This window comes from Pagrus major, chromosome 7 (genome assembly GCF_040436345.1).
Source record: "Pagrus major chromosome 7, Pma_NU_1.0".
NCBI lineage: Eukaryota > Metazoa > Chordata > Actinopteri > Spariformes > Sparidae > Pagrus > Pagrus major.
In genome coordinates, this window is record NC_133221.1 from 10,402,221 (window position 1) to 10,690,578 (window position 288,358).

Here is a 288,358-nt window from a genome sequence, read left to right on the forward strand (position 1 = left end):
AAAGAATATTATGATTTTAAGAAGTAATAATTATGGCGTAAGAAGTCAGAATTATGACACAAAAATCATCATCAATCATGATAATAAATTTAAAAAGTCAAAATCATTACATAAAATCAAAATTATAACATAAAAAGTCATAATTATGAATTAAAAAGTCGATATCATAACATAAAAAGTCATAATTATGAGTTCAAAAGAAGAAATTATAACATTAAAACTCATAATAATGGGACACCGCGTCAAAATTATGTGGGGAAAAAGATAATTATTATTTCAGAAAGTAAGAATTATGAGATAAAAGTCATAATTATTAGATAATAGATCATACATATGATTTAAAAAGTCGAAATAATTTTAAAAAATTGAATAATGAGTTGAAAAAGTTGAAATTATAAAGCAAAAGTCATAATTGTGAGTAAAAAGTTATACTTATGAATTAAAATGAAGACATTTGGGGATAAAAAGTCAAATTTATAAGACAAATGTTTAATTTCATATCCCATAATCATGACTTACCATAGGAATATTTGTAAAGCCATAACTGGATTTCAGCAATTCTATTATGCTGTTTGTTTAAAATTTTAGGAATCACATACTGCTATACTTTAGTTTCTTAATTTGTAGTTAATGTTGGCGTAACACTTTTGTAACATGTAACTTTTCCCTAGGTGGGGAATCTATGCTAATGAGCCTGGCTATAACCTCTAAAATATCCTGTCTATTTCTTCATATCCAGGATCTTAGAGTTCAGACCTTGTAGACCTTGAGCCTCCAAAACACACAGCCACTTACAAATTTACCAGCTCGAATATACCACGGGAATAAAGTTGGATGCACAACCAAAGAAAGAAAATACTCCTGGTAGTCTTTGCTTCTGCCTACTTTGAATCTCTTCATTTCCTTTAAAGGCATAGTATGCAGGAATGTCTTTGAAAAACTATGTATAGTTTTAACACATGACGTAATCCCTCTCAATCATAACTCTCATGCCTGTATCTGCAGAGACTCTGTCCTCTCACTGTATTTTCTTATTTTCTTCCTATTTCGCTGTTTACATTTGTTTTGGTTTAATTTTTTGTTTTGTTTTGTTTTTTTTGGTGTCATCATTTGGGCTATGGGTTTGTGCCCCCCAGCCAATAACAGCAGGAGGTCAGGACAATAAAAATGTAGCTGACCAGGACACGTTGTTTTCTTCATCTTTCTCCTTTGCTCTGTCTGTGTGAGCAGCAGGACATGATGAAGCTCAGCTGTGGCTGAGTCCACAAATCCAGCACTGTGGCACCTTCCTGCAGGCTTGTACCTGAATGTGCCACATGAGTGTGATATTTGTCACCTGACTTGAGGATTACTGGTTGCACTTATCTTTAAGCCACCATGACACATACGATGTACTTCTTATTGTTTTGATATGATCTTTGAAACAGAACCACATAAGTTCAGTTATGTTGTTATGTTGGCAAATGCAAAGTTGGTGTGCAAATCAGAAAACTGGCCCTGGCACTAAGATATGACCTGAGATGACAAGAGCGTCAAGGTGGATGTTGTTGTCATTACCTAACCCTGAGGCTCAGGGTGAGTTGAGAGGCCTTGTGTCAAAATCTAGTTCAAAGATGTTCAGTTATTTCAGGCTCAGTTAATAGATTTTAAACTCTATGTATAATTTAAAGGACCTATTTGTAAGAAAAGTTCATATTTGAGTCTCACGCCCAACTCGCTTTGGGATGGTGGTCGACCCGTCCTACAATCCCAAAGCTTCATTATATGATGGGTTGGGAATGAGACTCAAAAATCAACTTTTCTTACAAATAGGACCTTTAAGCCTCACATAGCATGTGTGACGTGTACAGTGTACTTGCTGATGTCAACTGGGAGGAGGAGGATTTAGAGGTCAGAAGGGGCCAGAAACTCATTTGCAGGTTAGTCAGTCAGGGGCAAATTGGGCCGTCTCATTCTGGGTGTCAGGATCATCAATATGAGATGTCACGTTGAATACATGAAAAATATACCTGCTTGTAATATTATGTTTACTGTGAAATTATTTATTTTTAATTTTCTCTCATTTTTGCTCTTGCTTTGTGAAATCTTGGATGTTTTTCTTTGCCTCTTCAAAAATGTCTCAAAACTTACATCCCCACTACAGACATCATCTGTGAGGAGGTCACATGTAGACTTCTAAGGGTTCACAAACCAACCCGAAGCCACAAAAGATTCATCTAAATCATATCTGTTGTGTTTTGCCTTCTCTCTGAGATAGTCTATGCATGAAAACTTCATCTGAAATTGTCCCTGCATGTGTGTGAGATAATGCGCATTTTCTCTTCTCAGTCCACTGGACCCTGAGCCTCACTGCTGGAGCTGAAAGTTGTGTTTCATGTTTCAGCAATGAATAATTTGCATATTGATCAGGCCAGTGGACAGCAGCTCCCAAGGCACCGTTGGAATGAGCCCAATTAAATTGAGAATAGGATACCTGACTCACTCAGCCTGAGAGGCTATTGAAGTGCACTTATCCTTCCAGATGATACACACTAATTAGACCTGTAGTTGGGTTGAATAAACAGTTTAATAGACTTTAATAGTGACTTAAACAAACCATACACTTTTACCAATGCGTTTTATTGTCCAACAAAAACATTGGTGGTTGACTTTAAGGCAAGGGTAGCTTTTAGTTTACAACATCAGGTTAAATAAACTCAATCCATGCAAAGATGAGTAGAAAAATAATCAATGACACATCTTATTTGCTGTGGTATTAATTATATTTTACACATGTAGCAAAAATAAAAACACAAAATCAATCAATGGATGGATTTCCTACACGTGACCGTGAACGTGAGCCACTTTGATTTATCATATTTCAAGCATGTACTGACGAGCGTGTTTCCTCACAGAGGCAACATCGCAGAGGCCAATAGACTAATGCTTTCATTCTCGGACTTGAGCACAAGTAGCCAGATTAACGGAATCAATAATGATGGTATTAATTATGATAAATAAAGTTCAACATAGGCACGCACTCTTATGAGAAACTTATTTACAGCGACACAGTCTGGAGGACAATTACGCACAAGCTCTCCAAAGAAACAAACAGCAGTTAAATGTTTTTTGCACTGGTGATACTAGAACTGGTTAAATGAAAGATTAAATGATGTAAATTATTTTTTCATTTTTAATAATTCATCATGGTCACTTAATTTACACATGTACGTGTTTACAATACAGCAGTAAGCGCACACCAGACTTCAGTTGAACCTACTCTCCTTCCACTGACTCCTCCTCGGGCGCAAACCTTTTACCCGGGTGTTGTCTCTTCTCCTCGGCGTGACTCTTGTTTATGTTGTCTAAAAAGTCGAGCAGCAGACTGGTCTTGCTGCAGCTCGTAGGGTCCAATACATCACACGGACTGTTTGTGCCCAAATCCGGACTGGAGTTATCCCAAAAGCGTTTCCCTGGGTGCTGACGCTTTTCCAACTCAGCGAGGTCTTCGTCTCCATCTGCATCCGCATCCCAGTCCCCATCGCCGTCCTCGTCCTCCAGATAGCGCTTACCTGGGTGCTGGCGTTTGCTGTGCAGCACCAGGTAGCGCTTGCCCGGGTGCTGTCGTTTTGAAAGTTCACTCAGGAGCATTACGGGGTTTTCAGAAACGTGTCCCATCGTGGTGCGCTTCCCCGGGTGCTGCCTTTTCTGGAGCTCCATGAACGAGTGCATTTCATCATCGCGTTTGCCCGGGTGCTGTCTCCTTTGAACATCCAAGTACTGCTCATCCTCGTCCTCATCTCTCCTGCCCGGATGCTGCCGCTTCTCCAGATCTTCGCTGTACCTCTTACCGGGATGCTGTCGTTTTGTCACCCATTCTGTCTGAGAGGAAAATCCATCTGGAGAGAGGAAAACATTGTTTAGATTATACAAAGTTGCCACAACTGCATCCCTTTACTGTAGAAATGGGTTTCCCCAGCTTGGGTACGCCTTGCGTAAATTGCGCACAAACGAGCGCGGCTGATGGTCCACAGTCCTTGCATCATATTGAATTGGACGCTGCCATTTTCATGTTTTCAAACACAATTTCAAACATTATTCTTTTCAAAATCATTCATAATTATACAACTGGAAAACATCAAAATCTAGGCATGACGCGTACAACTTTTTGGAACGTATTGCCACTCCCAACACACACCCAACATCAGTATCACAGTAGCGCAAAAAATGATTTAATGACAGTTTACTTACAACTGAAAATGAAGCATTTTTAAGTATTGCATCAAATGGTTCGTTCCTGGCTTGCCTGTAAAATTCATCCAAGACGCGCATTTTACGCACCGTTTCTGCCGTCTTCATCCTGCAGCTTTTGCAGAATTGATCGTAACAGGAGACTCTCTGCTCTCTGTAATATGATGTCGTCTATGGTCCTTCGGTCCGTGTCGTCCTCAGCGGGGATGCCCTGTCCTCCACACACTGTCAAGTTGCAGACCACGAAAGAAGCCAAGATGAACAGGCATGTCGACTTCATGGTAATTTAGTTGGTCGTCTGTTGAAGAAAAAGATTATCACAGATTAAATTAATGAGGGTGCAGTAAACAAGCTTCACTTCTCAAGTCTTATTTTTCTGAAAAGAGGTGCAAATCAATTCTCCAGAGCAAATTTCAGCTTGTTTCAAACCTGATAGCTATCCTTTAAATCTGGAACAAAAATCCTGGAACAAGTCAACCTGCTTTGAAAACAAAATGAGTCAAATCAGCGCAGCAGCATTTAAACTGTGAAACAAGTTTAAATTCTCCTGCGCTGATTTGACTCATTTTGGAAGAAAAGATGTAAAAACTGAAGCTTTTATAACACAAAAACAGGCATATTTACTCCAATTAATCCAGAGTTTGTTTCCCCTGAAATGCACCAGACTCACCTGGGAAGTATCCAAATTCTCCTGTCTCTGTTGGAGCGCACCGCCGGCGGTTATGATGGTCGCTCTCACTCTCAGCCTCTCGCAGCGGTTGGTGACCCGTAAAGGCCAAGTCTGGAGGTATGAGCGGATAACTTTCCTGCCCTGCATTTATACTAACTGCTCACTGTCGTCACACCAACGCTGGAGTCATTTTTCAGGATCCCTCGTCCCCACTGATGTCACCAAGTCGTGCGCAACTGGATGTGGTGAATGATCGCCTTATAGGGGCCTCTGCCCGAGTTGTCATTGAAAAAAAACAAATAAACGTTTGAATGATGACTGGATAAGACAAAAATAATTCGTTAAAGGTGAATTTTAGACATTACATAAACAGTTTTCAATCAATTCTCTTTTAAAGTTGAACAATCTTTGATTTGGCGTGGATGAATATTGTTTAATTTAATTTAATTTAACATTGTTCATATTGAGTATCCTTACAACACGCTTCTATCTTGTTTTTTTTTATTGCTGTTTGCCACTCAGACATTAATGGTTTTTAAAAAAATCTGACAGCCTTCCATGGGGCGCCAGTGAGGACCGCAGAGAGATGCATTTATATATTTTTCATAAATACCCTGAGGTCACAGGACTCAGGGGGGAGAGCTGAATCCATCTGCTTCTTCTGAGTACATAACTCACTATCTGGTCACGATGCAACACAGCTGAACGTAGCAGGAGGAGGATCTAACAAGTTTTACATGCAGTGGGAGCAGGCAGGGGATTTTTACTTGTTCTGAAGCAACCAGGAGAACAAAATATGGTGGTTTCTGAAGCCTGTTTATTTATGTTATTTGTCTTATTTGGTGGTGAAAGGTATGAGTACATTTATTTAAGTACTGAAACTTGACATGGGCTACTTGTACTTTCTTGGAGTATTTCCATTTTCTTCTTTTCTTTCATCTACTCCACTACAGCATTGCACTTTTTAGGCCACAGCATTTATCTGACAGCCGGAGTAAGTAATAATACTTATAATAATACTAATCAAATGCTTTATCAACCATTTATTAAACAATTTATAAACATTAGTTTCAACTTCATAATGGCCATCCAAATAATATGTATGAAAAACTACACAGTATTTGATCAACATTACAAAATCTTACTAACATAGTTGCAACTTAACAATAAACAATTGCTTAATTATAGTTTCATTTAAGCATTTTATTGTGTATTATCAGAGAACTAACTATATATTTACCATTTATTAATGATGGTGAAGTGTCAGCCTGATTACTTTGCAGATAAAGAAGAAACAATAAAAACTAAATTTCATTGTAAAAGATGAAACTATCCAACTGCTTATACAAGTAAAACTTGATTGATCAATTAGTTAATTATCAGTAACATTAATCATCAGCTGCTTAGATGAATCATATCTAATATTTCATAGTTTCCACTTCCCCACATCTAAGAATTTGCTGTTTTTCTTGTCCCTTCCTTCCTTCCATTTTACTAGATTCACAAGTATTGATCAAGAGAATCAGCAGATTAATCCACGATGAAAATGATCATTAGTTGATCTGTAAGCATTAGTTAAAACTAGCTCATCCTCATTAAAGGGTAAGGTGAGCAAAAAATGAAAATGCAGTCTTTATCTACTCACCCCCATACTGATGGAAAGTAGGTTGAAGTTTCGTAGTCAACAAAACATTTCTGGAGCTTCACAGCAAAATGGCGTTGCAGAATTCTCCTAAACAACTAAAGTAGATGGGGACTTGTTGTAAAACGTTAAAAAAAAAACCTGATCTGGTGTAATCAAAGTCCCCGGAAGCCCCAAGATCCAAATTTGATTTGACAAGACGTTATTTTCATCCTTTTATAAAGCGGAAATCTTCACTGTAGCTACGAATCTAAAAGAGTTAACACACATCCTGTCTAAAGTGGACAAGCGCATCAAGGGTGTAAATATTATTTTTTCAAATCAATTTGGGACCTTGGGGCTTGTGGAGACTAGGATCAAGCCAGATGAGCTGTATGGAAGTCTTTTCCCCCCCTCCATTTACTTCAGTTGTTTAGGAGAATGCTGCAACACTGGTTTGCTGTGAAGCTCCAGAAATCGTTTGTGGACTGAGGAAGTTCACCTGACTTTCCATCTGCATGGGGTTGAGTAGATAAAGACTACATTTTCTTGGGGGAAGTCAGTTAAAGTAGAGGTTAAACAGGAGTTAACAAAACAACACAGGACAACCTGTTCCTCACCTTTTTTCTACACAGTGTTCAGAGCTCTGATATGATATACTGAGATTTAAACGTGCAGATGCTTCTGAGAAAGATCCAAGAGGTCTGCTCCTGTCTACTTCTGTTCAGATGGAATTGTGTCAGCATCAGTGGATGTTCATCTCAGCTGGTTGTCCGGTCAGTGGTGGTCGGTGTGTTCACTTGATCGTTGCCGAGCTGGTCCTGAGTACATGAGCAGACAGTCGGCAATTTACTTCTCAATTAAATAGTTGACATCAATAACTGTATGAAACTCTCTGGATTCCTCCTCAGAAAATAAGCATTTTTGAAGCGCTGCCGTCACAAAGTATAAAACTATCTGCAGATCTTTTCCGTTTTTCAGAGCCAAATCAATCCACCATCTGGATCAACTCCTTTATAGTCACACTCAGTCAGTGGTGAGAGACTAAATGAAATGAATTGACCGTATAATGCCAATAATTACCTGCTTTCAACATGCTGTCATGTCCAATACTTCAAAACAGGTTGATACTTATGACGAGCCTGCAGTTAGAAACATCAATATAATGGTGGAAATCATTAGGTTTACTTCATGACTGATTTTTATTGAGTAGCGTCATAAATCATTAGCTCATCTTCAGCTGTAATATGATGATTTTAGTGAGGGGAAATGATCGCTATCTCTGCAATTTATCTATTTATCTGTGGAGAGAGACAAATAACTTTTTGATCCAGTTTGAATCGTGCCATGAACTGCACATATGATGTTTGTGAATATAAAAGATAATCATTCCACTTGAGAAAGTCGCAGCTTGTCATAAAACTGTTTAAAGATCATATTGATAACATTTTTATGTAGACAAATCATTTTTAAAAATTGTAAATCAATCATTTTAAAATGTTTTTCAGGTCCAAAATGATGATTGTTTATCTCTGTAAGAAATTCTGACAGGTGGTTCCAGCTTCTACCAAGGTTTGTCAGCAAATGGTATAACTCTACTGGCATACTTGCCAACCCTCCTAATTTTCCTGGGAGACTTCTGTTTTTCATCTCCCTCTCCCAGTTTCCCAATGGGGTCTCAATTATCCTCAATTATTTCACTCTTCATTTCACATTAGTTCCCCTTTTAGTTTTGTTTCTGGCACTGTACAGCGAGTATTCTGCTGTACTGTTGCGCCTCGTCCTCCTCATTGAGTGAGAGACAGACAGAGAAATCAAGAGGAGAGAGCTTATGTAGGTTATGTAGACAGCTTGGAGGGAAGATTTCCAGTTTCTTTTCTAAAGTCTTAAAGGAATGGGGCTGTGAAATCTGCCATGTTAATGTTTCTGTCGATCATGGGGGTTGCACAGCGTTAACCTCATTGAGATGCTGACAAACAGGGTAGTGGCATGCACAGACTCTCTAAAAGGCAGGGTCAAAAACATGAATGAATGAAAAGTGACTTTATGCCAGAGAAGGGTGGAGATGGAGTGCCACATTTAGTGGTTACATGTTATCAATAACACCTTTAAGTATAAGACTTTGAAAATGTGATGTTAAAAAGACTACAGAGCCAAGAGTTGTGTAAATGACGTTATCTCCTTTAACAATCACCAATTTCCATGACTGACACTTTGTAGAGCTGGATCCATACATAAGCTAGCTCACAGAACTGACCAACTTTCCTTTTGCAGCCGTCAGTATGGCCAGACTTGTGATTTTCACCAGATTTTAAGCTTTTTCTTTGCCAACCATATATCATTCGAGACGATGTAGTTGTACTGCAACTTTCTGGACTTGCAAAATGATATTTTAAACATCAAATGTGTAATTCAAACTGGATCACAATATGATGTCTCTCACCATTAACCACCATACTGAAATAAGTTCCCATGAGGGAAACCTGAAGGGTTTTCGACTCTCTATTAACCTTTTTGTCAGCACTTAAACATGAAACTAAAATACGTCTAAAACAAGAGTTAAAGTGAGTGTTTTGTTAAACCCCACAAGACGGGTTCAATGTCTCCCCCAGTTAGACTCAGTTACAGTGTTACGGTCCAAGAATAATTCCCTGCCAGACTCTCTGTGTGGTAGCGATTTCTTTCTACTGCCTCAGACAAACACAGAGACTGACGGTGGCACAATTAAGACGTGCCTGATCTGTATGGGAATCCACCGCCTTCCATCTGTCATGTCTTTCCCCTCCCTCCTATTAGGCCATGTATGTAACGACGTGCCCAAAGGAACCAATTAATTGCCCAAGAGGATCTTTAACAGTTTCAAAGACATGTGAAAGTCTTGTGAATGTGCAGAAAATCTGTTCAGTGAATGTGTTAGCCTGACGCTGAAAATATGGAACAATTAAAGCAGATGGAGTGATTGCTGCAGGTCTAGCGGCATTCAACTTTTTTTTCTCCATTATCACTGTAAGGCTTTGATTAAAAATACGCACTCCTTCTTCTGAATTCACTCTCACTCATCCTGCACGAATACAGCTTGCTATCAGAGTCTTTCAGAGCTTGGAAATCATGACAATTAGTATTCCGGTCAGCATTATGTACCTAGTGTACTGCGGAAGAGGACAGGTTAAATATACGCCCTGTGCGTTGGGAGAAAATAATAAGACTCATTAGCCTCTGTACTCTGTTTACTCCTGCTGCTGTTAATTATATATATTTTAAAGTGAACTTCTTCAGTGTAAAGGAGGTTTCTACGCAGCGTGGCTGCATTGTATGTGAACCATGATTAATGCTGCAAAGATCACGACCCTGTACCACAAAGTGATACCAGAGGATTACCAGCTATCTTTGGATTTAAAAGGAACACTTCACCCAAAAATGAAGAATGTAAATTCATTATCTACTCATCCAGCCCAGTTGTCAGGTTACAATGTTAGCAGTTTCTGCAAATCACAGATACATTCGAGGTTGACATTTGTACCAAACGTGGCATATCACGTTCACATTATGTCCTTATTAGCCTGCATTCACATCTGGAAGTGGAGGGGGTGGTGGTGGCTGGTGAGTTACAGCAGTGGATATTTTTAAGGACACCTGGAGACATTACCAGATGATTTTGTGGCAACACAAACAGGTATTTTAAGCCAAACCAAAATGTTTTTCCAACCCTAGTCAAGTGGTTTTTGTGCGTACGCCTAATCAAAGCATAAGCATGGCGTTGTCCCAAGGAGAAATAGAAAATTCAACCTATTGTGATTGTGGCGATTGCGTTAACTCGGCCCATGCAGATGAAAAGCCAGGTGAATTGCCATGCACAAAAGGTTTCTGGAGCTTCACAGCAAAACAGCGTTGGCAAGTTTTGATAGGGAGGAAGAAGAATGTGTGGAAAAAGATGATATCTCTGCATCTTTGGCATCAATTTATATCCTTTTTTAACTGTCCAGTTTGGCAATGCTCTTCTAAGAAAGCGTATACCCTCTGTTCCTTTGCAGCTTCTTGTTCTATTCTAGCCGTATGGTTATGCTGTGCACTATGTTTAACCTCAGTGACAAAAACGTTTTGCTTCTGCAAAGACCATATTCCCCACAAACATCAACACGCTCACGGCTGGATCAGAAAATCAAAAGTTTAAAGGGCAGATAACCAGCTTAATCATAGCGTTTATCCAGGATCGGCAATTTTCTGCTCAGTGAAGCCTAGTAACACAAACAGAGCCAGGTTAAGTTGAACTTGCTTTGTGATGCAGACCCCAGATCACGTTGCCTGTCTCTTCAACGTGAAGCTCATGAGACTGGAACATTTGCCTCTAACTTAGTGCCTAATGATCCCTGCAGCCTTCAGTGCAATCCTCGCTCTTTCAATACCGGAATGTCAAAAGCACCTGTGGTGAAGAAATATCACCAAAAAAAAAACAACAGCACGGTATAAAACCACCATGAACATCACGACTGACCACTGACTATGCCTAGACATTTTATTATAGATGTATAGATGAAACCTAAACGATCCCAAAGATGAAACTGGTTCTATGCAGTGACAAAGATAAGGTCAAATTTGACATTATTGCATCGAAATTAAACTTAAACTGCTTCATGTGCTATCTCCTGAGAAACTCTGACATATATCTCTGTCCTCATCTCCAGTGACATCATTCACATTTATTCTCAATAATGGACTGTAACTTAGTTTGGATTGACACAAATTTCAGTCAGCAGGTGTTTCATCAAGTGTCAGGTTGACCGGGTTGTCGTCGAGCAGGATGTGATCTAAAATTGGTTCACGATACGTGCTTTCTGTGAGAGACTGAACAGACATATATGATCTTTCATCTATTTCATTTTTAGGTCAGACATCATCATTTGGATCAGCCAAGCTGAAACTGTTGAGGGGTGTTTTTTATATATTTGAAGCTGCAATAACAGATATTTTTTTTGGTCTCTTTGGTGCAATGCCAAGAGTCGTGTTTCAGGGTCAGCATCATATGTGTTGACATTTCTACTAAATGTGTCATATCACGTTCACGTTACATCTTTACGACCTCACTTTCTAATCTAATTCTATAGAAATGCAAGTCTGTTTCCATTTAAATGAACAATTAGGCAGTCAGAGGTAGGCCTGAAACAATATGGTCAAAAATGTCATTTTACGATTATTTTTGACATTGCAAAATGATTAACGATTAGTGGGAATAATCATTTTTGCGTCCCAATTTTCATTTTCACTGAGACAAACTCATGATGACGGGACGGGGTCTGTACCAAACAAGTTTTGGTACGGACCCCGGAGGATGTTTTCTAGAACAAGATTTCTAGGCCAGGGTGTCTCTGCAGCACTGCAACACTTTATATTAATCCTGTTTGCCACACATTTATCGAAACTTGTGCTACTTGCAGTTTGAATATGCACTTGGCAATATTGTGAATTAAATAATGTTTCAATTAATTGTCTAGTCCAAGTCAGGGGGTGGCAGGAGGGTTCAGCAGCCATGGAGTTTACAGTATACTCTCGAGAGCCATACTGCAGTCAGCCATAAGCCACAATGCCTCTTTGCAGCTCTAAAATGACACTGAGGCACAGCCTCCCATGACTTACTGCTTAATAATTCTCTAGTTTTCTTTCAAGGCTTAGAATGAAAGATGTTTTGGTTGCACAAAAACAGATGAATTCAGGAAAGGAAAGTCAATAAAAAAGTCTTCACAAAGTTTCCTGAAACTCACTGAAAGTAGTTCTGTAGACAGGTGAAATCCAACACCTGGGTGTTCATCGACATCTCAGAGCAAAGCAGTCGGAGGTGGCAAGTGAAAAGACAAGACATCTGACTGTGACCACAGGGGCGTGTGAGAGGCATAGAGTCGAAGACGGACAGGATGAAGGCAGACACCAGAGAACGAAGCGACAAAAACAAATAAATAAACAAATGGAAACGAGAGCGTGTATGGATGGCGTGATAACCCCGTCCCCTTACAGTGACACAGGCCTGACAGGGGTCACTGCGGCGGGGAATGACTGACAGCTTACAGGGTGCACTGGTGGAGACGGCTGGCTGGAAGTTCGTGTACGTGTGTGTGTGTGTGTGTGTGTGTGTGTGTGTGTGTGTGTGTGTGTGTGTGTGTGACAGGTCAGGAAGGCATACGCTTTACTGGCCAGCTCGTTGTCTTTGTCTTGCATGTTGATATCACATAGAAATCCAAAGGAAAGTTCTCAGTGCTAATTCTTTCCAGTTGAGATCATTCAAGTTTGTGCTTGTTCATGATTTGTTTGTTTCTTACGACTGTTTCTCTTTAATAGAAGTGTTTTGGGGATATTTACAAGACAAACTGTATAGTAGATTTGATTTAAACCACCGTAATATCTCCAAGTTGTGTCTGCTGGCGAATAAACTGCAAACTGCAGTGCCTAGCGGTTGTCCAGATTTACATCCAAAGACAGGAGCGGATGAGGGACAGGAGCAGTTTGCATCAGAGGCTGTACAATCTCCTCAAAGTAAAGATCAGAACAGGTTCTTAAAGGGCTCACTCAGTGGGTGATTTTACAGCAGCCCCCTGCAGCTGTTCATGAAATAACAGCACCGTCACTAGACCATGATCCATCACAGCGATGACAATCAGTGAAATGGCTGTATCACTCAACTCACCCTGGCATCTATGACATGGTGTCAACAATGTGAGAAATCTAAATAAAATAATTTGAACATTTGGACAAAAATGAAGCACAGCTCCTCCCACAGTAAGATAGTCACATTTTCCTATTTAGCCTTCATATGCATATTTACACAGGTTTTATTATTTTCTCACAAGTGCCAAATCCAGAAGTAGCAGCCAAACATCCAGATTCAAATTAAAATGTAATAGAAGATGAAAATACGTAAAACATGAAGAAAGGTCTGCACGTTGTTGCTCCCTCAAGTGCAGTTTATTAGCATTAGCATTTTTTGTTGGCATTATACATTTCTGGAAACCATGGCTATATTAAATGTGTAGATTTTATACATATATCAACAATTCTATAAAAAGTGGCATACTACGATTAGATTACATGCAGGCTATGAGACGGTGGCGTGAAAACCAGGCTGCGAAAACCTGGTTTAAGCAAAGGAATCTGTTTGGAAACTAACAGTTTCCTTTGCTGTAAGGAAACCCTGAAGAACGCCTGGGTCAGCTCATTTTGAACATGCATCATCAATATTTTTAAGAACTTCAGTATGAAATAGCCACCTAAATAAAAGCTTTCTAATCTTTTTGCCAGAAGAGCGCCTTGGATGTTTCTTCTTCTTTGACCTTCAGTGTTCCCTACCAAAGAGCACCTTCATCACAGTTTGTTTGAACTTCCAGAGCACTCTCGTCCTTTTCTTTCTAATTTTAGCAAAGGGGGCTGCAAAATTTCCAGGTCACTTTGCAGCCACGTCCTTGGCAACAAAACCAGGTATTTTTAGCCAAAGCATGATCTTTACCGAACCAGACCAAGTGTTTTTTGTGCCTAAACCGTACCAAACCTAAGCAGAATGTTGTCACAACCTAAGATAAAAAAAAGATTGAATGTAAAGTTGATACAAGAAACATACTGTATAGCCATGGGTTGAAGAAAAATACAATGCCAACATTTAAAATTATCATTATTTAGCTCATGAGGTAGAAACTCGTCAACATTTGATTCATTTAAATTCTTTTTCTAAGTCTATTTCAAGATGATACATCTTTTAAAAATAACAGCAGCTTACAAAACGTATGACACGTCAAAAATGCTTGTTTCATCTGACTCAAACAAGATATTTTCAAGACTCTTTCACTTCATAAGATATTCAAGATTCACTGTCTAAAGGACAAAGACATTCATTTTCTAAAAGAAAATTCATCTAGAAAAATATACATGGATGGATTTGGAGTTTTTGCACTGTAGTTCCTCTGTTGTGATTGTATGCCATTTTGTGCCAAGGAATCTAAAACCAGTCTTCAAACTCTGAAAGCTGGGGCTGTTTCTGTTCCCATATTGACTAATGCCTTATTTCCTCATTACTCATCACACAAAACCGTTAGGTGGAGTCACATTATGCACACCCATAGACAGACCTACGCACAAGCACACACAGCAGAAGAGAAAGAGGATTTTGCATTATTTATTTTCAAATTTCATCTCTGTCTTTAGCTGTGTCTGTTGCCCCCAGAATCCCATTATCTCCCAATAACCTGTGAGGCGACTGTGTGTTCCCTCAGCCGGAGACCATGATTAGTGCACTACTACCACATGCTACAGCTCAGTTATCATCGCACTCCCTCTCTTTCCCTCCGTGTCTGTCCTCCCTCGTCTCTGTGCCCCTCCATCACAGTCAGGTAGTGTCTGGGACGAGCCGTAATCGTGGTAGATTGAGCTGATCTTTCAGTCTCACGCCTGGCTGAAATGGTAGATGTGAGGTTTTAAATATTTCATTCTTCAGGAGTGATGAAGGAACAATATTTCACTGGGAGGAAAATAAGTTTCATAAAGAGTCTCTAATCAGAGGGCTGTAGAAAAAAAATCACCATCTCATCAAAGCATTTTGTCTGTAATTGAGTCCGAAAACACATTGATGAATAAAAAAAATGCCACTTTGGTGAGATTATTTCAACCTGTCAACCTGATATCAGATTGACTTGTCACTTCATATCACCTGATCATTCATTAGAAATACTATTTGAATTGCTGAAAATGATTCAGAGCTGTGGAGCCAGACTGTCAAGCTGTTTCCAATTCTATTAAAGAATATTTGAACATCAAGTGTCAGTTTTCTTGATAACAGTTCATTGATCGGCTTTATATTTCTTGTTCTAAGATAGTGACTCTCTTTTTTTCAGAAATTCTATATGAGTGCAAAACAAGCTGAAACAATCCGACAACCCTGCAGAGATTGTCACTTGTTTTAAGAAACTACGGCTTTTAAGAATCAACAACAGAAAAATTGGCTTAAGATGAGTTCAGTGAGTGGAAAAGTTTCAGAAAAAGCAGCGGTACAGTTTGGTTTGGCATGATAGCCCAAGATTTTTGTAATATATATATATATATATATATATAACAAAAATCTTATATCTTATATATATATACTTATATTTTACTGTTAATTGCCACTTATTTAAACACATCTTATAAATGTTTTTACAGTTTTAAACTTCAATGTAACAGTTTCACACGCCATGTTAGCAATCACGTTTTATCGTCTATTTTACTCTAAATTGGACCATAATTTATTAAGTGAACATAATGCTGTAATAAAGAAGACTTCTAACTAGTGATTGAGACCATAAACTCATTAGGAAACTGTTTACTGAGGTGATAAATCAAGTGAGAAGTATGGTCATTTTCTCATAGGATTATTTGGACTTCTTATTGAAACCAGCGTAGTTGCCCCCTGCTGGCCATACAAAATAATGCACATTTAAGGCACCTCTGCATTGGCTTCGCTTTGCGACCAAGAGGCTCCGTCTACAAGGCTTTTATATTCTCGTCCATGATCACATTTCAGTTTGTCAGTCAGCAGATTTCTGATGTTTCTTTGCCTTCAGTCTATTATTATCATACAATATATAACTTCAGATTATACTCTCAAACCTCAAAGCACTACAGTACTAAACGATCCATCACGAGGCTATGCTTCACTCACAATATTTTACATGCATCTCAGAGAGATCTGGTGCTTGAGATAAACTCACCCAGTTGTATTTTCAGCCTTTTGTGGTCCTCGGGGGCTGTGTGGGAATGTGTGAGGAGGTAACAGGATAGAGATGTGCTGCTACCAGTGTATCACTATCAGCACATATTGCTGAGAGGTGTTTAGGCATCATATGCAAACCATCCATCTTGTGAAGGTAACCAGTGGGGAGCGCAAACACACACATGAGTCCTTCTCTAGTATCCCACCCTGAACATCCTTCAGCTTAGTTGATCTAATTTGGGGAAATGGTAGGCAGCTGCAAAGCATATTAAATGTATATTTATCACCTAATGTAAATGCCACAACATGCAAATGCTGTTATCTTCCTCACTGTTATATTCCCCTGCACAGGATGGAGAAGTTATGTCATATTCATCACACACACGCCAAGGAAAATTTTCTACTGCGATTCCAGGAAAGCAGTATCAGAAATGCAATGAGCCTTTTAAATATTTCTGTTTAAGGGAAATGTAAGAAAGGATAACTGTCTGGGAAACACAAACGTTGATACCACCAACTGTTTTCAGTCTGCAGGATGAGCAGGAGGTTGAGGTGAAATGGGCCAATAAAATCTTGTTGAAAACATCCATTTTTAACCACAAATAAATTCACAACCACTTAAAATGTCTGACTACTTCTACTAGTCAAGGAAATTGCTTTTATACATCCCAAAATCATAAATTACATTCCCTCAGTGGACTTTACAACTCGCTCTGTGTTTAGACCCTCGATTTAAGTAAGGAAAAACTCCCTGACTACTAGTTTCTGCTTTGATTTCCATGTTTATTCAGGTCTGGTTGCCATGGGAATAGGCTATGCAAGGCGCCCCAGCTGTCCCTCCGCCCAGCCACGTCCTCCAGCTCTCCCTGGGAAATCCCCGGGTGTTCCTGGGTCAGCTGGGGTACATAATCCCTCCAGCTCCTGGAGTTTATCCCACATTCTCCTCCTGGTAATGTGCTACTACAAAGGGTGGCGTTGTAATCAGATACCTGAATCAAATTTTGCTTGCATAACCACAAGTGTAGTGTTCATAATTACGCTTCATGACACTCAACAACTGCTCAGGACCCAAACCAACCCAAAATGTTGGTATTTGACATTCTGTGGATGAGACTCAACAATCAACTATCCTTCTGGTGCATTTACAAACAGCTCAGACAAATCCGACTGATTCTACCTTTAAATTTAATAGTCTTTGAATTTAATTAATATAATGTGAGGTTCAGTTAGTATTGCACAGAAATGGCCGGTAGAAATCTCCTTCAGAGGGATACTTTTTACTTTTATACTTTGAGTACATTTCAGAGCCTGTACTTTCTCACTTTTACTTATAAGAAGTTGAATCAGTCAAGTATCTGTTCTTCAACTTGAATAAAACATGTGAGTGCGTTTGCCACCTCTGCTTGTATAACTGTTACTTCTAATAGTCATGTCAATTGTATTGATATAGCCCACAAATCCCATAGCCTCTGTGGGCTTTACAATCTGGACACTGAATGACACCCTCTGTCCTTCAACCCTCAATTCGAGTAAGGAAAAACCCTCCCCAAGAACTCCAGGCAAGATCGTTTCCCATCTTTAATATGTTGGCTGACCTAACTTGGATTTTTGTTGACTCGCTTGAGATCTGATTTGGACTTGACACAAAACTTGAAGTAGACGAAAAACTCCAAGCAGGAAAAGAAGCAAATCGTTATGAGAAGTAATCAAACGTCTTCTCCGTGATGTTGTTCTCTTTTTGTCTCTGGCTGTCATCTTCTCATATTAGCATACAGACTGGGGCAAAAGTGATGTGTTTATCTGTGCTGTACATCACAGCAGGCATTCAGCAGGAAGTTTATTTCAGCAAGAAGTTGATCCGTGTTTTTCTGCTCCTTCTTTTTCCACCATCGTATCTTTCAAACAAGCAAGCAAACACATACACAAGCACACATCCTCACACCTTTTGTATCTGTTTTTGAGGCTTTTTTGAGCTCGCAATCAGAGGGTGGACTTTAGGGAGGCGATGCCGAGGACTGCTGCTTGATTGTGTCCTTGCAGAGCAGAGTGTGAGCATCTATTTATGTCTGCCGCAGCAATCGATGCTAGAGGCTTGATGAGCAACACATAGATCCAAGAACTGATGTCAGATCAACAATAGCCTTTTCCAGCCGTTCATCTTTACAGAAATATAGGTAAAAGATATGCCCTCAATGAACTTCATCCGTGAAGGAAAGAGATGGCTGAGGCCATTTTGAGACAGAGATTGACAGAAACAATCAGACACATGGATGTCTGGGCCTGCCACAAATGAAAGCAATTCAAAAAGAGAAAATGGACCCTCACACCACGAGAGCAACAGGTCCTATTCTTTCTCATAAGTCCTGAAATCTGATTAAAATGGACCAATTCAGGGAATAATTACTGTCAGCTTCTCTAAAGTTGTACTTTTTCAGCATATAGAAGAGAATTTGCATTATCCTACGGCCTTGTTCAGGGTGTCTCATGTATGGAGAGACCACCTGGGGAGTCAGTCGAACCCCCTTAGATATGCGACTGCAGCAGCAGGTGGTGATTTTCCCCATTGACCTATTCCTGTGAGACAGCAAAGGAAAAGGTCCTGTCTGCTCTCTCAGTTCTAGCAGGAAAACAATACCCCACATCTTCATTTGCTGTCACTACTGAGAGAGATGCACCTGTATCAGTACTAATAACGTTGTTTTCATTGCGTTAGGGTCAAGTGAAAGCACCACCCATTAGGTCACAGCTATTGTTCTCCAGTTTTATCTTTGCTAATAAGGTTGTGTTCAGTTGAGGCTCACTGCTATTGTCATTCCATCTGAATTTTGGCCGTATTGTATCGTTCTCACATGAGACAAGCCTTTGGTCTCCTGGGATGACAGCACAGCCGTTGTTTACTGTAAAGAGCATCACTGACAGGGTCGTCTGTTTCGCCAACCTAATTGACCGCAAGTGTGGATGAAGATGTCTGTCTGCGACGTTTGCAGAGGTTGTAAAGGTCAGACTGTAAAGAGTTGATCTAAGGGCTAGACAATCATGCTTTGTTGTGACTGAACTCTTGTCACAGCTCCGTGAGATGCCGACTGAGTTGTACAGCCAGGGAGGGACGTATTCATCTCAAGAGCCACCGCTGCTTGAACTGAAGCCATTCACTTTGGAGTGAAGTATGGTATTTCAAATTTAAAGATGTTGTGTGTCGTTTTCCTGCCAAACAGCTTCACAGGGAGTGTGGTGGAGAAAAACGGTATTACTAAAAAATGTATTTACTCTCAGTTTTTCTTGTCATTAGCATTAGACAAATGGAATAACATAATGGCTGTTAAATTATTTCATTTGTCTCATAGTGATGGATGCTTGAGTCATGAAATGTTGGTAATCATGGTAGCCCTTATTGTACTCCAAGTTCTACAGCGTTAAATAATAAGGTGTGGTGTTATTGCTATCTTTCTTACGGTCAAAAACTCCCATGAAAACACCAAAACCAGCAGTGCATTAGTCCAACTTTCGATACCTTTATATTCTCTAACCTGTCGGTGGCATTAACATTGGTGACAGATATCCATGATGAGCATGGGATGAACCCGTACCACCAGACTTCAGAGAAGCTTCTTTCCTCAGGCTGTGAGACTCCTCAATTCCTCCTCTGCACTCCATTTTGCTTTTTTTCTATTATGTGGCAAAAACTGAATAAACTCTTTTTCGTTCTACAGCCCTGGTGTTGCAAAATGACTATTAAATGAATCTTTAATCTTTATTATACCTGCTAAACATCAGCACACGTCATTGTGTGAGCATGTTAGCATGCTGACTTTAGCATTTAGCTCAAATCATCCTTGTGCCTTATAGTACAGCCTCTTATCTGTCTTTTAAATATGCTCCTGTCTCAACTTGTTTGAAACTTGTTGCTTGAATCAAAAAAAAAAAAAAAAAGCATGACTGGCCTTATTTTTTTAGAATACGCTGGTTACGGTTTCCTGCTATTTGAATTTTAACTAAACATAACAATAGAAAACCAATCACCGGCATATTCAGGACATTAGATAGCACTAGTGTCTGAAACAACAGTATTCAAAGACTACTGCTCACAATAAAGACTGATTAATTCAGAGTCTTTGTGTAGTTGAATGAGACATATGTTTTCGTTCCGGACAGGAACTTAAGAGGGGGAAGACTGACAAAGGTGGGACAGATGGGAGCTCATCACATGTGAGTCAGCTGAAGCACAAAATCACTTCACTTAGGCCTTTTGTCGATCCTGAAACACTATTGAGCTGAACAGAAAGTAAGCTGATTTCAGTAAATAAGGCCACTGAAGAAAACATAATGTCATGGTGATTGTGGTGTATAGGTGGCTTCCTTATTGTCCATTATCGGAGCAACGCACACACGGTTTGGTTTTCCACAGCCTTGCCCACTCACACAATGTTTCATAAGATTGATGCTATGAACTGATGCCCAAAATGAATTATGTCTGTAATGTCTTGTTTTCTTGTGGTTGACCTTTTAGCCTGTCTATGCATGATGCAGTTATTCCCATGTGGAAAAAAGTTCAAATGTCACATTAAAAATATATCCTGATTCTGTCAAAAAAGACCTTTAGTATTCCTGCCATGCTTTGCCTCCTTCGTCACTTTCCCCCCCAGCCTCCAAACTGTCATTAAGATCAGTTTGTTTGAGGTGAATTATGACTTTGGTAGTAAAGTTAAGGACATACAGGGCAGGAAAGTTGATTCTCTGCAGTGTTTGTGACTTAGCTTTAAAAGATAATAGCTTTGTGATCAGGTCCAGTGCTCAAAGTAAAGAGACTTCCAGTCTTTCACCAAGGCCACGCTGCGCACACACCCACCCCGGATTGATTTTCTCTCTGCTGTCAAAACTCTGATGGACTTTGTTAAGAGACACTGGAAAGTTGAGATGATAGTTTTCAAAAACGCACTTAGGTTTGTTTCACTGTAATTGGTTTCAGTGAATGAGTGAAATAGAGAAATCACGAAAAGAGAAATTGAGCAATTCGATTCTATACTTTAAGAGCAATCTGACTTACAGCATGACTGTTTTAGAAAATGTGTTTGAACAATTCTGTCTTATCCTGTCATGCCCTTGACATATGATACACGCAGCATCCTGTGTTGTTTACTGGTCTAACAGAGAGGAAAGGTCTACATTTCTTGCTCTTTTGAGCCCCCTGCACCATCCTCTGCCCCCACTGGTCACGTGTCTGTGCTTCCTGTCAGACACCCCTGTCACTGTCCTGCTGCCCTGCCACCCTGCCAACCGGACGCCTGCCTGCTGCCACACTGATGGAGCTGAGAATCAGCGAGGCTGACAGTCGGGGTGACTCACCGGCCCCAAATGGGTTCTCTAAAGATATCCTCAACCTCCGAAGGAACAGTGTGTATTCGATCTACATCCCTTGTTTTGCCTCAGCAGATAGGAACAATAACAGATTTGGAGACTAATGTGTGAGAAAGTTTGTGTTTTATCCGGATGTATTTTCCAAATACAGATGGACCCAAGCTGAAGTGATGGGGCAATTTTAGATATTGGGGGACATAAAAAAAGATTTTTTTCTAAATAAACTCCTGACCAAATACGTGGACTTCAAAAGGTTATATTACAAACAATTACAAAACAATTGGCTGAAAAACACTAAAACAGTAGAGCTGAGGGAAGTAGTCGAGTTGAGTAATTCTCTCTGAGTTCACCAATTCAGGCAACCCCTTTCACATTACATGTGTCGATGAATTTTCGTTTATCTGATCAACCCAGGTGAGAAAGGAGATTCAGGAGATTCAGGAGTATCTAATGAAGCATGATCGAGGAGAGCATCACTCAACAGTACATGTAATAACACAGTGTAACGCCTTGTCAGTTCTGAAAGGACACTTCCCGTTTTGTGTCTATTCAACCCGCTATGAAACGTGCTTACCTAAGTCATGTCGTGATTGATGGGAGAATATGGAGTTTGGTCTATCATGGAGCCAGTGCGTCTCTCGTATGAGATATAGTGACGTTTAGATGCTGGAAGAACAGGAATGTGACCTCGGTTTTCTGGGAGACAGCCCACCTAATCGCCCCAGCTGCTCAATACAACCGTTCCTCCTGAGTAGAGGAACCTCTGCGCACACGGAAGCCTGTGACCCCGAGCATGACCTGAGGGTATACTTAGGGCTTCATACGACTATGAAATCGTGAGACTTTTAGAAATACCGTACAACATGTAGCTATGTGACCCATTGTCAATACATCGATTATAGATGCTGTAATTGTTTTCTGACACACAACATTTCCTCTAGTTCATTCTGTTGCCAACTGAACATAAATCAAAAGTTTGTGTTAGACTTCAAAGTTTACATGAGAGAAGGCGTCAGGGACATTTTACATGATCAAGCACACACAGGCAGATCTGTCCGTGGATCTGACAGCTCACCATGACAAGCAATAGGCAGAATTAAAGAGATATTGATCATGTCCCTCCCTGCCGTCTGCTGAAATATCTCAGATTTCCTCAATACATATTTGAAAGAGTTATCTTGTATTTTAATCTTGAGTCTTTTGAGTTTAGTTCGTGCACTTAAAGTCCGGTTTAGTTGTCAACTATAAAGATGTGTATGTAAATGTGAGTCACACAGCCAGGGAATCAAAGAAATCCCAAGACATTTACATCCAATTATGATATAGGGTATACAAATGATTTATGAATTTTCCATGCATTTAAATGTGTGTGTTGCCGCTCCTGTATGCGGTCTTTACTTTGAATGGAAATGTGCCTTTTAATTAGCTTTATTCTATTCGGTCTTACACGGGTTATAGGAGGGAGTCGTGTTTTGAAGCAGAGATGTAACATTCCGCACACACACACACACACACACACACACGCATAACACACAGCATCACAGATAAATCTATGATGATGACTGTCAGCTATAGCAGACAGTATAGCTGTTCAGAATTCGTCTTTAGATTAGATTCTGCAACAGTGTTTGAAGAAAGTTTCCCTTTATAAAACACGAGCAGTAATTTGGGGTCTTCACTCTAAGCATAAGGTAGACTTACATGTAGCAGGCTGCAGTAATGTGTAATAATTAACAGGATCTCCTGACAGCCGTCGCCTCCCACGTATGGCTTTACATTAACTACAGAAGGAAAGAGAAAGGCCGGGCAGGATCTCGTATTGTGTATGTGACATCTGCAGGAGTGAATTAAAGAGATAAAGATCTACTAGAAAGAAACTAGGGGTTGTTGTTCTCTCTCTCCCTCCCTCTCTCTCTCTCCCCCTCTCTCTCTCCCTGTGTGTGTGTGTGTGTGTGTGTGTGTGTGTGTGTGTGTGTGTGTGTGTGTGTGTGTGTGTGCGTGTGTGTGATGGCCGCAGTGCTGTGGGCTGTAATAGAGAGGAGAGAGCATTAGGCACACTCAACACTGAGGCAGCAGGAACTTGCAGCACAACTCCACAGAGTCCTCTCCATCTGTAATCAGCCGAGTGAGAGGGGAGTCACACCTTCTTTTTCTTCCACACAAACAATCCCGCCTGCCCTCTCCCTCGCACACCGCTTGAAGAGGCAATTTTTCATGCAGCGCAGCTTATTACAATGTGCTTTACATTAAAGCACATACAGCAACATATAACATGTGCAGAAGAATATGAGAAAAATGCAAAAATAACGTGCAGGAAATTCTTTATTGAAGGCAGAAGACACAGCTCCAGAAATATAAATTGAAACCCTGTTTCAAGCAAGTTAGAAATGGCTGCTCTTGACTCTCCAGATGCACACATCTGTCTGCTGTGATATCATTCAAAAATGACTCATGTGAGCGTTATCTCGCTCCAACACGACGCCTCCCAAACTGTATACTTCACATTTAACAATAAGCTACTTTAAACTTAAAACTCCTCTCCGCGCCTCCTATCTCACCTCTTCTTCTCATCAACTCTTCCCCACTTGCTGAGTCTTATATAACCCGAAATGGCCCTCAGTAATATTACCTGTTGTCCTCCTTGTCTCCCCTGTCTCTCTGTCCGTCCCCCGGTCTCAGCAGGTTTTTGGTATTACAGCATTCATCTCTGTGCCGATGGTCGTCCCCCAGCCCCCTTAAGGAGCCAATTCATGAATAAATGAATAGAACGGGCAAATGATAATAAGATTGCTCATTTTGTTGCTCAGCATCGTGTGTGTGCATCTGTGTGTGAGGGAGAGAAAGAGAGAGACTCCAATTACCAGAACTGTATTTACTTGTTTACTGCAAAACATGCTATCACAATTGTCAGTTGTGTCAAAGGATCACCTCTCACCTGCACTTTAATGAACTGATAAAACTGCTGATTTGCAAATAAGATGAGATGTGTATATCCTCAATTAATTGTTAACTTGTGAGAATTTTCTTTCCCCTTTCAATGTCTGATGCTCAAATGGTCCTACTGGCCTTCCTCACTCCACTATATCATGTACCTACAGCTAACTCAGTCTCTATGGATGCACTAGGTGGAAGTTTATATTTATCCATCCATTTATCATCAACACGCACCATCTTCATTAAAAACTTTTTGCATCTATTATTTCACTAAAAAGTACACAGTTGAAGGGGCACTATGTAGTTTTGGAGAAGAAATAAAATGTCTTCCCCAAAACCACATAGAACACAGTTAACAGAAAATGAGAAGCGAGAAAGATGTGGATGAAACAGACGAGGGCTCCTTATGAATCTTTGTTGTCGTGAAGTTTGTACGAATGCCTGATGAGAATAAACAACAGATGTGCAACAACAAGAACAAAAAAGCAGATTATATAAAATGAATTCATTACAAAACGTATAGTCTACAGCAGCTCTGTGATCCTGTACTTAAAGACAGCTGTGCTTTGAGTTTATTGTCAGCATGCTAAATGTTTAGCAAGTAAAATTCACCATTTTAGTTTTGTGTGTTAGCATGCTAAAAAACACAAATGATGGCTGTATCTGATGGGAATGTCCAACTCATACTCATACCTCGATGACTGAATAGGTTGATTGCCGATCACTCCCAAAATGACGTATAACCGCTCCCAAAACAACATGACCATTGCAGTATTTCAGCAAAAGTTGCACCAGACCTTTGTCGTACGCTTGCTGTTTGGTTAGGTTTAGGAAAACATCGTGTTTGGATATAAAATAGCTAAGTTGCTTATGCTGCTTCAGTCACCATGTAGTTGCATTATGAGACGAAACTGGTGAGTTAAAATAACCTTTTATTTTTGGTTGGACATGAAGAGCGGTCTTCATGGTGAAAAGCAGTAGCCAAAATATTGGACAAATAAAAATGGTGCAAGATATAAAGTTAAGGTATGACCAACTTTATAGCAAATCATCATGAATGGGACATGAACGACAATCAAATTTCAGGGCAATCCATCAAATAGTTTTTGAGACTTTTCACTGAAAACTACAAATGTTAATCTGCCAGAGGAAAAGTCAGGGGATCACCAGTCATACTTCATGATCCTCGTCATCTAAGGATCATGAGTGACTGTACAAAATTTCACAGCAATCCGTTCCATAGTTGTTTTAGTCTGAACCCCAGAGGTAGACCGACACTGGTACTAGTACTGATACTAGTAATGACTCTGTGTATGTTATGCCAAACACATACAGTCAACATATTTCCATGCATCCTAATGAGGTTTACCTTCATCATGAATGATGGAGCAGCATAAGATGGCTGAGGTGAAGGTAGCTGGAGGAAGCAACTCTTTAATTCAACATCCATCCATCCACATTTCAAAGATGCGACCAAGCCAAGAGAGGAAGAGAGATGGGGCCCTATAGGCAGAACGCCAACTCCGCACTGCAGTGATGGATTGAGACTCCCGGAGTCATCTCACAAGGTGCACCATCAGCTCTGACTTTGAGCTTCATTCTCACTTTTCAGATTAGGAACATATACGTATTTTGAATGTACTATTTGGAAAAGGTGGTGAATGTGCTGCCCAGGGGTTGTAAAAGTTTCACCTGACTGGATTCTTCATGCAAACCTCTGTGATCTGAATCCTGGGATGACAGGAGTGAACCACTGACATCAGACGGCTCAGCCCGGACTGCCCCTGTGGTCTCTGTGTAGCTCGATGGCACAGAAAGTGTACGACTTTGCTGAATTTGCCTCTTGGGACTGTCGGAGTGCTGCTAATCAGCCAATTTTACAACTAAACCCAAGACTGCGAGACTCATGGATCTGCATGTTATTATCTGTACAAGCACACACACTGAAACATACAAAGCACACACAAGCAAGCACACACCAGCTGATTGGTGGAACTGCCCACTCCGTTTCCTTTTGATTGACCACTTTATAAAAGGCACTGAATGGAGCAGGTGCTCAGTTGCTGTCATTGGGAAGGTCAGAGCTGTCATGTGTGCGTAAGCAATCGTTTGTGTTGTGCGTCCACCAACATACATGTAATTGTTGAGCCGTGTTTCGGCTCTGAATGAATAAGAACAAATAAGATTCTTAGAGAAGATATCTTCATCATCATAATAGCGTAATCATCTGTTTATAATCAGTGTCCTTTTTATATTCTATAATACGTATTTGCAACATATTGTCTTCCATGATTTCAGGCTGAAGTAGAAGCAGTAGCTGTGGTAGTATAAGTACTAGCAGTGGTAGTACTAGTGTTGTCGTGGTGAATATTAGAATAAAGGTGTTTAGACACGTTTATGTCCTCAGTAAGGCCTTCCCCTCCAACAGACTAGGAATGTGGCTCTTAATTGCCCTCACCATTATGTCCTAAAAGGGATTGCAAAGACTTCAGCTGAGAGTTTTATCTTTAATAAGACAGAATATGGCTGAAACCCAAAGTGGCATGTCCTATTAGTGGGACGTAAAGAGAGCGGGAAATCTCAGTGTGTCAGTGGCACAGACTGAAGCACATTAGGTAAGTCAGCCTGTTGCCTGTGCGATCACCAGACAGTTTGAAGGGCACCCAGAGCAAGTATTATCCTCCTTCCTGGCCATTTCCTCTGTGTTTGACTGATGTATTTACACTTCATTTCATCAGAGTATGATTTAAATAAGCTTACGAACAAGTTCACACTAGCTTAGCCTTAGTTAGTGAAAATGTTCACCTGCTGTTTAGTTTGTGGGAAATGAAACTAGAACAATGAAAAAAAAAAGCTGAACTCAAAGAGGTAAATGAAAACATTTTATCTACGAAGCGTGTGCATTTTTAAAGGTTTGTGATGGTTTGTCTGGTTTCTGATGAGAGGATCGTTACGTTATATTTATGTCTAAATATGTTGCTGCAGCTCGGCAAGAGTTATCTTAGACTTGCATTAAGAGTGGAAACAAGGGGCTTGGCTCTATTCCGTCTGACTAGAATTGCACTCTACTGAGTGCACACATCCGCCAAGGCCCAACATTACCCTTTAATTCAAATCATTCTAATCCAATATTCAATAAAGTTAACGAATGAACAATCTTGCAATGTTAAAGAAAGTGAGAAAATAATATTCTATTCTATTCTGGGCTGAGACCAATCCTCCATCCAAGTTACCTGGAAATCTGTACAGTATTTTAGGGGATTTTTAACCTTTGGCCATTCTTTGTGCTAAGCTCAGCTAACTATCGCTTTGCTGTAGCTTTATATTTAAAGCTACAGAATATGTCTGTATACAACTGGATAGGCCGACAACCAACCAACTAAATTACAGTTCAACAAATCACTAAAATATGTTTCTGAAACATTTGAGATGTGAAACTGGCAATCTGGTAACAGTCAATCTTGATTCATATTTGATCAGTACTGCCTCGTTTGACGGTTTGATCTGAGCCTGGTGCACTGCTGGGCAGACCTGCAGACTGGATGCAATTGGATAGACCTACAACCAAATCTGTCTGAACAGGAGGGTGGCGAGACGCGTGTACCAGAGAAAAAGAAACATAAGCTTGCAGATTCATCTTTGTCCTGAGATAACATTGTTATGCAACTAAGTGGAATTTAGCAATGCTAGTTTTTAGTTGTTAATGCATTTCTATGTCTCTGTAAAGCACTTTGAATTACCTGGTGTATGAATGCATTGCCTGTTAAACACAGCTTTTCCACAAACTTATACCAATTTGGATCCTAGAAATCACTATTTAGCTCCTTAATCCTTGCAGGCTTTCTTGCTTAACCCTTGCTGGCTAATCTGTGGTTTGATATCGGGTAATGAGGAGCTCAAACTGTGCTTGTTTGTTTTCTGACATGGCAAGACCAAAAGAGTGAAGAGTGAAGGAGTGCTGATCCCTAATTAATCTGTTATTTTTATCCCATCTTTCTCAGTCGAATACTGTCTGCAACGTGACTTTGATCGAGATAACCAGATTCTTTTCTCTGTGCCTATACACTATTTCATTAAGTGAGAAGACGGATAACACACCAACATATCAATGTATGTCCTGTTGATTTTTTTCTTTCCATTTCTTTAGATCTCTCCATGGATTAAATAATCTATACAAGTAGAATTTGGCACTTAATTCGATGTAGTGGCAACACCTTGTCAACAAATAGGATTTGCCTCATCTTGGAATCGTACATTTGCATCGACATACAAGTTCATTATATTGGTCTGATGCCATATGGATCACTTCTGTTCTCCCACAATGTCTCTCATTACATTATCTCAGATCAATAAGGCATGCTGCTGCTCATTGTGATCCACACTATGGCTTTTAAAGGAAACCATTTAATCTTGTACAGTAGCTTCCATATTGTGTTGAGGGAACACAAAGTTTTGAATAATTTTTCTTGTCTATCTCATGTGGGCAAAGACTCCCAAGGTAATATAAGGGTCTCATTAATGGAACTCCCTTTTGTCTAACTTGAGGTATGATATAATTCATACCATGACTCACCCCGTATCCTGAAGCATTTGTATCACAGCCCACCACTATTCCCTGATGATCAGGACACCCATAAGAGCCCTTGGCTGTAAATCAGGTTCAAAGAAAAGCAATTAGGCCACATCTTCACAGCATTTCTCAAAATATCTCACCAGCCTCTTCCCTCCCATTCAGTGACTATCAATGACTTCTACGCTAAGAATATTTGGCTTTAGTAAGTGTGCAATTAGGAAGAAATTGATCATTTAAAACACTCGTCGGATAATTTATTTTCTAATTAAGTTGTCTTTGTTTATATCAATTAAATTCTAAATTTGTCTTGAATACTTACAAAGACTTCCAAAGCTCAAACACAAGCAGCAATTTCCATAAATGAAGACATAGTATATAGAGATGGTCAAAGCAAGCAGAGAGATACTGCATCTCTTTTGCAATGGGCTACAGCATGTGAGGCCAGAGGCCTCGTTAGATCTATTATCAACTGTCATTTTAATTTGCATTTACAAGCAGACAATTTTTTTTTTTCCACAGTGACCGCAGAGGGCACTAAAACACGGTGCCAACTGTGCCTTAGCAGGCAAATATGAACAATGTAGTTTTACAGAATTAGAGCTCAAAACCTTTCTCTTCATCCGCATCGGTTTAAAATGGGTGCATGCTTGAGCAAAATCAAGCGCATCAAGGAAAACAGAGGAGTTCGTCATTAGGTTTTGCGTCTTCACAATCGGACAGATGATCTCATGGTTGACAGTCAGTTACTAACACACTAATAGGATATCACCCTCAGCGTTATAATCTGTCAAAATGACCGACAGTCCTTAGATTTTTCCGGCATTGTTAAAAAAAGTCAGTCAATAAAAGAAATAAGTTAATGCGACATCTGTGTAAGGTTGTGCGGCGTAGTGCTGGGGGCTACAGGCTAACATGCTCACAGTTACAATGCTAGTGTGTTGAGGTTTCGCAGGCAATGTTCGCTATAGTTGCCATCTTAGTTTAGTGTGTTAGCATGCTCACATTTGCTTACTAGCACTGAACACGGAGTACAACTGAGGCTGATGGGAAAGTTATTTGTTTTGCAGGGATGGTGTGATTATCATAGTTTGAACCACAGTGGTGAACCAACTGATCGACTGACAGATCGATATTGTCAACCATAGATACACGCCACTAGTAATAATTACTATTACTATTAATAAAAAAGGGCATGTTGCTGGTACCAACTGAACAATATGTGGATTCAGGCATCAAAGAAATACAGCTTTAACTTAGGAACAGTGGTCAGAGTGCTGAATCCACAGAGGTCCTGTCAAACCTTGTCACTGTTTAAAAGAGATCCGAAATCAGTCTGAATAGTCTCATAATTGCCATGCTGACAACTGTTTCTGCAGGTAAATTTGACAGAACCTAACCTAAAAATTAAGAATGTCTTCTTTGGTGTTAGCGTTGGCCATAAAAGCTGTCAGCCATCCTGGCTACCCCTTTCCTCTGAATGCTAATCCAAAACTAGAAATGGCAATTAGCCCTTTTAGCATGCTCGTCACCGTGCATATGCAGAAACACTGAGGGGGAGGCAGGAAGTCCTGACCTTATCAAAGACTGAGCGGCAGTGGGCCTGCTCAGAATATAGAGTGACTGTGTAGGAGTAAGTCTTTATTTCTTTTTATAAAAAAGTGATAATTGTGTTTAGAAATGCTGTAATTTGGAGGGGTTTAGACGTCCCTGCAAAAATAGAATTCACAATGGATGCATTAAAAGGATATGTTAGTTGAACTTTATATTATTATAAACGAATCCCATTAAAACCATACCAAAAATTAGCTGTCTCATCAAAAACTATTACAAGACATACAACAACATTCTATAGATGGATAGATACACACACACACACACACGCACACACACACACACACAGTACATATATTTAAATTTTTATTTTACTATGAACATGGGCACTGTAAGTTTATTACAGTGAAAATGGAGTTACAGAGTTGTTAAAAACAGTTGCCTTATTCATTTTAATAAAGGAAAATAACACCCAAGGCAACAGGCTTTTTAATGTGTTTGTGGATATTGGAGAGTCATTGCCATAAGCAAAACAGTCTCATTCTAGCACTGCGGCTATACAGACGATGCTTGTTAGGATGAATTTATTGCTTGTCTACAGCCATGCTAACAACTCTTGCGCTTTGAGCTAAATACTAATATCAGTATGCTAACACTCTCATAGTGACAATTTTAACATGCTGATGCTTGGAGGGCTTAATGTCTATTAATCAGGATCACCGTCTTGTTTTAGCGCGTCAGCTGGCAAACATTTGCTGTAGCACTACACACATAGTACAGCTGAGGCTGATGGGAAGTTTGGTCATAGGTCACGTAATGATGTTGCTAGATATAAAGTTAAGGTATCACCAGGATTATGACAAATGATCCTCAGGAGATCATGCATGTCTGTATCAAATGTCATGGCAATCCACCCAGTAGTTGTATAGTTGGTGCTAGAGAAAAATTCAGGTGATCCCCAGAATCATAGGAATTTATCCTCTGGGAACCATGGATGTTTTGTGCCAATTCATGTGATAGAGGTTAAGATACAGTAATTTACTGAATGCCAGTGGGACAAGAGGAAGTCCGTCATAGTCGTTAGAATTCACCCTCAGGGAACAAGGAATATCAAATTTCATGGCAAGAGATATTTCACTCAGAACCAAAAATATAAATCTTGTTAAGGCCTTCGAGGAAAAGTCAGGGAATCACCAAAATCAGCAGGCTACATCCTCTAAAAAGATAAAACAACACCAGCTTTATCCTTCAAGTGGGTCCCCAGATACTACAGTGTCTAATATAAACAGAACATACTTAAAACTGAACGATATGGACAACCTGTCATTCATAGAATACAGTTCATTAAATTTACAGCTCCCACAGTGGAGGAACAATTACTGCTCTGGCAGAATTATTATACAAAACACGAGGCTTGAAAAACTCCCCGAAGCTTAGTTTGATGTTACAAAGACGAAGGCTCAAGAGAGTTATGAGACACCAGCATGCACTTTCCTGATGTACATCAATAGTTAAGAGAGGAAACAATATTTAAAATGAGAAACAGAGTAAGTTTAATGATGTTAAAAGGTCAAACAGGGGGAACGCAGACGCGGATAAAGCCACTTCTCCCTGAGGGCGACCTACGGAAGAAGATGTCGTCCCTCAGTCCCCAGGCTTTCCCATGCCGGGCCCCCAGCTGTGCCCTCACCAGGCTGGGGATCGATCCTTGCCTACCCGCCTCCAGTCCCATGCTCCGGCCTCTTCATTAGGTCTGGCCTGCTGAAGTGGATGCTCTAATTGGCGAGGGCCACTGAGAGCCAGCATCCTCGCCTGCCGCACTCCCAGAGAAAGGGTCGCCAGGCATCAGCCGCTCACACTAATCTCCCCCATTATCCTCTGCTCTACTGTGGGAGAAGGATAACAGCCAGCCCGTGGTTTTGTGTGCTTTTGAGTGTGTATGTCAGATATGAGCTCGTTTCTGTTTGTGTGAGTCCTTTTTCTAATGGGGGAACAGGTCTGATCACGTGAAAAACAGATTGCATTGAACCCATCTCTGACACTTGTTGGCAGCTTACTTACTTCCTCTATTTTTCTGTTCTGTGGGATGTTTTTCATCCAAACTTTGCTTTGCTGCTCATCACTGCACTTCCTGTTGTGTGAACAACTACTCGGACACAATCATCAAGAGCTTTTTACAGCAGCACATAAACACTTCAAACTCTACCTATCTGCCGTTTCTGTTCCTTCATTGAACCGTCACCGATGAGAGTGGACTGATTTCATTTTCACTCACAGTTCCTCTGGTGGTCCATACGTCTCATAGGTCTAATTTCATTCCTTAATCATATTGATTGAACATTTTAATTTAGAGATTAAAGCAATTTACAGCAAGGCAATGATGATTTGCAAGGTCAGTTAGAATCTCTGATGGCCTAATGAGAAATTAGATTAAACTATTTCTACTTGCTTCCGCCGACAGTCGCGTGAAGATGAGTTCCGGCACAACAAACATGAAAGGGATGCTGGGATGGAGGCTTATATATCTAATATAAACTTTAGAGGGGACCATTATTAAATGTTCTCAAGAGCAATTCCTGAGGGGTGCACCAAAAGTAGTGCTGTAACTCTGCTAACGAACAGTCTGTCAGAAGCAAACATAAAGAATGACCTCTAATTCAGTGCAGAGAAAAACACCTATTTGTGTGTTTTTCTTGTAGTCAGTGAGAGAAGAAAAGAAATGTCAAATATATCCTTCATTTAAACTACTTACTGGTCGGCCATCGACGACAGACTCAGATTCCTTTACACTTACTATGCCTGCATCATCAGCCACTGCTGAGGGCTACGGGGGAACAAGTGTTTTCAATACGTATTAATATTACATAACTGTGTTTACGGTAATTTATTCAAGGAGACAAATCATATTATTCCCAGGATTGATGTGGGGTGGGGGCCCTATTGTTATTTATGTCTATGGCGAGGCTATAAAGCAGTGTAAATGTATATTTTCTTTTGGATTTTATTGTCTTAAGTGGTGAACCCAATATTTTTTCATGTTTTGCAAATTTGACAGTGTGAAACAAAATCGCAACTGCCCAACTGCACCCCATAACCTTATCTTTCCTCTATGCAGTTGAACTAAATGTGTTATCCTTTATTATCAGAATTTTGGTTTTGGTAGTCTGCGCTCAGAAACATAGATTAGGTGTTTACATGCATCAATTTCTTTCCACATAATACAGCTTACATGTCCAAAACCATGTCGGGATTCTGTACCTACACAACTTCATATATGCAAACACATGGGACACTCCAACGACACTACAAGAGTCTACGTTCAAGCTAGCAGCTCTATGATAACATGTACACACAATGACAATGCAAACATTTTCTAATAGAAACTAAACACAATGTACAGCTGAGTGTGGTGAGAGTGTACTGCAAGTATTTGTCCTGAGTCAAAGTATTTGAAACAGCGTATATTTTACCTGTTGGTGGCAGCTGATGGTGATGAATCACAGATCCATGAATTTCTATACCAAATTTCAAGGCAAACCATCTGATTGCACAGGTGATAATGATGATGCCTTGTCTGGGTTAACGACTGCAGCTGCACTGTGCATGTGTTGTATAATGACTCCAATGATTACTTTGTCTCATTTTCTACAGTTCTTCCCCAACTGATCTTTCCACATTGATTTCTCCTTTGTGACTTGAACAGTCAGTGACTCTCACTTTTTTATAAAATCTAAGGATGACCATAAGAATGTAATCAATCAGTGAACATTGTATAAAGTCCACACTCTTCTAAACCCCATCAGGAGCCCAGTGTCTCTCCAGGAAAGCTGCCAAACAGAATTTATGGAGTAGATACAAGTAGGTTGTATCATCACCTGCAGCCATTCATAAGTCAAGACTAACAGTTGAACTTCAGAGTTATCAAAGTGATGTCCATATCAGACAACGTCACTGTCAAGTGAAGTAAATGTTGTCTGAAGGAGCTGAAGGAAATAGGAAATCTAAATCAGACCACCAACAGGACACACACCTGCTCTTACCTGCATGTCTGTGTCAATGCTGACATCTAGTGGATAAGAAACAAAGCACAACTAATACCATCTAATACAGGTGTCGTGCCAATGTAGGTATCCCCGACAGAAACTGTTTCCCCTGGCCGCGGGAGCGCGCATTCATTCAGCGAAGGCGGGAACAGCGCTGCGCTTGCTTTCACCCAAGTAAATTAAAACTAACAACAATTGCATTGTTTAATTCAATGTTCTGGTGTTGTAACTACGACGTTTTGCAACATGGCCCACCCATCAAAATAAATGCTTTTATTCTCTTGTACGTCGTAACGTCGTACTACGTACTGAACGGAAAAACCAAGGCAATAATTTCCTCATGTGATTGACATATATAACACGCTGTAATTCAAGTCCGGGTATGGAATTTGTCGAACTAAATAAACGTCGATATCCAAAATCAAGATCACTGTGATTGTTTTCTGGCTTCAGTTACGTCTATTAAATCTACTTCACTTGAAATGTACAGATGAAGCCTGACCTTTGAATGATTTATTTTATGTGTACTTCAGATACTACTCTATAACCTCTGTGATTATGAACAAGTTTCTTCTCTTCTAGCCAAAGATATGGGGGGATACAAATTCTGGCAGACAGGTTAACAGTCTGAAATAATATGTTTCCCCCCTCAAAATGGACAGATGAAGCCTGACCATCAAGTGATTTATTTTATGTGTACCTCAGATACTACTCTATAACCTCTGTGATTATGAACAAGTTTCTTCTCTTCTAGCCAAAGATATGGGGGGGGGGGGGGGACATATTATTTCAGACTAACAACCTGTCTGCCAGAATTTGTATGACATGAGGTGTGACAGGAGGGCGGTCTTTCAAGCGATTTCATTTTATGAATGTAATATTTTTGCTAAACTAATAATTAATTTAATTATATACATTTCATCTGGGGAGAAGCTGGACTTGTTAAGGCTGAGTAAAATATGAATCTTAGTTAGAGTGACGAGTGGGTCTTCTTATCACAACACCATCTCTGGTGTCTTCCGTTTAGTTTACGTCCTACGTCATGACGTCAATCTGTGGGCGGGACGACGGCGGACCGTGGGGCGGACGGACGAACTGGCACTCGGAGGAGGGCTGCCGCCGCTGCTCGCTGAACCCGTGTGTCAGCCCAACAGTTTGCTATCACCCCTCGTAAGTGTGAACTATATTTTGAGTTTGGTCGTTTTGGGTTGTTTTACCGTCAGTTTTAGTCGTGTGTGTCAGGTGTGCTTGCGTGTCTGTGCCGCGAAGAAAAGCTGTTAGAGAGTGTCGAGGTAGATATCTCATCGTATAAGCAGCTCTGTGCAGTGACACACTAACGGGACTGTCAACCTGAGTCCGTTAACACACACTGCTGCTGCTCACTGACAACACTGGACCAACATTTCACACACTTTTAGCAGTATTTATATTTATATATATATGGCTTAATGTACTTTCACAACATACACGAAGTGCTTTTAAGTTGCGTAAAGTAGGTTAGGGGAAAATATTTCGCAACGGTCGATATAAGGTTATTTCATCTCCTGTGCGGACGTTTTGCTGCAGCACATCAATAACAAAGTAATTAAAAGATGTAGAACATTGTAGTTGTGTACAGCAGGTTTGTTTCATTGCCTATATGATAGCAAACAAACAGCAAAAACACACTTAAAATTCGTCGCATCTGGAAATATAATCACCTCATCTGCTCCCACACTTTACTCTAGTTTTAAGACTTTGCAAGCTTGTTATGGAGCAGAGTCAGACGTGTGAGTATTTTAACTTCCAGTTAATTCATTAAACTTATTTACTAGATATAAAGTGAAAATGATAACTATATATTTTAGAGATTATATTGCATGAAAAAATGCTTGGGATGATCTATAATTCTTACTGAAATTTACTGTGTCAATGCATTAATGTCATTTTAGACAGTAAATGTTAAGGGCTGCACGATATGGTCAAAAAGTGATATTGTAATTATTTTTTGACAGATTGTGATGTAATTCGTGATTCATATGAATGATAACATTTTACATCGCAGTGTTCATTGTCATTGAAAAACTAGTAAAATCATGATGATGTGGCATTTCTGCCGGTCTCTGCCAAACAAACAGGTTTTATTACATCTGGAGAACAAGCTTTGTAGACCAGAGCATCTCTGCAGAACTACAAAAGTTTTATTGAAACACTGTTTTGTGACACATTTTACCTTTATTTAATAACTGCAGTTCTTGCGATTTGGATATTGCACTTAGACACATTGCGATTTTAATTATTTTGCGAATAATTGGGCAGCAGACAGTTGTTATGTTACTACATATGTTTGTCACAAGTGTTTGATAACCACAATTGAGGGATCTTTGCAAAAAATGTGTGTTTCTTAGCCATCATATAGATATCTGCATTTTTTACTCGCTAATATCAGTATCATGTTGATGAAGATTCTCAGTCATCCAGGTCATGGTAATGCTAAGTGCTATATCGTAGGCAGCTGGACTTGTTTCAGTTTCTTGAAGATGTTTCACCCCTCATCCAAGAGGCTTCTTCAGTTCTAACTTACTTCTCTCCACTTAGTTAGTCCAGTTGCCTACGATTTAGCACTTAGTAATATTGTTGTCGGTATCATCCCCGAAAATGAAGTATCTGTCGGGCTCTACTCATATTGATGTGCTTCTATGGCTCATGATATTAGCCATGGCCCCCTGCCAGTTGCTTGCAACCTGCACAAGTTTTAATAAACCCTCTGATGCGCTAAAGACATGTCATGGAAATGGATAGACATCTGCAGCCTTATTTAATCTGATCCCTTGTATTCTTCACAGAGGAGCATTTTTTTTCCCCGCAACCAATAATTATCAGTGTCTGGGAGACAGACAGACATACGCACTCTCACACACAGGCATGCAGGTAGACGCAGAGAGTACAACGTGCCAAGGAAGCATTTAGAGGATTACTGTTGCCATCTCACTTTCTCTTTTCTCTGTTGAAGACCTGTGGGCCTGATGTAGCAGGTTGTCATCTCCTCTGCAATGAAGGAAATCCACTCCAGCGACGTGATTATGGACTGAAGGTTTGTTTTCATCCACTTACTCTACTCATCCATTCTGATTGCTGTTTGCATCTCTCTTGCTCCTTCTCTGATGGTTGTCACTGCATTGCACGTACATTAGATACACATGTAGAGGGTTGGAAGGACCTGGTATGACATGATGTATCTCACTATCTGTTCAGCATACTCTGCTAAGTGGCTGAGAGCTTGGCTGCCCCTTCAGGGCACTGCTAACGCAGCCATTCATGTCTCACTCTGACGGTCAGACCACCACGATGACGCTACCCTCCTCCTCCTCCTCCTCCTCCTCCTCCTCCTCCTCCTCTTCCCACTGCACTCACATTGTGCCTGAGCTTAGAATTCTTTGTACGAGTGTGTTTGTGTAAATGTATGTGTGTTTGCATGCACGATGCTTACAAAACAGAAGTCTGTGGTGGTTGCTAAAGATGGAGTTGCCTCCTCCTCTGACTTGCGCTCAGCCTCATGTAACACTTCGGCGTCCGCTGAAGATGTGCTTATCCAGGATCAGATCACAAGATTAACTGTATTCTCGCCTTGCTGTCACAGGGGCTGATTAATTGGCCGTGTGTACAGGAAGCCTGCATTTCTCACAACAACGCTGCAGAGATGAGGTGCATCGTAGTTAAAGGTATAAATATGATGGTTTTATAGTGTTTATTTATCATATGTGTAGAGACTTCTGTTGTAAAGACTTCAGATGTTTTGTGTATGTACAATTTAGAGTTTGGTTGGAAACACTGAAATAACTCGTAAATTATCATTCTGCGTGCCAGTAATATGATCATAAACACTGCTGTTTCATTTGTTCTTATGATCAGTGGCAAACCCTTGCATAAACAAATTGCTCAGATTCCCCCCATAGTTCAAAGACAAACAGGATTGGTAAATCGGCCTCTAAACTGCCCTAAGCGTAAATATGAATATGTGTTTGTCTCTTTATTTGGATGTGTTTGACTGTGCTGTGCCAAGGATGTACTTCTTGCCCGAAGTAGGCCGTGCAAAAGCTTCAGCCCCATGTATCCCTGAATAGGATAAGTGGTATGGAAAAATGGGTGATTGTTGTTACAGAACATTTTGTCATAATATTAGTTCATTCATATAAGAAGATATTAAAGGATAAGTTCCTAAGTTCACCCAAAAATAAAAATTCAGTCATTATTTACTCATGCCTTTGAAAAGTTTAATTTTAGTCAACAAAACTTTTGTGTAGCTTCACAGCAAAACAGTGTTGCAGCATTCTCCTAAACAACTGAAGTAGATTGGGACTTGTTTTAAAATGAAAAAAAAAAAAAACAGCAACTGAAAAAAGCAAACATAAAATGGGTCCATCCAGTTCATTTGCCGCAATTCAAGTCTGTGGAAGCACAGAGATTCCAGATTTCTTTTAAAAGACGTTACTTACACCCTTGATGGGCGGTCGATTTGGGATTTAAACAAGGATGTACTGTAAATGACATCTTTTAAAATCAATCTGGGATCTCAAGGTTTCCGGAGACTTGGATTACATTGGATGAGCTGCTGGAGTTGATGGAACCATTTTATGCTTTTCATTTTTTAATGTTTTTAAAACAAATCCACATGTACTTCAGGTGTTTAGGAGAATGTTTCAACGCTGTTTGGTCGTGAAGCGCCAGAAAAGTTTTTCGGGGACTACAAAACTTTACCCAAGTTTGCATCGGCATGGGGGTGAGTAGACACATTTCATGACAAATTTTCATTTTTGGGTGAACTAATCCTTTGTTTCTTTTGTTTAGTGCCTAATGCATGGCTGCTCAGATGAAAACATTGTGTTTTTTGTACTGTGGAGACAATACTGCCAAGATCTGTGTTCAGTTCTTGGCACTGGTACAGTACCTCAGGCAGTGTTTGCGAGTGGGAAGCTGGTGAGGGATCATATCATTGTTGCTGCACTAGAGTCCTTCTGGTTAACACTTATGAGCACAAATCATGTAAAAGTCTCGTTAAGATGCTCAGTACTGAGAATGTTCTTTGGGTTCATTATATCTTGGTTAATGTTATTCTTACTGCAAATAAACAATACTGAGATGAACAACCACATCATGACACAGGATACCTCGTCATCATTTGTGAAGTTGTGTTTTAATGTAGCCGAGTTGTGATTAAGTTATAACAAGTTATGGTCGCAAATTTAATTTTTTTGTCCTTTCCTTTCAAACAAATGATGCAAAATGTGCAGTAAGGGATTCAAAAGGATTGAGATTATCTGTCTTTGCCCTTTGGAGTCTAAATCTCAGCGTCGTTCGGGCAGTAATTCAGCTTTGCAAGGCCAGCCGAGGCTAAAGAGGAAATGCTGTATCTGTGAGAGGAAACACACTTTCCTTTCCTCTCTATCTCACACACATGCTCTCTCACCTTCCTACTCTTCCAGCAGGCCAAGGGTAGCAGAGTTGTCATGGCGCAGCTTATTTTAGATGCATGAGACTGAAATCATTTTTCATCAGTGTTTTTCCCATCAAGAAACATGTACAAGTTAAAAGCTTGGCTTCACCATCCTGCTTATGCCCTAACTGTGGACAGACTGGGTTTATTCTCTCCAGTACGACTGACTCCCACACTTCTAGATTGAAGGTGAAATTCCTTTATAAAAGCTGTGGTTTCTAGTGGCAACGAGTTGCCTGCTTCCCTCAGATCCCTTCCTGTTTGAAGACAGAAAAGAGGCAGGGGTCACACAGCGTCGCAAGACTTGCACTTTAAAACAGAGCTTCAAAACCTTCAGTATCTTCTTCCAAAGTTAGTCATTTTGGTATAAAATTCCTTCTTTGTGTTTCCCTGTTGAGCACCAAGAACAAGAAGAACAAGAAACAACAAGAAAAGGACAAAACTAGAAGATTTTCACTTGACTTGTCAGATGATAAACTTTTCAAAACATTTTTGCACTGAAGGACAACAGCAGATTTTGATCTGGACCAAGATAATGTCATATAGACTTTTCCTTCTGCACAATATTGACCACCCTCGTTTCAGTTTGTTTACATCTTCTCGTCTTCAGATGACTGACTTTAGAAGAGGGCATGTTAAGGTTTGGAGGTCATGAGCAATATCTCCTTTCAGCGTAAATCCTCTCCCAGAATCTAGACTTGATATTGTTGACCCTCAGCCTACGTGTTGAGCCCAATATTACACTCACAGTAAAAGCTTCAAGACCAGAGCTTGGATGTGCTGATCCTTTCTAACCCCCCTAGTGGGCTGTAGGGGGTGTCTGGTTACCTGAGCTCCAAGATCTGACTGAGGAGTTATTTAAATAGGTGACGATTCGGATGATTCATATCTGACTGCGTAAAGCTTTTCTCACCTGCTGACACCACAGAGAGCCAGATGCCCCCCGACCTGAAAACCTGGCAGGTTTATTTTCCTCAGTCGCACAAAGTGTTTGTTGACCCTGACACACATTGCCTTATCCATTCCTTACGTCTGTGCGCCTTTAACACAATCTCCGGTATGAGATTTCAGCTGGTGTGTAGGTGGTTTCCAGCATGTTGACAGTTAATGATGCACTGCCAGACCTGGTGGAATATGAGATATGTTGGCCAAGTTGGAGGCTTGGGCCACTGTTAAACACCTATCAGGTTAGAGAGTGAGAATCAGTTTGGAGGGCTTTAGATGTATCTCATACTAATTTTTCCTCTCATCCATGGGAAACATTTTGAGAAAATCTGTAAATGAGGACCTTAGTCTCGCCATCAGGTTAGACATGTTAGGTCTGCGCTGAGTGGGGTTGCAGTTGTTGTCAACATGGAGCAGTGTCGGTTCCATCAACAATGCTGAATTATTCATTAGAACACTTCCTGTGTTGTTGAGCACAGTTGCGGAGGTGTGCCTTAAATAAGGCTTCCCCACTACAAATGTAGAGCCTCATCCTACATAATGTTTAACATGCAGCCTGACGACTCACAGCCAGTCTTCAGTTATGTTTGACTTCACCGCCGTGCTATCTAGATTTGTTCACTGTCTCTACACCTCCAGAGATATTTAAAGCCGTGTATAACTATAAAAGATGAATAGCTCCTCTGTCGAGATGAAATTTAAATAAGCAAAGTCTGTGTTACTTTGTCTTTGCATCCTCCCACCTCACAGACTCTTATTAGTTCATCTCAGATGACTCAGTCTTTCTTCACACCCAATTTACCACCTGTTGTTCCCTTTGTTTTAGTGTGTGTCTTGTGTGTATGTGTGTGTTTGTATATTTTGTATGACAATATGGCCGTTGGTAGTAATGAATGAGGCATGTAGAAAACTGGCAAATGGTGGCTCAATTATGCTGTTGATCAGATAAATTAAAGAAATGTTAGGCAAGGCAGACTTCCACATCCACACATGAAGGTCATGCCTTAGTTAAGCTCAAAGGATAAGTTTATCCAAAAATGAAAATTCAGTCATTATCTGCTCACCCCCATGCCCATTAAAGGTCGGGTCAAATAGTCCCTATCTAATTAAGTAGATCATGTTTTAAAACATAAATAAACGACTGAAATAAATCGTAAAATGGCTCCATACAGCTCGTCCAGCGTAATCCCAAAATGATTTGAAAACCCTTTTAAAAGTGGAAATCTTCAGTTGTAGTTGTTACGCTAAAAGTGTTAGCATGCACCCTGTCAGAAGTGGGTGGCCTCGGAAGCATCTTTTAAAATCAAGTGTGGATCTCTGGGCTTCTGGAGACTTGGATTACGCCGGATGAGCCTCATGGAGCCATTTTATGTCTTTATTATGTTTTAAAACAAGTCCCCATCTACTTCAGTTGTTTAGGGAAATACTGCAAAGCTGTTTTGCTGTGAAGCTCCAGAAATGTTTTGTGGGATATCAAACTTCCCTAACTTTCTATTGGCGTAGGGGGTGAGTGGATTATGACAGAATTTTTATTTTGGTTGATATTTTCCGTTCATTATCAAAAATGTTTAGGAAAAAGCGTATCCAGGTCAGTTTAAGATAGATACCAGCTGTGGATCCGCGTCATCCTTCAACTTTGAAATACAAGTCTGTGGTGTCATTAAGCAAACAACAATGTGTTTGTTTTTATGTCTGCATGTGTGACTAAATGATTGTGTGTCTTCTGGTTTGACTCGTTCCTGGAAAGCTGAGCACAACTTTGGCAGCAAGGCCTCCCCGTGGGTTCCATCTTGCACAATGGGGCGTTGTGCATGCCTCTGTCAGGGAACTACCTGCCATTCACCTCCTCATTCAGACACACTCTCTGCTGAGCACCCGAGCTGAACCTGACACGGCCAGGCGAAACACGCCTCGTACGGATGCCTTTGATCCAGTCTGGCCTCTTTCACTCCCTCTGTAACCCTCTGTCTCTCTTCTCTCACTTACTCCCCATCTGATACAAAGAGTTGTGTCTCTTATCACACTGTTTGCAGTATGCTGAAGTCATCTCCTGCACTGTCAGAAGTGACACAACTCTGCCATTCGCTGCCTCCCTGCCACACACACACACGCACAGATAAATACAATAACGATTGTTCCTGTTTCCTGCCTATGCTGTCATTATGCAGCTGCTGAATGAGATATGGTCCATTTTCCATTTGTCAAAGACAACACACAACCACAAACATATGTACACATATGCACATTTCCACACAATATAATTCCTGGTATCTCTCTGTTTTTCTTTCCTTTTTTTGTCTTTGTCTGATAAAAACACACATTCGTGCACACACTCACACACAAACGTCGCTGCCAGAACTCTCTGGCCTAATTCCCCTCTTATTGATGTGTGTCTGTCAGTGAAAGAGGCGCAGCACAAAGAGCAGCGATGGGCCTGTGTGTGGCTCAGAGGGAACAAAGAGTGGTCTATTCCACGCCAGCTCTCAGACTCTTCTGGAAACACTGCATGGGCTTGTTTAAGCTATGGCCATATTTTGAGTTCAGTAACTGTATGTTCAACAATGAACAACAACATGGCTGCTTCACTGTCAAAGAGCATGGGACAGATTGACCTCCACTTGTGTTGGTCATGCCCTGTTTGCAACTTGTTTTACAAGTCAAGAGTGAAATTAAAAGGGCTATATGTAAGAATTCTACGAATGATTATTATTATGTTAATAAGCAGTTTTGACACAATGATTTTTAAGTATTATGTTGCAGAGATATCTAATGAAGTCAGCATGCTAACCAGCTCGCCCCAGTCCAAAGCTCCTCAGCTAGTGGTGTTAACATTGACTCTCCCTTGCTCCCAAGCTCCCAGTCCAAACTGCTACCTGCACGGCTAACTGAGCTAACTAGCCATAGGCAGCTACAGTTAACAGCTGTTAGCAGTGACTCTGGTGATATGTCGCCCCCTATTTTTTTGGAGAATGAATTTGACAATTCTTACTTATTGCACCATTTGAGTATAACAGTGAAGAAGAAACAGTGATCAGGTTATTTTGAGGATATTTGTTTTGGGACTACTGTAAATATGAAAAAAAAACTGCATGGAACGACTGTACTACAGTACTGATTAATAATTTTAATGTTTTTAGAGATGGCAGATTGTATACTAAATCACTTAAATAATCAAGTTGTCACGCCACCATTGCAATTCTGGAGCTTAACATCCTTTTCAAATAATCATCTTTGATTGCCTTCTTTGTTTAATTATGATAATGGATGTTATTTTTGAACACTTCAGTGCCACATTTTCATCAGTATAATCTTTCTGCCTGGATGAGGATTCAGCTATCAATACAAAGAGCTAAAGTAAACATTTACAGCAAGTTGTGATATTATGATTTGTTGTTAAATACTGGCAGCTTTTTTAAATGAAGCTAAGCAATCAGGAAGTTAAAGATATACGATGATTATTGTGAAGAATTAATCACATTACCTCTTCATTTTATTACATTTGAGTTAATACTGTCAAAATGACCAATTGCCAATGAGAGTGGTTCTCTTTCCCAGTCGTTCACCATCTCTCTAGTTAAGCTGGTCAAAGACAATGACTGCAGGGCCAGACGACTGGCAGCTCAGCTGAATGGAATGAGCTACAGAGCTAAGGACAAGGATGTGTGTGTGTGTGTGCGTGCGTGTGTGTATTTATACAAGGGTATGAGCGAGGGTGACGCGGTTCCAGAGAGGCCATTGTCCATGTGGCCGTTTGTAATTCCCCTCTGACAGCATTGTCAAATTTCTGAGAAACATGCTGACTCACTGCCGAGGCTACTGACCCCAGCTGTCACTGACACCTGTTAATCACTGATCTGTTTCTATGGTGGACACGGCCTAAATACAGCGAAATACATCCATCCATGTTTCTGAGGTTGATCTGAGTAGCGAATAGAGAGAGAAAGTGCAGTTGCGCATTTCTGTTAAAATTATCTGAAGGGTATAAAAAATAAAATGGGTAGTGAACGTGAGATTTCTTGCTCTTTTGCATTATTATTTTTCTTAATTAGCTAAGCTATTAACAATATTTTTTCAGATTTTCAGAAAAAAAACAAAATACAGAATGCTAACTTGTTTATGTTTAAATGTGCAGTATCATCTTGGTGTTCTGTCACTAGTTTAATAAAGTGATCTGATGTCATTTGGGTCAGAATTGGATTGGTCGTCATTCAAAAATCCGTCTGGTGTTTGTTCTTTTGCGTCATCACCTCATCAAGATGCCTGCTTGCTTAAATGAAACACAGATGCAGGACCCCTCACACATACACATTCATACACACCAAGTCTGATAATAAAGCTTTGTCCTCTAAAGGCTTCTGAAAGAGGATTTAGTTTGAATATAAAACCGTAGGCAATCAAGAAAACATCCAATCCAGTGTTGGGATCATCCTGGGGATGAAGGAGGGGATTTACAGACACAGAGGGAGGGAGGGACAGGGCTTCAGGTTCAGCTTCAGCTTCGGGACAGGATTAACTTAGGTTTACCCCTCCACTCCCCAGCTCTCAAACAACAGAAACACAGTGCTTCATCATAATCAATTATACTTCACTGTGGCTGCCAGAAAATACCACTTCCTGTGTGAGGGTGAAGGCATGCATGCAGAATCAAGTATGCATGTACACTTGATTATGTTACACTCGTTTGCATGTGTGGTTCACCTTCTATGGTCTTACAGGAAGTTCATAGAAAGTTGAAGAAAGAAAGAAAGGAAGGAAGGAAGGAAGGATGAAAGAAAGCCAACAACTTTAATCAGATTAAATAATCTAGAAACAGGTGCTCAATTGTATAAAAAAAAAAAAAAAAAAGTGCTCATTGCATTGAGCTACCTGGTAATATTAAAGTGACAGTTTTGCTGCGTTTTTTGGAGGGTAGCACCACGAGCCATCTTGCTCCATTATATTGGGGAAAAGATGGACATCGCAGTGGCTGGTATCTCATAAACTCAGCAACTCACACCAAAACAATCTAGATGGATAAATAAGACTACAGGTATGAAGAAAATTATCCCTTTAATTGTCCCTTTAAGCTATATGTTTGAATATTCACATTCCTTATTAGTCTCAGGTAATACGAGCAGGTTTATTTGCAACATAATTGTGCTTTATGATAACCATTGTTTCCTCATAATGAACTGGATTTTTACTGGAAAAAAACCCTGATGATATAGAATCATGGCTCAGGTGTAATCAGTAAACCATAGCAAGTTGAAGCTGTGTTATTATTCGTATGAGGGGCACTGCTTAATGGTTGACAGCACAATATTTTAAGAGCTCCAGGCAGCAGCCAGCTAGCAGGTGACTAAAGAGAACCTGTTTAACACCTGCTCCCTCTCTCTTTCTCTTTCCCTCTCTCTCACTCTGTATTTGGCAGGCTACAGTCGCATGTAACTGATTGGCATCGACATCCTCTGAATTGTGCACATTAGTATCTGCCGGTCTGAATCTGCCTATCACGATCAGCTCGTGGAGAAAGTAAAAGCTGCTGTGTGAATGTGTTTATGTGCATGAATGCGCCTATTCTTGGCAGTGACAGTGTGGGCATTGTGAAGAGCAGTGCACTACCTGCAAGCAGCTTCTTGCTCGTTCTTCTTCTGTCTCTGGACGGAGTGCGAAACTGAACAGCTGATTGTCTCCACAGCGATGTGAAGCGAGCCTGTCACAGCTTCATTTGCATAGATTGCATTCTCACACAAGGCTGTGCAATACGGCTGAAATCTCATATCCTATGGTCATTTCATACACAGACAATGGTATATATCAAAATATAGCTCATTTTCTGTAAATTAAATGAATAGTTTATATAAAATAACCACATAAAAAGACATATTTCTTATATTTTGTATTACATACTCGTCAAATTAAAGGTGCACACTCATATTTGATTATTTTTCTGTCTTTATTTTGAGCCTTTGTGCAAATTTTTTGTTAATCGTGTCATAAAACATTAAAATAAATTCTTTAAAAAAATGGTAGATAGCAGGTTAGCTGCATGCGGCTTGTTGTTAATGATGTAGTCGATGATAAAATTGAAACCAGATTTTATAAAACAACTGCAAGAGAAGTTGTGCCACAATTACTGTAGGGCTGCGATTCAGTTGTAATAAGTTGTTCTTTAAAATGTCAGAAAATAGTGAACAATGTCAATCAGTGTTTCCCAAAGCCCAAGATGACATGCTCAAATGTCTTGTTTTGTCCACAACCCAAAGGTATTCAATTTGATGAGTAAATAAACCAGAAAATATTCACATTTAAGATGCTGGAATCAGAGATTTTCTTTCTTAAAAAAAAAATCATTTAAACTATTTAATAAATTATCAAAATAGTTGGCAGTTAATTGAATAGATGACAACTGATTATATAATTGTTGCAGCTCAAAATTATAGTCATTAAAGGGTTAACATCGCTGACAGCTGCTACCCACAATATTGCTTTAAAGAGCTACAAAATAAAAAATTGAGCATAATCTGGAAGGATAGGTGTTTTTCTATCGTCAAATGATATTTAATGTCATATCCCAAAGCCCTTTTCATGCACTTATAGGTGCATAAGTGCGCCTGTCTGTCCAACTTTGTGTTATTCTTCATGACCTGACAGTGCAGCTGAAGGAATATAGTTTGAGTATGTAAGCGTCCCTCCCCAGGGCTCTGAATGTTCCTGCCTCGCTTGTTTTGTTTCCCTCAGTGGGAGCAGCTATTGATGCTGCAGGGAGGCTCGGGCAGACTGCCTGTCTGTACGTGGGTCTATCTCTGAGGTGATCACTGCTCCACCAATAAGGTCCCTTCGTGAGAGAGACGGCTTGTGTGTTATCAGGTGTCCACTCTGTTGGGTTTGTTGCTGACTTCACTGAGGCTGCGTGCGAGGCAGCGTGCGAGGCAGCGTGCAAGGCAGCGTGCAAGGCAGCGTGCGAGGCAGCGTGCGAGGCTGTAGGAGGCGATCATGCACTGTGTTCTGTGTTCGTGACACGGCTCTGTGTGTTGTTTCTTGTGCGGAAACCCTTGTCTCTTGATACCGCCACGGAATAAGGAAGGGATGTCTTTTGGGATACTAAATGAGGTCCTGAAGGAATACACCCAGGGTTGTGCCACACATGTTCTGTGTTCAATACACCAAGCATTCTCACAGCTCATGGTGTAAATAATTATTGATTGCAAACAGAATCACATGCTTGAAGCTAAAAATGATTCTCTGCTTTTCTGTCTGTGGTCTCCCTCCCTCCATCCTCCTCTCTATCAGGTAAACCACAGGACTGAGTCACACGCGGCTGACAGTTGGGCTGATGGTAGGTGGGTTCTTCCTCTCCTGATGTGCGTCGTTATCTCTTTCCCTCTCACACGCCTCTACTCTTCTCTTCATCCTTTCTTTCATTCTGCCAGCCTCTTGTGCTTGTCTGACACCATCCTCCTCCAGGCTGTTGTTTGTATTCTTGGCGTGATTAATTAATTAATTTGTGCTTCATTTTGTGAACTTTGTGTCATGCTAGCTAACCTGGATCCAGTTTGTTTTCCTTTTACTACATGTATTTGCTCACGAAAGATTGGCCTGTCTCAGTGTAGGATGATTCAGAGGCCTGGCATGGCTGTCACTGATGCAGCCTGTCTGATACCATATTGAACTGATGATGCAGCATTTATCCTATTTATTTTTTAACCTAAAAACACTCAAGTTGAGTATTAATGTTGGTGTTTCAATGCAGATGAATGCCGACCAGCCTGCACACACTGTAAACGAAATTTCGAAGATGCAAATGGTCATGAGTTTAAGTGAAAATAAGTGAATGCATGTCACTGGATCTAGGCCACATTCCAGCCTCTCATACTCCATCTCTCTCTCTGTGCTAGACCAGCATGGCTACTTGTTCCTGAATCAAAGATGCACGCTCCCTTTGGATTCATCCCTCTGACTGCCACTGAGCCAATCCAACCCTCCATCAGACAGTTCCATCTCCACTTACACTGTTCCCTTTTGTACAGTAGTCTACTATTTTCTAGTCTTTTCGCCTTCAGTCTTTGTCCTGGTGTGACCCTCTGCATGTAGAGAGGTGTTAGCAGACTGTTTAATAGGGCAGTTTCTCCCTGCTATTCATGAGAGGTCAGCAGGGACATATGCAGCAGGGGGATGATAGTCAGATGGAGCAGGAGGGGGTGGGTTCTAGTTCAGGTCCTGGAGCTAGAAGAGAGGCAGTGGGGTCACAAGGCCCGGGGTTGAAGAGGGCCTCATCCCAGTCAGAGCACCCCTCCTTCAGTAAGATGAGCCAAAACGCCAGGGAGAGCATGGGGATTCTTGGCCAGGGACTGAAGCAGCTGTTCCAGCAGCAGCGTAAACGCCTCTCCCTCTCTCGTTCCACCATCCCCTCCTCGTCCTCCTCCTCGTCTTCCTCTGTAGTGTCAGCAGGTGGCACCTCCCCCTCTGCCCCCCAGGACGCCTCGGGGCCCTGCTCTCCTGAATCTGACCACCTCTCTGCTCATGTGGTTCCCTCTGCAGCTGGGCAGGGCTCAGCCGCTGTGGGCATGATGAGGCGTGGGACCAGCCTCCAGAGCCGGCGCAGTAAGGGATCCGGGTCAGGATCCGGGAGCGGAGACCGCGATCCTCTCCTGAGAGGCAGCCCCCAGGCCCCACACCGCCGCTACACCCACGATCCACAGCACCATACCAGCCGTCCACGTTCCTCTTCCACAACTGACACCACACCCAGCAGCCCCACCCCTGGGTACGTTGGCGGCGATGTGGTGCTTTCGTCAGGGTACCAGTCAACAGAAGAGACTGATAGGGTAAGTGACAGCAGCTATGAATCATATTATTACGACACAGGCTGATAGATGTGTCTCTTTACCCTTTTACTGGTGTCAGACCTTGTTTGTCAGTGAACTGTCAATCAAAAGCTGAGGTTCACCTTGCTGCTGATGTAACACTCCCTGCTGTATTAGCTGTGAATGCAGAGAAACAGGTCTATACTGCTGTCTACTGACTATTGATTGAGTGCAAAGATGGTTTTTATGAGCAAAACATTATCATTAATCCAAGCCAAGGCCAGACACGATGCAGCTTACTAACAAATGAAACACAAAAACAAATGCATGCGCACACTTATATAGATACACACTAACAGTGTAGCCAGTGGTTAAAGGATAGGTTCACAATTTTTCATGCAAGTCTCAATACAATAGTGCTGTCCATATGAACATTGAATACACAATCCTTATCCTGTGCAAAAACAGTTTATGTGACTCTAATATGAGGCTTCAGCAGTCAGAGTAATCCTACAAAGTTACAGTCATTTTAGTACCAGATTCCCTCTTTGAGTCACCATCCCTCACCATCCCTCCACAGCTTGGGACACAAACGCCATCTGTAGAGAAACAGAAATGTTGTGTAACTTTGGGAGATATTTCCTTGACTGACAAACTCTGCTACTCTGTTGACTGCTGAAACATTTCATAATATATTCAGATAAAGTTCGAAATGTATTTTTTGCGTGAAACAAACTCCATGAATTTTTCCCCAAGTCACATCAAGAGGGGATCTGGTCAGAATGAGCATGAAAAATACAAACGTTCCTTTAAAACCGTATTTCACTTTTAACGGTTTTGTTCCAGGTTTACAGTAAGTTCTGTAATATACTGCACATCACTGTGGTTTCAGAATCTTTCCTTAAGTATTCTGCTTGGATAATTAATCTATTAATGAAGTACTTACAATATGTAGTCTATTTGAAATACATTTGATAAATCAAACAATTTAATGTACCGTACAGGATAAGATACAGCAAAAGTTAAAACATAAACATTTCAAAAGAGCAAAAGTACAGGCAAACAATACAAGAGACACATTTAAAATTCAACCAGTTCGTTTTAATATTTTTCTATTTTAATAATAGAAAAATAAAAATGAAATAAAGGCAGTTTAACAGCTATTCTAAGAGGATTCGTTTTAGCTATTTCTGGTTAGAGAAGGCAGTGCAAAAAGTTTTGAGCTATGATTTAAAAGTGGTCAGAGTCAGGGCTTGTCTAATATGAACAGGTAACTTATTCTAAGACTGGGTTGCATGGTATTTGTTTGTTAAAATGTCACAGCTCCATGCAATCTAATATTATACCCCAAGTTTGGATTTGTATCCAGGCTCAGTATTGGGTATCCCAGACTAAACCAGACATTTTTTTCTCTCCGCCACCAGAGGTCACTGTCAGATCAGCTAACCTGCTGTGAGCAGCACTGGGCTTGGTTCATGTGGAGGTTGTGTTTGCATTATGAGCTCATGTTTGGTGTAGACTAGACTGATCTTTGGGTTAATGAAATAAGCTGTGCTAAGGACTCAGTTTCAGTTCGTCACAGATAGAGTGATGGCTGGTTTCCTATCAGTCCAGCAGTGAACAGTAAGTCTGGACCAGTGTTTTTTGATATCCATGTTAACTGACAATCTGTAAGCTGAATTTAATATCCCCCTTCCCCCTTACTTCATCTGCAAATCAAGTATCCTTGGGTCCTGTGCGAATGACCTCACCTGGGGTGACGGAGCAAGGCTGAAAGCCAGACATCTGTGCTTCATTAGTCCTGCTGCTGTGATGGACGACCATCAACCATTCTGTGGTCTGTCGCTCGCCCTTGACAGAGACGAGATAACCTGTCTCGCCCATCTTGAGCTAACATCACAGCCCCGTCTCCACATGGCAACGCAGCAATGTCATGTCTTGCCTAGAACTACACCCTGCTTGGGTTGCCATAGTAACAGTGTGGTCGACCTTGGAGGTGTGTGACATCCTGCTGTTTGTAGGGGTCGAGGGGTGCACAGCTCGTCAAAATTTGATTATCAGGAACGAGGAATCTTTTTCTTTTCTTTTCTTTTCTTTTCTTTTCTTTTCTTTTCTTTTCTTTTCTTTTCTTTTCATCATGTGTCCCCTTCTCCTCTTCCTCTTTTCTCTCTCTCTTTCCCTACCCTGTCCCCCTCCCTCTGTCCCTGGAGAGAGTTAGTATAGACAGTCAGCTGCTCCCGCCTCCTCTCCAATCTCCCCCTCCGCCTCTACCACCACCTCCTCCTCCTCCTCCTCCTCCTCCTCACCCCACCCTTCGGCTCACTGACAGGAAGCAGGAGGCAACCTTGCCTTGTCCTAGATGAGTGAGAGCTGAGCACCGGTTGTGTGAATGTGTTATCAGTGCTGTGTTCAGAAGAGGATGTGGAAGGGGTGTGTACACGTGTGACTGTAAGACTGCTCAGTGTGTGCGCAAGTATGTATACTACCAATCATTTGTGCATTGGCAGCCATGTGGTGTGAGCATCTTGTGTGAGAGAGAGAGGGACAGAGCTCAGGGGATCACTGTGAATATGGGTAGAGGGCAACACAGCTGAGCTGTCTTTATCTTTGCTTGCTCTCCCTCCCCTTTTTTGTTCATCTCCCCCTCTCTCTCTCTCTCTCTCTCTCTCTCTCTCTCTCTCTCTCTCTCTCTCTATCCTTTTCTCTCTCTCTCTCTATCCTCACTTGTGTTTGCATAGTAGAGGAAAGCGGTAACTAGAAATGTGTGTGCACATGGATGTTTGGAGAGGAGGGTTAGCTTGTGTACCTTCAGTGTGTGTGTGTGTGTGTGTGTGTGTGTGAATGTACAGTGCACTATGTGAGGCAGTGTGTACTTTGGAGGGATATCAGTGGAGAGGAGTAGAGCACAGGTTCCAGCTGTGGGTACGTCAGGATGGTGCAGCGCTTCAGTCTTCGTAGACAGTACTCCAAGGTAAGCTTAAAACACACAAGCTTGTTTAGAGGTTAAAGTCATGTCTGTGTCTTCCCATCTCCACACTGCAGCTACGTTCATTGCTAAAGGCACAGTTGTCTTTGATTTTTGCTCCTGGCAAACCCTTGTGTGATGGTTTTGCAAATCTTTTCCCACCTCTCTGTCTATCTTTCTCTCTCTCCATCTTCCAGCTATTTGGTATTGTATCAAGAGTTGTTTTGTGGCTATTTGGCCCGTGCTTTGTTCAGGACTGCAGTCACAATGGTAAAAATTTACTCTATTATCAGTTGCAGAACAATACACTTGTGTATCAGCCAGTTGACAACTGTGGAAAAAGCATTGCTTGCATATCTTGTGCTAAAGAGAGATTTTCCTCTGAGTTTACTTTCATTTTAAGGAGTTCGATCCATACAGTAACCAAGCGGTCTGTCTTTGCACTTTATCTCAACTCTTGTTAAACAGTAACTCATCGTACAGCAGTGAGAGAAGTAGCCTGTGAGGTGAATTAGAGCCATCACCAAGGGGATGTACATGTAACTATTGGAAAATGTTATGTTTGATTATTGCTGATTAGGGAGCATTTATGACTCATTTGCAATAACAGGCTACTTTACTATACAACTGCCCATGAGTTTGATGTATGTTTCCCCTGACGGTGGTGTTAAAGCTCAGCATTAGGTCTGTTATGAGCTCACTCTTCTGCAGCTGGTGCTCAGCCTGCGGGATTGATTACAATTAGCTACTTATTAATTGATTGACTGAATAAACCCTCCCTATTCATCTTTTGCTTTGTGCAATAGTGCTGGTGGATGATCATAATATGCCTGGAAGCATCAACATGCACAGATGTACACATGGGCAGACAGCTCAAGGCACAGTCTCACTTTCAGACTGGAAGGCCTGATCTCAGACTGGCAGGGACTGATCTTGTCTGGTCTATCCTAACTTCTCAGAGGGATAAAACAGTAGTAAAAACAAACAGAGGAAATGAAGGGCCGCAAGGTGCAGAATGTTTAGTGTCAGGCGGATGGAAGAGTTGTTTAAGACAGGAGGTTGGACAGAACCAGGGAGTAGGCTGTAGTGGGATATGAGCTACCGAGTTGAGATGAAACAGAAGCCAAGCCTTGGGGCTACTCCTCTCACACCATAGGATTTTTGTGCGTGAGAAAGACTGAAGCGGCGTTTGTCTTTGGAGAACATAACATCCTCCAGGGCCTGTCTGCAAATGTTCACTAACCTTGTCTCCCTTGGGTAGATGACCCCATCACTTTACCCCAGGCCACATATCCACATGTCCACCTGTCTTCCTGCTCATCCTCCTTTTGTCTATCCCTGAAATTTGGTTTCCATGTCGGAGAAAACATTCTGCGTGTTCTCCTGCAGTGATCACTAACCAGCTCAATACAAACATGCCTCAGAGGAACACCAGCCAAACTGTGTGTACTACTAAAACTTGAAATACTCTCAGCAAGGACTACTCTCAGAGGATCAGTATCTTATACAGTGCAAGGCAATTCACATTTTAAATAGATAGTTTGAGTTTTTGTGGTGTTGTATGAGTGACTTATCCACAGTCAGACGGCGGTAGGAACGCCTTCAGTTTGGAGAAGCTGTAGGAGCAAAAGTGTAGGAAGCTAATCAACATTCTGCTGTTAGCCACCTCAAAACAGCCAAACAAGTCCAAGTGTACACTATATTTAGAAAATGTTCAATGCTTTACCTTGCTGTCAGAAAGCCCTTTACCAACAGGGAACCAAAGCTGTTATATTGCTTCCTCCAAAGCCACCAGACTCCTTTGATTTTGAGTCTATTTTGTTTGTGTTGTTGTGTAACTTCTGTGAATCACAACTAACCTTTTAAACAACAAATTTACACAATAACGCAAACACACTAAGCGATCGAGGCAGCGGTAGACCAGTAACTTCCATGTTCCGTGAGGTAAAATTACTGTTTTTAACAAAGGAGTCTGGTGGCTTTTGAAGAGAAAATAGATGGATAAAATGGCTCCAGTCCTCCGTCAGAAAAGGCTGTCTAACAGCAAGGTAAAGTGATGGAAATATTCTAAATATAGTGTAGACTTAAACTGATTTTTTAGCTTTTACGATCCAAAAATACATTTTGCTGCCACTCCTGCTCACAGCAGTACATAGCGTAGCTTCCTACATGGTCTAACAAACTATCATTTTAAATTTCAATTACATGAAGGCAGCTAAAAACAGGATAAGGAAAAATTAAGACTTCTTAAAATTGACTAATAACTAAAAAAAAAGGGTTAGTTTTGCACATAATGTGTACAAGAAAAATACTGAATGACATGGAAGAAGGTCTAAAAATGTGTTTCCTGAAGTGCCCCAAGTTAATGTTATTGTGTGAATTTTATAATGTACATGGACTGAAATACATATAGACAAATATCTTATTGTTTGTCTCCTCATTGATCAGGCTGGACCTTAAAGAATGAAAGAGTCCAAATATGCCAGTGTTTAAAAACTGGGTCAATTTATGAATCAGAACAACATCATATTAGATAATGTTATTAAAAAATATATATATTGATATTTAATCTGTTTAGCTAACTCGATTATGTTTATGTTGGTCTTTGGATTGAACACACAAAATGATAAGATTTAGATGAAAGAAATGCAGTGTGGCTCAATAATGATGTTTTTAAGGGAGAAGGAAAAAGAAAGAAAATGCATGAAGGTTTGCTGAAGACATGGCCAAAATAAATTGTTTAGAAGACTCAAACTCTATATAAATTTGCGTTATTTGAGCTTGAGCTGTTTGTTTTGTGCCGTCAAATTTCAACCATGTATTTATAGTACATTTAGTGGCTTTCACTAATAGGATTCTTAAAAAAACAATCAATCTGCATTTTTTGACAATACAGACCTACTTATGAAGGATTTGGTCCTCTTTTGTAACCTCACCAGTGCTGTCCCGTTAGAGAGTGGAAAGGAGAAGTGTCAGTGGGAGGTGCTGAACATCACCTGGTCTCCTGGGGCTTGTTCCGTCCCTGTTAGTTTAACATCCTCATCACTGCGCTCTCATCATCGCTCACCTCCCGAGGCTCCTGGCTGTGTGTTGACGAAAGAGTTTGTGCCCTTTACATCAGGACACCGTGGCTCGTCCTGGAACTATTTTAGGAAGATTGAGTTATTTGAAAAGACAAACTCAGGTTATTGCTAGCTTACATTTACTTTAATACAAGCAGATGCTTATTGAAACTATCAAGTCTTATCAAACCACTTGCACCGCAGTCATAGTCATAGGGAAGACAGTCACAGAAACAGGCAGTCAAACCCTTTGTCTAATCAAACAACTGAGTTTCAGTGGACTTTTAGCAGAGGGAGGGAGACAGCCATGGGGATGATGAAGCATGTGCTCTTAGTCTACACTGGAGGTGATGTCATCCCACTGCTGTGTTTGCCAACTATCAGCCCATGGCAAATTGTTTTTCAGGCACTCTGCATGTGTGTGAGAGTGCTTCAGTTGTCAGTGTACCATCACGACTCTCTGTGGTTAACAGTTATTGACATTAGCTCTGAGACTCTATGCAGTGTTAGAGTCATGAGGAAGTAGCGTGAAGCCGCTAAATGGGTTTGGCTCATCTGTGACTTGTGGCTTGTACTAACTTTCAGAAAGGAACAAGAGCATTTTGCAACTTTTCTTCTTCGTGCTGTAATCTCTCTCCCCCCCCCCCCCCCCCCCCTTGTCCTTTTTACCTACCCTTCACTATCTATCCTTGCCTTCACTCACTTGTCCGTGAGCCATTTGTCTTTTTCATAACATGTAAAAAATATCGAAAATATCGCCTTGCCATTTTCTCCTACAGTCTTTCAGTCCACACAATCAGCAGTGGTATGTTTGACAGTCGGCACCCTGCATAAAAAATCAATAAAAAGAATTTGAAAAGAAAGACAGTCGGCAGGTGTGTGGCAGTCAATATTCTACAGTGTGTGTATATGTGTGTTGGTGTGTGTGTGGCAGGGAGACAGTCATTGATCAGAAGAACAAACACCAGTATTGACTGTGAATTAAACGCAATGGATCTCCTGTTCTGGCCCTTAATCCTGTCCTGTTCTCTGCTCTCTCCTTAATTACATCACTTGTTTCCAGTAAGTTGTGTGTGTACTTTATGTGTTTGTATTCAGATGTCAAATTAATTGGTGTTGGGCCGCCATAAGGCGCCAGAACAGCTTTATTGCTCCTTGGTCTGCACAAATCCGGGAAGTACCAGAAGTAGTCAAGTCACCATTTCTGCGGTGGCAGCTCCCTACAATATCCGCTTGTTTGAATGCAAGAGCTGTCCTAGAAAGTAAAGGTTTTCTATTTTTAACTTTACTTTCTGTGAAACATTAGTTATGACAAGATGCCGAGGAAACTGGGAAGAACATGTGCAGTTCTCAGCTGCTTAAACAGTAGTGGCAAACTACAACTTTGAAAACAAACTGAATGCAAAATACACAAGCCTTTACTTCATGAACAGTGCCCCTGTCTAAGACTATACACTTTACATAGCTGACTTTGGTCTTCATAGCTCAAAATCGACTATCGAGGACATTTCTCACAATGCAATCTAGGACCACCTCCTTGAATTGACAACAAAAGATTTGTGTCTGACAACGTTATGAAAACAATTCCTATGGAGATAAGCCTTTTTGTTAAATAATACGATCCATTTTGTAACCAGAAAACACAAATCTCGCTCAAGAAGAAATCTCACTCTGAAATCTCGCGAGAGGTGAGTTGTTGCAGGAAGACGATCCTGGAAAGGTGAGCCAGAGTTGGAGAGAGGAGTTTGGAGTCTAGAATTATTATTATTTCCAAAGTCATGGCTGGCTATATAACTGATTTTGACAGTCTAGATGAAGCAACAACTGTAACAACTTACCTCGTGGGATTTCAGAGCGAGACTTCTCCTTGAACAAGACTTTCTGGTTACAAAGAATCCTAGCATTCCCCTTTAACACGACTGTCCAAAATCTCTGATAGATTTTCAAATGGACTGAAGATTATACCTTATGAGTCACAAAATGTTTATACTCCACTCTACTACTACACATATATAATATTCTGTATGAATCAGGTGTTTTTGTTCGGCTCTGTTTATCCTTGTTCTTTGTGAGAGAGCACATCCAGGATCTGTAATCAGCCAGGAGGTCTGTCTCTGTCCACCACATGTTTTTTTATTCCTGTTCTTCACCTCTTCAACTATCTTTCTTCCTTCTCTCTTTCTGTCTCTCCACCCTTTACCCTCTCACTGTTTGTCTCACTTCATGTCTTAGAAACTGCTTTTCTTTAGCTCTCACTCCCTCTTCATCTCCCTCCCTCTCATCTGTGTCCAGTGCTCAGACGGTGGAGCCGGCTGCCCATCTCCATGGTAACAGGGTGATGTTCAAAGAGGGCCATAGCGGCTTTACCCAGCTGAACGCTCACAGGTTCACCGACTGATCTTTCAGCCACCTCACCAGCGTAGTCTGGTGAAATAACAACCTCTCAGGGCGGAGGGGGGAAAAGTGTTTGCTAAAATTAGACCCCTGTTCAAATTCGTCGATTCATTTGTTCTCAACCTTGTAATTAAGCTTTCTCTTTCGTCAAGTATTTCAAATGGCAGAGCTACTCGGGAGACGTGTTGGAATGGCACCCTGTCGCTCAGATCTAAAGCGACAGCGCTGTTTCCTGTTCCTGTTCTGGCGCATATTTAAATTGAGTCCTCTGAATAACGTACAAAGACAGATGTGAATTGTGTAGCTGTGTTGATAAAGAAAAGTTCGACAGTTAACAGACCTCAAAGGGGCTCCTGTCTTCCACTTCAAAGAGAATGAACAAAACAAATTAAATAGATGCCATGTTAATGTTTTGTTGAACTATTTAAAATATGGAGAATAGCCTTGAATCAATCAGATGCTCATCTTTTGTGTGTGTGTGTGTGTGTGTGTTTGTGTGTGCGCTTGAACTCTCCACCCAACTGTTTGCGCTCCCTTTGAAGCGTAGCCCCAGCCTGTTTAATTAGGCTGTTGAATATTCATATGTGATTATACATATAGGCCAACGCCCTTATCCAGTGCTGGTTGCTATTAGCATTCACAACAGCGGGGAACACGTCGGGCTACTCCACACACACTTACGGCTGATGCATAACAAGCAATTATGTGCGCGTGAAACCATCCAGGCGGATGTGATGGTGTGAAAAGAAAGGACTGAGAGAAGGGCTCAAAGGAGAGATGGGGCGGAGGAATGTTTCTTAGATAAATGTGTGTGTGTGTGTAAGAGAAAGGGGGGTGTGGATCAGCAGGATGGATGGAGTCGTGGGGAGAGAGAGAGGAAGATGGAGCTGCGAATTTGAAGCCGTTCTTCCCTCTCAGTCAGTTTTATAGGTTCTAATCTGGGCTTCAATGAGGAAGGAGTCTGCTGTGGCTCTCTGGCTGTTTCTCTGCTGCTATTAATAGACAGACATCTGAACCAGAGCTGGTCAAGTTCACGCTTCAAGGTCATTGAAATATATAAATATATAACCCGAGAAAAGAAAGTTTTTTCAATTTGACTAATATTCAACCCCTTGAGAAGTAGATTCTCCACATCTTTTTCTCTCTGCATGGATCATTCATGCAGTCAATAACTTTATATGTTATACTCACACTGGTGATCAAAATACTTAGCAGGGGGGCGTACTTGTAGCCTGATGGGATATGTTTAAGTTTCTTGTTCATGTCTGTGCAAGGGGTCATGTGCATTTATGTGCACATGTCCACAGTGAGTCACTATGGGTCATCCTTTGTGTATTTATTTTTGGCCTGCAGCTGGTCCTTCCTCTTTGGACTAGTCTGTGCGTATGTGTGAGAGAGAAAGAGAGAAGAAATTAGCGTGGGTATGCACGTGTGTCTATGCTGTTTTCTCAGCCGTTGCAGGATTGCCACATACTCGGTCAGTCAGTCACTGAGGATGTTCTGGTCAACCATGACCCACATACATGTCAGCTCCTCAGACACTGTCCTCCTGCTGGCTTAATCGTCAGGGCTTTGACTGAGGAAACTGTCAGTTTTAAGTGTGAGAACCACTTCATTCCAAATATGCATCTTATTGAAACATAATCTGTTTGGTTTTCTTCTCTTTGCTCAGGGTGGTGGTTGTTTTCAAAAGGAAATTACTCATTCTGAGAGAGGCAGAGCAGAGAAAACAAGACAGACAGACTGAGAGAGGGCATGCTCTGCATCCCTGCCACTCCCTGCTCTGTCTATATCATTTGTGTGACTCTGATGAATTATGGATGAGGCTATAGATCGCTGAGCTCAGCTCTGCTCCACTGACCCACTTAGAACACACATGCACACACATTTCAAATCTGATCAGAACCTCTAGGGAAATATGGTCATATTTTCTCTTCCCTAATAACCAGAGCCATTCCTCTCTCATTCTCATGTGTGTCAGCCAGTAGGAATCCAAAGAATCTGTCATTTTTTTTACTGTTTTCATCCCACCAGAAAGGCTCATTTCCCACTGGGAAATTACCTCTTGACTACTGAAACAAGGCTGTGTATTTGTTTTTATTCAGGCAAATAATGCAGTTGGTTGAAAATGACACAGCACCACAAATAGGCTTTTTCTGCTCGCTGACACACTTTTTTCATCATCCGACATTATGTGCCTTCAACTCCCACTTCTTTTTTTTCTCTTCTCATGATCTCCTGACTTGAAATATTGCATAAACACAAAGGTTACACAGTTTACCGCCCGCACTCTCGCCATTTCTGCTGTTTATCTCCTTGACATATCCTCCCTTCCTCCCTGCTGTCAGTATCAGCCCATAAGGCACCTGTGTGTGCCTGGATGTGACTGCCACATCAGGTCTGAATTATGTCAGATAAAGAGCTGAATGTCAGCGGGAGGAGTGATAACGAAAGAATGCAAAAGAACTTTTATTGACAGGAAATGGTTGCAGTCAAAGGACAGACCAGTAACAGAGGCAATTGTCCATACAGAAGATGACACACTCTGTGTAGAATATTTTGTGCTCTAGCTCCCCCTTGTGGATTGAGGCTGTAGTTGCTTGTGATATTAATTTATTGAAATACTGTCTTGTGATCTATTTACCTTATATGGTGCATCCCACATGGAACAGAATGGGGAAAGAACTCAACTTTCACACAGAGTAGAGCAGAGTTTGATCCGGACCCAGATGTGATCTTGACTAGGGTCATACTTCAGGGTGAACCGTAATAATTACCGTGTGTTTCCCAAGTCATGAAAATGACAGTATGTTTGTGAGCTCGGCTTTGAAAGTTAGCTTCAGTACATGACACAGTCTCCATTAGATAATCTGAATGTCCTCTCAGATTGTCATTAGATAATAGCTGTCAAGTGCTGACGAACGCTATTAGCCAAATGCCAATCCTCGTTATCTGTCCTCCTGTTATGAAAACTTCTGCTTCCTTGTGGCCTAATTCACACAGTGTTGTCTCGCTAAAACTTCCCAAACAGTACCCAAGCCCCAGACCATCCAATAAGTCTGTTTCAAAGTGGGCAGTGAGGTCAACATGGGGGAACAATGCGTGGTATGGGGTTTGGGTGGAGAGAACAAGAAAACTGAGAAGGGGCCAGACCAAATAATCTTTCAGGGCCAAAAAGCTGGGACTGTTTGTTCTAGATTCTCCATCTTCCTGCTTATGAATAGGCTGGCGGTCTGTTTGGGCCTGCATACTGCCCCATGGTACTCTGGGTATTGTACAGCATCCAGCCAGACCAACTCTGCATTTTGGGCCAGTGCCCTGTCTGTTTCCATGTTGCATAACCAGGATGGGTTTAGTATAAACTGAAGCAGTTCCAACAAATACCATTCAGCACCAATGGACAAATGTTTCCCCCCACGTACCCACTCTGTTTCCCTTCATGTAGACACATTTAGTTGCTGTGCATACATACTTTGTCTCATCCCATTTATCCACACTGTTACTTACATATCACACCATCAACTGCACATTTATGCTCCTTCGTGCTATCTGATAATATATATATATATATATATATATATATATATATATATATATATATATATATATATATATATATAAGCAAATAACAAACAAACTTTCCCTCAGTTTTTTTCTTCAGCTAACTGTGACCACAGTATGTTTTGAGCAGGGCGTACTTTTACCTGAACCTAATTTAAGCTCACCAGATCTAGGATCAGCATCAAATTATACTCACTCATAGATACCAGCTGCCTCAATATGGCAGAATCCATGCATTATTCCCTGAGAAATTATCTAAAATGTCAAAAAGTACTCTATCTCTCAATGTAAGAAAGAAAGTGAGAAAAAAAAAATCTTGGATCCATCCCTTTACCCAGATCTGCTCCAAAAGTTAATGGAGTCTATATTGGGCAGGAACCCATTCTCCTTCCAAGTAATGTGGAAATCTATTCAGTAGTTTTTGTGTAATCCTGCTGACAAACCAACCAACCAACACACAAACAAACAGACACAGGCGAAAACACAATCTCCTTGGCTGAGGTAATAACTTGGTATCAGCTTACATATTGGCCCACCGGTTTATTGGTCTAACTCCACTTGAGGTAAATTGGCATGTCATATACTTGTATTTTCCAGTGACTTCGTCCTACACTTGAAAATGCACAGGCAATAAAAGATAACAGATGTGCTACGTTCAATTACAAAGGTTCAGACATTAAACAGTAACTTAGCAAACCCTCATGTACACGTGCTGTATTTTCATGCTTTTAACCAGCTGGGTATTTATCATAGATCAGCTGCAGGGTTTTTATAACATTTCTTTAGTAGAAAATATTTCCAATGAAAACAGCAATACAGATCTGAAAGTATGTGGCTTGTCCAGAGTTAACAGGAATACTTACTTCCAGAAAAACATGTTGGTGTTGTTCGCATGTCATTTCTAGATGCTTTGAGTATGGAAGCAGATGCTAATGCTCGGATGAGAAGTCTCAAAATACCCACACAATGCAGTGAAGTTTACACATGACAGGAGGCTTCTAAATACATGCAAATATTTTTAAATACATATATTTCTGGATTATGTTACATTTATTTATGTTATTTATAAGAAGTATGCATGAGAAATACAATTATAAACCTATTTTATGCATTGGTTGTTGTTGGTTTTTTTAAACTTTTATATGCAACCATTAATATTTTTGTGCGCATTGTGTAAAATATAGTCATTTATACATAAATCATGAAATACATTTATGAATATCGAGACCTATCTGAATCCATATTTGAGCACAATTCCATGATATCTCAAAATTTGGATGATTTATCTGCATAACTAAATACAACATTGAGGAAATGTACTACTCACTTGTCTGACGGAGAACTGATGTTATTCATCGTTATCTGCGTCCAGACAGGAGATGGGACTGAGAACACTTAATTGTTTGGGTTGTTGTTGTTGTTATCGTTTGTTTGTTTTCCTTCCTGCCTGGCTCTTGTAGATGCCAGTATTGGAGTTGGCTACTAAGATTTTTCACGCTCTCTGACCCTGCCAGTCATAATGGCCTCTGTGTATAAAGTGCCCAGTGGTTTATGTAACTGCTAATAGGGCCATTGATTATGCTGGAGCTTGGACAGGGGGCTTCTTTTTATTAGGAAGGTATTGTTCACCAAGGCCTGAGCCCCGAGTCATGGTTGTCTCCCCTCTCAGGCTTGAATTAGCCCCAGTCCGTGCACACAAAGCTCTCGCTCTTCTGCCTTTATGTAACCTCTCGCACCCCCAAACCAATGCCACGGCATAACTCATCGCAATTTACGATCACATGGAGGGGACTGTGGTGGTCGCACCACCAATTCAATTCAAGTTTAACGTGTTATTCCTACTCTCTACATGGCACTCTGTTTAACATGTTTACTCAATTCACTCTTTCTCCAGTTACATCAGAGCTGCTCTCTTCCCTTTCTCTTCTGGACTCTTCCACAACCGTTTTGGCTGTGTAGAACCCGCCTGGCCTCAGTTCAGCATCAGGCTCTGTCCCTCGAATGACAATGAGTATTATGTATTATTGAGGATCTTGGTGCCTCTGTCTTCACGTGTGAGCTCATCATTCCGAGCATTGTTAATTCAAAATGTACACTGCCTCTATTTTTAAACCAGAAACCAGAGAAAATTTTGTGTGTGAAAGATCGGATTTTTGATACATTTTACTGTGTTGGTTGGGTTGGAATCAGCCATAAGTCTCAAATGGCTCATTAGCATCCTAATCGAGTGCCAAGCATTCTCTAAATAATTCCTGCATCATATTAAAGCTGCCTGTGTCCTCAAAATACTTCCTTGTCAACAGTAATACAAGTATATTTTTTGGAAGCCCATACGTGATATAGAAAGGCATAGAAATTATTACAAACACGCTTGTTTTAGATCTGTCAATCTTAATCCCAAAAATTAAAATTCAGTCATTATCTACTCACCCCCATGTAGATTGAAAGTTTCAATTTCCACAAAACATTTCTGGAGCTTCACAGCAAAACAGCAGTGCAGCATTCTCCTAAACAAACGAAGTAGATGGGGACTTCGTTAAAAAAACAACTGTTAAAAAAAATGTTTAAAAAACACATACAATGGCTCCAAGTCAAGATGCAAGTCAAGTCCTCAGAAGCCCAGAGTTCCCAAATGGATTTGAAAAGATCCCTGTTTAAGCTCTTGTACCCACTTCAAAGCATGCTAATGCTAACCCTACGCTTAGCAGCTATAGTGAAGTTTTCTGCTTTCCAAAAGGGGGTAAATAATTTCTTTCCAAATTACTTTTGGATCTGGGGACTTCCAGAGATTTGGATTATGCTGGACGAGCTGTATGGTGATTTTTTAAAACAAGTCTCTGCTTCAGGAGGATGCTGCAACGCTGTTTTGCTGTGAAGCTCCAGAAATTATTTGCGGGCAACAAAACTTCACTCGACCTTCCATCAGCATGGTAGTGAGTAAATAAAGACTGAATTTTCATTTTTGGTGACGTTATCCTTTAAAAATAAAGATGAAGCTGTATACATTGCCGCATAATACCCATCTACTCAGGTCCATTATTGGTTCATCTCAGTTGTTCATCAAATGTAGCATAATAACACAACATTTTTTATTCCTAAATGTTCAAAGCAAAATGCAAATAAGGCCTTAGAACTACAGTGTATTAAGAGAGTCTGTGTGGGTGTTTTAAGCCATTTATCATAACATTCATGGACTTGCTCGAGCCTTTGTACTTTATGTATTAAAGATGTATTTAAATGCAGACTGAAATATTTCCAATAAATAGTCATCAGCCTCCAAAGTTTAATGTGTCTGCATAACATCTTTGGAATGCGACACTGTCAAAATGTTTTAGACAGTTGCATGAATACCATACATAATCTGTTTTCCTATTCATTTCAATAGGAATGGCTAAACTATAGATAACATGATACTGCAGTAGCCTAAAGTCCTACTGCTGGGTGTGTCAAACTGTATAACTAGATAAGCATGCCTGCTCGGGATTGGCCACATACATCACCAGTTCAGCAGGTTGTGTCCCCTTAACACATGCATAAAATGCATGTGTGTGTGTGTGTGTGTGTGAGAGAGAGAGAGAGAGAGAGAGAGAGAGAGAGAGAGAGATATTCTGTAATGTGATGGATTCATCAAATTGGGTAATTGTTTTGTCTGCAAGGCACATCTGCGTCAAACCCATTAAATGTGACACCAGAAAAGGATCAGAGGAACAGAGTTTTTTTTTTCTATTTTTAATCCCAGAAATGAACTTTATTGCCGGTGCAATGCATCTCAGATTATCATGTTTTAAGACAGCGACACAGCTAAGATCCCAGATTTAACTCTATTCTTAAATTAAAAATACAACAGAAAATGTGACAGCTAATTTATGAAATGCGCAGTGTTTGGGCCGTTACTAACAAGATGTATAATCACTCCAAGTTTGGACCAAATTGGGGTGTCTGAGAGTTCATGTATAAGTTGAAAATTTAATATCTAATGTAATTATAATAATGCACACAAGACTTATTTTGACATCTTATTTAAGATGTAGCCAACATGAATCCTGCTAATCTAAATAACACCTTAGACAGGCCACAGCTGTTCATTCTGTCTCCTGAACAGCAAATGTGGCACTAATATGGTTTAAAAAAAAAAAAACCCTTGAGGCCAACATCTCAATTTTCTTTGTAGCTTTCAAACATCAATCACTTGTCCAGGCATGAGAATACCCCCCTCTGTGAATTTGTCATTGCGGAGCCACTCTGCTATTTTAGGTATGTTATTAAAGCATGCTGCCAGAGAGTTTGTATGGATGTCCTCCTGAGTCACCCTGAAAGCTTGAGTATTCCTGGACTGACAGGAGCTGCTGGGGGCCACAAAGCATCCAAAGAAGAGTTGGACCTCAGGCTGAAGTGACACTAAGAGCAGGGTGAAGAATGAGTGTCTGAAAGGAATCAGTGTGGGATTCCCCTAAGTGACTAATGATGGACAGGAAGGTTGCAACAGTTGGCGGTTGTCATACCATGTGCACCTGTTTATCTATGGTATTGAATTCGATCGTATTAGTGTTATTTAAAAAAGTATAGGAGAGAATATTTTGTGAAATTGTACTAAAGCGAGTCCGCAAAGCTTGTTTTTAATGAATGGTTAAAGTTGTTGGTGGACATTGCCTTTTTCGAATCTTTAATCACAAGGCATGAAAAGATTCCTACTGTTTTAAAGGTACAGTATGTAAGAATTGGCCATGTGTCTAATTCATACTCAAACAAATAGGGGGATACATTTCAGTGGAGTAACTGCTAATCTGCTAATTGCTGCTAACTATAGCTGCCACTAGCTAGTTAGCCTAACTATTAGCTGACTCTCCTCTGACTGGGAGCTCGGAGCTCTGGGGGAGCAGACATCTCTGCAACACAATACATAGATGACTTTGGTACATGGTTAAAACTGTTAATGCTTCACATTCTATTGATAACTTTAGTTGGGTTTTTTTGGAATGATTTAAACTAGAATTCTTACATTTTGCACCTTTAGTGAAAATGTGCTTCTTTGTTTATCCTGTAGGTCATATTTCAGTTTATTTACACATTGTTTCCTGTTCCCACCTTTTTTTCTGTTGAAGTACTTTGTACCCTTTTCTTCCGCGTTCTCTTTTGATTGACTGGTGACCAGATCTGTTCTGTTTGGTTTGGCAATTGTTCTTCAGTCACTTACTGTAATGTGTGCAATTACATTGCATTTTACTGTTTAGAAAGTGGAACAATGAATTAAAAACAACTTTGACACTTCATTTAAATTCTTTTCACTAATGTTTTAAACTGTGAAGACTTTTAATTACAAATTTCACAAAAACACAAGGTAGATTCTCCATATTACACAGAATATTATACTAATAACATTAGACAAAGCTAGATGACTATATAATGTTTTTTAAAGAATCTCTTCATAGATTTTTACCCTGACTGAGGCAAAAATACTGTACATTACATGTAATCAACGCCTACTCCCATCCCACCCTCTCCTTTCTCAAAAGAAAAAGAAAAAAAAAAACGTACCATTTAAAAAGAAGAAAGAAATGAAGAAAACAACCATAAGGTTGTCTCAAGCATGACATATTTTGAAGAATCAATATAAACAATACAGCTTTATAGTAGAAAGGATAACACACCAGGTCTCAAAGAGATTAAATGAGAACAGAAAGGTTCCCAAATTTTAGCAAACTCTTCCATGTTATTCCTTTTGGTGTATCTAATGTTCTCAAGGTGCAAAAAGCTTATCAGGTCTCTCATCCATTGATGAAGGTGGTGGGATCTGTTGTTTGTAGCTCTGAAGAATGAGAGGCCTAACCAGCAGTGTTGAAAAGGCAAGAGCAATGTAGTTTGGGGGATATAAATGACCAAATAGTGTTTGGTGGGTGAACATTAATGAAATATTTCTTTCATGAGTTCTACTTACTGAAATACACAAGTCATACCTACATTTACAAAGGATTGGCTCTTGAGTTGAATGTATTGTTCGCCTCCTAAAGCCATTGATTGTGTGTTTATGTGTGTGTGTTACAAGTGAAAAGAAAAAAAAAATTTAGATTTAGTGATGTGTAGCTTTGGAATCGCTAAAGCTTTCTGGACTTTCCTTTTGCAATGTTATGACTGGACTCGGACTTTAAACCACTCCTGCTGCCATGTGTCCCTTTGATTCAATACTGGGGTCAAACCAACATGTCACACACTTCCACTTCCATCTGAGCAAGTTGTTATTATATAAGCAGCCTTTTCCCTAAATCCTACCCTCTCTCTCTCTCTCCTGGTCCCCTAACTCCTCCCGCTCTCTCATTAAAGCCTGTATTCATGCTCCCCTCTTCCCCTCCCTCCTGTCGGCTTCTGCACAGGAGTCTTTAGTAGCCCTTGTCCTGCCTTACCCCCTACGCTCCCTGCTTTGCTTTTTCTCCCTAATTGGTTTGTACAATTTTGGAAGTGATGGCTCACAAACCCTCTGACTTTATCGTGGAGAACAATGGGCCGCAGCTCATAAAATGGTGTTTGCGGGTGTATTTGAATATGAATTTGCATGTGTTTTAAGGTAGTGAAGGTGACCGTCTGACTGTTAACCACTGGACTTTGATAGTACCCTCAGAATGAAACTGGAATTGAAAATGTAATGGATCGTTTCTATTTCCACTTGACTAATAAACCAGAATCTACCACTACATTTGATAGCAACAAACTGTTTTCTCTAAACGTACTTGTCTTATTTATTTAGCAACTAGTAAAAGTGATCACCAGGCTATTCACACACTTCTTTCATCAGTGGATAAGTAACTAATGACGTACTCTTAGATTGTAGTCATGTGTCCGCACATATGCACAGTTTTGAATAGCAGCTTTGTAATCGTCATATGACTGTGTAATCTTGTGTTTTTTCCCCTTGGGTTCAAGTTTTTTTCTACCTTAAATCTAAACTGTCCACTGCTCTGCATGTGTTAACTTTATGTTATACAACCTTGGTAAAAAAAACAACAACAAAAAAAAAAAACATGCCACTTTAAGTACAGTTAAGTACAGTTCAGGCAGTTCAGTGTGTGTTATTGGTCAGCAGCAACACGGGCAAGCAGAAGGTGATTCATTACAGCATGATCGCTCAGGAAACTGATTGGCTGCGACAATCAAACTGTGAGATAATTGAAAGGCGGGAGAGCAAGATTCTTCTCCCTTTCTTTCTGCCTGAGCTCGCCACTGTTTTGGAGCTGAGCTGGCCTAGAAACTCCAACAGAAGAAAAGCCCCCCCTCCCCTCGCTTCACAAAGCTTTCTCACAACCCCTCACTCCTTTGCTCCCTCTCGCTCCGTCTCCCTCTCACTGACAGCTCCTGGTGGGCTCTTTTTTTCCTGTCTGCTCCCTCGCTCCCCTCACATCCGTCCTCCGGGTCTCTGCCTCTCTTTCTCTCCCTTCTGAGGATTTTATCCCCGACGGATTCTTTGAACACTTAACTTCACAGTAAACTCTTCCTGCCTCCATCCAACCCGGCGAGCCTTCATCCGATTAACCGCCTCGGCTCCGTCACCCCAAACCCGCTTCAGACGGACCCTTTGCTCCAGAGGAGTCCTCGCTCTCCCACTGATGCACGTGGGAGTCGTGCTTAGCGAACCGCGTACGTGTTCCATAGGCTCTCTGCTGGTTGCTGTGCACTGTGGAGCGTGTGTTAGCACTGAAGCGTGGCCATGGGCTTTGAGGAGCATCTGCTCTGTGAACCAGCAGCACAACTCTCCCTAGACTCTGCGGCTATCAATAGTCATGGCACATTGCTGGAGGGACAGAGCACTCTATGGATTCTGGATATTCAATTAAGCCACCAGTAATTCCCAAGAGTCCTAAGTGGAGTCTTTGTCCAGTGGACTTTGAGTCAAGTGGACTTTGTTTGGGAGAAGTGTCCTGAGTGATGAGGGTTCCTCCAGGGCCAGGGTCGTCCCCTCATCTCTCCCGGCTATGGTTGTCTCCCAAGGGACATGCAAACAGATAGACAGAGCCAACAAAGTTCCAGTCAAAGCCGTGCGCATGCGTCTCCCCGCTATGGAGGTCATCCTCAACCTAGTAACTGCTGACACCTCTCCACATCTCGCCACCACCGTGAGTCTCCGCCTGTATTTAGTGTGTGTGGTCATCATTTTAATCATTTCTGTTTTGGGGTTTCAGACACTTCCCCTTACTGATTAATGAATCCAGTGCAAGTGCTTACATTGATGTGGTGTTTACAGTATATGGCTACTCACCTGTTAAAAAAAGGATATGTTACGTGTCTTGTGTGTTGTAACTAAATACAGTACCGTGTTGAGCCCATAAAAGGCGTTTCAGAGACTCAGACGTCACAAAATCTGGTAGGAGACCAGTCTTTGGTGTGAAAAGGATTTTGTCTTGAAATCACAGGGATGAAAGTCTTTGTTGCGATAATGGGGCCCTAGAAAAGCCTTTGTTTTTGTTTTGTTTTTCTCTCCCTCTCTCTCTTTTTCCCCAGACCTGCACCCTCAGCTGCTGATGTGTGTTTCTTTCTTTTAGATGTGAACACGAAGGGCTTTTCTCACACCCTCTGAATTCCTTAGGAAATGCACTGGCAGGCATTGGCTGTATGTGTGTGTGTTGTGCATGATTATGTGTGCAGCTAATTCATAAGTGCATGTGTTGAGTAAACTGCCTCTCGTCAAGCATGACGTTATGTAATTTTCCATATCCAGTGAATGGGGGGCATTGTTGCCACATTGGGTCCCCTTAAAGGACACAAAAAGCGGATTTCCATTAAAAACGTCTCTTTTGTGTCATTTTCAGCAGTGCTTAATTTGGCATGGCTGAGTGGGAACTGAAACCATGAGGACATGAAAAGAGGATGGCGAAAAAAACAAAAAGTTTGGGGTTAAGATATGCCACAGATTTGTCTCGTGCACTGAAATAACTATGAATAACGAACAAGCTCTTCACTGTCTGCTTATGTCATCTTTGTTCCACTGCCCCAACCACACACCTTCAGATGCAAGCTGAATTTTTATCCGTTTGATAATGTGGATCACTAAGTACTGTCATGTTGTTGCTGTGACAACCACTTTCTGATCCCCAGACTGCAAGGTTAAAGATCAAACCAACTAATCAGGACTGTGAAGTTCAGTCAGTCAGAGATGATTGGCCTCCCTGATGATGAGGTCAGAGAGATACAGGTGGCATAAATGGAGAGAAGACAGCCTCAAATGCAAAATGATAGTTTACAGGTGGATGGATCACAGAAATCACTTAGACACAGCACTAAGCTGACACCTAAAGACCCTGCTTCTTATGTCCATCATGGATCCAAAGTCCCGTCCCTCATGAATATTGGACTCTGTAGATAAGCGGGGTCAGAGAGACTGCTCACCCAGCCTTCAGCTGCTAAAACTTCGATATGCCCTGACATATCAGCGCTACACCTTTTCAACAATTCAGTTGTAATAGGAGAGGTGTTGAGCAGAACGGATTTCCCAGAGAGAAGTTAAAGTATCGTGGTAGTATCACTCTTGCATCTCGGCACGTGAAGCCGCTGCTTCACAAGAAACTTGATCTGACATCACAGGAAGCACACAGTCACTCTGCAGGAATGCGAGGCATAACAACCAACAAGGTACTGTACTTTTGTACTCAAAAACTTGACCTTGACCATCAAGAACATAACTTTTTTTTTTGTAAAAAAAAATAGAAAGCAGGTAAGATAACAGGCATTGCAGACCACAATGTTTATATCCAAAACAATCACAGCGCAGCTCAATGCTTCGGTTTATGACTGCCATGTTTACGCTAAATACTGCGTTAAACACCATTATGTAAGCTATAAGTCTAGAACATAACAAGTATTTTGGTGATCTTGTTTCATTCTCAAACACATGGTATAAAAACCCATGCATCTTTAAACAAAGATGAACTGTGTTTCAAATTCCATTCAACCTGACCTGGTTGGGGTAAAGATATCAATCATTGTGTGACAAGAAGCTTAAGACTGTGTCTGTTTCCACTCTTTGACTATCAGAACATCTTGACTTCAACTAAACAGGATCTCACCTGAGTGATCTGACAAAACAGCAAACCCATTAAACAGGAAACCGAAGTAAACGTGATCTCATGTCTGAAGCACAAAGGAAAGGAGAACTGAGAAATCATCCAAAATTTATAGGAAATGGTGTTATGACAGCATCAGGCCATTTTCTGCTCTATGACCTACATTGAGCAGGCAGGAATTTGGGGCATATGTGTGTCCTGTGTGGCTGAGAAAGAGATTGGGCAGTACAAGATGTTCTTGTTGCCTCGATCTAATTATGTGTGATGCATATCTAACAACATTAGCCCGGTAATTCTTTCCAAATGCCTTTTTGTGTGAGACATACATATGGCCATAGGATAAGCTTGCCCTGGTAGACGGTCTTCCTGGTATTACGAGGTGGTTGGACATACACCGGTTGTATATCTTGCCCACCACCCCCATCATTGTTTAAAAAATCTATACTTGGTCGGAGGACAGATGCAACAGTTACAAACTGCAGCAGCAGCTGAGTCAAAGCAGAGTAGCAGAATTCACGTTTCACTTGTAACGTATGTGACAACAGTTGACTGACAAGACGATGGCGGAGACTTGCTGTGCAAACGAAAAGCAAAAGCAGATTTAAAAGGTGCAATAAGTACAAATTTTGATTTTAAACGTTAAAAAATTACCTGAAATTATAAACCAAATGGGAAGAAAAAACAGCTTTAATGTTATGTCATCTATGTTGCAGAGGTATCCACTGAAGTTAGCATGCTAACCACCTAGCCTTGTAATACTACTCCGAGCTCCCAGCCTGGACCCCTATCTGCATGGCTAACTGAGCTAACTAGCTAACGGCAGCTACAGTTAGCAGTATTTAGCAGTTAGTCTGCTGATATGCCATACAAAATATAACAAGTGTGCAACCTTTTGCTTGTGGCTCTTCATCTAACAGCTCCTTCTTCATTTACTCCCACAGAATGAATAAAACTAGTTGCTAACGTTTTGCCCAGCAGACACATTTTTTGATGAAGGTAGCGGTGCTAAACTCAGTGAACATATTGCATTTCCTGTGGCTAACCTACTTCAAAATAAAAGTCAAGTTTCACCAGTTGAATGCTTTTAATGGGAAGGTGCAGCTGAAGGAAATGTTCGATTTGCATTATCACTAATTTAACACAGCACTCTAAAGATAGTGAGCACCCCGGTGTACTGGGTATTACCACTGTTGTCACAAGCTTAGTAGTCGGTGGGAAAATTCCGTCACCGCAGCAACCCTACTGTAGGTCTGAGTGTGTAGGTTCGGCTGGGCATTTCCCAGGCCTCTGATGGATCTAAAGTAAGTCAGGGTTGCCCTTTCACGGCTATAACCAGTTTTACGTGGATAAGAGGCACATTGCACAACCGGGCCCACCAGCAGGCAGACCCAGTTTGGGACATGGGTGGAGTGAGAGCAGACTCTCAAGAAGCCATAGGGCAGTGGACAGGTCCATGCAGACCCCTTTGTCTTTCTTACTGATAATCAGAGTGGGATCAGACAGCCCTCCCCCCATTACAAACACATTCTCAGCCTCCCCCGTGAGGCTGCACAAGCTTCAGTGATGCAGTGCCTGTCGCTTCTTGCTCCAGTGGCTCAGCACATCAACATGTTTGGCTGTGTTAACCCAGGGAAATTAGCCTAATCCTTCAGCTCACCATCTTTAATTACATGCATGATTAGTCCCAGAAAAACTCGACCATTTGGGGGATGACACTGATCCTACAGACAATTTGTTCGCTAACTGGAACTTTTTATCTGCATCGGGGATGAAGCATTGCTTTGCTATGTGTGGCAGCATAACAGCATGAGTCTGTATGAAAATGAGATCATAACTGTGCAGTGACGAGTCATAGAGTAGTAAATGAGATGTCTGTAGAGCTGTAAAAGAAGGTAAACCACCTGGCAAGATCAGCTATGTGGTTCCTTCGTTTACGTAACTGAGAAAATCTGCTTACAATGAATTTATTGATCAGTGACAGGGCGTTGATTTGGTGCCAGTGTGTACTGGTCACTAGGTCCTCTTATCACAATATCTAAACCCCCTATCTACTCTGTATTGCAGGTAACTCCAGTTCAGGGTTCAGCAGATGCGTCCTTTGCCCTCTTTATCTATATCTTCACTCAGAGGGCACACATTTGGTTATTCATATAATTTAATCATCTGTAAGACGAGTGCAAATTGGGACATGTTCACATATCTTCACATGGGTGCTCATATAGATGAAACGGGCCCTTCATTCATGCCCGCCATCATAAAGCTATTAATACTGTTTTGTTTATAGCCGAGAACAGGCCAGGTGCTGCTCTCAAACGTCACCTCTCAGTTCTCGGCAGAGGCCCAGCAGGCTGTTCCAGTCCTCTGATTCATTTGATCAGCTTGGCTGACCATCAAGAGGATTTAACAATGATTACTGTACCCAGCATTTGTTACAGTATGTAGAACGACTCATGGATATGAGCCTTCTTGTACAGTAATCAACTTCTTTTTTAAGCCAGATAACCTAAATAGTTTGATGGTTTGCCAAATCTGTAGTGTTTCCCAGTGCACAGAGGAATGTGCCCTCCTTGGCTAAGTGTAATGTGTGTACTGGTAAGAGATGTCAGACTGGTTTTTCTTGCCCTCTGGTGCTCCTCTCTGTATGCTAGCACAGGCACAGACACAAAGACTGGGAGCCGATATAGTTTCAGATCTGGGCTCAGACTCCCAGTCTTCCCTGTGGCCTTTTATTCAACTTGATTAGAGGATTTTTACTTTACACATTGACTGCCTGGTTGCACTTCTGTTCTATGACCTTGCCTTACAGTTTAAAATGCTAACCTGTATTTAGACAATTTGTTGTCCAGCTCTTGCTTGTATGTAATAGTTTTATGTTTAAGTTGTTAATGCCTGTTTCTGCACTGTCCTGTTATATGGTGCACTGGAAGAAGGATCCACTTCACTAAAAGTGGCAATACTACAATATAAAAACAGTCCATAACATATAGAAGTCCTATGGCAGACTCTATTTCTAAACCAAAGTTAGCTACTGTGCTCTCTGTTGGTGCTGGTGGAGCGAAGAGAAGCACTGAGACGAGGCAACCGAGAACGTGCATAAAGTGGACTGTCACATTATCATCATCATCACATTAATCAAAACATGCAGATTGCCACAAATTATAGAGCTATTATGAGCGAAATACACAGCAAGTATTAAAAGTATAAATTGAACTATTATTTTTTGCATGTATGTGAAAGTAGTATTTTACTACTATAGTACTCAAGTATTAAATACTCAATTTGCCCTTAGCAGAGTACCTGAGTTCATGTGGGCGTCTTAGTTTCATTCAACCGCTGCTACAGAACTTGAGTCAACATGCTTTGCCAGTAAAGTTAATTATTGGAGAAGTGTGACATAGAGGTAACAGTTGTAGTCTTGTTGGTCTGCTAGTGTCTGTTATTTGGAGTTGTGGTGATATTCTTGTATGTTTTGCTCTTTGTGAAGTCAAATGAAAAAGTCCCTGACTGTGGAGCTATTTCTGCTCTGGGGGTGATTGACGGCTGCCTGCCGTGCAGCTCAGAGGGTGATGTCATCCCTCAGCTGGGAGGGGAGGGGAGGGAGGGGGCGGGGCTTCCCAGCTGACAGAGTTCCAGGTGCGCTTCAACTTTCACAACAAGCCCGGCGAGTTGGAGCGGCAGGAGGACCCGACGAAACTTGAGGAAAGCGGCGCGGAGATTTTATTTGATCTGCTTGATTTAGCTGTTTAACTTCACTGAGCAGATGAAAATACAAGGCTCGCTTTTATTTCTGAGACAATGCACTGGGAACAGTTTCTCCGCTTGACTAACGGAAAGGTGAGCCGCTTGTTACGCACGCCGTGGTCGCTTTTGTGACAGAAGAAGATTTATGAAAGAGAGAGACAGAGGGGGTCAGTTTGGTTTTATTTCTCTGAGGAGGAAAGGAACTGTAATCTGAACTTGTGGTTTCTGCCGGGTGCGTTGTGGTGTGTGTTGTTGACTGTGGTGTCCGTCATCAGTTAGTCATGCTGTTGCGCATGCAGGTGAGCCTCCGGTGCTCCTCGTTATGACCTGTTATGGAGAGGTGATACCGGTATGAGTGATGGATGCCAAGCTTCTTCTGCTCTCACTCTTACCCCTGGTCCTCAGCTTTTCTGGGTCGCTTCAGTGGTCCTGTGGTGCGCTGTCGGCTCCAGCTGCTTATTCTGTGTGCATGTTAAAACGACAAGACGAATATTTTTGATCACAACCCCCCTCCTGAAACACGATCAGCCCCAGCAGTATCGCAATGTTCTGCCTGTTGTTCCCCTGAGGTGTGTGAGGAAATGAGTCACATCAGCTGCCTGTGATTGAAGGTGCTAGGTTCATCTTCTTCTCAGGTGGAGTTTATCTAGTTGTGGGAAAAATACAGGAAAAACCCAATTTAGATTCGTTTTACACAGATGTTTTGTGGCTTATAGACAAAATCTGGTCAGTATCTGAGAATGCATCACACAGAAATATTCTTAATCTGTGAAACTGTTGTAAACAAAAATCTAATATCCTGCAAGTCTTGTCTCATATCTGTGTTCTCTTAAACAAACCAAAATAGACTTGGCTGCTACTGTTTCATTCTGTTATTGCCTGTTTAACAAAAGAAAAGAGACTTGCAGTTGGCAAATAGCTCTGAACTCACACCTTGAAGAAGACGGAATAATAATAATAATAATAATAATAATAATAATAATTTTAGACAGACTTTCATACAAGAAATACAGGTCAGTGTAAGTGCTTTACATCAAAGAAAATACCATAATTAAGTGCCATAATTAATGTAAAGTAGGGTGGAGAATGAAACCCACATTGATGATAATAGTTAAAATAAGATGAAAGCAAGAATGGAATAGAATACATAAAATGCACGACAAAAGATGGAAAATAATACTAACAAAGATCAAATTAAAAATGGAGAACATAGAATGTTTTTCAAAAAAGTAAAATGCATCATTTCAAAGCAAAGCGCAAACAAAAGCTTCAGTCCTGTCTCAGTAAAGTCAGAACTCATTAAAGTCTAAAGTGAGGAGATGCATTCTTAGCTTTCTTTTTGAAATATTTAAATGTTTACAGTAAAACTATGTTTAAAAATAAGAATTGAGTCGTGTATGGATAAGCTGGAAACCATAACTTATTTTTTGTCTTCTACTTTCTTTTCTTTGTGAAAACCATGCATGAAACAGTAATATTTTGCATCTTCCTCTTCGGGGAAACTGACCGCGAGTGGCCTTTTTAACTGTCTCAAAATGCCCTCCGCCCAGGCGACTGGCTGCAGAAATGCAGAAGCCTCTGTTTTTATCGTGTGTCAGCAAAATGACTAAGAAGCCGCAATATGCAGCTCACGCTTTTTCTTCCCTCTCCCACCTCTTTTGTTTTCCTCTTTCATCCCCAATTTCCTCTTTTGACCCTTTACCTACTCCAATCTCCCTCTCTATCTTCTTCAGATCGACCGGCTGGAGGTGAGCGGGCTGGGCCAAACACCCCTGGCAGTTTCATGTGGGGCAGACGGTTCGTTCCCAGGAGGTGAGGATGGCACCCCAGATCCTCAGCGCACTAAGCAGGCAATCGCCCAGCTGCAACAGAAAATCCTCAAGCTCACGGAGCAGATTAAGATCGAGCAGACAGCCAGGGATGACAACGTTGCTGAGTACCTCAAACTGGCCAACAATGCTGACAAACAGCAAAGCACAAGGATCAAACAGGTAAATGAGGAGCTGCTGCACTTTATGAAACTGTTTATGTTTATTGAGGAGATGAATTGTCTTCTGTTTCTAGGCTGGTAATTTCATGTGGCAGTCAGTGCAATAACGCTAAAACCTGTTTGTCCAGTTTGTTTGTCCCCACAGGTAGAGAAGAAACACCTTAAAGAGTATCATTAATTCAGTGTAATGGTTATTCCCCTCACTAATGAAAACCTGTTCTGTGGCTTTCAGGTTTTTGAGAAAAAGAACCAGAAGTCGGCACAGACCATCCAGCAGCTGCAGAGGAAACTGGAGCACTACCATCGGAAGCTGCGGGAAGTGGAGCACAACGGTATCCCACGCCAGCCCAAGGATGTTCTGCGGGACATGCAGCAGGGCCTGAAGGATGTCGGAGCCAAAGTCACGGGCTTCAGTGAAGGCGTGGTCGACAGCGTGAAGGGAGGCCTCTCCAGCTTCTCCCAGGCCACCCACTCTGCCGCCGGAGCCGTCGTCTCCAAACCGCGAGAGATCGCCTCGCTGATTCGCAACAAATTCGGCAGCGCTGACAACATCCCCTCGCTCAAAGACTCTCTGGACGACCCCTCAGTGGAAGAAGGTGTGACGGGGGCTGGCGGGCGTTCACTGGGCAGCGCTGGGCATCACCTCCAACCCAGTCCCAAGTACGGCAGTGAGGACGACTGCTCTAGTGCTACGTCAGGCTCAGCAGGGGCCAACAGCACCACAGGGGCCCCTGGAGGTCCCCCCAGTTCCAAGGGCAACACACTGGAGAGGAGTCAGAGCTCGAGCCTTGACATGCTGCTGCAGGAGCTGCAGGAGCTGAGGGACGGCCAGGCGAGGCTAGAGGAGAGCCTTGATGGTTTGAAGAGCCACTATCAGAGAGACTACACGGTTGTTATGCAAGCACTGCAGGAAGAACGCTTCAGGTAAAAGAGAAACAGGATGTGTGTTTCATACATTCTTGAATCATGTCCAGTGAAGCTCAAGAAAACCCCTAATGGTCCACCAGTGTGTAATCAGGAGTTATTTTTGGAAACTCTTCTTATCAGCACAAAACCTTGACTTGGACCTCCTCTTCAAAAAAATTTAGACTTGCAGAGAGGTGCTGCTCTTATACTCACTTATGTGCCAGTGTCCCATGCATCATGCATATTTTGAGTGGCAGTCTTATTATTCTCCCTTAAACAGTATTACTATACTAATAACTAAATCTTTCCCCACAGCATTTAGACTGAACTGTTAAAATGTAACTTCCCTCAGCGCTGCATACAAGAAAAGACAGCATTTAATTAAATTGAGCACTTCACAAAAATGACAGACACACCTGCTCAGTATAGGTGTGCTCTAAGTTAGAAGATCTTTGGCGTTATTTCAGCCCTTGTCCCATGTCTCACACGTCTCTGTGCAGCCTTTTGTGTTGGTCTGTCTCTGGGCAGCTGACCTTAAAAAAACAGCCCTCTCATTCCTCCCGAATGCTCTGACAGGAGGGCACAAAGATAAAGACGACAGAACAGGGGCAAGGAGGGGAGATATAGCGAGTTGCTCACATAGCAAAAGAAATATGAGCATTTTTCTCCCTAAAATGTCCATCCAAGACCAGACCGGTCTGTGTTTGTCCTCCAGGACCAAAATAATAGCCAACAGAGCAGAGTGACCACTTCTCAGCCTGCCTGCTGGGAATAATAAATCATAAAGCAATCGTGTTTCTAAATAGCTCCGCACAGACTGAATCCATCCTTTGCAGAAATAAGAAATGCTTCAAATTTCTTTTAGTAAAGCTTCAAATAATGTCTTTGTTTCTGAATGTAAAGCTGAAACAGTTTACCAATCAACTGAAAACTGATTAGCAACAATTTTGATAAGCAAGGGATTTTTTTTTTTAAGCAAAAATGCAGAAATTCACTTCCATCCTCTAAAATACTTCTTCTGTAATAGTAAACTAAATATATTTCCATTTTGAAGACATTGCCTTTGGCTCTGGGATAACACAATTACCTCCACTCTCTATTTTCTGACATGGTACAGACTAGAGCTGCAACAACAGGTCAATTAATCGATTGAAAAACAATTGAACGATTTTATTATTATTTTTATTTTTCAAGCAGAAATGTCAATCATATGCTGGTTCCAGCTTTAAAATGTAAAGATTTGCTGCTTTTCTTTGGAGTTTCTGATAATATGAAAAAAAAAATGTAAATATCATTAAAAAGCAAACAAACTGAGGCAAACATATACAGGGGCTCTTTCCCTATCTATTCTTGCCCAATGTGGTCCATCCTATTGCATGTACCTGCCAAAATAAACAGCAGTATAGAGCCCTCTCCTCCTGCTGACCCCCTCCAATTGGCCAGTCTCATCCTGCTGTTTCTCTCTGATTGGCCAGCTGGATCAGCAGATGAGTAAGCATGTCCTAATCTTGTCAGGGCAAGTCATCAGTTCAGTCAGGTGCCTTGTGGTCAGATGCCTTCAGGGTCTGTTTCTACTAATTCCAGCATGTGTTTCTTTTGTTTAAGCCAATTATGTCGCAGACTCTCACGTGCGTGTTTTCCTCCGTCTGTGTTCAGGTGTGAACGTCTGGAGGAGCAGCTCAACGACCTGACAGAACTTCACCAGAACGAAATCCTCAACCTCAAACAGGAGCTGGCCAGCATGGAGGAGAAGATCGCCTACCAGTCGTACGAGAGAGCCAGAGACATTCAGGTCTGTCCGTCCGTCAGGCTGACATCCGCAAGCACACAGCTCATGTCAGAAATACATTAACCGCTATTAAAATCAGCTTAGCCGGAATGACATTTTCTTGTTCTCTCATTGTGTTTAAAATTGGACGTTCCAAAGCCGGCTGTCAGCCACACAAATGACTTGTCAGAAAGGGGTGATAAGAAATTTTAGAGGTTAAAGCAAAGTGTTCAAATTAACGGCCACTTCTTGTCCTCACTTCTGACTGGCTGTGACATATAAAACCATTACAAAACACACACAAGAAAGTTTTGAGTTTCTTTAATTTATATAGCACCTTAAAGGCGAACGCATTTGGGCCAAAGTGCTTCACAAAGACAGACATATAGTATGTAAGTAATAGTAAGGCAAGATTAAAATAGAAGCAGGCAAGGACAAAACATGTATGTGCATAGCAAATGTTAAGGTAATACAGCAATATAAAAACAAAGCAATTTAAACCATTATTTAAAAGATCAAGATCAATACAATTAAGAGCTAGGAGAATAAAAGTGGGTCTTCAGGTGCATCAACAGACTCAGCCTGTGTAATGGTCTCTAGATTACATTCTGTATCTTCTTCCTACCTTTTCCGAAGAAATAAGCAACTTAACTTAGAATTTAATTGATTTTTTTTTTTTTACTTTTTATATAATCAAATAAAGTTAAATTAAATAATTTAGTATTTAATTAAAACTCAAATCAATATCATCAGATGTCATTTTGTCCTTGTCAGAAGTCTACTTTTGAAGTGATGCTATCGTCGTCACTTAATGGCATTACTAATCCGTGCTCCCTGACCTGACAGCCAACAAGATGAACCCAATCTCTTCATACGCTCAGCAGCCGCTAATTAATATAGAGGAGCTTCTGTTAGCTTGAGCAGCAGAAATGCTAAGATAATTCTGAACTATTGTCAAAATAACATAAATGACAGTTAACAATGGTACATTTTTGAGTTTTTACCATTTACATTTTGTTGTAAATTGCATTATATATATTCTTTTTATTCTATTTTCTCATTTAGAGAAAAAATAAAACTGCTACACTGAACTCAGCATCTCTATTTTCTTATTTATTTAGTATTAAGCTAATGTAGGCTGCTCAGACTAAATTGTCACAGTGTCGGTCTTGAGTGAAGTGAAAGTGGTTGCGACTGTAGCTCAGGAGGTAGAGCGGCTCATCCAGCAATCGAATCCCCGACTCCCCCAGCTGCACGTCGATGCATCCTTAAGCAAGATACTGAACCCCAAATTGCTCCAGACGATCAGCACCTTGCATGGCAGCCCCAGTGTACGAATGTGTGTGTGAATGGCTGAAAATGACAAGTGTTGTAAAGCGCTTTGAACGGTCAGTAGACTGGAAAAGCACCAAAGAAATGCAAGTCCATCTACCATTTACCAAAGTCTGAAGTAGTCACACGCCCTCCCAACGGTCAAAGGCATTATCTCATTGTTCTTGTTGACAGTGTAAACAGGAAGATGAGACGGAGAATCCAGCCAGTCCATCTGCTTTTATGTTTGTTCACAACAGAAGCATTTCCTTGTCACTGACACACATCACTTCTGTCCTTTCCTGTTGTCTATGAGGGCTCAAATGTGTGTGTGTGTGTGTGTGTGTGTGTGTTCACGTGTGTCTTAAGTGCCCCTTGACTGCGTTTCTTTAACCCAACAGCAGGGGGTGGTAGAGGATGAGACATGAGGAGAGAGGAGTCGAGGCAACAGGCATTAAACAAATAAGACATCCGTGCCTCAGGGCTGTATTTTAAAGTGATGTCAACTAACTGTATGATGTCATCTTAAATAACTTATACAGCTGATGGATACAAAAGGAAGTCACAGATGGTCACGGATGCACCTTTGCACCCTCACTCATTGCTTGTACAGCTGCCTTCTCTCTCCACGCTCCTCTCGCCTCAAGGAGCATTTTAGGGAATTGAGACATCCTTCAATATGGCGCGCGAATATCGATTTTCAGGTCACAGGCAGGAGGATGGAGGAGAGAGTAGACAGGGAGGCAAAATGTAGAGAAATGAGATGGGTCCCATGTGTCTTCTTTGTCTTGTATTATTATTTCCTCTTCTGTTTTTGTTTTTTAATGGCAGTTGGAGTACAGCTTTTAGGCAAATTAACTCCACTTACTGAATCAGAATGGTTACGCTCTCGCCCGCTGACATATGCTCTCGTCATAGTGTGAATGCCAGACACTGCACGCACCGAACCATGACATCCGTACTGTGATGGTTCGAGACAGAAGCGTGTTCCGTTACACCCCTTAAAATTAAAATGAGTGAAGAGAGAATTTGAATGTTTTCGTCCCTAAACAGCCTGTAATTCTACCGCTGCTAAATTAGTAATGTCCAGTTTTGATCGACACAGGTATTATTTTAATTGTGTCTAGACATGCTTGGAGAAGGTGACTTTGCTGACTCATTATTATTTTTATTTTCTGTGTCCTCTGCAGGAGGCGTTGGAGGCGTGTCAGACCAGGATCTCTAAGATGGAGCTCCAGCAGCAGCAACAGCAGGTCGTCCAGTTGGAGGGGCTGGAAAATGCCACGGCCCGGACCCTCCTGGGAAAACTTATCAATGTGCTGCTGGCCCTTATGGCTGTCCTTCTGGTCTTTGTCTCAACTGTGGCCAACTGCGTGGTCCCCCTGATGAAGACACGCTCTCGCTCGCTCTCCACCCTCCTCCTCATCCTCCTGCTGGCCTTTTTGTGGAGAAACTGGGACGCTCTCTCGGGGTACACGCACCGCGCTCTGCAGCCACCGGGATGACCACATTGAAGCCAGCACCTGTTGCTTTGATGACACCAGGCGATGTTACTGTAGCTGCCGTCGTGCAGGGTTTGAAAAACGTGATTGCCGTTAGGATGGCTGCGTGGCCGGGCTCTGAAAATTGGGCTGAAGACATTCGGACACGGCCTGGAATCATGAAGAGGAAGAGTAGAGTTGAAAACACTCATGATTGTCATTTAGGAAGGACGAGACTGTTTACATTTCTTGAACATGAACTGTTGTGTTGCTACCCCTCACAGAACGCAACACTGTACTGTTTTTATCCTTAGAGTTTAATCAATTATAATGTATTATTTCTAATAATATTATTTTTATTTTCAATGTTATTTTATTCAGTACCATGTAGCATTTATGCTCCTCTCGCTCTACATGGAGGGGAGTTTAGTCAGGAAACTGGGTTGGCTGTTCGCCCTCAAGGCCCAGTCTAATTGTAGAGACATGCAAATGTGATAACGTGGTTGATTGCCTTTAGGAAGAGAACTCTTACCTAGCTGTGATTGGTAGATTTGAACCACGGCTGAAAACCTTCCTGGGAGTTGCTCCTGTTTTGTTGCTGTGATGAAATGGAACATTTTTTGAAGGACTGACCAGACAAGAGACTTTTTGTGCTTCCTCACCATTTCTAATAGAAACGATCACATGCTTTTACTTATTCCCTTATTTTTTTTTTTTTTTTATAGTAAAACAAGAGAAACTGTTCAACAGGCGAGGTTATGAATGAAACACAAAGACGGACTGGGCCAGCATCAGCAGCAGCACAGGAACACAGAGAGAACATCTGGTTATTGTTAAGCATCTGCAGTGTGTGCAACATGCAAACAATGGTGCATGTTTTCATTAAGAAAAATGACATATGACCCAACTTTGCTTTTAAAAATCAATGACTAAAGGCCACTGGCCAAGTAAAACCAATTTGCCAGGATAATTGCCTCCCCACCGCCATATTTGATGTGATCAAGTTAGGAAAGAGACTCACTGGTGCTTATCCAGCTCCATCTCAGTTGGAACAGGAATGCTGCTGCTTCATATCTACAGTGCAAGTCGTCTCCACTGCCATGACAGTCAAATGCACACTGCCTGTATGTGATACTGCTCATCAGACTTTGTCCCCGCGTATTCTCTCTGTAGCCGTCCTTCTTTTTCTACAAGTGCACCGCTATCTTATGGTGTGATCACTTAGTGCCAAACCTTAGTCTACCCGGGGATGCCTGAGCGCCCAAAGGGTCCAATCTGAGAGGAAGGAGTCTTGCTTTTATTCTCATATGTCATGAATGTCTTGCTTGGATGTCAAGGTTGTATCTTTTTGGGAGACTTAACCTTTGCAAGGGAAAAAAATCTATTAGAGAATTCACAATCTTGACTCCAGATCTTCGGTCCTTGACTCGGCGTCAACACTTTTTTAAACTCTTTCTCATCCAGTCAAGGACGCAACAAGATGACCTTGCACATTTTTAATAGTTCACCCCGCATTTCAAGCTGAGACGCTGATTTCCTAACCGATAGCGAGATCGTTCTAACTGTACAGCTGCACTTTAGCACACGCGTAGATAACATGTAGGTCAGGCTGAGGCTCGAGAGAGACCTTTGATAGAGGCTTCAAAGGTTGTCACTCTTAAGACGGCAGGCCTCTGTGGGATAAGAAGAGTTGACTCAGGTCAGGATCACTGTCATCCTCCTCTCAAGATGAAACACAGAGAGAGGATTTTAGTTCATTTCTCGTTAAAATGTCAATAAAATTGATTTCCTCTGAAGCCGAACATGCGATTTAAAATGGCAGTAAGTAGGTTTAGAGATGTATTTCATTTCTGCCGTCAAAGGTGCAGCAGACAAGTTGGGAGTGAGCTGACCTTTGACCTTAGCTTGACCTTGCAGTAACAACTGATGTAGGGTTGTGTGCTAAACCACTCCAGTGCCTTCTGATGTCCTTTTCTAAGTGTGGAATAAATAAAGTGCATTCCTGACTTACCCATGAGCCATTGCTGTTTCTTAACACTGACTTGCTTGATTTAATATAAATGTGTGTTGTTATTTTTTTTTTTTTTTTGGGGGGGGGGTAATACTCATTTTGTTGTCTGAAGTCACCTCCTGCAGGTTCGCCGTGTGTCCACTAGAGGGAGATCTGTTGCCTTGTATGTTCTCGGATGTTCTCTTTCCACCCATGGCTTTGCAAGGCTGTGTAACGTTTGTGTGAATGGTCTGCTGTGAGGGAGGCGGGGGGTCTGAACGCAAGGAGGTGTCATTTCTTATCACGGAGGAAACAGGTTGGGTGGAAGGCCCCTTTAACCGCAGACTTACTGCCAAGGAGTGAGCCAGCAGGGACAATATTTTCATTATAAACACAGGAGAGACCACGTCTACAACACTTTATTCTACTATTCTCTCTCACACAGTCTCTCACACACACAGAGAGAGAGAGACTAATTCCGTTGAATGTTTGATTGAGCAGCACATAACCGCAGCACGCAGTCACACCTCGCCGGTGATATCTGATGCTGACAGCTCTGACCCACACTGAGCCTTATCCCTGCAGGACCTCACTACTGAGACTGCTGGTGGCTCAGTCATTGTGTGATGCAGTCGGGGGGTCATTATGTTGCACTTTATCAGAGCGCTTTCCTCCTTTTCTCCACTGCCAGATTTGATGCGCATGGCTGTGCGCCAAGGTAAACACGGGGCGCACTTATCTGCCCTAGTGAAAGCTGCAAGTGGTGACGGAGAGAGAGAGAGAGAGAGAGAGAGAGAGAGAGAGAGTTTGTCCCCAGAGGAGTCCACGGTAAATAGGCACAGGCGATTGCGCACGATTTAGCATCAACTTTAATTATTGCATGTATTCAGAGATAACACTTCTTGGGCTCGCCTGCAAACTGATTTATGCAGTGTCTGACACACTAGTTGTCGTCTCCCTTACTGGGGGATCATTCATTTCTATTCAGAGTTGTGAGCATATGCACACACACCATCCAGAGACAAAAAATGCTAACCATATTCGTGCATTTTTGAGTGGGGGCGCATGTGTTGCGCTTGAATATTTATGAGGCGGAGCGCGCAAGAAAGCTATGTTGGATGGATGTGAATGTCAAAAACCGGAAAGGTGCGCTGATGTGCCCATCTGGTAGCACTTTCACGGTGCTTACCGTGCCGTATGTGCCCAAAACGGAACCCTCCGGATCTGCAGAACTAATCTGAGAGCTGTGGGGCTGGGGGGAGCACAGGAGGTGGGACGGTGACCCGTCATTAACCCCGAGATGAGCGGAACCACGCAGGGGCGGAGATTCATCAAGTGATGGTCATTAAAACTTCATGTGGCAGAACGAGCTCACATTAAAGAAGTTTGGTCATTTAGTTGGATCAGAACACATTTCACAAGTTTCAAATGTAGCTGGGGAAAAAATGACACTGGGACAGATCAGTTCTAATAATTCAGTGAGTCACATCTGATCACTGTTCAGCGATCAATCACAGCAGAGTGGCCTGACAGCGCGCTTTGATGAGAGGAGGTGTCACACGGAGGCTCTTCAGGGTTAATGAGTTGACGCCCCTGTTCTCTGTAAAGTCCACAGTCCACATAAATATGCACTTTATCAATGCTTTATTTGTGAATCAATTGTTGAACAAGCCCGACTAACACCAGACTCCAAACAAGTTTGATCTCCTCTCTGTGGGCTTCACATCGTCCAGAAATTGCGCATCACCAAATCAACTTTACCTATTTGTCTCTAATAGGATGTTGGCTGAAGATCACACAGACGTCAACGAGTATTGTGGCTCAGTGTGCCTCAGGAGAGAGGCTGCTGAGCTGCACAGTGGGCAGAGAGGGACAGAGGAGGCAGCCTGTAAAGGAAGCACGACTCGCTTATCGCGTCATTCTGGGTTCAGGCGTTGAGCAGGAAACAGCCTTTCCTCTCGGATTGTCGCAGTAGGAACAAACACTCAATTTTGTCTTTGCTCAATGCACCCCTCGGCACAGAACACGCGGAAGCCGGTCAGAAGGAAAAATGCCTCCTTCGATAGAGATAGCTGTTCTGCTCCTCGGCGTCCTGGCTTTGGAGACGCGCCGGAGCGCCAGCGCGCTGCACATCCAACAGGCATTCGCGTCTCCAAATCACACCAATAACTTCGTGGTGGACCCGGTGTCCAGAAAGGTCTACCTGGCCACCGTCAACAGCATCTACCAGCTGAACGGGACCTTGAACCTCGAGGTGGAGAAGAGGACCGGGCCGGTGGAGGACAACCTGTTGTGCCATGCGCCACAGCTGCCCCAGGCTCCGTGCGAGCATCCCAAATCCCTCACTGACAACCACAACAAGCTCCTGGAGCTGGACCGAGAGCAGGGGGTCGTGGTGGTGTGTGGATCCGTGTATCAAGGCTTTTGCGAGCTCCGGAAAATGGAGAACATTTCGGAGATAGCGGTGGAGTTCCCACCTCAGGGTGAGAAGACTGTTTTCCCCAGCATGCTCAACATCGCCGCCAATCACCCGAACGCGTCCACCGTCGGGCTCATCTTCAAGAGCCACGGGGGAAACACCCGGCTCCTCGTCGGGGCCACTTACACAGGGGCGGGTACCCAGTTTTTCCCCAAGAACCACAGCAAGGAGGACCTGCGCTTCGAAAACACCCCGGAGATCGCCATCCGCTCCTTGAACATCAAGGATTTATCCCGACTGTTCACCTATGACATTAACCCCTCGGAGGATAATGTATTCAAGATCAAACAAGAGGTCAAAACCAAAAACAAGCTCAACTTCGTGCTCGCTTTCCTCCAGAAGACTTACTCCTACATCGCCTTTAATAATGACGCCAAAATGGGCCACAAGGAGAGCCAGCCCAACAGCATCCTCGCCAGGATCTGTCTGGACACCGAGAACCCGCGGAAACCCTCCGGGCCGGAGAGCAGGAAGCTCACCGAGTCCTACATCCAGATGCCTCTCCAGTGCGGATTTAACGGGAACATTTACAACCGGCTGCTGTCCGTTTACCCCGCGGAGATCCAGGCAGACGACGGGGGGAGCTCCGAGCCCTACCTGTTCGGAGTGTTCTCCAAGGGGGACAGAAAGTCCGCTCTGTGCGCCTTCAAGTTTGGAGACATCGAGGAGGAGATCCGACAAGGCCGCAGGAACTGCTCCAACTCTCCCAGCAGCGACGTGCAGGTGCTGGACAGCGTTATCCAGGGCTCCGGGGCGGCGTGTATACAGAAGGGAAACCTGGTGGTAAGGACTTAAAGATCTCCTTTTATTGGCTGACATAGAATATTACATTTGGAATGAGTTTAGTTTAGTTTGGTTTGAGTTTATGTGGGCATGTGGTGCAAAAATGTACATTTTATTAAAGGACATTGATCTAAAAGTGTCATTTAACAGAAAAAAAAATACCCTGAATTTTCTATAAGCAAGTTGTTGTGACCTGTTAAGCTCAATGGGACTTCCTGGTAAAATAAAGCTGAAATTAAAAAAACAAAAAAACAACTCACAACAAGGGAAAAAAACAGACAAATCATTAACTTCACTAACAGGTTTTTCCGCTTCAATCAAAGCCAAAATGCTTTATTATTTTATTATTTTATTTATGTTTTGATTTTTTGTTTAAGCATTAATTTACTGCAACAGACATATTCTCATTGGACTAAGCCTTGAGATGATGAAAGTTCAGTTGAAATATAACTTCTTTTTTTAAAGGGGCATTATGTAGTTTTGGGGAAGACATTTTAATCAGAGGAGAAAGATCTTCACTGACAGATTTATTTTCAAATGCCGAAACAAACTAAATAAACACACTTTTTGTTTTGAATAAACAAACTGACCTTAAAGGACAACACAATTTCATCCTGTTTTACTTTGTTTATATTTGGCGGACCCTGCCACCTTTCTAGCTTCAAACGGTGTTCTGGAGACGTATGTTCCTCTTCGAACAGCTTGTTTATTCAGTTATGGAAAAAATAAATATTTCTGAATTTGTATTATTACCTCATTAATATTGTAAACATTGAAATTCTGAGTTTGAATTTCTTCTCCAAAACTACACAGTGCTCCTTTAATGGTCTCCACCGCTACTAACCAGAGTTTTCCCATGTATGCTTAAACATACTTAAACGTCTGACTATGATTTACGAAAGCTGTCTGCCCGCACAGTTGTCCTGACCCGACCAAATAAGACAAATTCAACTGTATCGTTGACAGTTTCCCATTTTTGCTTACAACAGTTATCCTCTTTAGCCCCGCGGCTCATGACTTGGAGACGGGATCTCCCATGTCACGGGTATGGAGGTCATGATAGCTGGAAAGACGCTCCAGAGCCACGCTGTGGGGTTATGGGAAGGGTGAGATTCCTCTCACATCCAGCAGCTCCCTGTCTGCTCAAATATGAAGAGAGGAGGGGGTCGATGATTTCAGTCAAACCTCAGACATGCTCTTTTTTTATTATTGGCTGTGTGTTGCTAACTATAACTCCGCCACAAATTCAACGCAGCGTTAGTGAATAAACACGGGCTTTGTCACAAACACATGGTCAGATATTATCTTGTGTTTTAAAACTTTCCACTCACATACCTAGCCAAATATTTGCCCCTAAGGAGGCATTGCATACTGTATTTGTCTCCAATGTTTTCCCTCTTTGCTAATAGCGCCTGATAGTGAAAGCAAAGAAAGCTTTGCACAGTTTCATAGGAATGCATTGTGGTGGCTTTGACTGACAGAGTCGAGGTCACAGGAGGCTGTCCCGTGACCGCTGTGCTGTCAGGTCAGAAAGTTGCCCTCCTTGCTGGCACTGTCTTGTTGGCTGTGGCCCCAGGGCCACTCCTCCCGTGACCAGTTTTCTGAGTACTATCTCAATTGGCCTGCAGGCCTTCCTGAGATTGACAACTGCTAAGTTCAAAGTAATTTCGTGTGGGTTTCTTTGTTCTTTTGCTGTAATACAACCTCACAGAATAAAAGTTTCTGAAGTCCTACATTTGTGTTGCCATGGTCGCTGAAATGTGATCTTTTTTGTAGTCGACCATCTGAAGGCCAGCACTGAGGGAAAGCCAGACACAATTTATGATAAGAGAGACGAGGCCGCGAGCAGAAGGGCCCGTGGGAAACGACTCTACAAATATCCACTGTGCTTAATTCTTGTTCTTTTTTTTTTCTTTTTCTTTTTTTTGCCTCTGCGTGCTCTAAAATATTCAGAGAATTCCCAGTAGATCCTGGTGCTCATCCAAGCGTGGCACTAATGTTTTATCATTGCCCGCTGAGGATTTGACAAAAGCAGAGTCTTATGAGTGTTGAAGACCCTTGTAAGCCCTTTTCAAGTATTCACTGAGATGTCTAAAGAGTGATTTAGCAGAATGAGCTGCACCGATGTGATAGCTACTATCAGCTCTTGTTTTCCACTTCACTTTCATCATACAGCGCTTCTCTTTTTGTCTCAGCTCTCTCCCGTTTTCTAATCTGTATGGCGTGCTTCCATATGAGAGCTGATGAGCATTGATCTTTCTCTCACTTTCTCTCTCCCTCTCTCATTTTGTCTGTTCTAGTTGCAGCAAGAGCAGCTGGACTGCGGTGCGGCCCACCTACAGCATCCTCTGGCCCTACGGAGGCCCCTGAAGGCCATTCCTCTTGTTGAATACGCAGGTCTCAGTTCAGTCTCTGTGGACTTGGTGCACAACCACACTGTGGTTTTTCTGGGATCTAGTAATGGACGCCTTCGTAAGGTGAGACACATGTAACCACCAGCATACACACACTCACACACACATTAAACGAGACATTGAAAGCTAATTTTCAGGTTCACATTTTTATTTTGGATTACTACTAGAATATTTTTTCATGCTTTAATTGCTCATAAAACACATCTGTTTTCTCATACTGTATTCCCCCTCTGTCTGAAACACTCTGTTTTAGCTCCAAGATCTTTCACATGTACAAGAACATATAACACTCTGAAGGAAAAGGAATAAAACAAAAATGCATAATAGGTCTCTCTTAAGGATTCTAAGTTAACATAACCTCAGGTCAGAACACAGTTGTAGCAGTGACTGTATGGATTTAATAGGTAATGTGAGGGAGCCCTCAAGCTTGGAAAAACTACAACGGTAACGATTACGCAGTGCTGCTCTGATGTGGCCGCTGAGTCTGTCAATAAACCAAAGTTAGGTGTGTGATGAAACACTCGAGCAGGAATGTCTGCTTTCATCTCGTAGGTTCTCAGCACTGTCACCCCCTCAACCCCCTCGCTCCATTCATACACGACCCATTAAGCAGTCCCAATCATGAGCTTTAATGTCCCTCAGACCTGGTTGTTGTCTCAGAGATCACCAGAAGGCCGTTTAACAACATCGGCTGACGGCGTATGACTCAGCCCTGTTGGTCTACGGACCTCAGCTCCAGAACATCTGCAGAGGGTCCAGCTTGTGAAAACCTTTTCCCAACTAATTAACAGCATTCCTTAATTCTGTCTCAGCCACATTCCTAGTCACCCCTGACTGAGCTAGCTAGGCAGCAGAGTGCCTGCAAGCGCCACAAGCTGCTCCTCAGCTGTGTGCGGAAACAACATAAACTGACTCTGAGAGCTTTCTGACCCTATTGTTTTGCATTAGGCTGGTACCTTTTTACAACATTAAAATCATTGTGCTCGAGGGGTGTTTCATTCCGGGCCCACTAAAAGAGCTCCTTGTTTTCCTCCCCAGATGAAGGCACTGTTTTAGCTCCGGCTGAGCATGCTGTAATTGGTTTCTCGATGGTTTATACCGGATGCACAACATTGGTCGGGATGGTGTGAGCAGCTCTGTATATGAGTGTGTTTGTGGATGTCTGTTTGCTTGATTGCAGGTTTGACGTTGTTTTTAGGTGTTTGACTTTGTCTTTGGGCCAGTGCAAGTGGTTGAGTGAGTTCATGTGTTTACTCGGATGAATACATACCCTGTGATTATGTTGCTATATGTGTGTTCACTCTCAACCTTGTTATATAGTGAGCATCTGTGACCTTGGGCGACGACTTGCTCTGTGCTTTTTAGCTTTTACTCGTCTTTTATTGTTTGCGTATGTATCCGTGTGTGTGGCAGTCTGTCTGCGTGTGTGTGAGTGTGTGTGTGTGTGTGTGTGCCCTGAGGATAGAGCTGTTACAGAGGTTAATGGTGCTGTTAGCGTGTGTAATGTGATTCTGACTGTGAGTTTGGCTCCGACTAAACACAGGGGAACAGTGGTTGAGATTAAGTTAGGCCTCTTTTACTGTCTTTGAGAGAGCCCTCAGTGAAGTAATTTGTAATTACATGCATTTTTTAATGAAGTCTCTCCCCTCCCATTACAGCTGACTTCCATTTTCTGCCTCTCGCAGTGTCCGCCCTTTATCTCGCTCACTCCTGTCCAATTTTGCTCCCTCACTCAGTCCGCCCCTCCAATTCTCAGTTCATCGCTTCATTGTCTCCTGTCTCTGTTCCTCTCGTACTCCATCTCAAATATAAAAGGCCCTTTGATTCATTTTGCAAACAAACAGACTTTATCTCCTTCCCTCTCTTGTTCCCTCTCTCCTGCCCCACCTCCGTCTGCCTTTATTCTCTCTCCTTTACACCCAGGTACACACACATATTCGCACACACACACACACGCATAGAGAATGAGCGCACAGCAGCTGAGCACTCCTTGGTTGAATAGGGGCTTTCATCTGCAGGCAGATAGACAGAGAATAGAGTCAGAGCGACCTGCCAGTACAGCAGGTGTTTTTGTTGCCTGACCTGGTGGCACACTGTGCCACAGCTCTCCTCATTTTCTCCTCCTCCCTGCTCCTATTCTGCTCCCTGTCCAGGTGTGTGGGCTGCTGTTTACTCGCTCCTCACTGTGTCACTCTGCGTATGTGTTTGTAGACGCTGGGGTGTGGGGTGAAGACATAGCACAGCTGCTTACTATCTCCAAGCAGAAGAGTGTGTTAGTGTGTGTGTCGACAGGTGGGTGGTGTTATAAAAAACGACAGTGATATTTGGAGGGTGAGATAATGCCGCTCGTCACAGGTTAAGCCAATGGTTTACTAAGCTTCTGTCTGCTCCGGTTTAACATTAACCAGCTCGTCTCTGTGGGTGGTGAGGTTTTTGTGTGTCTGTGTGTGTGTGTGTGGATACTTGAGGGGGTGTTCAAGCGGATGGAGAAGTGGCACAACCCGTGCTTGTCACCAGACGCCGGTCAGTTTGCCAGTTCCTCAGGACGGCAGGATGTCTCCATTGAAGGGAGACCCGACAAATCTCAGAAATAAGAGCTTTCACTGTCTGCGTGACAGGAAGTCTCACTCAGCACAGTTTGTTTTTCTATGCAGCTCGGTGTGTGTGTGTGTCTGTGTGTGCGTATGTTTGTGCGTACGTGAGAACATGTCACCCGTTTTATTATCTTGAGCTGCAGGAAGGCCAGTATGTAGATAAATCACTGCTCAGCTAAACAAGATTAGGCACACTGCTCGACAAAGGACCTCCTAAAATACACATAAAAAAATATTTGGAAATAAGAGATAGGAACATTTTTTGATTAACTTACTGTGGCAACAATTGTTTATAGATAATACATACATCCAGTTCATAAAAAGTGAGAGTTTTGGTGGCTGTCTTGTGTATGAAGGTTCAGAGGAGCTAAAGTTTACCTATAAATGAATATATTTATCTTGGAAAAACACCTTAGTGCAGGTAGCTGTCGCCTCAAAGTGAGACGTGTGGTCATGATGTGTGGGTGGTGGAAGTGGTAAAAAAGCTGCTTCTTTCGAGGTGTTGCTGAGAAAACTGGCCTTGAATTTTGCATGAAATGAGCTGCTCGATTCTCCGTGTTTGAGAAGTTCTTATTGCTCAGCTGGCTTTTCCTTGTAGAGTTAACCTTGAGAACATTTTAATTGCACCTGTCTGCACCTGCGATCCAACCTGTGTCCTCTGTTCTCATCTCTTCCTCACAGCTGACCCTCTTGCCGAACATGACCTTGGCCAATCAGTGGACACTGAAGCTGCCAGCCAGCGAAGCGGTCCACCACATCATGACCTTCGACCCCAACGACAGCAACTACCTTTATCTCATGACCTCTCACCATGTAAGAATCTGCCTCTGGCCTCCAGATGTCTGTTGATTCTCCTCACCTCTGTCACTGATTTATTCCTGTCAGCATGGAGCGACAATCAAACCTCACGCCACATCCAGTGAATGCTCCCCGCCTCAGTTTAGCTGAACACACGCATATTTGTGGCCGCGTGCACAGACCTTCAATAGGTTTAGGTGCTGCATTTCCAAACCGATGTTTTTCATAACAGACGTGCTTATGACAGGATGTGGCTGCACCTCCAGCACTTCTGTCACACAGTGCAAATGCAGCTGATTGTCTGATTGTTTTTGTGTTTTACTCATCAGCTATAACTGCTTCTGTGAGTGCCCATAAGTGGAACATGGTGTATAAACAGATAATATAGGACAATTTAAAATGCATTAAGTCTTCATAGAGGAAGTTATAATTGTTGATAAATACTGCACTTTGATAAACACTTGGATATATGATTGTCCTTCTATCTGCTCATAACAACAGCGGCATGTGCCATAAGCCTTTTTCTTAAATGTTAATTGGGATGAGTGAGTACACCATTATCTGTATCTGTTTTAACCAACTAAGTTATTTGTATCTGTACCAGGAATGAGTGAAAATGGAAGGAGTTATGTAGAACTTGTCTACTTAAGCCTGAAATAGAGAGAGGCAGGAATGACGTATTTTTGTAGGCTAACCCTAAAGTTAACATCGCCCTGGTTCCCTCGACAAAAAGCCTACAGGAATTTTCAACTGGATTTTGGATTATGGCAGAAAATAAGCTCTGTGGCGAACACAAGTTTATGATACTTACAAGTTTTGTTTACAAGATAATCTAGACAAATGAGCACCACTTTTATAGGATTTTTGAAGCTTAAATGTAGTAAAAAGCTGACGTTAGACTATAAACAAACTACATCACGGTCACATGACTCCTACTACACTATACTGTAAACACTTACCTATAAATTGATCAATCTACAAGATGTAAAATTAGAGTTAGAATAGTGTGCAACTAAAATCCTGTAAAGATGGACTAGTGAGTAGATGACTCTCCATGTTTGGCTTAATTTAGTTAAATGTCAAACTCTGTAGTCTCATTTAGCCACTTAGTAATCTTTGTAAATGCTTTGTAATTTGCATGGTGGGTATTTCCAGAGGTATTTTATGTTGTAGAACAAAACATGAAAACAACAACATTATGTAACTTTTTTACATTAAAATAACAGCTTAAGAATATTTTTGATGGTACAGTGTCTTGTAACAAGGTGAATGGTGTCTCTGTCTCAGCCACTCCGCCCCCCTATCACTTGTTTCTGCGCCATGTATCTACAGGATCACAGCATTAGATACATGGTTATTTTTAGATACAAGTTTCTGGCACCAATTACATTACGTCTGACAAATTGTTACAAACCTGAGATTTGTATTTACGACAGTGATGTTCCATTCAAAAAACCCACCGACCTCTACGAGGATACCGAAAGTGCAAAAATGCTAATTTATTTCTGGGTTGTAGGACTCTTTCCTGCGGCTCTCTATTGATATGGGTTGATCAGAAGTTGCTATAAATTATTTAACAGAAAACTAATTACAGAGCAGCCTCAGAATTGAGCTTATGATAAATGTTTTTGAATACAAGAGTAAGAGACTAGTTTTTATAAACTTGAATGAATAAATTCTCAGTTTATCCGAGTAGGATTTTCCTTCACAAGTATCACAAAAGTACATTATCTGTGCTGAAGACTTGTTTCATATGCACACTCACTCAACCCTAGTTTCTGTACTGCTTATAAATGTGAGGTCTGAATGAGAAAGTAGGACTGAAACATATTTGTTTCCCACATTGACGTGTATGAAATGTCAGAAAATGGTGAGTGTCTTTAAATAGCTTGTTTTGTCAGCCTAACAGTCCCAAACCCCGACTTATTAAATTAACAATCAGACAAAACAGGGAAAAGCGGCATTTAAGAAATAAACTAAGGAATGTTTGGTATTTCTGCTTAACAAAATGAGTAGTCGATTATCGAAATTGTTGTTGAGTCATCCCCTTTAAACGCATCAGCACGAGTTCTGTGTTAAAAGCCTGCACGAATCTTAAAAAATCTGTTGCTATTACCTGACATACTAACAATATTGTTCATATATGTTTGTGCGCGTGTGTGTGTGTGCTGTAATGTGCAGATGCTCAGGGTGAAAGTGGCAGATTGTGACCAGTGGAGGAGCTGCAGCGACTGTTTGGGAGCGGGCGACGCCCACTGTGGCTGGTGTACTCTGGAGAATCGGTAAGAAACACACACAGTTTGCTTTTGTTTCTCTGTCTATCAGTTCCCCATCTATCAAGTTAATTATCCCTTGTTCACTTCTGCTGCCAATAAAACATATAATTCAATCAAATTGTCATGCTGTGTATTCACGCACAAGCCACATGCTTTTTTTCAGATCTTCTGTCCCTCCTGCCTTTATTTAAGCAGAGATCCAGCTGCAACTGTTTAGATAAGTGATTGATTTAAGTTTATGCTCAGTTTAAGGGCAATAAAAGATCAGATTGATGTCATGATAAAATAATTTGAGCTTGTAGTTTTGATGCTTTTAAGGTCTTAATACTTTAAAGCACTGAGACTTGTTTGCTGGCTTTCATCATCTTCTCTCTCGATTTCAAAATGTCGCCCGGATGAATGAGTCTTGGCAGTAACAGAGTGAGTTTTTGGGCTTGAGGGCTGTTTTTGGATCGAGCAGAATTGATTTGCTTTTCATTAGGCCTCAGACTTGGGAGCAACATCATTGTTCAGAGCGGTCCCCTGGTTCGTTGGTAGTTTTGGGAGGGGATGACAGGCTCGGAGCGGCCAGCGAGGAGTGACTTGGCTGAAGTGTTGCTGTAAGCGAGCGGGTGTACCCTGTGATTAATGTGGCTCTGTCAGGACCGGCTCTCTGGCTCTGCGTTCATTTGCTTCTCGGGGAGAATATGTGTGGTGTTGAGCTGTGTTTGTTTGTATTTGTATGTATGTGTGTGTGAGTCGGTTGGTTGCTTGGTGATTAAGGCAGATCAGACAAGATAGTGAATTTTGTGATGAGTTGTGCTGCAGCTCTGGAGGCTCTGGCATTGCCAGGGGCCATTCAGAGCTGGAAGAGTGGAACTGATGAGAGTTGTGTGTTTGTGTGTCTGATTGTGTGTGTGTGTGTGGTCAGACTGTCTCCCTGTCATCTCCCTGTCTCCTCTACTTATTTATCTATCTGTCGTCTCTTTATCCCAGTCCCTTTCTCGCTTCACTGCATTTTTTTTACCCTCGTGATTCTCTCTCTGTCTTCGGCTTCCTTTTTTTTCCCTTCCTTGCCCCTTCTCTTTTCTAGTAGCTTTGAGAATTTAGCCATCCCTCTCTCAACCTTCCTCTCTGTCTTCCTCTTCCTCGTCTCCTCGTCTCCTCCTCCCCCAGTGCCCTTGTCCTCCTCTCTATCCTTCTACAAAGGAGCGTTGATTGTGATGATGGTGGTGGGAGGGAGAGTGCACACTGGTTCTTTTGACAAGGAAATGTCAAAGTGTGTAAGCCTGTGTGTAAGTGTCAGCGTGTGTGTGTGTGTGTGAGTGTGTCGCTGTCTGGCTCTCGGAGGCCAGGGAGCTGATGTCATGCGTGTGTGTGTGTGTGTGTGTTTGATGCACTGTTTGGCCAGTCATGCCAGCCGCTGGGCAGGCGCTGTGGCCTCGGAGCCCGGGGGATCAGGGGGTTGAAGTGTGGGGGTGGATGGTCGCCTCCATCACCTCACTGTCTGACACAACTACACACACTGAGTGGGGGGGGGGGGAGATGAGGACCACTAGAGAACTATCTTACAATCTGTGAAGCCACCACTGTGTTTGTGGGCGTCTGTTTGATTTTATGCATGGCTCTGACGTCTCTCAGCACGTCTGCATGGAAAGCGAGCATGAAAACATGTCTGTTCACTCGTTGGAGTCAGCATTGTTGGAGAAAGAGAGAGCTAGTTTTTCCCCGCCAGAGATAAAGCTTAGTCCTTGATCACTCTTTTCATGCTGGCGCTGGTTTAATCTGCCACATGTCACAAGAAAGCACTTAAATATCTTTGTTTGAATCAAATTATGCGTCATGTGCCATCTTTTGCTATTCACAAATTATCATGCTTATCTGTATGTGCGTGCCTCACGCTGACTTTGTGCGTCTGTGTGTTTCTGTGTCTGTGTGTGCCGTTAGAAACTCATGTGTTCTCCTGCTGTTTAACAGTCTCACTTGTTTCCCACCTTATCTGAGACTTAGGAGGCAGCCAGTTTTCTCAGGTCATATTTTAGCTCCACAAGGTATGTTGGCTGTTTATTTTTAGGAGCTGTTTGAAAAGCTTTTAAAGTCAGCACGCTGTCGTGAGGCAGGTGCTGAGTAAATGGAGTGTGTGTGTGTGTGTATGTGTGTGTGTGTCTTATATATGTTTATTGTATGTATATTAGCTGTTGTAGCCTTTCAGTGAAAAGAGAAGTGCTTTGAATTTATTTCTCCTCGCTGCTGCACTTGATCAGATTGTTCTTTGATTTGGCAGGGATGTCATGAATCCATTTTAAACAAGAATAGAGAAAGGAAAATATATCATGATGTGAGTGACTTCAGTTTGATAGCCAGTCTTACTAGCAATCACTTGCTGTTTGTTGATGTTCATCGGAGACTGAATGTCTTTTTCTTTCGAGATTGTCAGATGATAAAAGTTTCCGGGATGCCAGCTTCAGTTTATACCAAGTGTCATCTATGAGGTATTCAGCACTTTAAGATAAAATCTGGAGTTTACTTGGCAATCTAAATATATACTTCTAGATGGGAAACAAGGAGGGCACTTTTGACCCATTGTAACCCAAGAGGATGTTGCATTGAACAATTATGATTTCAACATCCAAGGGTAGTCGCCACAAATGTTTTTCATTATAATCTGGGCAACGGCGGATATTTCATTTCACTGTTGCGGGTGGCCATAAACAGGAACATTTCTTGAGCAATTCCTAAGGTGCTGCCAAAAGTACTGTTGTATTACATTTATAAAAAAAACCCCAACACACTGATGACTACTATTAAATACTTGATAAGTGAAGGTAAATTAAAGGAGACATATTATGCTGATTTTTAGGTTCATACTTTTATTTTGGGTTACTACTGAAATAGGTTTGCATGCTTTAGTGCTCAAAAAACACATCCGTTTTCTCATACTGTCCAGTGTATTCCCCCCTCTGTCTGAAACACTGTTTTAGCTCCTGTCTCTTAAAGGCCCCACCTCCTGAATACACAGTTTGCTCTGATTGGTCGGTTCACACATGCCTGACTCGGCACAGCTAACAACAGAGCAGCTGTGCTAAATCAATTTGATGTGCCAAACAGGCCTCTTAGCATAAATTATGCGAATGTGTGACATGGTAATATAGTGTGATGTCACAGAATTAGAGGTGCGACTTCTGCCGAGTTGTAATATATCCAGTGCTAAGGTTATACTTGCTTTTAACAACGTGTTTGTGTAGGCATGAGGGCTGGATCGTGTATCCTACCTCAGTTTGGAGTGTCGGTTGTGCACATCCTCAGAAATTTAAGATAGCATGTGCAAGATGCAATATGAACATGGATGGTTGCAGCAGGATGAGGCCAATATGTCAGTAAACATGTAAGCAGCAACGGGGACAACCTACTCCTCCTGTTTCTTTTAATTTAAGTGCCCTTAACTGTTAAATCAGCTGCTGTAGTTGCTTGTGACTCTCCATTCAAACACTCGTTTGCAGCGAGCGTCCATGTTTTTCCGAGCAAATGCTCTGGATGCACTTTTAGATTGGAATCGGAAATTCCGATTTACGACTTGCAATGGAACGCACCATTCGTACACGAAGAAGCCAGTTATGTCGCGGTTCAAACCACTGTGAGGCATATAACAGGGGTGCGTAATATATAAAAACTTAAAATCACATTGTGTCGCGTCTACGGTTAGCACACGTTTTCAATGCACACTATCGTGTTATTTTTATTTATATGTTTACAAAGATATAGGCTATTTAGGGGGACAACTCTGTTTTTCGCCGTGCCCCCCGCCCCCGCGTAATTTCTGCGTATGAATTGTCTGTAGCATCGCGTGTCAAAAACAGTCCCAGAAGTTAGCATCAAGCCGAGTTAAGTCATGACTTTGCTAATTTTATACTATTGTATTTCAGCAAAATTAATGTACGAAAAGTTTGGCATGTTTTTGTTAAATGAACAAAAAATGGAGCGAGAGTAAAGAGCCGTCAGCCACCTCCGCAGCTCGGTGAAGTTGTACTCAGGCACAGCTAAATGTTAACATCAGCATGCTAGCTTTCTCACAATGACTGCTTACAAGCTGACGTTTGGCAGGTAATTAATGTTTGTCCGTCAAAATAAAAACATGTCGCTTTGGAGCTCACACTGCACCACACTTCACTGTAGGTTATCATGTTCACCACCTGAGGCTGGGGGAACAAATTACACTTTTTTTTATTAACTGATGGTGGTGTGAGATGTTAAGAGATTGTAAAAGTTATCAGCATTCATCCTCTGGGGTAACGAAAGTGCAACATTTTCAAAGTACGGATTGAAAGAAAGGATTGTTTTGGAATCTATACAGCCAGCAGTGTAAAAAACAAACAAACAAGAAAGAAACTTTAAAAATAAAGTTAAATCAATAGCAAGAAAGTCCAGTGTATTACCTGTAAATCCACTTTAGTGTGACTGTTGAGTTTGCTGAGTGTGTTCAGAGTTTATGAGGTTTGTTTGTGTCTAGGGGATTTTTGTGTGGCTCACTTCTATTTTTAGTCTAGCAGCTGACCTCACGGCCCCTCTCAGTCCCCTTAGTGCCAATGGGACTGAAAATCTGGACATTCGCTTTCCGGACGCTCACACGTACAACCGTGTGGACACACAGACGCACACTTTATTTTCAAACAACGACAGAAGCGTGAGAGGGAAGTGGGATGAGCCAAACTCATTATGTGGCATGTTAGGACGTTGCTAAATGGGGCCCATTTGGTTTCTCGTTACTGTGAGGTCACTTTGTCCTTTTCAGCGTGCACTGCAGATGAACTGAGCTCTGTGCCAACGGCCAGTGAAGTTCATTAGTGAAGCAGAAGTCAGAGTGTGTGAGGCCACCTTGCATGTTGAATGCCCTCTTACAATTCTTCTGTCCTAGACATTCATTATATTCACAGATGGGCTCATGCACAGTGTATGCTCTATGCATGTCCACACAAACACACACGTTCATGGATGCACCGTTGGTCCGCACAGATTAAGAATCAGTAGTGTTTTTTATTCAACTATGGGTAACTGGCCCCTGATCTGAGTGCCTGCAGGATGGGTTGCCATAGAAATATGTGTGACCTAGAGTCAAGTAGTCTCTTGTTGAGCCAGACAAACTGACAGCCAAGGACTGAATGTGGCTTTAGGAGACTAGAGGACCTCATAAATCTGTGGGAAGCGGACCATGAACCCCAGCGGTGAGAATTTGTCAAGTCCTGGAATGAAATGGAAAACACAAAAGTTTTTCTTCTCCCCACAAAGGATAAAATGCTGACCTTAAAGCTCTGCGTTCACACACCAGTGTGGTAATCCAGTGACTTACTGACTCTCAGCTGAAGCCTTGAAAAGCAATTACTATATATGAGATAGTCATATCCTGATAGAAGATCTTATCCCAAAATGTTACGCCTAATTTTCCATGACATATTCAGTACAGAAAATCAAATATCCCCGTCTCTTTGTGCCATCCTCTAATCTAAATGTGATATGATAATTATGATTGCTGTCTGTCACTCTGTCCAGATGTACCCTCCAGAAGGAGTGTGCCCAGGGGCTGTTGGCACGGTCCTGGATTAGCATGGGTGAAGGCCCCCAGCAGTGTCCGTCCATGACCCTGACACCCCCAGAGATCAGCATCTCTGCAGACATCAAGGTAATATCAACTCCCTCCATTTTAATGTCTTCCATCATTCATGTTACGAGTGTTGTCCTCCATCGAGTTATGTTTGTAATGGGGTCAGTGTATTTAAAGCTGATGAAACAGGGTGTCTCATGACCACCTTCATAACTTGAAACTGCTCACTATTATTAAACACACTGTTGTTATCACTCTGCTGTTAGACTCTTTACAGTATGTGCTTATTTTTCTATTCATATGGGTGACTTTCAATTATACCAAAATAATATTTTAACATGATATATTTACTTTTCCTTATAGGACTTGTGGGTACTTTTTACATCACTGCCTATTTGGTTAATTGAGAGAGACAGTCAGACACCTTGTTTTTTTATTTATTTATTTAAATCAAATTAATTATAACATTCAGACCCCTTCTCCAATAATTCTCATAATGTCCCTTAGTCAATAGCAACAGTAAAATGAACATAAATTAATACAAAACCTCAATAAACCGCCACCTTAACTTAGTTAAGCATTAGCATGCCAGATTAGTATGTCATCCTTAGTGTGCAATTAGTGCATTAGCACTAACACCTGTTTGTGTGATTATTATGGGGGTGTTGATGCTCTCAGCAGAATTGTTTGTGCGCAGATTCTGTGAGTGCTCAAAGAGCAGAGCCTTCTCAGCCAAATGTAACTGTGTAACCACTGGCTTCAAATGGTTTGTTGATGTACAGTGTCTGTTGCTGTATCTCAAATCAATTCCACATAGTTATTCGATTTGGGTTTTGAAAATGTCTGAAAAAGTGACAAAAGTATGTGCAAAATGTCACTATGCATACCAAATTTGTGAGATTTTTTGGGGTGCTGTTGATGAACACCATTGTTGCTAAATGAAAATGCAAGAAAATGGAGGAGCTACTCACACCTGAAAAAACAGCAAATCTGAGACAGTGGCAAGACAGCTCAGAAGAGTTGGTGTGAAATTAAGAAGAAAACAATTTTCTTTGTCTTTTTTAGATGTTAGATTTAATTAGCAATAGTTTTCCAGTGGCTTTCCAAAATGACTTCAGTCATAGAAAGACGTTAAATTACTATACTATGTATGCTAGTTTAGTAAGATTAGTATATAGTACATACTGTATTGTCCTCTCATTTGCATTGGAAAACACATTTTTATAATTCTTTACACTTATAGTAAGAAAACAAGTACTATTATCAAGAACTAAATCATAAACGAAAATCATTCCATTCCTCTTCACATGAGTTTCTATTGTGCAAATGAAAAAATGCAAGTGAAACTTTGTCCGAGCTACCAGTTTTCAGACAAACAACAAGACACAAAGGGTTTCCTGCTGCACTGAAAATGTTTCAATGAATGTTAAAGTAGAAATTGACTTTGATGATGAGTACTACCTTCCAAATCTGTCATCTTATACTCTTAAAAACGTCTTGTATGAAGGTAGGACACAGAGAAACTGTTGAATATTGAGTGCTTCTTCACACCCCTTATCTGATTTTAATCAATCCTGGCTGGATGTTATATTCTGACCGGCATCATGCTTGGGGTGTGACATGCAAACCGTTGTTTTCAGTGATTTCTTCCCTTCAGTACATCATGAAACAGAAGCCAAACAACAATATGATAATTAGCTCACAGAGTTTTGACACTGGGAATGTATTTGACCTTTAATTACAGCTCATAATTAGACGAGGCTGAGAGACGACAGGTCATTAATTGGTTCATTAATCGCAGATATTTGCTTGTTATGTAGGTCAGTTTGGCTGGGCTGTAATAGATCCACCAGCTGCCCGATTCACAGGCATCCTTTAGAGCCACAGGAAGCTCGGCTCAAGGTTGTCTTTGCAAACAGGAAGCAGCAGGCAGGAAGTAGGACCGTAGCCAGGAAATGATCAATTCTAACAAACAATGGGGCGAATTTTTAAGCTACGTTTGCACATGCTTCTGGCCACTTCTGCTCGTATCTGCTGAATATGTCATCTTGCTCTTCCTCTCTGCTTAACGATCTTTGCCTGCCCCCCGCACCCGCCTCTGATTTTTTTTTTTCTCACATTGAAATCATTTAACTGTAATTCAGTCATGTCAGAGAGGTGTAATGTTTCTCATTATACGTCTATCTGTCACACAGTCAGATTTAGAAATAGATGTAGCGCTGTGCCATCTGTTTCTTCATTGCACATTAGTTCTTCCATTTCTCTGCCTGAACTCTTGAACAAATCTGAAGTAATGCAAGCACTATTTGCCCAGGAATGATTAACTGTACAGTAAATCCTACTGGATTTGAATACATGTGTGTGGTAATTAAGATTAAGATGAGTAGTTATTTATATTTATGCTTCTATATCTGTTTCTGTCGTAGGATGTTGGCATTCTGATAAATGGCAGTGTTCCTGATCTGGACGGCTCCCGGGTGGAGTGTGAATATGGGCCGGGTGTTTCTACAGCTGCCACAGTGCACCTGGACTATGGTCCCGCTCAGATTCAAACCTGTCCTCTGCTCTCTCGAGAAAACTACCAACCAATCCTCCCTGGAACAGGTGAGACTGAGCACAGGCATCCATTTGGCAGTGTGCCCACCTTATCTCCCTACACAATACAAGTACAGTTACAGAATGTGATTTTTTATTTTTTTATTTACAAGATGTTGAGCCGTATTAGAACAAATGTAATTTCCCGTTTCAGCTTTCAAAATGCAGCAAAGTCAGTGGAGCATGAGGACGTATCTCTGTCAAGTTATGACATCGATACTATCTCGAATGCTTGACACATGCGGCTCTGTTTACATGCCTTTGTTTCTCCAGATCATCTGACTGTTTCTGTGGCGATAAAGGTGAATGGCACATCTGTGGTATCAGGAAGCTTCATCATCTATGACTGCGAGAGGACTGGAGCAATACATCCCAAGACATCGTGAGTCACACTTCAATTGTCACTTGTTTATCTCAAATTCTGAATTTATTCTGGGTCGATGATGTTTGGTCAACTAACAGCATTGTTATGGTCTCTTCGGTCCAAAAGCATTCACTCAAGTATTTTACTGAAGTACAATTTTGAGGTATTTATACTTTACTTGAGCACATTGTATACTCTTTCTATTTTCTACTTTTTTCACCATTATATTTATCTGACAGCTACAGTTTTGAGTTATGTAGTGGAAATTCTCCTTGTGAGGTTGAGAGTTGCTAAATCTCAGAAGAATTGTAGACTCAGCGTGATGAATCAGATCTCTGCCTTAAATACAGTGGTTGCATACTTTACGACAGTCATGAATTACTTCTTCCCAAAGCAATGACCCCCTGGTGTTTGTTTTGATCATGTCTTTCCCAGGGCAGTGACCATTTGCTGTTTCATTGAAATGTTAATGTCATCTTATCATCTTTCCTGTAACCACCTCAGGCAGAGAGAATTGCCCTTCACGTGACTTTATGACCCTTACACCTAAGGAGGATTATCCCCTCCTCCTCTCACATCCTGATATGGTCTTTACAGTACATTGATTACTGAATGGAAAACTATTTAATTTTTTTCTCACAACTTCAACTGGCAGCCTGTAGGCTGAAGGGTTAGTAGGCTAATTAAACCATTGATTAGTTAAGTCTGTCGCTAAGCACAAAAATACTCATATTTCATTAAAACGTTTTAACCCAAGGAGAGGGAATTTACAAGATTCAGTCTGACTAAGGTTAAAAATTTGCATTGTTTTTTTTCCCTGCACTTTAAATATAAAGTGTGTTAACAAATATACATTACACATACAGACATTATTTTATTGGTACTCTGTTGTAAGTATAGCATCTGAGTACTTCTTTCAACACTACTCAGACCTTCATCCAATTTCTGCTTGAATAACAAGCGATCCCTCCAAACAAACCTTATGAAATGAGACCTAAATACTAATAAGCTGTCCCCAAACAGAGGGCTCTACAAAGCTGTAGCATTGCTCAAATGTCAGCTTGAGTCTCTGTGGCATTGCAGATGTGCACATGTAGCTGATGGCTGAAAGAACAGCGACGCTTTTCTATTTTGCCTCGAAGGCCTTTCTTCTTGGTCCATAACCTCTTCCTCTCGTGGTTTTTTTTTCTTCTGCTTTTTATTTAGGCCTTGGTGAGTAAATATTGCCGACACGTCCTCTTACAGGGCTTATTGTGTATTTGGCTTACTCAAGGTTTCTCAGTGCAGGATCAAATGTGGGATTAATATGCTGTAAACGTTAAGCCAAGGGAAATTGGATATGTATGTCTGGCTGGTCATGTTGACGTTTGTTTTTGTGAAGGACCGCGACTGGTCACAAAGAGGGTTTTCTCATATCTGGAGGCAATCCAGCTGGCTTCCTCTCGCATGTTGGACCATGTCAAAGGATCCACTTTATCTGATGGGCAGATCTTAGGCTTAGAGGGGGCATCAGTGTGTGTGTTTGTGTGTGTGTGTGTGTGTGTGTGTGTTTGACTGATTCCCTGAGATTGAAATCATTTGGGTGTGTCCCTTTTGTTCACTTTTTGAAAACAGCCTGTAGGTGTGAACGCAGCAGTTGCAGGTACATGTGTGCAAGACTGCACCCAATATGTGCACATGGCCTCTGTGCTCGGCGAGGTCCAGGAGTGTGAAATTAGACGGTGGTTTGTTGAAGGTGATAATGAGCAAAGTGCCATTCTCACAGGATGAGTATCGGGCTGCAAACTGCGGCGCTGCTATACTCTGTCTGATTTTAATCACTTCAAGCTGTTTTTTTTTTAATAATCCCTAAACAGAGTCTTATGAGCCTCTTCTCCCCAGTGAAACGAGTTAGTGGTGTCTCTTTGTTTTGTGCTTTATGAAAAAATAGCCATCACTTAGTTTTTTTCATATGTTAAAGTTGGGTTGAAGTCATCAGTCGCACATTTGAGTGTTACTAATCATTGATGCTTATAATATAACAAACCATCAATGTCACATAGGAAGTGTTTATTTTTAAAGTATGCTACTGCAAAATTATTGTTGGACTGGAAAATCTGTCATCTGATGCTTCTTCAGCGTGTGCTTTAATTACCTGAGCAAAAACTACTTAGGTGTTAACATCACACACCACAACGTGAGATGTTGTCAGCCACATTTCCTTTTGGCGATCTGCCAAAGAGCTAGACAATAAACCCAATTTTTGGGCTGCATCAACTGATAATGATTGTTGTCGATCAATGTACCACAATCATCAATTAATCATTTGGTCTATGAATTTTCAGAGAATAATCAAACAGGCCAAGATATTGTTTGTTTTGTCCAACCAACCATCTAAAACCCAATTTACTGTCACATAAGACAAAGAAAAGCAGCAAATCCTGACTGCTGAGGAGTTGAAACTTGGTAATGTTCAGAAGCTTGAGAAATGACAAACAGTTTATCGATTATCAAAGTAGTTGCCTTTTTTTTTTTCTTGATCAGCTATCTCTCAATCTGAATCTCTTTTCCAGGCTAGATGTACTCATTTTGCCATTTTCAGTTAATAAATGAATTGTCTGAGGTCCACGTTATTAAATGGAGAATTGCTACCACAACCAATGACAGCCAACAGAAGTTCAAACAACTAATCAGAACACAGTTTATTCCAGAAGCCCTGATATTTTCTAAAGGGGCATGCCACTGATTTAACGCATGAATATATTTTTTTCTTGCCACAGACTTAATAACTGTGAAAACTGTTGTCTCTGTCTGTCTGACTCTGATGTCATAGCGATGTCATCAGGGTTATCTCAAACTGAGCTTGAGAATTAAAATTTAGTCTTTAGAAAGATACTATAACATTGCATTATGGGAAATGTTGGATCCAGTGGTTTAGGAGCTTGACATATTAAATTTGAGTCAATTGTGGCTGATATTTTTTATTTTTATACTTAGTTGTGAGTCCACCAAGTTAAAAAACGTGTGATGCTAAATCACTGGAGTATCCATTTCACCATTTCAACTGTAATAAATAAGGATAAACAAATTTGGGGTTGCAGTAATAATAAATCAAGCTAAACCGTTGTATGAAAATTGAAGGTCATTATACCGTACAGCATACATTTGCTTATTTTCAGTGATGAATTCTACCAAAATTAGTGTTATTAAGAATATATATATTATACATTTAAATTAAATTTAATGTTTGTCAGGACGTAACATTTTGAGAAATTGTTACTGATAATAGTAACAATTGTGTAATATTGTGATACCATGAAATCGTGACATATTCTGAGATGGTAATCATACCGTGAAAATCTCATACTAGTGCAACCCTAAACAAAATAGTAATAAGCCAACATAAGGGAGGAAACATTATCCACTGATGTATCATTATTAAGGTAAATGTGCTTAAATGTCCCAATTATTTTTGGTTGAAGTTTGAAAAAATACCCCAACAATGAAGTGTAAAGTTACGGGTTCCAGCTTTAAGTGGACCCTATTCATGAAATGATATTTGTTTGTTTTTTAAAGACTCTGTGTTTGTGTGTTTGTGTATGTATGTGTGTGTGTGTGTGTGAGAGAGAGTGTTTAGACAGTTCTCCCATGACCCATTGAGAATGGTTACTAGGCAGAGTGTTAATGACAACCAGACGACAGCATTCCAGTCTCACCAAACAGCCCAGTAGGACAACCACCTAACCTGCCCTCTTACTCTATTTCTCCCACTCTCTTTATGTCTCTCAGCCACACATATACACACGCACGCACGCACGCACACACACACACACACACACACACACTCTTTCTTGTTGTTGTATTTGCTTTTTATGTTCCTCCTAGTGTCTCAAGTTTTTTCTAGCACTTCTCCTTTCTGTTCCCTTCGTCCATCTCTGTTCCTCTCTCGGTCTCTCCGCCTCAAACTGGTCTTTTCTTGTGGACGTATTTCTCTTTGACAGAAACGTGATTGAGGATGTGTGTTTAACCGCTGTGTCCACCGAGAGGCCCTGAGAGTGCGAGCCCCAACTGTGTATTTAGTGTGTGTGTGTGTGTGTGTGTGTGTGTGTGTGTGTGCATGGTCATTATGACTCAGGGTGGGCAGTGTCAGAGGGTATTTACTGTCAGTGTTAGGTCAAGCAGAGAGAGAGAGAGTGTACGAACAATCTTTGTGTGTGTGTGGTAGTGTATAGGTGTTTTAGTAGGACAGAAAGGGAGTCAGAGAAAACAGAAAAGCTGAAGCTGATAAGAGCCTTGAGGGGGCCGTCTGCTTCCAATCACAACACACACACAGACACACACACACACACACATTTCGATTACGTTTCTGCATCCCCTTACACCCATCCCGCTCCACTCCTCCCCCAATCTAAAGACCCCCTCAGAGTGCTGCTATCACTGGAGGCACTATCACTCCTAGTGTGGGACATCTGTCTCTTCCCGGAGGCGATACAGTGACACACACTCGACTCACACACATACATTGGAGGTGTTCCACTTAAGGCAGTTTATCTGTAAGACACACACACACACACACACACACACTTGCACTCCATTCACAGGAAGGATCAATACAGTACAATCATTATCACCAAACACAGCCCTTATTCTTCACAACGACATGTCTAAACTTAACTCATAGCCTCGTTTTAGAGGGGCAATTTGTAAAATATGGCCCGTTTTAGTTTATAACGTCAAAAATATGAACCAACATTATCAACAGAGTGTGAAGAAGCTACAGTATTGGCGTAACATCAAAGATGTCTATGTACTGAGTTGTCTACCGAAGTTAACATGTTAACGAGCTAGCCCCGGCCAGTCCTGGAGTGAATTCAGTATTTTTTATTCATTTTGTTATGTTTAGATATTTTTCTACTCTGATTAATATTTTAATTAGATATCACCTCTGTGCCTGTTACTGTGCCTATGACTCATCGCTACACACACAATCATAAGAAGCATGAAAATGAGTTAAATGAGTGAAATGATGTGAAATATGGCTGCTAAAAAAAAATATGTAGAAAAATAGTGTTAACTGTATTAAATTCAGAAAGGCTGTTTTATTATTGCGTCTGAATGAAACTTTTCAATTATAAAAAAATAATAAAGATTAAAGGTGCAATATGTAAGAATTTTAGTTGAAAACATAAAAAAGTAATCATTTATCAATGGAATGTAATAAAAAACAAAACAGTTTTGACTTCATGACGTATATGTAGTGTGTTTCAGAGGTATCTCCTGAAGTTTGAATGCTAACCAGCTAGCCCAGCCCTGTCCAAGTCCAAAGCTCCTGTGCTAGTGATGTAAACACCAAAACTCCCCTAGTGCACCGAGCTCCATGTCACGACTGCTAGCTGCACGGCCAATTGACCTAACTAGCTAACGGCAGCTACAATTATTAGCCGTTACTCTGGTGTTATACTGCCGCCTAATTGTTTTGAGTGTGAATTCAATAGGTGGCCAATTCGTATGTATTGGATTAAGAAGAGCAAGTTATTTCTTCTTTCAAAAGTAGCATATTGTTGGTTTAAAGGATAAGGCTGGAGATATTTTTTTTATTTTTGTACCTGTCAACAAATCACATAAAAAGACTTAAACTAACAATCTGTTAGTCCGTCCCTATGCTGTCTGTAATTCTCTGCCAATTCGTTCCTACTGAAAGTAAATCTTTTAAATCTGGTCACGTATGTGGTTTCATTTTTGTTTGAAAAGGCTGAGTAATTTCCTTTTAACAGCTCTGTAACAAACGTTATTCAAAGAGGAGTAAAGATTGCATTTACTGGGGGTTATTTTCATCTGCAGATTTGGTGAACTATAAGTGAATAATAAAATAATCAATGGCAGCAGGACAGTGTACGTTTGATTGCTTTATTCAAAGTAGACTACAGAGCTCAATGAAGCAACATGTAACCCAGTGTAACGGTGTGGCTCATTTATGTGTTTTTAATAGGTTTTAAACACCAGTTGAGCTCAGTTGCAGAGGAATCAGATATATCTAGCTTTGGATACACAGAAAATACTTCTGGTCATTGTTGGTTTGGTCTTTTCATTGGATTTGATAAAAAAGTACAGAATTATAGAATATCACCAGACTTATTCTTTAACAATAGGAGCATGTTCTAGCCATCAAACATCCCCCTGAGGAACTAATTACTCGCCAGAGAGTCGTCACTTTACAAACTGTCAGACATGTCAGTCAGTCCCAATGACAATGACATGTCTTTAAACTGTATAGACTGTTAGTGCTGAGGTCATGATTATGTCACAGGGTTAGCTTGAGGCAAAACAAAGAAAAAACTGAAGGGAGATGGAAGTCATCCCAGAGTGGTATGCTAGATAACAGACCAAAAATGTCATCTTGTTGTGTGGCTGGATGCCAGAAGCACTAATGACTCAAAACTGAAATTGGGTTGACAACCACTTTTAAATATGATATCTAGGTTAGCCAAGATCACTGTCAAGATGTTGCTCTTTGTTCTATTTACAATCACCCGAGCCTGATACGTGGTTGTCCTCTGTCCCTGCTGCTAGCTAGACAGAACACGACACAAAACTCATCTGTTAAATCTTTTGTATTTCAAGTCTTGTAAATGACTATTAAGGACATAGTCATAGGCATCTAAAGATTTACACACCCTTATTTAGGTTATCAGATTGTCCATCCATTGAGTGAGTGTGTGTGGGTCGGTTGGCCAATCTGGTCCCATTGATGAACTTTTCCAAGTAATATTCACGGTCCCATAGAGTGAGTGCCTGTATATATTCAGAGAGACTTGTATTTTCTTCAGCCATTGTGAAAAACAAGGAAACAAATCTCGCTAGCTAGTGCTCACTTACTTGTTCAGGGAATTGTTTTGCCTCCGCCCACAAAAACAAAGTCATGTTTACTACCAAAAAAGCGGTCTGTGTGTGGGCGTATGAAGCTGCTGATGAACTCTACTTACCAATATGTTAGTTGGTGTAAAACTCAAAATGGCACTCACAAAGATAGAGGCAACATGAGACAACACTCTCGCACACTGAGTGTTTATAGAGAAGGCTTTTGTGTTTAATTTTCAGCAGATTTGGCCCAGTTTGACCTCCTGACTGTGGAATAAATGTGTCTGCTACTGTGACTAATCATTACTTCCTTTTATTAGAGCTAAACTTTGATGCCTGTAATCATTTCGGCCTCTCGGTTCATATTACACTGACTCAATGATTCAGAGTGTTTCACATACTCCATTTTTGAAAAGAATGTTTTTACAGCATGTCAACAGATCAGAGGGAGAAAACACACCAGATTTGAATAAACATGATCCTCGTTTCTGAACACTTTCCGTGTATGTGTGTCCATCTATAACAGATGTGTGAGCTGCCTGAGCACCAGGTGGAAGTGTTACTGGGATGAAGAGAACCACCTATGTGTCTCCAATAAAGATGAATCAAAGCACAACCTGCTAGAGGTGAGTAATTCTCCTTTTTTTTAATCCATCGACGCCTGGAGGATCTCATAACATTAAGATCCTACTAGTCAGAGCCTCAGACATAATCCAGACTCTTCTGTCCAACAACTCCTGTGTTCTGTAATGGTCTGAGTCCAGACAGGGTTAGGCAAGAGCAATCATGTGGTAATTCAGTGTGACATTTCAAGTGTCTCAACTACAGTGTGTAGAAATGTTGAAACCTGCTGTAAAATCTCAGGAGGTTCTGGTTTACTGGCTCCTTACAGGGTAATGTACCATTTTAAAGCTCCTCAGACCTCCTCTAAGGCTCTCTTTTTTGGCAGTGGAGTTTTGATATCCCAGCATGTGGAAGAGTAGATTCACTGTCCCTATTTTTATAGGAAATCAGTACTTGCTTGTTGCCAGCAAAGAGATGAACCTACACGTACATTTTCAGCTATCTGGCGTTATTTTAAGTAGGTGACTGTACAAATGGATTATGTAGATGTAGGTATGTTTGGCAATGTAAAAACCCCATGAGGGTGTAGACATCGCTAAAAAGCAAACAAACTGAATAGAAGTCTTGGCATGACTGTGTCTAAAAACTGTGAAACTGGGAAAATTATCCAAAACTAAAGTAGCCTCATTGAAACCATTTACAGCTCTCCCGACACTACCGTCCTTTGTGCGCATTCCTGACAACATCACGACTAATTTTAGCCATCATATTACTCCTGTCCCCTCTGGAGTTTTATTGCTACGCCAGGTCCCATGACCTGTGTGGGGAGGCATCCTGCCAGCAGACTTTGGCCCTGAGGGTGCAGAGGGTCTGACCGCTCACAGTACTGGTCCCAGTCAGAGTGGAGAGGATGTGACTCACAGCCCTCTGGTCTATAGTCAAAGTGTGTAATTTTGTGTTTAATGTGCGCCTTTATATCACAAGACCCCCTGAAAAGGGAAAAGGCTGTTTGTGTTAAACAACTGTAGTAATAAAGACATCATTGCTTTTCTCTAAGCATAGCCATAAATCGTAGTCAGGCATTCTGCGCTCAGATCCCAAGATACGCAAATATAAACATATTAAGGCACAAGAGGCTTGTTCTTTTTTAGTCACTTTTGGTTATTTAAATTTAAATTCTTGTTAAAATGTTGTAATGTAGGTCATACGGAGATGAGGAGGTGGGTTTGTTTCCTGTTCTGCTGAGTCCATCACAATGTCCGGTGGGTCTGTTTTTCTAATCCCTCATCGTCTCTCTATTTGAAGCTATTGTTGTTTCCCTCAGAGCGAGACTTTACCCTCTCATTTCCTCCTCCTCCAGATAAACAGGACAGGTATTTTGGGTTTTGCGGATGTGTGCAGGGGAGCCATTGTTTTCTCTAACTCTAACTTATATATGTCACTTCCTGCCCCTACACCCGTCCTCGACACAGAATGCAGCTTCCTGTCCCAGTCTGGTTGCCTCAGAGGTTCCTCCATCACCATCAGGAATGGCTCAGGACTTCACCTTATCCCTCAGCAACATCCAGGAGGTATGGCAGACATCCTCCAGCCATGGAGCTGGACTTGGACTTGGTCCAAAATGCATGTTGTGAAAATGATTGGAATAAAACAGAAGCATATGGTGTGTTTGCTTCAAGCTGAGTTAAACACAGATGGATATTTTGTGTGCTGTGATTTGGGTCAATGAATGAGCAAAACCTGAGTTTGGGTGATCTCGGATATGAAAATGAAGAACGAGCGGGTATCTTTGTGCTTATGTTGCTCGCAGCTCAGCTGTCTGGGCCCGCCGTGCATCTGGTATCTAACTGTGACTAGCTGAGTTGTGCCTTCGTCAGCACAGGGTACAATGTGCAGTCGGTCTGAGGCAGCACACGCGGCAGGAGCTTTATTTACACTCATGTTCATTTTAAATTCGGCCGGTCCTTCCAGATCAGTTTTTTTAAACTCCTATTCTCATCCTTAATCCACACGGAGCGAGTCAGACGCTGATCCTGCATCACTGATAAGGACACGACCGGGATCTTCTCAAAATTCCAGTGCTTACTAGTTGCCAGGCGTGGTCAGTCACACGCCTAACCCTGGCTGGCCTTTTGAGCACTCTCATGGTGTGTTGCCATGGTGACAGACATTGAGTCACACACACACACACACAGACACACAAACTTCCTCAGGGAAGCCTGGAGGTGGTTGGCTTTTTATACTAGTCATCATTACAAAAAGTTTACTCAAACGGAAGTTGTTTGAATAACGTCTCCATCTTGTCAGCAAGTCAATACAACAGGAAATGTGGTGTCACTCATGTTCGCGAGTCGCTAGCTCAGACCCCTCTGGAACTTGTGGTGATTTTTGGTTCCCACACTTCTTTTCTGGCAAACCAAAAATAGATTGTTTAGACATAACTGTGATAAACTGTCGAACCAAAACAAGTTTGTCCTCCAGTATCTAATAGTTTTCAGACTGAACATGTCCAGGGAGATTTTTCTGGGAAAAATAAGCTGCCAAATATCAAGAAATCAAGCTTCTCTGGTGTCAAGAAGCACAGAGAAATAGCCCAGAAATAGTCCAATTTAAGCTGGCTATATTCACAGACAAATGATATCTTCCACTTTAAGCACTTATCCTTTCCTGTTCTTAGCCATCTTAGCTTCTTTATGGACTTACCTTCCCATTTCTTGGCTCATTTAAACTCAGGGCTCAGATTGTATGAAGAATGAATTCATATTCATTACTCTGGCTCCCAGATGACTTGCAGAGGTGTGGGAGACCAGATGTTTATGAATATGAATTTTGAATGGATTGCATCTTTTCCTGGCAGGGACAATTATTGTGGCTTTTTTCAGTTTCTTGGTTCTCTCTCAGAGTTGTCAATTGTTACCAGACATGTTTGAGAGAGCACTCTTTAGAAGAAACTTTCCCCAATTTTCTCATTTTGGGTACTAAAGTGGTGATTATCTCATACCGAGAACAACATAATATCACAGTTTGCTTGCTTGTTATTGTTGAAGTACCACATATTGTTTTGAAATAAGTGCTTTCCGCAACAGGGGGAGGAGCTGGAGTGTGACTTCGGGACAGAGCAGCGATATGATGCCGCATGGCTGAACAGCTCGACTGTTAAGTGCAGTGGAGTAACAGTAAGTACAGACAATGACATACCAGAAATAACTTGTAAGTCTGTTTCCAAAAAAATAAAGATAAGTTAAGTTCTTCTGCAGTTACTCTGCATTTACTGGTTCAGAGAGCTCATTATTGTTGGGTTTAAGCCTAGTTTGTAAGTTGTTTTTATTGCAATTATTTTAAACCCTTGTTTATAACTTGACCAAGAACCTATTATTATCTTGAGCAAGCAGGAGCTTATGCTCAACTTGTTTTATTGTTCTCCCCTGTGTCCATGTAGCTGTCCACTAACCAGAGGAGTCAGATTTACCACCTCAACCTGAGGAGGAGAGGACACTTAAGCAGACACGGGGGCGATATTTTTGTCGACAGCCCTGAGCCCATGAGAGGTAAGACTCTGCTGTATTTACAGTGTAATTAGACACTCAGAAAAACAAGAAGAAATCTTACTTAGTTGGCACCTTTGCTCCCAGAATGCATATCATCTGTGCAAGAATGTTTTCTGATGATGATGAACCTGAAGAGAAAAATAAAGAAACGTTTCAGGGACAAACAGTGTCGGACCGCCTTTCACTTGCAATAATAGTAGTTCCTGTATTACAACACATAATTTACCAACAACTAGTAATTTAAAATAATATTACATTCTGCTACTGTCTAATTACATATAATGATGATAGAACATAGAGAGCTGCAATTTTAAGGTGTTGTCAATGCCTCTCACAAGCCATGTCCGCATGTATTGTAGCAAATACAATTTGAGCTCCATGACAACAGTGAGATGATGAGAAGTGGCGTGCATGTTGTTGAACTTGGCATGTCATCTATAGTGCTGCTACAAGCCAATCCTTGCCTATCCCGGTACCAGATGTGCTGTTTGCAGTCCATGTGTCTACCATCTGAACAACAGCCCTGGGCCGCCGCCAACCACTCTGCACTGTTAACGGACATGATGGTCGCCTCACAACACGCCGAGTCATCAAACTTTAAAAATACGCACACTTTATCACACATGTGAAGGCGCGCACACACTGTAATATGCACACAAATGCATGCACAGATGCACATGCAGTGATACAAATGGGACTTCTCACTGGGTGGCACATTGGAACATGAACAGAATCATCTGTTCCTCCGCTGGCTTTGTTCTCCTGCACTTCACTAGCTCTCTTTTTTCCTGATTTATTTTTATAGCCGTGAATGTATCATCCTGCATATGCTTTAGCTGTTTATTTAAAGCATGCGGCCCATATGGTTCACATGAGCTATAAAAGAAATTTAAGAGCCTAGAGTACCTTAAGTTAACCAGACAAGGCAAACACAGTTCAGTTATGCTGTGTTACAATAATAATTGCCTCTCTGTCTGTCTCTCTAGTGGAGGTGTACAACTGTAAAGTGGGTAGTTTGGACTGTTCCCAGTGCTGGGGCCGAGAGGATCAGGGCCATCTCTGTGGCTGGTGTGAAAACAGCTGCAAACCGAGGGACGACTGCCAGCCAATCATTGATCAATGTCCAGCTCCTGAGATTCACAAGGTAAGATCACAGGTTAAACATGCATGAATTCAGGCTACAAATGATTTGCAGTCATCCTCCTACACTCTCCGCAGCCTCCAGGCTCTATTTTCAGGCCATAAAATGGTGAATCATGGGGTCACTCACATGGTGCAGTGGCCCCATGCCCTGTCTGTCCAGAGTCAGCTGCTGGGGGAGCGTTTGAATAGAGTCTCATTAAAGCAGTACACTCAGTAATAACACTAACACTTACTTAGCCACAGCCCTCAGGGGACACAGCGGAGTCGATCTGCAATCACTCAGGAGGGCATGGGAACACCTTCTGCCCTGTGTAACTACAGTATGTGTGTCAGCTGTGTGGATGGATATATGTGTGGGGCTCTTTGTGAAGAAAACCACAGGAACTCAAAGAAAGCAAACAAGAACCATAAGGGATTTTAGACCATAATATGAGCAAGACCACAAAAGAATTAAGGAGTGTTTATCTTACACAGGATCTGAATGTGGTCACGTCAAAACGGTCATCATGGTTACCGGCAGGGCCTTTATGGAGCTCATTTGCATGATCATATTCATTTGTTTGTCCAACTGGAATGGGAGTGTGTTTAGAGCCATCTTCCAGGCTTTTTCTGCCCCTGCCGAACGTTATATCAGCGTGGCCACGGTAGGCGGTCATGGGAAGCACGGCTCACATGAGACCCAGTCGGCCTGAACTTCCTGTAGATAAAACCTGGTCTGCCCAGGAGAATAAGCAAGCAGAACAAAGCAGACTGACACACACACACACACTCACTCCCTCTCTCACGTACACACAGTGTGAGTGTTGCCCGCAGTATGTCACACAAATAGGCCATATTGAAGCATTCACGATTATTCCTCATTCTTTGTAGCTGTCAGCATACTGTGACTAACAGGATGCTCTGTGAGAGTCTAACTTGTGTGGACTTCTTACGTGACTGAAGTTAGTTGGGCTGAGATGCCGTATGCGTGGGTAGACCATTGTTGCAGTTCTCTCTCTCTTTCTCACACACATACACACTCCCACTGGCTTTCTCAGGAGAGGAGCGGGTTGCAGAAAGGATACATGGGGCTGTGGCTCTGTGGGGTGGGTGATGCAATGCTTTGGCAGCCATGTTTTCCCAGAGAATCCACAGGGGTTTTGAGCCCGAGTACTCCGGCTTATACGGAGGAAAAGATCAGCTCTCCCTAAACATTCACACACGCAGCAGCAGCTCTTTGTTATATAGTCGTATGGTGAGTGTGTGTACAGCTAAGATAATGAAATGTGTTTTTTCTCGCTCTGCTTTGTCACATGCAATCTCTCTCACAATATACTAGCGCCGCAATATCAATAATATGAAGGAGGATTTCATTAGTCTCTAAACTTTGCCACGCAACAACTAATTGTGAAAAATGCTCTCAATTCAATGCAGTCACGGAAAGACAATAGAGACATTTATTATCTCTACAGGTCCTTTATTCTCATGTTATGTGTGGGCTAGTCCGCTGTTTAAAAAAAAAAGCATTGATTAGAAGTACTTTGGCGTCCAAAACAGGAACTGCCAAACATAGTTTATCCACGACATGAAAAGAGAAAGAGAACAGAAGGATCTGGGTGAGACATAAATGCTTCGGGTAGAGAGGATGGAGAGCTATTTGGACAGAGAGAGGGTGGAGAAGGGTACAGTATAGTGAGGAGCCTTTTCCTGTTTTTGTCCTCACGTCCTCCCTGATTAGCGTGATGCAGAAGAACTGGAGTGAGGAGAGGAAGATGAAAGCTCCGGCCTCGAAGCGATCTATTCAGAACAAGAACATAACAAAAACGGACATATGGATTTTATAAGTCAGGTAGTTGAGCTGGTGCAGGTTGCTTATGTTCATGTGCAATAATAAGCGTGGAATATTTTTGATTTGAATACAAGCGTGTGGAATAATTTAGTCCTCAAATGTGTTTAATAGCTCCAAGATTCCTTGTGGAGGGTTTTTTTTTTTTTGCAGACACACATTCACTCCGCGTGATCTCCCTGGAGGCCTGGCAGAGTTTGTGCTGTAAATCAAGACTCACAGACTTGTAAGAGGTGTAAATGAACAGCATGCCAGCTGATGTTGATGTCAATGCTCAATGGCACCACAGAGACATACTTGGTGCCATAAGACTCATAGTGATAATAAATAACTCTGCTTACTGCTCGGCTCAGCAGAGAGGGTGTGTACCTGCTCATTTATGCGGTGTTTGTGCGTTACATGTGTATGAAAGAATCTGGATTTGTCAGGAGGAAGTATATATAGATGTATGTGTTGTAAAGTGGTCACACTGAATATGTAAATGCTCAATATAACCACAGAAACATTAGGATCATTTCCTGTGGTGTAGATCCCACAGAAATACTGTAAGGTTGGTTTGTTTTCACACGATATTAAAAGTAATACACTCTTTCTTTACTTAACAGCCTCTCCCCGTTTTTAGCTGGGAAATATATGGTTTATTTTTCTGTGCTGTCACTCTTGCGGGTTTCAAATTATCCGAATACAGAGCCAAACCTCGCCCTCTCACCTAGACCAAACAGAAGTGCTGTTTTCATTCTTAAGCTCAGTCTCTGATAGAGCCGGAGCCAGGCTAATAACACAGCAGAAGGGTCACACTGACCTCGGCTCAGCCGGGGGGGTCATTCAGAAAAGCATGCTGCGCGCTGCCAGGCTAGCTATGCTACAGTGGCGAGATGATGGTAGATTGCTTCTGTCTGGCTGTCGGAGACACTATCTGTAAAGCACGTGTGTTTCCGTGGTGATTGGAGAGGTGACTGTCCTCTTCTTTCTTTGCTTGTGAGTGGAAAGTTTAGAGACCAAAGGAAAGAGCTGAAATGATGCATGTGAGCCTCTGAACAACAGCAGAAATGGGACTGAGGAATTTGACAGAGCAGACGCAGGAAAAACAGATGAAAGGGAATGTGCGCTGTGCATTAATTCCCCTGTTGAGGCTTTGCTCTCTCACCACCACCATCAGCATTCACTCTCCTCTCGACACTCAGTTCCCTAAATTGCCTCCCCACTCATCCACCTTTCTGCTGCGCTCTCCAGCCTCTCTTTCTCTCTCTCACTCTGTCTGTCTCTTGTGGGATGTGAAGGGGGCTCTTAGCCTGCTCTTTATTTGCATGTGCTGTAGAGGATTAGGGGCTGAAGAGTCTCAGACTGGCACAGTTAAGAGTCTGCTTTGTGTGTGTGTGTATACCTAAACCGTGTGTCTATTCTATTAGACCTCAGTCTTCAGCAGAAGAACACTTACACAGGCCCACTTGTCCTTATCTCTCCGTGTGCCACACTCCATGTCAACATCACACGAAGCATCTCCATTCTCTTAATTCGTTGTCATGTTCATTATCATCTGTCATTAGTGGAACATTTTTAGGGAGGTAATCTACTTATGTGCTCTAATTTATTGTGCTTATTACGGGGTTTTCAAAGGCTTTTGTTTCTCTCTGTTCATTACTTCCCTCTGTCTTTGTCAGATCTTCCCTCTGAGGGGTCCAGTGGAGGGAGGCACCCTGCTGACAGTTCAGGGCAAGAACCTGGGCCGGAGGGCTGCAGCAGTGAAGGTCTCTATTGGAGATGTGCCATGCACTCTCCTGCATGAGCACTACACCGTCTCTGAAGAGTAAGTACTTTAACATATGGCTGGATTATTATGAGTCACAAAAGTGTTTGTATAGCTGCATGCAGGGACTTTTTTTTTTATTTCCATCGCTTTGTACTTCTTTAATTGCATTTTACATCATCTGCATTGTGAAAATGACAAGACGGAGGAAATAACATCATGTCCTATACATCATTCATATTCAAAACCCTGCTAAAATATGCAGTTACGCCGCATACGCTTGGACTGGTGAGATGATAGCTAACAATTACCCATTGTCATGGTAACCTGACATGCTTTCAGGCAGGTGATTGCTCAGGTTTTTTAACAGACAGAAATAGAGACAATTTGAACAAGTGATTGAGAGATTTGTCACAGTTATAAAGAAAACCTGACATGTACATTTCAGCCAGACAGTTTGAGACCAGACCCCGAACCTGTGAAAATGAAACTCAGACAGTACATTGAGAGAGCTGCTCGATTTATTATATTTAATGAATGGAAGACGCTAGCTGTCACTCCCCTTATCTGCAGCGAAAAGTATGAGAAATTAAGTGGTGCAATTCATTAGAAAATGGCAAAAATCTTGAATACCTGTAATACAGGTGTCTTAATATATTTAAAAGGGAAACACCACTGACTTCACACATCAAAGTCTGTTTACAAGTTTTGTTTCCTTAAGTGATGTTGCTTGAGGCAGTGACGGTTGCTTGAAAAAGAAATACAATCCGGTGGCATGGAGTTAGAAAGAAGTGAATTTACCAGACCTATGTAGCCTGCTTCTCTTCTCAGCTTGGAGCTAGCAGCTTGATACGGCTACATTAGCCGTGACTAGCATAACACAACTGATGTGCCAAAGGAACTGTCAGCAGTTCAGTTACATGAATTGTACATCGGTGGAGTCCTCTTCTAACTCTGAGAATATGAAATTGTGAGCGTTGTTCTATTACAATTATGGCAACAAAGATTTTGAAAATGTATGTTACTGATCCCAGACCAGTTACTTACAGTCAGTGGTAGCTAAGTATATTTAGTCAAGTAAGAATTTGAGGTACTTGTAGTTTACTTGAGTATTTCCATTTACAAATTCAAATTCAAAGGGGGCTTTATTGGCATGAAAGTTTAACAACAATTTTGCCAAAGCATCTGTCACATCACAGGTTAAACACATCTCTACACTTACTATGCAACTTTATACTTGTACTCCACAACATTTCAAAAACAAATACTCTGTGACTCAACCACATTTATCTGACAGCTTTGGTTATAATGGCTACAATAGCTACAGTGGAAAATGTATTGTCACAAAGCTGAAAACAGAGCTCATGAAAAGCTGACTTTCTAGAGATACTGTACATGACTCTCACTAGACAGTGACACTACAATTTGATTTTATATAATATGCTGCATTGCTGTACCATTCTTGGTAATTTATGTAAGATTATCCCAAACGCCAATCCCAGTCCCAGTCCCAGTTTAAAGTAAATTCAAAGCTGCTGTTGTTGAACCATTTGGAGTACAGGCATGGTTTTGGCTCTTTTGAAAGGTTACAGTCTGAATTTTTCTATCTCTGGAAGTGCTTCTGGCATTGATCTATAGGAGTTTGAACACACTGAAATATTTATTATCTTTTCTTGCCTGAAGTTTTGTAATGCAAAAAATAGTCAGCAGATTACCTGTAACTGCCCCCTATTAGCTGGAAAACACAATGGGTCCACATCGTAAAGTCTTACACGGTCCAAGTTCAAAATTAATAACAGTATCACTTAAAATGGACACAATTTTGTGACCTAAAAATTCCCCTGCTTGAGAGTTACAGGAACATTGAACTCATGCTAATGAGGATAAACTACCGAACAATATATAAAGTAGTTAAAGTGAGCTCAACCTTAAACATCTAAACCAGTAAAATGCAACATACACATTAATACAGCCATAATATTAATGCAAAAACATTATATATAATAGTCAACACTGACTATTTTACTGCAGGATGAGTAGATACTTTTACTTTTGTTGCAAAAAGTACATTTTGCCAATATAGTTTCTTCCAAACTTTTACTTCAGTAAGGTTGTGAATGCAGTTTGTGAAAAAAGTGTTTTTTACGCTGTGAAATTGGTTCTTTTATCAAAGAAAAGGAACTGAATATTGCATGCACAACTATTAGAAAGGAGAAGGAAGTAAAAGAGGACATTAAAAGCAGCTCATGTGAGCTGGTGATACTTTAGTTTATCAATGGAGAACTTTTGAGTAAAGAAAACTACAAATGAGTAGAGTAGTAATCAGTAGAATCTGCCTCATACATGCCCACCAGACTTGAAATTAGAGAGTCAACCATCCTTGCATGGTTTAGTTTTCATGTATTCATGAGGCTAATTTTCACAAATATTATTATGCAGCACACTTCTCATTTTAAATGACTCCAACGCCATGCATGCGTAGCTCAGGGACCATCACACTGTCACCATGGAGACAGCAGGACCCCGCTTTGACACAGGCATAACAGAGCTCAGTGGAAGTCAGTAACTCTACGCTTACATCCAAACTTCCATTCAGTATCTGTAATGTTCCCTGAATGGTACTGTTTATCTGGTCTTGCTCCACTGAAGCCAATCATTGTGTTAAGACCAGTTCGAGGGTGACCTGCGGGTCTTACCTGTCACTCCAGCTGCCTGACACATACCCCGTAAAACCGCACGTCGAAAACATCGAATCGCATTTCACTCCTGGGGTGTTCTCATCTCGTGTCGTCATTCCTCATTGGTTCCCCAGGCTGGTTGTTATGACAGCAAAGCATAGCCTCGTTGCTGGAAGTGGCACTGACAAATCATAACACGTCAGAGCATCTGACAGTGTCAGCACATTTGACTTGCACACACAAACACATGCACAAACACATATACATCTTTATATTTCAATCCTTATCTTACTCACCTTCCCAATGTAAACCTTTAACATTCAACCTAAACATTTAATCTGACTTTGTAATAAACTTTCTTTTGAAAAACAAAATCTGAACCTATTCATACCACCACCGTAAAGCTGCTTGAGGATGTGTTCAAAATAATTCACACAAATCTGTCTGTCTCTTGGAGAAAATGCCATACGCACACACTCATCAGCACACACACACCTGCACATGTGACCTCATTTACCAGGGCTGTTGAGACAGGTGTCTGCTCGTGTGCCGGGAGGTGAAAGTTCACATCTGCGTGCCAAAAGGAAAATATGCAGCACTAGAGAGAGACTCCAATCCACTCACTCGGTGTCAACATTTTAATTAATGGCACAGTCAGTCCAGGCACACCTCATTTACTGGAGCACTTCTCTGGCTTTTGGCTCAGGCCCTCCATTCTGCCCTCTCTGTCATTTTAATACGAGCCTTGAGAGGCCTCCGCCCCGGCTATTTAGCCGAACACGCGCGGACTTGATTGTTGATGATCCTCATCATCCACTCAAGGGAAATGAACAGAGACATCTTCAGAAGTAGCCAAAATATCACCCTCTGAAACCCATAATAACTCCGCAGTGGGGAGGTGCTGGAATGTGGAGTAGAGGGTCAGTCCATGCTCTGTCTGCTCTATGTCCTTTGACTGGGATCAGACTGCATCAACATCACACTCAGTTCACACACACATACCAGGGGATCTGCAGAGGTCTTCAGAAGCATTGAATTAAGTTTCCTTAAAAAAAAAAAAAAGAGAAAAAGCCTTATAATGTTTTAAAAGTCTTACATTTTATTTCCAAAAGTGTTATTATTTGTCACCTCTAAACTGAAAGTCTGATTGTTGCCACACTGGACTGACCCTGAGTGTCAAAACACAATATGTCAGAAAACACATAATTTCTTGTTTTCTGAAATGTCATTGTGTTTTCTGAAATTTATTTGTGTTTTCTATCTTCAGGGCCACTGTAGAAACCAAAACAAACCAAAAAAGCCCAAGAGTTTGTCTGTAGCAAATAACCAGGAGGGTTACAATACTACTGATGCTCTTCATCAGCATCAACTTAAATCAGTCTGCTCATGTAGGTGGTCCTTGGCATAACGTTTTATTTTGATCTATTTGATAATTTATTGTGTATGTTTGTTTTAGCAAAAAATATTTGTCTGGTTCTAGTTTCTCCAATGTGAGCATTATCTGCCTTTCTCTATTTTATATTTTTTGGATATCTTTTGCTTTTGGAGCAATACAAGACCTCTTAAGACATTACTTTAGACCTTGGTCAGTATTTTGAGACATTTTATAGATACAGTAAATGAATCTGGAAAATAGTTGTCTCAGGCCATATTGCAACCCAAACGCCAGAATAAACATTGGCACTTTACATTTCTACAAACCACAGATATGTTCAGTTTTTAATTTTATGTGTATGACAATGTTGCACTTATGTTCCAGTAATGTTTGGGCACAAAAAACACTTGGTTAGGGTTAGTGAAAAATCATGTATTGGCATAAAATGTCTGGTTTTGTCGCCACAAACACAGCTGGAAATTGTCCCACGGTCTCCATAAAAATATCCAGTGGTGTCACACAAATGTAGAAATGCCTTCTCACTGAACTCCACAACCATGTGAACGTGATATCACATGTATCGTAGACATGTCAATATGTTACGTAGCCTATGACACGTACAAATGTGCTCACATCAGTGTTTTTTGTGGGAATGTTGTCTGCCAGCATTTTATTCTGGCAACTGGGCTGCATTTGTCCCTACTGTGTTTCCATCATACTCTCATATTTTAGGCGGTATGATCATGAGCAGGTATTGAATTGCACTCTATGAGGTATTAAAAAGAAACTGAACCCTGCAGAAACCTTTTCCTTCAGTATATGTGTACTATTTAAAATGCTAAAGGCTGCATTCTTGGGTTTGTCTGCACTCCTCAGGAAGCATTCATTTTACGTTTGTAAAATATAATCCTCAACATTATGGTTCAGTAGCAGATCTCATACGACGCTGTGTATCATTGTGATAACATTTTGATTCTCAGCCTGAATCCACTAAAGCCTGAAGCAACCCCACAGGTTCAGACTGATTCAGGCTCGAGTTCCTCTTATTTCCCTCTGGCTGCAAACTGTGAATAGTCATGTTTCATTTTATTTGTTCTCTTTATTTTTTCTTTCTTCCCTAAACAAGAGCATGTGAGATGATGCTTTTTTCTTCAAACAGGTCTGCTCTGCCCTCATGGCACTTAAATGACAGGCGTGTAATTTGAGTGTAGTGGCATTCTTTACCTGATGCTCCTGTAATTAATGAGCAGAAATATAGAGCCTGCTTTCAACAGATGGCCGGTCCTGCAGGTTATTTTGGAATATTCTTAATAGCTACTCAAGCATATAAAAGAAAATCTGGCAGTGTTTCAGACTTGGATACTTTGTTCGAGTTGTATTAAAACACACTCAGATACAGCTTTTCTCTCTGGTCAGCTTGACCCCAGACGGGCCCAAATCTCTCCAGCCCAGCCTCATCTTAGTGAGTGTCCTGCCAGGTCCTCCCACATAAAACACAGCTCTTCCACTTATGTAAATTTCCCACAACTCCCCTGTCAATCAACTGATCAACGGCTGAGAATTTATAACCACTGTAGCACCAGGCACCTGACTAAATAAACCGACAGGGTGTCAAGCTGGAGGGGGGGATCATGTGAGGTGATAAAGGTTGCTCCCCCCCTCCAGTACATTCATCCCAGCGAGGCCCCCCGAACAGTAGATCCCTGTGCCTTGCTACACCACCGTGTCATTAATATGAGACGTCCCTGTAGAGGGTGCACTGATGACACAGGGCTTAATCACAGCCAGGAGGCGAGCGAACAAGCCTCAGCAGCCCCTTAATCTCCTCTGTGGTAAGACACATCTGGTCTGAGGAGCTTTGAACTTTACATCTCCTGATATCTGATATCTCGAGGCTTTATTGGATTCCATATGTAAATGCATTAGGGTTTGATGAATTAGTTCATAACCACCATTCTCCAACATTAATTACATGCCTTTGTTTAGTAGCAATGATCAAGATCTCATTCTTCGTCTTCATATTGGTTCTCTCTCTTTTAAAATTAGTTGATTAAATTAAAATTATAAGATGTATTATTGTGTTCTTATCTATTATCCTTGTAATTTATTAACTGATCTGTGATTATGGTCTTTTGACAATCAAACAAGCAGGTCACTCTCTTTTTTTTTTAAATTCCCCAGGCTGGTGTGTATCACTGGACAGTCTGCACATGACAGGACAGATATTGTTCAAGTGGACGTGGATCAGAGTGGGATGGGGACGTCAAAGGAGAGCTTCTCATATTTAGTGAGTATCCACCAGACATCTACCCTTTCCCTGATCTTTGCTTTCAGTCCAACCCGTCTCTCCCTCCTGCATTCTTCTTCTTCTACGCTCTCTTGTTCCTCGTTTCCCACTGGGAAAGCCTTCCCAAGTGTGTCAGTTGAGTGTTAACAGATGCGTTTTATGATTCCGAGGAATGCAAGTGTGTGGGAATCTTCAAACGTTCATCTGAGCTGCAACCAAGCACCATTGTCATACTGCACTCGCTGCCAGCAAAAACAAATATGGCAATTGTTGGAATGTCCCTTTGCTCTGAATTCATCACTGGTCGGGTCGAGCTAGCCAGCATTGTGTTAATGGACCTCGACCCACACAGTCTCCCATTGGATTTAGAGCATTCAGCCTGTGGAAATACCCATGTTAAGCCCTTTGTTTGTCTTTGTTTGTGGACAAAGAGTTGTTCATAATTCAATGCTGGAACGGTCTATCATTTAAGCGGCTCCAAAGAGCAGCTCTGCCTGTGAGTCATCCCACAGCAAAAATCACCCTGATCTGGAAGCCTTTCTTGATACTTGAGGATGAAGGAAATCCAGAACAACAAACATTACGCCGTGCTGTTGTGGGAACTCCTCTCGGGCTTCCTTATCCAACTTCAGAGATGCTCAGTGTGAGTGAGAGGGGTTTTTTTACTACAGGGTGTTGAGGGTAAGAAAGGGAAAACAGTTTTGGAGACAGGATATGTGCCTCTACTGCATCTCCTTCCTCGGACCTTTAGACGGAAACATCTGCCTCCTTACACCCACTCTGACACACAAACGCACAATAGGTCTCCTCCATCCATGCACACTGAGGAAGTGAATCCTGTCAGTGAGGATAAGAGGTTTCCCTGGAGGCGAGGTTCATGGCGGGGATAGAAAGTTCGGAAAGAGCAGGAATGCTGATAGCTGCAGAGCTGGACAGGGATATTCATCTTCGCCTGAGGATCCTTTGTGTGCGTGCGTGCGTGCGTGCGTGTGTGTGTGTGTGTTTGTATGTGCATATATGACTGTGTATGCATGCAGTTTTTCATGTGTATGCATTAACATGTGTATGCCTTTCACCCGCAGTATAGCTGCCCTGCAAGTTTGGGGCCCAAAGGCCTGTTGGCTTCAGCAGCACTTTAACATACTGCAGCATGGGCTGTCTTCACAGTTTTCTCCACTAATTTAATGTTAGAGTCAGCAGCTGTCTCAGCCAATCTGTAAAGACAAGATATTGGAACCTCAAAGGATGGTGAAAGATTTTATTTGGTGTCAAAGAGTACAACACACAGTTTGGGTAAGCCTGTCTTTTCCAGTGACAGAGGCTGTCAGATGTCTGGTGATAAATTTGTTGTCTTCTTAGTCATGTGTTCAATCTCTCCTCTGTATTCAGATCCCAAAGCTGCTGTCCATGGAGCCGAGGAAAGGCTCTCGTGCTGGAGGAACTAGAGTTTCCATTGGGGGGGAGCACCTGGACATTGGCTCTGAGGTCAGAGTCATGGTCAACAACACACTGGAGTGTATCATCACAGAGTGAGTGCTTATTATTATTACCACCAAGGTGGTTATGAAGGTTTTCACCCATGTCTGTTTGTTGGTTGGTTTGTCAGCAGGATTACACAAAAACTAATTAACGGATTTCCATGAAACTTGGGTGGAGGGTTGTTCTCAGCCCAGAATAGACCTCTTTAACTTTTGGTGTTAAAGGGATGGATTTCCAATTGTTTCCTTGGCTTAACTCCAGGCCAAGTCTCAAGTCTGTCACAGCAGTTCATAAGTGACCAGTCTCCATGAGAAAATTGCAGTCATGATGCAAGACTTCATGTCTCTTAATGTTAACAGTTAAATCACACAGCAGTGGAAAGTGCTTTTCTTGGTTATGTTTTACATAGCTGACACTAAGTATTGTAAATAGATTGACCTACTGATTAAATTGTCAAGCTGTGTGGCTATGCAAGGCCTGCATGGTTGCTGATTAGGGTTGCAGCAATATACCAATTTCAAGGTATATTGTGGTATGAAAATTGATGGTTATTGTAACGAGTACATTTGCTTGTCCATGGCTCTGAATTCTACCTTTTTAGTGTTACTATGAATATATATATTGCAAATTTATATCAAGTTTCATGTCTGTCAGGACATAACATTTCTGGAAATCATAATAACGCATTTGTTCAACCGAAAAAAACCTATAATTTTTGTTTCTTGAAAGGTCCTTAAGAGTAACTGAAAATAATTATTGTGTTATACTGTATACTGTGAAACTGTCTCATACTGTTGCAACCTTATTGCTGATTGCTTTCAGATTCCAGGTAAATAAAGTCTAACCTTAGTTAAGGCCAAATCAATTCTCAAGATTTTATTTTTGTAAGTCTGACTTGAATTTAAGTGTTGAGGTTTGAGTCAGCAGCTTTGCGTGTAGCTATAATCTTACAGTATAGTTTATTTCAAAGGAGTGCTTGTATGACACAACTTTGAATCTAAGTGGAAAATATTCTGGGTTTGAGCACTTGTAGACATCACGAGATGCGTGGTTACAATGTTTACTTCACTTTTTTTTTTTCAGGAAAACAGACGAAACAATTGACTGCACCATGCCTCCAGCCCTACTTCCACACACTGAGTCGGTGACAGTATGTGTAGAGTTTGAAAACCTACCCTGTCAAAGTGCAGAGCTCAGCACAACATACACCTACGAGAAGAACCCCACCATCAGTTACATCCACCCCAAAAAGAGCTACCTCAGGTACGTAGACTGCTACACACATACCACAAGCAGTAAAACCAAAACAACATCAACATCTCAAGCTTGATGACTCTGCGGTTCCCTTCACTGAGTCCCTGACATAATTCATTACAGTAATGTCGTCCTGATGTGCAGCATTTTCTCCCTATTGTGTTCTAAATAGCTCCGCATGTGTGTGACAGAGCAGCGGCATCTCTTTGATGACATGAGTGCGGATTTTCACTGCAGTCAAACTGTTTTGCATTATTATCTGGTCCCCTGTTTCTCTCTCGTTTTGGAACTGTGTCCCTGAGTATTTGCATACCCGTATGAATTTGACACATTTATGTCATCGCTGAGATGTGACACTCCGTGTCTGTGTGTGTCACAGTGGTGGCAGGACCATCACAGTGACAGGCCAGGGTTTTGATCTGGTGCAGAGCGTCACCATGCAGGTGCCGGGAATTGGACAAACGGTGAGTAACCAGCTGAATTCTTTCCTTTTTCTACTTCATAAAACTCTTTCAACCTTATAATTAGACTTGTGGGAATGAATAATTAAGTAAAGCACCATAAAAATATGTTCTTTTAGCGTGTCAAGGTCATCACACACACACACAAAAAAAAACAAGACATACATTTTGGGAAATAGGCTTTAATCTCTTTCTTGCAGAGAATTAGAAGAGAAGCATGATACCACTCTTACATTTGTAGGTTAAATTTGAAGCTACAACCAGTAGCTGGTTCGCTTAGCTTAGCATAAAGAATGGAAATGGGGGGAAACAGTTAACTCTGCTGTATCCAAAGGAAGCAAAAATAAACAAAGGAAGAAAAATTTCAGGAAGCCAATGAACCCAGATAAGCTCCAGAAATAACCCTAATAAAACTACAAATTGCACATTCTACTCACCTTTGTTTTCAAAGGTAAAATAAATTACATAAAATGGCTCCATACAGCTTGTCAGGCGTAATCCAAGTCTCCATAAACCAGAAGATTTGATTTTGATTTGATTTGAAGTATTTCCAACCTATATTAAGCCAAAATCTTCACCACAGCTGCTAAACTGAAAGCGTGCGCCCCGTCTGGGTGGCTGCATGAGCTCGACCACCCATCGATGGTATAAATTACTTAAATCAATTTGGGATCTCAGGGCTTGGATTATGACTGGTGAGCTGTTTGGAGCCATTTTATGCTTTTTCTTTTACATTTCAAAACAAGTCCCCATCTACTTCAGTATAAAATGCTGCAACTCTGATTTGCCTTGAAGCTCCAGAAATGCTTTAACAATTGAGATGTAACATGTTAAGAGTTGATAGCGAGGTTTAGAGGTGCTGGTAGTCATATGTTTTTACCTCCGGTATCAATCTTCTTGTCAAACTCAAGTGAATAGACAGTGTATTTCTCAAAATGTCAAGCTATTCCTTTAAGAAAGATGCATGCATTCACAGTTTTAAGTGAATTCTGTTCCTGGTAGATCATGTCATTGACCATCTCATCTGTGAATTCCAAATGCAACTTGTCTATCTCTGGTCCTTCTTCAGAGCTGCAGTGTGGTGTCCACCTCCATGATCACTTGTCCATCTCACGCGTCCAGCCAATCCCAGCAGACCTCGGTCCAGTTCTTCCTGAACGGCGTGCCCTACACGGGTGACAGCCCCTCGTCCACTGACAGCGAGGCAGAGGAAGAGGAAGAGGAAGAAGGGACTCATAAAGGTCACTTCCTTTTGGAATACGTGGAGGACCCTCAGTTCTTCACTGCCAACAAGGAGAAACTGATTAAACACCACCCAGGAGAGCCACTGACACTCATCATCAATGTGAGTGACGCTGCTGAGACAGGAAGTTCAGATCGGTGCTTCACTGTGGTGTTTTCTGATTAATCAAGGAAAATACCTTGTTTATTAGAGAATGTTTTCAAGTCAGTGCTGATTGATTACATATATTAGCTTTTGTATGATTGGTAAAAGTAGTAGTTATGATAGGAAGCCTTTAAACCGTGTTTTTACACAATATTTCTGATCAGATTCAACACAATTGTGCAGCATTAGTTATATAGCACTATTGTTGTGTCAAACATGAATCAAAAATTTGATCTGCATCTCAAATCTGTCTAGGTAAATAATTATAATGATAAATAAATATATTTTTTACACTGTGCTTTGCTAATTAAAATGGGAGGAGATAAAGGATTCAGGAGATTTGACACTGAACATAATGAACCCAAATTGGAGTGTAAGCTGACCCGATTTTAAGTAACAGACATAAAAAAATGGGAAATGAATGAATATTTAGCAAATCAAATACAAAATTAATAGTCTTGATTTCAAATTTTTTCAGACAGATTACATAATTAGCGTCTAGTTAAATGATAAAATTATATTTTGTACGTTGTGCTTTGCTAATTAAAAAGGAAGGAGATAAAGGATTCAAGTAGAGATTTGACACTGAACATAATGAACCAAAAATGGAGCATAACCCGACCCAGAAGCACAAATTAACACCTCTAACTTTCTCTCTGAAAAACAAGACTAAAAGTCTGCAGACACAAAAGAGGACCAACCAGCCAACCAACTGACACTGCCATCTCCAGAGCCAAGACACTAATGTGGCTAGAAATATGACAGCAACACTGACTCACACAGACAGTCAAACTTAAAGACACTATCTGCATAAAACAATGCCTATTGACATTAATCTTGGCTCTCAAAAAAACAATATTTAAATTATGCATAAACAAGTGGTATTTTATAAAGGTTGCTTGTTCCTTGCCTCCAAAAGCACCCCTGCTGTAAATTGACTGCACCCAACTGTGAACAGCAGACAAGGCTGAACGTTACTTTATTCATATTCACATAAACCAGAGGCACATAAAACACATCAAAGGCCCCGTCTGCTGAAACGTGTTGATTTCTGTCGGGGGTCCGTTGTGGGGGAAGGGCGCAGTGGCAGTTCAGTGGGAGGTCCGATGTTCCTGTGGCCCGGCTGATCTTAGCACCTGTCGGCATGGATTCATCATCCTTAAAGGGCTAAAGGACACGCACATGCTTAAAGCACAGACAGGGAAGTTTGGACATGATGCAGTTTCCTCTTCGTGTGTTTGTGTGTCAGGATGCGGCGCCTGCAGGAATCGCTGCCTCAGCCCAGCCTGTCTACACAGGCGACTTGTCTGTTGTTTCCTGTTTTCTTGAGGAAGGTGGATTCCACTTGTGGTGGACCTGAAGGGGGGAGAGAGGCTGGAGAGAGAATGTGTGTTTGTTTAATAGTCAGCCAGATCCTATATTAAGGAGCAGAGCTGGAATGTGGGTGGGCTTTGTTTGCTTTCATCCTGTTTTGGCCTTAAGAATCCATTGTTTTGGTCCAATGAGTTTAAGTGTGAAAATGTTGTGTTGTGTATATGAAGCCTATGCAGTATATTTCAATATGCGCAAACATATTTTGTTGTGTTGGTGTATGTGTGAATTATGAATGTGTATATGTTTGTGCGTGTGTTGTGTCTGTGTTAGGAAGCATTTGTTGACAGAGACCCAGGGGGTGGCATCCTGCAGTAGGGACAGGACAGGGCCCTAAGGGTGTAATCAAAGCAAGGAAGCACACTGGGGATAAACACACATGCACGCTCGTGCTTACACACACACACACACACACACACACACACACACACACACACACACACACACACACACTTCCTCATTTGTCATGCTTGCATTAAAGGGAAATTGCAGTTTCATCCAAATTGGATCTTATTTTCGTCGTTGCCATCATTCCTCATCATTAATAATAACATGGTACATACCGAGTTAATTGCAGAGGAATGCTGCTAAAAGTCTGACAGGGCACGAAACAAGAGCAGTCAGAGGATCATGCATTTTTAAAATAATACACTGGGTTAGCCAAACTTATGTAGAAGAGAAAACAAAGGCTAATGGTTGAATTATATAGTCAAATTGTCTGTTTTAAACATCCTGAAGTTTACAGGCTGACTTCCTGGTGTAGTTTTACCTCCAGATATCGTGCTTTAGATATGGAGCTAAACTGCTGACTTGCTTACAACATGTCTGATGTTCGGGCAACTGGAATGCCCCTTGAAGTCAGATTTACGATTCGTTACAGTGATATTGCCACGTTCCCTGATCAGGTTCTGGAGTGCAAAGTGATGACCAAAACTTTAAAAATAAGAGCCAAGTTGCAAACTGAAATTTGCCTCTATGCCAATCTTTATTAGAGCGTCCTGTGAAATAAATATTTTGTCAATATACACGCATGGACAAGCATCTTTAGTTAAACCCTCCCTTCCTGGTAAACCTCTTTCAAGGATGCCCCACAGGCTTTCTGCTATAAATCTGTAGTTTCTAAACCAACCAACCTGATGACATCACTGTGATATCAGGGCTATTTTTTCAGACTTTAGAAAGCTCTCTCTAGAGCCTCGGAAGACAACTGTTTTGTTGTTTTGACATAAACTGAACTTGAAGTGTAAAATCGGTGTAATGCCCCTCTACTTTGCATTAAAAGGCGGCCCTTGGATTGACACCAACAGAGAGTTGGACTGATTTAATAAAAGAGCTGTGCAGCTTATTCCAACGGGCTCCTGTAAAGGCCCTGAGAATGTTATTTTGGGCAGAGGCGGGGATGACTGTCAGCGGGTTTGTTTGTAGAAACTATCCTGGCCATGTGAGAGAGGCAGCGGGAATGTTTGCTGCTTTAAGCTGAACTCTAGCCCAGAATGGATGAGTTCTGTGCTGGCTTCCTCTGTGTGACAGCTGCGTGACAGGCCTGCCGCAGTTTGGTTTCTGTGTGCGAGTGTGTGTGGATAGGAGAATGAATATGTGTCTGCACGTATATGTGGGTTAAAGCTGCTGTGGTCTTTATGAATGTTATCTGTGCCTGCTAAAACCAGGCCCCTCCAGTCTCTTACCACTGACCGGCTGACGGCTGTTTTTGTTCGTTTCTGGCGCAGAAAGGGCCGAGCGATCTAGAGCTGGTGCCTGAGGAATACTCGGTGATGATTGGCTCCTATCCCTGTAACATCAGCTTTCACAACGACCAGCTGTTCCACTGCACCATCGACGGACTGCTGAGCTCCAGTGAGGGAGAGCTGCCTGTCACTGTAAGTATGCAAGCATGTAAAACACCATAATGAAATACAAAAACTCACACAGACCCGTGTTGAAAATATCGCTGGATAGACCCTGATAATTTAAGGATATCACCCATCTGTCACACTCTACTCAACCAAAACATTCAGTCAGAGTCCACACCATCTGTGCTGTTCATTCAGATAGATTTGATCTGCACAGTCAGTGTTGTGTGTGTTTCTCTCATGCATTATGAATGGTTTGTAGACTCTGAGCATGCAGCCATGAATCAGCAGTTAGTGGGGGTGGTGCCACAATGCCACAGTGGAACGGTGAACAGTTTACCCCGTCATCTCTTTAATCCTTTATCAGTCCGTCTATCATCACACCAGTCACACAGACATTATCTGTGCTCACAGCAAGACCCTCTGAGTCAGTGGTGATTCCAGCAGTTGTCTTTGTTTTTGTTTTGTCTCCGGGTTCACTCTGCCAAATTTAAAGTCTTAATCAAGACGTGGTCGAGCCCTGCGCACACAATCTCTTTACCTACGTTTCCCATCTGTTGTTGTCCGTTTTGGTCGACTTGATAGGGCTTTATTAAATGGGGAAAGCACTCATCTATATTTAAATATGAGCCAGGCTGTGAGTGGTGTTCTGAAATAGCTTAGAAACATATGTTAGAGTGTCTCTGTCTGTCAGTTCAGTTGTACTGTAAAAAACGTTTGACACAGAAATAGAAGGAAGGCTCTTATATTCTCCACTCTCTCTCTCTCACCACCTTACTCTGTCTCTCTCTGTGTACCTGTGGCTCATCTCGTACCAGCCCCCTCCCCCTGTGTGTCTCTCAGGATGTCTGAGACTGAACATGACCAATTAGCGAAGACAAAAAGGCAGTGCAAGGGTCAAATGAGATGTCATAACACAAATGGGTGGTCTGCGAGGATGATTAGTGTGCATAAGCAGAGCTCATGTGCATTCCCCTTTGTGTCGGCACATTTGTGTACATGCATGCACGTTGAGGTGTGTGTATAGCTTATGGCCATTTGCGTTTCTTCGCTTACTTACGGTGGCAGATCTATTTTTATATGCCGGTGTTTTGCTTGGCTCTGAAGTAGAGCTGAGCTGCAGAAGTGGATGTCGGGAAGCAGTGTTTTTGTACCCCGAGAGAAACAGGAACACGGAACAATGGCATTTTCCCCTCCATTACACCAGGCCCTGGCTGTTGCAGTCTCTGGAAGAGGGCCTTCTCTCGCTGATGGTCTGGGTAAATAAACGCAGAGACCAGAAAGAGAAAACGAGGGAATGAGAGCAGAAGGAGTGAGCTCGGTGAGCCAGTCCCCCCCCCCCCCTCCTCAGAGTTAGACCGGTGTAAGAGGGATTTGGTGTGAGGATTGGAGGCTTTTTATCAGAGGCTCTTTTTTATGAAGTATGTTCGGATTGGGGAAGGAGAGGGAGAGAGATGTGAGGAGGGACCACAGAGCCCTGCTGACTAATCAGAAGGCAGAAGTGAAAGTCCATTTCTCGTCACATCTAGGTTACTCTGAACTGGGTGACTCCTCCAGCTCGTTGCAGTGAGAGACCATTTTTCAAAATCTACCGTGTGTTGCTTTGTTTCTCTGCATGCACCTGTGTCCATGAGAAAAATGATGTGTCTGTAGATTTGTGCACATGTGCAGACACTTGTGTTCCCATTAGAAACCTCCTGTGTTACAGTGCATTTCTAGACTATATATACAAAGAAAATACTTAATGCACCTGCTGTCTCTGCTCATTACTGCGCCGTCTTTCTCTGCCATTGTTTTTCCTTTTTTCCTTCTCAGTCAAATTGCTCTATTGGCTCATCATAATTAAGTATTGTCACATCAGATGAACCGGGTTTACTATAGTATAATGCAGAACTTTTTATACAAAATAAAACAAAGGACTATATTAAGCTCCAGCCTTTCACTTGACAACCAAGTGCCCAGGGAGGTTATTAACAGTTTCACATCTTGAGAAAGAAGTTCGTGCCTTTATTTCCTCTCACTTGGACTACTTTCTTCCTCTTCACTGCCACTATAAGTCGATTGCTCGCCTCCAGCTTAAAGGCTTTTAAAAGTGCTATATTTGACATTCAGCAACATTTTTAGAACCAATTCATAATATAAGTAACAGCGAGTCAGCTATTAAGCCTGCTCTAGCTGGTCGCTAATCAAAACAGACATGTAGCTTTTCGTACCCATCAAGTTACCTACTACGCACTGAGGAGAAGAGAAGCCTGCTCTGAGTCAAGTTGGAAGCCTTTAGCAACTCGTAAGGCAATTCACAACTGCTGCATTTTAGTACTTATCAAATAGTAGTCGAATAGTAAATTAATTGCTGGACCTTTTATTTATGTCATGGCAACCGCGGCACATGCAGATGCAGCGGCTATTTTTCTTTTTTTGGCTTTGTTGTTGAAACACGTATTGCCTATGGCAGAAATAAATACATCCTCATTTCAGAAGAAAGGGAAGGTTTTGGATTAAGAGCAGTGGACCATGAGACAGCCACTGCCCACGGCATCTTTGGATCATCCAGCCTGGTTTAACAAATGGGTCAAACAATGGGAAATCAGAGACAGTTGTGGCCAAATCTTTACAGAAACATGTCTTCACCACAACATCCTGGATCAAGCTGTTGCACTCAACAGGCAGACCTTGTTCCAAGCCAACAGAGTGCAGGATGTGGAGAAGTGGACTCTGTGTTTATACCATTGATGCTTGATGCTCACGGGAAGTCAAAGGTTGATTGGCAGTGTTTACCTGATGTTGAAATTTTGAAGAAACTTTTTTTTTTTGTCATCACCATCTTGTTGCTGCTGTTTACATTCACTTCAACACAAATGTATGAAATGCAGTGCAGAATGATCTCCTTTGTTTAAACTTTGTTTATGTAGATATGTTTATGGCATAAATAACTGTATATATGTTCTAAGTTTGTGTAGCATGAAGGAGTTTCAAACTTTCATTCCATTATGCAACCCTCTGTGTTGTATACACATAACTTGAACGTTGATTAGTTTTTTCACTCAACAACAATGATCAATTCTTGTACGCTGGACCAACCTGGAGGTAGGTGAGATAGGAGAGACCTTAATTGACTCTGAGAGGCTATTTAGGAATGAGCCGCAATCTGATTGGACTAAGTCCCCAGCAAGGTTGTCTGAGCTGTAGATACTGTTTGACTGCAGTAACAACACGGCTGCTATCTTGCAGAGATAGCAGGAGTCTTTCTACTTCCAAGCACCTCAAATTTTGTTTATGTAACATGGCATAACGTAGAAAATAATTGTTCAGAACAAATATATGCACTGCATGTTCAACAGCAACTAAAGTTATGTCCACCTTCATCCCAAAAGCTCAGAGTAGCCTACTGATGCATTATGATGTCACTTATTACTGCACCATGCTAAAATGTCAGATGAACGATTAGACTACAAAATGCACAGTATCACCAAGTGGTTTTGAGAGTCGACTAGTAAGAAAGAAAAAGTCAGATTACAACACACTCCGGAGAAGTGTGACTTCATTATCTCCTCAGGATGCCATTACTCCACTATATCTTTACATAGCAAATAGTTGTTTGATGCCATTAATGCCCAAAATCTCAAACATAGAACCTATAAAAAAAACTTTGTGAAAACAGGTCACATCACTCTCATTCTTGCATCCTTGCACAGCTTTGAAGTTAGGGTGATATCTGGCTTACTAGGAAGATCTTATAACTGGGTAATTGCTTTATGTTTTATGACAAATTCTTTTTTTTCACAGGTCAAAGTGCCCGGTAATATTCATAAAAGACAAATGTGTTTGGAGTGATGGTCTGTTGTTTCTTATGTATAAGTAGGGTAGGTTTAATGGTCTCCCTGAAGAAGATAAGCTTTATTTGTTTTGTGATTTAGGAGATTTGTATTGCTCTTTATACTGTATGATGATTAAAGAGCTATATTAAAATGCATTTCATCTCTTACGACTTCTTCTAGTCAGATGATTATAAAAGACTCGAGTGATGATTCATGTAGGGAGGCTTTTGTAGTAGGTTTTATTTATAGTGCTTACTGTAGGAGATGAGACAAAGGTTTTGTTTACAATATAAGGTTTTATGTGAGATTATTTTTCTGACAGGTTTCACCAATGCAACGGTATATTTGCTGTCCACGTGGGCTGCACACAAGCACACAACTATTACTACTACGATAAAAGAAAAACAAATAATTGAAAAAATACTGTAAGAAAAACAAAGGATGATGACAGATACTTCAGCATTTGAAGGTGATGGTGAGAAGCGTACAAGAATAAAAGAAAACAAAAGCAGAGGCAGGTTTTGAAGGAGCTCAGTCCAGTTTTAATGTGTTGCTCTGTATTCTTTCTAGGTTCAAGTGGGAAACTTTCGTCACACCATCGCCAAAGTGCAGCTTGGCGGCAGTGAGCTGGCCATCGTGGTATCCATTGTGGTGTGTTGCGTGATGCTACTGGTGTGCACTGTGGGTAGGTTGTGTACACATGCTCACCAGCGGTTGAGGAATGTGTGCCTGCTGTAGCGATTGACGCTCCAGATGTGGAACAGATAAAAGGAATTCGGGGGTCGTAGTTTCACGCACTTGCTTCATCCTTCCTCTGCATTTGAAGCACAAAGACCCTGCTGTTCCTCTCACTGTCTACTCTGCTTGCTTATGTGTCTGTGTGTGTGTGTTCTTGTTCTGTAATCTTTGTGTTAGTGTGTACAGAGCAGGTGTAGGGGGTGAAAATTGGGACTTGTGGGGATTTTCTCACTGTTTCCTGCCTTAAATCTGTTGTCACATATTCGCCAAAGCCTTTTTTCTCGTTAGACTTTGTGTGTGACATAACCTTTGAAATTATATGTTCACAAAATTCTTATTTTAACATTAAAAATCAAAAACTTTTCCTTTACAAGCTCTCACACTTTTGCTAACATTTTTCTCACAGGCTCAATCTCAAATCTTGGTTAGCACACATATTAGAATAATTCTGGCTCTTTGAGTAAATATAAAGCACTATTCCCTTATCTGCATGACCATAGTCAACAACTACTAGGCCATTAAGAGTTTTCCCTCAATAACCTCCTAATTAGTGTTTATTGATAAGTATGGTTCCTGACTAGTTCCTTCACTAGTACGTTGACGCTTATTAACCAACAATAGGTTCTACTAGTGAATTAGAGATGAGAGAGACCTCGCTTTAGAATGGAGAACATATTGAAACTTAATGTATTTAAAGTTATTTGGAGTCACACACTATAAACACCTCTAGTTTTGTGTTTTATCACACAAGATTAGACCACATTTTTTAAGTGTTATTAAGGTAGAATGACAATTCTTGTGGCACTACCATCTTGTAATTCATGTGCAACAACGTCCCTGCCCACCATCAATAAGCAGTAATTAGGACGTTAATGAGGGAAAGGTTTTAGTTAAAGCAACCCCCCACCATATGAGTGCAACACAGTTGTCGTAACTACAAATCCAACAAATGTAACAATTTGTTAGATGTAATATAACACCACGTGCTTACTACATACAAAACTCACAACAATGTCATGTCTTGAAAACTTGAGGCAGTGAAGGTTTGCACAAGCTTTGCATACAACTCAAATCAGTAACAGCATGCCGAGCTAACATAACCTGATCCAGAGACAATTACACGGACTGTTAGCAAAGTCCAGCTTGGTATCTGTCGCCAGTTTGGCGAAGCTGTCACCAACAACCAAAATCCAGCCTTAGATTTACTCCTGTCTTTTGCCTTTTGGTCGGTCACTATGTCTTTTTCTTTTAATAGCTTCCTCAGTCAACGTCTTCTTCAGTCTCTTCACCTCTGTCATGATGTCCTTACAGGCAGCTGAACCTGTTTTCGTTGCCCACTCTGGGTTTGGTACCCATTCCGACCCCAGAACTGAAAACTCGGTAGTAGTTGTCTAATATGGTCATGCAGAATAAGGCATTATTAAGTGATTTAGAATGACTGATGAAAAGCCAACAAGCTACTAATATGCAACCTGTCCATTATGTTTGAAGCTGTCATTGTGTGATATCAGTCTTTGGGTTGGAACATATTGTATATCAATTGCTTTTATCTTTCTCAGCTCTCGTAGTGTACTGCACGAAGAGTCGAAGGGCCGAGCGCTACTGGCAGAAAACTCTACTCCAAATGGAGGAGATGGAGTCTCAGATCAGAGAGGAGATCCGTAAAGGTGTGTTTACACAAGAACACGCACATGCACATGCACACGCACACACGTGCACACACACACACACCCTCTACCGTTGTACAAGCTCGGAGTTGTTTAGACCTCAAATGATTATTTGTGTCGATTGACATGAAAAAGGAGCTTCTGGGAAGACAGAAATATTGACCACATAGTATATTTGTTTGTGCGTGTGTGTGTGTGTGCATACAAAATGTGTGTCTGTTTGCGATGTTTTTTTCTAGGCTGAAGTGGGAGGGAGATACAACAGTTGACAGATTTGTGCCTAGTAAGCGTGACTCATAAAACACAGTGTCTGACAAATGATCAGTCACAGGCAAGACGCACTGAATGGCCGCATCGCCTCTGCTGTGTCTACGCTGGAGGAACAAGCCGTGTGTGTGCGTGTGTGTGTGTGTATGTTTAGTACTTTGTGTCTATCTGTGCATATGTGTGTATGTGTGTCCAGGGCATTAGAGTAAAGCTGTGTGAAGGCCACTCCGTGTCTGTGCGCCCAGATTTATGGCGTAGAGATAGGGGGGACGGATAGAGAAAGAAAAGTGGAGGGAGGAAGAGATAGGAGCGGGATTCAGGGCCACAAGTCTGGGTAGAAGCAGAAGCGTGGGAGGAGGACGAGAGGTTATTTAGTCAGAGGACGCAGATAGATTTGCAGCCGAGTTCAGGGTGAGTGTGCACAAAGCGAGTGATAGTTCAGCTGTGATGAAAGATGTGATAAAAGCAAAGGAAGAGGGAGTGAAGGAAGATGGAGAATTGACATATTCCAGGTTAAAGGAACAGGGGGGTTTTGGTTTTCGTCTGAAAAAGAGAAAGAGAGGAGGTTTGACATTCCTGCATCCAATCAGGACTTTAGTGTGAACAGACTGGTGGTTTAGATGACGCTTTAGTGAGCAGCAGGATAAATAACCTGCAGGAGTAATGAAATATGGCTTCAATCCCTCAGGTCTAGTATTCTTTTCTCTCTACTCACACACAATTTGAAGAAACTGGCATTGTAACCCAAATACGTCTCTCATCCTGCGACAGGAAGAGCTTCTCCATAAAGGGATCTCCAGCGTCTCATTAGAGGAGAACATTATCCTCTCCTAGAACATGCTATCCAATAAAGTGGCTCCAGTATTAGCATGCAGATTCAAGTCAGTGTCTGCATATATGCTGATACTGTTTCTGCAGCATGTAAACCTCAGCCTGCACACATGTTTTGGATGAGGGCCTCAAACTGGATTTGGCTGCTGTGATTGTTGTTTGGTAAATATTTGCCTCTGTGCCTTGCTGGACTGCACAAGCTGGCAAAGAGAGAGAAGAAGAGAGAGGGAGGAAAAAGATCAGAGGATGAGCATTTGGCTTATTTAGTATTCAACCAGGAAATAAAATGATAAATTTCTGTGTACGATCTAATATTTTTCTTCCCCTGGAATCAGACAGATTCTCACAGATCCCACGGCAGCCTGAGAGAATTTGATGGTTATTGCCTGTGAACTGATTTCTGACTCATTTAGCTAAGGAACAAATGAAGTTAGAGGAGCCAGAAACAGGATTGTGGTTTTCAAAACATTCCCAGGATTCAAGCCTGTTTTCTTTTTGTCCTTTCAGGCTTTGCAGAGCTGCAGACGGACATGACAGATCTAACCAAGGAGCTGAATCGCAGCCAGGGCATCCCCTTTTTGGAGTACAAACAGTTTGTCACACGCACATTCTTCCCCAAGGTGAGAAAGCCTGTTTTTTCCCCTGCTATCTGATTTCCACTGGCACACTGACATACCATTTTTCTCAATGGGGTCTTAGTACTTTTGGTGCCATTTCACATTTCCCACTGTTTGTAATATGCAGGGTAAAAATTCACCTTGGAACTTTTAAACGCACAGTAGACGTCTAGCAAAGTGTAGCTCACTCTGGCACCCTGTGGGAGAGTTAATGTGTTCTAATAGGTAAGCGTTTTTCTGAAGTGTGATCCACCCTGAAGGGCTATCTGTTGGTGGGTGTTTTTTCCACCGCTATAGACAGACGCAGCTCAGCGGGCTTTGTCTTCCAACCACAGGCATGGACTTTCAAGGAGACAGAACAATGGCGGGCACTGAGACAAGGAAACTTTCCCCTTGATTTCTCAAAACACACTCCTCGCTCGGCTCACACACCCACACATGTTTTGCAAGCATACACGCTCTTGCGCAACGGCAGCCGCGCCGGTTTGTTGCAGTGGACACTGGACACTGTTTGCCGTCGTGAAGGAAGTGAGTTGGGACAGTGATGAAAAGCTGCATGGAGTGAAACATAAATCCAAATGTTTCTTCTTCAGTATCGTTTCTCCCATAGTTTTCCGCTAAGACAGCAAACACTCTACTCTTGTTTTTTTACAAGCGCTTCTGGGTCTTATAGATTACACACACACACACACACAACAGGGTTAGACTTTTAGACACAGCGAGGATGCAAGCCAAATGTAGCTTCCCCTGAAATGACAGCCTGTGTTGAAAGGCTGCCTCTTGGCTCTGGGTCAGTTTGTCTCCGAAGCCATTAAAGCTCACGACGTTTCGTGAAACCGTGTCATGTTTCCTTTTCATGGTCAGTCAGGGTCTATTCAGAGCCTCGTCGAGAAATTCTGCCCTTTGGTTCCAGACTCCCAAAATTACAGCCAGAGTCTCCAGGCCAGCTCTTTTTGTTCTCCCTGCCTATCCATCCATCCTCCTTTGTTTACAACCAGAGCTGACTTTGTATTACAGTATTCTGCTTGTGTTTATGTGTGTTTCAGATGTGTTCTGATTATGAGAAGAGTCTGGTCCAGCCCGCCTACGAGAATGACGGTCTGGGCCCGCGAGCGCTGCCAGAGACCCACCCGCTGCTGCAGGACTGGCAGGTGAGGGGTTAAGCCATTAGGCTGTTAGGTCAGGTGGTGCTTTGCTCTGCCAGAGTGCCTCGATTCGGGTCCTTTTTCACTCCCTTGCTGCTCAACTGGGTCACACTGAAGCTTATTAAGGTTTCACAGTGGGGTTGTTGTTGATGAGGAGTAAAGAAAAGCATATTGTGTGTTTTTACCTTTTGTGTTTGTTATGATGTGTGCGTGGAGTGTGGCGGCATGATTCACACGCACATATGAATACTAATGAATGTCACACAGTGGTTTCTCGCGAGTGAGACACAAAGAAATTTTCAGCTTGTCATAAAATACACTGCCCACCAAGTTGATAACACGTTGTTGACACCCTTCCCACTGGCTCTTGGACACCCGAACAGTATGCTTTTCATCAAAATCCATCTGTAGTTGTGTGTGTGTGTGTGTGTGTTTGTGTGTAATGGAGGGGTGGACGGGAGGGAGAGTTATAAAGAGAGAGTGGGAGATGGGAGTGTGCGCTTTCACACACCTCTGTGCGAGTATGTGCTGAAAGCGAAGGCACCTGCATGCGTGTGCGTGCGCACGTTTGAAAGAGAGAAAGTAACGATTGCAGCGCTAGTTTTGGGTCGGCAGCCGGGGGAGCCTGTCTAACCGTGATGAAGTGCCTTGGATCCACATCGTCTTCCCAGGAAGTGTTTTCCAGGTCACAGCAAATAAATCTCACAGGCGGGCATTTATCTTAATGGACACCCCTGTTCTCCTTCTGTCAGGCTGCAAACCACACCATATGGCTGCAGTCCAGAGGGAAGACTTCATCACACTGCTGCTTAGTCGCACCCATAGATAGACCATGCTCATTAAGTCGACTAGGCACATTTAGAGACAATCACACACAGTCAGGGACCGGGAGTGGGAGATACCGTGGAGTGAGATCCAGAGAGAGAGGTGTCTGAAGAAAGCAGAAGGAAGAGCTGTGATAGAAAGATGAAGCGTTCTCTAGATGGGTCACTCGAGACGGGAGGGGGTGAAATAGATTAGGGAAGGCGCAGCAGGTGTGTAATGCACTTTAGGTGATATCACGCAGAGAAATAACTGCTTCATCCCCCTTTCCTTGTCTTCAGGCCACCAACACAACAAGGCCTAACGTAGAGGAGGGCATCACAATGTTCTCCACTCTTCTCAACAACAAGCACTTCCTGATCACATTTGTCCACGCCTTGGAGCAGCAGAAGGACTTTGCAGTGCGAGACAGGTAAATGCATCAACTGGTATATAGAGCTGGTATAGAAAAAGCATCCATCTAGATTGACTTAAAACTAGTAGAATTAATTTTACTATACCCTGAGTAAACATTGTCAGAAAGAATTTAGATCTGTGGTCATTTTTGAAGCAGTAGCAGCGATGTTGTGTTGGATTGCATCATGTTGTGAGATGCTTTTAAAGCCGCTGTAATCCATTTTTTCAATTAACAACATACGTGAAAGGTCTCTAACCCTAACATCGTATTGTGAGGTGTTTTTAAAGCTGCTATAATCGATATTTTTTGCATTAACAAGGTGAAGGGTGTCGCCTGTTGTAGCAAACCCGCAGAGGAATATCACCTGACTCTACAGAGCATTTTACCCATAGACTGCTTACAAGAAGTGGAGATTGCCAATGCGACAGTGCCTTAAAACCTGTATTCTTTCTAATGGCCAGTTATGGTTAACGGGACAATTTACCAATCGGGAGTACAGCGGGAGAAAAGGTTAAAAATAGGTAGACTATCATTATATAATATATACTATATAATTTATAATTACTTCCATATTCACAAACCTTTTAACAGCACGGTTGTATTTATTGCATGGCTTTGGTATTGCCTTATTGAAGTAGTTAATCCAGCTTCGTAAATACTTGTTCATTTATCAGTGGAGCTGTTTTGATGTCCTAAAACTAGCCAGTCATTGTGGGGAAAACATCCAGAGGCAAAACCACATCCCTCTCCCAAAACAGCATCAGCACTTACTGACTGATGCGGCCCCTTTCTCCTGGATTAAAGGAGCTTTGTTGGGGAAATCCCCTGCACCTCTGGATTTACTCACACAGACACTCCCTGCATTAGATCAGGCCTTCATTTGGCTCTGCAGTCACAGGTGCTGTGGTGGAAGACGAAACCATGTTGTTGTTTCTGTAATGTACTGACCACACTGACAGGGCAGAGCCTGTTTTTGCTCATCTGTCTCCTCTGCTAATCTGTTTTCTCACCCTTCAGATGCAGCCTGGCGTCTCTGCTCACTATTGCCCTTCATGGTAAGCTGGAGTACTACACCAGTATCATGAAAGACCTGCTGGTGGACCTGATTGATGCTTCGGCTTCCAAGAACCCCAAACTGATGCTGCGCCGCACTGAGTCTGTCGTGGAGAAAATGCTGACCAACTGGATGTCCATCTGCATGTACAGCTACCTCAAGGTGAGGATGGAAAAGAAGGAGGCTCAGCAAAGTTTGCAATGTTTGCAAAAACATTCATTTAAAAGAATTAGCACAGCTCTGAATTTTGACACCAACTTTCTGCCTCGTTCTGCAGGAAACAGTGGGTGAGCCTTTCTTCCTGCTGCTGTGCGCAATCAAGCAGCAGATCAACAAGGGCTCCATAGATGCTATCACGGGAAAGGCCCGCTACACTCTAAATGAGGAGTGGCTGCTCCGCGAGAATGTTGAGGCCAAGCCACAGGTCTGACACCTCACACAGTCTGACAGTTTGGCTTTTTTCAAACCTCAATTGAGTTGACTGCCAGAAAGTTTTAGTCATGCTGAAATTCAGAACTAAAGTATGAAATGTATTCCTTTTTTTTTTTGCAGAACATGAACGTGTCCTTCCAGGGCTGTGGCACGGACTCACTGTCTGTCAGGGTCATGCATACAGACACAATCTGCCAGGTGAAGGAGAAAATCCTAGAGGCCTTTTATAAAAACCTGCCATTCTCCCAGTGGCCCCGAGCAGAGGATGTAGACCTGGGTAAGAGCACATTTTTTCTGATTATTTTCATCCTCTCCCCTTCCCAACCCTCTGAGATATAGTAATCTCCTTTGCAAAAGGTCAATTCCTCTCATGAAGCTCAACTAACCTGCGGCTGCAATATAATAAATGACAGAATGCATCGAGGAGAGTGTAGAGTCATAATCACAAAGAGTTATTGCTTTCAAAAGCTGTGCAGCCTGCAGAGCTGATTTGATTAATGGCGCGGGAATATTTCTCCACAGGTCGTGACACAGAGAAAGCATTGGCTGTCCTATGTCTTGCATCTTCTATTCCAAATTTAGGATGAAATTTTCTAATATCCCTCTCCTCCCATCTCCATCTCTGTCTCTTTTGCCTTCTCTCTTTTCTGTCCTCCAGAGTGGTTTGACTCTGGCAGCAACAGCAAGCTTCTGCAGGACCTGGATAACTCCTCAGTGATGGAGGATGGCAGGAAGAAGCTCAACACAGTCTTCCATTACCAGGTATGTGTGTGTCCGTGTCTGTATCTGTGTGTATGTGTGAGACCACTGTGGTGGCTGTACCTTTGTATCCCTGATATTGTAACAGCAACAGCGGGGGTGTTGAAGGTGAGAACTCCTTATAAATGGTGTCACTGGCTGTCCACGGGTGGGAGGATACTCTCTGTTTCTATGTGGCTCAACACACTTTGTTATTGGTGCTTCTGTTTGTGTTCATCTGCCGCTGAATGATGTGCAGGTCATTTACCGCAGCATAGCTGAAGCACAGCTGCTGCTTTTACACAGATTCTGCCTTCAGACAAACAGCATACAGTGTGTTTGTGTTATGACAACACTCATTAGGTAACATTTTACAACAAAAGGTTATTGTTGTCAATTAACTGTTATTTCAGTTGCTTGTAAATTAACAGTAACTATACTATACTATATTTGATTTATTACCTGATCACAGCATTTTAGTACTTAACCCTAACCACATTGTTTAACAGTGAAATAACTATTAATTAAAGTTTAATTAACTATAAATGTAACGTTTATTAATGATTGTTATCATAAAGGGTTACCAAAACATTTCGTACCTGAAGACTTCTTACGAATACTTCTACTTCTTTTGCCTTATTGAAAAACCCAGAATCTACAAATATGCAAATATTGTTTATTCCAGGAGTTTCAACAGGAAATGGTGCATGAATGCTGAGTAGATGCTCCCAAAAAGATAAATGAATAAATGCAATTACAATGTTTTGACATTTCATCAAATATGATTAATATGATTACGATAATCAGGCTTCATTGGACTTAATAAATCATCATTTTGGGAGTATCTATTCAGTGTGCAGGCACCCTTTCCCTTTAAAATACATTTCCCTTTTTGCCCACTCACCTGATATCATGATGGGATGTGAATACACTTTGAAGCATTATTTTCAAAAGTCTAACTGTTGGACACAGTGTGTCTCCACTCTCAGTGTATGTGACCAGGAGGTTTCAGTTTACCACATTACACTTGTGTCAGTTACATAACAGACCATGATTGGCTTCTGAACTGGTTATTCTGCTCGCACGTCGACATTGTACAGTCAGATTTTAGGTGAGCACAGAGAAATGTCCCGTCCTTGGGGCAGCTGTGTCTCAGGAGGTAGAGAGAGTAGGTCATCCACTAATCAGAAGGTCAGCGGTTCGATCTCCAGCTTCAGCTGCACATCGAAGTGTCCTTGGGCAAGATAATAGCTGTTACATCTGTGTGTGATTTCACGTGTGAATGGCTGACCACAGAAATATTGTGCTACAAAGCGCTGTGCCGCTCCTGATGAGCAGGTCGGCACCTTGCATGGCAGCCTCTGCCATCAGTGTATGAATGTGTGTGTGAATGGATCAATGTGTTGTAGACTGGAGGCGGTAGAATAGAAAAGGGTGTTGTAATTACAGTCCATTTATTTCAGCAGATCGATGTGGACAAACATTCAAGTAGAGAAACAATAATTCAGTTTTCACTGTCATTTCAATGTCATTGTCTCTTATAGTGGAAATATGATCGTGTTGCAATGTATCTACTGAAGTCAGCATGCTAACCAGCTAGCCCTGAAACGCCAACATTCACTGGGTGCTCTGAACTGCTAGCTGCACAGCTAACTAGGTTAACTAGCTAACGGCAGCTACAGTTGGCAGCAGTTAGCAGTAACCCTGCTGATATGCTGCCCCCTGTTTGTTTTGAATTTGACAGGTGGCTGATTCTTACATACTGCACCTTTTAAAACCTTTGTGTGTGGAGATCCTTAGAAATATAGTTGACATTATGCGAGCCCTTGAGAAGTTGTATCAGATATTTAAATAAATAAATAAATTACTAACTACTATAATCATTTACTACATACGCCATCCTCAAATGCAGGAAATGAAACACGTATAAAGTTGATTAATGCACTTTGACAAACATCACTTTAATGACAATATACATACACACTCATTGCAAAAACATCAATTATGGTAAAATAATATTTTTTTACAAAAAATAAATTAATTAAATTAAATAATTATTATTATTGTTATTATTATAATTATTTTATTTTCAGCACTCATAATAAAGTTTCATAGAATTTTAAAAACTTACTAAGAAAAGAGTAAATTGTCATGTCTGGTATGCTGTTAAGAGAGTCTACGTGTGTGTGTTTGCTTATGTCTATGTTCATTTGTGCGTGAGTAAACAGTCGTTCAGTGACCTTCGACCTCCGACCCTCTACCTGTACTTGTTAAGTGCTCTGTTTAGTTTTTGCTGAGCCATTGGGACAGAGCTGTGAAAGCAGCGAGCTGCAGCGTGTACTAACAGTCTGGGTTCACTGGCGAGGCTGTTCAATCCATTTCACCGCGGGTTGACTTTAATGAGCCCAGCCAGGCTCCTGCAGACTTGCCACCACTCTAGATGCACGCAAGACTGACGCACACGCACACACACCAACATATGCACCTCTCAACACCACACTCCCCTTGAGGGCATGCTTAATGACGCTGTTCTGGTGCACCCGAGCTAACCCCTGACCCTGTGCCCTCTGTCCTCTCTCGTCCCCTCCCCTTCTTCTTTTCTCCCTTCACAGATCCCAGAGGGGGCATCGCTAGCTATGAGCTTGAAAGACAAGAAAGAGAACACCCTGGGGAGAGGTACGTCACCTTCAAACATACCCACTCCCTGTTTCTTTGTCACACACACTCACCCACACTTGGGTAAATACACGCACTCACTCCATCACAGGAAACAGCACATGCTTAGTTGGTCACGAGAACACGATACGCTCATGTAAACACGCATGAAACTGCACACCCTCCCATCCCCGAAAGACACAGCGGACATCTAAACACACTCACACCTAATAAATCACAACACACACTCTCTGCTACCGCCTCATTCAGAGCTCTTTTTTCTCTGTTATAGATGTACTCCATTAGCAAATGTCAGCTTGTGGGAAAAATGCGACACAAGTTGGCCCATATTGTTCAGCCTCAACTCCAAATATAATGACTGCTCTGCCTGTTGACAGATGAGTTTACATGCAGGCTTTAATGGCCTTGTCCGTTCGTTGTCTTGGGCCTACCTTACATAATCAGTACCAGACCAGAGCTCAGTTCTGCTCAGGGTCTGTCCATCAAAGCCTCTCCTCTCATTCACACTGGGCCAAAAATAGGCTTATGTGCGCCAAACCTGGCTCCGGCTTCAAAGCATCAAGGGGGTGTTATGAGCCTGTAGTGCTCCCTGGCTAATATAAAACACTGTCCTGTCTGCCTGTGATCAGTGTTGAGGGTCTGGACTGAAGCCCGCTGGGCAGGAGCATCTCTGGCAGAACAGGCTGTAATGAGAATACACTCACAATGCTGTTGTGTGTGTCTGCACAAATGCCTTTGTTTGTGCTTGTGTGTGCGTGCACAATAATATACAGCATTTGTCTTTGTGTCTGCTTTGACTTTGTATGTTTGTGTTTACATGTATCTGGGTATTCATACATGATCATGCATGTGCATGAGTGTGTTTGTGTTTAGATCTATATATAAACCAGCAAGGTTTAATGCTCTTCCCAGCGCTGGCCGAGCATTACCATCTCATTACACTGGCTCCAGAACCAATCAGAGACTCTGTGTGTCTGTCTCCCCTAATCTCTCTCTTTTCTCTCTCCTTTCACTCGTAATCTTTCTCTTTCATTCTCTCAGACAGTTCCCCTCCCCTACCTGCCCACAGTCCACCTTAATCACTTTCTCCCCTCACATGTACTCTATCTCCCTCGCTCTCCTGTCAATCTACCTCTCGTTCTCCCCCCCTCCTGTGGCTCTCCTCTGTCCTCCCTCCCTCTGTGTCCTCTCTTTCCGCTCAGGTCCACACCTTACTGATTGCACATTGTTGTGTGTTTCTTTTTTTCTCCTTAGTTAAAGATCTGGATACGGAGAAGTATGTACACTTGGTGAGTATCTCCAGAATATTTCTGTAAGTGTGGTCAGAGTATATCACTGGAGCTTTTCCTGTGCGTGCCACTGTTAGTCAGCCCGGAGCGGGCATACGACAGAGTGAATAAGGGGTGAATGGAGGTGAAAAGGAAAGCTGCTGAGAGGACATGACAGTGCTAATGCAGCTTAAGCTCTTTTATAAACGTCAGCCAAGATATGGGCCCTTTTGACTTTAAATAATGAGTTCCTTGGAACACAATTTGCCGGGTGAATAGTTGGTTTTACAGGACGGTTCTGCCCTACAAAGCCAAAACGCAGTAACTACACTTTTGAATTTGAATCAAGACCATAGTGTGACTTTTAGACTTTTTTTCATTTTACCATGACAATGTCTGTGTGCCATAGAAATGTGCAATATTTGAGAAAACGGCAAGTAAAGTTTGCAAAACTACAAAACACTAACTTAAAACCACAGCATTAAGTTAAGCTAGCTGGGGACATCGCTATAGCCTGGCTAGCCTAGCTTAAGTAAATTTCCTGTAACTGAAAATTCTATTTTGATGATGTTAGTAATTCATTACAACATCTCAGTCCTTTATTTGTATTTGAATTGAGACGAAAATGTGAATTTTAGAAAAATGTGACTGTTAGACATTTTTGCCATCAAAATATTAGTATGCCACAGAAATTTTTATAGAAAACAGACAGTAAAGTTTGTAAAACTACAAAACACTAGCTTAAAAACACAACATTAAGTTAAGCTACCTATTGACACCCGTCAAGAACGGTCTCTTTCTGAACTGTTTCCTGTAACTGAAAAAAATATTTGATGATGTAACATCTTTGTAATTCATTAATGTTATGCTATATAAATAAGGCAGTACCTAAATCAAACCATGACAAAAATAACAGCTACTAGTGCAAAATAAGGCTACTCGCTTAGCTTAGCAGAGTAGCTACAACATGTCAGTCCTTGTCACCCTTTTTTTTTTTTTATTTGAGACAAAAATGTGACTTTTAGACAAATGTCTTAGCTTAGTTGGCTGTAACCAACATCTCAGTCCCTGACACACTAAAGGTTTGATTTTTTGTTCCTCAAACCTTAATCATTAAACCTTTTATATTATCTACTCACCCACACGCCGATGGAAAGATAGGTGGAGTTTCATAGTCCACAAAACATTTCTTGAGCTTCACAGAAAAACACGGTTGGAGATCACCTTAATAACTGAAGTAGGTGGGGACTTTTTAAAATGCAAAAACCGATTTTGAAACTGTGCTCAGAAATGTTTTGTTGACTTTGAAACTTCCCCTGACTTTCCATCTTAATTTGGGTGAGTAGATATTAACTAAATTTTTAATTTTTGTGTGAACATATCCTTTAATATCATTCAAAGGCAGATTGTAAAAATAATCTGCTTGAAATGCATCAATTTCTGCTTGCCTTCAGTTACTGCTCTCAGATTTCTGTAAACCTTTTTTGACACATGTAGGTGGTTTCTGTCTCGTTTCTTTTTCCTACCCCTATTTAGACCTGTATGAGCAGGTCAGAGACAGGATCCTGCATACAGCAACCAAAGAAAAACCACGAGAATTTCCCAACTCCCATCAGTTCCTCAATCCTGTGTATTATTTAGTGTTTCAAAATACCCTGATGTGGTTTCTGGATCATGTGTCTAATGCAAGAAACAGAAAATTCCACTCTTACAACTGGGACAGCAAAGACAGTAGAGCATTCATTTAGCTCCTTATGAGGGTGATTTATTACTTCAACCTGTTGATCTTTGGCCTCCTCTTTTCTAGGTCCTACCTCATGATGAGTCAATGGAGAACAGGAAGTCACACAGGCAGAGCCACCGAAAGAAGGTCCTCCCTGAAATCTACCTGACACGTCTGCTGTCGACCAAGGTGAACACAAGAAACTAGAGACTGTTTGTTAACACTAAGACTTAGGTTACAGCTCAACATCTGAGTCATCTTTCTATTTCTTGTTTTTATGGCCTATATTAGCCTCAGGAGCCATCTAGAAATTCCCACATCCCATGAAACCATGTCTCTGCCTATGTATGAGCCCCCTTTTTTCTTTTTCCTCCACAGGGAACTCTTCAGAAGTTCTTGGATGACCTCTTTCAAGCCATCCTCAGCATCCCCCCGGACCGCCCCCCTCTGGCTGTCAAATACTTCTTTGACTTCCTTGAGGAGCAGGCAGACAAACGGGGCATCACAGACCCAGACACCCTGCACATCTGGAAAACCAACAGGTAGACGACTAAAGTCTGTGATTAAAGTCCCCTTTGGCTGCCTCACTGTGCAAAGTGCAAGGTTTTAAAAAGCTTATCTTTCCCCCTGCAGTTTACCTCTGCGTTTCTGGGTGAACATCCTGAAGAATCCTCAGTTTGTGTTTGACATTGATAAGACGGATCACATGGATGCCTGTCTGTCTGTCATCGCCCAAGCCTTCATAGACGCCTGCTCCATTTCTGACCTGCAGCTTGGCAAGGTGGGATTATCTGTCTGTCTATCTAGCTATCTATTTATCACAGAGGTTTTTTAAAGTCTGACACTATGAAACTGAGGCAAAATTGAGACAACTGCAAACCAGTTTACACTCCTAAATAGGCTGTTCTTTTGAACCTCTATTGGTTTCCCTTTTGGCAAATTACCATTAAAAGTATGCCGAATTAGCTATTAGAGGTTCCTGTTTTCAATATACCCCTGAATGTACAGACCACTATGAATGAGTTATTTTGGTACTGAAGCCAACTTAAAAATGGATAAACCTTAGTTAAATTCTGGAGTCATAAGGTGCATCTTTTTTGTATGATTTCTTGACGTTTATTCGTGATGGTCATTGGAGATTATGATTTAATCGGGAAGTGTAAGTTACACTGAATCAAAATAAGATCAGTTTATCAGGTCTCTGTAAAGATTTGACTGAGTTATGACTGACTGCACCCTTCTGAGGAGATGCACCTGACAGTCTGATAACTGATTAAATACCTGGTTGATTAAATGTTATATATCTATGTATATGTCTATATATATCTGTCTGTTTAATGCACATAAACACACACACACACACACACACACACACACACACGTACCTCCTGGGTCCCCCTGTGAACCCTCATCCCTAAGCCTTCAGACTGTCAGCTCCATCTACCTCTCCTCATGTTATTTCAGCCGAGTCGGCTGATCCAAGGTCATGAGCACCAGGGATCTCTTTTTTTGTGCTGCGCGCGAGTATGTGTGGGTGTGTTCAGGCACGCATATGTCTGTCTGTCCGTCCGTCTGTGTGTGTGTGCGCTTGCATGTCAATGTCCTCACTGCTCACAAATCCGTCTCATCCCTCAGACACCGTGACCCTGAGCACGCTCTGCTTCCTGTCTCCCTCTGACTGGCTTCCTCCCTGGAGGGAGCCGAGGACTCATCAAATAATGCTCCTCTTTCACTGAGAAACCGTCTGATTTATATACTTCAGTTTAGTACCAAGGAGCCAGTGCACTCACAGCTGCAATATTCACATATACATGCAGGCAGGTACATATCTCCTGTATGGATGCAAAGACATACATAAAAACTCCAATTATGATAAGTGTGTATGCCGCCTCCTCATTAGCATGTCACATCTGGCTGTGCACGTATTGTGGAGTCACAGGGTCAAGGATATGGCTACGTTCCTCCTGTAGGTCAAGGAGACTGGCATGCTACACTTCAGCGTTTTCCTCGTGTGTTTACCGTAGTTTATTTGTGCATCTGCATGTGTGTGTGTGATAGCCTCGGGACAGGACAGTGAAGGGTACGGGGTCTGGATTAGCAGGAGCGTAGCAGGGGTGAGAGAGAGGGTTAGGGAATGAAGCAACGCACGCTGTTTCCACGGAAACCCTCTTATCTGGCGAGATGCAGACATGGAGGGCCACGGGGTCACAGGGGGGTTACCAGGCAGATGGGCGAACAGCAGGAAGTGACCTTGTGGACCGGAACAGAGAGGGTTCCCTATCAGGAGGAGCGACGGCGGCCGCAGCCTCTCCACTCCCCCCTGCACCTTTACCGCGCACACACATGCAAACAAACACACATATTAGGTGACACAAATAACTCATGACACATAGAAATATTAAGGTGCGCTGTAAGCACATTCACTGATGCTGAAAGCTGAGGCTGGCCGCCTCTTTTTCCCTGTCCTACTTTCTCTCTGTCCCTTTCTCTCGCTCGCAACAGTAGACATCACTAAAGCCAGAGTATGCCCACAACCTCTTAGCCTCGCTACTTTTGTTCATGCTTGAATGAGCACGAGAGCCTGAAGTGACTGTGGCGAGAGTGGCAGAGGTACGAAGGAGTATTGTTTAGACTGGAATGTTCCTTCTCTGCCTCTGAGTTTTTTCAGTCTCCTGTTGTGCGGAAAGGAAACTGTTCCCTCCCCCCATTGTCTCACTTTAGGCTGGTTTAGATTGGGTCTTCAACATATAACAGTCCAACTGAACAGCTCCATTTTAGGACATCTTAGGCACCCAGTTGCAGACTGTACGATAATGTACAAACCTCTTCTTTAAAGACTGAATTCAAGTGCTAAATTATTGATTAACCCTCTGACGGGCATTAGAGGTCGGAGTTATGCCATATATAGAGCCTGGCAGTGGGTCAGGCAGTAAAAGGGGTAGTTTTATTAGTTGTACTGTATTCTGAACGCTTTTAATGTGTTCCAGCCTGCTCAGATTTGTTCCAGAGCATCACACGAGCCAAACGAAAATGCATATTCCTGACTGAAATGTGTTTTGCTCTTTTCAGGACTCCCCTACTAACAAGCTGCTGTATGCCAAGGAGATCCCAGAGTATAAGAAGAGAGTGCAATGCTACTACGCACAGATACAGGAAATGCCTCCTCTCAGCGAGCAGGAGATGAATGCTCACCTCGCTGAGGAGTCACGAGTGAGTAAAGTGTCCAGGAAGTGTCCAGGAAGTTTTTTTAAGTTTTATTCTGAAATTGAATATAATATAACTGCCTGTTGTCCATTCTGTAGAAGTACCGAAATGAATTCAACACCAATCTGGCCTTGACGGAAATCTACAAATATGCCAAGAGATACAGAAGCCAGGTAAGACAAGAGATTTGTACGTTACTTATCTGTCTTTCTGATTTAAGATTAGATATGCTCGTGTTTGAACTGGCCCTTTTCTGCAGCCATGACACCTCAGTCAGTTTCACAGACGGGTATCAGAGCGTGACATATCAGCGTGGAAGATCATGCACATGTTGAGAAACGTATTTCACTGTAAAAAGCCTTACAACATGTCTCTCAAGGGCTTTGAATATCTGCACTAAGTAACTACTTTCTTTCTTAAATGTGACCTTCCTGCCTTCCTGCCCACATATTTCTTTCATTTTAAGCAAACAGCCCGTATGTTTACCTACTCTTTATCTGTTCAATGACGCTGTTAAGTTGTTCCTTCATATCTCATGTTCCTCTTTGAACTAGCCTTCTTCAAGCCCTTGCTGTCCTCCCCCACGTTTCCTTACTGCTGTGACTATTCTCAGGAGAGGCTTAGTCAGTGGTGACTCTGCCTTAATGGAGCACCCTCGTGATAATACTGCTTAGCTGCTTTCCTCTGTCATGCTACTGTACTGACGTGGGCCAAGGGCTTAGACTCTGATTCACAGAGCTCTGTGAATGGCCCCTGATTGCCTATTCTCTCGCCCCAGCTCGGTGCGCTCTGCCTGGTAGCACACTGCCGCTAAGAGCCCATAAATCCCACTGACACGGTGACAACTATTGGGCATGAATAACAGAGCAGATGTGGGTTTTGTAAATATGTGAAGAGTGAAGAGCTTTTGTGGTGTGGAGGCATGCGTGCAGACTGAAGCACTTCAGCTGTTCCTCCACTGCTCTCCCTTTTCGCTCGTGAAACTTTCTATGTCCAGGCAGGTGGCTGATTTCCTCCCTTTCCCAGATAGATGTAGATGCATGAACGCTCGACAGCCGCTGAAAGTTGTTGTGTTTTTCTTCAGGTGGTGAGCGCTCTGGAGTCGAACCCCACCGCACGGCGCACTCAGCTGCACCACAAGTTCGAGCAGGTCATTGCCCTCGTGGAGGACAACATCTACGAGTGCTGCAGCGAAGCCTGAACCTGCCAGTGTCTTCTCTACCAGCCATCTCTTTCTCCTGCTGACAGCTGCCTTTCTCCTACTTGCATAGCTACTTGGGAATGTCGGCCACTGAGGAGTTAGCCTTCATAAGTGTCATTATTGTTCCCACAGGCTGTTAAGAGGTGTGAAAAGTGGCAGAGCAAAGGACTTAAACCTGCCTCTCAAGCGTCACACATTTCGCGAGGTGTTCCTCCTCTGATCTGGGAATGCTGAGCAACTTTCCCAAATCGTTTCCTATGTCATGGAAAGAATTACAGTCTGGCTCAGCTACGCTTTAGAGGGAAAGTGTAGTAGCTTGGAAATTAGGCTTTTTCTGGATGTCTTTACAGTTACTGGGACCTACATTAAGCCCTGGTGGCAATCTTAACGCACTGAACCCTTTTTCTTAAGGGAACGAGCCAATGATGCACTGTACTGTATTATAATGTCCATAGCAATATTTATAGATGTGTTATAATGCTTTCAAGTGGCCTGTTCATCAGGATGAGTAGGAAGGACCACGATGAACTCCTCCCATCTCCTAAAGCCTGCAAACGTTCTCAGGTGTGATCACTGAAGATTGGGTGACCGACGCCCATCGGTGCTTTGAACAATATGTCCCAGTGTGCTTTGCAGGTTGATGATGGGTTGAGGAGGAGTGGAGAATGAAATGTATGAAATCAGATGTTATGTAGTTCACTGGGAAGAGCTGCATCAGTATAGAAATGTTGATCAGTGTGCTTGTTAAACGAATGACTTCCATGTTGGATTCTGACCAATTTAAGAGGGAAAACTTTACATTTATGAGAAAAAAAAAAAAATGAGCTCAATATAATCTGAGGAGAGACTGTATTTGTGATGCCAAATGACTTGTCAGAGTTTGTGAAATAAATTACAGTATTTAGGATTTTAAAGTGTCCAATGATGATAATGTTTATTGTGCGATGTCTCGGAAGTGTTTTAATTTCTAAATGCATTACATAGCACAGCAAGTTTTAACAACATTTGAGAACCATTAAGTTCTTGGCCTGCCACCATAAAGCCCGCAAACAAGCATCTGGAACTTCTCAGAAAGTCTTGTAAAAGTTCTCATGAAACAGAAAGTAAAGGAAAAGCCGTGCAGATATTTAGCTTTGTTTTTATTGCAGGACACAGAACAACTTCCACAAGATCCTAGCTTTACACAGCGAACAAAATAATATCTCTTTAGTGCACATACGCTCACATTCTGACATCCATTCAAACATCAAACACACACACAAACACACATCCACTCTCTTGCAGGAGGCGCCTTCTCCCTGCAGAGGCTCTTTTCAGGTCCATCTGTTTACACTCATGTCTCAGTTGATGCCAAAAAGAAAACAACTAGACAGAGAGACCACAGCCCCCGTCTTAAAAATCTCATCTAATAATATTCATGACTAATCTCACCTAAGTATTCATAAAAAGAATGGTTTTAAGCGCATTTTGGGGACAAATAGCTGCAACGATTACTTAAACAAGAGTTGATGTGGATGAAATCATGCACTTTGTTTTGCTTGGATGAGTGTTTCACCTATCATGTGTTTGGGGTGGTGGGGAGTTGGAATGTGTTCAGTTGGATCATCACACGGACAACACCCCCTTGGTGCCGGGTTAAACTCTGTGAAGCCAGCTGAACACTTTCCATGATTAAATGGATTGAAAGTACACATGCTGGCTCTCGAGTATGTCAGTCCCACCAAAGGTGCAGTTGTGCCACTACAGTGAAGACACATGGAGAGGTAAGTCAAGAGGATTGGCCAATAGAACGTAGTGCTGCTTGGCGGTGGTGGGTCCCGAGGTGTGCGGGAACAGATGGGACATTGGAAGGGGAGATGAGGAGGGGGTGCAGGTCAAGCGGGGGCCACCTGGCTGGAGGAGACGGATGAAGTCTGAGTTTTGGATACAGCGGCGGCTGCGGCCTCGTCGTCTCCAAACGGGTTTTTGCCACAGCACACCGTGGTGATCATGCAGTTTCTGAACTGGAGGGAGAAAAAACACAAACATCAGAATCGCATCGATACACCTTCACCCAAAAGTCTGACTTGGGTACAAGTGAAGATATCGTGCTAAAATATTACTGTGGGAAAAGTGAAATTAACCCACACAAATAGAACTTGAGTAAAAGTCTTAAAGTATCTGATGCAACATTTACTCAAGTATCAAAAGTACAAGTAAAAGTAAATTAAAAGTCTAGCATTCAAAACTACTACTAAAGGTAAAGAGGAATTATTTGAGAAATCCATAAGTTAAGATATGCCTTTATCTGAGCAAATGCAGCAGAACCAAGACCAATACAGAACCAAGAACCAATACAGCTAAACAGCAAAAAATAAACATTACTAATAAGTATATAAAATAAGAATAGAAGTGACCGAAGTAGCTGGATTGCAGTTACATAAAACTTATTTCAGACACATCTGGGAGCAAAGCTGCTCTGATAGAAATATAGAAGCTAGTTGAGTTATCTAACATGTCAGTACATGCAAACCTTTACATAATAAACAAATGCATTCACATGAATGAATGTTTATGTGACTGAAACTCAGCTGACACGGTCGCACATCAATTAATGTGTGAAGTAAACGAAGTGAACTCCTCACACAGAGTCACTGACTCATGAGACATCCCGCATTAATTCATGTATGAAATCATCCTTAGTCATGCATCGGTTAAGCATAACGTAAGTAAATAATTTAAGTGTTACCAGTAATGGAATATAACTAAGTACATATACTCAAGTACTGTACTCAAGTGCAATTTTGAGGTAGTTGTACTTTAGTTGAGTATTTCCATTATCTGCTACCTAATTCTTCCACTCCACTACATTTTGGAGGCAATTATTATACTTTTTACTCCATCACATTTCTTTGATAACTTTAGTTACTAGTTACTTTGCAAATTCCATGCTATATTAGAGCTAAAGTAGCACATTTTTTAATTAATGTATTTTTTAATTCTCCACTGAAAAGTCAGATAAATGTAGTACAGTAAAAGTACGATATTTACCTTTAATATGTATTAGAGTAGAAGTAGAAACACAAGTACCGCAAAATTGTACTTAAGTGCAGTACTTGACAAAGTGTACTTTCCACCCCTGCCTTAACTACAGCTCTCTTTCACACTCAATATAACAAATCCAGTGTATTTGCTTCACATACCTGTCTGTTTAGCAGGATGTAGATGACGGGATTGTAGAGAGCAGCACTCTTGGCAAAGAAGGCCGGAGCAGTCATGAATACTGGTCCAAACTCAATGCCCTGATTGGCGAAGATGTACCACGCCACGGTGGCATACGGCACCCAGCACACCAGGAAGGAGATCACCATGACGATCACCATACGCGTGACCTCTCTCTCCGCTCTCTGGGTCGTTTCAGACTCCTGCTGCTGGGCTGCAGCCTGAGCACAGGCAGACGCAGGTTATTAACTTATTGAAGGACTAATCTGTGATCCAAAGTAAACAAAAGGCTCAGCCCATTACCAAAATTAAAGAGCGCAGGATTAGCAAAGCAAAATGAGTGACTGTAGATTTCACTGCTTTCTGGTGTTAGACCATTAATTAAAAAAAACAATCAGTCATGTTTTCTCATCCTGGTTAAGGTCTGTTTACATTTGCATTGGTTTCAAACGCAGCCGTAAAACAAACTTATCAAGTTTACTTATCATTATTAAGTAGAACTCTCCAATTAAATATGCAAATATGTCTTTAATTTATGTGTTAGAGTCAAGATTGAACTTTAATTTCTTCAACAGATTTGAACCCGAAATAAATCGATTGCTTTTGGCCTCTTGAGGGCGGCAGAAACAAGCTGTGAACACAACAATAACATATCATCACCCTTGAAAATGTTACTTAAAAGAGCCAGTGTGTCGGATTTTGTGGAATCTATCGACAGGAATGTAATATAATATTCATAATGTGTTTTCACCTTAAAATAAGGGCAGTTGTGTTTTTGATAACTGAGAATAAGCCCTTTATATCTACAGAGGGAGCATGTCTGGGTGTGTCCTCTTCAACAGAGGCCGCCATGTTACTACAGTAGCCCAGAATGGACAAACCAACCCCTGGCTATAGAGAGGGCTTTTCACATTTTTAGTGGCCACCGTAGGGGAGGGTGAGACGAGGGGTATTCAGTTGGTCGCAATCTGCATCCTCACTGCTTAATGCCACTGAATCCAGAAACAAACTGGACTCTAAGTCCTTGGAGTGCTAGTACTGAAAGTAAAAGCAGCATTTCACTGATGTAGTTGGAGCTAATTTGTAACTATTTTTTATGACTGCAACTCTTAATTATTTTCACTTTTAATCTGCTGATTTTTTTTCTCCATCTTTGATTGTTTTTTCTTTTTTTTTTTACAAAATTATGAAAATAGTGGGGAATGCCGTCACAATTACTCAAAGTGACACCTTGATGAGGATTATAATGCTTTGTCCAACTAATTGTTAAAACCTCAAAATCATTTAAATTTAAGTTATTAAAAGAAAGCAAATCAAAAAGCAGCAAATCCACAATTTGTAAAGCTGGTGTAACATTTTTTTAGTGAAAAATAAGTGAAACAATTATCAAAATAGCTGCCAATTAATTTTCTCTTAGCTGACTAATTGGTTAACTCATTAATGTCCAAAGTGAACTTTTATTATTTCCCTTTCAGCATTTAAAGTTTTTCCCCTAACATTTTTATGTATTTTTTGTATTTTTTCAAAATCCCAAAAAATCAACTTGCCTATTGAGGCATATTAAATATATGAAAATCTAAAATGTTGATATCATCATGTATAGCTACATGTCTTGACAGTTTTACAGCAAATTTTGTTTTCATTTCTAGAAATAAAAATCTGTAGGGGGGGGGGTTCCTTAACATACAGTTAATACAGTTGTTAGTCATTTATGGGTTAACTGATCAATCGTTTCAGCTGTACTTATATATACTATCAGTGTAATTGTTGTTCAATCTATAACTAAAGCTCTTCATTCTGTATGTTTGTTTTCAAAAGTGTTAATTTATAAAGTAACAAGTGACTAAAGCTGTCAAATAATTTGTGAAGTAAGAAGTACAATATTTCTCTCTTAAATGCAGTAGAAGTATAAAATGGCATGAAAAGAAAAGTACAAGTACCTTAAATTTGTACTTATCTGCAGTACTTGAGTAAATGTACATTACATTACATTCCACCACTGTATTGTTAGAATAAAAGTATCAAATATTGTCGCTTTAATGAATCTCAGCATTGTTTAAACTATTTATGACTGCTTATACATTATCAATGTAGTTATACTATATTAATGAGGGCACCAGGATGGCACAGTGAGCAGGCAGACTGCCCTCCAGCTGGAGGACCAGGGTATAAGCTGCCATGTTGGCAATGAGCTGCCCTCCTGAAGTGTCCTTGAGCCATTAAATCCCTCGCATCTCCAGAGACTCTGCTCTGTGTTGCGGCTAACATCCCTAAAGGTAAAAAAAAAAAAAAAAAAAGAATTTCTCTACAGGGATAAACAAGGTATCTCATCCTCATTAACATTGCATCTGGCAGTGGTGATCTTACCGCTCGCACGGTGCAGAGTAGGCGACTGTAGCAGAAGAAGATGATGAAGAGGGGGATACAGAAATGGACGACAAACATATAGATGACAAACGAGGTGTTGTTGATCTCGGGCTTGGGAGTGTAGTAGTCAATCCCACAGGAACACTGCATGCCCTCGGGGATGTACCTGCATTCACACATATAATAAAAAATCTAAGAATTTCCATCAACACCATCACACTCAGCATTTGTTACTACGATTGCATCTATGAGTGTGCAGAGGTAAATAAACAACAGTACAATATTGTGTAGCAAACACAGTCTAGACACTGAAACATACAGTACCGGGACCATCCAAGTAGAGGGGGAGTGGCACAGGAGAGGGCCATGATCCATGTGAATGCCAGCCCAGCGATGGCGTGTTTCTCCCCGAAGCGGAAGTTGGTCATTGGCTTACAGACCACAATGTAGCGCTCAATAGCCAAAACCACCAGAGACCACAGAGCAATCTCTCCTAAGAAATAAAATAAAGCACTATACTATAGCACTGTTACTGGATATTAAACTCGTGTAAAGACAGACCTAATATTTTTAGATTGTTTACTGCCAAATTTTCTCAAAAAAGCATGTTAAAAATATCAAATACAAAAGGGGACACACGAGGGATGAGAGTTATATGATTTAAAATCTAAACAAAAGCATTTTATACACAAGATACATCTATAAACATTTTCACATCTCCATGTCTTACCTCCTAAGGTGGCAAAGAATCCTTCAATGTTGCAGCCGGTCACCCCTAAGACAAAGTAGGCATGCAGGGCTGTGTAGAGGGTGACCGTGAAGCCCCCGATGACCATAAAGAGGTCGGCCACCGCCAGGTTGAGCAGCACGAAGTTCAGAGGTGTCCTCAGCTTTTTGTGCTTGACGGTGACATAGAGGGTGAGAGAGTTGATTGGGAGTGCAGTGATGATGAGGAACAGCATGTACGCAGCCACAAGAGAGTACTTCCAGGGCTCAGCCAGGTAGTACTGAGGGTATTCAAACGGGCTCCGAACTAACCCAGTCTTGTTAGACATGGGGACATAAAAGTTGGGTCCTTCTGTGCCATTCATGGCTGCGGTTGGTGATGTTTTTTTTTTTTTTCTTCCTCGGAGACCTTGACACTGGATAAAAAGGTCTCTTCTCAGAATAAAATACCGTGAGGGAGTCTTGTCTTGCAGCTGTAGTGCAAATGGGGGTGAGAGGATGGCTGGAGGGATGGATCTTGTGGAAGTAAGACTTTCTCTGGAGCCCCCTGAAGAGGTGCGGCACCTTTTAACCAGCCGGTCGGATTAGGGACGTGCATGGAGAAAAGTGTTAGCTGAGATGGAATTAAGACACTCAATCTCAGTCTCACTCTCTCTCTCACACACGCACACGCACGCGCGCGCACACACACACACACACACACACACACACAAGCATTACAGGAGAAACCTCCACAAATAGCTATGCGGTATGTTAAGCATTTTCAAGGTGAGAGGTTGCACCGCTGCTGTCCGAAACCCATAATTACTGTCATGTGCATCAATGCATCATTAGAATAAGATGAGAGTGGAGAGTGTGGGAGGAGAGGCAGAGAGGGAAGCGGGCTATTTGTGATTTAAACCATGGAGAGTGGACAAACTACAAATGAAATTTCTTGAGCAATCCAACTTATTTGCATCCGCAAAAGCCTAATCCCTAACCACTGCATAATGCAGAGCTCAGCTCATAGCCCTAAGTGTAATCAGAATCAGTGGGGCATACCGCTCATGGCATGCACTCGTCCTCCAGCTCTCTCTTTCAAGAATTCCAAAGTTCAATCTGTGAGAGTAAGAAGTTCATATTAGTCAAGTTGCTTTAGTAACATAATTAAAGAAACCCACTGTCATACAAATTACCAAGATATTTTATTGAAAAGGCTCGTTTTTCCCCTTTGTAACAATATAAAAAATACATTCTCATGATGCTCGTACTGTTATGAATCATACAGTATTCGGTATATAAGCCTGTGGAATGCACTTGTTGGCAGATGTATCTGGTCTTCGTAAATAACAACATTCTCTACATAACAAATAAATGTTTTCCATTAGTCTAAAATAGTGTTTTTTTTTAAATAAATTTGTCATCACAGCTATTTTTTTACACTGTACACCCATGGTCCCTTTAAAACAATGATGTAATCAGTTACAGCCCAAGGTAATCTGATCCTTATAATCCATTTGGGTTGATTGGCTGACGCTGCACTTTTCTTACACACCACCATAATGACCGACACACTAACACTACAGGTATTACTGCTCTCGAGAAAACGCTCGAGGGATAGCATGTAGCACAGTAATGCTACAACAACAGAACAGATGTCTACATATATTACAGTGACAGCGGTTTTACAATGCAAAACAGCAATGATGAAATGTGAGAAAAGGGCAGAAAGATTAGCTCGAGGGTACGAGAATTGATTAAAATAGCTGCTCTAGTTTTAAGTCGATCAGTTCGGTTCATCGATGGGTCTGCGGCAGTAAGGACAGCAGTTGTGTTGAAGCACCAGGAGCTCGTAATCCTCACTGTGGAACATCTACAAGGAAATACAAAGATAGGAACATTGGAAGACATAAAAAGAGAAAAAAGTGAAAGAAAGGCCGATAAAGTTTGTCTGTGATTCGCACCAGGTGTGTCTTATAAATGATGTACCTTGAAGCAGGTGGGGCACATGGTGATGCTCACATCAGGCAGCAGGGAGCGGAAGTATTCCCATTTGAGCGGCCGGGGCCAGCGTTTGATCAGGACGTCCCTCCTGCTCATCGAGCGCAGCACCGAGTGACTCACCTTGACTGGGACAAAGTTCGAGCCCCCCTGCTGCTCAGACAGACACACAAACACATCCATGTTTTATTCTGGACCCTGTCCTTTCACCCTCTCCAGCTGGTCTGCCCAGTTGGTGGAATATTAATCGCCTCGTCTCCTCTGTCCTTCCTTACCTCGAAGCTCATTTTGGCCGTGAATGGGTCTTCCTCTGAATCATTCAAACCATCATCCATCCTCATAGCCTGCAGCTCTGATTGGTGTTAATTAAGAACAAATAGCTCAACATTTCACACATCAACATCATATTGTACATGTAATGTATGTATTCTGTTCTCAAAACAGGAAAAGCCCCTCTAAAATTATCCCCCAGAGAATATTCTAAAACTGAGAGTGCTTGAAATGCCAATCAGTCGTGGCTGTCAGTCACGTCGTAGCTCGGGAGGAACAGAGCAGACCTCAGTGCCCTTGAGTGTCTGCCGGCTAATGCAGGTTAATCCCTGCACTGGGGCTGTGGCTATGGCTCTCGGAGGGTTAGTGTCATTAAGATGAGACAGGAGAGCCTCGCTAACCCTATTAGCTCAAGAGCTAAGATGACTTAGCTCTGACAGCTTACCCACCAGCGCAGAATCGAGGCCAACGCAGACTAAACAGCTTCTTAGAACTGTCACAAGGCGGAGGGGAGTCACGTGCTTCATTTCCAAGAGATGTGCAATGTGTTAGGGCAGGGATACACACTCTCAGGACCAGCAGGGTGAGGAGTTAATTATTCATACAAGGCATGTGGATCATCTGTCACTCTGTCTGTGTCTATTAATGTGCAGTTATATTGTACTGATGAACAAAGGATACCACCATTGTCCATATCGTGCCAGCGTGCATCCCTCTGATCCATGTGAGGAACTTCTAGGTCAATCAGAGACACAGCCTCTTCATCACTGATGCCCTCCTCCAGGTAGAACTGCACCAGGGGCAACACCTCTGCACATAAGGAGATACGCTACATTAGAGACACATATGGAGTCCTCTCTTGTGCAAACACTGCGCACAATCTGCTTGTGTGTCACTGACCATATGATGAAGCAGAGTAGATGAAAGGCTGCCTGCAGTTGATGCACACGCTCCCCTGGTTGTTCAGCAGGGGGTTGTTGGTGGAACAGCGGTAGCACATCATACCCTCAATCAGGTCCTGGTGGGAACACATGGAAGGTTAAAGGGGCAGTTCAGCCTAAAATTGACATCTTCCCTCTTAATTGTAGTGCTATTTATCCAACTAGATTGTTTTGTTTGGTGTGAGTTGCTGAGTTTTTTCTACTAATGGAAGAAAGGCTAGCTAACATTACAGCTCAGCCAAGGAGGACTTCATTTCCATGAATATACTATTGAAACTTAGATAAGATACCACCGCTCAGCCTTGTTCCAATGTTGCCCAGTGGCTACTTGCGATATTGCAGCAAAAAAAAAAAAACTGCTTTGGTCCAAAAGGCATTTTCCCAATAGAGCATGGTTACAAGAGAGAAGGCAGACATCTCTACAGCCAATAGCTCCAAAGCTAACATAAAAAAAACATGATTTCAAAATGGCTGGACACTGTATAAAACATTAAAAACAGAATGTGATTATTTACTCACCCTTTTCAACATACTCAATAGACAGCACAAAGACAATATAGTCAATATGTACCTTATTCAACACATTTCAAACCAGTTGGGACAGGGGCAAAAAAGAATGAAGAAATATTTGAGAACAAGTTAAATATACCAGTATGTCCAACTCTTAAACACACCTCGCTGTCTTGAAAAGGCTTGGAACGAATGGTGAGGCCGCCCAGCTCTATAGAATCCTGGAAGCGGGAGGGGATGTGCAGCTCCTGGAGCTTCTCGTAGGAATACCTGGCAAGTTTATATGCACCCAGTTTTCGACTCTGCTTGGCCAACGCATACAAAGTGTTGCTAATAATCAGGTCAAGGAAAACTAAAGGGAACAAGTAAGTAGAATCGTTGGCAGTCTAAATATAGCTTCACCGAGATATTATTCATTTGGAGGTGTCTTTTTCAAAATTAATTACTTTTCTGTTATGTTGTTATGTTTACACTTGTGTGCATTTATAAATAGGTATAATTGTCAATCCCCTCATCTCTTTTAATTAGTAGACGATCAGCCGTGTTGAGCCAGCAACATTGGCTAACGCCTTAAAAGTAATAACTCGGTAAGGGTGTTTGTGTGTGCTAACACAGGCCTGTGTGGCTGTTTTTGCGTTTGAGTTGAGGAAATTGTTGCTTATTTGTATTTATATGGAGGCAGATTGTGAAGCGAGCAGCTCCGAGAGTGGCAATGACAGGTCAATGAGTTGCAGCTGCAAACAGCTCTATGCTGGCTCTCCTCCATCACCTCCAACTTAACACCACTCCTCTCCTTTCCACTCCACTCAGCTACTCTCCTGCTCCTCCCACACACCCAGTTATGTTCCACTGCCGGGACTGTTGATAAATGCGTGTCCTCCTATTGTTTCACTTGTTTATCGCAGCTTCTCTGCGACACTGTGTTTAATTGTTCAAACCAAGTCCAACGTTAAGTCTATAAATCTGAGCGCAAAGTTTCTGGAACACCTCACTTTGGCCACAGAGGATCCCAGCTGCTCAGTCTGGTTTCCTCCACGGAGGCTAGCCTTTCCTTCCTCATTTTCTGCCTCCGCTTTGTGTGACCACATGGATTTCTCTGTGTGGCTGCGGGTGTGGTTGGCTCTGTGGGTATGTTTTTTCAAATTAAAGCACATTGTTTAGTTTGTTTATGTGTGCACACGTATGCACAAAGTTCGGTAATCAAAGCATTTGTTAAGATAATGGAGAATGTGCCAGCCGCTGGCATCGTCTCCTCCTCCGCATCATCACCCCTTTTCTCTCAGCTGCAGCATGGTTTCTGCAGTGGCGCCAGCTCTTCCGTTCTCTCTCTTACTTCTATCTCTCTTCCACCACTTTATCATCACTGTCTCTGCCACTCTTGATTTCCACATGTTTGATCTTTTCCAGAAAGGAAGTGCCCCACAATATTTTATTCTAAAAATATTTGCTTGAAATCCAATGTAGGTGTACTTTCTAAAAATGGAAGGATACACTTTAGAAATGCCTTGTGGAATGTCCTTGGTGAGGTTGTTGAGGAGGAATCTGCAGATGTTGAAGAGCGTCTCTGGCATGTGGGAACTGAAAGGCTCATCCTGAAGACACAAATGGTTAAAAATGAGAGATGGAAAAGGAAGGGATTATAGAATGAGAGAAATCGCTGATAAAAACATGCAGGTTTAATATTTTTTAAACCTCCATCTCTCTTATTCCTAATCGTTTAACCTGGTCTAAAAGCAGCCTAACCCTTTACAGTGCCTCATCCCACCTCGCAGGGCTCTGAAAGGGAAAAGGGAATTTGCTAAAGCAATCACTAACAGCACCTTATCCCAAAAAGTTGATAGTTCAAATCTATAGTGCCTGCCCATGAGAGTTAAAATGAGATATAGAGGTTTCCTGCTCTGCTCTGGATCACAGCGATGCCTCACTGTTGCAGAGGGGTGTGACAAGAGCCGAGCAGAAAGCTGAAACAACAAACTGAGGACACTGACACAGGCCAGGTCACCCATTGAGTTGGTCATAACCACAAAATGCTTGTTTGTAAGTAGGTTAGGGCTGGAAAAGGCTTGGAGAAGACCACTGATTAGGAAGTCATCATGATCAATCAAGCAGCGGGTTACTATGGCGATAGAGGTCAGAGAGGTTTCAGGAAGTGAATCATTCATCACTATGAGCAGTTATGTGTAGCACGTCCATCAGAATAGTTCTGTCAGTCAAGTTTTAAGTAGAACATTAGCAAAAATAATAGTGGTTCAAGCTGATTAAATTCTCCTTAAAGTTTCTCCACCTGGACTTAATACCCTGGACTCCACTTTTGTTCACTTTTTCCTCACAACCTCTGTGCGTATCTTAATTTCTTCTTTACCCTGATTCTCTTTCTTTTTTTTTTGGATTGACATAATCTTGCAGAGCCAGACCTCTTTCTTGTCAAACTCACAGCGGTCTGGAGAAATCTGAGAGCAAAAGTTGATTAAAAAGTGGGCAGAAATGCAGAGGGGCTGTCAGTATACTTCAAGTGAAAAAACCTATATTAGAAACATGAATGTGTTTGTATCCAAAAAGAAATCTAACCACATAGCAGGCACTGTTTCCAGGGATTTCGATATGACAGCCAGTCATACAGCTGCCTCATGATTTCTAAGGCCTCCTCCCACTTTTGTCTGGTCTGGCTATAAAAGATTAGGGTTGACAACAGTAGCATGTTCTCACCGTGTAGCGCTGAATGGAGCGATAGACATGGTAGAGCTCAGCAAGATGCTGGAAACGCTCAAACTTCCTCAGCATTTCACCCCTCTGATCTTCACTTTCTGACTCAGTCAAACACAGACGCAACAGAATGTTCAGTAAGAACCAATAGAGGCATCAGGCTAACAACAAAATGTGCTTCTTTCCAGTGCAGAGAAGATGGATCTTACCTCTGGCAATGTCTAGACACTGCATAGACAGCATCCAGTAATAGTACCCTGCATCGTTGAACCTGTTCTCCACCACAGCATTGTGGGTCAGCTGCTCTAGGACTTTCACGGCTTCGTTCTGTCGCCCCGCCTTGTGAAATGCTAAAGATTGAAAGACAGACAGACAGTGGTGATGGATGGATCATTTTTTGTGCCCTTGAAAAACTGTCTCATCTTGAGGAAATGCTTGATTTTAAGTGTCAGCCCAGACATCCTGCTTCATTTATTTATATTTAGGTGACATCTTCGGCAATAAGTTGTCATTGTTGCGTTTTCTCACTATGCTTCACAGAATTATTCTCCTCATCAAACAATATTATTATTTATTGTTTCTTTGTATGAAGTTTCAGTGTCTCTCATGTCCTGTTTGGTAAAGGATGTTAACAGGAAAGAGCTAACAGACGTTAGCTGTAGTTACATGAACAATATTTTTTCAATACAATTGAAATCATTCTGATTAGAAATTCCAGCTTAGCTGTTTACATAGACACTAAATAAAGGGACCCAAAAAGATGTGTGTTTACATACCCCAAAGCTTTTAATCAGAATATACTGTAACTATTATGACATGTGCACAGTCGTTCCAATCACTGTTCAGCATCTAATCTGCCGGAAATATAACAGAAAAAGAGGAAAGAGTTTTTTTTTTCTTTGGGAATATTCAATTTATTCATTCATTTGTGCCGCCTGTTTATACAATTTTCACAATGGACCCACAATGTGTCATTAGAGGACCTAAAACTTGGATTCCGACTTAGTATATATTTTTAAACACTTGTTTGAACTACTCGTTGTTTCGAGCCTTTCAACAATCGTTCAAGGGGCGTTCAACAATGCTTGAATATTTCAAGATGTCCAACAAAACAGCTGTATCGGCCCCAGACCAGCTCTGTGTTGCTACAGCCATGTGTCTGCCCCTCCTGGAAGAAACGTCACCTAATGTTTCCCCCACATGAGGTGAACATGTGCAGAAAGAAAATATTTATTCTAACCAGAGACAAACGATTAGAATAAGTTCTCACATGATTATTACGAGCTAATATTTTCCTATTGAACAGATTATCAAAGGTTTCATAGTGAGCTACATAAGGTGGTTACATGAAGCATTTTTATTCTGATGGGGATATTATTCTGATTATTAGTAAAAATATCAGGCTCCATGTAAATGCAGATTGGCTGAATCTCTTTTATATCGGAACAGAGAGTACAAAAGTTGAAAAATCTGTCCTGTTGTCCAATTCATGTATTGTTTGTACTGTTTATTCTAATAAAACTGCATTCTCAAACCACTGAATTTTAATACGCTGAAAAAAATGCAAATTAAACAACATATGCACACTAGCTAAATGCCAAGCTCAACTTGTACTTAATGTATACAAGACAAAGTTTTCCGAATTTCTTCCATGTAATAATTTACAAGTCCAAACAAGGAGGTTGCTCCAAACACCAAAGCACTTTGACTTGAAGTCCTAATAACCATGAGCTCTATTCTTCTTGTTGCTATCAGAGGGTAATTAGAAGCAGCTTTGGGGAGGCGACCCCACCAGTGACCCTGCCCTGGCAATCACAGCGGGGTTCAGGACATATTACCGGCAAATATTAATCAGTCTACCTAACTGGATAAAAACCACATTCAGCTGCTGTTGGTTAAGGTTAGCAAGGAGCGAACACACACACACACACACACACACACACACACGTTCCCCTTTATGGAAACATAAAACACAAGCTGAGAATGATGCAGAGTACAGCAGTGGTTCTCAAGATGTTCTGGTAGAAGCTCACAAACAAACAAACACACTTTGCCATGCTCTATAATGTTAAATAAAAATAAAAATTGTAATCTCAGCACCCAACATGTTTTTCCTGTGTGTATGAGAGAAATCAGGTCAATCAAGTTAATAGTATGATACTGATGCAACTTTGTGACGTGTTACTGTCTGTTTCCCATTTGGAGAGGTTAATTACTTTTACAGATCAATTAGAAGACTTCAGAGTGATCTAGTTTCGCAAGGCTCAGAGTGAACAGGGCTGAGAAACGTTACCACTGTAAAGAGATCTTCAAACAAAAGAAACTGGGAAACAAGAAAAAGACAGAGAAAACAATCAAAGTAGTGATTGTGAAAATGCTGCAGACACACTTGAAACCACTTTGGATGGACCTCCCTGAGGTCCAGAACCCCTTTTTGGGATCAACTGAGCTACACTTAAGCCACCAAGATATGTACCCATTATCAATTGAGTCTGGTATGAACCATTTCAAAAGCTGTTATTGAGAAGTGAAGTGGGCAGCCGACAATCCAGAATCTTAGACTCAATTACAATCACTGGTTACACAATACTGTCTCACTGCCTCACTTAAATACATGCGATCAGCAAAATCCATGACCATGAGCAAGCTCCAATACAATCAGGCCTGTTCAGTTATGTCGAGACAGGCAGAGGGAGATTATGCAGAGGAGGAAATATGCCTGCTGAGATCATAATTATAAATCTATGAGCTGATTATAACTATGGTTACAGTTGGTAATCATCATCAGAGCCGCTTGTAGCACTGGTGATTACAGGCATGCATGTCATTCAGTTAACAGGCAGCCCAGCTCTGTTCTGCTCTGCTCTGGCAAAGAGGATCATGTTTTACAGTGGATACCGAGAATCTTAAGGAAGTAGTGAAAAATGTCCAGAGCTGGCCAGGCTTTATCACTTCCATATGTAAACATTGGCTGCGGCTGTAGACTTCTCTGAAATAACCCTGGAAGCTTATATTTTAAAAAAAGAAAGTGAGCATATGCACCGGCACAACTTATACCTATACCTATCCCCTTTTTTTTCGTGTCAATCCGATTTCAATCCTAGCCCACTATTAAAGGGTAAATCCACCAATTTTACTTATTAGTGTGTTTACAGTTCTTGGGGAGTACTACTCCATATGTGAAAAAAGTAGTACAAATGTGCTTGTGGCTCAAGAGGAAGCTGCATGTAATGTGATAAATTGCCTCCAGTGATGTCAATCAATCAATCAGACTTTTTAATCTGGATCGGTTTATGGATCAGCACCATGTACCGATATTGAATTGGACTGGTCCCAACTCTAATCCAAACTTACCTTTTTGTGCTTCTTCAAAGCGGTCGTTCTCAGCCAACCACTGGGCATAAGGCACAAAGACGTTATTTTTGAACTGGGGGTGTTTCTCCACCAGTGAGAAGGCCTGAGAAATGGACAGATGGGAGCAAAAATGAGAGATATAATACAGTAAATGTGACAAGTTGAGAATGTATAAATCCCACAGATTGTAACACATAGAGAAGAGCCTGAGGGCTGCCCTGGGTAATTAGGGCTGAACGGCAGTTGATCGGGGACATACGAATAGCCACACATTATTCAGAGTAGCACACGTTATTTCCTGTCCAAACACTGCTTCAGCATTATTAATTAGCTGACAACAAAGAAAAGTGTATGAGCTAAGTTGATTTCACACTCAATTAGAACTAAAACTGCAGCTCTTACCCTGTGTGAATGACAGGATATAAAGAGCTGCTGTAGTGCCCTGTGGACGTATATTCGCCTGTCATAGTGACTGATTAAATAAATGTCCTGTGGCAGAACCTGAGCCAAGAAACACACACCAGTCATACCATACGGTAAAAGAGAGAAAGGGAGTATGTGTGTGTCCCAGGCCAGTGAGCCCAAAGTCATTTAAAGAAATACTTTGTTTTAGAAAAGTGCAGTGAATAGCATCCATATGGCCCGTTGTAACTATAGGCTGTGCTCTGTCCTGTCTGGGTGTCCGCCTCCCCCGCTGAAGCACATAAAGCCTAACAGTTCTCTCAACCTCTGCCTCCCTCGCTCCCTCTGCTCTTTTTTTCCCCTCTCTGAGGATCAAATAAATATCCAGGAAGATGTCCTCAGACACTATAGCAGAACTGTGTGATCACGATTTGATGTTCTGTTTTTGGCTCTTCTGTTTCAGCGTGCAAATCGCCAATGTGCATCACTGTAACGCTTCTAACTCGATTAAAAGACTGCAGATGGATTAAAGAAATGCAATATTTTCTTCTTGTCTAAGCGGCATGATCCACCCTGATGGAGGAATTTGATTGGAAGCAGAATAGAGCTTTAAGCCGATACTCTTTCAGTGCAGTGGAGTGTTTTGTGCTTCTCACTCTCTAATCATCGTGTGGGCTCGGATTCAGAGAAATCCAAAGCTGGATGATTAGCTCTGGAGTGTGCGCGTGGTTTAAGTTTGTCAGTGTAAGAGGAAATTAGGCAGATGCATTGTCTTATTATTTGGATTCCGCTGTGGTTACTTTAGCAAATACAATCTACTTTTCTGGCAATCCCTACAAAAGTTCAACAAGCCATGAACACTAAATAGTTCATGATATTGGTTTCTGAGTACCACAGCAGTTTATTTAGCACAGTCCAATGTGGCTCAGGTTATATTTATGTGATTGTCTCGGGAAACTCTATATATAAGCCATGATGAGCGGAGCAGGTGTGCCTCCCATGTGCATAAGTGTGTCATACCTCTTCCCAGTGCCGGGTTTCCACATGCAGCTGCACTAGCGCTTGCAAGTCTCCCATCTTGGAATAAGTCTCTGAGGCATAGCCATGGTGCTTCAGCTTCGTGAAGTACAGCGCACACTTTGCCAGCGGTTCACGCTCAGCTTTGTCCAACTTACGAGCGATGTCGATCAGCCTGGATGAGAGGGGAGAAAAAATGAGCAGACACAGAGAGGTCAAGTGGAGATAAACCCTTACACGGAGGGTTCGTTGTATCACACTATGCTCATGACCCCAGAAAGAATGTGAACCAGTCAGGGTCACTAGCTGAATCAGATTCAGGTTAAAGAGCCTTGACTCCGTCCAGCTGCAGTGATTGTTGTGCTGAACAACTGGTTGTACCACAGGAGGGTTACAGCATTCAGGCAACAGGTCAGATGGAGTCAGTGGGGAGTTCTGATATGACCACCAGACACAGGTTTATCAGTTTGCCTGGTTTTTGACAACACGCACTCACACTCCACAATCCCACTGTGCATGTGTGAGTGAAAGCTACAGGATAGGTGATCACTTTCTAAGTTACTTTCTAAGTTATGTCAAATATACCTTTAAATACTCTGTACACTGATCCTCGAATAAGAGACACATGTTCTTGATGTTTATTATTGCTTCGTTGTGCTAGCAAATATTGTAAATTTGAGTGCTTTTAAAAAAAAATTTAAATAAAAAAATTAGTGACCATTAGTTACAACATTCTTTAAAGGTCGTTTGTAGGATTTAAGGGGATTTAGGAGCAGAAATGGAATATAAGATTTCCTATTATGTGCATATGTAGGGGAGGGTGAGGCGAGGTGTTCAGTTGGTCGCAACCTAACCTCTAGATGCCATTAAATTATACACACTGAATTACTCTTTAAAAGAGCCCCTCGTGGACAAATCAAGAAATCTAGGAATATGCAACTATTTTTCATTTAAAAAATGAAACTACTGGAAACAAGACATCACTGAAATGTCCGTTCTTCATGGACTCTTAAGAAAGTTTCTTTTCCTCAAAGTAACTTTTCTCCTTCAGCAGATGAGTGAGAAACTGAGTTTCCGGTGTCACGCTCTACATATACATCTTTCTGAGCAGTGAGGGGAAAAACATCAAAGTGAAGTAGGTATAAGCAACAAATATATTTGATTGGAGGAGGACTTAAATCTTCAATATGTCTAATCAGGAGACTGCAATGATTGAGGAATCTTGATAGCTGAGTTGGTTAAGCGTGTATCTGTATCAGATTCAAACCTGGGGTTAAGGTTTTTAATCTGCGTCAGGGTTTAAATCTGGTACTTTGAATTTGCCCTCTCTCTGTCGTAAGCTATTTAAAATAAAAACTAAATCATTGCCATTCCACAAATATTCAATCAATGTCAACAATCAAGTCAAACAGAGAGTTCCACCACTGACAGTAAAATTGTGACATTACTGTCTTCTGTTTAGTTATGAACAAGAAAATGTAAGTAAAAAGAGAAGCTGACAGGTTGCTCTATCTAAAAATTGTGTTGGGTGTTATTGGAAAACAGGAGAAAAGGGTGATAATAAAAGCAATCCAGGCACTCCAAAACAGAAAAATAAAAAAAAAATGAGGAAGGAAATATTCAAAAGCCTTTATTGTAGGGGCGAAATCATTAAAAGGGCAATCATTAAAAAAGCCGACATATTTGGACCATTAGGCCCTGATGAATATTTCCTTCTTTGTTTTTTGATTTCTTTTTTGGAGTGCCTGGTTTTCTTTTGTAATCAAGAAAATGTAAGTATTTATTTTCAAAGATGGAGTTTGATAACATAGATAGACAAAGATTTGGGTAAATCATGCACAAAAATCTAAAAAAGCAGTTTATATAAGGTTAACCAGAAGTAACAGTGTTTCTAAGAAGGCTGATCTAGAGGGATTTCATAAAGTGACTGACACTTACATGTCTGCCCAGCCGTGTTCCCCTATAATGTCTATGGCTTTGAGGTGTTCTCCTGCTGACAGGTACATCTCCGCTGCTGCCCGGGGTTCCTTGCTGCTCTTAGCCCAGTCTGCCTGCTTGGTCATCAGGATCCTAGAGCTCTTAGGGTCTGTCGCTCCAACAAAATCCTGCCAGAAAAGACACACAGGTGCAAACTTACTAACATACAAATAGTCATTTTAAAGTTGAATCCTGATATTAATCTGGAAGGAGATCAAGAGATATCTAGCTCAGACAGCCAGAATCATGTGGGTCAAGGCCGAGACAGGAGGAAGACAGTCACACAAACAGCAGGCGGCTAGAGGGCCTTTCCCTCCGGTGTCCATCCTACCTAAAACAAACAGCCTGTAGGACCAGATGGCCACACAGCCACATAAATATACAGCAGCCACATCAAACACACATACAATCTGATACACATGCACACACAAATATACATGAACGAGTCATGACTGTGTCATCCGCCTCAGTAATGTGAATGTAAGGCTGGTGATCAAAGTGTCCCCCCACATGTAAACATAATAAAGCATGAATTTGTCTCAACTCCAACTGACCTCCTCATCAAAGTATTCATGTAAAAGCAGACACTCGCCTTATTTCTCTCCATTTGTGCTCCATTTACAAGTGCATCTATGTGTGTAAGTTACCCTTATGCTGTACAGTGATATGTGTGTAAAGGCACGGTGTGTGTGTGTGTGTGTGTGTGTGTGTGCTGATCAGATGATATATGTGGAGATTCAAGTGATATATGAGGAGATGAAAGACAGACGGTAAAGGGGGGCCAGTCGAACACAGTGAGGGGCCCCAACTTGGCATAACTGCACATGATGAAGAAAAACATATGTTCCACACCCTTTAAACATGCAGCCCTCTCCTGGTCGTTCTGTCCGTATTGATACAAAGGTATGTTGTACATGTGTGTTTTTGTCGATCAATGATTTAATCACCTTGGCGTACTCAAACATGCGCAGGTCAGTGTACATGCTCAGGGCTCTGGATTCGTGGCCAGTGCGTTTGTAAAGCTTGGCTGCCTCGTGGAATTTCCCCTGGTAGGCATAGACGTCTGCCAGGAACAGCTCATTGTCGTTCTCACCCCGCTTCTTCCGCTCCTGCAAATCAGTCAACACAAACATTGGCATGTGTGCTGAGATAAACACTCACATACAACAGTTATACATGAGTGTACACAAACACACTACCAGTCAAACATCACAGAAGGCACTGAAAACTATTGGCTCGCTGGATCAGCCTCACTTTTTCACCAAACTCTTATACCAACAATCAAAATGAAATCATAGAACAAATACTACTTTTACAGAATACAATGAACATTTCTTTCACATCACACTTTCAAAGAAGGACATTTGCTCTTTTCAAAGGGGAGAACAGCAGAGAAACCTTCTGCTGGTGCTAGCCAAGTTAAAAAAAACTTTTCTCTGCTCCGCATGCCTATTGTCAAATAATGTGTATATGTGCCTTGCTTTGCCGTGTGTAGGTATTTGCTTGCATGTGTGTGTGGATTGGACCCAAGAAGGTCATTCAGGATACAGGTTCCCTCCCTTGTTCGATTGTGTAGCGTGTGGAGTGTTGCCGAGGGCAAAGCCTAGCGATTAAATGCGTGATGACTAAAATAATCGTAATTGGCCCTTGTGTAACGTTGATGATGTCAGCACCGGTCAGAGCAGAAGTCTGCAAACAAAAGATGTGAACTTGGCTTTTCACAACATGAAAGGATTACCTCGATGCTGTTGATGAGCTCCAGGTAGCGCAGGTCTCTGATTCGAATGAAGGCCTGAAAATGGGACAAGACAAGAATTAATTTAAAGGAAGGCCTCTTAGAATCTGCAGTACCATCTTCTGAACAATCCTATCTCAAAGATTTAATTGAACATTGCTTGTGTTTATGTTTGGCTGCCTGGGTAATGTACATGCTGTAAATTGGTGGTGCATGTTTTCAGATAATGAAGCCTCAGAGAAAGGTATAAGCAAGGTACTGTCGGAATAGTTGCTGCTATTTGTACTTTTTTATTACTCTGTCAAGATCAAAGTAGTAAAATGAGTAGGATCAGAACATTTTCTGTGTGTCTGACTGGCCTTCTTGGCGGTGTCAAAGTCGAGTCCCTCCAGGGCTTCTGTTGCTAAATCCCTCCAGTCACTGTCTGTCACGCCCAGACAGGCGATTTGATAGGCCTCCTTAAACATCTTCCTCTCCAGGTACTGGTACATGGGTGCCGACTAGGCAGAGCAACAACACAATTGTCAAAAAGTGTTACAAAGTTTGCATCGTGAAAAAAAAATCAATAAATAAGAATATATATATATTTTTTTTTTTTTTTTAAACCACACTCTTCTGAACAACATAAAAAAGCATTTTTTCCTTTGTAGGACAAACGAATACCATGATATTTAAGATAAGATGTCTGACTACATACTACATACCTGAGGCACCTCCACAGCGGACATGGAATAGACATGAAGACAGAAGATCTTTGAGCCGTTGTAGCCAACCATAAAGCCCTGCATCTTCTGCTGGTGTACAGGAAAGTTGCTAGCTTTGATGTTTAGGTAGCCATTGCCAGAGAAGCACAGCATGTCCTCACACTGGGTGTTCCAGGCCACGCTGTTAGCATTAGGCTCCTGCAGGGAAAGCAGAGGGAGGAGGCAGGTAAAGGTGAGTAATGGGGATATAAGGTCTAGAGGTGACTGTGGAACATATACCAGGCAGTATATGAGTAAGATGTGTACCTGTACTTAATGCAAATTACTACACATACATGTATGTTTCTATTTTATTCCATACCACTGCCCCCCTGAAATGTTTTTCAAGCTTGTTTCCGCCACCATGTCCATAGCCCTCCGCTGACCTGAAAAAGCAGTTCTTTACTGTTGATGTCGTAGACCAGCAGAGTGTTGTGCTCATCCACCACAGCTAGTTTATTGCGTGAGGCGCTCATGTCCAGGCAGCGCACTGACGTCGACAGCTTCAGCAGCGTGATGGGAAACAGGTTGTCAACAAATATCTTCAGGATCTACATCAAAGAAAAACAATGACGAGCAGAATGAAATCAGAATTCAGCATCTGTGATGACAGGTGTGATGATAGCTTTACAACTAGATGGAGAGAGATTGAGACATGTATGCCTGGCTAACACATCCAAACAAAAGTTCTCCCTGGACATCATCATGAGCATAACTGATCCAATCACAATATTTACCTTGGTAACCTGGATCACACTTACCAAACAATGTAAGGAAAAAAAAAAGGTTGAGCTTTGATACAGAATTTAAACCAGAGATGTATGACACAATATATGTTTACAACTGAAAACGGATTCAAAATCTGATATGAAATAAGTATAAAATAATTATATTAAATAAATAATATCTTCAATTAAAATAATATTACAACAAAAAAGTAAAACGGGTTGCACCTGAACAATACAATCCAGTGGCAGAAACGATGGTCAATACATATCATCATGAAATGCTGAGGATCATTTCTAAACTTTCTCATGATGAAATTTAATGTCAGGCTAAAACTTTTATGTGAAACTTAAATGACAAAAGGAACTGAACATCATGATTTCAGAAGAAGAGCTGCATCGTGTGTGTTACATACAACAACAGACAAATTCACATTAATGGACAGAATTTAATTAGAAAAATCTGAATGGTTTCTATATTACATTAAAAGCAAACACTTTGAAAAAGCTACAAACATGACAAAGGATATGTGGCCTTACAGATGCAAATTGTGGACTTTATCTAGAGCCATTTTGGAATAACATGAATTCACTATTGAATGAGGTATTAGGACACCTAATCTCCAGGAAATGTTCTGTTTTATACTTGGGCAATCTAACAAAAGTGGTGCTGAGGGAAGATAATTACTTGGTCAAAATTCTACTCACAGCTGGCAGAAAGGTCATTACAAGACCTGGCTTACAATGGACCCTCCCAGACAGAGACAGTATGTGGCTAAAATACAGTGAGTTGTGATGGAAAAAATGAGTTATTCACTCAGTGTGAAAGTAGATTAATTTTACCAGAAAATGGCAAAAATGGATAGGATTTAGAAATAAAGTTTTATTGTATAAAAGTTTTAACAGCAAATAGTTTTAATAAGTATAATACTAATAATAGTACTGTAAACAACATTACTAGTTTAAACTAGTTTCACAGTTATTCTTTGTTTTACTTGTGTAGGTGCAAAGACAAATACTCACAGCTCCATTTTTTAAACCCACTAGCAGGCCCTCTCTGCCTGGCGGACCACCGATCACTTTGATGTAGCGAATCAGAGACTCCATCACCCATTCTTTTTCCCTGACACTGGTGAAGGACATGCACTGGAGCCTCTTCTCCTGCACAAGAGCAGAGTGGGAAAGGTGAGACGACAATTACATATAACACATGACCAAAATCCCCTGTTTTTATTATTTCACAGTCTGTTAATCACCATTTACGTTACTTATACATACTTGCAAATGTCTAACAAATCTCAGCACATTGTTGTTTTAAACACTGCAAAGTGTGGCTCAATGTCAGAAACCGATGCCATAAAGATAAACAACGATTTGATTTGACACAGACATCAGCAGCCCGTACTGGCACAGCCCATTTATAAAGTTTAAAAGCTGTCTAAGGGCAAGAAACACGAGAATGTCTTAGACAGAGATCTGAAGCACCTCTGTCACACACAGACAGATTTAAAGGGAAATAACCTCTGTGTTATGGCTGCTCCTCCTCCCTACTAACGTCTGTCAAACACATAGAGACAAGAAGCAGAGAGGAAGCCCAAGGGACACCCACTGGTTCAACAGACTGTGGTTCTTCCCCTTCATTCAACTGTCTTGCTTTATCCAGTTTGAAAAGAGTTGAGAAAGGGAAAGAGAGAGAGCCTGCAGAGCACATGCACAGCTGGAGCCTTTTGCAAACTAGGCAGAAACATCTGGGAAACCAGCAATTTCATGATATTATCATTTTTCTCTGGGCTGTTTGGGCTACAATTGAATGGTTAAACACTGAATCACTCTGCTTCCATCATGTTATTAGTGCTCAAATGTCTCTACGGCCTCTTGCACAATCTATTAAGTGTGCTTTAGTGTAATTTACAAAAACAAGAGTGTCACTGCAGGTCAGTAGAATTTAGTCTGAGAAGCATAACTGAAGAAAACTGTTTGTCTTATTATGTGAGGAATGTTCCAGAACACAAACAGGTTCTGTCAGACACAAGCAAGAAATCTTAAGTTGACTTTGAAACTCTATCTCCTCTGACCTGACACAGGATGATATGCTGGGAGCAGACCACCAACAAGTTGCATTCAAACTTCCTGCAAATTTTCTCCTTGATGCGGTAGTGCATGTCTGAGGAGTCGTCTGAATAGAGCTCGTAGATGAGGATTTTCTCGGGCAGTTGGATAGCAAGACGGTTTCTGTAGATGGCGATCTTCTTCACCAGCTCACGACACTTGATCCTCACTAAGGGGAAAAGGAAATGAAGGGAGCATGTTGATGAAGGTTCTTAGTCATCCAGGTCATGGTAATTCTAAGTGCTTTATCGTAGGCAACTGGACTTGTTTCCGTTTCTTGAAGAAGAAATGAAGGGAGAGGAGGAAGGTGAGGAAAGTCGAATCGTCTAAGTCAATGCATTCTGTTGAATGAGAGTTGTGAGGGCTGCAACCTCTCCTTTACAAAAATAAGTCCTTTTATGTTAAGTTTGAAATGAGATATCCACCATTTGACAACAGATTGCCGACCATTACAAATTTGTAGATGGATGACGGTTGAAAGGACAGATTCGATTGATTTGACAAGAGAAAAATCACAACGTAATCCTATTAAATGTAATGCTAATGTTTACAGTTTAGCTCTGAACTGGCACTTACTGTAATGCTTCTAGACACATACAATCTATTATTGGAGTAGTATCACCATACAGTAGCTCTTCTCTTATAAAAAAACTCAATTTCTTGAAAAGTGCACCTTTTTGATCAGTGATGAGGTGCTGGACAATGACATCAGTCATGCTGTCTCGATAAGCATAGCGATCCTTGTAGAGGCCGTGAACTGTACTGAAGATAAGTTGGTAGCAGGCGATGGTCCCATCCTGGCAGCCCAACACCTAGACAAGAGATAACAATGTAGCAGTACATTCTATTAACACCTCTAAGAAAAGACTGTGAAAGTGGGAAAGTGTTCCTGTTGTTAAAGCAACTCCACAGTGGAACTGAGAGAATCCGCCAGCAACCAATTCACTCGTATATGCCTCATCACTTTCAGTTAAATATGGTGAAAGGAAAAGCTGCTAAGGTGTCACTGTAAAATCAAATGACTTGTGTATCTGTGTAGCTAAAGAGGTACCATGCTATCAGATCAGCAAAATGAATCAAATGCAGACTGGCACTTGGCTCTAAGCTTTATCAGTGTTTTGCATTAAAACTTCCTACTTCTTCTCTCACTGACACAGAGTATTATAACTTCTCTAGACACGTAGCTTCATAAGCTGTGGACCCACCACATAGTTGGAGTCAGGCTTAACCCGGCACGTCCACACCCAGGTATTCTGCTCTCCAATGGTGCCTAGCCGCACCCCATCCTTAGTGTAGAGGGAAGCCTGTTTATCAGAGCCACCCATAACTATATATTCGCCCTTGGAGAAGTAGCTGACGCAACAAGGGTCATAGGTGAGAGTCCTGTCTTTTCCAATCTGAGAGAGACAAAGAGAGAAGTGGACATTAAGCCAAGAATCAAATGAGCATTTCTCATATTTATTGCCTAGAGGCCAACCCTTCGCGCCGTCTGGGCTGACACACATCAAAGTCTACAGAACATTCCCTCTGAGTGTTTGATGAAAAGATAAGAAAAAAAGAAAGTGTTTCATTGGTTTAAATGGCCTCCATTGTATTAGTGTTCAAAGTCCATTTGCACATCATATTAGTTCTCACACGCTGTGCATCTGTTTCTCCTCACTCTGGAAAAAAATCTGCCTGACAATCCTCAGTTATTTTCTCCCATTGCAAACAATTCTTGCCGTTGTAATCAAAACAGAATGTTCACTTAAATAGATAAATAGGCCGATGACAATTTATGAGCCTAAGGCATAACGGCACAGTAATGAACAGTGCATATTTGTCCACAATTACGACATTACCCACAGGGGATTTAGGAGGGAGGAGGGACAGCGAGGGGGCCTATTAGAGCATAGCAGGATCACTTCAAATGTGCTGTTATGGTTTCAATAGACCCTGACAGTCTGATTACAACAGGAAACACAGGTCTTAAACTCAGTAAAGGGTTTCCAATGCCATATATTTTGGATAAATAGGCAGCCTAGAGTATGCTTGTTTCTTATTGCTACAGCAAGTGATAACACATACAGTGAGATGATAATGTTACAATTAGTCTTCTGCTTCTAACCATGCGCTGTAATGAGACTGTCTACATCTAGACATTTAAACGCCCCTTTAAACAGTGTGAAGTGGTGGAGGAGAGCGCTTTGCTTAAGTGGCGCATACTGCATAAGAAAGACTCAATCAAAGGAAAAAAGGGGACTGGAGCACACAGATAAATTTACAGCTTTTAATTGTGCAAACAAAACTTAAGTTTGACACTACTGTGTCTTCATCAGAGTCAAAGTGGAGAGGCAAACAATTACAGTCAATCAAGATCAGCTGGGCAGCTGTCATTAGATAATTGGTTGAACAGGGTTTCAAATCTATTGGACAATGAATCTGAGGGTGGGATGTCAGTGTCCAAGTGCCCCACCCCTAACATTATGTCCGAAACAAAAAACACAGACCTTTCTTAAAGTAACAGAGTTAAGATTACAAAAATTACAAAAAGTATAAGTACCTCTCAAATGTGATAAGTATAAGAAACATTACAAATACAGTAATTAATCTATGCCTGATGACGACATAGTAGTATGGAAACACTGTAATTTATGGCTGTAAATTTACCAGTGTGCTACAATCTCTTTGCTGTCCTCCAGCTGAGAAGCACCTGTTTCCTGAGCCCTGTTTCAGCATATACCATGTATGTATATATAGCTACATTGACAAGTCACCATGTGCTTATTTAGAACTAAGGACTTTTTATAGACCTGTGATATTCACCTGCTTCCCACTGAGCTGATAGAAGGACAGCTTCTGACCCCAGTCTGCCACAGCCAGAATGTCATTGTGCTCATCCCTGTGAAAAATACAACAAAAATGACTTTGGGCGTTAAGTACTCCTGTCAACATACTGTACAGATGGGGCTTTGGTTGTTTAGGTAATGATGACAGCGTTATCACAGTGAGGTATAGTCAAGGCTTTTTCCCCAATAACGGAGAGCTTAGAGTATTGCATTTATCGTTTTTATTATCATGTACAGAGACTTTACACGTCTACCCATCTAAACCCTTGTCCAAGAGCAAGACACTGAATCCCTAGCAGCTCAAGAGAAACTATTTCCTGGCTGACATCATGACCTCCCTGTGATGACCAAACATACTCCATTAAGCTAGCCAATAGTATTATTTCTGGTGTATCTTATCATGGTTACTCATCACTGGCCTCTTTTCCCTCCCTCCTTCAAATTTTCATCTTCCTGTCTACCCCCTTTCTCTCAAATAACCTGATCAGTAGTCTTTGGCAGTGGCTACAGGTGAGCTCTTGGCTTTGGCTTTTGCTGTGGGGGCCATCAAAGTACAGAGACAGCTGCTCCAAGCCCTAATAATTTTCTCCCTTACAGATACACTCCCACAGCGCCATGTCTGACCACTGCCACCTGCTGGCCCTACACCAGCAATTCACTTAAAATGTCGATGTACTCTCATTTGCACACCATCACTTAAATCATGGCAACATGTATGGACAGTGAATGTGTGAGGCAGTGTGAGGCAGTGTGAGGCATTTAATTTAATAAATGAAGATATGATACCATTCTGCTTTTTCTACAATCTTATGCTGCAAAAATTAAGAAAGACCAACTTAGAGGGGTTCCAGGCAATGGACCAGATTGGAGAGGACGAGCCTCCTGGACGCTCTATCTTGACTCTCTCCTCTCCATTCTTGTTCCGAATGCTCACCACACCATTCATCATGCCAAGGGCTAGGTACTGGCCATCGTTTGTCCACCTTCAATCAAATGAAACTCTTCAACAATAATATCTCATATTAAAGTGTACCAATATGGCAGACAGTTATAAATACAGACTTTACTTACCCACAACATGTTATTTTGCTGCTCACTTTGTGTTTGTTCACAGATTTTTGCTCCGGTGACCACAGACCTAAAAATGTAAACGGCAGGTAAGATGTCCAACACCCCATGTGCACAATCTCTCTTTTTAAAAATAATTTACGTTTATAGTATATGTAGAAGATATAAAAGTCCAGTATGGACTCACCAAAGTCACCAGTAGAGCAGGAGGCAAGTTGGTGAGTGACAGGGTTATAGGCAACACACTGGATAGAGTCATTGTGACTACAGAGAAACACATGAAAGAAAAAAAAAAGGAGATGGAGGAATACACTTTGCAGAGGATAACTTAATATTTAAGTGATGAGCAAAGTTGACACTCACGTATATTTTAAAATACCCTCCAGTTTAGATGTCCAGATGATGATGCTTTTGTCTGCTGACCCTGAAGCAAACCTTTTACCTGCAGAAGAATGCAATAGTTGGTTAGATAACAATGATGACTGATAAAGGGAAATGTAGTGTACATAAGAAAAGCCAGTTGAGTACCATCTTTAGCATAGGCCACACAGTAGACTATGTCTTTGTGCCCTTTTAAAGGCTGGATAATAGCTCCATCTGCTGTGTCATAAACCTGAGACAAAAATACAATGCATTAAAATGTAATGATGACACTTGTATTCTTTAGATATATGCCTCGGCTAAACAAAAACAGTAGGGAAGTCTTACCAGGACACGAAGCCCTGCAGCAATGATGAGCTGGGTGCCATCTGGCTTAAATGCAAGATCATAAACACTGCAAAAGAAAATAATGGTGAAATGTTTATTCAATTAAATGATTAGTCAATTTCGTGTTCATCATGTAATTCATCTTTTAAGAAAAGATGCTGAAAATTAATGGGTTCTAGCTTCTCAAATTTGAGGATGTTCTGCTTTTGACAGTTTGCTTTATAATTGTAAATTGAATACTTTTGGATTTGGGGAAATCCACTGGACAAGAAACAAAGTTTAATTTTGGAAACAGCAGTTTGACAGAAACAAATCCTATCACAAGGTCCATTTACTATTTTCTACAGCTTTCAGCCAAATAAAAAAAAACTACAAGTAAAAGGCTGAAAGCTCCAGAATACCCAGCCAAGTCAGACGGTAGAAAATGGTGTTAATTGCTGACATAGTTGTAGCCTTATCAACATTTCAAAAGATTTGAAAAAGCAGAATATAACGTTACAGTATAATGTAACGTTACAGGAATAATTGACATAGCACATAAAGATGTGACCGTACATTTTCAAATCTTGAATATTTCTTGGATTAAAAGAGTTAACGTTATGGACATATAAAGCTTCATAAATGAAAACTGCTGTCATTCAGCAAGTGATGATGTGCAACAACACACACGACGTGCAGTTAACGACAGCTAGCAAGCTTAACATTTAACATTAGCTCCGAGCTAACCTTAAATCATTAACGTTATATCGTAAAAGTCAGGTTACATGCTTCATTGGTAGGACATATATTGTATGGCATCTTGCATAGAAGGAATACGCACCAGAAGTAATATCTATGTCATTTATTAGCGATGAACGGATTGTGAGGCTAATGCTAACTAACGTAGCTGGCTAACCCTAGTTTACATAGCAACCGCCGTTGCTAACCACCTAGCGTTACATCCCAGCATCGGGCCTCGGCTGACAGCGCAATTACAAACATGTAGACTCTCACCATTGTTCGTGAATTGACTCCTTCCATGCTAGAACGGCTCTCATTTCAACCTTTTAACAGCAGAAAGGACTGCTCGGCTTTTTGTCAACAGGTTGTTGCTGCTTGTTCGGTCGGTTTTTCATAATAACCTCCGTTTTCGTGAGGCGTACTTACTGCGCATGCGCGGATTTACCCGCTACTTCCTGTATCTTCTTGCACTCCAGTGTTGACATCAGAAAGTAGCCGGGGAAGAAGCGGGCAGACATTAGTCACCACATTCATCCTACATGCCTGTAACTAAGGATTTCGACCAGTATTCATGTATGTCTGAAAACCTTTGGCGAAGCCTGTTATATTTTCATTTGTGGGCTTTGATGCTAATGTCAACAACTGGTCATTAAGTTAACAACCACGGTGTGTTCTGTAGTGTACTAACCTGCTGTCTGTGATACTGTATGTGACTTAATATGTTTGTGTTGTAAATTCAAGGTAAAGATGACGCAGACAGGGAATGGCAGCTGACTTGGGGGTAAAAAATCAGCTGCTGGACGATGAGCTGAAGGAAATCAGTGGCTTTCCTGTCTCCACCACGTCTGAATCCACAACTGAGCTTAGAAACAACACTACACTTCTTAAAATGCAGCCCACAAGCTGTGGGCTCCAGCTGGAGACCAGTAGAGACATAAATAACCAAAGTGGCAAGGACGAGCATGATTCGTGCCACACTTCAACAGTTCCCCCCGGCTGGACCAGAGAGGTGAGGCAGAGGAAAACAGGCAAGACTGCAGGCAAGCTGGACGTGTACATCATAAGGTGACTCAGTGTTTTCTTGTTATTATCTCTGTATTTATCATAACTAAGTGCATTGCAGGTTGCAGATAGATCAGTGTCTAACTGATCTTTCTTTCGTTTTAAGTCCGCAAGGGCTGAAGTTCCGGTCAAGAGCATCCCTGAACGCTTTCCTCCTAGACAATGAAGAAGGGAACTTAGACATAAAGCTTTTTGATTTCACTGCATCCAAAGGCAGTGATGTCACCACTCCCTCCAAAGTGAAACTGAGGAGAAGAAAGAAAAAGCATGCAGATGGACAGCAGGAGGATGTGACAGAAGGGCTGGATCCACCTCCAAATAAATCCAAAAGAGCTTCTTCCTCCCTCAGAAGTACTAAAGAAGTAAAAGTGAAGAATTCAAAAGACAGTGACAATATCAATCATGACACTGTAAAAGAGGAGATCCCACATGTTATAGAAGTGAAAGCCGCACCTTCAGCCTCAGTGGATGATGTCATACTGCAGAAGAGCCCTCAGAGGGTGGGTCAGCTGAGAGAGAAGCTCCTCAGACTGGCACCATCCAGCTCCCAACAAAACGCTTTGACTGTGCACAAACACAAACAGGCCAACTCGCAGCCTTCACTCCCGACTCTGAGTGTTGAACCTGCCACTGAGAGCGAGAACGAGGGTGAGGATGAGCAAAGCAGACATGAGATACAGATTCTCAGCAAAGGTGACAACAAGCCTAATTCTGTACTGGAGGCTGTTGCTGACAGTTACCAGCATGTGGAAGAGGAGGTGTTGTTACCTGACATCACTGGCGGGAGCTGCGCACCAGCGAGAGAATCCCAGAATAGTAAGTATGATCTTCACTGTCTGACAACTTGTGAAAGCATCAGTTAAAGTTGGTTTACTCTCAATGTGCTTTTTTTAAACAAATTCTTACTTTTATTTAGGGCTGCACCTAACAACATTGTTGATTAATCTGTCTGTTATTGTTGAGATGAATCAATTAATATTTTGGTCAATAAAATGTAAGAAAAAATGTACATCTCATTTTCTCAAAGTCCAAGGTGATGTTTTAAATGCCTTGTGTTGTCATTGCAAAAGATGTCAAAGAGTTTTATATAAAACAGAGAAAAAAAATCTCCAAATTTGAGTCTGAAAACAGCGATATCCTGACATTTCTTATGAAAGATTGTTCTCACAATTAATCAATCATCAAAAGAGTTGGTGATTATTTTCCTGTTGATTGACTGATCAGTTAGTTGGTTAATGAATGCAGCTTTACTAGTTTGTTCAGTGCAGTGCAATTTCAAACCAATTTCACATAATTCACATTAATGTCAGCTGCCTTCACATTTTTCCATTTAGATACACATAAAATAACAAAGAAACAAAATACATTAAGTGACACAAAGAACCTAACAAAGGGAGTAGAGATATGTTTGAAAAAGAGGGAGGGGATGCAACTGTTGTATGACGCAGGATCAGGTTAATTTTAGCTCATACACTTGATGGTGTTCACCAGTTTGATTTGTAACAAGCAATTTTCGCCTTTAAGGACATCAGATACCTGCTTCCAATAGTTACTTAACTTCGGGCATGACCCCGTCATTAAAAATACAAAAACATTTATTACATACAAAGTGATTCAAAGCCATTAAGTAGCCTCAATATGTGTTGTATTTGTTGGGCCGGTTGTTGAATAGCGACAGACGGGAGCTCTGCAATTAAAATGAAGTCGTGATTTTGTGTTATTTAGTTTTTCATTCAAGTAACTTGGTGTTTACTTTATCTGTTCTTTTAACTCCTAATGTAGCCTAGTCTGATTTTGCATCGGTCCAGCAGTTTTCTACAGTAATGGAGAAACTTCCAACACATTTCATATATTATTAATAATTAACCGATAATCCATTTTTAATGCTGCTGACCATCAATTTAAACGTTTGCTTAAAATTAGCATCCTCTAGTGGTGTCAGTTGGAAGGATAAAGTCACCAACTAGGAACTACTCACCAGCTGTGGCTCCCTGCATTGACTTCTCCTTCATTTGTAAGGTGGTGTTTTGGTTCATGGACAGAAATATTTGACCGACATTAGAAATGACTTTTTTATCAAGTCAAGTCAGTTTTATTTATACAGCCGAAAGGCACAATCACATCGCCTCAGTGGGCTTTACAATCTGTAAATCTGTCTTCTATTCTCATTTCTAATTTACAATACTTTATAAAAATGCTCTGTTAGACTTGTTGTTTTTTCCCATTCCTATCCCAATGTGACTTTTTTTTCTAATATAAATAAATCATTCCTTTCTGTCTAGAGTCGAAGAGCGTGGAAGACAAACGGAAAACAAGCCCTTATTTCAGCAGGAAAAACCCCAGAGATGGTAATGTTGAAATGGGTTATTTAATCAAGGAAGCAGAGAAAGCTTGTGTATATTTGCATGTGAGACATAAAGTACATCTCGACAGTTCTTAAATAAAAAAATGTGTGTGCTTAAGGAGGCTTGTAAACGATACAGCACTTAGAGAGACTTGTAAATCATCTGTGCGCAGGCCTCAGCCCACCCAGGAGGAAGGCCTTCAAGAAGTGGACTCCACCTCGCTCTCCCTTCAACCTCGTACAGGAAACACTTTTCCACGACCCCTGGAAGCTCCTGGTGGCCACCATTTTTCTGAATAAGACAAGTGGTGAGAGCCAGGATTTTACATACACACATCGCATTGCAACAATATTTTACAAACTCAAGCATTGCTAGCTTTTCTCTTTTTTTCTTTTCATTTTTTTTTTTGTAAATACTCCAGGTAAAATGGCCATACCAGTACTGTGGCAATTCTTTGAGCGTTACCCCTCTGCAGAGGTGACCCGGGAGGCCGACTGGAAGCCCATGTCTGAGCTCATGAAGCCCCTCGGTCTGTATGAGCTCAGAGCCAAAACACTCATCCGCCTCTCAGGTGATTATGCTTGTCCACTGTGCGTGATAGATTACAGTATCCACTAGGAGTGGGAATCTCAAGGCAGCTCAGGATTTGATTCAGATACTTGTTATTTTTAAACATACTGTATTTGTAATAATCCATTATTAAGATATACTGATGAACTCAATCCAATCAACTTTGCTCATGCTCAGCCATCCTCACCAAGAAGTAGCGTAAAATGTAAAAATGATGCACATGTTTTACGTCCATTACAGCACGGTCTTCCTAAATTGTTACATATTGTTAGATTAGATTTTTCCCCCACCCACCTCTAGTGTCCGCTTCTGTGTACATGCAGTATATTTGCACTGTTACTGTGTTTTCACTGTAAATTTGTATGGTTTTAGTCAGAATATATGAAGCAATATCAGTGGCCGGAAAGTCCTCTATTTGTTTCGTCCTGTGTAGATGAATATCTGACTAAACAGTGGCGTTACCCCATTGAGCTGCATGGAATTGGGAAGTATGGCAACGACTCCTACAGGATCTTCTGTGTGGGAGAATGGAGACAGGTGAGTGTAATCCAAACTATTTCACTCTCAGTGGATTAAAGTAGTTTTGTAATGATAATTAAAGCCAACTCTGGTCTTCTTTTAATCAAAGGTGACACCTGAAGATCACATGTTAAACAAATACCACGCCTGGCTGTGGGAGAACCACGAAACACTCGGAATCTGAAACACAGAGTTTGAGGAACTGCGAGGAAGATTTGTTTTGGCACAGACGAGAAAGTCAGTTAGATAACTGCAGTGTTTATATATATTTTTTCTAACAATAATAGTATCATGATGAACTTGTAAATGTTAAACCTGAGTTGCTTTGGAATTATGCAGGGACATGTTCTTCAGAAACTTTTACTCATGTGTAATAAAATGTATTAAAAGTTGAACTGACTCATGAGTGAATCATTCAGTCAGTCTGACTGGTTTCCTTGTGCCATCTGGAGACATCCTCTGACAGTATCTGGTTAGTCCATTGTCATAGGCCAATAATCTTCCTTTTGGAGTGCACTGATGCATGTCAGCAGAGTCCACGCAGCAGCTTTCTTCTGGTTGGGGGTAACCTGATTCCCAAGGCAACTGTTGCCACCGCAAAACACTCAGTGAATGCACAGGCATGTCACAGCTTAATCTCTAACTAGCACCAGCACATTCATTTTTTCTATGTTTATATTTGGAGTCATGCTATGATTTACTGCTAATAGAACTTTAAACGCACTTCAGAAAGTTTCTTTCATAAAGATTGGATTTTTGAGGTGGGCGACCAGAAGAACCTGAACTACATAATGAAACTACGTAAGAAAACAGCTTTGTTTTTTCCATTTTTTTGACTTTCTAAGTGCCACCAGTCAGCATGTTAAACATGTGCTGTGATTCTGTTTTATCTAAATCTCATTACCACAGCAGCTATAGCTCCCACACCAGTGTGTTTTCCATGGGACGCAGCTCCAACTCCTGTCCGGCCGAGTCGCTGCCTGGTGGTCACTCCCATGACATTTCCCATCATCTCAGACTCTGCCCTGATGTGGAGGAGCAATCAGGTGAGCAGAGAATCACTGACACTCGATTCAATATCTGACTGTTCTCCTGTCTTAATGGAGGATGGTGTTTGTGAGGAAGGAAAAGAAAAAAATACTTGAATACATCTGATCCCTGATAGAGTATTCCAAGACTGAATCCTTTACATCCACCTTGGGTCCATAAACCTACCGTCAGTCTGGAGACACCAGCTGTTCACCACCACAACCACCAGAGGACACTCATCCTGCAGAGAAGAGAGCATTACAAGTAGGAATTCCTGACTGAAACCTTATTAGAATTGATTTTTGACTGAGAATTACTGAAGCCACTTCCATCTCAGAGTTCAAAGTCACTGACTTTTAGTTTGTCGATGCGTTAGGTGTCATCAAGTGTGGCGAAAACCCTTTTATGGAACCAGCAGTGAGAGAGAAGAGTACAGGTAAAATAATGACTTCTTTTATTTCACCTCTGAGTCTTTTTTTTCCCAGTAAATCTCTCCTAAAGAAGGAATCCAATGTACCACTTAAAGTTAATTGGTGACTCTTCTCTGTAGAAAGGAGTTACGAGAGCAGTTAAAGAGGCAGATGGAGGAAAAATGTGCATCCCTGAAGCTGCAGCTGGCCGGGAAGTTGAAGGAAGCAGAGTACGTCTGTGAAGTGGACCGCCTTGTCCTGTCCGGTGACAGAGAGCAAACGATCCAACACCGCAAAGCAATGACGGCCTACAGAGATGAGAACAAGAGGGTATACTCCCACACATGCATTATGTATCCTCTGCTAATGCTTTTGTGTTTGTCCCCCCTTTCTATGGTGTATTGAAAATGCTTCAACATGCTGGCTGCTCTCAGGTTACAATACAGGGAGTGTTTGTGGTTTTTCTCATTGCTGTGTGTGTGTGTGTGTGGGTGTGGGTGTGTGTGGTTGTGCAGCTAATGGAGCAGAGCTGGAGGGACAGAGCACTAACACGCTCCCAGGAGGCCCTGAAGGAGAGAGAGCTGCTGTGCCTCAACCCCATTAACTGGAGTGGAACACTAAAATAGGGTGAACCTCAACAGCCAGAGTCGGACTCAGGCCTCACTGTAGCACTTTGGCATGTGTGAGTGTCAGGTGAAAATGGGATGCAATATATGTAGTACATGTGATTAGTGCTGTGATAGCCATAGACGGGACTGTTGAGGAATGTCTCCGGAGGATCTTCTGAACTGGGATGAACCAAAAGCTCTTCAGTATTCTCCCGAATATGTAAGAATGCTGCTATATTTCCATTCTTACTTTATAAAGCTTCTGCTGTGGGTTCCTATACAGTGAATTCAAAACTTAAAGCACAAGTTCACACAAAAATGAAAATGTAGTCCGTATCTTCTCACTCCCATGCCAACGGAAATACAGGTGAAATTTCGTAGTCCACAAAACATTTCTGGAGCTTGACAACAAAACAGCATTGGAGCGTTGAGTACATGGGAACGAAAAACTGAAAAAAAATGGCTCCATATAGCTTGTCTGCTGGAATCCAAGTCTCTAAAAGTCCTGCGATCCCTAATTGATTTGATTATTTACACACTTTTTAAAGCAGAAATCTTCACTGCAGCTGCTAAGCTAGAAGCGTTGATGCACAAGTGGGTGCACAAGCTCAACCGAACTTCAAGGGTGTAAATAACATCTTTTCAAATCAATTTGGGGTCTTAGGGCTTTCAACTTTATGGAGCCATTTTATGTTCTTGTTTGTGGGCGTTTTTTCAGTTGTTTTTTTACATTTTAAAACAAGTCCCCATCTACTACAGTTGTACAGGAGAACGCTGCAACGCTGCTTTGCAGTGATGCTCCAGAATGCAATGCAGGGGAACCAGATATGTCAGAGATCAGTCCCTCTTGTTATTTCACACTTTCTTCCTCGTTAAAACCTGGTGCCTACATTACCAACGATGCAGTTCTGTTGAGAGCTTCAGGGTGTCTAATGCTAAAAGTGGCTAATGTAGTCTAGAGCTGCTAGCCTCAAACAGAGACGTGGAGTGGAATACAGAGAGACAGAAAGTACAAAACCATTTTCCACAAGCTAGAATCTTTTTCCTCATTATGTTTTATGTAAAGAGAATTTTGACAAAATGAAATTAAAAATTTGAAGAAAAAACATGAGGGGTGACAGACTTTTTATTGTAAAGCAAACATCTATAATGAATAATGACTCTGTGGACAACAAACCAAAGATAAATTCGATGGACGGGTAAGAAGTGATTCTTAGGTGGTTTTCTAATATGATGCTACTATATCTGCTAGAATTACAATTCAACAGATTCTTAAAAAAGCTGCATTGAAAATGCACACATAAAATACACAGAGGAACTTTCAAGAGCAAAATATGACAAACATCTTCCCAATAAATATTGCTTTAAAATAAATGAAAGGCAACAACAAAAAAAATGGCTTCAATCGTCCACATAAGAGCTGGTATTTATCCAAGCATATTCCCTCACATCCTCATGAAATGGTCATTAGCAATAATGAGCGTGATCCAGCAGCTGTCTTCCATGCCCAAGTTAGACAATAAATTAATACATACAGTGTAGTACCTTACATTTCAAATCCTATTTTCATGCATTATTACTAAAAAGAATCATCCAGTGAGTAAGGAGGTAAAAAGTCATTCTGTGAACATAAATAACCAGTGGATCATAATGGAAATATCCCAGAGTTTCCATGAGTTTTCTTTTTGGGGTGATATACCTAAAATTCCCTTATCAAACCCCATGCCCGATGCAAAAAAGCTTGATGCAGTAACCTGGCACGGCCAAAACTTGCGTACCATTCAGTCAATGGGAAAACCTCTGCTTCGTAGCATTGAGATAATGAAAAACATGATGGAGATGATAACAGGAGGTTTTGATTGTGTGGAAGAAAACGACATCATTTCTTGAGCAACATCGAGGCCAGATGAGACATCCAAATGCATAATAGATTATAACAATCAGTGGTGGTCTTCGTGTCACCCTTTCTCCCAACAAAGTTGAGGTAGGGGAAGTTCAGTTCTTTTATATCAGTGCAGTGTTGCTTTGTTATTCCTCTTCAAGATTCTCGGCTTCAAAGCCTTCAAGTTCTCCCTTTTTCCTGCATTATCCTATGTATAAACATAGTTGAACCCAAGCCCTTTCAAGTAACTCCCCAACCCCAAATAAATCCCTGAAAAGCCTAGCATTGTAGGGATAGTTTCCTACCCACAGTTGAGTCTTATTCACCCTAACTGGCTGGTATTTCCAAGGTCCTTTCTCAAGTCGTGGCCCCAGACAGTCTAGCGTCCCTTCAGAAATCCATCCAGCATGTAGTCTCCCTTTTCTGTAAGCCAGTATCCCGCCATAGCAGCCACACCTCCAATGAAAATGGCTGTGAAAACCATGTCACCCTTGGCAGCGAGTGTGGCCAGGGCGCAGATTACAACGCCGAAGAACATCTGCTGCAGCACAAGGACCTCCTCGTCCGTTATGTCGTCGAACAGGCCCTTCTCTGGCCCAGCTGCGGAGGAAGAGGATAAGAAACTTAGCCAACAGCTCTTAGAAGATTTAAAAATGTGTGTGTTTGTTTATTTACGGCTAGGACTACTAACCGGGAGGCTTATTCTCAACACAAATGCTATCTCTTCTAATGAATCCATCAGCACAGTCACAGTGGAAGGAGCCCTCCTCGTTGATGCAAGCCTCATTGAGTCCTGGGCATGCTATTGCACGTTCGTTACATTCATCTATATCTGCACAAGGAAGTAAAATAAAACAGTTTAAAGGAAAACAGGAAGATTAGGCTGTGGCAAAGAAAATCTGTAAATCAGTGGTACATCCTTACCAAGACACTTAGCTCCTTTCAATCTGTAGCCACGTGAACATTTCTTACAGCGTGCAGGACCACTACCCATGCAGCCCACACACGCCTGGTCACAGCCTGGGTACAATGAGGGCAAAGTGGTCAACATTACATACTCTGTACTTGCATGTAACTGTAAACCCGCCTTTTATCACCCAAAAAATAACAGCTGCAGAAAATGTACAAGCTTTTGTAGGCAGAATACAGTATTAGTAAATTTAAACAGCCAGTACAAGGGAGCATACCTCTGCATTCATATGATCCATCTGTGTTGTGACAGTAGGTGTTAGAAGGACAACGAGCCAGCTCTGTACCGCACTCGTCAATGTCTAAGAGACATACAAGGGCAGTCAAACGACACATCCAGGAGACTGGCACTGAGTCAATGAAATGTGACCACTTGACCTCTAAATCCACACTCACCCACGCACTTGTTGTCATGTAGCATCCAGCCAGGCTTACAGTCAAGGCATTTGTAGTCCTGTGGCCCGGCACATTTCTTACATGAGTGGTAGCAAGCTACAGAGGGTGACAGACGGATGAGGAAGACGGTGAGAGGATCAGTTTTGGATGACCTCAAACAGAATTCAATCCATGTAGAGGGTTGAGACATTTATTTGAGGTACCTGCGCAGGCGCCTGTGCTGTCGTTGGAGCTTTTCTCTCTGAAGTAGCCGTCAGCGCAGCTCTGGCACAGATGGCCCGAGTATCCGGGATCACAGACGCACTCTCCATCTCCGAGGCGAGTCCCCTCCCCCTCGCAGCGTCCCAGGCCTCCACACACACCACCGGGGCCGGATGGACACTCTGTGTTTCACAAAAAGTTAGTTAGTATTGTAGTTTTTTCATATAGTGAACGAGGTTTGGCATGGTAAGGTTTTCTATACTCATATTAGGAAGCTTGTCTTTATTCGTATGTGTTTCACACCTTTGCAGTCAGGTCCAAAGCGTCCCGGTGGACAGCAGAGCCTCAGCTCCTCTATGCACAGCCACTCAAACAGGTCCGGTGCCTCCTGCTGCCTGCAGGACACACACATCACGTCAGTCATGGAGTTAAAACAGGAGCCAGGTAATTAATCTCAACAAAACGTAATTACAAACACAGCTTTGCCCAATATTGTCTCAATTAAAAAAAAAAACATGGGTTTAAAACTAATTTAATTGCAGGATATCATTTTTTCTAATTACAGGACACTAATTGCTTGAATACTGAACGATGACATTCCTAATTTTGTTTTCCCATCAAATTGCAGCCTATTTAGAATTCGCTGCTCGTCTGCGATTCACCAAAAACACAAAACACACCGAGAAGTCGACTACATAGTGCACGTATCGCATTTACCTGTGGAACCACCACGTCTCCACTTGGTCCTCTATCTGCTCCAGCAGCTGGTTACATTCAAAATCTGTTTTTTCACAAGCGGCTTCTACGATCTCCAGGAGCCGAGTCTCACTGAAACAAGCGGCAAATTAATTAGAGATGTTAGATCAAAGTAGAATAAGAGAACAGATGCTGTCCCACCCACACACCCCAAAAGAATAGTAGAGCATTACTCTGGTCCACTGAGAGGTTTAAATCCCCTTAAAATAGATGATCTTATGTAATCATTCACACATGGAAAAATTGGAATAGTTCCAGTGATACGATTTCAAGGAAAGACCAAAGCAGAAGTTGGTTGTGTGACAATATTTATATGACAATTCGGATTATCTGTTAGTCCTTTCTTTTTGGTGTTTGTGATCCCAAATATTAACTGTGTGCACAATCCCTGTAGATGAAAAAAAAAAAGGGTAGGTTGTCAGTTCGATTAAAACTCTCTTACCTGCGTGCATACTTTGCCAGCTTCTCCTCTTCCCAGGCTGTGTTACCTCCACCAAAGTTCTTGTTGGCTGTTTTCTCCAAGCCCTAAAAAGAGGGAAATCTCAGAACTCAGGGATACTGGAAAACTTGGCTCGAGACAAAAGTCATGACCCGATGGTGCATTAACTTAACTGCGGTACCTTAATGAAACTCTCTGTGAGTTTTCGGCAGGTCTGGCATGGCGCAGTCTGGACTCTCACCACGGAGAGCTCGGAGAGAAGCACCAGAGCAGGCAGGAATGGCCAGGCCCACCACATGATCCTTCAGGAAAAAAAAAAAAATTATTAAAAAAATGTTCAGGTTTGAATACATGATGAAGAAGAGCTGGTTATACACACATCACGCAGGTAGGGGTGGGACAATACAAGATTTTATCTGGGATCCCCTTAATAAACACTCACAATAAGTTGATTGTGGTAAATTTTATTTATTGGGATAATCTTGAATCAATATAATCATGAATAATCTCACATGAGAATCTGTCTAGCTGGTTTCCTGATTTATTTTGAATGGTCTAAGCCTGTCACCATGACTTAAGGCATGGCTTACACATTGTAAGTTCGATCTGAAATGCATAAATAAGGTTACAAAATAGAAAATGAGATGACGTTACCACCATTTATTTATCCTTTATTTGTGCCGGAAGACCTTATGATTCAAGTTTACTGATTTAGGGAAAAAATATATATATATATGTCTTTGTTTCCTACCAAAATAAAAGGTTAAAGTGACTCTAGTATGTTTTAGCTAAATTTTAAGAAAATTTTTGATGATATGGAGATAATATGAGTATTGCAATTATTACAGGATAACTGTGACATGACATTTTCATATCATCCCATGCCTACACGTAGGTGTAAGGCTAAATTGTGAGAATGAAAAGAGGGTAACGCCTGCACACTTACGCCATACCACAGAAGTTAAATCTATACCATGTTTGATCCCACTTAGATCTTCATGAAATCTGACCCGATGAAGATCTAAGAGGGGTCGTAACATTGTCTCTATTAAAACTTCTGTGGTATGGAGTAAGTGTAAGTTTAATTTACAGGTTTTAATACTTGATCATTACTTTCAAGTATGATGAAGCACTCTTACCCTCTTAGAAAAGACTTGTTTCCCTAGAGACCCTGAGATAGATTGCATTAACTGGATGACATGTGCTTTTACTGCAACAAAGCAATAAGAACATTTGTATAATGTAAAGCAATCCAATCCATAGTCATGCAATATTTATTAGCATGAGGCATGATGTTCAGTGTTTACTAGGATTTTCACTCTATGGTATTTTTAAGCTGTTGTTTTATAGTAGTTAAACTGTATTATGTTGCTGTCCTGTCACCCTCTGTCACGTCACATGTATATTAATTTCATATTTAAACAAAGTATCTACATATACAATCATCAAGTAGCTCAATGACCGTTCTTCAATTGTTGTTAAATGAACTCAGTCTTATTAGAAAAGCTTCAAAACACACAGCTCAGCCTGGTTGGGATGCTCTTCTTTCACTGTTAGCTTAGCGGTTAGCTAGCTCAGCATCAGCACCACAAAATTAGCCATCTAGCAGCCGGCTAAGGTCAATAGTTAGCTGCTAGCCTCGGCTAGCGTTGTCTATCACAGTCTGCCGATCAGTCCGGTCTATCTTTAAAGTCTCCTGAACACAGCGACAGCCTCTCATGCTAACTAATATTAATCGCAGTTATTCGGAAAATTAGCTAGCTAGCCGGAGTGTTTATATTAGCTCTCCTGGTCCTACCTTGTAGTTGGAAAGCCACTACGTCCGCTGCACCACTGATGATTGTCTGATTCCCTGCTGGCTCACACACTGCAGGCGCAGTTTCACATTTTGGAAAAGCCACTTTCAAAGCTTCAAGTGTGCCATTTGTGTCGGTAAAGCCAAGCCGGCTGAATGACTAGCTTAGCAGAGCTAATGTTGGGTTGTGCTCGGGCTGCGCTGGGGATGAATCAACGAGCGGCTTCCAGTTGGTTCTCTGTTGTCCGAGCAGCTGAGCCACACGCACAGGATCAGGATGTGGCACCACCCAAACCCGCTGGGATTTACCTCATCAACCAATCAGTCAGCATCCAATTTCTCACAGACGGGGCCGTGTGTCAGTGATGTCATATTGACAGTGCGTTTGAAATCACAGGCTGTGTCGCAGCTCTGACTTTGACTGTCAACAATTACAGTTTAGATGCATTTTAAAATACAGTTCAACAACCTGCATGTAGAAATCCAGAGACAAAGACATCTGTGATCAGGAAGGATGACTCAGAATTAATTATATGTACTCAGAATTTCAATATTTACAATATAAGTGAGGTAATAAGACACACTCACACACAAGCTGTTCTCAGAGGAAAGGTGGCAGGGTCCGCCACATATAAATAAAGTAAAACATGGTGAAATTGTGTTGTCCTTTAAGGTCAGTTTGTTTACTCAGTCGTGAAAACAAAGAGAGTTTGTTTATTTAGTTTATTCAGGCTGATTAAAATGTTTTCCCTAAAAACTACATAGCGCACCTTTAAGTAGATGGGGACTGGTTTTTAAAAAAACAATGGCTCCATACAACTCGTCCGGCATAACGCAAGTCTCCGGAAGCCCTGAGAACTCAAATTGATTTGAAAAGACGTTATCTGCACCCTTGACGCCCCGGTCGAGCTCGTGCACCCACTTCAGACAGGGTGCAGTGAAGACTTCGGCTTAAAATCTCAGGGGCTTGGGGAGACTTGGATTATGCTGGATGAGCCTTATTGACACATTTAAAGGTTTCCCTCCCCATCTACTTCAGACTTCTAATCGACTTTCTCCATTTGTGTACAGCTGTAGGCCTACCCCTGCAAACACACGTGATCTTCTGCCATGTTTGTATTGAACATAAACTGGTTTTAGTAAGAAGAGCATCTGGCGACATGAGTCAGACAGATTCTTTATTCAATCCCATTGTGGAATAATAGAAGATAAAAGATAAAACACAGTATAAAATTGACTCGGACAAAGCATTTGAATATACTTGTGTACAAACTCAGGTAAATAAATAGCTTATTTTTGATTAATCCTTTCTTCATGTCTCTCAGGTCTGTCATATGCAATAAATATGCATGCAGAATATCAAATACAGGTAAATGTTTCAAACACACAAACACACACAATTGCTCAGTTTAAAGCTGAGAAACGGCTAAAAAACTGTACCTCTAGAAGTGGTGAGATTTTAATGTTGAGCACTTTTATTAATCTGGAGCAGCAAGAACTGAAGCTATAACAACCCAGCTTTTATTTGAAAAGGTTTCTTATCAACAGCCCCAAGGCCCCAGATGTGTGAACCAGCACATGCAAAAGCTTCAAACGGATTTATGGGAACATCTCCCAGAGTCAACTCATTGTTGGCTCGTCATCCCAAAACGGACGCTTGCCCTCCTGCAATCAGACCCATTCCACTTCACTGACCTTAGTGCTTGAGTCAGGGCTGGACGGAGGCGTAACGAGACATGGCTGTAAGGGCACCGTTTCCCCCGAGTCTTCAGCTCCAACCCCAACATAACTCTGAGACACTCCTGCCAGGCGTAACACAGTAGTCCCTGCTGTGAACCCTGACAGCCCTCGTGCCAGAGCCCGGGATGCCATCCTGAGCCCCCCTGCCCTTTTCCGTCTGGCTGATGCTGTAGCCATTTGCCGAGCCCCAGCCAGTTCAGTCAGAAAACCCAGGCTCTGGGAGGGGAGGCTGTAAAGGTGAAGGCCGCGGAAAAGTTCTGGCAGTGGCCGGAAACCCCCCGGAGGCTCAGGTGGAAGTGATTCAAACTGCACCAACATAAACCGCTCACCAGCGCGGCCCTGTAAATAGTCTGCTAGAATGCAGCTAAATGAAGCAGTAAAAACGTCGACACACTGAGAAGAGGCAGTGAGGCTTCCTGCCTCCTCTTCCTCCATGTCTGCTTTACTTCCCCTGGGAGTGTTTCTCTCCCAGCTCCGAGCTCCCCACTCTTCAGCCCTTATCCAGGCGGCCTTGGTAAGGACCAGCACCACTTTGCCCCCCTGCTTTTGCAGTCGGTTGAGTCTTGCGTGGAGCCAAGGCACAGGGCCCAGGACGCTGAGCTCCAACTTGCTCCACAGGTCTACAGACACGCTGAAGCCCAGGGCCTGGAGGGTCGAGCCCAGGTGACATATCAGCTCCGGCAAAGCCTGGTCGTCATCAGGTGGGTACAGCAGCACCACATGACCCCCACCCACAGCGCCTGAAACCGAGAAGAAATGAAAGTTTGAAAGATAGTTAGTCAGTTTTAGAAATACTCTTGTTTGCTTGATTATATGTGTCAGTTTAATATGAAGCTACAGCCAGGAAACACATAGCTTAGCTTGGCTTTGCACAAAAACTAGAAACAAATGGAAATGGCTAGCATGGAGCTATTTAACAGTTACAAAATCTGGCAGAAGTGTTTTCCAAAAACAAAGGACTTCCTTTAAATAGATTCAAACTATGAGATAGGATAAGAGATTTTTTTTCCCCCTTCTGTTGTGAAGAATGAGCCAAAACAGCACTAACAGTAGCTAGCTACTAATACAAGCGAATACAGAATATAAATGAGATTACAGGAAAAAAGAGTAAGACATGCAAGTAAAAACTTAATCATAAGAACATGACTATTCATACTGTACATCTGTAATGTTATGTTAACAACGAGGGGATGTGAAAAATAGCAGTTGCCATTAGACCATAACTACACGGCAGCCATTTTTGTCTTGACATCACGCTCAGGGTGGGAAGCTAAAGTTGCATAAACGTAAGTGACAGATGATTATCAACTGAAGAAAGACAGTGGGTAGTGAAAATCTGGAGGGACATCGGGCCATATTTCAAAGTACAACAACATAATTGATAACCCAATGGCTAACGTTAGCATTCAACCACTTAGCTAACATTACCGTTTGATTGCGTTTATTTTGTTTCACTTCCGGGCTTAAATAAATGCGCCCAAGATGTGCGTTGATATTTTAGATTTACATAACGTAAAGCCTTCCTTATCATATATGAAATGGTAATGTTAACTAGGAAGTGGTTGAATGCTCACGTTAGCTGTTGACATAAGCTGCTAATACTTTTTTGATTCCCTGTGTTTATACGACTTGGAGCACAGCTGTATGACGGCTTCCCTGCGAGTGATCTCAGGGGAAAATGGCCACCGTGTGTATATGCTCTATTATTAAACAGTCAGGTTTACCTTTCACATCATCTTCTTTCAACCATCTCCACACGTAGCCTGAAGGGAAAACAGAAGCACACGTTAAGGTATTTTTGCTAAGGTGCTATTTACATTCGATGACCTACAAATAGAAAACTGACCTTTCAGGACCCCTTGTACGAAATAGGCTCCCAGTACGATCAAACACATAAGTAGCAATCCGATGAGAAGTGGCAGGCTCCATCTCCATCGAGACGCTGAAGAATAAATCGATTATTAAGTAAAAACGTCACGGCCACTGCTGACGTTACATAACAACGATAAGTGCACAGTATCTGCCACCTCATTATGAAAAAATGTAGCTTGTTCTAGCTGATAAGAGTTAAACATTAAACACACTTAACCCGGATCTCGTCAATAATTAGTAGTCTTACTTGCAAATGGACAGTGGGGCTCTAGGTATGACTCCATCCCCTTTATCTTGATCTATAAAATGAGTGCAAGGGTTAAGATTAGCACAATATTGACTGTAGGAGGCAGTGGAATATTTTTACAAATGTTTGAATAAGATTATATTGAACATGTCACCTGAACGCAAAGCAGAGGATGTGACGACACATTGAACTCTCCCGTTTTCTGGAAGTAAATTATGAAACGAAGCAGTGTCAGCAAAATGTTTAAATTATCATAAGTAAAAGTACCTGTAGGCAGAAAAGCGGTTATTATGTGTAAGTAGGCCTTGTACTTTACTGATGCATTCACGCGTAAGCAGTATTTTAATTTTGTACGTGGTCAAGGGAGAGCCAAGTTTAAAGGATAGGTTCAGCCCAAAATTAAATTTCAGGGATTATCTACTTACCTCCATATACAACATAAATAAATAACATAAATGTAATTTCTAAAACAAGTCCCTATCTACTTATGTTGTTACAGAGAATGCTGCAATGCTGTTTTTCTGTGAAGCTCCAGAAATGTTTTTTGTACTACAAAAGTTGACTTAACTTTCCATCTGCATTAGGCTGAGTAGATAATGACTGAATTTTCATTTTTGGGGTGAACTTCTCCTTTAAGTAAAGTAGTACAGCAAGTTTTTTACCCAATGTCCATTGCGTGTTGCACTCCAGCCGGCTTGCGCGTGGTTGTCGAGTCTCTGTCTGGAGCCCGTCACCTCTTCACACTGGCCTCCTGCCAGGTCTTTCTTGCACAGCCACACCTCTGCCTCCAGTCTGCAGGGGGCAGTCACATTCCAGCTCAGCCCCGTACCACCGCCTCTCATCTGACAGTCTGCCACAGATACAGACACGTTGTGCTGCATTCTTTCCAAGGCGTCTAAAAACATCAATGAAAAAACATTGCTTGTTGTGAAACCCTTTTCCATGCCATTTTTATCTTGCTCTCAGTTTGACCTTCGAACTCCGTTTTACCTTTTTGGTGTTTGAAAGGGCAGGTTTCTATTCGAAGCGGCTTTTCCTTCCACCACACCTGCAAACAGAGGTTTTGAATCCCATTTTTCATTCACAAAGTTTTACAGATTTTCTTTTCTTGTCAGTTATGATTAAAAAAAACATCAGCTACCTGAAAGCACAGGCATGGTGCAACAAAGTTTGAAGGAATGACCATTTCTCTTCTGCCTTTGGGCTGCAATGGTAAAAAGACAAAAAAAAAAAGTTAAAAAGCTATACGCAGACAATATGGATTTTTTTTTTTTACTAACATGGTGAAATGATACAATAGTTGAGCATTGACTGACCCACACAAGAAGCTCTCCAGGCATTTCATTCCAAACCATCTGGCACATAATTTCATCTTGTCTGGCGTCAGCGTTTTCCAGCTGGAGGAGGACGACGTTTCTCTTGTGATCAGTGACAGCTCGGAGTCTTGGGGCTGAGACAAAGACGCATTAATCATAAATTCTAGCTGAGATGTGTCACTCCATAAGTATGTACAGCTGTTTATGTTGGCGCTGCCTTGTTCATGAACCTCCGCATATACACAATGGATGCTGAGCTAGATGAACAGGAAAAAGCAGAGCACACCTGACACTCTTCCATCACATACCATCGCATTCCTTCACTGTCCCCTCGTGGCTCATGGAACAAACTGTAAAAGGTCAAGTGGATGTTCGGTGAGATTTGTAGTCGGTAGTTCAGCACATCTTTGCTTACATTGCAGCACTTAACCTCACCTTCATTTAAAGATGGGACTGTAATATTTTGAACGATGTGAGCTCCGTCTGAATGTCCGTCAACGTGGACCACAACGGGACTGCCAAAAGTCGCCTTTTCTGTCAACAGAAGCTGCATTTGCAGGAATTATAAGTATTTAAATAAGTTAAGTAGCAAAAATAGTGGGGAAACTAGACTTTGAACAATTCAATAAGATTGAGTGCAACACAGTTCCCTTTTTTTCACCAACGTGGAACCGGTTCTGTACTACTCGGTGTACCTAATGTCATAACTTTTGAAGCTTTTCCAACTTTCTGAACCTAAAGAGTTAGTTCCCAGACCCTGGTTTAATCTTAACAATCTGCTGTATTTCATGAGCTCTTAACAATATAACAATATCTGTCCATATAAATGCAGTGGGGTACAATATTTCCCTCTGTAGTGGGGCAGAAGTACAATGTAACATAAAATGGATATACTCCAGAGTAAATCTACTTCCCACCACTTGAGACTAGTTAATTAATCAACAACAGAAACTGCACGAGGGGATTCCTTCAGCCCTGTATATTATTTGTTACCTTGTGTGTGGGCTGTCGAGAAGGTTGGACGAAACCGGAGTCGCTCGGTTTAAACTGGAGCGTCTTGCAAAATTCATTGGAGCCGGGGGAGCTGAGACACACTTTCACTAAACCTGTAACGCAGAGAAGCAGAAGAAGAAGAAGAAGAAGAAGAAGAAGAAGAAGAGGATTAAATCGTTTGATTAGAATGAAAAAAGTATACTATAGTGTGCATTCTGAGTTGAGTTTTGCTCCTCTACCTTTTGGCTCAGTAAGGACAAACTGACCGCTTCCTACATTTGTGCTTGATTCAACTTCCTCTTCATCATTATGGTCACCAGACTCCTCAGAAACCTGCTTTACATTATCCACTTCTGCAACAACATGTGTCATACAACAGCAGTCAGTGTATACTACAGTGGAGAACAAATTGTTTTAGAAGCAGCTCAATTATTGACAAGCTATGACAAGAATACAGGAAGCACTGACAAAAGCGACGCTAACATTTATTCTCAGAAGGAACGAGCATGATGCCTCACCCAAGCTGACACTATAAAAATACTTGACATACAAACCATGAAACGTGATAATGATCTGCAGGCATGGTTCACATTCTCGTCTGGCCGAGCAGCACAGAATCGCTTGGAGCTGCACATGTGTAACGTTCACTGTGTCGTCAGGATCGGGCAGAGCAGCAGTGTACGGAGAGGCTGTGGAGAGAGAAGACAGTGTTTCTGCTCTGAGATGAACCGCAGACTGACACACTCTGGTTTGAAGTTATTACATTGATGATTTAGCGTGTAGTTACCCAAGCTCACGTGGCAATCAGTCAAACCCTGAAGAAAGAAAAGTTGTGGATGAGAATTGAATGACAACAATCCTGCTCATCTATAATGAAACACACCTCTTGCCCACAGTATGTGTCTGAAAAAAACCCAGCACTACCACAAGTTAACATCCTCGTAATTAAAATAGCTCATGATGAAGGTTATTCTATAAAATTATATACAGAAACGGATGCAGCGAGGAGCTTCAGAAGATGTTACAATAATGCGAATCAAATTTTATACTAGTATGGCAGACGTGGTGAATGTTTTGCCAATGGTTCCTTTTGATGCCGAAATGTTTTGTCTATTGTAAGATGGGTATGTGTGATAAAGTGTAGCTCCAGTAGAAAATATTTGTTTTCTTTTTCGGGTAACTGCCTAACGACTGTTGTTCAACTCTTTATAGTATGAGATAGATTTTTACCTCCAATAAGGAAGTTATGTTCATGGTGGTTGCTACGTCAGCAGGATTACACAAAAACTACAGGACAGATTTCCAAAACAAACTTGGATGGAGGATGGGTCTCTGCCCGGAAAAGACTTGTGGTGCAGATCCGGATTAAGGGATTTCTTTCTTTAATGTTTCAATGTTTCTTTAACATTGTGAGACTGTTGGGCCTTGGCAGAGGTATTCGCTCTGCTCAGAGCCATTCCAGGTTGTAATGTATTTTTTATTTCTTTGGGTTTTAGACTGTTTGTTAGACAAAAGAAGCTTTTCGAAGACGTCACTTTGGGCTCCGGGAAATTTTAATGAGCATTTTTCACATTTTTTCCCACATTGTCCAGACTAAACGATAAATCAATAAATGAAATCGAATCGATAACGATAATAATTGTGAGTTGCAGCCCTAATATATTATCAGTGAAAACTACAGACAGGTGACAAATTAAAAGAAAAAGAGTATTTAGTTTAGCATTTCAGCAGGAATCACATCTGCATTTAGATACTGAATGGGCACAACATCTGTTTTGGATCGTGTGAGACATCCCTTCGCTTTCATGATGAAAATGATCCCATAATCCTAACATAATACGTAATTATATAGCACTCATGTTACACTGAGAGTTGTTACTGTATCCCTCAGCACCACAAACCGCAACCTCCAAAATCAGAGTCAACAAATGACTCAGCACACACACAGTTTTAAAATCCCTTGTTGTAATAGTTAATCTTGTCTGCAGTTGTAAAGTTTTGATTGCCACATGTGCAGCTACTGCACATAAACTGATACTGTGCTGTTTTATTTTTCTTCCGCTTGATTCACTTCTCTGGAAAACACTTGACAAGAAAATTCAAGCTGCGACCAGCCTCGTTGGAAAAGGAGCAGTGGAGTAAGGTGTCATGCTCAGGCACATTAGTTAATAAGTAATGGACTTTAAACCCTGCTCTCTCTCTCTCTCTCTCTCTCTCACACACACACACACACACACATACACACACACACTCATCTCACCCAACACATGAAGCTTACACATTGTATTTTGTTATTTTTTCCTAGACAACACAATAATGAAAGTTTGTAGCACACTTCATCTACCACAGTCCACATGGATCACCTAAAAACAGAGATCCACCTGCTACAGCCTGGTTCATCCCTCTTAAGCTCTTAAACACGCATCACGCGGACTTGTTACCTCGCTGCAGGTGAGCTCAGGTGCGTGTAGGTCCACCATTTCCAGCGCTCTTGCGGACACGGACGGCCAGAAGCGCAGCAGCAGTGACAGCAGCAGCAGCGGAGAGACATGTGGCCCCTGGAGCAGCGCCGGAGCCATTTCTTGGAAAGCGCCTCTGCGCCCGGCACAGCTCACACGACTCCTGCTCCACGGGGGGCGTCCCCTCATCCCACCCACACAGAGCGAAAGCCCGTTACACTTTGATACCGCCAACAGCACATCAGCATGACAGAGAGGTTTCCTCGGAAAACCCACAAACTGAACGGTGGTTTGTTGTCCTGTCGTGTTTTTGACACTCCTCTTGTCTCACGCCTTCTTCTCGGGAACCGACAGCTCAGAGGTGATGGGCGTGTCACACCTGGATAGAGGAGATCTGACACACTCTCCGCATGTTTCTTTTTCTCAGGTCGTAAGTCATTTAATGGAATTTAGGTAATACAACACGAATCTATAAAGCAACTATGTAAAAGGTTTAGTGGAATGAAGTTCTTCGAGGTTTCTAAAGAAGTATGGACAGACTTCCCAGCATGTATTCTTTGAAAGTAAAAAAAAAAACTTTTCTGAGAACTTTACTTTTCATAGTTTGAGGAGAGCCTGTGAGATATTAATATGCAGTGTGACTGTAATAGCCTACATCTGAAGATAAGGCATGGTGGGTTGTTTTCACAGTGATAATCATGATAAAGATTAGTTTTGAATTCAGTCTCTTCCCCAACACAGTTTCAATCCTGGAGGGTCTCTTTCAACAGTGGTTTAAAATGAATATAATGCAGAAACAAAATGGTGTCAGTCTGAAATAATAAAGCTGACATGTAAAGATAAAAACACTGACTGAATACAGTCAGGTAGACTTGATATTTTAGGCAGAATGAAGTGAGTTTTTCATTTTTGGGAGACCAGTAAAATCACATTGAATGTTTGTGTTAACTAGAATTATCTAGGTACTGAATTGTTATTAAAGGGGAATTCCACAATCTTTAAAAGTTGGCCCTATACTTACATGTTTTGGTCTGAAAATGATTCATGCTTACCAAAAGTTTTCAGATCGGTCTGGTAGATCACCTCAGCTGCGATAGCTGCAACGTGATCCATGGGAACAACTCCGAATGTCAAAGTTGTGTCCACAAAAAGTGTTTGTTTTTGCCTTTGACAGGCTGACGTTGTTATTTCAAAGTGTCCGATAACATTACAAGATGACTCCTCTTACGGAAATAGACCTTTTATTAAATACCAAGTTCTGTTTTGCTACCAGAAATACATGTCTTGCTCAAGGAGAAGTTTTGCTCGGAAACCTGGCAAGAGGTGAGTTGTTGCAGGAAGACGATGGAGGAAATGTGAGTCAGTGGCAATATACTTGAGGCAATAGCTGTAACCACTAACCTGAGGAGATTTCAGAGTGAGACTTGTATTTCTGGTTAAAAAACGGATCTTACTGCATAACTAAAAGGTCTGTATCTGAAGGAATCGTGTCCTCGGTTAAGTCATGGAACAACCTCAGCCTGTCAAAGGCAAGAACTTTTAGTTTGACAGCTGAAGCGATGGAGCCGTTTGGATCAGGTGGACCGATTCCAAAACTTTTGCTGAGTAGCAATTATTTACACACCCTGACATGGCTCGGGTGTGAAAGCAGCAGGATTCCTCTTTAAAGGACGCTCTGGGATTGTAGGACGGGTTGGCCGCCATCCCAACTGACAAACTGGGAGTGAGACTCAAAAAACTTTTTGTTTTGTCGTTGTTGTTGTTGTTGTTTTTACAAATAGGACTTTTAAGTTATGTTCATATATATATTTAAGCACAGCTGAATTGATAACAAGTTTAACTTTTTTATGGGAAACGTAAATATTTTTACAGTCAACAACAATAAACAGCCATGCCTTAGGTATGATGGTTTGGCAGATGAAGCAGACTGTTGCCAGATATGACAACAACACAAACTGTTGCTTATAATAAGCCCATCAGATAAGGTTGGTAAGTGTTTAATCGCTCGTCTGACAACATTGGGCTTTGTCATGGATCATCACTGTACCAACATTACGGGCCTTAATATCTTTCTTTTGAAGCCTCTAACTGAAACTCTTACACCCAGAGTAATGTAAGGTGGTTCAGCTTCAAATAGCCGTTAATAAACATATACTTGGCTGTGAGCAATTTGTTTCAGGATCGCCCCATTAACTCTAAAGCCTCTTTTCAATGAGCTGTTAAACAGAGGCAGTCATTTGAATACTTTCGGTTGGAGTGCTCAAGTTTAATCATTGACCTCAAGTGAGCAGGTCAGTTAAGTCCACTGCTGTAGATTATAATTGGTACTCTTGCTTATCTGCTGTGCATGAAGCACCTGTGTTAACCGTGTGGTCCTCAGGTTCGGTTAGTGCTATCAGAAATGCAAATTCATTGTGGATCTTAAATGTGCCTGGCTTTTTTTCCCCATGATAGCCAGATGCCCAAAGACCATATTCCAGATTCGGCAGTTCAGCTCTTTTACAGCATGAAGCTTTTTCCCGTGTGACTAAACTGACCTACAAACAGTAATCTTTGTAGGGGATCAACTTTTCGTATTTTGTATTGTAATTAAATTACAAATGATGTTGTCTTTGTGGTATAATATATGCTTTTTCCCATCATGTGGCTACTCTTGCATTAACTTATCTGACATGATATCTGTTTTGGTTACTCTCCAGACATCAGACATGAGACATGAACCTGAACTGTATGTGTTGGCAGTGATAGGGGTTCAAACGTTTCAGTATCAGTTTACCTCCATCAATCCTGTCGAGCAGGTCTGTCTCTCTAGACTCTTGTCACGACAATACAGGTTTAACAAAAGAAATAAATCTTTTGAAATAGATTGTGAATGCCTAAATAAACTAATTTCAGTCATTTAAAAGGAGTTTCTTGTCATATTACAGTAATTATACATGAATCTTTTTTATTAAAAGCATTGTTTTTTAATATAAAATGTTATAATGCCAACAGTGTTAGGCTGATATACAGTTAATATACAGTTGATATAATATACAGTTAAGTGACATTGAGCAAATACTTCATCAAGGGGCAATTAAAGGATAAGTTCACCCAAAAATGAAAATTCAGTCATCATCTATTCACCCTCATGTTGATGGAAAGTCCTGTGAAGTTTTGTACTCAACAAAACATTTCTGGAGCTTCACAGCAAAACAGCGTTGCAGAATTTTCCTAAACAACTGAAATAGATGGGGACATGTTTTAAAATGGGAAAAACATCCGCAAAACATAGTGTGCACATTGCGTGGTGTTGTTTTTTTTTTTTACAGAGGCTGGGAGGGGTTTTCCCTGTCATCGGCGTTGCGGACTCTCACACACCTGCAGCATGTTGGCAATCAGCGCGTGCTGAAAAGCCCTGGTCTTCACCTTGCCCGCTGCCAGTTGATTTACCAGTTACCAAGTGGTACATGGTCGACATATTTTAGAGCCTTATTTCTAGTGAGAGAACGTAGATGAATTTTGATCACGAGCTAACCTTGTTTTTTCGAGCTAACCTTGTTTTTTCACTCCTTTCCTACTGAGTCTGGATTTCCCCGGAACTACTCCCCTCCACCTACCACCAGCCTCCAGCACCTCTGTTCACCTGTCTACTCAAGAGACGCCTTCCTGAGCCGTCCACGAGTGCCACTGTGTGCCACTGTGTGCCATCTCCCCTTACCACCAGGGAAGTTTTTCATACAAGCCGGAGCTTGTTCATTCATTCAGCCGTATCCACCTGTTGTGTAAAATAAATTCCTTTTCAACTACCAGCCCATCATAACACATCCGGGGTAATCCAGATCCAGATCTAAGATCCCAAATTGATTTGAAAAGACGTTATTTACATCCTTTAGACTTCAGACAGTGTGCGTGCTAATCCTTTTAGCTTAACAACTTCTGTGAGGATTTTGGCTTTGAAAAGGGTGTAAATAATGTCTTTTAAAATCAATTAAGGATCATGGAGCTTCCAGAGACTTGGTTTATGCCAGAAAAATTGTATAGAGCCATTTTATGTTTATTTTCCGTTGTTTTTGTGTGTTTCAAAACAAGTCCCCAAAACACTGTTTTGCTGTGAAGCTCCAGAAATGTGTTGTGGACTATAAAACCTCAACCAACTTTGTATTGACATTGCGAGTGAGTACATAATGACTGAATTTTCATTTTTTGGTGAACTGTTAGCCTTGTGAACCTTTAAACATGAGGCAAAAAATAAACTTCACTGACTTTTACCTTGTTTGTAAGAGGTAGCATGTGTGCAAATATTTGCTAATAGGGCTGCAGACAAACTCAGTCTGTATGTAATACGATATGTCAAACAAACTGCCAAATAGTCAACGACACTTCAGTACAAGTCACTTTCTCTTTTCACCTACTAATCCATGTTTAGAAAATCCTATGCAAATTTCTACAGTTGTCACCTGTGCACACAGCATTTCAAACATGAAATGCACTCATAAAGAAAGTGAGGTATAATTTGCAAACAGATTTTCATAGTGGCTATAACATGTACAGAGATAAGACAGGTGTCCACTATGGCTTCAGTCATGAAAGTCAACATAAAGAGCCTCTGTTAGAAACCAAAAGCAACAGAGAGTTCAGAGAATTTCTCTTCTTAATATGCAAAATAAGCGGTGGCACTTTTGACCAGATGGTGTCAGGTTAATAAACAGTTACGGAGTGATCGGCGCTGAGGTGATCGGCGCTGAGGTGCTCACATTGAGACGCCAGCTCATGTGTCTTGGGTGCAGATCCTGTTTCAGGCCGGACAAAAGGCCTGTCCTCTACAGACATGTGAAACCTGAGATCAGAGCATCTCTGCTCTCTAGCCGTGGAGAGGCTCGTGCTCTTGTACAGTCCCTGGCCTCGCCGCTGGCAACCTGAGCCTGCTCTGCGTCTTTTCTGACATCATTTTCGGTGTTGACGTGACACCCGGCCCTTCCATTTGCTTTCCTTGCATCTGAGGCAGCAGTGTTTGTAGTCTTTGGGCTAGCTGCCGTGCTAACCATACTGACAGTACTTTAGACATGAGTCTGGGCCAGCATTGCCAGCTGAATTTACCAGTTTGTGTCTGTCTTCTCATCCCTCCCAGCTCCTGTATTAAACCACCTAAATCCTGCGGTAAGCAGTACCGAGGAACACCTCTGAAGGCCTTTGGGATGTCCCTGCTGTGGCACCGGCCCTGGAAGTAGACAAGGGCCACTCCTTGACCTTTGCACCCCTGCAGCGCTCCCTCTAGGCAGGCCAGAGCAGCTGTAAACACTGGTGCTATCACTGTAGAGGGCTCCTTCTGGGTGTACCAGTCTTTATCATCACATAATTTAACACAATCTCCTGCAGTTTTCTCTTTTTTGCATTTTCTTTCATTTAGCTTTAAATGGTTCCCCACCTCGGCTTTGCTGCAATCTCTCTCATTCTTACCCATGTTTACCCTCTCTTCCCTCCACGTCTCATAGCTCTTTTTGGCTTCAGGACTCCAAACAATCAACACTTTTCCTTGTGCCTTACGCACGGCTTCCCACCGCCCGTACAGCCAGGGAAGTGGACCCAGATCAGCCACACCTGTCCCGGCCCCGGTCTGCGTTTGTGAACTTAGGGCCCATAACGCCAGGTGCACTGTGGCACTTAGCTCCCCCTGCAGGATTGAGGCTAAAGCACACACAGCAGAGACGTGGGCTGACTGCTCTGATGAGCACACCAGCAACACTGGCTTCTGGATACAGAGCCAACCTAGTGATATGGGGAAGATGGGAGGGAGAAAAGACAGTATTTATCATTTGTTGGCAAAATTTGAATTGTTCCTAGAAGATTGAGCACAGTTGAAATCAACCAAATAAATTCAGGCAATACGACAGTGGATTTTAAATGATTTACAATACAAAGATGGAAACATGCAATCACTCAAAGAACAATGATTATAAAAGTGAAATGAACCTTGAATCAGTCTTAAATGATGCAACTCAACTAACCTGCAGTTCCACTTTTGGTGAGACGGTGAAAGAAAATTCCCAGAAATGCAGCAAAAAACACAAATATCAAAGCTGCCACAGCGTACATGCCACATCTGTTGTGGGTGTCTGTAGAAACACAAGAAAAGGCATCATGTCTATTTTACTTTGTAGGACTCGTGTTTTATGCATTCATCCATGAACCGATGCATGTGTTTGTACATTTGGGCTTGTGTGTGTCTCTTGAGTACACTCTGTTGAAGTTATCAAAAATAGAATAAATCTAAAAGGATAAAATCTAATAAAATCTAATAAAAATCTTAGGACAAACCAAAAAGCCCCATTAAACAAAGCAGGAACACAGAGGACACACAAGGAGCAATGCGGAAACCGAGAACAGACGGGATGTCGCTCCTCATTTGCATAAAGTTGAATTATGGCTTCTTAATGCAAATCAGGGGCATCTGACGCGATGTGCTGCCTCTGGAAACTCCTCAAACACTATAAAAACTAAACACTGTCGAGTTAAACTGAAGGCAGATTCTGCAACTGCATGGCTTATGCATTTCGCAGAGTCATTTCTGTAATGTGAGAGAAAGTTTCCAAGCGAGCCCGCCATGTTGTTCCGTTTTGAAATCCTGGACCACATGGCCCACGAGTGGGAGTTTGTCCAATCAGGTGCAGCGAGAATGTTTCTGCGTGGTTGTCGGAGGTTCTAGTTTTTTTTTGTTGTTGTTTTTTTTTTTATCAAGCATGCCTCCCTTGTGGAAAAGTACCAGAACAAGACACAGGTGTACACAGAAAACAGGCAGGAAAAAGACAAAGATGGGGAGTGAAAGGTAAAACATGACAGCCTACTAAATAAAACAGGAAATGACTAAACCTGACACACTCACAGTCCGGGCACAGAATTCTTCTACCATGAAGAGCAGGATCTGACTGCCACACCTGCAGAAAAACAGGTTGAAAAAGTAAGAGGAGAGAGAAAGTGAACAGAGACGCCTTTCTCAGTCCTGCACATAGTTACGGCCTTTACCTGCACACAGGGCCTCTCAGCAACAGAGTATAAAGGCACATTTATCCTTCTCTCAGTCGTGTTCCCGTCCTGTAAAATAGATAAGAGGAGTCACATATTTGCTCAGATTACACCACGCTTCTCTCTTCAGCTTTTTTTTCTTTTTCTCAAAAACACATGCTTACCATTATTACCGAGTGGACCTGCCCCATGGGTGTACATCCCCTCTCATTAGGAACACAGAGCTGAGCTGAGAACGTTGCTGGAACAGAAGAGGTGAGATACAAAAACACGCTCTGCCTGCCCGGTGCCATATACACCTCCCATGAGGACATATCTGTGCAGGACAAGAGAGGGAGTCAAATTCAGACTGGTCACAGCAATAAGCAAAATAAACTCTTTTTTTCCTGCACTGTAAAATATGACAAAGTGACTTTACTTAAAAAAATCGAGGAAACTGATTACCTCAAAATGACAAAGTTAAATTGACTAATAATTTTATGTGTTAAAGTTTTTAGCTCATACAACTTGAATTTAATAGTCTACTTTATTTGGTAATAAATAGTTAAATAAATGGTTTAAAGTCAACTTTTAAAATGTACAGTGCGTGTGACTCACCAGCCAGGAAGGGGCAGGAGATATTATGGCTGCCTTGTAGGGAAAACTACAAAAATGAAACACAAGTATGAGAATCAGTGAATGAAAGGGTAGACAACTGGACACTTTTCAATGAAAGCACATCGGCTTTTTCTCACCTGCACACACATCCGAGGGTGTCTGTCCACTGCGGCTGTCTTATATATCTGTTTAGGAGACAAAGTGGGAGTTTGAGAAAGATTTATTTATTTTTAAATCAGGAATTTTTAAGTGACACGACCAGCAGTCCTGCCAAACTTACGAAGTCTTGTCCACCTTCCTCCTCCTTCAGTGTGGAGTTGAGTACGGGTATGCAGAGGTGTTCGTGTTGCTTCCAGCAGAGGGAGGCAGAGATCTTTAGGTCGCTGGCTGGACACGGTGACTGTAATTTGAAGCACGACTCAAACAGTGTGACTTTGGATGAGGCCCAAACATCTCTGACATCTGCGGAGTGAAATAAACTTGAAATATTATTACACTAATATGGTAGAATTCAATACCATAGATAAGCAAATACACGGTATAATAATTGTAAACTTATCAGGTGACTGTTAGCTTAGCTTAGCATATAAACCCTAAATGGGTCCATCAGTTAACCTTGTTCTTTGGGACAGTTTTACGCCCCGTCCAGGAATCCACTACTCCAGGATAAGAAAACACTCCCAGCACTCAACCGCTGTAAAGCCATAACTTGTAATTTTTTACACACTTTAGTTTTTGTTCAGATTAGACAAACAAGATATGACACGTTAATCAGTGATATTTAGAGTTGCTGGTAGGCTGATTTTGTTACCTTTGGACAGAGCAAGGCTCACTGTGTTCCCCCGTTTGCAGTCTATAGCCTAACTTTCTGACTGCAGGCTGTGGCCCTGAGGTAACCATACAGATACAAAATGATTTTGATCTTCTTATCTAACTCTTCACAAGAAAGAGAAAAAATAGTATTCCCAGAGTTTCCTTAAATGTGTGACACCTTACTGGAATAAAAAAAAAAAAACATTTTCAGAGGTTACATACAGAGGTTTTTCAGATGTCATTTTTCAGAGCTGTAGGCAAACGAAAACTATCTGTATGGCTAGATAATATGAGGTAATGACGTCTTTTTATAATTTTGGTGAACTGAAAAAGTAGCAATCCTCAAACTTGAATGATTTTCTCAGAATATAATTCTCCACAAAAACTGACGGAACATTTGTGCTCCTAATGAAACGTCACAGAACAGAAATAAATCTTTGCCTTTATTTATTTCGAACTTTCCCTCATCTAGCACCTTTCTTTGGCTCGCTTCCTTATGTCTGGTTGAAAATGCAGCAATGGAAAAAGCAGCTACACTTTGTGCCCTAGTTTACGCCTTATAAACTGTTGATATACAGTGAACCCTGTAACCAGCAGTGCATGTTGGGTGCATTATAACACACCACATTTCCCCCCCAAAGCTGAAAAAAAAAACAACTAAATGGGTCACAATAAAAATGCACATGAGTCAAGGCGTAGGTCAATGTGATGAAGTTCGCTTTCTGCTCATTTCCTGTTTCCTGCCTGCCTCAAATGTGGAACACTTTGTGAGTTGCAGAATCCTAAATTAGATTATCCATTAAAAAAAATACAAATAAATAACTGAAAAACAGTGAATGAGTGTTATGAACTGTAACAGGAGCTAAAATATAGTCTCTGGTAGGACAACACCCAGCAGGTGAGGGGGAGGGGTATTTTATTTCTGAGTTGTTATTAATAGCAGATACCCAAAATTCCCTACAAGATGTTTTCACTTTCAATCAGACTCTGACATGACTGACTCACCTGCGAGGCTTTGATTCTCAAATGGGCACTTTTTACGTCGACAGGAATCCACAAGGGTGTAATATGCCTGTCAACAAAGACAAGACATGTACAGACGATGAAAAACAGATTGATTCAACAGTCATTCATTCGAAAATGATTTGGTGCTGCGAGTACCTGCACGCAGACGCAGGGCAGCAGGTAGGGGATGTTAAGAAGAGCTGATCGAGACCGAGATGGATCAATCTGAACAGAACAAAAAACAAAAAAAACAGTGAAGCTTACTTTTTTTTTTAGCATGTAAAAACAAATACGCAGATAAATGTGCCGCTGACACTTACAGTAATTTGGGGGGAAATCGCCCCGACCATGCAGTGACCTGAACTTTTTCGGTAACACCATCTGGTGTAGACTTTGTCTCCAGGCTCCACCGTGACAGTGATGGATTTCGACGACCCATTCACAGACAGTTCAAAATCTGGTACAGGATCTGAGTCACACAGGCACGCAGAAAAACAGGATATGAACATCATGGCATAACAGGTCAAAGCACACAGTGAGTTGAGAAGATGAGAGAGGCAATCTGAGTGTTTGTTTCCAGGGTAACAACACCCCCATTCACAGGGCATGGGTGATGACTGAATGTTTACCGACCATGACAGCGTCGGCTTGTAGTCATTTCAACCTCGTGGTCCGTGTGACACATTCTGCTGCTGGAACTAATGCAGAAGCAGTTTTGGGGACTTCGGCAGGTGTTTATATGTCCATGAAAGCATCACAATTGTGTGAGATACACTCATGAAACTTCGCAGGTGTGTAGTTGAGATCAAGATGAAGACCGCGTTCAAAGATGGGTGTGGCCCGACCCATGAGTATTGAGTGCTAATGTAATGATGTAGTAATGAGTGCTGAGTACTGGGTCGGAACGTGAACATGTTGAAAGGTGTCAAGGCTGGTGTGGTCCAATCGCAAGATGGCAGGCACATCCAAAGTTAAGTGAAAAGCCATGAGTCTTTAACGTCCAAGTCCAAGTCGAGTCTCAAGCATACTTGCTAAACTTAAAGGGGGTCCTTACCCAAAACAATTTGAGTGTCAGAGACTTTGTTTTCCTGCATTCTGGGGACTTTAAACAAATTAAAATAACAAAAAACAATGACTTCACTGCACCAGCTTTTTTTTTAAACGCTGAATACTTTTGATTTTACTTCAGGTTCAGCAGAAATTGCAGAATAATGCACCCCTCTGGTTGAAAGTTGAAAGAATCTCTGGCATAAACTAATATTCATCAGTTTTCATTCATTTATCAGTTTTTTCGCCTCTGCGCCTTAGAGAGTCTGCGCACGCCACAGCGTCATCAGCCCTCAATGATTGACGTCAGCGTGACCCACATGATCGACGGAAAAATAGCCGCAGCCCCTTTCCTTTAAAACTTTCCATGAGAATTCTTCTTTCCGGGATGTCTGAAATTGGCCTCAGTATTTCAATCTCTGTCACTCACTGAGGAGGATCAGGCGACGCAGTACACTAAAACACACGCCTATAGAGCCAGAAACAAATTGTGATGACTAAAAGGGAGAAAATAGGTGTGAAGATTTGTCATGAATCAGGGGAAGTACAGGAGAATTGTGACCCCAGGGGGAAACCGTGAGAGGGCAATGAAAACTGGAGGTCTTGGTTGGCAAGTATGATCTCAAGTCATTTATTTTTTAGTGAAGTCAATTTGCCACCCATCTGAGTCAGGATATATTACTGTACACCAGACTCTTACACTGCCTGAGCTAGAATGTATGAAAAAAGCAAAAGGAGATTTGAATTGTAGCAGAAAGGAAAGAAGAAATCAAAGAGGTTAAACCTAAACATCCTACCTGGCACGGTGTAACTGACACTGCAGTTCCTTGATGTACTGTTATAAGCAACAGACACAACACTCTTTGCATCAGCCTTGATGCAATCAAGTTTCAGTTCCCACTGGAGGAAAAAAAATAAAATGAATTACCTCCACAAAACCACATACAATATGTTAGAGCCTAAAAGAGGAAAAATTTGTCCTACCAGGCCCAAACTGGCGCTGCTATTTGGCAACAGCTCCGTGGCGCCTCTCTCACATTCGACTCGAGTTACACCTCTTTTTCTTTCATTGTTACGCTAAGAAAGAGAGAATAGAGAGAGAGATGAAACCATACCGTTGAACTGATATGAACTGTATGACAAAGTTTGGGGGAAAGCGCAAAGAGAGCAACCTTTTCTTTTTTCATCTTTGGCTTCATGGTCGGCCTAAAGGTCCCTGTGATTGGGGAGAGAATTTCAATCCTCGGGGTCTTACAGAAGTCTGGAAGAAAGCAGTGTGATAGTTTGGTCAAAATGAGACAGTGAAAGCTGTACACTGAATGGTTGATATGATTTGACTCTGTACCATCAGCTTTCAACCAAACATGGACAGTGACACATTCAGTGTATGACTTCCCAGGCTCGTGGGAAGGCACTGAGGTCAGTTTCACAGGGCAGCTTCCCTCAACGAACCCTGACCACACAGACACAGGGGAGCATTAGTAGAGCGAGTGACACATGTAACTTTCACATGTGGTCCCTGAAATGATGCTGGTGTCTATAATGTGGTGAGACATTAATGAGAAAACATACCTTGTTGATTTGTCATCTAAAGTAAGGACAAGAGAAAGATGACGTAAGTTTAGAAAAAAGCACATGGATTTGTCCACCATACTGGACATACAAGCTTGCACACTAGGCAGCTTCTCATACATATGACCTTAGTACTAGAACTTGAGTAAAAGTCTTAAGGTGTCTGATATTAAATATACTTAAGTATCACAACTACAAGTAAAAGTAAATAATACATGCATATAAAGTGTATACTATGGGTCAATTTATTATCAGCCTGGATGATTGTTGCATCCAATATTCAGCTTTTTTCTGATTATCGGAATCGGAAGTTCATTTAAAAAATGTTCTAGTTTGCCTCAAGTAACTAGTAACTCAAGTTGTCAAATAAATGAAGTGGAGTAAAAAGTACAATATTTTTCTAACAGTTATGGAATGGAAGTGTAAAGTAGCAGAAAAGGGAAATACCTCAAAATTGTAACTAAGTACAGTACTTGAGTATACGTACTTGGTTTCATTCCATCACTGGTGGAGAGCAACTAAGTACAGTAAGGTATTAACAGTTTCTGCTACTTTGTATTTCTATTCATCTTATTGGCCATTTGGGGAAAAAAACAAAAAATGAAACACTGATTCCAAAAAACGTTAAATACATACATGTAAGTATATGTCAAGTTTAGCTTTATTTGTACTTTTTATACTTAGGTACATTTAATATCAGATACTTTGTGATACTTTTCATGATACACCTCGCACTTTTACTAGTAATATTTTGACATGATATATTTACTTTGTTGTACTTTAAACAACACTGTGCTAAAGTAATGCTACTTTTACTTTAGTAAAAGAACTGAGTAATTATACATATAGTGATAAATGTACACCTATCAGCCACAACATTAAAACCACTGACAGGTGATGTGAATAACATTGATCATCTCATCACAATGCAATGTTCTGCTGGGAAACCTTGGGTGCTGGCATTCATGTGAATGCCACTTGACACGCACCACCCGTCCAAACACTGTTGTGGACCAAGTACACCCCCTCATCACAACAACACTAACTGAACCTTCACAATATTAGGCAGGTGGTCATAATGTTATGCCTGATCGGTGTAACTATAGATGCATTCATGTGTTTATCACTTTGAAGATGCAGAGCTACTTTTAATGACTCTATATACCACAAGGCAGCTTGGACTATAATAATAATCATCATTTATTAGTTGATTATATTTGGTGTTAATAATGTGAAACTGCAAAGTAACTGAAGTTATCAAATAGACGAAGCAGAGTAAAAAGTACAATAATGGAGAGTAGCCTATAGATAATACTTTGCAGTACTAGTTACTCTCCACTACTGATTAAAGTAGTTTGGGGTGTATGAAAATGTGATCTTATCAATATACAGTAAGTTCCCATACAAACATACAAACATACATGTGTGTTAACTCACCTTACATGTTGTGGCACCTTCCAGCAGCAGAGGAGACATCACGAGGGCAACAAACGCGCCCGTGATGCCAATGCGCCTGGTAAACATCTAAAAAACAGTAATATGAGGACGTTTTACGCAAAATTAGAAGCCAGGATTGTGTTTCCTCGGGAGACCATAGTTATGTCACTGGTCCATGTCGTTGATTTCTGCTGAAAAGAGAGAAAACGTGTGCAATAAATCCTGTGTGCTCAGCTGTTCTATCAGAGAGAGAGAGAGAGAGAGTGATCCCCGGAGGAGCCCCTCACGTCTTCTGGCTCTATCAGCTACCCCTTGCTGTCTGAGGTTCACAGGTCTTGCCAGATGACTAAAACGTGCGGGCGTTTCTAAAAAAAAAAAAATATATGTTGAATGACTAATCGCAGCCAGCTCCGCCTGTTACGTCACAGTCTGAGAGCAGCAGCAGAGGAGGAGGACCGACAACTCCGGATCCAAACCCAGTATCTACACTCCTGAGGCCTCTTCAGGGTCGACGCCCAGTCAAAGACAAAGTCACACTCCCCCAGGGACGATTGCTGTGGTGCTCGGAAGCCCCCTTGGCTCATACAGTGTGCTTGATATATGGATGAACCAGGAAATGATGGTGAGGAGCCCTAAAGGTCTTCAGTCTCTCTCTCTTTCAGTCACTTACACCTACAAAGTCGAGTTTAAGGGTGTTTTACCGAGGTGAAGTTAGTTTTAAGTTGGATATGGGACAGACTAAACTGATTTCATTTCATGTGTTATGTATTTATTTTGCAATGGCTTTTTTTTTCTTTCAATAGCTTCAATGTCACGCTGACTCCAAACTAATGCCGAATTGTATCACTACACAGGCCACATAGGACGCACCTCACTTTATTTGATTTTACTGCTTCTGATATTTTATATGAATAATTATAATGAAAATTCAGCATTTCTTTTCAATAGCTTCCATGTCATGTGACCCAGTGACTCCAAACCAATGCCGAATTGTATTACTAAATGGGACAAATAAGACGCACCTCTTTTTATTGGATTTTACTGCTTCTTCTGTTTTATATGAATAATTATTATGAAAATTCATCATTTCTTTTCAATAGCTTCCATGTCATGAGACCCAGTGACTCCAAACCAATGCCGAATTGTATTACTAAATGGGATAAATAAGACGCACCTCTTTTTATTGGATTTTACTGCTTCTTCTGTTTTATATGAATAATTATTATGAAAATTCAGCATTTCTTCTCAATAGCTTCCATGTCATGTTACCCAGTGACTCCAAACCAATGCCGAATTGTATTACTAAATGGGACAAATAAGACGCACCTCTTTTTATTGGATTTTACTGCTTCTTCTGTTTTATATGAATAATTATTATGAAAATTCATCATTTCTTTTCAGTAGCTTCCATGTCATGTGACCCAGTGACTCCAAACTAATGCCTGATCTTATAACTAAATGGGACAAGTAAGACACACCTCTTTTGATTACATTTTACTGCTTCTTCTATTTTATATGAATATTTCTTTTGAAAATTCAGCATTGCTTTTAGCATATGTAGAGGCATTTTCTATGTATTACTATATGTAAGTGATCTTTGACTTTTTCTCAAAATATCCGGGGACTGTTTTATCACTAAAACATCTCTGTGTGTGCTGCAGCAGGTTACAGTAGGTGTAGGTGTTACAGTCAGAACGGAAATCCAAAAAACAGCTTAAAACAAACCAAATGGGTTTCCACAACACCATGAGGTCGCCTCCTGAGCTGCTGCTGATGCTTATCAGTAGTTTCCACTCACACTCTGAGTGTCTGTGAAGGCGCCTCTGCTCAGAAGAGACGCGCAGGCGTTCCAGCTGGGTGGGGGATCTTTTTAAGGAGAAAATGATTTAAAAAATATCTGGTTCGGTGAGAGGAAATTCACATCAGTTGTTGAGATATATTTGTCATCACAGGCAAATGAGCTCTTATAGCAATTAATGACGTAAACAGGCAGCTGACCTTTGGGAAATGTCATTAAAATGGCAGTAATATGTGTGGTTACCCCTTAAAAATGCCAAGATATTGATGTAAATTTGTGATATTCTGGACAGGCATAATAATGAGACATCACACCTATGTGTTCATGTAGCTCGTTTGGTCACTATATTATCAGCCCTGTCAGTAATTTGGAAAAAGAAAAAAATCAGTTGTTCTATCATTTTGCATGCATTTCTTCGTCAGGAGTCATACAACGTAGATATGTTGGGTTTTAGTGCATCTCCCAACGACTTCAATACAGCTGACACCACAATCTGGCACCAAAGTAAGAATCTCTGACCCTTCCTTCTTATTTAGGGTCCATGTTTGGACCCAGGTGTGGTTTGGATGAGGGGGAGGATCGGGAGCAGTTTGAGATCATGTTTTTCAACTGTTAAAAGTTGTTTATCGGTAATGGATAAATCACTATCTAGAGGTGCACAGATTCCAGTTCCCCTTAATAAGCATTTGCACAGTGTATACTGGTAACCGGTATACAAAAAAAGGAGTCTTTCTAATGCACTGCAGTTGAGCATTGGCTGCCCTGGTTCAGACAACGGAGCCTCCGTGTTGACATTTTGCATTCATAACCCATGACTTGAGAAACATTCTTGTCCCGGCCAACTCCCATGATGAAACACACAGACAGGCAGCAGAGGAGAGCAGAAAGGCCTTAGAAAGCAAGACAGAGCGCATTTAAGACTCACAGTGAGATGAAATGAAACGAAACAGGAACACATAAATTAGGTAAATAACAGAAAATATTGTGTTTCTTTCTTTCTGTTTGGGCTGACTAAATCCGGTCATATCTGGTCTCTAGCTGTCTCAGTGCATCTCTACTGGGTGCAGTGTTTATTCCTTGTACACTACCTCTAGTTTATTTTCCTTTAATTTGTGAGTTCTGTGGTTATTTTTCATTTTTCTTCAGTTTCCTTTTGCTTTCGGTTTTGGCCAAGCTGATCTGCACTGTAAACTGCACTAATCCACTGCTGAAAACAAAATAAAGAACTTGGACTGCTGAACACTTTAAAGGCAGATTCCTTGTTGCCTTCCGCGCTCAACCGACACATCTATTAAAAAAACAAGAGGAAGTTAACCGTTTACCAAATCTGGAGAATAGACAGTCCTTCCAGAGAAACACTAATGTCCCTTGGCAGCAAAACTTGCATCTGAACCAGTTGCTGTATTAGAAACACACAATGTAGTTAATCTTGAAAGCATTTATGAGTCACAGCTTTCTTAGAGGTCAGGGAGGGGTTTGAATTTCCTGCCAGACATACAGAGATATTCCACATAATCGTCTTCCTCCATCATGAAGGAAACCAGGAAGAACACTGAAGGTAAACAAGCACATAGTGACAACAAGATGACCCACAGGTTTAAAAAACTCAATTATTTTTATTAAACTTCTATCTTTATGCAATCTGTATATATAAAAGTTCTAAAGCCATCAGCCTGAGACTAAGACAGACAGTGAGGCGATCATGTGTTTCAGTCAAGTCCTCATTATTCATTGACCAGCTGGCCTGTGTGATGCAGGCGTGCGTTAACAAAACCGTAAAAACAGGAGACATGAACACCGTGACAGACGAGAAATGGGACCACACGACGTCTTGTGTGGCCGGAGTGATTAGAAGTAGTCCATGGTAAAAACGAGCTTGTGGTCCTTGTTAAGAAGGAGTAAGCAGAATAAATAACGTTAACGTTGGGTTGCCTGCAGTTCAGTCTCTCTTTGTGCTCCTCTGAAGAATGACCGGACACTAGCACCAGGCCTGTTTGTTTCCTGTTTTTTCTGTTTGGGAAAGGTGGACGCTTGCATGTGAAGGTATTGTTGAGCCGACCACATTCGCAGCCAAACCCACTGGTGTGCATCTTAATGTGTGCCGCATGCATTCCCCTGTTCAAATGTAAAATGACTGACTGCAAGTGTAACAATGACAGGGAGAGGCAGAGTCGTGTATGCATCTTAGTGCAGTACATTTTCCCAGTCTGTAAACCATCATTTCATTCGTTATTAAACATATATCGACCACGTACGAGGAATATTCTGATTGATGATTCTAAATATAGCATATTTTTCAATCATTAATATTAATACCACTTTTTTCATTTCTCTTAAATACAATATTTTACATGTCAGATTAAATACGGCTTAGTGTGCATGAGTGTGTCTCAGGGGGGCCGATGTAGTGGACGTTGTTGTCCCCACTATGTTTCTCGTGTTCTGTGACGGAGGGCTGGGCTCTCGGCGGAGGAACGCTCATACTCCACGACACCTTGAAGGACCAACACATAAGGTGTGTGTCTCTGTGTGTGTTCAGTCACTGTCGCTGGTCTCGCTGCTGGGGTCTCCCTGCACCTTGCTGCGGTGCTGCATGGCACGATGGTAGGCCACCTGCACCGACTTGCGGATGTTGGATTTCCTGCCCTCCAGCATCTTCTCCTTGTCCAGCTCCTGGTCCACACCGAGCGGCACCAGCTTAGAGCGCGGCAGCCACTGCCTGGATACACACAAGCATATATACACACAGTCAGAGGTGGGAATTAACGAAGTGCAAATAGTTTATTAAGTATTTACTTTTACTCTCTACATTTTAACACAAATATCTGTACTGTCTACTCCGTACATTTTCAAAACAGGCTTGTTGCTTTAGTTTTAATGCAATTGAGGAGAATTATTGATTATTTTTATTTTGCGTCAAGGCACGCCACCTTCCCAACATCACAAGATTGATTTCAACCATCAATGCATATTGTGGCAGGACAAAACAATGCAAAAGGCATAACAAGATGGAAACAGACAGAGAGAGAGACTCGAATGGGGAGAGAAAAGATGTGATGAGTCTGATGATGTGAGGTTCAGTCAGCTTTTTACAGAAATGGCTGGTGGAAATGACCTTCAGAGGGAATCTCTTTAGACTTTGAGTACATTTCAGAGCCTGTACTTTTACTTGATTAAAGTTAAATTAAATAATTAATTAATAATTAAAGTTACTTGTTGGAGTTAAAAACAAGTGCTCTTCTGCTCGCTGCACACAAAGGGAGGCACACAGTGACCCGCGACTCAACCCCGGACAAAGCGGAAGATGATGAAGATGAAGATGTTGGTAAGCATAAGCATAAGACGCCCAAACATTTCATGAGGAAGAGAAACTGTATAAGTAAGTTCCTCATTCTTTAAGTCCACACAGGCTGTTGCCATCACTTTCTCACTGTTTTTTTTCTTCCAGCTTAGAAGCAATCTTTGAACAGAAGCGATTGCGCAGCACGTTTTCCCCCCCTCTTCTATTCTTTGAAACCACATTGCCCTATTTCTGCTAAACTTTCTGTCGCCTTGCATTTTGGTACTAGAAGTTTCCTTTGAACTACCGCCGCAGAGTCACCTGTGTGTACACATCCAGTAACACCAGACGCCTGTTTTGCTTGCGTCTTGTATTTTACTGTACTTTTTCTGAACGTTTGTTTTTTTTTTTTGACAGAATGTCAGTGAGAACAAAGAGGAGACAAACATTCAGAATGAGCGACAATACATTGAGTGAACACAAAAAGACGACACAAGACGACCCAAAGCACTGACCAAGTTCTCTTGTTGTCAAAGAAAAGCACCAGGAACAGGTGCTCCCTCGCCTCCTGGGTCATTTGCTCCCCTAGTTTCAGCACATCCAAAGGGGGGACAGGGATTGGGACGCCCCGATGGAACACGCCCTCCCTGGGCATCTTCGGGTCAATTATCTGAAGACAAATGGTGGCAAGAGGAGGGTTAGACGTGCAGTCATTAACCTGCAGAATGTCCTAAAGTAAATAGTTTTCTAAGTGATAAGTTGCATATGGAAAGTCAAGTCCGCAAAACCCATAAAATGGCTCCATGCAGCTCATCTGGCCTTAACCAAGTCTGTAGAAGCCCAGAGATCCCAATAACCCGAGTGTATTAATACACAGGAACCCTTTGTAAAACGGTTGTCAATAAACACTTTGTTTGTAAATGATTGCATTCTGTTTTTATTTGCACTGTGTCCAAACTTATTTGGAATCAGGGTTGTACTCGTTCATTTGTGTCTCACCAGAGCAGGATATGAAGGGTAGCCTCTGCACTTGGCCCACACCAGATCGAGAGCTTCCAGAGAAGTGTAGTCATCAGAGGTCATCCAGCATCCTGACCTGGACCGGCTACGTACCACTGATGGTAACAGACACAGGAAGAGGCACAGTCAGCATTTTCCAACCTCACTTCTAGCTAAACGAGGGTTATGTACGCAATCACACTGTTCTAAGAGGTTATTGCAAGATACATCCTTTTTTTTTTACTGTTTAATGTTTGAGATGACTTTCTGACAACAGTAATCTGTTTATGTTAAGGGGCAACTGGGACGGTTGTGTAAGATGCATCTCAAACAAGATGGATGAGAGCTGGTTTGGATGGCCGAAGCAAATATTTTTGGTTGTTATTTGAGCCTAAAACACTACAACATTGCAACACTTCATGTTGTGAACACAGGTATCTTTGTTGAAATTTTCCCTTTGTCATGGTTCATTTTCCCTCTATGTCATAGACAACAACCACAACAGCTGCCACGTCTGTGTCTAGTGTTGAAAATGTCATGCTGTTCCAGCTTGTTTGTTATATTTTTTTAGCTGTTACAGCAAAGGTAGATGTTAAAGACATTATAAGTCGCGGATTAACTTGTAAGAAGTATCAGTTATTTACATAATTTCAATTCCTACATTATTGATTCTTATGAATTACTTTATTTAATCAGGAAGTCACACTGAGATCAAGATCTCATTAACAAGTGAGTACATAATCAAAGAGAATGAAATACAATAATAATAATAATAATAATGAAAATGGTAATGTAATGTAATGACAGAAACATAATAATGAAATAGGAAAATATTCAAATATACAATCTTATAGACAGCATGACAAAATACATTTTAAAATATCCTTGGTATATTTATAAAAGGGTATAAAAATACAATACACTAAAAATATGAGTAAAAATGTAAAAAAAAAAAACATTGATACAGACAGTAGACAATATGAATAAATGCGTTATAAATAAATAAATAAATAAATAAATAAATACATTCTAAAATATCCTTGGCGTAGGTGTAAAGAAAGAACAAAAATAGAACCATGATATGTGAAACAGTCACACATAACTCACTTACAGTCAAACCATATCAGATCAAACACAGTAAATGATCATACTGGTTTCGTTATGGACTCAAAGATAAGGCAGCTTGCCCTCACTGAATTACCAACTACATTAAGATAAAAATCATTCTGAGAAGTCGCTCACCATCTATATAAATAGAAACTAATTGTTTACACAGTAACTAATGGGAGGTGTGTGTGTGTGCGGGTTTGAACCTGTGGAAACGTGCTTACAATGCGAAACGCTCCGTGATCCTCCGACGGAGTACGAATCGTTTTCGGTGCCCGACGTCTCCTCGCTGCTGTCCTCCTGGAAGGCAGAGCGAGAGAACGACGTCTTCCCTCTGCCCTGCTTAGAGGGGGTCGTACTGAAGGAGAAGGGGAGACAGGACTTTAAAGACACAAATAACTATAACAAGTGCTTATCGCTCGGACAGCTCAAAGATCTCATCAGCTACTGATATTAACACCACTGGATGCAGCTCATCACACTTCACTGGTTGCTTTCAAACTGTTGTGGTAAACAAGAGGGTTGCTTATCTTATTTCCATGTGGTTTTATACTCGTATCTGTTTAGTTATACTAAAATTATTTATGTTATTAACTGTATAAAAGGAATGAATACCTAGTAGGCTGACACTACTGAAACATCCTATCTGTAAACACTTAATTTATGAATAGTTTGGGAAATACAAGTCTTTGCTCTGTTGAGAATTAGTGCCACTCTCATAGCATTAGCTTAGCATAAAGAAATCAGAAATCACATGGGGAAAAAGCTAGCCTGGTTCACTTCAAAGCTGCTCTTAGAATGTAAAAATGTGTTTCTTGAACCGTACATAAACTAAAGGTAAAAACAAGCTGCAGTTTCACAGGGTGGGAGATATTTCTTAGCTGGGTGCAGCAACTTCCTGGAGTCTCTGCTGGTCTCCTGGCAACCTCAGTGATGACAAGACTCCAGGAAGTCACTTAAAAGCAAGTAAGCATATTTTGCGAACTATTCATTGAAGGCTGAATTGAAGGATAAGATCACCCCAAAATGGAAATTCAGTCATTATCTACTCACCCTCATGTTGATGGAAAGTCAGATGAAGATTCGTAGTCCACAAAACATTTCTGGAGCTTCACAGCAAAACAGCGTCGTAGCATTCTCCTAAACAACTGAAGTAGATGGGGACTTGTTTTAAAATGTAAAATAACAACTTAAAATACATAAAATGGCTCCATACAGCTTGTCTAGCGTAATCCAAGTCTCTGGCAGCCCCGAGATCCCAAATTGATTTGAATAGACAATATTTACATCTTTGACATGTAGTCAAGCTCGTGCATCCACTTCAGACGGGGTGCACACATTTGGCTTAGCAGCTACAGTGAAGATTTCAGCTTAAAAAGGGTGCAAATACCGTCAAATCAATTTGGGATCTTGGGGCTTCTTGAGACTAAAAACAAGTTGTATGGAGCCATTTTATGTTTATTGTCAGTTGTTTTTTTTTTTACTTTTTAAACAAGTCCCCATCTACTCTACTACTTATTTAGGAGAATGCTGTAGTGCTGTTTTGCTGTGAGGCTCCAGAAATGTTTTGTGGGCTTTAAAACCTCACCTGACGTGGCATGTGGGTGTCATTTTTGGGTGAACTTATTCTTTAATTAACTTTATAGCCCCTTTGGGGGAGAATAACAAGCTTACAGGCACACTACCCTGTTAAATGTCAACTCTGTCTGTCTGTTTTGTCTGCTGGCAGCAACAGCTGGAAAAAGTGAAAAATACAGTTGGTAGGACTAGATCATACTTGTAAATATGTGCTGTAAAACCGAAACAATGAGCTAGCTAAATGAGGCCAAAAGCTTCAGTAAAACTGCAGAGACATTTGCCAAGCTGGTTAGTTATTGCAAGTAATTTGATAGCCTTTTGATTCATAGGTGAAAGAAAAAAAACTCTGGGTAAGAGGAGCTTACTGCTCTGCATCTAATGAAACATCCTGTATATTTGTGCACTAATCACCTGGTCCTGTCAGAAGCGGCACTGCTGCTGCTGCTGGTCGTGGACTCCGAGTCTGAGCTGGAACGAGGGAGACGAGACTCACTTCTGTAAACGCGGAAGCTCTCTGTTACTGGCTGGTTTCCTCCATCAAAACCGTTACTTGGCAACCCTGAGGAAAAGAGAGTGAAGTGAGCGTGAGCCACTCAAAAACTTGTAGGTGTAAGTTTATTAGTGAACTGTCTACTGTACCTGGGAGCAGGTCGTCGTTGTCACTGTCGCTGTCGGAGGTGGAGCTGCTGTGGGGGCTGCGGGGCCTCTTCCTCTGTCTGGTTGCTGACAGCAGGGGCAGCTGAGGGGGACCGATGGGGCTTTGGCTCACCCCTGCCCCACCGTAGCCAGCATCCCGGTTCTTAGGGGGGCGTCCTGGCCTTTTAGGGGGTCCAGCCATTTTTTGGTTCTTCTTGGAGAAGAGGACAGACGTCCGACGGCCTACCTCTGGCGCCAGGGCAGACGAGGATACACTCAGATCTTGAGGGAGAGAGAGGTTTAAAGGTTACTTTAACATTATTATTTTCATCCTGAACATTAATGATATTTTAAATCTTCCTAAACGAACCTTTCCCACCAATCTCCTGGCTGCTGCTTTCTCCCCCCTCATCGTGGTGTCCTGCAGAGGACGGATGATGCGGGAGGGAAGAGCCCCGGTCTCCTCCTCCCACAGACTCCCGGCCCCCCATACCGGAGCCTCCCTCCCGCTGGTGCGCGAGCTTCCTCTTGATGACGCTGATCTCCTTTCTAAGAGCTTTGGCTCTACGAGACTGACCAATGCTGTGCTTTCCTGAGCTGACCTCATCGAGACGCACTTGCAGGTAATGCAGCTGCTCCTCCAGCGGTAGCCGTCGCCTGTTCTCCGGCAGGAGCAGGTCTGTGAGGGGCAAGGAGAGAAAGGCTGTTAAACAACTTCAAGGAGAGCAACCTAAAAAAAGCAGCGGTTACAGAGGCTGTACTGCAGCACAAAAACCACACACTGATTGGTGGCTTAGGGTGTGGATTTCTGGGTATTATTTATGGTGTATTTCTTGTGTAATTTTGAATGTCTTCTGTCTGCTGGGACAGTAAATATCTAGATGTATTTATCTACCAGACAGGCGACACATAATTTGTATAATAGTGATAAGTGCTGTACCAAATTGAGCATGTCTGCAAGATTCATCAAGCTTAATCGGAGGCTGTGCAAAAATGAACAAAAATTTTTTTTTTTTCCTCTTGTACCTACAATTAAATGGTTGAGCTTCACTTTGCAGAATGAAGTACAGGTATGTGCAGAGCTTGATACTTGTTTTCATTTTTGAAAAACTAATCTTCATGGGCGGGTCTTCGAGCATGATTTGTGACATCACAAATAGTTTGGAAGGAAATCCTGGTTCAATATTCAGCATATCATGATGTGAAAACTTGAAGCCTCCGGTAGGTCATTTCAAAGATTTTAACAAGATAATCACAATTTTTTTTGTGGAAAAATCATGTCAGACACCATTTATAATGCAAAGTTGAGTATTTTAGATACTTCTTAAAACATCTCTGCCATTCCTCTCAAGCTAACGCCCATCAGTATAACTCTCACATTTGTGTGATACAGTAAAATTAAGCACTTCTGGCCTGACAAATGTTCCCGAATTGCAAGTGCATTCATTTTAGAACATGCTGTATCGTCTCCAAATCCAAGGTATTTATTGGCCACCAATTGTTGTTGGATGACCAACAAGTCCACATTTGAAATATTTTGCCTCTCGCCTACCTCTTCTATTTTGATACATGAGAAAAAATGCTTTAGCGTTACACACCCAACCAAAGTCAAAGACGTTCACTTACCATCTTCATTTGAGGACAGCAGCCCGTCTTTTTCTCTCTCCCGCTCCCTCTGCCTCTCCCGCTCCCGCAGCCTCTCTCGCTCCCTCTCTCTGTCTCTGTCTCTCTCCTGGTCTCGCTGACTCTCTGGGCTCGGCTCTCTGGGCAGGTGCATGCCAGTCTCGTAGTCAAAGCCTATCCGTTCAGCTTGTCGCCTGGCGGTTCGTATGACGGCCCCTCCCATCTCTCTGAGGCGCAGTGCAGCGCGGTAGAAGACCGTGTCCTTGGCGTTGTACTTGAGGCAGTTGTTGACAATGAGGCCAAAGTCTGCCTCAAAGGCTTCAAAAGTGAGGTAGCGATGGGACTCCAGCAGGTTCCACATGGTCTGGAAGTCCATTGGAGTGTCAATATGGTCCAAGTAGTCTGGCACCTGGAGAGGAGAGGGTACAGATCAGGAAGAGGCATGACCTGCAGGTTCTAGTAAACTTTTGTAGTTGAAAAGTGTGTCGAAGTCAATATAGCCCTATTTGCACAGGACCTCATGTGATTTAAAAGTTAACCACCTACATCGATGTTTCCTGCAGCACATTCACACAGAATAAACAAAGTCTGTATTTTACTAGAATTCAGTGACATTATCCTCTGGATGTGAAGGCTCTGTATAACATCGATGTTTCAGAAGCGAAGCATCTGTTCTTCAGCAGCCACATTAATAAAATCGTTTCGAGTTGTTTTGCTCACTTTCTGCATGTGTTACAAGCATAAATACACATCTGCAGCTCATTTAGATCAAATTAAAGATACTCTGTGGCTGACAACCTTTCATTGCTCCTGACCTTCTCTGTTACTCACTCACAGCCGTTAACTCCTGTTCAACATTTTATGCGGCACAGGAAATTTTCATAATTGTTCAGTTTAATGACATAGTTAAAATTTATACTGCAGTTAAAATAAAGTGCACATAGATGCAGAAGAAAGGGGTGATATATAATTTAACATACATTATATTCTATAATCAATTGAAATATACGCCAATGTGAACAGATTTCTGACATGACACTGATGTGATGTGTGTGTCTTTGTGTGTGTGTGTGTGTGTCTTTGTGTGTGTGTGTGCATTTACCTCTGCCAGTGGTACAGGCTCAGTGAAGAAGTTGTTAGTGTCTCTTTCCTGTAACTGTTCCAGTGTGCTCCTCAACAGCACCAGGAAGGGAGTCAGCTGCATCTCCAGCGCCATCTGCTGCACTTTAATCTGAACACACACAAACATGGTGTTTTGAAACAATACACACGTGCGGACTGGAGAAATGTACATAGAGAAATCTGTGTGGTAAGAACTATGTATGTGCACACAAATCCAACCCAAATATATGGGTGCAACCACACACTCTGTATGTGACTGCGCTAAGTTGCCAGGAGCATGTGCAGATTTTAATTGGGTGGTCCACCTGTATAGATCGGAAAAATAGCTGATGAATGCACTTGTTTTGCAGCTGATTCTTAACTGTCAGATGTGTCAGAGCTCCCCGCCAGCACTTTACCATCCAACACTTGATCACAACAAAAATAAATTCTTACTGTCTAAGAAAAAATGAATATATTTTTAAAGATAAAGAAAATATATTACTGAAATAGCTCAAATGGCTTTAAAATCATATACAGTCTTTTATTAGGACCTAATTATTGAGGGGGTGTTACATTGCCTGCATGGAAGCACGTCTAAACCAAATATCCAAGAAGACTGGTGCAAACCAGTGTCGCTAGTGTTATGTTTTGGATATCTGTAAGTATCAGAGATGAAGCTAATTTGTGTCTCACCGTCTCCCTCTTGAGTTTCTCCCTCTTTCGGATGAGCTCCACCAGCAGCCTGGCTCTCTCCAGGTCGTGTCGCAGTCTCTGCCACGCCTTCAGCTGCTCCTTTAAAGCAGACTGCTTCTCCTCGCTGTCCCGCTGCGAGGCCAGTTTGCACAAACCCAAAAACATGTTAGACGACTGAATGAGGCAAGTGCAGGATCACAGTAACATACGCTGAAAATGAGCTGCTGCATATTTTGATTTGACCAATTACTCTGCTTACTGAGGGGAGTTGTGATGGAGGCTGTGGTGGGAGTGGGTCAATATGTCGTTGCGACTGCAGGTGGGTCTGGAGCCGACGTAGCAGAGGTACGCCATTCCGACTTTGCCTCTTCAGGGTCCAGTAGCTGTGAAGTCGCTGCATGAACTGACTTTTCCTGGGAACCGTCAAGTTACTGGTGATTTTGCTGAGCCTGGAGAGAAACAAACACTGCTTGAACTCTCGTGGTATAAATGCAAAACATTTATACAAAGTCTCTCATGTTCCAGCAGGTAAAGAGGATTTACTGAACAGCTCTACTAAAGAAAAAACCACAGGTAATTAAATCCTAATCCTGCTGTTCCACACGCAGTTTTGCATAAAAGTACAGGTAAAATGTGCAGTGTGTGCGTACCTGTGGGGAGGTATGCAGGGCACAGACACCACAGGTGCAGCAGCTCTCCTCTCAGCTAAGATCTTCCTCGCTCTCTTCATCTTCAGCCTGGACTTGGCCTTCGCCCTCTTGGCTCGCTCGGAGCTCCAGCCTTTGGAGTCATCATCATGGCCGATGCTGGGCTCGTCATCCTCCTCCAGCTCTCCTTCGCTGTGAGACGAACCCATGCTGGCCCCGCCGACTCCCGCCAAAGGTCGGGCTGACCCCGGGGGCGTGTGGATGTCACAGTAAGCAGTCTTGCGGACGCTGAAAGAAGTGCCATTTGCCCCAGTCTCTCTGACAGGCTCCATTTTCATATAGAGGCCCGCCTGCTGGGCACAGGTGACGTGGAAGGCTGTGTAACAGTTGGCTTTGTGACACTGGATGCAGGCGCCGGAACCACGCTGCTTGCAGATGTAGCAGGTGAGCTTCCAGCGCGCGGGGGGAATGTGCTCAATACTATCGATCGGCTCCAGAAAGACTGTGTTAGCAAAGCAGACCTGAGGAAAAGCAGCAAAACTCACTTTAATGCATTGCTCTAATCCAGACCAGGGGTGACCTGGACAGCAAAGTTTATGTAATCTTATATAGTATCAAAAAATTGTTATCAGTTATTCAGAGTCTAGATTCTCAAGAGACGAGTGTGTATGGACGCCAGGCTTACATTAACTGAATAACTTATCCTCTTATACAGCCTATCGAGATTTGAAGTAACTGGAAATAAAACTTTTTTGTACTTCATGTAGCTACACCATAAACCCTCGAATATAAAATAACTCATTAAAACATTACAGTGCTTTTTATTTATAAAAAAGTCAGTTCCCACATTTACTTGTGTTTGTTTACAGGCCAGTCTTGGCAGCGGTGTTGATGTATCGCGGCAGTGAGCTGAAGCAGCCAATGTGGCGTCTACGTGTTTACGTCTATGGCTCTGATCAAGAATGCGTGTGGTGGTGTATAGGTTTACCTCTGGGATCCAGAGGGCACACACGACGTGCGCCCAGCGCGCATCGTCCGTCTGTTTGAAAGCGCCTCCCTTGTTGGGACAGAGAGCACAGTCCACGGCTCTACTTGGCGACTGCAGGCAGCGACGACATAACCACTGGCCCTCTGGGATGTAGGGCACACCGTAGCACTCTTGGTGTACCGCCAGGTTACACATGTCGCAGAACAGGATCACGTTGCTGTTCTGACACTCTCCGTCATTACAGATGCAGCAGACGGCATCTTCATCGATCAGGGTACTGGGGTCTGCCTGAGAGAGAGAGATCAGAGTTGGATGCGTGCTACGCGTGTTTCACAGTTAAAATATTATTTTCCCTTCAGTTTGCAAGTTCAGGTACCTTGTTGTGGCTCTCAAAGTAGGACTCCTTCTCTAATCGGTCCATGAGGTACTCAAAGACCTCCTGAGGGATGGGTGTCACACCGTCACGCCGCCGCTTGTCGTTCATGATGTCGAGCCAGATGTAGTCCTCCTCATCGATGTCGTACTCTACCTCCTCATCCAGCTCCTCCACAGACTTATCAATGTACCTGAACACCAGAGCGGTTAGACAAGATATCGTGTTTATATTATTACATTGTAGTACATGCGTAGTAAAATAGTGGGGTTTATCTAGGGTATAGGAGATACTTCAACTTTCGGCTGAAAGAGGAAATAATGTCAGAATAAGGAATCTGAGGTTAAATTCATTTCCTGATACATGCACAACAATAAACGGTGCAACTACAACAAGGTTGTGACTGACTGTGTTCATGTGAGCTGCAAATATGTATGAATTATGACATGTCCATAACAATAACTCTGCTGTGTAATTATGAATTATCCAGCTTATAATCGTCAACACAGACCTGTAGTAAGATGATGGCCGAGGAGGAGCATCAGGTCTCTCTTGGTCCAGCTCTCTGAACACCGCCTCAGGGAGCTTGACCGCAGGCCCAGACTGAGTGCTGTGATGATGAGATGAGCCATCCTTCTTCTTCTCTTTACTCTTATGCTTCCCAGACTTTGGAGTGGATTTGCCCCCATTAGAAGAAGGGATATCTTGGCGATCCTTGCCGCTTCCTCCCACCTCGCTACCTCCACCTCCACCATCACTACCGTTACACACTCCTCCACCACTGCCACCTGTACCAGACGGCGGAGCATCCTCCGCATCGCTGTCTTCCTCCGACACCACATCAATGTTCTCAAAGATGCTGATGCGGTGGATCCGTCCTTGGATCTCCAGCTCCACCATGCGCTGAGCCTGGGCATAAGTCATTGTCTCTCTGCCCGGGGAGTGAGAGCGCTCTGACCGGTTAGGGCTGCCAGGTGTGTTCCCCCCGTGCCCCGGTCCTCCACCTCCATTACCTCCACCATCGTCCGTATCCCCCGACCCAGCCAATGAGGCGCGGGGAGGCCGTCCCTTTCTCTTCTTCTGGGGTACAGTCTGTGCAGGAGTTGGGTTGTCGTGGTCATAGTGGTAAAGGTGATACTCGATGCCACTGTAGCTCTTGTAGACCTTACGGCAAGTCTCCACAGGGCACTCGTACGGGGGCTTGGTGGCCCGCAGATTGTGACAGAACGTCTTTACATCAAAGTCCAGCCCCATCGTGCCACTGCTGGGACAGATGCTGTTCAGGTTTACATCTGGCAGAGGGGAACACAAAGGAGGACGAGTCCAGATATTCACTTGTGATTGCTATGTCATGTGTTCAAAATACAATACATTATTAAACACCAGCTAATGTAATTACATTGCAGTAGTTAGAGACTCCAGTCTAGACAGGTCGTGCCTGCACATTGTGCACCTGTTATGGTGCAGTCACGTGACCACGTCCCCCTATTCCCACTGGCAAAACACATTGTTGTTATGTTTCCCAATAGCAGGTGCAGTTCAGGTCAATATGTTTGCTTCGCTTCCTTGCTAACTACAGTTATTTTTCTGTTAGCATGCAGTTACACAAACGGCACAACAGTCGAGTCTAGCTGACAGTGATGTCAAGCTTGTAAACAGCCCATGAGCTCGAGCATATCTGGCCACAGCAACAACGCACAGTACGGAAAATGTAGCTGGAAATCCCCCAAATTTAGCATCTTTAATCTATTTTAATCCAGCTAACGTTAGCTTTAGCATTTTGCTGATGCCCCCCCCCCCTCACCTCAAACAATGAAACATTGCAGCCTGACGCTGTTAGCCAGCAAGCTAACGGCAGCTAGCAAACAACAGCAGCTCACTCATAGCTACACATAATAAAGCTAGTTACTACCCACTAGTTAAAGCTACTAACTAGTACTGCTAGCTTGCGTTATTTTTTTTCCCCTCCCGCCTCAACCGACGCTGTGTTTCATTCAGCTCAGCAACGTGAACTAGGTTAGTTTTAATTAGCGTGCTAATTTGTAGCAGGGGAGACGTCAGCAGCACAAAGATGTGTCTCGTTCACGTAACAGAGCATTTTTATTTATTTTTTTAGCAGAATCCACAACACCTAATAAACCGAGCAGTGTTTAAAGTTACAAACAGTGTGACCACTCAGCTCTCTGGTGTTTCCCTCCACAATGACCTCACCCTGTGAATCCCAGACACTGAGCTGCAGAATTACAGTCCACCGTCTGATTTCACGAGGTTACCACACTACCACACCGCGACCGATCAGGTCTATTAATTAACCGAATAGCTAAGATCGATCAGCCCAATCAGTTCCTCCCTCTCAGTGGGTGAAATAGCTCCGTAACGAGCGATGCGAGAGAAAACAGCCAGACGTGCTTAATATGCATCAGGGCTTTCACTACTTCGTGTTCTCAGGGCACTGTTGGGTTTCGGATAGAAGAGTGAGATTATCGATTATTCACGTGAGCCTTTAGCAGTCCAAATGTGACCCAATTCTCCACGTAAACAAGCATTCAAGCGTCAAACGCCACAGATCTGGACTAAGGTTATAAACACTTACTACTCCACGTTCCTCAAGACTGCGTGCTTCCGAAACCTCACAGCGGATCGGATCGGGAGGGTTGCAGATCGAGTTTAATTCATTAGATAGTCCCAGATGAGGCCACGGGAAGCGTAGGAACTGTGGAAATGTTTTTATGAAACAGTGTAATATCCCGATCATTTCATTGTGTTGGGAATAATTCAGGAACTCGGTTGAACAAAAGGGGCAACCGTTGCTGTAGCGTTACGCCGCGGACGCGGGTCGACACATTCGCCACGCAAAAGCGGGGTCTATTTCTCCGGTTCGGGTTCAAAATAGAGCCCGTTTTTACACTTTAAAGGAGATTTTGTGATGATATTCTGTTCGGGAAGTCTTTAAAATAATTTATTTTTATTTTATACTCCGCCGTGCTTGGCCACAGGTTATTTGTGTTGACTGTGGCGAATCTGTGGATTGGTTTCAAAGATGTCGGCCGGAGCGAGCTTGAAAACATCCGAGTCTGGTCTGATCTCACGTCAGATTCTCTAATTGATCCCGCAAACTTAATAAACACGGAAACATTTATGATTTATTGATGGGATTAATCCTAATTTTAGAGAGTAATTTTAATCAGAAGAGAAAGATCTTCATTGACTGATTTTTAAATAAAAAAAAAAAAGCATAAACAAACTAAATACACAAACTTTTTGTTTTTTCACGACTGAATAATAATAAACAAACTGACCTTAAAGGGCAACACACTTCATACTGTTTTACTTTGTTTATATTTGGCGGACCCTGCCACCTTTCTAGCTTCAAACAGTGTTCTGGGGGCCTTATTTTCCCCTGATAACAGCTTGTTTATTCAGTTAATGAAGAAATAAATATGTGAGTTTGTGTTTTTTAATATAAATACAATTCTGAGCTTGAATTTCCTCTCCAAAACTACATAGTGCCCCTTTAATATAATATTAACTCAATGCTACATATGCTTGTAACCACTCAGATATGTACTTTAAATAAAAACCTCCAAAATAAAAATAGAAATAAGGACAACATTGAAACAAACCATCAAGCACAAAATAATATTTATTTCTCTCTCAACATACAGTCTGTGATTAGAGTGCAGCAGGGTAGGGTGGGGTAATGCAGTGGGACACACAGCAGGCAGAAGCAATCCCACACAGTTTGAATACAAGCTTTTTGACAGTCAGAGCACATTCACCAGGGGGCAATGTTGTCCGCAGAGAAGCGAGATGAGCGGAGAAGAGAAAGGGTCTGAACCGCTCCTCCTCTGTGCATCCCAGCCCTCCGCTTCATCACTGCATCCGGACGAATACGGCGACAATAGTTATTCCCTTGTCTGCTCCCGGTGAGTTAGCAGCGAGGGGGGTGGAAATGAAACAAAACCAGATACAAGTGACAGAGAACAGAAATCTCTTACTACTGGAAGTATTTCACCAAAGCAGAAGACTCTGCATAATATCCTATAAAAGTCCAATTCAAACCGAATTGATGGAATAATATACATCAAAGCAACCCCTCCACTGCCACCGACACCCCCTAAACAATCAGACAAACAAAATGTACAAATATAAACTACAAGAAAACTGTACAATTCACAGCTTGGCAGGATTGGGGTGCTGAAACCGTTCAAATGTGTTGTGAAGATGTGAGATATCTTACCATAGAAGCTCTATTGTTTATCTTTGCTTTGTGGAACATGAAAAGTTGGCCATGCTTGTCAGTGATATAAAAGTACAGGCGGTGACACCCACTTATATACAGTGTAGGAAACTCTTAAACATAGGTTGGAATTAAAGGAGACCATATGTTGTGCAAATCTCCCGCATCAAGTATCATTTGAATTTTGCAATATATTACTGGAAATTAAAATAAAAAGAGGCTATCATCAAAAGCAGCCTGGGAAATCAAAAGTCACAACATCAAAATTTCAACAAGGCAATAACACTGCTTTGTGAGCGTCTTGTTTGTTTAATTTGAGTTTTTTTTTTTCCTCCGTACCATCTCATGTGAATAGAATGCTTAACTGTACAGTGGAATCACCTCAGACGATAGCAGCATAAAAGAAAACAACAAACAAAAAAATAATCAAGCTTTAAACATCAAATAATTTAAAAGACAACGTCAGACTTAACTGGTGATTGCACAAAACATTTGACATACAGTGTATGCTGAGTAATAGGACAGCCAAGTTGAAAGAACATTTAGCAGTAGTGACTTCAGTTTGATTGGTGCTTTGTTGTGTTTATACTTTGCCTGGGAACATCTATCTGGTGCTTGGTGATTTGTAACTTTGTTCAACTTCAACTTTTCAGCTTGCTCCTGTTGCACACATCAGAGATAAGGCTTGTGGCAAGGCCACGATCAAAGCTTTGTGGAGGGGTTAAATTGCACTTTAAAGCCTCAAGCCTTCACATATTAATTGCTACATTCTGATCAGAACACTACCAGAGGTACATACTGTAGAAAGAGCCATGTACAGTATATATGGCTCTGGACACTGCCTTTCATCTGAGCACAAGGCTACAACACTGACACCTCTTGCGCTGCCCAACGCATTCGTCCTATCAAAAAGAGGCCGTGTCCGACAGAACCATTTGACCTGAAAAAGTGGATTTTGGCTGCTGGCGTAATGTTTTTGTTTTTTTATTTCCTTCTCGCGTCAGTCGTACATTAACCATTTGTTTCTGCAAGGCAACGGTACATCTCACCACTATGGCATTCCATCTGTCACAGGGGTGGAAAGTAAACACGGGTTAAAACATGACTTTATTATTTAAATAAGAGCATATACTGTGTTAATAGTGCAGTACTACAAGGGCATTCATATGTAAACCAAAAAACAAAAGTGTCTGTAATGCATTAAAAAAAAGAGGGACTGCACTCAAGCTTTAAATGAAAATAACTTGGATGCAGACATGCTTTGTTTCACAGAAGAAAAAAAATCTATAAATCAATTTTCAAGGCACTACATTTCTTCAAATATATTTCATCATAAATACTGTCCTGTTCATGTATCTCAAACCACTTGTATTTGGATTCCAATGTAGTGTTTAACGTGTATTTAACACAGAGAAAGGCGATGTGAAAACTGCATTAATAAAGAATAAAGTGAAATATGTTTTTCGTGACCGCAGACAAAATGTCTTGTATGGCTGAGTTTAGTCAAGACCAAAGCCAAAAAGCATTAGGTATCCAGACATACGTAACATGTACTGTACAGCATACACACATACGTTCACGCGCACACACACCCAAACACACACACTTAACTACAGATATAGGTGTTGTATAAAGACTATCAACACTCGCATCATGTTATTTACAACATCAGAATATGTACATGTGTGGCTCTGGTGATCCAGAACAGAGTGGAGCTGGACCATCCCGCTCATACACACTAACACATTTTAGTTGGCAGATTAGGTAGTCCTAGTGGTTTTCGGACAGGGGCCATTCTCTGGTTCATGCATGACCAGAGGGTAGGCTTTGATCCCTGGGCTTGCCATTGTGGCATAGGGCATCATTCTTGCAGCACCAAGCAGGCCTACAGGACCCACGGGCCCTACGGGACTAGGCATACCAGGCCACTGCTGGGAGTAAAGAGGACCAGGAACCATCCCGCCATAGGAGCCTGCTGGCATAAGGTACCCAGGAGAGAGCATTGCTGAGGAGTTGGGAGCTAGGGTTGTGGGCAAACCAGGGCCTAAAGCAGCAGTCAGGGGGCAGGAAAGAGGCAGCTGGAACTTGCTCGGACCAACATGGCATTTCATCTGAAACAGAAGGGAGCTGTTGTACAAAGACGTCCACCTCAAAATGTCATTGATCAAACCCGAAAACTGATCCGTAATCATCTAATCCTGTCTCGAATACCTCACGTGCAGCTGCTCCCATGGGTGGCGTTCTGCCTTCCAGGTCCTGCTGGCGTCTCTGCTGTTTGATCTGGTTCAGAGAGGGCCGAGGCTGATTGGCTGCCGCAACGGTCTCTTTCGTCCAGTCGTCTACCAGTTTGTGAAGATCGTCGGTGAACGTGCCTCTCTTGTTGTTGCTGTTGTTGGTCTGCACCTGAGCGAGCCGCGTGATTGGCTGAGGAGACGGTGAGGGTGTGGCTGAGGTCAGTGAAGGCTGTGTCTGACTGGCAGCCGTCTGAGCTGTGGTGGTGTTGAGAGACGACCCTGAAAACACAGAAATGTCTTAGAAATCTGGCCAGTTCCAAAAATGGGACAGTCAAATCAATTGGCTGCTGTATGGCATCATTAAGGCACTTGAATCTATAATATCACCTTCATAAAAGCCATCTTTCAGTACTGTTATAATAGTCCTTATGGTTTTGTTGAGGACAGAGTACACAACTGATGTACTGTGATACATTTTGCCAACAGAGCAGCCAAAGGATTACAACATAAATGACTTTTCTGAGTAATTATAGACAAATGAAATGTTTGATATGCAAGCAATGACTAAATTCAGCAATCAAGACATTGACACCGCCATGCAAAACAACAACAAACGTAAATCAATGCAACGATCTGAAGGTTATTACCCACATTTTCAACAGTAACTGTCACATTTTGAAAGTGACAAAACGAAAAGAGAAAATAAAGTGCACATACAAACATAAGGAGGACTAAAATAGTGAAGACAGAGTAAGAAAGACAGAGAGTAAGAAAGTAAATGAGATAGTTACTACTACTGCGCTCTTTGCCTAGACATAGTCGTTTCAGAGTGGACCCTATAAAAAGGTAAAACAGCACAAGACAGAAACAGTTAGGCCAGGACACACTGCACACCACACGTATGTGGACAAGCTGCTTCAAAAGCACATTCAGCTATCAAAACAATTGGGGAGAGAGAGAGAGAGAGAGGAAGAGGAGGACAAGGGGGTTGAGAATCAGTGAGGAGGACTGGAAGAAGGAGCTTAAGTGTTCTTTTTAAAACGGGAAATCATTTGAAAAGCTGACTACTAGTAAGTGCACCTTACATGCTAAAGAAAGAGAGAGCACACATAGCTGTGAGCCTTGGGTTGTGATGTTGAACGTTCAGTTCCTGCATTGTCTAACAACCTTTTCAGGATGAAGACCATCAAATTTTAAACTGCCTCGTAAATTAATTTACTAGAACAATTGTGTTGGACAGAAATCGGGTAAACTATCATCTGTTTAATCAGCTTTACACATAATTTGGATTTATTTCTTTGTAAGATTTGGTATGAATTAATGGTCCAAATGTAAGTGAAAGACCACAACAAGATACTAAGTGTTTTCTAAGAAAGGAGAACTGCAGCCTGGATTAAAAAGAGATCCTTTGTCGATGTGAGAATGCCTGTGAAACAAAACGTGACACCAAAATAAATAAAACTTGAAACTGAAAGAGCACACAGATACTAGCTGGAACTCATCACTTCAGTGATGTCAGCACTTGTCAGAAACATGCAGGTAACTCAGGAGAGGTGGAAGGAGAAAAAATAAAGTAGTAATATTGATGATACAGCCCTTCATATGGCGGAGCAAGTCTCCATCAGTGCCCTGCCTGGCGCCTGCACCATGCACGTCTTCTCCGTCCAAACATGAGGGACAGAGAGAGCTCTCCTATACCACAGCAAAGGGCCCTGCCTATCAGGGAAGGGGGAGGGGGGGGGTTTCTCTGTGTTAGTATACAGAGGAGTGCTGACTTGGGCAAAGTGCCTTGACTTGGGAGATGTTATACAATCAAAATTAACAGTGGATGGAAACAGACAATAAATAAATAGGGTATAAAGGCTTTGGTAGTCTCTCTTACATTTAAACACACACATACGAGGCTTTTCCATTAGCACATTAAGCCGCGCTGATTTGTGTTTCCATTACCAGTTTAAAGTGTACAAAGTTGAGCCAAGCTGTGTCCGAGATGGACCATCTCCAGAATGAGGCCTAAGTGCACCTTCAAGCGTTCAAGCAGGCTGCAATGATGTGTTCTGGATGAGGCCGACCTGTGAAGACGCCCCTTCTCCTCAAACGTGCAAAAAGTTTTTAGTTTTCAGCTCTTAGTACTGTTGTCGTTCTAACTTTATTTTGCTTCCCTGTTTGTACTTTCTGACATCTGCTTTACTGTCTCATCATGTCCGCTCTCAGCTGTTTCAGGAGTTGTGTTAAGTTACTGCTGGTTAAAACCTAACATCTCCTCATTTAGCTGCTTCATAATAAAAGCTTCAAAAACTAAACCACAGGGGACTTTTATTGTGAAGAATTTATAGGAAATGAAACATGTTTTTCACCATATTAGTGGGCCTTTGTTATTTTCCATTCTTAAAAAATACTGCAGCTCTGAAAAGTATTTACAGCCATTCCTTTGATTACTATTCAAGGCTAGTGTGTCATCACTTAAAGACACACCTTCAAGCAGGAAGCCCTGTTGTAATGAAAATGCAAATCCCTGCCGCGCTGGTCTGACATGTCGAGTCAAACCAAATAAAGAAAGTGCCAGCAAATGTGTAAGGAAAAACCTCAACACACACAAAAACACTTTTATAAACAGGCACACTGTTTTCCTTTAGATCTGACCTCAGGCCCATGTTTGGAGAGAACTCGCCCCAGTGTGCTCGTGGGGTCTATTTTTTAAAGCCAGAAGCACGGCACAAAGCATTTGTATGAGGGGGAGAGGACAGTATAATCTCAAATGAATGGTTATGAATGTAACTGTGGGTCTGTCAATTGTTGATTGCCAGAGGAAAGACTGTGTTAAGTTACTTGCAGCCTGGGCATTGGAGGACATACACATGAATCTCGAGAGGCATGCAGACCTGGAAATGTTTCCTTTTCGATCTTCTTACCAAGAAATGGAAAGATGACCATTGTTACTTCTTTTCCCTTATACTTCATTCTCTCTGACCACCAGAGACACCGATTCTCACCTGGAGGACTAATGGCAAAATCTTTCTGAAGAAGTATTACTCAGAAAATGGGGGGATGTTTGTAAGATGGCCGCTGCTACAGCATTACACGAGGCCATATTTACACTGTCTGAGTGCACAAATGTACAACAAAGCTCATATTGTTGTTGAACAACTATCTGAGATACTACTCAGCAGTAAGTGGAAACACGACTTGATATCAAGAGGTGCATGAATTACTCTGAGCCTGTAGTTAAGGCTGACAATTCTTTCACTACTTTGATAAGGCATAGCTTCTTATTTACATACAAAATAACAGGTCGGACTGCCAAAACATATCTTAATACCTGCATGAGGTAGTCATACTGCAACTTTTACGACAGATGCAAAGATAAAAGACATGAAATTGAAAATATACAGCTATGTATGCCATTTAAATTTGAATTGGTGGTTAATGCACAACTCTGTTAAAAAGGCGTATAGTGCCATTAACCAGTGTCTTACTTGATACTACCACTAGGGGGCACTAAACTCAGAAAATTAAAAATTCTACAGCAGTTAACAGGTGAAGGGACCTCCAGTAAAGACATATGCTACACAGAAAAATCACCGGCTACACTGATTGGCTTGAAGATGAAAAGAAAACACATCCTTACCGCACCAGCCTTTGATTCTGGTAGAGTGTGCCTTTGTTAGTTAGATTCAGTTTACTTTGTTCATATGAGTTTTGAATATCAATATCGAGTGTGTGCATGTGATAGACAAAACTTTGAAGTTGCTGAAGGAGGGGGCAAGTGGTAGGAATAGAAAATGGGTAATCTATGTCAGATGAGGCCCGTGTGGAGGGTGAAATAGAAGATCCAATATATTACATATAAATAAAAAAAGAATTGTGGTTGGTAGAAGAGAGAGGCAGGTTAAATAAAGATAAGATGGAAATGAGTGAGGGGAAATAGAAAAGAACAAATACAAACAGATGGACAGAGACACAGGTCCACTGAGGAATCTAGTGCGTGGTTTGCTACTAGATTTATAGGTGACTCTCTCTGACGTTTGGTGGTAAACCGTCCAGCCTGTAAAAATGAATATAAGAGGGAAGAAGAGAAGAAACAAGAGAGACACTTTGTAAAAGTGCACAGAGACTGGGATGAGAAACCCCCACCATCAAAAGCACCAGCAAAGGATACTAAGAAGGAGTGCACGATATGCAGGATCCCACTAAATTATCTGGTGATTTAAGGGACATTTTAGCAAATACTTACAATTCATAATAGACAGCATTATTAAGGGGAAAAACACTATCAGGTAAGGGTACTGAGGTTGCATGATTGAGTTTTGTCCCCGTTTATTAATTCATTTGTTATTGTTTATCTGATGGAGTCAGATTACTACTTACTACTAATTATTACAGCATTTTTTTTAGCATGGATTGAAATTTGCAACACCTGTACTTAGAAGTGCTTTTAGCATGGCTTAAATCCAGAAAATACTCAGAATTTCAGAATACAATGTATAAGAAAAATCTACTGTTAGATAAGATTAAGTGTTTACACAGTGCATTAAAATTTATCATTCAATAATACTACTACTACTAATAATAATAAAGTAATTCAACTTTTTTAGTAAATTAAAAAACAAATAAATTGAAATCACAACATTTAAAAGCAAGAAACCAGCCAGATACAGAAAGACAAAGGTTCTGGGGCTGGTTTCACTAAAACACACTCTAGTCTTTGATTTAAGAAAAATGTTGAATAAAAATTGATGTTCATCAGCTTCACAATGCTGTTCTTGACTATTTTAAGTTTACCAAATTAAAACATTTCAAACGACAAGCACAAAAATTGCACCTTTACTGAAGAATTTATGAGGTACAATGGCTTTTTTTTCCCAAGGAGAGATGCTGTGTTAACTACTAATTCCAAAATATTGTTAGCAAACAACAAAAAGAGCCATGTTTCATTATCTGTCAGTTTTCAGCAGCTGTTACTGACCGTTAGAACTGAGAATTTAACATTTATCCATCTATTTTTATTTTCATTTTGCCTGAAAAATAGTACGAGTATTATGTAATGTCAACTCGTTATTGTCTACACTGCAGATTATAGTAGATAACTGAATAATTTTTCATGTTTTCCTTTATTTTAAGTTTTATTTTTAGTACATGGTACACCTTACATGTAATTTTTACATTAAGTCCTTGGCTTGAACTAAAGGTTATCTTGGTTCATGTAGTGTTATTAGATATAAAAGTGACAAAGTATGACTTAAATATACTTGCAATGTACATTTAGGATTAAACAATTGAATTAGTGGATATAGTAACAACTACAGACAATTATCTGTTATCGTTATCAGTTTGGATTTTGAACAGCAGTGCATCCGAAATACACAGATGATATACACCGATCAGGCATAACATTATGACCACCTGCCTAATATTGTGAAGGTTCCCCTTGTGCCGCCAAAACAGTTCTGACCCGTCAAGACATGGACTTTAGACCTCTGAGGGTGTCCTGTGGTGTCTGGCACCAGGGCGTTTTATAGTGGATCCTCTGGGTCCTGTATGTTGGGGGGTGGGGCCTCCATGGATCAGACCTGCTACAGTACGTCTTATAGATGCTCGATCAGATTGGGATCTGGGGAATTTGGAGGCCCGGTCAACACCTTGGGCCTTTTTTTGTGTTCCTCGAGCTGTTCCTGAGCAGTGTTTGCGGTGTGTCAGGGCACATTGTCCTGCTGGGGGGCCACTGCCATCGGGTAGTGTTGTTGTGATGAGGGGGTGTACTTGGTCCACAACAGTGTTTGGATGGGTGGTGCGTGTCAAGTGGCATTCACATGAATTCCAGCACCCAAGGTTTCCCAGCAGAACATTGCATTGTGATAAGATGATCAATGTTATTCACGTCACCTGTCAGTGGTTTTAATGTTGTGGCTGATCGGTGTATGTATCAGGACACAATGCACACATTCATGTATAGCACAAAAGTGACACTTCTTTCTCAATCGGACAGACACTAGCCTCCTGCTAAGTACATTAGAAGTGCAGATGTTTAACATATGGTTTTAGTTATACATCTATTATTTTAGATATACATACTGAACAAAGTTGCTCAGTTAAATTGATGTGGTCCTGTTTGTGTCCATTATCCTTCATGATGAGACTCTTGATCCTTCTACTTGCAAAATGTGTTCCATGAACTGAACAGTATGGACAACATTTTGTTAAGCATTTACCTTAGCCCTAGAGGCTGTTATGTAGATAGCATGCCCCATCCACACACACAGACACACTCACCAGCATGCACATGAACCTATAATGTGTACCTTGACCAGGGCCAGCTTGGCTGGCTGTTCCATCACCATGTAGCCCAGCGTAGATGTTGTCTGAGGAGAAAGAGCCCTTCAAGGAACAGGGTTGTTGGGTGTGGACCTGCTCTGGGCCGGTGCTTGGCTGATTGCTGGAGCTGGAGCTGCCACTAGAGTGGGCAGAGCCATCTGACAGAACTGAACTTTTAGCTGGGGAGCTGGATGAACTGGCAGCACTTTCACCTTGGCACAAAATTTTAAAAAGAAAAGGGTGAGTCAGAGTGAATCACTGTGTGAATCACACACTCCTACAGTTTTTTGAGCCTGATGCCATTCCTGTGTTTTCAACTTCAGAAAAGCTGAAAAGCTCTGCAATACACACAAATCATTACAATAACCACTTATCACCACACCATCCCAACCCACATACCTTTCCTCTCCGTGGAGGTGTTGAGATTGTTTTTGAGCTGCTGCACCATGGGATTCAGCAGTTTTCCAGCCTTCAGCTTGTGTTTGCTGGCCCTGCGCCTGCGGCCACTTGGAGGTGCAGCATGAAGCAGGCCAACATTGGGGGGCAGTGTTTTGCCCAGCTCTTTGTACAGATGCTCAATCTCATTCCTCTGGAACGCCTGCAGCTCAGAGATCTCTTTCATGTGTCTAGTGAGAAGGTACGGAAAGAGATCAGACAGGAATGCATTTAAAATATTGGCGGTTGGTTGATTTCATCATCTTTTTTAAAGCATTTTTCTCTGTAATTTAGTCTCCATGTAGTCCACTTAAGCCTTTGTCATTAGGAATTGTACTCATGACACCTGCGTCGCGGGAATCCTCTCCTAGAGCATGTATCGTATTACTAAGTCGTTCAAAATCCTCTCCAAGTCTTCAAAAAAACAAGCTGCATCGACTTGACTGATAAACCTCAACTTAGTGATATCATTTTATGAGCTTCCACATGATCATTTAGTCTTTGATGAGCTCTGTGCACAGGAAAACAAAGTATTGTGATATTCTAAGATGTAATGTAATGTATGCGCTTTTAGTTTACTGTGATCAAAATCATAATAATGGCAAAGCAGTCAAAATGATTAAGTAACATTGTATTTGTGTGCATCATGTTATTAAAGTCCTCATTGCATTTATACTATTGCTAATATTAATGCCATGATTTTAACTCAGCTCATGTGTTTGTGGATAAATGACCGCTCCAAAGTTTTGTTCTGTGGTCCAATAACAGTTAAGCAAGCTTGGAACCCAGATGAACCACCGTCAACTTTCCTGTTTCCCGTTAAAGTGATATATACTATGTGCTCGGTTCGTCTATATTGAAAGAAAAACAATTTAACAGGATGATTAAAAGATGTTGCTAGGGGACCTCATAATTTTGCCTTGTTCATAATCTTGAACAACAATAATCTTGAATACATCCTTCTATTGTGTACTGTAGTCATTGCTGTTGGCCTATTGAGGCTATATTGCCCAGACTCCCAGAAACTAATAAACACTTTTTGGCCTACTCTGGTACTGACACAAATGCTGCTACTCACAGCATGAAGTCATGGTGCAGTAATTTCAAGTTTGGGGGGACTTAATGTTATACAACTTTTACTGAAATATACAACATCACAGATTAGTTCTCTTCAGGAGTTTGTGAAGAGTGAGTGCTTGAAATTCATGTTACTGCTGCAACAGTATGAGTGAGTTCTCTCATCAGAGCAGTGTTTTTTAATAAAGTGATGGAGCACACTTATTTTTATTAACTTGTGATACAGTATCTACTTTATAGTCAATTATATTGGGAGAGGATAGGCCTCCTTTCAAAAATGAAAACTGGATTAATGTGTGGCATCTGCAAAACTGCAATTACAGCAGTCAGACCATGAGAACTGAAAAGTGAGCATGAGTATAAACAAAGTATTGTAAAGTGACATGCACAGTTTAGATTCAAGTGACACGGCAGACACATTTGTGCAGCCGTGTGTGAGTGCATATGTGTGTGCTTTACTTTTCTCTCAGTTTCTGTAGCTCTTTCCTCATATCTGCATCCTCAAACTCGGAGTCATTGTCACTGCTGATGTAGGATGAATGGGCATGTCCTGCAGAAGCGTGACCGTTCATTGCCACGGGCTGTCGGCTTGGTGATTCAGAGCTCTGCTCACTTTTGCTCCGACCAGAGCGCCGCAGGAAGGCCACTGCCCTCTTCACGAGGTCGCTTCCACTGTGCTCAGACAGGGTATGAGGTGGGGGAACAGGGTGGGCCGGAGGAAGGGCTATGCTGCTGCTGTCCTCATCTGCCGAGTCAGAGTAGAGTTGAGAGGAGTTGTGTTGTTGTTGATGGGTCGGAGTGTCCATGGTCTGGGCACGAGGGATGTGGTGTGGGGTGAGATCAGGGCTGGAAGTAGGGGTGGCCTGGTAGAAGTTTGGTGGGGCAGAAAAACGGTTACTAATGTGGGGTTTGGATGCTCGTACATTCTCATTAACAGCTGCAGCTGCCAAAGAGGACTTGCCCACAGGGACATTGCCCTTCTCCTTGCTCCCTTTGCCCTGACTCTGGCTGTGAGACCCTCCAGAACCACTAGAGGGTGCTGGGGAACTGTAGGTGCTAAGGCTCGTCTTGCTCTTTTCTGAACGACAAATGACATCCGGTGGAGTGGGAATGATCTGGAAGGAAGGGAAACCCATGTTCATAACAAAATTAGGATCAGTAAACATCATCAAAATAATCCAATGTTTAAGCAACAAACTGGACAAACAATGGCATCAGTCATGACCTGTAATATAATTTAATTTGGTCAAATTACATTTGCAAGTGTTTTGAAAGTGGATTCTTACTTGAAAACGGCTTTTGGAGCTGGTGGTCACATCCTGTCTGTTCACAACCCTGTTAGTGGCTAAAGAAGCAGAAAGAATGTTTTTCAAAACAAATGACTCTAAAACTATCCCGCAGCAATGATGTGATATATACACATTACGTAAATAATGTTACCTACCTGCCACTGCAGAGTCACTTAGTGCACCCACACTATCTGTGCGCTCAGGAATCTGCGGCTAAAAGAGAAAAAGAGAGGGGTGTGTGTGTGGGAGGCTGCAATCATTTTGAACAGTGGCAAGTGGTAAATCGCTAGATGCGCAAGATGAGTGTGGTAAGGCCAGCCATTATCCTCTCCTGACCTCACTTTTGTCTGAATGAGTCAGACCCTAATTTGTTTTTGGTAGCAGCCATGCACACGCACACGCACACACACACACACACACACACACACACAAAATAAAGCTGCCAGAGGAAGAGATCATGATGAATTATCGTGCTGACAGCAGTAATTTTATTACCCTCCGCTCTCTCTAAACACAGTATTGGTCTCACTCTTAAAAGCCAATAGTCAAATCAATAACATAGTGCAGGGGAACGATTCAATGGCGCTGCCATTAACTTAGCTTCCAACCAATGACTGTATACTCAGATTTCTCTCTCACACACACACACAGACAGTTTAATTTACCAGTGGCTCCCCTTTCTTCTTTGTTAGTGCTCCCTCAGTGCTCTGGCAGTCTGAGACTGGAGGTGAGCTGACTCCCTCTGTACCGGAGGCCTGGGGGTCAGTCGCAGTGCTGGAGGGCTGGGAGGGAGCATGCTCCTGGTACAACAGGTTTCTCAGCTTCTCATCTAAAGTCTTGATGGTGCGGTCGACAAATTCCACCCTGCGTGGTCCCTCACTGTCCGACTCTCCTGGCCCACCACTGGCTGGCTGCTGGTGGCTTGACGACTGGGAGCTCTGGGAGGGCTGATGTGCTGGACTCTGGGGCTGGGAGGTGACTGTACCGGGTTGCATGGGGGTGGCATAGGGTTGCTGCAGAACTACAGACTGATGGGAGGCCAGCTGGGGTGGTAGTTCTCCAGTAGGACTGGACTTCTGATTAGGCTGATTAGTTTTAGAGGAGTTCAAACCACCAGCTGTTCCTTTATCAACAGCATTCACATCCAGAGAGACAGGTGGCACAATAGGGCAGCATGGCATGTCTGTGACCAAAGAAACAGCAGAGATGCAAGGCTCCTCCACCGGATGGGTGTTGTGATGGCTGGCACTTGCAGCAGCAAGGGCATGTTTAGATACACAGGACTGAGGCTGCTGGATCCGGGCTTTGTCAATGTTTTGGTCTTGAGGTTGCACTGAGGTCTGAGCTGCAGGGGGCAGAGAGGAAGAGGAGGACGCACTTTGGGAGGATAAAGATGCAATTGGGGTAGTCACTGCAGTTGTGTTGCTGTTGTGCCTGACTGATGACGAGGCAGACTTTTCAGATTCTGGAGAAATAAAAAAGGTTAATTAGGAGGATAACAGATTTGAAGTCTGTTCTCGGTTCAGCTAAGGCCGAAGAACAGGAGCTGGGTCCTGTGGGTGCCAAAGTGTTACATCACTGCTTGTCTTGCCCCATCAGGCTCTGTCAGCTGGAGTATAAATCCTGCCCTTCACTTCAGCCTAGAACCACTGCAGAAGCACTCTTATATAACTGACCCCAGCTCTAATGCATGCGCAGTGTCTTCACTAACCAATGCAGCAAGCAAGACACAAACAATTCAGATTTTTCTATAGACAATACACTCCTGGCAGAGAAAGCAACTTAAACAATAATTTTACTGAGTAAGTAGTAAATCTGAGGACAGGAAGGAAGCAATACTGATACTCAATATTTCCGAGTGTGTAGCATACCATGGACTGTAGAGGTGTCAGATGTAGTCTTCTCTTTGTCTAACATAGGCGTCTCAGCCACAGGGCAGATGATAAACCAGCGCTTGCCAGTGTGGAGGACTGTCAAGGGCAGAGAGACAGAAAAACCCATAAATACTCATTTACTATTAAATTAATTCAGTAGTAGAGCTGAATGTATTGACTGGCCACTGTAAAAGCACAAGGATAAATACAAACAGAGTTTTAAGTTAGTGAATAAATCATCCACATTCCAATGTCACATCATAACGGACCTCTTAAGAATGCAAACGTACAAGAAAGCAGCTGAATTTAACAAGAGCTGAAAAGAGTGAATGGATTTTGTTTAAGTGAATATATACAATCCAGGTGACTTAAAGTCTTACCATTTTGCTGGTACACCAGCTGTGGGGTGCTGGGTGTGGAAGCCTTCAATCCCTAAAGAGAGAAAGGATTACTACACAGATCTGATGCATGTGCATCAATTTAATAGACATTTAAAAAGGTTTCTCCAAAGGGCTGAACTTCAGAAATAAATTAAGTTAAATAAAAAAAACACATCAGCAAGAATGGTATTTTTGGCAGCTCTTGTTGGCAGCGTTGCATGCAAAGTCAATCCTGAGAGTGCTGTCAGGATGCTGTATCCAAAGGCAGAGAAACTCCAAGACAGATTGCGCCATTGCAACTATTAACTGTCAACAGTTCCTTTCTCACCTCTGCTCCCAGTGTGCCAGCTCCGTCACTCTGTTTGGGACTGCCTCCCTGGTCAGAGTTCCTCTCGCCCTCCGTGTCCTCACTCAACATGTCCTCAGCCTTGTCCACGATGTCCTTCAGCTGCTCGATGAACACTTCTTTTTCCAAAGGCAGAATGAAATCATTCTCCACCTAAGGGGGTCAAAAGAGAAAGAGGCAAGAGAATATTAAAGGTTTTAGCGTAACAAGTAATAGATAGAGCAAGATAGAGCAAATTCAAACAAATGATTAAGAAAATCTAATAATTTTAAATAACTACTTTTGCATAATTTGTTAAGTGTATTAAGTATTTACATTTCTAAGCATTTCACATCATAAAGTGTAATTAAATGTATTGCTTTAGTGAGATTCAGAAGTAGGTATTTGCCTTGGACCACATATCTGGTACATGATAATTTAGTGGAGCAGTCATGCCATAAATATTCATCCATCTATCTAAAAATATGAGCCCAATATGAATTGGTTGGGATTGGCGGGGAGAAGGAGCAAGAGAGAGACAGACAAAGATTTTTTGCTGCATTGCAGCTGAGAAGAGTAACACAGGGAGTTTCAGGGATCTGAGCCATAAGAAAGCATCGGACGCAAAGCACAGCTTACAGCACGCTACAAACACCTTTCCATCAATTGACATGGCAGGGACTCCTACACACCATATATGTAGCAATCTCCTCTGGTGCATCGCCATCCAGGTCAAACTTGAAAGTGACCATTTTATGGTTATGGGTTTCCAGCTGGCACTCGACCATCTTATCGCCAGTGTTACACACCTGCAACGAGAGTGGGCACAATAAATACACTGTCTACTATTACATTATATTCATAAATATGTTATGATAAATATGTTAATGAGATATATATTTGGCTGAAAGCTACATGTTCCTTGTTGGAATGTATTTTGGTTACCCACATTGAGCATGTTGAGCTTTGGCCTGCTAATCTTCTCTTGCCGAGAACGAGTCCGTGTGGACCTGCGGTGGTGTTTGCGGACCTTCCCCTCGCCTTTACCTCCATGTGTCCCCTCGTAACCATCACTCATCTCCTTCCCTGACGTGGCATCAGAGTTGACACTGATTTTGTGATGAAAGGTAAGTATTAGTTAAGCATTGCAGCGTTCATGGATACTGAACACGCAGCTCCACATTCACTATAGGTGGACCATTGTGTTTAAGATTAAAATGTACATTCAGTTGTACTCAGAACCTAACAGAAACTAATGAGCAACAAGTACAATTTTTTAAAACAGTTATGCTCAAATAAAGATGGTGGACTGACAAAGATGGAAATGGTTAATAAGGTGTGTAATAAATAAAAAAATAATTTATCGAAGTTAGATGAGTTTCAGGTGCCACACAATCTTCTGGATGCGATGGACATAAATCTTGTACTGGAAATGGAAAGAGGCTAATGGTTTTTAACTCCCTTCCTTGATATGGACCTCAGTGAAAAGATTTTTTATTTATCGCTGCTCTGGAATGCCTGCAGGATTTGGAAAAATCTGATATGTCAGCCATGGGTGACGCTAAACTCCACATAAGCTCCACATAACGGGATATAGATTTGTGGGGGATTAGCTATCTGCCATCCATTATGAAGGAACAAGTGAACTTTCTGAAAATGAAAGAAGTTTTAGCTGCTGCTGGTCACAATGACACGAAAGATCAACAGATGCCAACACAGTGCTCATCAGAGGGCACTTTTACAAACATGTCTCTGTGTAGCTGGAGAGCCGTCCTTCGGTCAACACACTGCCAGATAATAGCTGTCAACTAGGTCCTAATTACACGACAAATACTTTAGTAGAATTTTTTCAATGTTTTCTGAAAAGTAAAGAATGTCTGCCTCAGGGAGTTTAAAACAAAACGATAAAAGTGACAGTCTTTTGGTAATATTTTAATCCTTTTTCCCCTTTTTGTTTAAGATGAAAGAGTGATGTCAATCAATGCAATGTTCCTTTGAACATCGCAATTATCAGGGTATTCATGTAGCTCCTTCAACAGTCTAAACAAAGGCGCTTCTAACTCTGAAGTCTGAAGTACGAGAGTTTAAGAACAAATGAATTATGTAAACATTCATGCCACTGCTGATCGGGCAGAATGTTGCTCTATGGATTAATGTCAATTCGACAGCACCTGAGAGCTGGCTGAAATGACTCTAATTCTGAAAAATGCATACTGGCTCAATCACTGATTTTTCTCGCAAAAAAAAATAAGGTTGTACCTGTCATAGCTCTGTCCTCCAGTCTGTTTCTCTGCAGCTTGATCCTACAGACAGAACACAGAAACAAACATACAGGAATACTGAATCAGATAGCAACATATATCAATCAAGTACTTTATTTAAGATTACATTCCTGGCAGTGACTAGAGAGCAAGTACTATACTACATATCCTAGTGCCTGATGGCTCTGCAAAGCAAGCTGGGTAGAGGGAGAAAAAAGTAGTGAGAACTAAGTGTGGAAGTGAGTCATGTGTCCATACCTCTGTGTTGGTCTCTGTTGGCCCCTGACCTGAAGCTCCTGTGACAATACTGAGCTGCTTCTGCTGAGTCAGACAGGAACTGGCAGACCCAGAAGATGCTCTCTGAGAGTCAGAGGGCTGCAGCACAGAAATCTGGCTCTGAACCTGATTCTGAGACTGGGCCTGCAGGGGCAGCTGGCATGGGTTCTTGTTGTCCAGCTGGGCAGCAGTGATGGCTGTGCCCTGGTCTGACCCATTCTGCAAAGCTGAGGAGAAGACTTCTAACTCAGGACGGCTGACCTGGGCCTGCTGGGGAATCTGCTTTGAAAGACAAACAACATAATACATTATTATCATCTTGTTTATATATTTATTTGTGCATTTATTTATTACATTCATTGTAATAATTTCTCAAAACGTCTTCGGCAGGATTTTCATCTATGAAGTACAGTATGTAAAACAACACATATCAGCAAAAACTTGAGTCATTTTATCATTTGCATTATTTAATTAATCTCACGTTAACATTAAACTGTTCATTATCCTTCAGCCACAGAACAAAAGCGCAGTGACTAAAAATTATGTAAACAAAGATACGAAAACAGTCTGACCAAGATTATCACAAACAAAGGTTCCAGTTCACACCCTCTCGGTAAACATCTGCACTCCACTGCAGCCATCATAATTACCTGTATCAGAGGCTGAGTGCTGCCATTTTTGGGAGGGTGTGTGCTCTGGGATGGCGCAGTGTGTGTGTGTATGGGGTGGGTGGTTGGTGCAGATATGAAGGCAGGTTGCAAATTGGAAGCATCAGATCTAACACTCTGTTGCAAAGCAGCAGTGGGCTGATGCTGTGGGGATGCTGGTCCCATCTTGCCCAGCACATGTGAGGGGGATGGTATGAGGGACACCGGAATTGGTGAAACCAAAATGTTTTCAGTGTGCAGAGGAGAAAGGGGAGAAACAGACGGGGTCACAGGGAGGTTCTGTCCAGGACAAAGGTAGAGGTGGTTAAGGGAAGAGGAAGTTGAAGGGTGAGGGGCAGTACAGGAGTGAGGGTAGGAGGATTCACAGTCAGTCACAGCTGCCATCACCTGGACTGTGGGATACTGTGAAGGAAACTGAAAGGAAAAGGAAAAAGGAAGGAAGAAACAGAGGGAAATCAAATAATCTAGAGAACAAAGTTCAAACATAGGAGGAAAAGATAACTTGCTTTAAGTCGTTATCGTTATTGCACTGTATAATCCAAGCTAGAAAAAAGTGCTTAGACATACCGTAGTTCAGCAGGTATTATCTAAAATATTTGTGAAAGCAGTGGGAACAGATAAACGATACCTGGGATGGGTGTGTTGGAGGTAGAGAGTTTGAAATCTGCTGATGGACAGCATGCGGAGCCATTGACTGTTGAGGAGGAAGTGCCTGGGCTGGCACACCAGAAGCTGATTGGCTGAGATTCTGCCCATGGCCTTGTCCATCTTGTCCAAGCTGTGAAATGTTTTGACCAGCAGGAATGTTCTGCAGAAGAAGAAGAAGAAGAAGAGGGAGAAAAAGAGGGAGGAAGTTCAATAATGGCAGGGATTCCAGTTTCATCTCTGTTTGGAAATCTGTATTTCCTGCTATTGACCCAGATGAGAATAGCTCACAATTTCCATCCTGTCCCTAAGCATAGAATCAGTCTGAATCTGTTGCACACACTGGAGCACTGTGGACCAAAGGCACAGAGCAAGTCTGGGAGGTCTGGCTGATGCAGCAGCTAAAGCCACTCTTATTGTTTTCATTACTGTTCAATTATTTCTGTTGGCTGATGTCCGAGGAAACTCCTCTTTATTGGACTGTTCATTTTTTCATTTGCCTGCGTGTCCACCAACACACCTGCTTCCAATTCAGCTGCACCAAATCAAAACCAGGCACCACATTTGAGTGGCTTCAAAACTAGCATAACCATAATGGTAACTTGTTTAAATGTATTTCTTTGTCCCTCCCACATTGAGTCCTACAGTGACAAAGTGTGTTGAGACAAAGGAGTTCTACCTGATTCAGGAAAGCAGCGTTGCAAAGATAGGGTTGAAACTGATGAAAAATGGAAAAAAAGGGCGAAGTCAGAGGGGGGGAAACACACATAACATAGGAAAACTGGTGTTGGGCTGAGTGACTAATCAATTTTTTAAATCAAACTCGCGATGTGAAACAACACGATTAGCAAATCGCAAAGGCTGCGATTAATTTTGCTGTGTGATGCACGTCTGATGCACGTTTAAACACATGTCAATGGTTTTACAAAAAACCTTAGATTTGTAGTGCAGAAAAATGGCGTCCTCTTGTCCAGCAGCAACCTTGGCTGATTTAGTAACAAAGAAAGGCAGCACTTCCGTGATACGGAAGTATTTCAGCTTCGAAGAGACAGATGTGCAACAAATATATTACACCGTGAATATTGAACTGAAGCTTGACTTTAAAAAATAAAATTGCAAATCGAATCGCAATCTTGGTCAGAATAATCGCAATTCGATTTTTTCCCCCAAAATCGTTCATCCCTAAACTGGTGCACTTTGTGTGCCACCTTGCTACAGTGTACTTTATTTTGATCGTCAATACCATTTACGCACCTGTTGGGTGAGATGTGAAGCCTGGCTATGCTGGGAAGAGGCTGGGAGGCTCTGGGGAGTCACCATCTGGTTAGCTCTGCCATAAGTCTGTGAAGCAGCAGTAGCCTGTGCAGGCAGGTACTGGCTCTGAGCTGGAGCAGTCTGTTGCTGCAGCACATTCAGGGCAGAATGTGCATAGCTCTGAGAGGCGGCATCAGGTAGACCTGCAGCAGGGTAACTCTGATGTGTGGCTGCAACTTGCACAACTGGGGCTACTGTAGCATGAGGTTGAGCAGCGTGGTTCTGAACCTGTTGGAGTGTAGACTGGGATATGTCATGGCTCTGTTGTCGAACTGCTGTCTGCATGGTTTTCTGACTGTGCTTCTGTAGAGTTGGGGTATGTACTTGTTGCTGAACAGAAGACTGAACACTTTGAGAATGCTGGGTCGGCTGTTGTGCCATTTGTTGGTGTATGCTATGCAGAGTTTCTTGGCTATGCTGGAGGTGAGGCTGAATATAAGCCTGCCCGGCATGTTGTGTTAGTTGTATACTGGACTGAGTATTTTGCAGTAAGGGCTGTTGGTGGTCTTGCTGAATAGGTATCTGTTGGTTATAAAGTGCTGGTGTGGAGGAGCTCTGACCAGGCTGCTGACTTGGCAGATTGACTGCAGTTTGGACATGTTGCAGTGCGCTGGGAGCTTGTGCAGGATGACACTGGGCTGTGGCTGCCAAAGTTGGGGCTACAGATGCAAGAGGGTAGCTTTGTGCTGGCTGCTGTGCTGACAGGGTGGTTGCTGCTGCTGCAGTCTGTTGTTGGACTGGTGCAGGATATCCTGATGCAGAGTGAGCCTGTTGGTGGTGGCCTGGTGCTTGGTAGCTCTGTGCAACATGTTGTGGCACAGTTGATGTTGAAATACTTGCTGCATTTTGGGTCTGTTGCACATTTGGAGGTGTATAGCTAGCAGCACTGACTGTATGCTGGATGTTTACTGAACACAGACTGGCTGGAGCTGGTGCTGCAGCACTGTGTTGGCCAGCATATGGAGCAGCAGGGTAGCTGTGTCCAGGCTGGAGGTACTGCAGTGGTGCATGCACTGGTGTGCTGGAAGAGGGCAGGCCCTGGATAGACTGTTGATTCTGGTGACCTGCTGAAGTGGCCTGAGGATACAAAGGGGAGAAATTTAAGTTAGCCTGTCTTAAGGATGAATTTTACTGATAGTGGATAAACTCTCAAAACATCTGTGCCAATTTCATTAAGTCATACAGGATATATGTATAATGAGAGGATGAGGGATAAAAATAAGTTAATGAAAAACATCTGTTTCAACAATGAGCAGGCTGTGCCAGGTGTGCGCTAAAATAAGGACGCAAGGAAGACATTGTCAGAGAGAGCGAGAGAAGAGAGAGCAGACAGCGAGTCCTTCTCCTTCCATCAGAGGTCATCTATCCAAGGCAGGCGAAGGAGTAAGACAGCTGTAGCATTTTGCCAGTAAAGCAGAAAGGGAAAATGTTAAAATGGAGGTCAGTTCTAGAAGGGATTGATTAAAGTTAATCAGCAGGGAAACGTGGTCTGTTAGAGATTGCGCAGTTGTCCTCAGACAGGAGCAAGCTTATGATTTTTAAGAGGACGGTCAGCTCTGTAGGCCTACACAGTCAGCAAGACTGTCAGTAGACAGGAGATCGGACCAGCTCCATGCAGAAAAATGCTGCATCTCCCACAAGCTGGGATAAATCAGTTAAGCAGGTTGGCCCCCTCATGGGAAATTAAAGCGATTTGTCTATTATTGTGACCTACCACTCCCACAGCCTTGGTAACTTGTTGATCTCCGGCACAGAATCTATTGTCGCAGTCTCCAACAGGTTCTTGGTGTCCAACCAAACTGCCACTCAGGCGATGACTCTTCAGGCTGCCGCCTCCATCAGTGCAGGCAGGCCTGTGGGCAGCTGAGGAGTGCAGCAGGGAGGCTAGGGTTGTTTGGGTGTGACAAGGGGCTGCTTTGCGGCTGATTATATTGAACAGGGACTGCTGCAGCAGTGAGAAATCAGAACAATCACTTGAACCTTTCAGCCGTCCATTACCAGGGGTGGTCACTGTTCCACCAGAGGACGGGTGGTGTCTAAAGTCACATGGACAGAGGTGTTTAGGCATGACTACAGAAGGGTGTCGGTGGCTCCCTTCTCGTGACCTTAGAAGAAGCAACGAGAGGCAGGCTGGGCACATGTGGCTTCTATGCATTGCAAAATGTTGGTTATGATGAGAGTTTAGACCGATAAGACTACTAAGGTCAGAGTGTCTGCGTCCACTTGGCACAGGCACTGTTAAGTTCTCACTGGTAGATGGCATAATGCAGGTGTCACTGAGGCGGCGGTACTCAGAAGGTGAACAGACAGGGGAGACCTGCAGCTGTGGCAAAGCACTCTGGGAGGGGAAGTCATCCTTTGCCTCTGAGTGAAGCCCAGAGGAGCAGAGTTCTGACTGATCCTCTGGTACTGTGGGGGTGGGACTGATAGATCTCTGAGGCTGAATGAGGGCACGGAGTTGAGCAATGTGGTTTGCCCGCTGTGTGTCGATAACAGGGGCACTTCCTCTCCGGGCTGCAGCTCCCAAACGAGTCCTGAGGTCTGGGCTCATCGTTGCCCCCCATACTTGACCCGTTTCACAGGAGTGAGGTCGATCTGGCAGAGAAGGGCTACTGCTCTGGCACTGATAGAGGAGTTACCCAAAAGCAAAACACATATTATGTTATTCAAAATGAAAGGAACATAAACAAAAAAAAGGAGCAATGTAATGAGATGATCAGGAACAAACTTGTTTGCAATGACACATTAATACATGAAAAATAATTATGCATATAATTATGCATGTTATGTGCGTGACTGTGTTCATGAAGATGGATCTGCACGTGTCCAAAAATGTGTGTCGACTGTGCAGATCAGCACACAGCGCCTGCTTTCTGTTTGTTCCAAGGCCATGAGCAATGGCTGCAATCAGACAGTGTGTGTATTTTAATAAATCTGAATGTACATGATCCACCTGGGTGTGTATGCTCCCGATACAGACCTGCTGTGTTGCCATAGTAATAGGCTCCAGCAGGGACTGGTAGAGGACACTCTGCTGGCTGCTGTGGGAGTCTGAGTACACAGTGGAGCCCATGCCACTGTCAAGTGTGCTGTCTGCTGCAGAGACACAAAAATTATGTACTCATGTAAAAAAGTCAAAGATCAAGCTCATGTGTTTCTGTGTGGTGAACAGAATCTCTTACATGTCACTGAGGTGGCACTGGCTGGAAGGTTTCTCAGCCTGTTGTGCTGGTCTGCCTCTGGATCGTCTGGTTCCAGCAAAGGCTGTCCTACATGTGAAGCCCCAACAGAGATGCCCTGAGATGGTGTCATCTGGACCCTGTGCCCCCCTTCACCTTGATCCATTGCAGCTGCAGCAGACACTGTTCTCTCCCTTCTCCATTTGATCAGTGCCACACGGTCCCTGATCGACTTTCCCACAGTCTTAGCATCACTCTCGTGGAAGAAGCCAGACTCCACCTGACAAAGAAGAGGGAAGAGCATGACTTCCAGGATATTTTTAGCAGAGACCATGTGAGAGAAGAGAGGGTGCATTAAAAAGGGGAGTGTGTGAGGGAGAGAGAAAGAGTAAGAAAAGGAAGGAATAGAAAGCTATTTTAAGGGGATCAGAGCAGTGGGGAGCTATTCCCTTTGTCAGCAGCTTGGTTCATTGTTCACAACAGAACTGTCTAGGCCATTACATCTGCAAATAATAAAGATGAAGACACAATACATGTACCTACAATGACATGATGATGGCCATTGTAGAAGAACAAAATAATAGCTAATGTGAAAAAATACTAGTCAAGTAGCTATGCTGTGCTTATTAAAATAATGCTACGTGAATAAAGCATAATCATTCATCGACTCTGCAGCATAAAGTACAGTATGAAAGCTAATTGTGCTGTTGTTCTACAAGTCTGCCTTCATCCCCAAGGCGATTGTTACAGAGAGGTCTCTAATTTTTTTTCCCAGCTTCACAGCCTGGTCAAGGCCAAAACAGACAAATGGTGGGAGATAGAGCAGACAAGAATGAGGGAAAGAGATGTGTGGGAGAGAGAGCGAGAGAACAACAATGAAAAGAAAGAAATTTGTTAAAAGACGACACAGAAACAAAGAAGGCAAGGACAGCAGATTCTCACTCACCGCTTTTAATAATCTGACACCCACTGTAACTCACCTTACTGAAATGATTAATATGCAGACCTTTCACTCCTTTACTGATACATGACGTATGAGCATTTACTGTAGGTGTATTTGTGAAATATCTGATTAATTGCAGATGCTCCTCAATTCTGACGCATTAGATAGTCCTAAGATAGGCCTTTTTTACACCAAACAAAGCCAGACAATTATTTTGTTTATATTCTCCAGCTGCTGCCAAACTATTTTAAATTAGTCTTTCCTTTAATCCTATTACCCAATAAATAATATTATTGTGCTTGAGAATGTTAGATGACTGATAGAAAGGCTTGAAGTCAGTATTATCATGGCTTCCACACTGAGAGAAATCTTCAGTGAAGACCATCAGATAAGGACCCAACGGATTGTGCAATAAAAGCCAAGCCGGGAAAGACAGGAGAAAACGATGTAAACAAAAGGAAAAAAATAAAACAGCAATCACTGTATTCCTGGAAGAGCAGGGTAAGTTATCACAAGCAATCTGCAGTTGAGTGCATTCCCTGATGATGAGATATGAGTACTGCCAACAGCTAGAACACACCAAGCCACAAAGACATGCAAAGTATGACAAACTGCACCACTAGCATGGATCACAACTAACTTATTATTCAAAAGATTTTGAAAAAGTCAAACAAACAAACAAATGAAATCAAATGTGTTTAAGGTGGACAGCACAATGTAAAAAAAAAAAAAAGATGTATATAATCAGAAGAGTCCAAATCCAAATTTATCTCCAAATATGTTTCTATTTTGAGTTCTATTTAAGTTTTTCCAACTACACCTGCAATTATTAACTCACCATCTCTTGTGCCACAACCTCAGGGACCTCCTTTTCCAGGTCAAACGTGAACTCAATGGCTCCACTCTCCTTGTACTTCCCTTTTAACTTCTTGTGGTCTTCCACCCACAGTTTCAGGGCTATTGAGGCCTTTTTCCCATCATCCTCCTCGGCTAGCTCCACCCTTACACCCGTGTCCTCAGCAAAGAAAGCATGGTTTAATAGGTCCTTGATGCTGTACCTGGGAGAAAGAACATTAAAGCTTAAGACTCTGGCACATATTTGTACAATACACACTGATGCCACTTTTCTGTAATGTACAATGTTTGCAGATAGTAGTAGCATCGATATGATTAGCTGTGGAACAAGAATTCTGATGTGTTCATAATGAAAGGACATCTTGGTCACTCGAAGAAACCAATCAAACCTCAATTTGTAAAAACCCGGAGGCTAATCAACTGTTATTTTCCTCTATGTGCATAAACTCATTATGTAACAAAAAATAAAAGACAACCTGCAGATATAGTGGGAGACTGCAGTGTTGCTGAGAGCCAAACTGTCAGCGCCCCAGCAATGAAGCGGGGGAGGTGAGATAAGGCATGAAAGATGAGAGGGCACCTTGCTGGCCCTGTTGGCCGGACACTGGACAATGATGGGGACAGTCACTCACCGCTCCTCTTTCTTTTGGCAGATACACTCCCCAATAATCTCCTTGATTTCAGGATCCATGACCTTGTTGTAGCTGGCTGGCTTCACTCCCTGAGGAACGGGAAATATAAACAAAGCACTGAGGGCACGCCATGAAGGGATACTGTATTGAAGAAAAATAATCAGGAAGGAAAAACAAAGGAGAAAGAATGCGGGGACGTTTTTGTGATACTCCACCCCAATCTTATCTTTTAAGTATCACACACTCACACCCTGTAGGCTTGTCAGCAGAGCAAGGCAGCTGTGGTCAGCTCTAATCTATGTCAGTTGCAGCGATTTCCAAAAAGCCTAAAAACATCCATAGAAACCTCTTGAATGTCTGCCCTGGTTTAGACATTTTAATACTTTTTTCAATGGTGAGTGTTTGATAGATCGTAGCTGGAGATATACATTTAAAATAGTTGAATTATTAGGAATAGTTTATTTGTTAAACACTCTAACCTGCTTCCCTAATTTATTTTTTGCAGACACATTTTGCCTAGTTATTCTTTCTATGGAGCAACATGAACTATGCTGTTGACATTACTTGTGATAATTAATTCTTAAAAAGAGATACTTTCTTCATCTAAGATATAAATTATATGCATCTCTGGATTAACATTGCCACCAATTATGCAGCTGCAAGCTGTATGTGCTCAGGGAGTAGTATAAAGCTATCAGGGTTCCTCTTTGATCAATCTCCTATTAATATCCTGCAGTGGGCCCCGCAGGGCACTCTAATATACATACAGTAACAATGCAAAGAACAGTATCAAGAGACAGTTGCACTGATGCTGCCCTGTCATTAATATGGGCTTTGAGGCCTTCTCTTCTTTAAACAGCAGGTGGAAAAGTAATCTCTCAGAATCCAGCACTGCCAAGTCTCAAGAGTGGAAAATCAATACTCTTCATCAAATCAGGAAGTCTATCATGACACCCCCTTATCTAAAACAGTTTGCTGTGTGCTTTATTAGAGACACACTCATTGAAATGGAGTGGAATACAGCCTTTAGCTTTATCTAAAAAACAAAGGAGATTTGGACTCCCTCTGTGACTCCATATGGCTCATTAGATTCTTCACCCAAGAAATTCAAGGCTGAGGACCCATCAAGCTAAAAACAACAGAAGAGCTTGTGCTGCAATTCTGCAATTAAAAACTCCCTGGACTTATTATGTGGGGAAGCAGCTAAAACATCCCTGACATAACTATGCCTCATCTCACAGGTTCTCGAAGCATGACCTTGAATTATTAAAAATGCATTAAAAGACTGTGGCATAAACAAGCTTCATTTGTTGCAAACTTTAGAAACAAAGTTACGCAAACTCACCATTTTGACTAAGCAAATAAGGAGAATATTTTGAACCTGTGCATAAAACAGTTTCATAAACTAGTTTTGGCCTTAGACTGGTCTTAAATTGTCAAGTTAGACTTGTCTAATTAAGTCTTTTTGTTGCATTAATATTAAAATCAACTTAACTTGAAGTAGGGAATTAGTCCCCCCCCCCCGGCTAAGCCTGAGGTCAGAACGTTTTGCTACAGCACCAAATTGTTCGACACAAAGGCATGGCTCTATTGATTTCTTTTGGCAACAAAAACGACAAGAGTGAGAGTGCAACTTTCTTTCACAGTGCTTGCTGGGTGCTGAAGATGGCAAATGTTTGGTTTTCGGAGAGAGCCCTGAAAGAGGGTGCCCATTCAGTTACATAAAGAAATGTGATGAGTAACAAACAACAGACTCACACTAGTGACTTTGCGGTATATCTGAGCAGCGTTCTGACACTCAGAGTAGGGGTACTCTGAGGTGGCCATCTCTAGCATGCACATGCCAAAGGCATAGACATCCACAGCCTCATCGTAGTGTTCTTCATACATTTCTGGAGCCATGAACTCTGGGGTGCCTAAAGAGAGAAGAGTACAAAATGGGTATGTCATTTGCTTCTTTACCATGAGACCCATAAAGCTGCCGAGTTACATTTCAAAATCCTCTACCTATGACACTCTTAGCGAAGGAAGCAGCCTTGAGTGTTGCCAGTCCTAAATCCCCTATCTTGACCGAGCCTGTAGGTCCAGTGATAAAGATGTTATCGCATTTGAGGTCCCTATGTATGATGGGAGGGGTCCTGGTGTGGAGAAAGTGAAGGCCTTTCAGGATCTGTCTGCACCAGCTTCTCAGCACCTTGGGTTTCATCACTTTGAAACGCTTTAGATAGCTGTAGGAAGGAGAAGGAAATACATTACTTGATGATCATTAGTTTATGCATGTATTTCAGAAAGTGTGAAGAAGAGAGCTTGACCGACACTCAGTTTTTGGGGCTGGGGCAGAGGCTGATGTCGACTGATTTATCTGCTGATATACACAATTTTTTTGCAGTGATTCCTTAAATGTGTTTACCAAACACTTACACTTAATATTTTACAGTTTAACAATAGACTTTATTGTCTGAAATGAAATTGCACTGAATCAGTAAACGTCACTGGGAATTTGTTAATTATAAATTACCACAAGCATCTTTTTCTGCATCATAAACTCTTTAAAAAAAAAAAAAGGTTAATGTCAGCGCATAATGGATATTACAGTGTGCAATACGCATATTACAGATTGACCAATATATCTGTCATGGGTTAATATCGTTCAGACAACAAATACATTGGATGGGCTCTTGTAAAGATCTGTCAAAGGCACAAATAGTTTTTTTTGAGAAGCTGTCCGTGCATTATCTGCCTTCATCCATACTCACGTTTTTAGTGTGCCTGACGTCATGAGCTCTGTGACTAAAACAATGCACTTCTTCCCTTTCAGGGGCGACTCCCAAAAGTCATAGAAACGGACAATGTTGGGATGCTGAAGACCCTTCAACATCTCTGCCTCCTCCTTAAATCGCTGACGTTCCACTTTTGACAGCTTACGATCCTGGAGGGAAGACAGCAGATGCAGCAGAAAGAAATAATTAATACGAAGCCCTAATGATAAGTAAGATACTCATTATTTGCTTCACAGGAAATACCAGATGGAAGAGGCAGTCACCTTGGAGGCACATTTTGAATTCATACATCCTGTATGTTTTAGCGAAGACAGAGTGAGTGTGGGGGGAGGTTAGTGTCAGTCTTTGAGCCATACTGTATATACATCTCTAATTGGACCATATGTATATTAAAGCTTATGACAGGCAGCATTTTACATGTGTGGGGGGATAATCCACATCGAGTGGCTTTCTCAAGCAGTAACAAGAATCAGCCTAAATATCATGTGTGTTTGATTAAAAGGGCTATATCAGACCTCCCTCATTATGTTCAGTTTTCCAGAAACACAGAGGCTGTGTAACAAGACATTACAGGGTGACAAACCACAATGACTGGAGGGAGAATGAACCCTCACATTAACATTGCCACACCCACTACACACTGCAGCTAAAGGTTATGTGTCATCGATCCCTTCCATCTCCTTTACTTGCTTGCTCACTCTCTCATCCACTACCTTTTGCTCCTTCCCCCCTCCCCCAACATCTGCAATCCGTCTTCCTCTCTGCACCCCGAACATCAACCACTCCCTACTCCATCACCAAACATCCCCCCCACACACAGAAACGCATCTTCGCTAACCGCTCCCTCTCAGTCCCTTCCCTCCCTGATTCTCTTTAAGGCTGACCCCACTCTGGGAGCACCGTGCTGTAGGTATTGCCTCGGGTTTCTTTTCTGCAATTTCTCTTTTTTTTTTATCCACCACAGCAACGACTTACGTAACAAACACACACGTGCACCCAGCACTGAGCATGGACTAGAGGCGCGACCCCACCCCTCACAGAGACGGACGACACTAACGGCGGAATGCAATGAACACAACCTAGCGAGATCTAATCTATTTAATTATTCAACCACAGCGAACTAACTCTGAGATGAAACAGCAGGACAGACACGAAATCAGCCTGAATAACCTGAACATTACCAATGAGGCAGGATGCGCTTAGATGTTATGTGTTGAAGAGTAGAGTGATATGATGATCAAGCATTGTGTGTGTGCGTGCGTGTGTGCGTGCGTGCGTGCGTGTGTGCGTGCGTGTGTGAGAATGTGGCATATCAGGTTTTGTGTGCAAGTGTGCGGGGGGTGGGGATTTTCACTGCACTCTTCTAAAGTCAAATGAATAATTCAGTTCTGCAGAGAACCCGTTCTACTGTGGCAAGCTGAGCAATGCAAGGCTGGGGCCAAGTTGGGCTGTGGTTCACCCCAAGTGCTCTTTGCTGCACAAGAGCAGCACATGGACCAAAGTTTACCTGAGCCAAAGGTCTCAAAGAAGAGACAGGACTAAGACAGACAGCTAAGAGCATATTTAAACCCTTGAGCATTGCAGCTTTCCTCCCCTCCTCTCCCCACATCACTGCCCCCTCCTCTCATCATCTCTGCTCTCAGCTTTTAGGATTCCTGCTGCTTTTCCTAAATAACCCCCTTTACCCCCACCGCAGAGTGTTCCCCAAGTCCCAATCACACTCCCCACACACACACAAACACCTCCATTTGCTCTCTCACTTCTGTTTTCCCTCTCAGCAGACTTTGGGGCTTCTGCATAATTCAGAAGCCACATGTAGGCTCAGAGGTGTTGTGCACAGCATGGCGAGATACACAGACAGATACACATTGAGACACCATGAGAATGTCACTCCCAAGGCACACACACATACGCAGACAATGAATATCACAGAAGCATCAATATATGAGTCCTTAAATGCTTTGTAGCTACTGTGAGGGATGAGAGCTTTTAACAAGTGTGACTCATTATGACATTACGGTTAACATCAGTTTGTGTGCATGTATGCTTCAAAATCTTATCAAGTGTGTACACTTCACTAAAAGAAAAGGCTCAGCTGACCACAGCAGATCGTGGAGCCACCCATGCGAGTTTAAACAGACACAAAGAAAAACATACCGGGCAGCAAGGACAGGAAAAATAGATTGTGACATTAGCAGGAAGCAATCTATAAAGCCGTGCCCTACCATGCTGCCACCCACTATATCTGGGTGCTGAGAACTATTAGTTCCACAGCTATAGTAGCTCATACAGCAACACAGACATATCAGATTGAGATACCACAACAAGGGGCCTCTGGTAATAGATTCAAATATTAGTCCTGGGAACTCTGCAGTGGAATATACCATGTAATTGCAAAACTATGTGCTCAAGGCAAGTTCCTGGCCTGATGTCACATGTCACCTTAATGCATACTGTCCAATTAAGAAGAAAGCACCCTTATTGTGTTGCAAGATGGCCATCAGGTCAGTTCTATACCTGGGGATCTAAGGGTAGATAAGACTTAAAGTTCCCAGATATAAACATCTCTCCTTGGTTCCCTGTCTGATATTGAAATAATCAGCAATGTATTATATAACTCCATAGGTAGAGCATGGCACAAACACAGCCTTAGTTTGAAATTGGAGTTACAGTGAGGCCATCTATGCTACAGAATGTACGGTATGCGCTGTTAGATGGTATCTCTCCAGGTGCTGTACAGTGCAAGCATTTTGTTATTCAGTACAATTTTCGAGCCAGGTCGAAGACACACTATGCAAGTCGAACAAAGCTACCATACCAAAAACTGCCATGCTTAGATTATTGAAACATGTAGTGTGACTATGCAAGATTTTCCTGAGAAAAACAAAAACAAAAAAAAAAAATATATACTCTCATACAAAAGAAAACTCTCTAGTCACTTATTACCCAGTACAAGTGTGTGACGGGGTCGATATCTGCAGAGTTCCTGATGTAATACCAGAGAACATCTCTCTCTTTGTGGTTCTCTGTAGAGCATGTGTGAATGTCAGTAGATGGATGGGGGGGATAGTTAATCGTTTCCGGATGGTTTTGTTCTTTTACAAAGTAAAAAATGCTAGAATGGGTCAATAAATATCCTTATATCGCCCGTTAACATACTTGGGCACCCACCCAAGTAAAGTCCATGTGTGGGAAACAAGGGATGATTAACATTTCATTTAGCTCCCCTCGGAATCCTGACATTATGGTTAGTGGCTTGCCAAACCAAAGCATCAGTATTTGATGACCTGGGAATGAGACATAACAATCAACTATCTTTGTCCACAATTGCTTACTGCATCCTTGAATGGTGTGCTTACAAACAGCAACAGACAAATCCTGCATAGTATGCCCTTTAAGAAAAAACAACCCTGGAATCCAGACTGTGTAATGTATTCAGCATTGCTAATCAAGCTTGATTAATGGCCTATCAAAGTCATGCAGAGAGCAGAGAAAACACACATTGCACAACAGAATCTGCAAAACAATGCGCATCTTCATGTGAATATAGTTCTGGAATATTAAGCTCTCCAACGAACACAAGTACTAAACTGTAGAGAGCTCTGCAAGCATGTCAAAGGATTTTCCATTAAATTGGAATTTCTGCCATGAACAGAAGCATAAAAAAATACCCAAAACCAACTCGTCATGCTCAAACAACATCACAAACACTTATTGTGTGTACAAACACAGCGCAGGCACAATTGTGTGTAGGAGTCAAAAGATAGTTTCACTAACAGAATGACACAGCAGATTTTTCCTCAGGGGGCCACTTTTGTTTGATATAAAAAATATTGCAGTGAAGTGCCACAGGGACTGTGGGGGCTATTGCAGGATGAGTGTCTACTATTGATTATCTGCTAATAGAATCAGATTGCCCATAGTAGAGGGGAGCGATTGGGTTGAATAGTGTTGAGGCAGGCCACCTCTCTGGAGCATCAATCTACAGTAAGACACATCTGACAGACCAACACGGCTTTAGAAATACAGACATTTATCAAGATTCTTCCCATCTCATGACTGAACACAAAAGGTCTACAATGAGACACGCACCTTAAAGTAAGTGTGTCAGTTTCTTACACAAGCCTTTAGCTGAGAAGCAGACAGATTTCAGCAGGTTTACAGCAGGTAAACAGACTTTCTATTACTTTATTACTGTAAAATGTCAGTGGATTAAAAAACAACCAGATGTCTGAAACACTTAATAAGTGCTAGGTGTGAATTATAAATCAATAAATAAACATTTGATTTTGAGCTGATGAATCACTTATGATATTCTGAAATATGGAAAAGGCAAAAACAAAATGTAAAAAATTCAGCTGATAAATCGCTTGTATAAAATGGGCCTTAATGAGAGGTTGTCAGGTTCTCACTTTTCAGCAAATGATGTTGGGACTGTCTTCTATTTTTATGTTGCTGTGTTTATAAATAAGCAGTGTAACAGTGCATGTTTTTGCCCCGAACCATTCGATGCAGGACATTCGGCATGTGACATTAGGCATTCTTCGCTTCTGTACACACTGTGACCCAAAAAATCATCCCACGACATTTAGATCCACTATGGGAGCATGACAGTTTCCAGGTTAGTTACAGCAAAAAATGTTCAAAGATATCAAACTGTATCCAAACATTGTTCAACTGAAATCAGGTATGTATGTGGAAACAGTTCAAACATTAAAACTGGGATGGCATCATCCGAATTATGCCTTAACTGATACAGTAAGAATTATGTCCAACGAGCCACGGCTGAATGTTTACATATTTCTATATGTTTTCCCTCCTGTACCAATAATGTATTGATATAATGAACTGTGACCCCAAAAAGTGAGATACATAGCGAACCGTAAGTTTTGTTAACAGATAAAAAGCAATAAGCCTTACTTGGCGGTCATACTAAAATTGTATGGGACTGGATCATAATTTTAAACCCCAGAAAATGCCCCCCTATGAAATGAACAGTCTTTAACCCTAACCCTATGCTTTATAATTCACTTACATTAAAGAGAAAAGGCCAGTGGAAAAGTATAGAGGTAAATATAATGGGCTTTATTCTCTGGTAGGAAAGGAATATAATGTTTTTGGACACTGGCCCGGGTGGCTCTATAAAATGGAGAAGCAGCTGACGCAAATCACCATCTAAACAACATCCAACTGGTTTTATCTAGTTCTCCAAAAGCTAAGTTAACACTACAGGATTTTTGGCCCTAATTTTCCAGTTGCCAATGGTTTTTGGAGATTGCCGAGAAAAGTTGTTTAAAGAAGCGACCCAGGAGCATGCCGATGCGTCGCCATCGCCTGCTGTATATATATATAGCAGTCTTAATATCTGGCATTGGAGTTGCCAATGTATACTGCTCTCCTTTTCTCCCTCTCTCCTTCACTGTCATCCGCAGGGGCTCTCCGAACCCAGGCTTATCATGCACCTATTCTTATGAAGCACAATAATAGCTTAAAGTTTCGACCAGAATACATACAGACAAGCTTTTCAGTATTTATTTCAGTAACCATGTCATCCTAGCTGTACCCCAATATGAGCAAACAGTTTCACGTTTTCAGGGCAAAAAGAATCCTTGCTGCCTGCACAATCTAATCCATCCAAGTCTTTTCTTTTGCTTAAAATCAGCGCACAAACAACCGGGTCATACCATTTTTCATGTCTCACATGTGTTATCTTGTAATGTGTGACCCCTTGTCGCTGATCAGTCATGTAGTGTGCAAACCACAAAGATTGTAAGATTCTCAATTACAAGACGATTAAAGTTGTGTAGTTTGACCAAAGCATTGTTCTCACAGAATGCTTGATGAGACCAATAGTTCAAGTTAAAATCTCTTAGATCAGTGAACCCTTCAGAGGAGAAAACTTCTTAGCAGAGCAACAGGTTTCAGCATTAGTCCTAATTATGGAAAGCCAAATTAGACCAAAAAAAAAAAAAGTTAACTTAGTTCCTTTCCACATCTTTGTGTTCCTAATTACATTTCCTCTTTCCATCCGTTAACCTGGCTTCATCTTGATCCTTGGTTAACAAGGAGCAGATTAGCATCATTTGGGCTTAGAAACAATAGTGTGAGGGATTAATATTCAACGACCTGTCAACAGTCTCTACTATAAAACCTAGACAGCTAAACCCAGCGTACTAAATATGTGTCACAACATTTGGTTAAGGAGATTAAAAGAGAAAATATTTCACCCCAGGATGTACTTGTAAAACAAACTAAACCAGACTCTGTACAGATTTGTCTCAAACACACATACGCACACAGAAACCACAGAGCAAGAAGGTCTTAGTACAGCTTTTTAACACTGCAATGAACAGCTTAAGGTCAGTCAAATTTGTGACATGACACTTTATTGAGCCATGCAGGACATTACTCCATACTACTTTTGGCGGCCAGAATCAAACAAAAGCTGTATTATCCACAGCTTATTTAGACATTTCAATGACGATATTTGGAATCATGGGATAAAGGGTTGCACAATGTGGTAAAAAGTAATCTTATTGAGATTATTTTGACAGATATTGCGACTGTGATATGATTCACGATTAGTAGGAATGCTCATTTTTGCATCACAATTTTTATTTTCACTGAAATAAATTTAATTATTATGTGACATTTGTTGGGGCTGGTAGCAAACCAACATGTTTACTTACATCAAGATAAAAAGATTTGTAGGCCAGGACATCTCTGCCGCACTAAAGTACTTAATTATAATCCTGTTTTGTCACACATTTTTCCTTTCTCAAAAAATTGCAGCGTCCTGCGATTTGGATATTGCTCTTGGCATTTTTTTCAATATTTCTATTAATTGTGCAGTCCTTATGGGATATGCCAGCTTGCCAGGTTGAAGGAGGAATGCAAAATGAGTCGGCCATCCTGCCAACCTATGCACCAGTCCTCCGTAACAGATGGGTATTGCAGTGCTTCCGCTGCTGTAACAAAAGCTGGTGCAGGGCGAGCCATGAGCCAGCAGACTGCCCGCAGCTGAATTGTGTCCCATCAGTTATGACTGCAGGAGAATTTGGCCTACAGCTGTGCTGGTCACTCTGTTATCACTATTTCACTGCTACCCTGACTTGCAGCCCCTCTACACTCAGGCTGTGATAATTGGCATGCTGGCATTGAGGGTGGTACAGAGTAATGTTTTAAATGAGGAAGATCTGGTGAGACTGCTGAAAGGCTAAGAGGAGAGTAAAAATGTGCATGTATCACCCAGCCTTGAGAAGGAGAAACCTGAAAGACAGAAACACGAGTGAAAGATGACAACCCACTGTGATACAATACTGTTAATATTAGCACTCTGACCAAATGGATACTCTGCTGTTTGGGTGTGAGAGGAGTGAGATAAGAACAACGGGGGAAAGAGATGAAGAGAAGCTATGACGAGGAGATGTATGACAGCACCACACCTCCAGCAGCCTTAATTAACAAGAAACATAAAGAGTGTTATATCACATATGCATTTGTGACTGAAATGCTCTGTAAGTGGACAATAGTGAAAGGCACTTATGTTTGTTGCATGGGTGTTGAGGTGTGAAATATATCTGGCTGATTGTGACCGGGAGTTAGCCAATGTGGATTAGGGCATACAAACCTTCTATAAACCTCTTTCCTGTCACAGACTAAATGCGTAGGCTGACAAACAAACAGTTCTTTGACAGAGAGACAAAGAAACAAAAATTTCTGATTACACACTTGCCTCATCAAAAGACTAATGCTGCTTATGCAATGGCCATGACAACTGCTGACTGATCACATCTTTGTTTAGAAACTAACTGACGCTGGATTTTTGTCAGTCATGCTGTTATCAATATTTATCTTTTACACATCAGATAAGTTTCTAAGTTTCTGGTAATATTAATATTTTTCTTGAAACTGACTGACCAAAAATATAGGACAGCAAATGTATGAATTGTTAACCGGAAATGAATGTTCTATAAAAAAACAAAAGGCTTGTATATTAAATTAGGATAAATAATAGTAAAATATACATAGATTTGCAATTTTTCCTGCAATTTATTTTTGTGTATCTGTAAATATACATAAATATATAGATAATGGATACATCTATGATAAGCTAATTTGGGTTGCAACCTTTTAAAATATTGATTCATCCATCCTTTATTTATTTGATTAATTTGAATCAATTAATCATTTAGTCCAGCGTTCCTTAATCTTGGTCCTCGGGGACCCTTGCCCTACAGGTTTTTAAATATTCCCTGCCCTAAAACACCTGTTCAAATCATCAGCTCGACTTCAAACTCTGCTGAAGTCTGATAACGATCCATTCACTTCAATCAGGTGTGTTGGGGTGGGAAACATCTAAAACATGCAGGGATTTAGTCAATTTAGTCTATAAAAAGTCAGAACAGAGGGGAAAATTGCCATCATAAACAAGGTGATGTTTTCACATTGTTTACCCTATCCAACAATCCAAAATCCCAAACAGCCTGTATTGAATTTTCAATGACATAAACCAGAGATAAGTAGCAAATCCTTGCATTTGAGTAGTTTGAATCATAGAATGCTTGATTTGGTTGCGATTTGATTACACTAATTGAGTAATTGACTAATCTTTTCAGCACTAAAGCCAATGTATCTGCTAGTGATACGTGCCTGCCAGTGCATTGGCTGGGCTCCAATCTTCTAAAACTAGAGTCACAGTGAAACAGAGAAAGAGACAAAGAGAGCCGGTTCCATGTTTCCATCTCATGGTTGTATGCCTCTGCGCACCAGTCAAGTTACAGTTGGCAAAATGGAAGATATAACTATTGTGATGTGAATAACAGTGAATAATTTCGAGCAAAAACATGCCGTCTTCACTTGGAGACTACATCAGCACAACCAATGTACTTGGTACTGGTACTTGGTAGGTACTGGTGGATGACTGCTGTATGTCTGAACACAAAGAAGCTACAAGTTCTACAAAATGGATGCTTCAAACACATGTTCAACCTGGCAGCACAGAACTTCTACATAATGTGTCACCACAGTTTCAAAGTGGGCACCCAAGATGAGTCTCAGCAACAACCAAATTTGAAGTATGGTCACAATGTTATCTTCTGTCCCTCAGTTATTGCATTGAATAATGGCCAGGAAAGTGTTTTTGCAAAACATTACGATTTCACATTGTAGTTGACCATTAAGCTTTTAGATATAAAACGTCATCACTTAATCATTTTATCCTATTAGACATTTGTGTGAAATGTTGTCATAATTAGCGTATGAATTAATTGGAGGGTTATGGCCAAAAACGTGGTTGGTGAGGTCACAGGGACCCTGATCTCCAAATTCTAATCAGTTCATCCTTGAGTCTGAGTGGACGTTTGTGCCATGTTTGAAGAAATTCCCTCCAGGCGTTACTGAGATAATGTTTTCACAAAAATAGGACGCATTGGTCACAGTGACCTCTTGACCACTAAAATCTTATCACTTCATCCTCGAGTCCAAGAAAACGTTTATACCACATTTGAACAAAGTCCCTCAAGGCATTCCTGACATATAGCGTTCACCAGAATGGAAGGGACAGCGGTGTGGACAAATGAACGGAAGGACAACTCGAAAACATAATGCCTCCGGCCACAGCTGTCGCTGGCGCAGAGTCATAAAAAGCAGAGAGACTATTTCACAGTAAATGCCACATATTCAACAAGTGTGATTACTGTTTAGGCTGTCATCTACTGACTTAATTGATTACAAGATGTCCAGAGCCTAACCCAAAATATGAGTGGCTAACCAACTCGGCAAAACATTCTGGGGAAACCTGGGTTTTCCATCTGATGCACAGCAAACAAACCCATTAACCTCCCTCTAGTAATGTGCAGGGCCTGAGAACAGGGGAAGTCAGTGAGATTCAATGTACCCAAATTAACATTTGTCTCCTTGATACTCTGCTTCAGTAGTGCTGAAACTATTAGTTGCTTAATTAGATGGTCAGCTGACTATTAATACTGACATATAATATTCACTGACATCAATTATTCTTTATTGTTACTCCGTGTAAAATCGGCCATGTTCCCTTAGCCTTTTCATTTATTGACAAGGCTTCTCAGCGGGCAGGGGGCAGCGTTAACCAGTGTTTCCAGCAGAACTCGAGGCCCAACAGCTGGTGCTGACATCCTCAACACACACTCCTGCCCAGATACACAGATACTCAGACCCATTGTAAAAACCATACGGAAGCTAATACAGCTAGCTATGAATACCTGTGGTGCTATGATACCCAGGGTGGCACTGAACTGAACTTGAGACAAATACTCACAACTCTGCCCAATGCCCATGTAAATGACTAAAGCCTAATGAAGCCAGCATGGACTGGTGCTAGCCAGAAAGTGAGAGTGTAGAGGGTGGGCAGTCTTGCACATCACCAATGATGAGGGTTGGAGCCAAGACAAGACAGAGAAGAGTGGTGCTTTAGGAAGAGATGTCCTCAGCCAAACTGGACGACCTGGGGTAACCCTCTTCCCTTGATAGTTTTATCAGCCGCTGCAGTGTGGGGGCACAGAGCCAAAGAGACAGCCTTGATTCAGCATAATACCCTGACCCAGACTAAACACTGCATGGTATACACAAAAGCAAGAGAATATAAAGGCAAACCTCTTTCTTGTCCAAAGAACCTTTACCATAACCCGACCAGATTATCAATAATAAAACCAATTTCAAAGAATGTTTCACTTCCAACTGTGACTGCAACTACTGTGCTAAAAAGACAGCATAGCAGCAGTGTGTGGTAGCTTACGGTGCTGCCCACTAAAATCAGAAAAAAATTACGCTAATTTGTTAGGTTTCACAGGATATGTAACATAGGACAACTGAGTTCAGTAGGCCACACCTTTGGTACCGCCTTTGCCTCATTATCAGCCAGGGGGAAAAAACTGCAACACACACACTGAAAACCCCCAGATAAATGCACAAAATGTACAAAATATACATACAATATATATAATAATACAATATAAACAGTGATTTTAAGCTAAACAGTAAAAAGTCCTTGAACATAAGATTCTTGTTTAATTTGTCATTCTGTTGAACAACAAAATGCAAGATGTAGTCCTTTCTGCTACACAAGAAGAACTATTGTTTTATGGGGGATTGCAGAGGATGAGTTAAGGAGTCTCACAGCCTGAGGAAAGAAGCTGCTTCACACTCTGGTAGTACAGCAGCAAATACTACTATACCTCACCGATATCACTAATGCCCTGTAGATGGGTACCAATGATGATCTAGGCAGTTTAAATCATCCGCTCCAGGGCTGTGAATGAACCATGCCAATTTGTTAAGTTTCCAGTTAGTATACTTTTTATGGCTCCACTATAAATTTGACAAGAACTCTGCATGGGAATTTAGCCTTCTCAGGTTTCCTTAAGAAGGCTTTACATATGAAAATGAGATGTCAAACCAAATCTTAACAGTTCACAGTTAGACTTAAAACACAAGTGCTACTGTGTGGCAGTTTGTTGTGCATTCATTATTACGTAAATAGCTTAGTGATGCAGAGGTCATCTAGAGTGTGTTAAAAGTAACCCTTGTCTTCATACCACAGAGCATAAGCAGGAGGCCTTAGCAGGATGCAGAGGTGCTCTAGATTTGTTCATACAAATAACCATCTTAAATTCCAAAAGGGATTACTAGTCCTAATGAGCTGTTGTGACACTTTCTATTGCTGGGGGAGGGATGAGGGAGGTCAAAGGCTATTTAGTTAAATCTTCATCAGTTCAAGGGTAACTACAGGTTGCTCACTAAATCCTGTATGATTATGAAGACAATAACACTACTATAATATTATAACAAACAGTCATGTGCAGAGACAGCCACACTAAATTTCACAGTTTGACCACTTCACATAATTCACAAAGTAGGGTGTGTGCATATGTGTGTCCCAATTGGGCACTGCTAAACAAGACATGAGACAATTGGCTGCACAAAGCATAAATTAGTTTAAGATAAAAGCCAATTTTGGAAGATGTATTCCCTAACATCCTTCCCCTTTAAAAACTGTGAGACTAAATGACTAAAAACTGTAAACTGTGTTTTAACAGTCAAGACAGACATGCTCTGCTTTTTCAACTCTGAGCTGTCTCCTATGTATTAGATCTATGTTCCATTAACTAGCCTCTTTCCAAGAAGCCTGTTGGAGCTATACCACAGGCTGCATTGCTGTGGCTCTAACAGACTTGTCCTCCTTCCCTCAGGGTCTTCGGTTGGCTGACTGACATGGAAGCTAAGGCATGCCTGAAGATGAGGCTGACAAGGCATTGTTAGCTACAGCCACTGGGTCTGGCTGCTCCTTGATTCCCTGGGCCCCTTAATGCCAAATGGGGTGTAACCAATGACCCACTTGAGCATCTTCAAGTTGTTTTCCTTCGGCCATCTGAGCAGTCAAGAAGGGGTTGTTGATGTTAGCACTGTACATGTTAATCATAAGAGACGGTCATAACTACGCACAAAAACACATTAACATCCTCTAACATGGCACAATCTAATCTATCATTACAGCCAAACCCACTGCTTGGGACCAAGATGTTGACCCAGTGACTCATGGTGTCTTTTGCTGGGTTTGTTTGGATTAAGAACTGCCAAATCTCTAGCAAACACATATCACTGTCATGGTATCATTGCTAGCTTTGCATTCACTAGCCAAGAACCCGATTTAATCTACAGAACAACAATCTCACTGCCAAATACCACAGAGAAGTCTGCACAAAGCCAGAAGTAAACTTGGTGTCTGCAAGTGTGCGGACAGCATTCAACACCGAGATAAAGATCTATACACAGAGCCACAATTGGCAGAAATGGGAAGTTTCCAAAGTTTAAAAAATAAATTCCAGTGAGCAAGGATAGAATGAGGCAAATAGAAACACAAGAAGTGTTTCCTCTCAACAATGAAAACCTCACAACAGGCATCTTTCTCTCAGATTAACATCCTTGCCTGAGCCACGGCCATCTGTGTTATGCCAGCAGCTTGGCATGAAAAGAGAGATGTGGGGGAGATGGGCATGGGAGGAAAGGGGCAGGGGAGTGAGAGAGGCAGAGAATAAACACAGGACCAGATTAAAATTTCTAGGCAAGAAAGCCATGTGACCACTGGAAGAAGGGGAAACAGTGGAAAATCACAGAGTCATATCTCTTTCACAGAGAGCTCCTCTGTCTTGCACTACAGCTTCCTCAACAAGGCAAAGCTGGCATCATCTACATGTGACACTAAAAAGGAAATATGCTTAACACAGCCATAAAATCTCCAATAGTTTGTGGGCAGTCTTAAGAGTAGTTGATAACTGTATTTGCACTATTGCTATTGAATATGACCAAGTGATCTGGCGTGATTGTGGGCAGCGTAGGTTCTTGGCTCAGACCACGTTCTTGGCTCAGACCACGTTCTTCTTTACAGATACTTTTTACATGCAACAAAACAACATTATGCATGCTAGTAATTCCCACTGAAGCTACAAACTTCAAACATCTCATTAAGAAAGTCAATAAAACATCTAATTTGCTGCACTAAGATGAAGAGTCCGCTGGCTGAGCTTAGTACACCTACTCAGCTTTAGGATATGTTCAGTGTACAACATCACACAATAAAGCAACTCTAATCCTTGTCCAAATCACTTAACATTAAATGCTCTTTGGTTGTGGATTTATGTGCTGAAGTTACTTAAACATACATTGAAATGTACAAAATGACCAGCACTAAAATGATTAGTCCAGTGTTTTTTCAATCCTGGTCCTGGTGGCCTGTTTTAGGCCGTTCCACACAAACACAGGTACATCTTAAAATAATGCTTTTTCTGTGCATTTTGGCTTTTTGTACCCGCATTAACAGTATTTCAGGCCACTGAAAACAGAGCTTTTAGAAAACTCCAGCCAGGGAGAAGATATTCAGAAACACGGTTTTCAGTGTTGCATCAGTCAGTGATGACAGAAAAGAGAGACAAAATGGATGTTTACAATTTTTTGCTGACAAATTATCCATGAAGATGCAAGCAACCAATCGGAGAATACAACCTCCTTCCTGTTTAGAACGGTATGCGGATGCTCAGTGCACGTTCATGGCCATGAGATATGCGTTTCAGGTGCGTTGTAGGACAGAGATGATTTCTGAAATGGTGCCAACTGTTCGTTTCAATCAGGAGAGTTGTGAGCAGGGAAACATCTTTAACATACAGGACAGTTCACCATCAAGACTAGAATGGAAAAACACTGGATTAGTTGATTAAACAACTTTTGACAATTAATCTGCAAATTTTAATTAACCGATTGTCATTTTTATGCAAAAACACCAAAACTCCCCAATTCTAGCTTCTCAAATGTGAATGATCTATTGGTCTTTTATAATAGTAAAGTGAATAACTTCTTGGCTAGAAGGTGCATCTGAAGGAGGGCTTTATTTTATTCATCTATCAAATCAGCAATTTATTTTCTCAATTTATGGTCTATAACAGTGTTGATGATGACGACATCATGATGTCACGATGCTGGAATTAAATACATTATTCAACCATGGGGAAAAACATTGAGGGCATAATATTTCTGAATTTTTTTTGAACAACTAGGTGCAGCAGCTGTCATATGAAGACATCAACTGAGACTATGGGAAATTAGACTTTAGTTGCAGTCCTATTGTAATGTAATGGAGCAAGTAGAAGAGTCTCAATTATGAAAACACAACAAAACACAGTCGAAAATCTGTTTTCTTTGGTTAATTAACACTCTTAGTTAGCCACACTTTATTTGTCTAATAGTTTAACATTTAACTGCATGTCATAAACCACTTAGATGGTTCAACTCACTGTACAAGATCACAAGCGATTCTGATCATCGGAAGAAGGAACCACATGAGAAATTATTGACTCAGGCACAATTAATGGTTCTGATCCACTCAGTAAGTTAATGAGCCAGAGAGCTTCCTGATGAAACACATTGATCAGATCATTGTAGTATTTTCTTTTTTCAACTGTTTTAGTCAAAGCGTGTCAGCTCAAAGCTACAATATATGACAGTGCCGAGATGAGAACATGATTGTGAGAAAGGACCATTTGTATGGTGACTGCTTAACATCTATTATTCACTGTCCACTAGAGGGAGTTTTGATGTGTCACAAGGGGAGAATAAAAAACAGTAAATTGCTTCCGGTTCTGCATCCTTTTATCTTCTGAGTCCAATTCAAGCTCAGTGTTGTCAAGTTAAGGGAGATGTAGGATTGCTCGCTCACTACCATCAGTCTGCATGACATCATCATCATCCAAGTGAAGTCATCCTGTTTCTCAGCTCTGCTATATCTTTACTACTTGCCAGCCAATGGCATGTTATCTCCTGTATCCAGCGAGATGTGTCACTGCCTTGTGACGCTCGTCTTACAAAACAGATTTAGCTAATTCATTGCATCAAACAGTTTGCATTCTTTAGTCTCTCAGGTTACTGATGCAGCATGTTTTCAGTACCCTAGGCATTAGTATTCATTGAGGCCACAGGACCGCCACACGGTTCCCAGCATGCTACAGCGCACTTCAGCTGCTTCCTGTCTGCCTACCTCCTGTTGCACAGAGGGAGGGAGTTTGGGAGTAGCACGGCTCATAGCATGCAGACACACTGCTGGGACAACAGCACACACAACCATCACATGCACTGTCCCATCTAATAACTCTGCCGTCATCATCAGCTGGGCAAATGACTCCAGCAAAAAGACGGTTGAATGAAAACAGTTGGAAATGAATGCTTGATAATTTTAATCTGAATGGTGAAAGAATAGCAAATCACAGTGCAAGTTTTCCTTCTTTGAGGGGGCCAGTCATGCTTACTGTAGTCCCCCTTAAGCCTCCTGGGAGAGAGAGGGAGAGAGAGATAATCTCCGCTGCAGTCTCCAAAGGACGGAAATAATTAGTTAATACCTTTGCACAGTCTAAGCTGGCGATTTTCCTCTGTCTGTGTAATGCAAGACAAGATAGACTCTCCTTGTGCATTTCCAAAACTGCTGATCGCCATACTTCAGTGGTGGGATGTGTCTCCACGTCAGCAGCTAACGCTTGTCAATCACTTTTCCCGTGTAAACCATTTAAAACTTAGTGGTAACCCATTTGCAACTTAGTGGAGTCTCTCGTGACACTCTGGCTGATTGATAGCTCCCTGAAGACATCGCCATTACACCATGGTGATGTGTGAACCTTCACTGACAGAGAGGGGAGCACAGAGAGAGTGCTTCCTGTGTGTGTCAGGCATTTCTCCAGTAATATACTGTAAATCACTGAGTGAAAAGGAACTTAATTCTTATAAGGAGCAAAAAATGTGAAGACAGTTATCATTAAACTAGATCATTGTTTGAAAGTGTCTCCCGTGCCTACCTGCAAGTCTAAGTATTAGAAAGAAATGGTTGTATATGAAGCTTCCTGATATCAGTTGCTATATCTGGGTGTCAGAGAGTTTGAGTTTTTTTTTACCTGCAGCTCACACCAGGCAACTTCTACCCAGGTCTCAGTATCCAGGCCTTTGTAGACCGTCTTGAAGGAACCTCTCCCCAGCTCGATGTCAAATTTGAGGAATCTTCCTCCTGGAGATGTGGAGACCGCTTTCATCTCTGCCTCCTCCTCGTTCTCCTCACTGGCAGCCTTGATAGCAGCTTTCCCAGCATCAGTGCATGTAAGATTTAATGCATCCCCACCTTTCTCCTTCTCCTCATCGGCACTGGCACTCTCTGTTGCACTGTCTTTCTGCCCACCTTGACTTTCAGTGCTCGAGCCTTCCTGTATCCCGCAACTAGTCCCCCGTGTCCTGTCCACTATTGTCCGCAAGTTTATGTTAAGGATCTTACTCCTGTTATCGCACTCTGGTGGTTCGTATGCCTGCTCATCTGTGTCCGAGAACCACAGACTTCTCCTGATGAATCTCTGATGCACATTCCTCTGATAGCTGGAGGAAGGATATGCACTGGGGTCACTCCCACCTCTCACTACTGAGTCCACAAGATTGACATTCCCATCAGCCATGGCCTCATACATATTCACGGCCAGTTCGCGCTGAGAGTTGGGTACAGATGGGTATTTCAGTTCTTGGTGGGGCTCGGAGTTTGAATTGGCCTCCGGCTCCATGGCGAGTTACAAGTTCAGTCACTTTGGTTTCCAGGTCATTCGTGCCATGGCTAGACTTCCCAACATGCAGATTTTAGCGATGAATACCTGCAGCGCCCACTCGGTGACGCAGTTTGCCAGCAGAGGCCCCTAACAACACCGGGATGGATGACACAGACGAGATTTCATCCGATATCAAGAGCTGCAAAAGAAATGTTGCCAGTTAGTGAAACAAAACACAGCATTTCCAGCTCTGGAGGGCAAAGCTGAAGCTATAACATTGGTTTAATGGGCGTGAGTCACGACGGAGTTTGAGTTAGTTGATGTCAGTGAAAGCAGGTGGATGAACAGACGAGCCCAGGAGTTTAAAAAACACATTGTTAGCAGAAGCCATTATCGAGAAACTAGCAAACTGGCTTTGACGACACAAGTTGACGTTAAGTTCGCTAATTCAGAACTGACGTTTGGACGGTTTGAAAAGGTTTGCTAGTGTTGAAAAAAACATTTTATCACAGTTACAGTGAAGCAAAATGGGACTTACCTTGTCTTTTTTTAAGAAAAGAAAAAAAAACCCCGGAGAAAACCGACTAAACCTCGGCTAAACTCACGTGAGCGACCCGGGCGGACCCGCCGGGTCCAGTGTTAGAAGAACCTCGCTAACGTTAGCCGAGTGTCAACGGCTGAAAGGTGGACTTTAAAACGCCCTGTCTGCATTTTATCCTCATTTTCGCGCTACCCAAAGAAATCCAAATTCAACTCGGTCCTTTGCTAAACGAACACAGAACCCATCCTGACGGGAGAAGGGGGTAAAAAAAAAAAAAAAAAACGTATTTATCTCCTTTCAAGTCCTCGCATCCCTCCTGTCGGTTGCGGATACTGTAGCTAACGATGCCGCGTCTCCCCGCGGCTGCTGCTGCTGCTGCTGCTGCTGCTTCGTGCCTGCTGAATGCGGGGCGTGTAGTTAAAGACCAGTCGGACCGCTTTAAAACGAGGGAGATTTTAGCTCTCCTGTCGTCCCCTCGGCAGTCAACGCCAATTGACGAGGACAACTGTTTTCGCTTGTCATCGTCTCTCCCACCTTTAGGTTAGTACGGCAGCGGTGAGGCACGCCAATGTGTTTCCCATTCAGCTCGCTCGGTTCCACGCCCCTGGTAGCGACTGGAGGGACCGGCCAATAACGCAGCACGCTGGGGCACCGCGGTGAGCCTATGCTGCTGCTGCTGCTGCTGCTGTACCGTCCGAGTGTGACACATATCTGACACGAAAAGACCAACAAAGACTGTCTGGCATCAAAGACAAAGCGGTTAAGACACAATCCCTCGCTTATTATCGTCTGTGAAATTTTCTTTCACGCCCTTCAACAACTCATCCAATCACATGTCTCTCTCCCTGCTCCTCACTCACTGCTCAACAGCTTGCTGCACATCATTGAACCAAAAAAATAAAATAACATGGACTGTTTTTTGTTGCACACAATAAAAATAGAGAGAATGACTGCAGGTGTGTCTGCTGCTCTGTTAAGCAGGCTGTATGCTCGCAGGTCCAGTCTTCTCCTCTCCTACAACATGACACCAAGCAGCTCAGTTTCTCAGAGCTGCACCCCGCAGCTCAGGTGCAGTGGAGAATACGCATGGGAGGATAATGAACATCAGCAGCAGCAACAGGGGGAGAGAGACTGAGGTAAGTTATATGAAGCCACTTTTTGTATATGATTTAGAAGCAGGTCGATTCTGCGTTTAGTTTTGTTTATTTTTTCGAGATATACATAACAGTAACACGTGCTGCAACATAAAACTAAACACAAGCCCCAGATGCACTGCACTAAGTGGGTGAAGCAGGAAAGAAGAAAATGATGCTGTATGATGATATGTTTTTTTCCATCTTCTGCTACTTAATACTTTCACTCCACTTCATTTATTTGATAACTTCAGCAAGCAAATTCAGAATATTCAGAGCTGATCGGCTGGTGCTCGTGACATTGGATAGTGTGGACACTGAGAGCACAGAGTGGTCACCACTAACAGAGCTGAATATCGGCCCCAATAATTGGCCCAACATATAATCGGTCTACCCCTACTATATAGTATATATACAGTACAGATGTGTGTGTGTGTGTGTTTTAATATGTTTTAAGACCTATGTTAAAACCATTAAAG

The 288,358-nt window shown here is 41.8% G+C and overlaps 11 protein-coding genes across 22 annotated transcripts; 3 read left to right on the forward strand and 8 right to left on the reverse strand.

The window, feature by feature from the left end:
- Nucleotides 1–2,864: 2,864 nt before the first annotated feature.
- trh (thyrotropin-releasing hormone) lies at nt 2,865–7,255 on the reverse strand. The gene is made up of 4 exons (XM_073470890.1): nt 7,142–7,255; nt 4,901–5,170; nt 4,321–4,528; nt 2,865–3,878 (listed from the first exon to the last, which is right to left on the reverse strand). The coding sequence occupies exons 3-4, from the start codon at nt 4,508–4,510 to the stop codon at nt 3,256–3,258; spliced, it is 813 nt and encodes a 270-aa protein (XP_073326991.1). The 5' UTR covers nt 4,511–4,528; nt 4,901–5,170; nt 7,142–7,255; the 3' UTR covers nt 2,865–3,255.
- Nucleotides 7,256–37,690: 30,435 nt separating this feature from the next.
- tmcc1a (transmembrane and coiled-coil domain family 1a) lies at nt 37,691–85,137 on the forward strand. 10 transcript variants are annotated; one of them, XM_073470012.1, is made up of 9 exons: nt 37,691–37,771; nt 38,318–38,399; nt 39,361–39,457; nt 48,389–48,434; nt 49,538–49,923; nt 77,405–77,662; nt 77,894–78,585; nt 80,224–80,359; nt 82,837–85,137. In XM_073470012.1, exons 3-9 carry the CDS (start codon nt 39,452–39,454, stop codon nt 83,149–83,151), a joined length of 1,839 nt encoding a protein of 612 aa, XP_073326113.1. In that variant the 5' UTR covers nt 37,691–37,771; nt 38,318–38,399; nt 39,361–39,451; the 3' UTR covers nt 83,152–85,137. The 10 variants fall into 10 exon arrangements, with proteins under 10 accessions (XP_073326113.1, XP_073326110.1, XP_073326115.1 ...); XM_073470009.1 differs by lacking the exon at nt 39,361–39,457 and having other exon boundaries at nt 48,389–48,438; nt 48,994–49,923; XM_073470014.1 differs by lacking the exon at nt 39,361–39,457 and having other exon boundaries at nt 48,389–48,438.
- A 1,934-nt stretch (nt 85,138–87,071) lies between these two features.
- Nucleotides 87,072–158,313, forward strand: plxnd1 (plexin D1). The gene is made up of 36 exons (XM_073469883.1): nt 87,072–88,379; nt 90,680–90,856; nt 94,069–94,200; nt 96,367–96,467; nt 101,985–102,114; nt 104,463–104,640; nt 104,905–105,013; nt 112,359–112,458; nt 113,869–113,967; nt 115,483–115,572; nt 115,836–115,944; nt 116,931–117,088; nt 120,574–120,719; nt 126,894–126,999; nt 128,389–128,528; nt 129,562–129,741; nt 130,112–130,196; nt 131,263–131,538; nt 134,679–134,828; nt 139,190–139,304; nt 140,917–141,024; nt 142,630–142,742; nt 143,786–143,890; nt 144,988–145,118; nt 146,121–146,319; nt 146,435–146,581; nt 146,710–146,866; nt 147,248–147,351; nt 149,940–150,003; nt 151,258–151,292; nt 153,079–153,183; nt 153,373–153,536; nt 153,628–153,775; nt 156,064–156,204; nt 156,297–156,371; nt 157,283–158,313. Exons 1-36 carry the CDS (start codon nt 87,168–87,170, stop codon nt 157,397–157,399), a joined length of 5,706 nt encoding a protein of 1,901 aa, XP_073325984.1. The 5' UTR covers nt 87,072–87,167; the 3' UTR covers nt 157,400–158,313.
- An 862-nt stretch (nt 158,314–159,175) lies between these two features.
- Nucleotides 159,176–164,058, reverse strand: LOC140999512 (rhodopsin-like). The gene is made up of 5 exons (XM_073469941.1): nt 163,698–164,058; nt 163,292–163,460; nt 162,968–163,133; nt 160,582–160,821; nt 159,176–159,402 (listed from the first exon to the last, which is right to left on the reverse strand). Exons 1-5 carry the CDS (start codon nt 164,056–164,058, stop codon nt 159,274–159,276), a joined length of 1,065 nt encoding a protein of 354 aa, XP_073326042.1. The 3' UTR covers nt 159,176–159,273.
- An 800-nt stretch (nt 164,059–164,858) lies between these two features.
- ift122 (intraflagellar transport 122 homolog (Chlamydomonas)) lies at nt 164,859–187,840 on the reverse strand. The gene is made up of 29 exons (XM_073469940.1): nt 187,757–187,840; nt 186,764–186,830; nt 186,584–186,668; nt 186,419–186,497; nt 186,243–186,319; nt 186,059–186,125; nt 185,824–185,970; nt 184,965–185,040; nt 183,365–183,556; nt 182,833–182,971; nt 182,126–182,328; nt 181,074–181,211; nt 179,712–179,876; nt 179,287–179,484; nt 178,942–179,082; nt 178,586–178,639; nt 177,795–177,956; nt 176,809–176,975; nt 174,874–175,045; nt 173,452–173,554; nt 170,307–170,447; nt 170,101–170,198; nt 168,886–168,986; nt 167,559–167,724; nt 166,844–166,961; nt 166,625–166,753; nt 165,949–166,025; nt 165,662–165,826; nt 164,859–165,545 (listed from the first exon to the last, which is right to left on the reverse strand). The coding sequence occupies exons 1-29, from the start codon at nt 187,798–187,800 to the stop codon at nt 165,459–165,461; spliced, it is 3,558 nt and encodes a 1,185-aa protein (XP_073326041.1). The 5' UTR covers nt 187,801–187,840; the 3' UTR covers nt 164,859–165,458.
- A 123-nt stretch (nt 187,841–187,963) lies between these two features.
- On the forward strand, nt 187,964–192,374 carry mbd4 (methyl-CpG binding domain protein 4). Its single transcript, XM_073470481.1, has 8 exons — nt 187,964–188,056; nt 188,225–188,548; nt 188,652–189,361; nt 190,828–190,893; nt 191,063–191,197; nt 191,312–191,461; nt 191,894–191,997; nt 192,089–192,374. Exons 2-8 carry the CDS (start codon nt 188,247–188,249, stop codon nt 192,161–192,163), a joined length of 1,542 nt encoding a protein of 513 aa, XP_073326582.1. The 5' UTR covers nt 187,964–188,056; nt 188,225–188,246; the 3' UTR covers nt 192,164–192,374.
- Nucleotides 192,375–195,244: 2,870 nt separating this feature from the next.
- On the reverse strand, nt 195,245–198,967 carry creld1b (cysteine-rich with EGF-like domains 1b). The gene is made up of 10 exons (XM_073470688.1): nt 198,851–198,967; nt 198,673–198,755; nt 198,192–198,302; nt 197,778–197,869; nt 197,477–197,656; nt 197,274–197,369; nt 197,096–197,179; nt 196,833–196,928; nt 196,600–196,740; nt 195,245–196,508 (listed from the first exon to the last, which is right to left on the reverse strand). The coding sequence occupies exons 1-10, from the start codon at nt 198,965–198,967 to the stop codon at nt 196,288–196,290; spliced, it is 1,221 nt and encodes a 406-aa protein (XP_073326789.1). The 3' UTR covers nt 195,245–196,287.
- A 2,658-nt stretch (nt 198,968–201,625) lies between these two features.
- On the reverse strand, nt 201,626–209,674 carry LOC140999098 (interleukin-17 receptor C). The gene is made up of 16 exons (XM_073469355.1): nt 209,074–209,674; nt 207,420–207,447; nt 207,187–207,321; nt 206,872–206,985; nt 206,633–206,745; nt 206,075–206,186; nt 205,948–205,989; nt 205,640–205,773; nt 205,465–205,527; nt 205,314–205,371; nt 204,986–205,218; nt 204,478–204,525; nt 204,324–204,375; nt 204,051–204,146; nt 203,929–203,967; nt 201,626–202,944 (listed from the first exon to the last, which is right to left on the reverse strand). Exons 1-16 carry the CDS (start codon nt 209,278–209,280, stop codon nt 202,136–202,138), a joined length of 2,283 nt encoding a protein of 760 aa, XP_073325456.1. The 5' UTR covers nt 209,281–209,674; the 3' UTR covers nt 201,626–202,135.
- Nucleotides 209,675–212,012: 2,338 nt separating this feature from the next.
- On the reverse strand, nt 212,013–222,885 carry LOC140999119 (interleukin-17 receptor E). The gene is made up of 17 exons (XM_073469382.1): nt 222,565–222,885; nt 221,128–221,143; nt 220,901–221,008; nt 220,728–220,816; nt 220,540–220,632; nt 220,353–220,455; nt 218,829–218,977; nt 218,665–218,733; nt 218,509–218,575; nt 216,971–217,152; nt 216,828–216,875; nt 216,691–216,736; nt 216,258–216,409; nt 216,094–216,162; nt 215,954–216,005; nt 215,079–215,186; nt 212,013–214,839 (listed from the first exon to the last, which is right to left on the reverse strand). The coding sequence occupies exons 1-17, from the start codon at nt 222,649–222,651 to the stop codon at nt 213,935–213,937; spliced, it is 2,343 nt and encodes a 780-aa protein (XP_073325483.1). The 5' UTR covers nt 222,652–222,885; the 3' UTR covers nt 212,013–213,934.
- A 3,073-nt stretch (nt 222,886–225,958) lies between these two features.
- Nucleotides 225,959–240,205, reverse strand: brpf1 (bromodomain and PHD finger containing, 1). Its single transcript, XM_073470551.1, has 16 exons — nt 239,984–240,205; nt 237,902–238,682; nt 237,394–237,583; nt 237,018–237,305; nt 236,033–236,550; nt 235,642–235,831; nt 235,383–235,514; nt 234,688–234,816; nt 233,589–233,994; nt 232,333–232,641; nt 231,966–232,244; nt 231,738–231,885; nt 229,973–230,106; nt 228,642–228,757; nt 228,158–228,312; nt 225,959–227,081 (listed from the first exon to the last, which is right to left on the reverse strand). The coding sequence occupies exons 2-16, from the start codon at nt 238,642–238,644 to the stop codon at nt 226,898–226,900; spliced, it is 3,921 nt and encodes a 1,306-aa protein (XP_073326652.1). The 5' UTR covers nt 238,645–238,682; nt 239,984–240,205; the 3' UTR covers nt 225,959–226,897.
- Nucleotides 240,206–241,015: 810 nt separating this feature from the next.
- LOC140999631 (serine/threonine-protein kinase WNK2) lies at nt 241,016–287,414 on the reverse strand. Of its 3 annotated transcripts, XM_073470130.1 has the most exons (30): nt 287,281–287,414; nt 285,576–286,404; nt 269,086–269,258; nt 268,337–268,557; nt 268,088–268,245; nt 266,330–266,418; nt 265,681–265,900; nt 263,903–264,179; nt 263,701–263,816; nt 262,435–263,343; nt 260,661–261,797; nt 260,086–260,124; nt 259,390–259,569; nt 258,744–259,175; nt 258,076–258,375; nt 257,816–257,859; nt 256,506–256,665; nt 256,249–256,365; nt 255,560–255,730; nt 255,232–255,283; nt 254,849–254,947; nt 253,643–254,442; nt 253,133–253,190; nt 252,975–253,033; nt 252,148–252,803; nt 250,576–250,802; nt 250,164–250,388; nt 244,656–244,700; nt 243,842–244,143; nt 241,016–243,741 (listed from the first exon to the last, which is right to left on the reverse strand). In XM_073470130.1, exons 2-30 carry the CDS (start codon nt 286,221–286,223, stop codon nt 243,391–243,393), a joined length of 8,265 nt encoding a protein of 2,754 aa, XP_073326231.1. In that variant the 5' UTR covers nt 286,224–286,404; nt 287,281–287,414; the 3' UTR covers nt 241,016–243,390. The 3 variants fall into 3 exon arrangements, with proteins under 3 accessions (XP_073326231.1, XP_073326233.1, XP_073326232.1); XM_073470132.1 differs by lacking the exon at nt 258,744–259,175 and having other exon boundaries at nt 258,076–258,372; XM_073470131.1 differs by lacking the exon at nt 258,744–259,175.
- Nucleotides 287,415–288,358: the final 944 nt, after the last annotated feature.

What these genes read in the sequence shown, in the direction of transcription:
- trh (XM_073470890.1), bottom strand. Translation starts at nt 4,510, where the DNA reads ATGAAGTCGACATGCCTGTTCATCTTGGCTTCTTTCGTGGTCTGCAAC. An exon ending in GGATGAAGACGGCAGAAACG is followed by an intron (nt 3,879 to 4,320) that starts GTGCGTAAAATG and finishes TCCTCTCTCCAG; the next exon opens with ATGGATTTTCCTCTCAGACA.
- tmcc1a (XM_073470009.1), top strand. Translation starts at nt 49,237, where the DNA reads ATGAGAGGTCAGCAGGGACATATGCAGCAGGGGGATGATAGTCAGATG. An exon ending in CTGCAGGAAGAACGCTTCAG is followed by an intron (nt 78,586 to 80,223) that starts GTAAAAGAGAAA and finishes GTCTGTGTTCAG; the next exon opens with GTGTGAACGTCTGGAGGAGC. An exon ending in AGAGAGCCAGAGACATTCAG is followed by an intron (nt 80,360 to 82,836) that starts GTCTGTCCGTCC and finishes TGTCCTCTGCAG; the next exon opens with GAGGCGTTGGAGGCGTGTCA.
- plxnd1 (XM_073469883.1), top strand. Translation starts at nt 87,168, where the DNA reads ATGCCTCCTTCGATAGAGATAGCTGTTCTGCTCCTCGGCGTCCTGGCT. An exon ending in ATGTTGAGGCCAAGCCACAG is followed by an intron (nt 146,582 to 146,709) that starts GTCTGACACCTC and finishes TTTTTTTTGCAG; the next exon opens with AACATGAACGTGTCCTTCCA. An exon ending in CTGACCTGCAGCTTGGCAAG is followed by an intron (nt 153,776 to 156,063) that starts GTGGGATTATCT and finishes TGCTCTTTTCAG; the next exon opens with GACTCCCCTACTAACAAGCT.
- LOC140999512 (XM_073469941.1), bottom strand. Translation starts at nt 164,058, where the DNA reads ATGAATGGCACAGAAGGACCCAACTTTTATGTCCCCATGTCTAACAAG. An exon ending in CCTCTACTTGGATGGTCCCG is followed by an intron (nt 163,134 to 163,291) that starts GTACTGTATGTT and finishes GTGTGAATGCAG; the next exon opens with GTACATCCCCGAGGGCATGC. An exon ending in ACATCCTGCTAAACAGACAG is followed by an intron (nt 159,403 to 160,581) that starts GTATGTGAAGCA and finishes TTCTCCCTCCAG; the next exon opens with TTCAGAAACTGCATGATCAC.
- ift122 (XM_073469940.1), bottom strand. Translation starts at nt 187,800, where the DNA reads ATGAGAGCCGTTCTAGCATGGAAGGAGTCAATTCACGAACAATG. An exon ending in GAGTCAATTCACGAACAATG is followed by an intron (nt 186,831 to 187,756) that starts GTGAGAGTCTAC and finishes TTTCTTTTGCAG; the next exon opens with TGTTTATGATCTTGCATTTA. An exon ending in CTGCTCTACTGGTGACTTTG is followed by an intron (nt 186,126 to 186,242) that starts GTGAGTCCATAC and finishes TTACATTTTTAG; the next exon opens with GTCTGTGGTCACCGGAGCAA.
- mbd4 (XM_073470481.1), top strand. Translation starts at nt 188,247, where the DNA reads ATGGCAGCTGACTTGGGGGTAAAAAATCAGCTGCTGGACGATGAGCTG. An exon ending in AGCGAGAGAATCCCAGAATA is followed by an intron (nt 189,362 to 190,827) that starts GTAAGTATGATC and finishes CTTTCTGTCTAG; the next exon opens with AGTCGAAGAGCGTGGAAGAC. An exon ending in AACACTCATCCGCCTCTCAG is followed by an intron (nt 191,462 to 191,893) that starts GTGATTATGCTT and finishes CGTCCTGTGTAG; the next exon opens with ATGAATATCTGACTAAACAG.
- creld1b (XM_073470688.1), bottom strand. Translation starts at nt 198,967, where the DNA reads ATGTGGTGGGCCTGGCCATTCCTGCCTGCTCTGGTGCTTCTCTCCGAG. An exon ending in ACATGACAACAAGTGCGTGG is followed by an intron (nt 197,180 to 197,273) that starts GTGAGTGTGGAT and finishes TATGTCTCTTAG; the next exon opens with ACATTGACGAGTGCGGTACA. An exon ending in TGTTGAGAATAAGCCTCCCG is followed by an intron (nt 196,509 to 196,599) that starts GTTAGTAGTCCT and finishes CTTCCTCCGCAG; the next exon opens with CTGGGCCAGAGAAGGGCCTG.
- LOC140999098 (XM_073469355.1), bottom strand. Translation starts at nt 209,280, where the DNA reads ATGAGGGGACGCCCCCCGTGGAGCAGGAGTCGTGTGAGCTGTGCCGGG. An exon ending in CACCATGCCTGTGCTTTCAG is followed by an intron (nt 205,372 to 205,464) that starts GTAGCTGATGTT and finishes CTCTGTTTGCAG; the next exon opens with GTGTGGTGGAAGGAAAAGCC. An exon ending in CGTACAAGGGGTCCTGAAAG is followed by an intron (nt 203,968 to 204,050) that starts GTCAGTTTTCTA and finishes TTTTCCCTTCAG; the next exon opens with GCTACGTGTGGAGATGGTTG.
- LOC140999119 (XM_073469382.1), bottom strand. Translation starts at nt 222,651, where the DNA reads ATGTTTACCAGGCGCATTGGCATCACGGGCGCGTTTGTTGCCCTCGTG. An exon ending in TGAGAATCAAAGCCTCGCAG is followed by an intron (nt 217,153 to 218,508) that starts GTGAGTCAGTCA and finishes TTCACTCCGCAG; the next exon opens with ATGTCAGAGATGTTTGGGCC. An exon ending in ACCCTCGGATGTGTGTGCAG is followed by an intron (nt 216,737 to 216,827) that starts GTGAGAAAAAGC and finishes TCATTTTTGTAG; the next exon opens with TTTTCCCTACAAGGCAGCCA.
- brpf1 (XM_073470551.1), bottom strand. Translation starts at nt 238,644, where the DNA reads ATGGGGCTGGACTTTGATGTAAAGACGTTCTGTCACAATCTGCGGGCC. An exon ending in ACTTTGAGAGCCACAACAAG is followed by an intron (nt 237,306 to 237,393) that starts GTACCTGAACTT and finishes TCTCTCTCTCAG; the next exon opens with GCAGACCCCAGTACCCTGAT. An exon ending in ATCACGGAGCGTTTCGCATT is followed by an intron (nt 228,758 to 229,972) that starts GTAAGCACGTTT and finishes TGTTACCATCAG; the next exon opens with TGGTACGTAGCCGGTCCAGG.
- LOC140999631 (XM_073470130.1), bottom strand. Translation starts at nt 286,223, where the DNA reads ATGGAGCCGGAGGCCAATTCAAACTCCGAGCCCCACCAAGAACTGAAA. An exon ending in TTGCCTGGTGTGAGCTGCAG is followed by an intron (nt 269,259 to 285,575) that starts GTAAAAAAAAAC and finishes TCTTCCCTCCAG; the next exon opens with GATCGTAAGCTGTCAAAAGT. An exon ending in CAGTGCCACCTCAGTGACAT is followed by an intron (nt 263,817 to 263,902) that starts GTAAGAGATTCT and finishes GTGTCTCTGCAG; the next exon opens with CAGACAGCACACTTGACAGT.